We start from the raw sequence: 248196 nt of genomic DNA, 5'->3' as shown, positions 1-248196 counted from the left end.
TTGTTGTCATTTAAAATGATTTTTTTCTTCTTTTTTGTATATTTTAAAGAATATTCATGAACCTTGCTGACTTGTCAGGCATAATTGTTACCTTGCTAAACAGTAATGACAGCAAAGAGCATGGCACCAATATAGAAGCAGTACTTTTTGAAAGGCTATTTGCGAGAGAGAGAGAGAGAGAGAGAGAGAGAGAGTAGAAGGAATAAAAGAAAAACTATTTCTTGAAAGATCTGTCTCATGCCATTTTATGCACCAATATGCTATGCATACGTGCATTCTCCATATGCAATAATATTTCTAAGAAATTTGAAGTTCTGTGCACATGCTTTATAAAATAAAATACATGAACTGTGCACATTACCGTATAGGTATAAAGCCAACACTAATTTATATAAATTGTAAAAAAAAATATTTTGTTATATATTACAAGCACCATTGTTATGTTCTTGTATTTTATATTCTACCACACACAAATCAAATCTGGCTTCATTCATTGAGTGTGTCTTCAAGAGTTTGTTTGCTTAAACTCTTGTGACGACAAAGTGGTTCCTATCTCAATTATTTAGTAAGGACTGGGGCCAGAGAACATCGTAGAGTAAAAGGCAAAAGGTAGCCTTTTCTTCCAATTAATGAAACAGGTATAACACTAAGACCTGGCAGATCACCGATAGCTCTCTCATGCACTATCGCGTTAGGTCATATTTGCGCAAGTTACAAAATGCGGTTTGTTTTATTCGCTCTCGCCCCTTTGTCTCACCTCCATTGTTTGGTCACTGGAAGAACATAAATACGGTATGATTGAAGCTAAAACTAATTGTACGCTGTGATACTGAGTGAATTCTACATTTTTGTTTTAATAATTTCATGACACTCGCATACATTGCCAAAAACGTAAATAACATGTAATCTTATTTTAGATTCACCCTCGCACCAGACGTAACTAACCCGACTCTACTGTCTAAAAAAAAAAAAAAAAAAGCAAGGTATTTAATCTTCTGCGGTCGTAGGGTTTGTTTTTATCGTGTGAATGTGTTCCAAAGAAACAAACGCTTACACAAATACTCTTGCTCAGCATTGTCGGCCCTGGAAGCACCCGGTTCGTGGCAGCCCCGTATACAAAGGTTGCTTCGAAGAGAAGCGCAGCGTTTGGCCACTGTTTTTCTCCACTAGAATACTAGAATATATTTATGGTTACTTGATGATTGAGTAACATGATTTTGTGCGGCTATAGTAGCAAGTGCTAATGTGTCTGACGACTGTATTTACTTCTAAATCTGTAATTATCCATTTACAAGCCACACTTTTCTTCATCTTTTCATTCTAAAACCAAACCCCATGGCGCTACTTGCCAAAAGTGAAAACTAGCTTACCATGTCACTTATTTACCTCATATTCATTAGGTATACACATATAAGAATGTGACATTTTCCTATTGCAGAAACAACAAATTTCTGAAAAGGAACCAGGAAAAGGAATAAAGGTAAAAATGATACAATTAATGTATGTTGTAGTTGGTAAAGGTTGGGGCTCTTTCTCTTGAATCCAGTATCCTTGTGAGAATTAACTCTGCACACAGTCCAGAATCATGGTAGTATCGCTGAGTGCTGCCCTGTGAACATTATTCATTGGAAACACAAATAGCTGAGTTTGTTGCAGGCAGAGAGTTAGGAATGTGCTGAAAAAATTGTCATGGTGTATATTTGAGTCACTTTTTGAGACATGGGAGTAACTCTTTGGAAGCTTTGACATCAGCACTGATGTAACGGCATCCTGTCCCTTTTCTACTGATATTTGTGCTATGCTGATGGGAGGTGTGTGAATGTGTGTGGGGATTTAAGTGCTTTATATGACCTTGCTCGATAATATATAATAAGCTTTTGGCTGTAGAGCACATTTCATACGAGGAAACAAGCAGGCTGAAGTGCTTCACAGTGGAATAAAGACAATATATAATATGTATAAAAGTGTGTGTGTGTGTGTGTTTTCCAAACTCTTTGGATAACGTGTAGGCGTATCACTTTTGCAAGGTAGGACCAAGGAGTCATTAGGCATTGGCAAGAGAATTCACTACAAACTACCAATACTTTTATCTTTCTTCAATTACTTATACTGGAAATTACCAGTCCATAGCTTGCTAACTAAACACAGAGGGGCAGTTAAACAGCCCCTCTGTATGGTAAGGTCTTCCTTTCTTCAGGGCCACTCATTCCATCCTTAGACCTAATGGTGCAAATTTTAGAAATTTAAGTGGCGTGCAACTGACAGCTGTGGGAGTTTACCATCCTTCTGTCCCCAGATGTGCTGCTGACAGTTTGTCCATTTTGCTTTCTAGTTATGTGTTATTAGTTATGGGTGATCTGAACCTAGACTGGCTAACCAGCTCCTCGGACGTGGTCAGGCAGTGAGTTCAATCATACACAGTTACTATCTAAACCAACTTGACCTAATTTAAAAAATGCAATTCTGACCAACAGACCACATACATTTATTCTCTAGTGGAGTCTTTGCTTTGGACGTCAGCAACCACTACCCCATCGCTTGAATTTGGGATGTGACAGCTACTGTATAAAGGCTTGCTTACGTGTTGTCTGCAAAATGAATTATAAACATCTCAGAACAAACATTCACTCATGATTTATGTTTAAGTGACATTGGCTTTGCAGCTTCCATTCCTGACCCAAAACTTGCACTTGCTAAAAACTGTAGAAACCATGTTTCTACAGTTTTAACACTATCACAGATTAGCATACCCAATTCAAGCAACAGAGGGTGAAAATAGATCAAATCCATAGTTTTCCATGGACCTCACTGACAGACTTTGCCAAAGAGATAAGGCATGGTCACATGCCAGAGCATTTGACTCACCCCAGGATTGGTTTGCTTTCAGTCCCACTTGGTTTCTGGAAGATTCTGGAATCTCTGATAAATTAGTCACAAAAAACATACTGAATCCACATCAATGCGATTTTAGACCTGGACACAGCACCATCTGTGGTGAGATGGTATGCTTTAGATCTTGAGAAGTTCCTTTTGGCCATGGGGTTTTTCTTCATTATACTGAGGATTCTTCGCTCATCAACTGTGGAGGTCTTCCTTGACCTGCCAGGCCCTTTGCCATTACTGAGCTCACCAGTGCCCTCTTTCTTTTTAATAATTAAAGATACAGAAAGCTCATGTATGCCTGCACTAAGAAAAAAAATTAACAAACCTGACTGATCAAACACCTGTGAAGCCAGTACAGTGTGCTGGACACTATTATTAAAGTTCCAAAAAAATAAAAAACATTTAAACACTCAGCAAAGTAAGGATTTTTTCAGCATCCTGGAGGAACAAAATCTTGCTTAATTTAGAAATGTGCTTTAGGTGGAATGAATGTGGGCCTGAAAGGAGAGATCAGAATCAAAAGTTATGCCAAAGTGACTGAAAAATGAAAAACTATCTGCTGTAGTAAATTTTGTTAAATATTGGTTGTGCAGCCATTTCTGATGTTGTGTTGAACAAAGGAAACTGTGGGTCTGAGCAGAATTCATGGATTCATTGCCTTGAACTCACCCTTGAACTCACCCATTCCAATGTGTTCCGTCTCACCCCTGAACCCAGGAATTTGTCAGGCCTCACAGAGGATCAGAACCCAGGTGCAGAGATCAAACACAGAGGCAGGGCCAAGTTAAACAAAAGGTATTTACAGGGAATATCGACCAGCACTTACAAAACAAATAACAGGGCAACACGAGGGATCAGGTAAGCAAAAACTAGACATGGGGAACTAGCAGCTAGGACTACATGCAAGAAAACACAAAGACCAAACACTGAATTCTCCTCTTTCATGCCACTCATGTTACATATCCATTCCAGCACTTATTGTATTGTGTATCATTGTCCTGATGTTGTAGCTTGTACTGCCCCCTAGCTTGACTTAGCATAGGTTAGGTCAGAGTATTGTTCACTGTGTGTTCTTGACTATGAATAACTGTACAACATGAGTATTGTACCTTATCGGACCTGTGTTTTGTAGTTGTTCTGATGACATTTGGTATGTACGTTTGTACATCACTTTGGATAAAAGCGTCTGCCAAATAAATGTAATGTACTGTACGAACCACTTGATGGCAGCATTGGTTTTCAAAGCAAACATGAAGCCCTAAAAAAACTCTTTCATGCTACTCTAATATTTCTCTCATACAAAAACAATACAAACGACAAATACAAGTAGGTGGTCATTGCTTTACCTCAAAAGACTATACACTCATACCAACAAATTCTAGTCTCTTGAAATGAGAGATTTTCAGTTGATGAAACCAACATTTAATTTCTTGGCTGGGGCCCTGCAGTTGGCACCTTCATCGAAGTATCTGAAAGTAGTCTACCAGCAGGCAGAGCTCTAGAAAGTGTATGAAATGTAAATTATGTAATTTACATAATTTGTTTGATTTTCAGTAAATCAAACATTTTTTAAAATAATGCAATGCACAGATTTACAGAGGGTGTGGTTATTGATGCAGGGGTAGGTCAGGGTTTGTGTGTTTTCATGTGTGTGTTTATGTGTGTGTGTGTTTAGATGAAAAAACCTCTGCCTATTTTCTAGTCAGACATTACTCAAAGCTGGTGTCTTCCAACTGTGTGACCTTGTTGTATCATACCCTTCCTGACGTACTCTGTGCCCATTTGGACCCATAGTGAAAGAACAAGAAAATGAACTGCCTTCATTAATAATCTGCAGTGTAATAGTTCTCAGTTCCCCGGGACCACATTGCATTAGTTTCAGTAACTCCCACGTAAGAGAGTATCATGAACAGTCGGATTTGCTGGTGACTTGTGGTCAGGCACCTAGGACTGTGCTGGGGAAATAATGTTGATGGGCCCTGTGTTAAAACTGAAGTGCATAGCTCCAGCATCACAAACTGTGGGACATGCTGATGTTTTCTTCTGTGAGGGCTTCTGGTTGATGTTTGTTTGCAGTTTTCCAGTCTATTTTCTATCCATTGCTTTATTTTTCACCTCTTAATCGAACCCTTGCCACATGGCCTCCCTCCTCTGCACCCCACCTGACCCAGTGATACCTCAGCCCTTGCTTAAATATTTAACATTTCTGATGCTTGTGGTACGTGTCTCTGACACTGAGTGTGCATTGTGAGCATGGGCGTGGGGGGCCGAACATGCGGGCCCCTGGCACGGGGTGCCGTGGCACACGCGCGGCCCCGATTGACGCCTGGCTGTCTGACACCGCCGCCTGTTTGGACACGCCTGACCAACACAGGCACTAGCGACTGCCCTCCTTCACTCATTCGATCTCATTCCTTTTCGCTTTTTCACTGGCTCCTCCTCCCTCAAAGCCTATTCTTGTCTGTATATATCTCTGGTCCTCACAGAGGAGGTAGGGGTAAAGTTTAAACAGAAATGGGCCACATTGGGTTTTAACCGATATTAGTGTGTTCTCTTGAACAGTAGTTCTTATACAGTGAGCTCCATAATGTTTGAAACAAAGACATTTTTTTCTTGATTTGGCTCTGTACTCCACAATTTTAGATTTGTAATCCAACAATTAATGTGTGGTTGAAGTGCACATTCTCTGCTTTTTTAGATGCTTTTTTTGTATACATTTTGGTTTCACCATGTAGAAATTAGAGTACTTTTTATATATAGCCCCCCACCATAGAGCACCACATTTTGTTTGGGACAAATGGCTTCTCAGGTGTTTCTGATTAGTCAGGTGTGTTCCATTGCTTGGTTTTGGTTTTGATTGCCTTTGGAGTTTGTTATAGTGAAGCAGACTTCACCATAACCATGAGGAATGTCAGTTATATTTTGAGTTGTGACAATGAAGGCCAAGGAAGCCATAATGAGGCTGAGAAATAAGAAAACATTCCAATATCGAGACATAAGTGCAAATAATTTTTTTATTTGAAACAATTTTTTTTTTTTTTTTTACCGTCCTCCACATAGATTATCCTTGTTGATGTGGTCAGTGTGATGGCTGCCTTTGAGTCCAGGGATAATAACAGGAAGAGTTGACCTCGATGTCGGCATCACCATGATACTGCATCAAACGCAGGAGGTGAAGGGATACAACATTGTCATGATTTCGTCCTTCACCGTAACTGTGAAGAATGTCAGCGTTGAATGTTTTACGTTCTTTTCCTTTTCTCTGCTTCATTTGGGTTTATCTTCTTTCTCTTTCACGCGCAGGGCTTTGTCAGTCCCGCTACTCTCGGTCTGCGGCCCCTCCTTAACGTCATGCAGAGGGCTGGAGGAGAGGACAGGATGGAGAGAACAGAGCAGAGAGGGAGGGGGAGCAAAGACTGTGGTGCCGTCTGTTTATCAGGACTGTAAGGGAGAATTCCTGATGGAGTGATAAGGAAAACAGGCAAACAGAATCATAAAAATAGAAAGAATTCAAATGATGAGAGGGAGGGCGGATGAAGGGAGGAAAGAATTTTGTTGAACATTTCATGTTTATGAACGTGTGTGTGTTGGACTCATATAATTATATAATATAATGTGACTCTCTCTGGTGCAGTTGTGGTTAGACCGCTATTGTCTCCTGTCCCTTCACCTGGGTGAGAATGTGCCATGAGTGGCAGGCTTAGAATTTTGGCTCTTGTTTTAAGAATTCCATTGTGTGGTTTCTGTTTTAGATGCATCGTGTTTAATTTGCCTTGTGCTATTCAATTTCTGTTTGCACACAACAGCTCTGCTGACATCCCTCAGCCCTGTTCAATTCCAGCCAGATGTTTTCAGCGGGAAACCACATGACAAATAACTGTACCCCAGAGTCAATGCTACCAAGACCTCATCTCTTAGTAGTTGAGTGTCATAGTGAAGACCAAATAAGCAAGATCATAAACAAACACAGAATCAAATATTCTAGTACTAGTTTTACAGCTATGCTTTCATATTCAGCATGATAAAAATGTTGGCCTGGTCCCAGAATTAAAAAAACATATCCTTTATGCAAGGCATTGTGTAGCCAATGAGATATAGGGGATGATTTTGTGGCCTGAGAGAGCCAGTTTTAGTAGGAAACCAAGACACCTGGATTAACACCCCTACTCTTTCAAAAAAAGTTCCATGGGATCTGTAATGACCACAGAGAGTCACAACCTTAATCTGAAGGATGTTAATGTTAACGTACTTCTTTGAGGAAACAGAGTGTGTATCAGGCACTAGATTTGTGGTATCAGCGAATGTTGTGGGAAGTGTGTATAAAACAATGCCTCAAGTGGATATTTAGAGCAGCATTTTTCAAAGTGGGTGCCACAGCACTCTGGGGTAATAGTGTGTTGTTCCTGAGTGATTTATCCTTTTAGTGAACGAAAGGAACTGACTCACCTCCATGAAAGGATTAATTCCTTTGGTTAGGTGCCAGTAAATTGTGAACTTGCCATTCACTGAAGCCACGGTTACTTCTATTTGACAATTTTTGCCATTGGGCTCTGTAGTAGCCATTAGCCAATGACAGCTTCGATCCACTTGATCGTGGCGTGCTTTCTGCGTCCCTCCCATCGGTGTGATCGAAAGCAACGGCTCCTGAACTGAAATCGGTGGCGGAACAAATCCAGGAAGGAACTGGGTCCACAATGAGTTCCGCACTGGATACCGCTCTATCGCTCTCCCTCCCCCTAGTGTGTTCGTATTGTAATGACAAACACTTACCTGAGTACAATTAAAGCAATTGGCTTTTAGCTTAGTCCAACTCTTTGATTTTATGATATAATGTAGCCTCAATACAATGTGAAAAAGAGTAGGCTATAGTAGGATTTTAGTATGCATTTCTCAATGGATTCCGTACCAATAATTGCCCACGCTGCTAAATATTGGGCTCTTTTAATAAAATAGCCTATTAATTATATTGTTATAATGAATCTTTTGTTGAATGCAAATGATTTCATAACTTGGTCTCCTATTTGCGAGTAAGTCCTCCGTTAGTAAACTGCAAAAATGTTTTTTTTTTTTGCGAAAACATCTGAAGCAACATGGAGCATAACAACAGTGTACTGTATCGTCTTTTTTTAAAAGATCATATCAAAAATCAAGTGATAAATGGCAAACGGGTACCCCCATTAATGTAGTCCAAAGCTTTTTTCCCTTCATAAACCTTTAGGAAAGCGTTGTGTCTCCATGAGTAGATATTATGTCAGGTGAATCACACAAGTATCCTAAGCAAGTGTGCAGTATGCATGTGTGAGAAGAGGAGAGAGATGCTTCAAACAAAAATCTCTCAACCTTGCCACGCACATCTGAATATGATGCCTCCTTCTTAACCCTTCACTTAGGTGTATTTTTTGATTGCTCCTAAAGGCAAGATCTAAAGGCTTAATTTTTTGAGAGGTTGGAAGGAGAGATTTGTCCACGTGCACCACTGCATTCCCCCCTGAGACAGGCAGAATGCCTGAAGCACCATGACCCCCGTGTCACCCTGTGCCTTTACCAAACTGAGAAAGGGAGTGTTGAAGACGGTGAGTGACCAGCGCAAAATCACAACCAGATCTTCACTGCGGCTGTTTCCTAACACCGTCACACTTTCTGTCTCCTAACCCAGCATAGCTTTCCTGCATCACGAGGGCCTCCAGTCACAGCCATCTGCTTGTGTGACTGTGTCCTGATAGGGTTAATAGACAGTCAACAAGCTGTTTTTCATGTGAGGGGAGTAGACGGCAGCAGCTTGATTTTTAAATTGATATTAGTCAGGATAACACAAATGCCCTGTTTCCAGGCCCTGCATCTCAACCTGTTTTTATCACCTGTACATAATTTCATCATAAAACGTCTGTAACATGTCCCCCAATACTATAAAACCTTTTCCATATTTTAGCCATAATATTGTCTGTCCTAGCCTTCTCAAAACTTTCTCTCACACTTACTGTCTTAACACCAGACTTAACCAGATTTTTTCCTCTTGCTAGTCTTCTAACTTGACTTTCTCCTAAGACAGCCAAACCATCCACCCAAAGTGGAGGTTGATTTGTCCCAAAACAATTGAACCTATCCCATATTGTGAACACCTAACAAAACAAAACATTCTCCACAATTGTCTCCTAACAAATGAAGTCATTCCCAAAATGTTATTGTCTTCCCGTACAGTCTTCATCAAAATTTCATCATTATCTTCCACCCAACTGCCTGTATGTCTCTCAGTCCTGAGAAGTGGGACTGCCTTTGTGTTCAGTCTGCCTAGGACAATACACGCAAGCATATGCCAATACTTTCTAGAACACTGTGGTCTAATGTATTTGGCTTAATAAAATATTCAACAACCATGTGTTAACTTGGTATGTCAGTATGAATACGTCTTTTATGGAAACAAGTCTAAGAAGTGTAAGTTTATTTTCATAATCTTGCTCTGTCCTCAGGCTGTTTTTATTTTATTTGCTTGCTTGCTTCTTTGTTTGTTTTAGTCTATCCCTTTTCATTGTGGTCATCTTCTCTCTGGCTGTTTTTGTTGGGTCATAAGAATCAGGTGTGGTTGTGTGAATGGAGGACAGGAATGGATGGAGAATGGAGGGAGAGGCTGGAGTATTGTTAGCTCTGCTAAAGCTGGCAGTATACTCAGTAAGAAGAAAGAACTTCAGGATTGAGAACCACCGGCGAACATGTCCACGAACACTGTTGTCGGTATACTCAGTGAGAACACCGCACCGTTTAAAGTTGCTCCACGCCGCTGGGGCGTGAATAAATTACAAATAATTAGGCGGGAGCTATTAACCGGGGCTGGAATCTCAACCAGACCTCCGTCTCGCGGCTACGCCATGGATGTATAAAGAGAAGGGCTACGCGAGATCACAAAACAAAAAGTTTAAAGTGGCTTTAGTTTACCTAGCTATGCAAAAGAAGAAAAAAAGCAAAGAAGATGGTACGTTCTCCCTCTAAATCAAAATAGGACTGAGAATGGAGAGTTTTTTCTGTACATTCGTCAAATACGAGTTTAGACGAGGGGGTCCATTTTTTCGTATTTCTGAATGTGTGCTAGGCGTTTTGATGACTTGCTGAAACGAATAGCACCATTCATCAAACATGCGAGAACTCACAGAATTTCCATCTCTACAGAATAGAGATTGGCGTTGACTCTCCGTACATTAGCGTGTGAATTCAGCCCTCAGAACTCTCAAGCGTGATATAACCAACTATGTGATATTTGGACCAGTAGCTGAGAGGGGGAGGTCGAACAAGAAAGAACTTTTCGAGAAGTTCTCCCTGGAGGCCGTCGCACATTGCACCGTACGAACACACAACACCGCGTCTTTTTGTTTGTCAGTTGTTCTGATTGCTTCGTTTTGCTCAAAAAGTTCTACTTCGTACGGAGTATACTGCCGACTTAAGTTGCTAAAGAACAGCCCCACCCCTCCTCCTTCTCCTCAACCTCCTATTTGTTCCAAGCAGGCATTCCCCCCTCCCCCCCACCTCCTTTGACCCCTGCCTCATCCCCCACAAGGCCTCGGGCTCAGCAGCCTGGCACCAGACAGTTATTCCAGCCCACAGGCGTCATCACCACTGTAGGTCACAGCAGAGAGAGAAAGGGAGAGAGAGAGAGAGAGCAGGGGGGAGAGGCTTGACTAAAAAAGGTCATCTTTATTTAATCACAAAAATAATTAGAAAAAGGGACCTGGGACAAAGAAGGGAAGAGAGAAGTCTACCAACTTACACAATGTCACATGCCACACTTCAAGTGCCTGCGCGAGAGTACAAGGAGCACAAAGGGTTGTGTGTTCAGTCTGTGTTCAGTAGTTCAGTGCTTTAAGAATGAGTAGTATTACACAATATGATTGTTTCATATGTTAGTTTTGTGTAGTAGAACGTGGCACATAAAGTTGTTTGTGTGTGTGTGTGGGGGGGGGGGGGGGGAGAAGTGTGTTAAGTATCTCCTCTGTTAGAAGTGTGTTGTAGCGGTGTGTTCAGCAGCTCAAAGTGGTTGCTTCTCATTAAAGGGCTGGTCGCTTCGGCTTTTTAGTTAGTAGTTCAAATATTTACTTCCAACCAAAGCCTTTTAGTGTACCTGCATAATTTATAATTAATATAAGCATTTTCACATGCAGTAAATCTGTCTTCCCTCTACAAAGGCATTTTCTTTTAAGCTCAAATCTCTGTTTCACATACCTCGATATTTTAAACTAAACAAGAAAAAGAAAATGTTTTACTCATTCATTAGTTTTATTTAACTGTTGTTTTGAAGCACATATGAAAAGAAGACAGAAGGCTCTAATTGACCGCAGTGGCTCTTTTGCGAGCACTGGAATATGCCTCTGACGGTTTTTTCTGTTTTATTCTTGCGTTTGTAAAGAGGCTTGGTGTCTATAGATTACCTGTGTTTCTGGGGCCTACATGTTTTATTCATCAATACCTTCCAGTGGTTCCTGTTTGTTTTATTGTGCTTTGAGGGATTAGTGAGTAGTGTTTGGAGTTTGCAGATGATAATACTGGGCAAGTAGTCCTCGCTCAGTCTCAGCCCTTCCTCTTCCTCGCTTTCTCTTTCTTTTTCTCTCTATTTCTTCCCTGGTATCTAAGACCTCTTTCATTTCCAATTCTTTACCCTTTATAGGCCCTTTTAGGGCGCCTCTCTCTCTCTCTCTCTCTCAGAGTTGGAGAAGGCAATATGTAGCAAAGTGTGTAGTGGGTGCACCAAATAATTGACCAAGGATATTGTTTGTTGCTAATTATATTCCCTTGTAAAAGTTACAGTTGAAGTTGAATTTCATATTGAAGCTTTGTATTGTTCACTGATGACTGATTTAATGGGTGTGGTGGAAAGAAGAAGAGATATTTTCACAGAGGATTATGTGTGGATTGTTTTTGAAAATTGGGAAAAAATATTGTATTCATTACGATTAATAGTAACAACCAAATGATTGTCAGCTTACTTGTTTACTCTTCATGTTCCCTTTCAACAGCCAATTTTGTTTGCCGTGCACTACATTTTCTCACTGCTAGCTACAGTAACAGCAGACATTCATTGCAAACAGAAAAAGGGCTACCACATTAAAAGTTTTTAGCTAACCGTTGTCCTCGTTGCGTCAGATGAGGCTGCTTGAATACGAGACTGCTCAGGTGGGCTTTGCATTCACGTGTGGAGACCAGTGATGAAGGGCCTGTGGCACATGTATGAGAACAGCAGAGAAACAGGGCAGCATGCTGGGACCGATCATTATCTCACAATCTTCTCCATCTTCACTGGAATCAGAGCCCTACATGCCTACTGGGGACCTGTCTCCTGGGGACATTTCTGCTTGGTCAAAAAAAAAATCCCTTATCCCTGCAATCATGCTTACTCCCCATTGTAACCCATGCAGCTTGGCCTGATTTCTGTCACATTTGGCAAGCGCTGCCTCATTCATGCAAACTTGGAGCAGTTGTTTGAGCTGTGATATCCTGCAACTGACAAGTAGCTTTTGTGGTCATTAATGAACTGTTTCAGGAAAGTGCAGTTTGAAAGCTGTATTGGGCAGAACAACAGTTACCATGGTGCTGACGGGATTTAAAAGTCAACTCGGGGTCTTCTGTGCTCATACCTGCACACCTGGGGTTGTGGTACTGTCGGGGTAGAGGGTGGATTGAGAGGTGGCGTGAGTGGTGGAGTAGGAGGCCTCAAACGTCAAGACACAAGCTGATGTGGCAAAAAAAAGATGAACTGAGAACATGCAGTTACAGTGCAAGCTAAGTAAGAATCCCCGCACCTTGTAGTTCTTGGGTCACAGATCCAGCAGTCATCATGCAACTAGCTTGCGAACGAGTATAAAACATGAGGAACTGATTATAAGCATTAGTTAAGTCGCATACTTGTGTGTCCCAAGTGGTGAGACTTAAGTCATCAAAGGGCCATATTTACAACCGATATGAATATAGATGACCTGCAATTAATGATATGTTAATTTTCGATCAGACGGCCTAAAGGAACTAATAAGGATAAGTTGCTAGTACCAAATCCTGACTTATGAACTGCACTGTTCGTTAGATGTCTGAAAACAGAGCGTGTGCTTCTGGTATATCTGTGAGTATGCAGTACACACAAGACAGCAAACACACAGAACTACATCATGTTATTGTAAAGCAGGTGCATGAAGCTAGACGTGCCAATAAACTATCCCTCTGGAGATCTGTTATATCGGAGCAGGCATCATTGGAAATCTGAGTTGTTGTGCCATTTGTCGAGAGAGAGGGAGAGGGACAGAAAGAGAATGAGAGAGGGAAAGTAAGAGAAGAGCAAAAAGATGAGAGTGAGGGAGGGAGAGAGGGAGACAGTGAGACCAAGTGAGAGAGGGGGAGATGGTTGGGGGAGGGACAGTGCCTGAATTGTTCCGACAGACTGACGGCCCTTTTAGCTTTATCTTATCTTGTCTTAGTTACTCTTACAGAAAACCAAGCTCACCCATTCTCTCCTTCATTTGTCCCTTTCTCCAGTTTCTCCTTTTCTTCATCCTGTCTTTCTACCTCCACTTTATTTCTTCCTTTTCTCCCTGTCCATCACTCTCCACGTTTTTTCTTCTCTCTGTCTGTTCCTTCCTTTTTTTCCATTCTTTGTTCTCCCATTCAAATGCTTCCCTCTCTACTGTACATCCTCCCATTTATATCTGCTATTTCCACTCTCAATGCGTTCTGCCACCATTTGGCCAAAATGGCCTCTGGATCACATTGACTTCTGTGTAGAAGATGGAGGCTTGCTGCACATCTGTACCTTTCACACAGCAGGTGTGTGCCTCCGCGCGTCTCTGCTGGGTGAATGTGTTTACATGTTTGAGGGTGCATGCGTGTTCGTGATGTATGGGCCTGTCAGGGAGCCTTCTCCGTTGGCAGTAGGAAAGGGGGAATGGCAGAGGGGAGAGGAGATTAATAAGCAGATATGAATGGGAGGGGGCCTGGATGAGGCGAGCGAGCTAGCGGCACAGGCTTTTTTAGACGGCAGAGCATTTATTACCCAGATGGGTCTTATCTGTCCTCGTCTGTGGAATTCACGCTTTGATGGGCGTCGAGTTTGCAGTTAATATATTTTTGATTGATAAGCTGAAATGAGAGTGAGAGAGGGGAAGAGCCAGAGTGTCAGAGAGGAAGGGGATGAAGCAGAAGGTTTATGGGAAAATGGGGGTGTAATATGGAAAGAGAATTCTGCATGTCGTAAAATAACATCGGAAACACGCACGTGCATGCACACACACACACACACACACACACAGACACAGACGCATGCAGGAACATACCCTCGCGTCACATGGGTACTCGTACAAATCCTTGCTGATGCACACAGGCACGAAAGGTAACTGGGATATATTCAAACTCACCCCTAAACAGACCATAGAGCAGCTGCATGTTATAGAGCAAAGCGAAACCTGTCAGAAATATATGCGCGGGTCAGAAGCTAGGAGCAGCGAGATAAGAGCTGAGCGGGAGATGAGACGCAGTTTGAGTTACGTCCAGCACTCAAGGATAGGGTCACTGCAGACGCCTCACTTCTCGTCTTTGCTCTGGGCACGAGGTTCTGTTATCAAAGGGAGCCACGGGGCAGATAAGACACCTATGCTCATTGATACCCTGGACGACCGCCCCATCGAGATGGGAGGAGAAATATTGAGCCATATTTCATTCTGTGCACTAACCCACCAGCGCCTTTAGCTGAACATGGCGATCACAGCTGTGTGATTCTCTGGTGTGTGCCTGTCTCCATTGCTGTCTTGTAGTGAGATTAAGGGTAAATTACCCTTAAGAGTTGTAACAGCATAAGGTCTGTGGCTACCATGGTCATTTATCAAGACTAGGGAAGCACCAAATACACATTTTAAGGTTTTGGTAAAAGAAAATTGTATATATATATTGCCTTGCATCCATTTAGGAATGGTCTTAGCATCTATAACATATCTTATATCTTTGATTTACATTTACACTCCTAGAGTCAGTAATGGTACAAGAATAATCACTGGATTCCGATACTGATACATAATCACATTTTCTCTGAACATATCCACTATTAAATGCAGTGTTCTGATTAGAAGCAGTTCTAGGAAAGGGGGTTGGGGTTGAACAAGCTTAGATACAGTCTGAAGTGGTGGGTTTTCATTTTGCCCCTATAGAATGTCAGTGTCTCTGCTGCCCTGACCACTATGGGAAGCTCCTTCCACCCCAGGAGAGTCAGAACAGAATTACCAGGACGTACAACCATTCCGGAGAGGGGTTTTCAGATGCACAAAAGATTCAGTCAGTTTCTAGATCACATTTTGAAAATCTGAAGTGAATGACTAAACCTGAAAGTAATTATATCTAGCCACGAATACTCTGTATATCTTTGCCTTACACTGTTAAACTGAAGAATACTGACAAGATCTGTTTTCACCAAATATAATTAATCTGTCATTTGATTATATTTTTTATTATACAGTGCAGGTCAAAAGTAGTAGGCCACCTGTGTTTTTTATTTTATTTTTTACTTCATGTCATTGGCCTGTTGTGTAAGTAAAATAGGCGCTAAGTTGCATGAAATATGGAAAAGAAGGGTTAGATGTGCGGCGCCAATTAAACATATAGTAGCAAGGTTATTCCCAGCAAGAAATTGAAAAGAAGCTTTAGATTTCCAGGTACAGTGTTCAGTACACACTCAGAAGGGTCCAGCTGATGGGCAGTATGTTAACAGGAGCAGACCTGAAGGAATAAGAATAACATCAGAGGCAGAAGATGAATATTTAGTGGTTTCTAGCAAAAGAAACCATCATATAACTATGGGAAGAACTCAATGCAACAAGAGAGGAGCTAGTTTCCCTGTCTACAGTGATCTGGTTTAAAAGGATGTGTATCTGCCTTTTCTCAATCTTTCTTGGTCCAGTGTTGATGGTGCTTCGCCCACTGGAGTCTTTTCTTCTTGTTACCAACATGTGGCAAGGGCTTTTTTGCACATTCATGGAGATATTAGAGGTAATTGTGCAGCATCCTGCTTGAAGAAGAAAAAGAATAGACAGAATTTACCTCTGTTCATCCCCCTTTCTCTGTGGATTAGCATCTTTTCCTGCTTCATTAAGGGAGACAAACAACTGTGGGCTGTGTTTTCTTCCCTGTATCTGTCTGCTGTAATGCCCATGGTAATCCTATCTGTCTTTGCTGGGAGCGACAGGGCTCTTTCTGGGTAAGATAACACAGTGTTGGTGGGGTGGGGGCTGGCTGTGTAATCCCATCTTAAAGACTGCTGTTAATTAACAATGAGAGAAAGACATGGCAGCTTTCTCAGGGCTCCTGGAACGACTCCTATGAGATACATGGAGGGCAAGGGACTGAGAGGAATGAAAAGATCAAACACCAACACTGCTACAGTAAGAGAGATTAAATACCAGCACTGTAACATTTGAGAGATCAAACACCAATACTGTTACAGTGAGAGCTCAAACACCAACACTGTACCGGTAAGAGACATCAAAGACCAATACTGTTACAGTATAAGAGATCAAACACCAACACTGTTATAGTATCAGCGCTCAAACACCAGCACTGTTACAGTATGGGAGATTAAACACCAATACTGTTACAGTATGGGAGATTAAACACCAACACTGTTACAGCATGAGAGATCAAACACTGGCACCATTACAGTAAAAGAGATAAAACAATCACTGTTACAGTATGAGAGATTAAGTGATTGCTGGCCAAGCAAGTGCAGACACCTCCCCTGCAGGGCTAAACTGAACAGGGTTGTGGGCCTGTTGTCAGTAGACTATTAATGAACCAATTGATTGGATTTGTTCAGCTCAGGCCGTGTCTTTGTTCATATATTAAACTCAACTTTAACTTTAGGCTACGTGGTGACTTGACATCGACTGATACAGCTGTTTGGATCACACAGACATTTAACAGGAACCAGAGAATAATGTGCAGTCTTGTGATAGATTTTCACCTATATAGATAGGCCATGGTTGTATCATACACAATGGAATTGTATTGAATTGCCTTACTTTGTGTTAATTTTTAAAGCTATTAAAACGGTTGGTGTACCCCATGCCACATTAGTTTTTACCCCAACCTTGGGGTTAAATGTAACATTTCACTCTCTGTACTTTCGGTCACTTTGCTAGTGAATGCTATGTCCCAGAAATGTAATTGTGGTGTGTAATCGTAGCCAAGGGATGTAGGTTGTTTGTATTAAAAATGATTAATCTATCTCGAGTAATATTTTCAGAATTGAGCCAAATACAAAAACCATGATTTCTCCCCTAATCCCTTTGAGTTTCATATAGGAACATGAAAATACACTCCTTAAGCAGTATATTTTTGAGCAATGTGTGTTTCCAATTAAAATGGTTAGTGCCAGCATACTCTACTACTACTTCCATATCTCTCTATGCACGCACACACACACATGCACACACAGTTTTTGTTTGTAAAACAAAAAAGATGCTTCATAGCCATCGGAGTTGAATGTGTACTCACCATTCTGATGTGACAGAGTGAATAATGAGATTAGCACTGAGATTTAACAGGAGGGAAATGTAACTAATAGGGAAGGTGAGGAATTAGCCTGATGTTTATTAAAAAGATGGAGAAGAGTGTAGCGGAGAGAAGAGCTGGGTTTTGAATAGTGTTTGGCAATGAGCAGAGCGCTGTGGTGATGCCCCTCATAAATCAACATCATAGTGATTCGCGCTCATCACCAGGACAGCTCCAGTCTGCCATCATACAGATAGAGAGAGAGAGAGAGAGAGAGAGAGACCACCTCCATCCCTTGTCACCACCCACTGCTGTGTCACTGGTGATGAATGGGACCGACATAACAGTTCGGCTTTCTTTTGATTTACAAACTACATATTCATGTTATATTGTTATCTAGCCTTTTTAGATTGCAAACAGAGATTTCATTGGCCGGAGCCCAAGTACAATAATTACCAAGTGAATTATTACGTTTTTGATTCTGCTATTAGTACACATTCTATTAGTACACAGAGAAACGACCTGGAGTGTGTATGTGTGTGTGTGTATAATTCTACAGTTTATTCACACATGCACTCAGACATTCTCATATGCAAACTGAGCATAATTGTTTGCAACAAAAAAATCTTTTTGCAAAAGCATCAGAAAATGGCCCACCAAGGCCACCATTAATCACTCATTACCGTTGGCTTGTTTGCATATCTCTAGCTGCTTTGTTATACACTCAGGGAAAAGCATTTATGCAAATTAACCCAGACACCTTATCAAAGCAGAATATATTGATATTCTGCTCCCAGCTTCAAGCCTTGCATTGTATTTCTGTCTGTCCATAGAGCACATTGGACCTAAAACAGTTAAACAGAGCATATACGGAAGAGTGCACTAAAAAGAGTGTCAATCAATCATTCCTGCCAGCGAGAACCCAGCTGCTATTGGACAGAGGAACTTGAAATGTAAAAAAATTTTGGCACCTTTGAAAACACTCCACCATCACCGCAGACCTACACTGGACTCAGAAATTTCTTACCTGCCATCTTCCGACAGGTGCTTTGAGTGTGTGTTAAAGCATGCTGAGGCTGGACTCATGGGCATCACCACTCCCCCCCGACCCCATTCCTGTGGGGTAGAGATTGGATTGCGTGGTGACAGTATGTCAGGGTATGAGTTTCAGGATGGAAGGAGCAATGGACAGGCTTTGTATTCAGGCCACTTATGACCCCTCCCTCCCTCCCTCCCTCCTTTCACATGCATGTCTCCTTATTCTTCACCTTCTCTGTTAACAGCTTTCCTTGTGACTGCTTGTCAGCAGATGCTTAGCAGTAGCATAGTTTTTGAGGAGAGTTCTTTCTACTATAAATGAATATTTAAATAGTATGCATCGATTTACGTCTGCACATCGGGTCAGTGACATCATCATCATACCTGTTTTCTCCTGCATATTAATTTCATAAAGGATTTACGTGCTAACACTGTTTATTTAACGGCCACATAAGGATGTAGTCAGCTGCAGAATTCAGTGCTTACTGAAGGAAGTACACAAGTCTTCATTCAACACTGTTAAAGGAATGAATGCTTGATTTGCAGATGAATAGCATTAATGGACAGATCACAGAAGATATTACTGAAATAATACAAAATACAATGTTCCAGCTCTTCACATGATATACAAGTCCAAGAGAGATCAATTAACAAATTATTTTGCTGTATAACACTTAGTTTCTAACAAAAAGTTGGAAGTACTTTCATGTATTTAAAAAATAAAGTGTCAACACTAGGCCTTCTTGTCCCTTCTTGCATAAAGTACACAAAGTACATATCACTTTTCAGGTGGTTCTTTGTAGTATTGTCTCTTTTCAGTGACAAATGTAAATCTCCTAGTGCATAATTTTATTCTCATACAATTACTTTGGATGCAATAATGCTTCTGTAATTAGGAAGCAGTGTAAGTGCTGTGGGTGTGGTTCGGTGAGTATAGGAGGGATCATATGCATACACATGCATTCCTGCCAGGACCTCTCTCACTCACATTTTTTTTGTTCCTTTCTTTTTCCCTAACATCTCCACATAAAACACATATAAAAGTCAAATCTGAGTGACCACTTAATGAACAAGACAACCGCTGCTCTAATTACTGAACTATTAAAACAATGAACCACAATTGGTACTGTTTTGAATGGAAGGCAGAAATGTATGACACTGTCTTTCTCCTTCTCACTTCTGCTCTCTCTCTTTCCCTCTTTCCTCCTCTCTCTTTCTCTCTGTCTTTTTCTGAAAAATGTAAAATATTTAAAATGCACCTGATGCTTTACTGTTAACTCACTAGCAGCTGGAATTTTGAAAATGCTGAGAGCAGAACTGCTAACCATGGGACCTTGGCCACCCTTAATTAACCTTTGCACTCCTAAACTTCATGCCCCAGACACAATGCCCTCTGTCTCCAGGGTAGGTCTATGCGAATAGGTCACACACAGGTTTTTGGGCATCTTGGGGTAATGGAGAGATCTCAAGATCCTCAAAAAATCCTTGCTCTTTGCTTCCCGCTGTACAGGGCGATGCCCCACTGCTCTGTCACTCTCATGGGTTTGGTCTCATCCTAAGGAATTGTGTTAAGATGATGGATGTCAGTTTTTTTCTGAACTCTAGTCTCACGACAGTTCCGCAAATGCTATCATAAAATGCTGCCACACCACTGAGACCAAGGTGCTTTATGTCAACCTCTGTAAATATAAGCTGCCAGAATGAATCTAGAACAATCTGTGGCAGCAGTTCCCAAATAAAGGAACGATAATCAACCTGCTGGAATAATGCCGGTCATGTGAATGTTAACATGCAGATGAATTAACATCTCCTTTGATGTGATGGACAGGCCATTTAAGCACCAGGAAGCCATGACATCATAGCTTGGGACTGCCTGTGTGGACTGCCTTTGAAGTGTCCGCTTCTATATTTGTATCATTTCATTGATGTGCCTCATAGCTTGCTGGTCGGTATGGGGGGGGGGGGGGCAAGTGGGGAGCACGCTAACCATAGAGCAATCTAACCATAATCATTAACTCACTCACCCACCCGCTGATGAGCTATCAGCACTTGATGTTTGAGTTCAAACACAGTTTTGTGGCAGGCTGAGGGGGAGTGGGTCTTGTGGCTTTGTCAGTGTGGCTTAAGCAGAGGACTGGGGGCACAATTTTGGCAGGGGGACACCAGGGAACAAGGGTCTAGAGTCTGAGGTTTGGATCTGATTTGAATGGGGTCATGTGAAAACCCCCGGCCTGCCGATCAACCCCAGGAACAGCCGTCGCAGCGCGACCTGGAAGTGATGATGTCAGGGGTCATGGAGGAAGGGCAGTCTGCATTGGCTGCATTCCATCCTTCTGCATCTCTGCTTATATCCTGTTTCCTACTTTTTACAAAGAGAGTGCTCCGTTTTCCCTTCTACAAGCACAATAGAAGTACAATAGAAGTATAATGCAAAATACAAATGTACAGATACATTTATGTCAATGTATAAAAATGAAATGGACCACCTGCCTTTGACTTTTTCATGCCTACAATACATTGTAGCATTATATTTATACATATTTAGGGAGGGCTGATCTAATTACACACTTTGGTCTGTTTAGTGCCAACAATGGTTATGGTCCTCTCCAGTACATATTTTGAAATAAGAAGCTGATGAAAGTTTGGAATTCATTTAAAGCATTCTTGTATAATGCACTGTGTGCAGTTACAACAGACTTATAAATCTTCCTCGCTAATGTGGAGAGTAAATCAATGCCACCTGTCATTACAAAATGTGTCAGGCTCTGATTATTTGCAACATTTGACCGCAAGAAAAAAATAAATAAAAAATAGTGTCCCGCCGATGAACCTGCATCTGATAAACTGTGCTCCAAAGGACCGATGGTGTGTTTGTATTACAGGTTAAATAAACAGTTGACTTTTTAATGTGAACCACCAGTGGGTTCATGTGAGTTCAATAAATCAGTGTAAAATTTGCACAAGTAACCTAATTTTCAGAGAAAACAAAGGCAGGAATGTTAATTGGGCTTAATGGCGCTGGAGTCGTGGGGCAGTGTAGGAGAAATGAAGCAAAACGAATGGGAACACTAACGGTTTGTGTAGGCGGTCATTGCTGCTGCAGGGAATGAGCAAACCCTGTGAGAATAAATTAAGAAGAAAGGCGTATCGAGACACGAGAGGAAGAGCCATTTCCAAAATCATTCTATGAATATATTACTTTGTTGTTTTTCTTTTATGGTGTTGAGGGCGTGTATGTTTTTGTAGCATTTATGTTAACATCAGAAGCAGACATGCGTGTCTGCATGTTAACAGAAAATGTTAAACACCGTAAAATTATAACGTCTGTGTGTATATAAAACAGTAATATAGCAACAGTAGAGTAGAGTTGAAAGGGACGCTCAGACTCCCTTTATTCAGCCTTGCAGCTCGGGCAGGGCAGGTGGGGGGTTTAGGAGGGGGTTGATGTATCTGTGTATACCTCTGCACTTCAGCAGTCTGCCAACCCCCCCCCCGCCCCCATGACTGGTGATATCAGCTGGGTAATTCATCAGAGTCCCGTTGTTCCTCTTTCAGATGGTCATATTAACTTCAGCTTGAAAAGCCTTCTGATAAGCTTTTAATAGTAATGGGCAATCCCACCCCTGCCTCTCTACTGATCTCTCCCCAGTCTCTCTTTTTCCTCACACCCACTGCTTCACTGACTGCTCTCTCTGTTCCTGCTCTGTCCATTCTCTCTACAGTTTCTCCTTCTGGCGAGTCCAGTTCACCAGACACTGTCTCATGCTGGGGCCATTCAGTGCTTACTGCCAGCAGTGCATTAGGGGATAAAAACAGAGTCCAGTTTTAAATGGTTCTCCGTTTTGGACAGAACCAAATTCATTGCAGCTCTTGTAATCATTAATCACATTTTTTGCAACACTTCTAATGAGTTATATCAGTGTTTATGTTGGTCTGCATTGAGGGCGTGATCATTGCTGGTCTGTAGATTTTGTGCATCAGGTGTGAGCTGTTTTTAGTGTGTGCAGTGCTGTAGAGTGTGGTTTTTGTGATGTTATTGGTGCAGTCAATGATGAGCACTAAATTTGGCATTTTGGGTGAACCTATCTGACAGGACACCACTTGGTTGAAATTTCCTGTATCCCATTCAGACACAACCGTGGTAGCATCATTTTCATGATTGGAATACTTTTGAGTTGAATACTTTTGAACAAAGCGTTTCTGAACTTGTGCAAGGATGTTGTCTGTGGTTCTTTTTCAAAATGTTTGTACATCCTTTGGAGTATACTGCCTACTTCAGTCACTGACTGTCATAATGCCATGTTTTGCTATCACATCTCTCTCGTGAAAAGAAAGGAAAAGTTATTAAAATCTCTTCCTCCTCTGAAAATCTGGTGGATTTTCCCTCATTTATTTCCCCCTGCTATTTCTTTCCACCCTATTTTTGAAGATTGAGAGAGCTAGAGTATTGACTCAAACATGGCTACGCCCCAAATCATCCTAACACCAACAACTACTCTCTCCTCACTTCACCTCAGTTGCCGTCACTCCAAGAGACACGTGTGTATCGCCCAGTCCATTCCCCCCTTCCTTCTGCCCAACTGACTGCCTCAGACTCAGTTCCTCTGCTTTGAAGTTGATTGTGCGTGCAGAATGGAGATTCTGTGCATGTTAAATTTACTGTGGCCTGCAGCATATCCATTACACAAGTTTTAAGAATGGTGAGGAGATGCTGTGAAGGCCTTCCTCTTCTCAACCAATCCCCCTGTGATTTCCAGCCGGGGCTAGCTGCCAGCCATGTAATCTCTAAATTGTGCCTTTCTTCTGAATACTGCTCTCCGTACTGCAGTGTTTGATGTGCAATTATTTTGTTCATTACAAGTTAATTTTATTGTTACAGTTTGCAAATGTATCCCGGGGTCACAATGTTAGAAGTTTAATAAAAATAAAATAAAATTAGCAATAGAAAAGAAGACAGAATTTAGGGCGAGGGGGTAGATGAAGAGTGTGTCGGTTCCTATATGCTAGTGTGACTGGCTGTCAGGTTCAGTACCTCTTCGATTGAATCGAGCAGTGTTTTTACAATTTTAAATGCTTAGTTTTTGTTTGTGTTCTTTTTGTTGGATGTGAATCAGCTGTGCTCTGTGAACTCTGCTTTAGCTGTACAGCCCCCAACCACCCCCCCCCCCCCCCCCCACCCAAAGAAACTTTTTCTGTGTCCTCTATTCCAAGGTTTAGACACTGAGATTTCCTTCTTTGGTGTGTATGGGTGTTTGTGTACTTGTGTGTGCATATGAGAATGCATGTTCATGAGTTCAGAAGTATGTGTATGACTGAGTGCTGAAAAATAAATGTTTTCACACACACTGTACAGTTTTAGACAATTGTCTGCCTTTTCAATTATGAACCAGTATAAAGTCCTTGATGTTTATTATGGTTGCTATGTCAAATCAGACCACGCCAATAGCTGTGTTACCTCATTCTTGCTTTGTACTATTACTGTTAATGAACCTTCAATGGGAGTGTGACATGCATGCATTCTAGACATGCTCCGTTTCTCTGTGGGGGAGATAAGACTGTTTTTTGCAGCTTCTATTTATTTATTTTCATTGTCAGTGTCAATAAACTTCTTTGAAGGCATCGGTGCTATTTGAAGGCTCCAGTGCTCGCTGTCCTTTGCGATGTCATAATAGCATTCTTCTAATCCTCAGTAAGAACAAAAACACACAGTAGGTAGAAAGGCAGTGTGTCTCTTTGCTTTTTTCTCTTAATCCTCCTGTTTCTTTAACACACTTTTCTCTGTTGCATGTGCTCTTCTCTCAGTTTTCAGAGGGTCTTTTGTCTGGCGAACTGCTTCATCATTTTGATACAGGCACTCATTAGTCGTTGAATTTAATTAAAAAGGTCTATTCATATGAAAATGTGTGACTGATAGTGATTTTTGTCCCAGGCAACAATGCCCTACCTTTTACAGCAACTTTTAATTAGAACACAACTTGATTGACAGGGAACCATACGCTTACAGCATAGCATGCACACAGACTCACACAGTCATGCACACATATAGTCTCTCTCTCTCTCTCTCACACACACACACACACTAGTGATTAAAGCCAAACCTATCTGAACACTGAACTGTATTACTGCACCATGCACACTAGACAATTAAAAGGGACCATATGAAATGGAGTCCATAAGGAAAGCAGCTCAGAGTGCCTGCAGAGGAGCTAATCAACCTCTTTGCCCTGCCTGTCACAGGCAGTTTCTGCATTTTGAGCGGTGAAAATTACTTCAGGATCATAGTGGGGCCCGGATCCCCCCATCCCCTGATGTGTCTGCAGACCTACAGCAAAGGTGCAGCAGTGCAAACCATACCATTATGCTGAAAGAAAGAGCCAGGAGCCGTATTAACATGCATTCCTTTCATTTGCTGTGATTGTGTGCGTGTGAGTGTGCATGCGTGTTTGGTCTAAATGAGCGGCTCCGCGATGAAGGCGTTCTGTTCTTCTCGTTCTCTCTCTGCTCTGCCCATTCACTTCTCTGCTCGCCAGCTTCACGTAGATATGCTCCTCTTCTCTTTAATGGCAGTCAGCCCATAACAGGATTTAGATTTTCTTTTTTCCTATCGGTTGCACATTGGGGCAAGGCGTCAGCGGTGACCCAGCGTACCATGTACAGAACGGTAAAGGTGCTCAATGCTCAGTGGCAGGCCTGTGGGCTCAAGAGTGGGCCAGCATCTCCAAACCCCTGCGTCTCAAGCTGGGTTCTCCTGGACTAAGGGTGCTGCACGCCCTCAGATGAAAGCATTGCAGGAAACACAATTGGACACACTCCACATGAAAAAAATCCAGAATGCTCTCTGCTGTCTTCCAGTAGTGTCCTAGGAAATGGGCTATCAGCATGTATTTATTTTTGTGCTTACCCTCTAGCTACAGTTTGGGAATGATTTCGATGGTCTTGCCCACAGGGCTGGAAGTCGGAGGGGACAGAAATGTTGTTCCAATTACAGTGTTAATCATGGGTTTGTTGATGTTTTTTTGTGGGTTTGGGGGGATGGGCTCTTCCCCAGGGGTCAAAGTGATGTGAATACAAGGGCCAATTTATTTATATAGTGTGCTTTTTTTGTCTCCGTTTTTTTATTCTTCTCAGTTTGGAAAGTTAAAACATTCTTCAGATATGTCTCCTCCACCCTCTCACCCCCTGCAAAGTCCTCCATTAATTCGGAAGGGTGCCCAAAAGCACACGCTCATCTCTTCTGCTAGCAGGCATGTCTTTCCACCCCTGCAGTTCACCAGCTGAGCTGTCCATTCACTGTATCAGAGGAGAGCGGTTAATGCAGTGGGCACAGAGACATTACTGGCCACTGATTGACCAGAGGAGTTACTCACATGTAAATGAGTATTTCTGTTAATTCTGTCTGACAATCTGCATGTCTGTCTGGTAGTCTGACTGTTATTTCTTCTATAAGTTTGACTGTCAGTCCAAAGCAGATGAGCAAATCCCAAAGAAAGATGGTGGCTTAAGGCTTCACAGGGAACAGACTATGGTTAAATTTATCTGCAGTGGGGAAATCAGTCTTGCCATTGGGCATCAATAAGTATCTTTGCAGGCTGATGCAGAGGGGAGTTAATTCATTGATATCATTCTTCCTTCCAGTCCTGGTGCACCAGTTGTTCACTTCCAGGTGCTGTCAGTATTCATGATCCTGATAGATCCATTTTTTTGTATTATTTTATCATTTCAAATATATATGTTTTATATTTTGATATTATAGGGACCTTTCAAATACAAAATAGAAAAGAAAAAAATCAGCATAAAAGGTCTGGAAGTTATCCAGCAGTTTCATCTGGATATAGTTTTGTGTTGTATAATTTACATTTTCATTTTTTTCATAATTCATTCATATTCCTACCTTTGTAGTTATGTTTTCTCAAAGTAATGAACTGAAAGTGTTCCTGCTTCAGGGGTTTGCTTTTCTCTTTATTCTTTTTTTTTTTTTGAGGGAGAGCTCTTTCCTGGCCATCTTACAGTATGACTGTGCATCATGACATGAGGATGCTAACCATCACTACATTCATTTCTCCATTCATTGACTCCTCTTCTTGTTCTGTGTGATAAACTGTCTTACCTTTCTACTGAAGACTGCTATACTGTCTTTCTTACCTTATTGGCCTTCAACAGCTAAAAAAGAAAAGTAATAACGTTGCCCAGCATGCCTCATTGTTCCATATTGAGAAGGCTTTCTGCTGGCAGTAGTGTGTGTGTGTGTGTGTATTTGATTCTACTTAATCAAATAGACACTGCACATTCAGGAAGTACAGTGCCTCAAAGGCTCAAAATGGCTTCCTCTTCACATTCTTTAGCTGCTTGGTAGTTCCTGTGATGTCATTCACTGAAGGGCTCTGCTTAGCCTTGACCTCTGAATGATCTGTATTTATAGCAATGTGGGGGTAGCCTGTGTTCACAGAATGACTGTTTTAATGCCTACAGGTGTGGTGTTGGACATGTGAGTGACATAGTGTCTCTAGGGAGCCAGTGGAGAGCAAATGGTTTCTGTGCAGGGGTGGGTGATCCTCAGGGGTGTATAGTATCTGCTGCATAGTCCAGGAAGTTTGATGTTCTAAGTCCTGATCCAGCTGTAATGTCAAAATAGAGCGATAAAGGAAAGGTTTGTGGATTTCCAAGTGAAAGCACTTTTCCTCCTCCATCCCCCATCGGTTTTTCTCTCTCCCTTCTACATCCCTTCTCTGTTTCTCTTTCCCCCCTCTCTGTCTCTCCCTCCTCCTGCCCCCCACCCCCACCCCATTTCACTCCCTCCCAGTAAGGAACACCCTGGAACCTTGCCGAAGAAAACACTGGTTCCGGTCTGTTCTGGGGTATTCCGTTGTGTGGCGTGACTGTGCGTTCTCCTCCCGGACTCGGCCTTTCCTGTTGCTCCCACAGAAATGTGGATGTGTTGTCACAGTTCAGGAAGGTATAATTTCATTAGCAAGAACATTGAGTAAAGAAATGTTTATCTTCTTTTTTTTTTCTTAATATCCAACCCTAACTTATTATAAACACTGGCCTGGGAAGGAGCAGTGCAAATGCACGGACAGACTGACTGACCGACAGAGGGGACAGCCTTGCTGAGGCACACAAATGCATGCAAACACGTACTCCCTGAAAGTTACACAGTTCCAAAATAAACAACGGCTTTCCTCTGACTGTGTTTCAGCAAGATCAGAGTGTCCCAGTTTCACCCTCTGGCCTATTATTGTAGTCTGGACTTGGATATGGATATTGATTGGAGTATTTGGTTGTGTACAGTCCACACACTACAAGCCGTGTGCAAAGGCTTATAGTGCGTACTAGACTAGAGAAAAAGAGAAAAGCCAAGCAGCTTTCAGTGTCTCACCAACAGAATTAATTCTGCCAATGCCAGATACTTTTCCCCAAAAAATCAATCAATTTTTAGGTATTTATTTGTATTTGCTGAAAGAAACAAAAGACAATTATTATTCAATATCCTGTTATTTTTTAATCTAGAGTCGCTGTAATGGATTCAAATGAAGTATTCAAATATACATGGGTGCATTTATCTGTTAACAGCAATATAGATGTTAGTGCCACACACACACACACTCACACAGTACTCTTAGAGATACTTTTATTAAAAGTCAACATGAATGAACAGCATAAAGGGCAGTAGGCTGTGGCTGCCATGAACAGAGACGAAGAGAGCAGGAGAACAGAAAAATGGTGGGATGAGGAGAGGTGAGCGAACAGACGCACAGTGTGAGTAGTGCTCAGAATGGACCAGAGGTGCAGGACGAGAGTGGGGACTGAGTAACCGACAAATCCAGGGCGGCCTCTTAGTCACCCCTCTGCTAAGGTTGCCCTCTGATAAGAGCCATGGTGTCTGTTGCCACTAGCAGCGCTGCGCTAAGCGCCCGTAAATGCCTGGGATCGAGTGTCCCCCTCCTGCTCTTCAAGATCATTTAACACAGATTAGCTTTGCACTGGACAGCACTGCCTCCTCCAGCTGCCCAACATTAGAGTCCTTCTTATCTTCCCCCCTCATCAGGGCACAAAGGGGTTTGAGTGTGTGTCTGTATCTGCACCTGTGTGTGTGTGTGGGGGGGGGGGGGACTGTTTTCATCCAATGGCAGAGATATCCTCTCTGTGCATGCTCCTATTTGGCAGTAAAGGTCTTTCACATTCATATTTCACGTTCTTCATTGTGACTTAATTGTACAATTGTTACAACAAATGTATTTTTGCGATCACTGAAAACTAACAGCCTTTCATTCAGAAAAATTGAAGGACAAATGTGGGTTTGAATTTGGTTGACACATTCTTGTTTTACTATGCTTGAGAGAGGGTTTGTCTTGATCCATGGCCAAGTTCAAATGCAGTATATCTTTTAAGTAAAAATTATTTGTACAATATTTGTCAGTATAATTATTTTAGTGCATAACTTTTGTACAGAAAAACTATCTACTAAATTGGAATTTCGTGGAGGAGGTACAACCGTGACTGTCAGCGTGCTGTATAAAAAACAATGGAATCACTAATCACAGCTTTCCATGTTTTCAGTGTGCCAAATAAAGAATAAATCTTTTTATTTTGTATTTCTATTTAATTAATTACATAGCGCCCACCATGGTTCTCCATGTAACGTGAGATTCTGCCTAGCTTCTGCCTGGCTGTTTGGGCAGCATCTTAATGCCCATTTGAAAGTTGATTGATGGCTAAGTTGGCTTGATTGCCAAGCACAGATGCAGGAGTGTTGCAGTAAACACTTGAAGCAGAATTACTTATTGTAATTAATCCTCCTTTTTCCCCAGCACGCGATGCTAAATATGCTACTCTGTCATTGCACAAGGCCATTTTAAATTAGATGAATAAATTTGGAACTTAATTATTTTTGGACCTTAGAGCTATTATTTTTGCATTATGAAAACAGGGGAAAAACACACAAACGATGCACACATTCGCAGCCATGAGCATTGGCAGAGGCGCAGTGCAGATTGACAGACGCATCTTTGTATCTTCCCCGGCACACATATGGAAGCCCTTCCTACAGATCAAACTGAATTAACCTCCTCCTGCTCCGCCCTAACCCTAACCCCTCGCCCGTGTACAGTGAAGTTTGCTAAACGGTCAAAACTTTATTTCTCTGGCTGGTGGTGAAGAGGAGATTGCAGTTATGAGGATAGAGGTCTGCTGTGTGAGATGGAGCTGTCTGTCACCAAAGGGGCGGGGCCTGGCTGTCTGCATGTGTGATAGTACATGGGAAAAGGCAAAAATCTGCATTTATTTTGACTCAATTCAATTCACTGAGAGAAATTTGAGCGGTGCGCAAGTTGAATGCACGCACATTCCATGACACTGCTGGCGCATGCAGTGATCGGGATTGAACAAATGCAGTAATTCCTCTGAGGGGGAAAATGTGCAGGCTTGATTGACAACCCTAGTGAACATTCAAATACATTATACAAACAAGAGTAAAGAAACACTCTCTGAAAATATTGCTGGGCCATCAGTCACAGTTTATGTAATTTACTTGGCTTTTTTCATATAATATTAGTTTAGCTCTTTGCATCAAACAATATTCAAGCTGTTGAGTGTCAGAATGCACCACATGTGTCTTTCTGTGATGGTTGTGCTAGTTTTTATGGATGTCTCATCACTTTTTTAAATGACAAAACATAGTGTAATTGTAGTTGGGAGAATTATGCTGTAATAGTTAAATCAATATGCACATAGGATGGAATTGTGACTGTGAACCCTTCACTCTGTGTTGGTTTGACAGAATATAAACACTTCTCAACCTCAATAGTGAGGAAATGGTATTTTACTGTTGATTATCTCTTTAGTATAAATCTCTCTCTGCTGGCTATGATTGCGGGGTCATGTTTACCCATACTTTTTAATAGGGCTTTCTTCTCTGTTCTGATTGAAAAGGGAGTGTGCATGCAGGAGGGCAGTTATTAGGGAAATGTAGGGAAACAATTACAGCTCCCTTCTCTCTTTCTCTCCCTCCTCTGTGACTTCCACTCAAGTCCTCAGGCATAAACTCCTCTATTTATTTATGTATCTAAGCAAAGGAAATGGTGGAATGATGTCCCAGCCGAGAGAGCTGGGGTGAGAAAGAGGTAAGGTGGTGTGTGTGCATGCGTGTGCATGCGTGTATGTGCTAGTATGCATGTGTGGGGCGTCGAGGTGTGTATACGTTATTATGGGATGTATATTTGTATATGTGGGTATATGAGTGTATGACGTGTGAGCGCATTAGGGTTGACTGTATAGCTCTGAGACATGGCACTGCTTTACCATTGACACCCCTATGTGTACCAGGAGCATTATCCTCTTCCAGGCTCTGATACACAGGCTTGCATTTCACTGTTGTCCTGGAACCTAATCTAAGAGCACCAGGGCTATATCAGTCCTATCTACCTTTCTTCTGTATCCTCGCTATGCTTTCTTCTCTCCATTCTTCTTTCCTCGAATCTCTGACCCTCCCTCCTTCCCATTTTTAAGATGTGTATGCGGGGGGGGGGGCAGGGGTTGGGGTGATAGACAGCATTATAATGTCCTCCTGTTTGTGGTGAGTTTTGGTTGGAGGGGGCCTCTGTGAACAGAGCTAGGTTCAGTAAATAGATCCGGACAAATCTCCGTTATCTACTTAGTGATGGAGCCAGGTTTCCCCATCGTCAGTCTCTCCCAGCCCCCCACCCCCCCCCCCTCTCTCTCTCTCTCCCTCCCTCTCTTCCCCCCCTCGATTTCACTCTTTCTCTCTCTCTCTCTCCTTCCTTCCCTCCCTCCCTCTCCCCACTCCTGCAGGCTGTGGCCCGGTCCTGATAGGCATCTCTGCTGGAGACTGCCAGTCTTTCTGCAGACAAAGTGCCTTCATGCATGGAGCTCTGCTTTCCTGGGAACCTTCCCCACCCCCTGCCCCCCACCCCCCCTGCCCTAGCCAGGCAGTCGCACCGAGGTTGGGGGTGGGGGTGGGGGGCAGGGGGCCGGGTGGTCACATTCAGCCTCTGCTTCAGCACGGCACACACAACGCAGCCTGAAACTGGAACACAAAGCCATGAGGCGCGCTGTGTATTTGGGTAAGGATGCATCTGCAAAGGGATCAGAAAGCCACCCGGTTAATATTGTGGTGCCACTGCAATCGGTTGGCAAACAAGCGGCCCTCTGGGCCCAAACAGACCATTCAGCAAGGGCAGTAATCAAACACCGGCCATCGCTGTCTGTCACACAAGCACTCGGTCCCCTGAGCAGCAGGCCCGAGCAGGGAAGCGGCTGTGCTGAAAACAGAGCCCCGTGAACTCGTCACCCGCTCGCAGGCCGTGTGCGATCCGGAGGCCTTTAATCCCCTGGGCGCGCTGCGCTTGTGGCCCTCTGTCGCGTCACACGCCGCAGCCTCAGTCTGCTCCGCTCCAAATCAGGGCCTGGCATCACGCTGGACATTTTTCCAAAAAGAAAAGAGGGGGGGGGGGAAAAGGAGAGAAAAGGGGGAAATAACAGAGGGGGCTGGTGATTATATCCTGGGCTCCCCAGCTCCTTCCTGTGGCTGACCCTTGGATGACCTCCAAAACTTTCAAACACGCAAAAGGAGTCAAGGAGTCTATTCTGTGGCAGGGGCCCCGGCATGTGCGCCCCTCACTGCCTATCGCCCCCATCGCTCCACAGGAATTATATAATTGCAGCCTGTGATCTCTTTTAAGGCCAAAACACACTCGTTTTTCCTCAAAGACAATTTTTGAAGTTTCTCGTTTTTTTTCTTTTCTTTTTTCCCCCCCTGTCTCTTTTTAGCATTTTTAAAATATACACATTTAATCTCCCCTCCTCCCTTTCCGGCTAATTCCCAGTCTCCCATCTACTTCCCCTCCCTCAGCCTGTTTATCATACTTATTGAATGAAATATATTCTATTTGCCCTCTTACTTAGGCATTTGCTTTTTTACTTTTTTAGTTTGAGCTGAGTGTTGCAGTGTCTTATTTTCCCAGAAGTAAAGGGAAGAGGGAGAAACAGAGATCGTTAGAAATGAGCTATGATACATACACTCATCTTTGTCTCAAGGTCAAGGTCAAGGATTCATCCACTTGCATGCAGTCACCTGCGTGTAGGCACTGTCAGTTATGACATCACAGAGCATGTCTCTTTCCACCTGCCTTATATGACAGTTTGATGTCAGCATGATGGTGGTGTGAAGCATATCTTGGGGTTGCTCCTGGGGACCCTGTTCTGGGGATTTTTTGTGTGTGCATGCATTATGCATAAAAACTTTTTTTTTTTTTTGAGTGAAATGTTCTACTAAAGGAGCAGCATCTTCACTCAGGCTCAGATATTTCGAAAGCAAATTTTTGGCAGCAGAAGTATCTGAGTGGCTTATCTGGAGCGGGATTAATTTAATGAACTTACCTCCTCACAATTTTGTCAAACCCAAGTGAAAACCTGTTCTGTAGAATGATTGCAGCGGAGCTAAACATGCATGACATGGCTGATGTGTTTCCTCAGTAGTTCACATGCCTTACGAAGTCCTGTCACACCTGCAGTATCAATTTTTGGCAGCAGAAGTATCTGAGTGGCTTAGACACGTGTAGTTTTATCTTGAGCGGGATTAATTTAATGTTATCTCATTTATCCAACTCCAAAATAATATTTTAACCTTTCCTCTACGCTTACAGTTATTCATAGAAGGAGACTGCAAATGAGGGACTATAGCCTCTTTCCACTAGTAGTGTGGTTCTATATGGATCACTATTTATCTTGGTAGGTGCGGACTTGCCTCTGGCGTGTGTAGTCTGCAAGAATACAATGTGTATCTTGGGATGGCACTGGTGTGTAGACAAGTGACTATGGGGTGCAGCCATAGTGTATGTTAGGACCTTAAAACCACTAGGCATGTAGTGGTTTGAGTCAAAGAGGAATGGCAGGTTAAAGTGAATGCAATTTATTATGTTCAATAATGACAGTATACAATGGTGTAAAATGACAGACAGCATTTCTTCACGTATTAGTTGCCCCTTGCCAATTTCTTTAGAATAGTCACTGCTAACATTATTCAGTCACATAGACCATTTACTAATGTCTGACAATCATCATAACTCAAGGGTTTAGTTATGTACGCAAAAGAACATCACCCCACAGAACAAATAAATGATGTTAACAACTGAAATGAATGGTAATGACATTGTATTAATTTATTTATTAATGACAGTTAATGAGCTAATTAATTACATTAATCAATATAAATCTAAGAACTTACCTCCTCACAATTTTGTCAAACCCAAGTGAAAACCTGTTCTGTAGAATGATTGCAGCTGAGCTAAACATGCATGACATGGCTGATGTGTTTCCTCAGTAGTTCACATGCCTTACGAAGTCCTGTCACACCTGCAGTATCGACGCAGCCACTAGTGGGGAGTAGTGATCTGTGGGAATGTGGAGGCTGGGGGAGAGGGAAAAGGAGGGAACACACAGCAGCTGCTGATCAGCAATGGATGGTTCTTTCATGCTGTAGATTTATCACGAAGGGGGGCTCAGCCATTGTGTTATTTATGTCTTTTCTCACTCCTTTCTTAGGGGATGAAAAAGCAGCTAGGCTCGGCTCGTGTCTGTATAGTGTGTGTGGTGTGAAGGGGAGCGACTGTCCTCTAGTCAACAATTTTTCCAAAGATTTAACTGGATGAAAGGGCTTTGAGTACATATATGTAAAATTATCTTTTTTTCTTTTTATTTTTCTCATTTCCTTTTTTATAAAGTGCTGTTTTCTGCACATTTAATGTGGCTGGCCTTAGTGACAGGCAACTCAATCTTGCTTTGTCCCTAATGACAAAAATGCTCTAAGACATGTCAGTTCACTGGTAAATTACTTAGTGCTTTCTGCTGTCTTAAAGTACTATTTGTGATATGATATGATGTTACATAAGTTAATACAGATATGAGTCATAATCCTCCCAGGATCAGCAGTTTGGTCTTCTTTTGCAGTGATGTGCTCTGTGTTACATTACATTTGTTTAGCAGACACTTTAATCCAGAGAATCTTATCATATATGAAAAACATAAGTGCTTTTTCAGTGTGTTTGTATTACAGAGCTCATGTCCAAGCCACTGCATTGATTTTTGACAATCAAATTGAAACCATCTTATTTCAAAAGGATGTTTTACAAAGCTATAAATAAAGCTAAAATAAAGATCACATTATCATATTATACAAAAATAATAATAACAATACTGGTAACAGTAATAATATTCATAACAGTAATTGCTAAAAAAAAATAGCATTCGCAATGCTGAAGATTGTGTTCAACCTCTACCTAATAGATATGCTTTCTTTAATTAAATCATAATATATGAACCACACAGGCATTCTAGATGTGCAAAATGACTGCATGCATTGCATTTCATCAGTAATTTCCTAATATTGTAGTTAGTGAAATCTGACTTACAGGGATTTTTTGGTTTCGCACCTAAAAGCTGAAAATACAGCACAGTTTTGGAAGACTCCCAGAAGTGTGTGCATGTGTGTGTGTGTGTGTGTGTTGTATATGTGTAGAGAGGACCATGTGTTGTGCTCCACAGAGAAAATTGAATAAAATGATTATTTACTGGAAAATTGAAGTGTTCCATAACACTCCTTAAAGTCCCTACTGCTCTGTCCAACCTCAAAAAACCCTGACATTTAGCATGGAGATGCATGAACTCAATAAAAAAGAAAAGTCATCTTTTCAATACAAAAAAAATCATTCCACTACCAAAAAACCATCAGCATGGGAACAGAGAAACTGACCACCAGATATCCCCTCTCACACACACACACACACTCACATTCACTCAAATACATGGACACACACACACACACACACGCACGCAAACACACACACACAATTACTATTAAATGTATTTATACTCGCAGCCATAGAGATAAGCATGTTTTCATATGTTCACAAATGCACACAAACTGCTTAAACTGCTGACGTGAGACATTCACATATAGGCCACTTGTATGGTTGCAAAGACAGCAGATGGAAGAAAGGGGAAAAAGACAGAATAGGAAGGAAATGAGCTTGAAATATAGCTGTAAGCTTCCACAGATCTTATTACACAGGAGAATGATAATGATCTGAGTTAAAATAATATTTAGCACATGCTGCACTTTTAATTAACTATTCATATCTGCAGTGAAATAGAAAACAGAGGATTTTTCCCCCTCGGTTGCAGGTTTTCATCTATCATCCCCCTCCCCCTTCCTTCCCTAATAATATTCTTTAATAAAGAGATGGAGTGAGAAGTGGGTGGAGAAGGGCAGACACATTTCTGTCTGAAGTTAAGGTCTTCTTTAAAGTGTTACACACTTCTAAGTGAGAGCCCCAGGGGCTGGGCTGGCTGTGCAAGCATAGGAACGTGTGTGTGTGTGTGTGTGTGTGTGTGTGTGTGTGTGTGTGAGAGAGAGAGAGAGAGTGTGCGCGCACGCACAATGTATTTTCAGTGCTTATTGAAGGGTGGAGGAGCGTAAGGGTACTGCCCTTTTAACTATTTTGTTAATGCTTGTGATCGGTCTTGTTACTTTTCGTTTTCTCTTACTGTACTTTAGTTTTAACTCTCATGCTATTGTTTACTGCAGATCTTTGAAGTTGAGGATGACTTGCAACACACAGTCTTTAAGAAAGTCGTAGTATGTGTCATCTGTGGTTTGCTCAGTGGTGTAAAAGTGTGTGAGCAGTGTTCAAACAACACTGGTGATTGTCCTGTGACTGAAACATGCCTTGTACTTTATATTATTCGTTGAGTATCAGGTGTCAATAATGTATTTTTTCTTGGGATGCTGTCCTATTTTTTTATCAGTGTGTCAGTTTCCTACTTTGTAGCCAATACACAGACTGAAAACAAGGTGTGGACTTTCCTGAGATGGGTCAGACCACACCCTGGTACATGGGCCTGAGTTTTATAGCAATAACGATGTGTGTGTTTTCATTTGTGTTTGTTTTTTGCATGATATAAGTTGCAGCAACATTGCATTTTATTTGTTCTTGCCACCGCAGCTTGTGAAAAACTGCAGGCAACATGTTTTTTATGTCACTTTCCTGTTGGAAACTGATTCACAGCTCAGAGGTGCTTCTACACGTGCAAGTATAACAGTTCAGGAACACCGGATACAGAAGATTTAGGTATCTTCTCAGTTTCAGTTGGCTCACGATGAATTTCAGCAAGGAGTTGAGGAAGGCTTTTGGAAAGTTCATAATGCTTCTACTGCTTGTTCCAGGCGTTTTAGTGAAGATACTGTACTTTTGAACATATGAAAAATGTTTAGTTTTTCCAGACAAAAGCGAGGGCAATCATACTGCATGCACTTCAGAACAGCCTGCCTTCAGAACTTCTTTCTTAACTTTGACCTGAGTTATAATTAAATGCAAATGCAGAGTTTGTCTCTTCATACTTATAGACAAATAGACAAATACAGTAATGATTATAATTCACTTGCCAAACTGTTTTCCCAAGAGAGAAACTGTTTCTTCAAGGTTAATTTAGTTACAGAACTAACGGTGAGAGAAGGTTGAGCTCCAAACCCCCCCCCCCCCCCCCCCCCCAAACACACACAAAAGTTAGTATGGCAAGAGGACTTCAGGGGATGGGCTGCTCAGTAAAAGAGTGTCATGTCTGAGATTAGGTCATACATCCCAGGGGGTCTTGCATAAACTGCCCTTTAGAGAGGAGACTTAATCCCCCTGTGCCTCCCCTTTACCCCCACCACTACACTCACTTCCCCCTGTCCTCACTAACAATGTTTTGACTCTTTTGTACATTCCTAACACATGTTCTCTCTCTCTTTCTGGCACCGACAAATACACACCCACCTATGCACTTCTGTACACAAAACCACTATCATGTGCACATATAGTATCATTCATCCACATAACTGCATGCACTGAGACACACACGTGCACCTACACACACCATAGCAATTAGCGTAGCAATTCTTTCAGCTCTTTATTGACTAATACTTCTAAAATCTTTACTGATACACATGATACGTTATTTGCATTCTCTCTTTCTGACAGTCACATGGTCAGCTGTTAATCTGTCATACTTCCCATCATTGATATACGCACTGCAGTTCTCAATGGCAGTTTAGCTCTATTTCTAAATCAATTTGGGGTTTATTCTGAATTGCATGGAGAAAAGAGCCAGAGGGACACAATGTACAGATATAAACATCCCATACTCCATAAAAGACCTAATTAAGTTAGCACTTTATGCACCCCCCCACAACCAGCCCCCTTCTCTGCCTGAATGGCAACAGTAGCCCTCATTTGCACACACACAGGCACTTGTGAACTGCAAAGGGCACATGCAAATTGGCAGAAAGTTAAACACGCAGAAAAAAAAGAGAGAGGGTGCAACTCCAGGCTCCATCAATTTGTTTAATTCTATTAACACACACAAATAAGACAGGCTGGGCCCAGAACAGAGAATCGCACCTGCAGCGATGCAGTCATTGTCCTGGGCCTTCCTCCGCCCTCCCCCGCCTCCCTCTCTGGAGAAAAGATTTGCTCGTTCCTCTTTTCAGGCAGCCTAGACCTTTCATTAGGGCCCCCGGTCTCCTCTGCGCGCCCCCCGCCCGTCACTGCGCAAACACAGCTGATAGAGCCGCTCGCGTGCCGGGCCACAAATCCCCCACAATCCCACAACCTCCACCCCTCACCCACTGTGTGTGTGTGTGTGGGTGTGGGTGTGTGTGTTTGTGTGCAGTAAATGTGTAAGGGTGGAAGAACTTGCTTCCAGTCAAACAAAATCTGGTGTTGGGCAAAGAAAAAATTCAAGCTGAAATTAGCTGTTCAAAGGTGAACTAGGAAGCAACTTGGGTAAGGGGTGATCTCTTATTTGAAGTGATGCCTTAAGAAGTGTGTTTTTGGGAGCTTCATCTTGTGGGTGAGAGTTTCTTAAAAGCTGGGATGCTGTACAGACAAAGGTCTTTGATGAATTTAATTCTCTCATGATATGAGACCTTGAAAGCTTTCCAATTGCAATCACAGAGGTGTGATTAAACTTGATTTTTTTTTTAAATGACAATAACCCAACAATTATACACATTTATTCAATTGGGCCTAAACTTTTAAGTGATCACTATCCTGCAGAATAAATGTAAAATGTAAAATGCTAGCTCTTGTTTGCAAGCATTCAGTGACCAGAGGCTGCCAAGCACACAAACAGCTGCAGGCTGTGTGAAAATTGCAGTGCTATCGATGAAAGCACTTTCTTGGGGAGTTTGATTAGATGTAAAATCGTCAGTGCTGAATTAATTTTTTATTCAACTGATAAAATGGTTATTATTGTTCTGATTCTTTCTGAACCTTTTACAAAATCAAGATGTGGAAGCTGCGATAGTATGTATGTTCTATATAACAGGCATAACATATATGTTGTATTGTAAAATACTGTAGCATTAGGCAGGAATTGAGGAGAACAACATATTTTGTATTATATCTATACTAAATAGATATAATAAACTTCATAGACCATATGAAGGTAACATGTTGTATGTTGAAAGTTTATAAAAATACTGAAAAACGAAAAAGCTCCTCCATAATAACTTTCTAATATGTGGCTCAGAATTGGTGTCCATTACAGTCCAGACATACCAATGTGCACAGAACTGTGTACTTCACAGAGCACTAGTAAGCCTAAATAAACAAGCAAACAATTAAGGAGATGATAGTGATCATGTTTTCATTGCAGTAAACATCAACAAGAAAGAGGAATTTGCATGCATACTGTTAGGGTGTGTGTGTGTGTGTGTGTGTCTGTCTGTATTTGAGTCTGTATTTGTATGCGTGTGCATGTTTGTGTGTGTGTGTGTGTCTGCATATGTGTGTGTGTTTGTTTGTGTGTATGTGTTTATGTGTGTCTATGTGCGTGTGAGCGTGTGTGTGTGTTTGTGCATGCATTTGTGTGTGTATTTGTGCATACGTTTGTGTGTTTGTGCATGCGTTTGTGTGCGTGTTTGTGCATGCTTTTGTGTGTTTGTTTTGAGACTGTGTCCCTGCAGGTACAGTTAATTGATGAATGAGCATGTTGCTGTGCTTAAAGCCCTCTCCTCGTGTCTCTGTGTGCTGTGCTGCTGTCCGGGTGTCTAAACGCTTTGCTTCAAAGGGAGTCTGGCCTTGATGGATTAGGCTCGTGCTGGCGGTCCAGTCCTTGTCTTGACAGCCACTGGTATTCTAACCATGCTAGCTTTTACAGCCCTGGTGTTCCTTTACAAAGAGCCATGCAGCTGCCCCCATAGAGCTCTATGCACTCCAGGTTAAAACAAACAAAAATACCCCCCTCCCTCCCTCTCTGGCTCCAGCAGCCCCGTCTAGAGGGTAATAAACTCGTTATCTGCCCCCATTCAGATCCTAATCTGAGAGAAGCCTTGCACGTTGCCAGGTGACCCCAGGGGCTCATTCTCCGTTTAAATCCCTCACCCTCCCTGTGCCGTCCCTGGGCATTGACACCATCCACCCCTCCCTACCCCAAAGTGTCCCACCCCACACCCCAGTCAGCCCCTCCAGTGCCCTGAGGTGACAGAACCCCCTCAACCCTCCCATCTCTTAATCCACCCATTGATGCGATGTTGCTCTCGCTAATGTGTCTGGTGGCATCCTGTGTGTGAAAGGCCCGTCCTGATTTCTGTCTCACAGCCAAAAAGCGAGGGTAAGCCTGCGCAGCGTGTGTACCCCAACAATGCTAGCGTGTGTCTGTGCCTTTTCCTGCAGGGAGGGATGAGCACTGAAAGCGAGTCGGGGGTAAAGCTGGCGTGACTTCACTCCACACCTCCTTGAGAGTGAGTCACTATGACTCCACAGGCCAGAGACGCATGGGGGGTGGTCAGACCCAAGAGGAGGATGAATTAGTGGGTGGGGGGGGTCATGTGATCCGAGCGGATCAAAGCTTGCAATGTTCAGATCCATTTTTGAATGCCGTCATGTTCTTTTTATAGGAGCTGCAAAGGCTCAAGAGATAAAGGAGAAGAAACAAGCTGTACAGGGCCTTGTCAGTAATGGTCATCAGTCAACCGCCAAGCTCAAATGGATGGAAATAGAGGTAGATGTTCTCACAAATTAAAACTCATCCTCCCAGAGCAGGTGAAGCAACCACTCTCCTAACTGTGAGGGTGCTTCACAATAACAGCAAACACTATGTAAATGTGTAAAAGAACATGGCTCTAAATCATCATCAAGACACAAGGTGCTACTTTGGAGACTTTTTTGGAGATTTTTTTAACTGGAATTAGGCCCATTTTGGAGTATTCGGCATGGATGGTGTGTTGGACAGAAAGCCACTTCACTGTGTCAAATTGTGAATGCCCCTGTTCTTTGGGCTGAAAGGGGCATTATGGAGCATGGCAGGGCGGGATATCCTGGCCCTGACCTTTTACCCTTGACCCCTAACCAGAGGTCAAGGAGAACAGAGGGCACACTAGAGCCCTCATAGTTAGGGCAAAGCAGAAAATCGCCACCACATTCTTACCCTTGGGGGAGGGGCTTCCATAACTTATCATGATGAAGGCCTGCTCACATGATGCCTCTATCTCTGACAGGAAGAGCTCTTACCAGTGCTGATTGGCTAAAGCCTATGGGCAACAGGCCCAGACACACCCAGGAGAGGGTCAGACAACATGGCTGCTCTGTGCTCATACCCACAGGAACATTAAACACAGCGCCTGTGTATCTCCTCTTCTGCCTGTTTTGCTGACCATTCCTCTGTCTCCTGCACTGTCTGTCTGTCTCTGTTAGTTTACCCAAATGTATTTCCATACATCTGCCTATATATACAGTGAGTTCCATAATGTTTGGGGCAAAGACACATTTTTTCTTGATTTGACTCCGTGCTTGACAGTTTTAGATTTGTAATCAAACAATTCACACATGGTTTAAGTGTGAACTCTCAGCTTATAGGAAAGGGCATTTTTATACATATTGGTTGCACCTTGTAGAAATAACAGTACTTTTCATACATATTCCCCCCTTTTCAGGAGATCATAATGTTTGGGACAAATGGCTTCAGATGTGCTGTGTGTGACGAGTCAGGTGTGTTCAGCTGCTTCCTTACTGCAGGCATAAGAGATCAGTATCTAGTCTTGTTTCCAGGCTTTTGGTTGCCTTTGGAGTCTGTCATTGGCATTTGTCATCATGAGGACCAGAATTGTGCAAATTAAATTCAAGTAAGCCATAATAAGACTGGAGAAGTTAAAACAAAACAGTCGATGACATAGGCCAATCTTAGGCTTACCAAAATCAACAGTTTGGGACATCATTAATAAGAAAAAGAGCATTGGTGAGCTCAGTAATAATCACAAAGGGCCTGGTAGCCCAAAGAAAACCTCTACAGTTGATGTTTTTCTTTATTTTTTCCTATTATCATTTGAACAGTTTTAACTTTCCTTTTGTAAGAGCATATAGTGTCTTGGACTTTACGAATGGCCAGACTCTAGGTAGGTCTGGGGAGTTGGAGATGTGTTCTGGAATTTGTCTCCTCTACTTTTTATCAGTATGATCCTTAAAACAGGAGTAATCCAGGGATCATGCACTGTTTATCTCCCCATTTGTAACCACAGGTAGGGCGAGAATGTCAGGCCACAGCACCCACAAATCAGGCTTTACAAGGCAGGACGGTGGTGGGCACGGGCAGGGGTGAAGCATGGGACGGACCCATGAGATCAGGGTGGGACGGGTGATGGATCAGGGCAGGGGTGCATCCTGAGGCTGCTGCTGGGAGTGGGATGATTTAGGGACAGAGGGAGAGCTATGCTTTGGGTGATGGATGAGTGGTGCAGGGAGGCCTTAATGCCCACCCAGGTGTAGCTGTCTGTGGGAGGGTGGACATCACCTGGCCATAGACTCCTTATCCAGGTTTGAGCCCCGATCCCTGGTTAGAGATCCCTCATTGAGGAATGTTTCCAGGCAAAACCTTTCAGACTCTGGACTCAGGGTTCCAAAGGGTCTTTTGCTGGATCCAGATGCCTTTGGAGAACAGGAGCCTTGATATGACCCTCTTAATGCTACCAATGAACATGGAATGACGTATAAAAAGCAGTGTATTTTCTCGCTATATTTCAGCATCATTAATACATTGGTTTCAGTCTGTGTTCCTTGTAGAGCACAGAGAATCACAGGATCCACTCTGAGGAGAAGAGTTCACAACCTCTACTCCCTCCAGTTTTGCATCGCACCATTTGGGAGGAGTACATTTTTAAAAGGAAAAAAGGAGTGGACCTTAATTTATACAGCTTTATTAGGGAGCAGAGATTTACAGAAGGCTTGCTTTCAAGTGGACGGTGGAAGCCGTAAAACTCAGGGGCTTTTGTAAAAGGCATGGCGTGGTGCACCAAGCCAAAGCAAAACAGCAACTACAGGGAGGTCTGTGTGGGCTGCCACCCCACAGCTGTGCCTCGGGAGTGCTCCCTCACCCTGTGCCCCTCTCCCCACGGACATGCTTTATGGGCGACGTCCTCCCTGTACGACATCTTCAGGGAACTCTGGCCTTATTTACTGCCTGTGGAGGTTACAAAGAACAGGGAGAGCTCTGCCTTCAGATTCCACAAAGAATAACACACACTCACACACACACACACACACACATACTCACATATATGTGTGCACATGCATTTATGTACACATACACACTGCCACACCTACATTTATGTTCGCATCCAAACACACATGTACACAAGCAAACACTGACACACAGCTTGCCTTCACACAAACTCATATACATGTTCACTTACATGTACGTGAATACATGTACACACACAAACACATACAAACACAAGCACAGACACACAAACTTATGTGAGTACAAATATATGCAGCCATGTACAAGCATACACACAATATGTGATACTGTATACACTGTTCTGTAAATGTGTGTCGATAAAGTCTGGTTCATACTGTTCTCCACTGAGTGGGGCAGGCTGTGCACAGAGATTAAATCTGTTTTTTTCTGTTCTCAGTTCAGTAACACAGGTTGTAGGTGAGAACTAAAGGCTTGAAATTAAGAAGTGATTGCAAGATAGTGAAAGAGTAAAGACAGAGATCAGATGGAGAGAGCAGGGAGTGGAGAAGAAGATCATCTGTATGCTTCCAAATTATTGACGACAGACGCACACAAAGACTAATGTTGAATAGAAGTAAACCCGGTGATGCTGTGTGGTGTAACCCAGTACCCATTCAGAGAGGACGCTGGTAGCTTTGTGTGCAGATTTTGTGTGCACCTTCTCACATTCAGATGGTCCTTCTCATTGGACTGCTCATGACATTCAGTGGCACCAGCAGAGTGTCACAGCAGTTTCACTTACACTAGCCACAGACACTGGGACAGTCACACCCGCAATGTAGTGAACACAGGGAGCTCCAAGAAAAAAAAAAAAAAGGTTTTTCATAATCCAGTTCTGTCAGTGTCAATCATAGATATGGCCAATGGTGAAGCCATGGTTACTGATGGTTATCACAAATCACAAAGAAGAATGCATGCAAGTCTCACACACCAAACAAACGCTATCTAAGGTTTTAGGTTTTTCTCCAGATACTTCCTCGTGCATACCAGGTAGAATTGATGCATGACTATCTCCCTCAGGTTCTCAGTATCACAGTGTGGCACGTGCGTCATACTGTTTCCACGGTTCTGGTTTTGGGTTGGATTCCAGATGAGGGGGAGGAGAAATCACGCAGGTGCCTTTACTGTGATGGTCACTCGTCTGTCTGTTGGAGATCAGAGGAAACATGACAATCTCTCATCTCTTTCCAGGTGGCTCTCTCTGTCTCATTTTCCCTTTGCCTCACTGGGTGCTCTTTTCTGCCTTTACCTCAGTCCCCATCACTTTCTTAATTTCATCTTTATAAACATGAAATTCTCACCATGGTGTTCGTTCATTTTCAAAATGTCTCCACATCATTTGGAGTATACTGCCTATGTTACCCATTCCTCAATCCTTTGAACTCCGTTGGCAAAGGGTGTTTGGTGTGATATACTCATATTCCAGCTACACTCCATACAGTGCATTATCCAGTTTAGACAGTTTAGAAACACTGTCTAAGTTAGATCTACTACCCCCCCCCCCCCCACCACCACCACCACACAGATGGCACCACTGACCAGGAGCTTAGGGTAATTACTTGCAAGAGCCGCAATGTGGATATTGTACTGAATTTGGTGAGAAGCTTTTAAGGATTCCAGCTTACTTTTACAAGAGTCACACTGTCAGACACAAATCGTGTCACTTTTTTGAATTAACCTGCCAATTTGAACAAGTGGGTTGTTCCTGTACTGCTTGCTGAGGCCGAGGGGGCACAAGGCTTGCTGGGATGTATCTGAGCAGACACATAATGTACCGTTTCCATTGAACAGCTTGTGTATGTGTGTCTGTTCACTCATCAACACACTGGTGCTAAAACACACACTTAGATACTCAGTAACATTTATATGTGCATATGTTTTGCAATCTCACTCTTTTTCACTGTATCTCGTTTCTCTACTCTTTCCCCCCCCCCCCCCCCCCCCACATAAATACAGACATTCAAAGTTTGAGAGATCTCACCACAGTGTATGTCTTGTTTGCGACATGACTTTTGCTCCTGACAGAAACCATTACTATGGCAAATTGCTGGCAACAACTTGGAAATATCAAGTGCCTGACTGCTTAACAATAATGACATCCCTGCTGGCCAATCCAATTAGTGCCCCAAAATGGCCATCAGGGGTCCTGTGGATAGGGAGACAGTGGGCCTGAGGGGGCTGTGTGTGTGTGTGCGTTGGGGGGGGGAGGGGTGTGAGAGAGAGAGAGTTAGGGGGAGGGTACCTGCCTCTAGCTGGCGAGTGTCACTGTCTCAGGCTAATCGAATTGGGAGAGTAAAAGCGGCTAATGCAGGCTACTGCCATCAAGCCCCTGTTTAAACTGAAAATGATCTGATTGCAGGAGTTTATTAGCAAATGGAGAGGGCAGAAAGGTTCCCAATGTCTCTCAGAACCACCCCAGCCATCCTTGTCTTTCTTTCCCTCATTCTCGCTCCGTTAACTTATTTCTTGTTCACTTTTTTCTTGTTCAAGTACCATTACTTTGTTAATGTCACACTGCTGTATTTACTTTCTACATGTGTCCTGCTGAAATCTGGGAATAGAATAAAATGTCAGGCATTACATACACAATGCAGTCTGTATTGTTGCAGTTTATAGTTACATTTTAGTTTTGGCTAGACAATTGCTGTGAGTTACAGGTCTGGCTTCCCATTGTGGTGAGGCCTTTTTTTGTTCTATCCAGGCTAACTGTGTCCTAATGTTGAACTGTAAGTGTGGTGTTAATCTATAGTCATAACTCCTGTTCATGAAATTACCAGTGATAGTTGTGTGCCAGTGTGTGCTATTGAATGATCATAGTAACAGTGTTGCTGAAATTAAGCAGAATCAAAGATATGAAGTGATTCTAGCTTTTCCATATTTTGCAGTTGTCAATATTGTGTGTATGCTATTTATAGAACAGTTATTGCATTGAGACTCCTGTAAAATGGTAATTATGAAACAAGAAAACATATTATAGGTCATTAAAAAAAATTATTTCCATCAAAAAAAAGTTTAACCATCACACTCCAAGGAGGTTTTGGCATTACAAAATATGAAGTTATTTCAGCAAGACAGCCTCATGTCATATGTTATATTTGCAGAACATTAAGCTGTTTCTGCACTGAATCACTCGTTCACAGTTTGTTTTGGTTTCAGCATTGCTTGTGTAGGCCACTCTCATGGTAAAAAACATGCTGCTTCTAAATTGCAGTCAAGGCATACCAAAGAAGAATTGATATCATAACATTAAAAAAATAATTTCACCATGCAGGCACAGGTGTATTGCTATTTTTATGTAGTAAAATGTCTTAATTCAGTCTTGAGTAATCTCAGTATGCCAAGAACAAGACACATAATATCCTGACTAACCTGTCTAGGCCTATACAAATATTGCCTTCACATAATATGTAGTGTTATCCAGTATATAGAAATACTGAGCTGTTTCTTTTGAAGGTGTTGGATTAAATGCAGAACAGGCTGGTCCGTGTCCTTTGGTGTGAGCGGTATTCCTCCCCATAGGTAGGGGAAGATCTTTGTATTGACATCCTTCTCATTGTCTTACACCACCCGTTCCCACCTCCAGACTGATGAAAGCTCACCTCATGGTTCACATTGAAAATAAGTGAATAGACACATGAATAGACACAATGGGGCATTTTGGTGCCTGGCCCTGTGGGAATGGTCTCTGCAGCGTTCCTCCCACAGTTCCCACATCAATGGTAATCCGGTATTTTTGCCCGTATAACATGCCCGTGTCTTCATGTGAAAGCAAAACCTGGCTCAGCTGCACTTGTCATATCCAAGCCAGTGTGTGTGTGTGTGTGTGTGTGCATGCTCAAGCACTATGTGTGTGTGTGTGTGTGTGTGTGTATGCAACTGTACTATTGCCTGTGTGAGGGTGTGCACCTGTATCTATGCCCCGTGTGTGTGTTTCTGTCTGTCTGTATCTGTCTCATGTGTGTTTGTCTGAGTGTATGTGTTTATGCATATTTGCATGGTTTTTATGTGCGTGTCTTTTGTCCAGATGAGATAATGTGTCTTTAATGTGACAGTTTCTGAACAAAAACTAGAAAATGAGTGGGTTTGAATTATTAATAATCAAGTCAGTATATCAGAACAAAAAATAAGAGACTTCTGCTTTTACACATTTTAACCATTTCATCAAAAAGAGACGGAGATAAAGCAAAAGAGATCTGAATGAAGGATGACCTGTAGGGTTTCCTCCAACCCTGTGTATGTGCTGCCGAGTCTTACTTGCTGTCCCTCATACTACAACCCCCACCCCCCCCCCGCCACCACCTCCATCCCCATTCCACTCCTCCCCCTATCCCCGGCGCCCCTTCGATCTTATCACCTTTCTCATTCCATTTGGGAGTCGCCAGCTAATCAAAAGTCAACATCATGGTGGTTTCCATGGTAACCATCCGATCAAATAAGCACAGGGCCTGAGGATAACAATGCGGCGAGGGGGGGGTTAGGGTGAGCCTTGGAAAGGGAGTGGGGGGGGCATGTGGATGAAAGTGGGGAAAAACGGATATGTTTGGCACGTGTCTCCAGAGAGGAGATGGACAGAGAGCCAGTTAATGGACAGAGTTGCAGCCAGTTTGCCTAGTCCACACAGATACATGCAGATCATAGACTGGCAGCACTAACCCCCCAGTCCTTCCCTGGTACCCTTCCCAAACCCACACACCCACGGTGTAGGGGATTATGGGGTGGGTGGCTGTGGGAAGGGTGGATTATGAGGGTGTGGAGCTGCTTTTCCTTTCGGCTGACGTCATACCTGAAAGCAGCAACTGTGAAATGGTGAAATGGAAAGAATAAAAAATAAAACATCCTTTAAATACACACACGAACGCACACGCACACACACACATACACACACACACACACACTCACGTACGCATACACACAGGTGCATTGGTTGGATCTCTGTGTTTAGAATATGTACATAGGCTGCTGCTGGGGTTTGAAGGGAATGAGGGCTAAGGAAGATGAACTGAATTCCCCCTGGTAAATGCACAAACTGCATTTTTTGCACCAAACATTTGCACCAAAAGCATGTGTTTAAAATACAGCTGTTAGCCCATTATGAAGCTAAACTGACAGGTTTAATGGATGATGTAGCCTGTGAGCTGAAAGGCAAGATTCAGCCCCCAGGTCCACCCCTCAGCTGAATGCTTGGTGCTTCCGATGCAGATTAGGCCAATGTAAACTGCATGAGCGGCATGAAGAAATGTGCATGATGGATGGATGGATTGGCCAATGTAGAGACGGCAATCCACTTCTGTCTCCTGGGCTTTATTAAAACCAATTCATCTGATCTGTTTGGCCAACACAGACAGCAACCTGCATCTTTGGCCCACCTAGTAACAGGTCAACACCTAATTAACTATTCTAGGCAATGGGGCAAATTACCCAGGACTTCGACAATATCAGTTACCTGAAAAATGTCTGCTCTGTGGGTCCATTCTCTTACTCCTTTTCTGATTATTTATGACTGTAATGCCAGCAGTTTTTTTAATCCAAGCAGTTTTTTTGTTTGGATTCTTGATAGACATTCATGAGTATTGCTTATTTTATTGCAACCAATGTACATATATGTCCTTATGTGAAATATGATCCGTGACACTGTACATTTCACACATTATAGGGGAAAAGCCTTGCATTCTGGTATTGTTCTGTTGATATTCAGTTGAAACAGGGAGCCACCATTTTGTGTAACTACTCTGAAATGAGATTTGATGTTTTGTATGCATTAGGCTCTGCTGTGTGCTGTGTACTGTTATCTTTCCCATCACCTATATTTCCCATCATCCCTCACTCCAAGCCCAGAGCCAGAGTAATTAACTTCTCCCTCTCTCTCTCTCTCTCTCTCTCTCTACAACAAAATGTCACTGTTGATGTTAGCTGTCCTGAGTAGCTAACCCTGTAGAAATGGCATTCACACAATTAAAATAATCATGAATTATCATTGTATGAAAAAGGGAGGTAGACAACGAGCAAGATAGAAAGAAAGAGAAAAAGAAGGTGTTAGATCAAGTCTAAATTAATGTTATTATATACATAATTCCATTTGGTGTCCCTATGCTTTTATGTCTGTGTGCATGTCAGATTATGAAATCTCTGTAGAAGTGTGTGGTTACGAGCTCATGAGTGAATCTCTTTGAGAGTGTGTGGGCTATCTGTGTGGATGTGAATATCTGGGCGTATGGGTGTATCTGCAGAAGTATGCGATTATGTGTCTGTGTGGTGTGCGGGCTTCTCTCTGGGTGTGCTTTATCCAAGGTAGCTCTGAAGCCAATAATTGAGGGTCATTTTTTGCCTTGATATTTAGTATTACAACCCTGTGACTGTGCCAACATAAAGATGATGGGAAGGGGAAAGGGGACATTGACTAACATTATGCAAAAAAGGCTTCTCTATAGAAATGCCTGTGAAAGGAAGAACCAAAAAGCTGTTATATCCAAGTCTGTTCAAATCCTCAGTGTCTTTATAGAAGTAAATCTTTTAATGGCAATAAATGGGGCCATCATTTATGTATGAGGGCACAGTGAAGGTTTGATCTTTCATGCTGATCTCTCTTATAATTACTGTCAAATGATAATGGAAACAAATCTCGAAAGTCCCTTTATTAAATGTCGGGAGGAGTATGGTGAGGATATTTCATTGTTATCTATCCTCTTTCTCACTCTGCCTTTCTTGTTCTTTTACTTTCCCTGCCTGTGATTCCTGACCATGTGTGTGACTGTCTGAGGTCAGTTTCAGGGTTAAATACACACTGAGGTCTGGATTTTAAAGACTTTGTACGTGTGATCTACATCAGAGCTTCAAGCAGAGCCATGAAAACACTCCTCCAGTCCATTCACTTTTATTGTCTATTTATCTGTCCACTTTTAGCTCATCTTGAGTCAATCTGGCCTTGATAAAAGTGTAATTAAAGAATTTTAATCAACTGTTCATGGGCTAACCTCAATGTGACTTTTCCCGACTTCACAAAAAAAGAAAAAAAAATCTTAGTGTTAAACATTCCCTGCCCCTTGGGCATATTTAGGAGGACAAGCTTATGAGTAACTGCATGTGATGTCTCAGTACCTTCAATGGTTTGGTCTTCATGGTTAACTAACATATAGCTTTCATCTCCAGCCCTTATTTACCCAGCAAGCATTGTATGTAGCATTCATCAATCTTTGTGAGCAAACTAGACCTTATAGCCCTTCAGGAATTTGTAGTAATTATCAATTCAGGTAAAGTGATTTGCCCACGGGGACAATGGTAACTGCACCTGTGTTTTGAACCCACAGCCTCTGTGGTACAAGCCCATACTACACCGTAATGGTGTACAACTTCCATTATGGTTTTGGCCTTTAAGTAGAGAAGAAAGAGAAAATGGAATGGGCATCTTGTTCTTAAACCCCTGTTAGACAACCTCTTAAACCCCCCTGGTCAGATGAGACTTCTAATTTGTTTATGGGCTGATGTTGGCATTCAATGGTGGTCTAAGGGCAAAAGCTGAGACACATTGCATAGCTTTTCCAAATATAGGACAACTCCTGTGACTTGACTCGTTTTTGACCTGAAGGACTATCTGACTTTTACTGCTCCTGCCTGTTCATGTATGGCAAAAAGGCCACAAAAGGGGTGGCTGCCACTATATTCTGTGATATAGGGGTTTGTGCTGAAAAAATCATGGTGGATTTTTTTTCTGAAATATGCTTCATTACATGACGTAATCGTTCAAATCAAAAGTGTATATAGCAGTCCCTTTACTGTTTTCTGGCCACGTAGTTATTGGTCTTTATGTTGTGACACAAATTTGGGCTTTTCACAGATTGGTAGAACTCTAGAGATCAAAATGAGCCAGAGCTAAGGAGTCGAAGATGACTACAGCATGCTGTTCAGTGTGCAATTAAAGAGAAACGAGAGAGAGAGAGAGAGAGAGAGAGAGAGAGAGAGAGAGAGAGAGAGAGAGAGAGAGAGAGAGAGAGAGAGAGAGAGAGAGAGAGAGAGAGAGAGAGAGAGAAAGGGAGCAGAATGGACACACCATGTAACCACAATGTTACCAATGATGGTGTTTGATCTGGTTGTGCATAATTAAATATTTCAGTTAATATCCTTCCATCGTCCCCTGCTGTTTTATCACTCAGTCGATCTCTGTTCTTTCTCTTCATCGCTCATAGTGAATGCCTTTCTTCCTTTGGAGATTGCAGCCATGTGGCAATGGGAGAGACTGCATCACCCAGCCCCTCTCACTCACACCCACCACGAAGAACTTCATTTTACTGTGTGCACTGCCCATCTGATGAAATTACATTCAGTTCAGTTCAGTTACACTCTAGTATGGTAATAACAGTGACATTTATTGCAATGGAAATTGCACAGTGAAAACTGTTCATCCACATAACTGTAAATAATACAACAATATCCTTCTTGCAGCAAAAGGAAAGTCATCACATACTAATAATAATAATAATGTTTGACAAGAAAAGGCCATGTTGACTTAGTATTTTTAACACTAAAATTAATTCACTACTGTGTTAAACCTGGTCTTGAAAAACAGCATAATTCCCTGCATCTACTATGAGGCCGGGTAAGCTCTTCCAAACATAAAAACTACTTGTTCCAAAAAAATTTTTAGAGTGTAACTATTAGGATCTCTTGTAGGATTGTATGTTGGGTTGTTTGTAGGGGTTTGCGCTTATATGTGCTGGGTTTTGTTACATTATGTCTATTTTGTTTTATTTCTATTTTATTTGCTAGGGACAGATACAAATGCACCCTGGCACATTGAATTCAGAGTTCATAGATCATAGTGTTTCCAGCTTGTGCAAATTTACAACATCTGTCCTGATACAATAATTGTGTTTGAGGATTGTGTATTACGAGCTTTTTTGATTATGCTTTTTTAGGATTACGTATTGTGTGTTTTATGTGGGTATGAGTTATATTATGTATGTGAGTCATACATTGTTTGATTCCGTCGGCTCTTGTCATTGGTGTGTTTGAATGAGCGCATGAATCCACATGCAATGCAGCTCTGCCCTGGACAGATGTCAGAGCACCGTTACTGGTGAGGGCAGGGGAGAGGGGGATGGGATAGGAGGGAAGAGAGAGAAGCAGGACAGAGGGGCGGAAAGGCAGTCAGAACGAATGGAAGACTCAGCTTACCTCCACTCCAGGAATCTGCACATAACCAGGCCTAACATGTGTACACCAATGTGGAAAGGATAGATCACTTGTGCCAAGCAAGGTCTCATCTATTTTCTGGATAAATAGTCTCATAAACCCTGTCACTCCTGAGTGATGCTTCTAGAAAGAGACTGTCATTGAAAAGGGCGTAAGGATGGGGAGAGTTGTGGAGGATAGCAAAGGGACAGGGAGCAATTAGAGAATGCCATCAGGGCAGAGAACCAGCTCCCCTCTTCACTAAAGGACAGAGCCAGGCATACAGATAACCTTGGAGCCTATTGGTCCTCCTTCAGTGAAAGCACAGCCATAATTCAATATACCCTCAAACATCCAAACATCTAATCTCCCCTCGATAAATGCTACTCTTAATTAAGAGCGCAATTAAATCTCTAGCGGTCAAGTTCTGGGCTAATAGGAACTCTGTGGGAATCAGTGTGTGCATGCAATATCTCCCCAAAACTAGGCATTACCTGTGGAATCTTAGACACTGCTGAGGCAAATATGGAGACAGCTGTGATTGATGTGGGTAGATAAAGATAGTCAAAGAATTTTGGGTGTATTTGATGGTATGGGCTGAAAACGAGGAGGTGGAGAGTCTCCCTAGAAAGCAAAGCCTCTGGGGAAATGTTTTGGCTTTTTTGGGAGGAGGAATTGTAAAAGCTTGGCTTGGCTTGGCTTGGCTTTGCTTGGGGTGAAGGGGAGGGGGTGTCCCCAGGGAATGCTGGGGATCTGATAAGGGGCTCTTCCCTGGCTTTAGCAGCATTATCAGTTTTGTGTTTGAGAATGACAGTGATGGCCTGGACATGGGTGGGGGAGGCGGGGCCAGGGGCAATTCCGACATGGGAGAATGTGGTTTGGGCAGCCATGTCCCCTCAGAGGGGTGACCCGAAACAGCCATGATGCTCATGAATAAAGCCAATCGGCTTCTGTTGGCAGAGGAACCCAGCAGGCAGGACTGGGACAAGAAGATAGACAGAGGAAGCACACAGAGATGTGAGTCTCTCGGGTACTGGGGGAATGATAGAAAGAGTGGGAGATGCCACTGCACTCCATTCCCACGCAGTGTGCGAAGAGCAGTCTCATCATCATCATCTTCAGGAGCATTATGGGAGGCTGCGCACAGTAGCAGCCGTGTGACGCAGTCCCAGAGGAATCAGTCAGGCAGCATCGTAGCTGCCCGAGGGAGTAGAGGGGGTGGCGCCTGAGCGTGGGTCACGCATTTGCCCAACGTTTTTGCAGCCGCACGTCCGCTTGCTGCAGTGACCCCCGAGGGCTATGCACATTAAAGGGCTGCACTGTTCGGTTCTGAAAATGAAAATGCCCTTCATATATTTTTATTATTTTAATGGCGAGAAGTGATGTCACTGCACACAGTGTCTGCTTTATAGCCAGCATGCACATGACCCTTCACATTTCTCTGTGTTTTTATGAAAGAGTCTTCTCTTTGTAATGCTCACAAGACAATCTCTTACTCTCTGTTTTTCTCACTCTCTCCGTCCACATACACGCACACATGCACACTCACACATTTCCTATGTTATGCCCCACCTCCATGGCCTCCACGAAACTGCCATTCACATGGTCATACATACACACGCTGATACATGGTCATACACACATACACGCACACACACTTATGCATATATATATAAATACATAAGCACAGAGTTTTAAACTCATGCACACTACACACAGACTGACACCAAATTGTGGACAGACAGCCTGGCTCCCTCTTTGCCTCTCAGGCTAATTGAGTTGGGTGTGTGGCCCTGGGTGGCCGTGGAATGACCCCTCTGGAGCCCCAGCTTTGATACACTTGATATGGTTTAAGTGTGGAATGAAGACCTACGCCTGTTTGCATTTGAACTGAATTAGTGTAAGGTTAACAGTGCTGTCATGTGAGAGAGGAGAAAGTGTGAAACTGCATCACTGCTAACCGTCAAGGACCAGAATGGGAATAAGTTTATAACTTTGTGTCATCCTTGACAATGCAAGACATTGTCTTTATCAACTTCTCAAATAAAATGAACTAACTAGCTAACTAACTAACTAATCAATGTTTTTTTCTGTGTCTGTCTGTGTGTGTGTGTGTGTGTGTGTGTGCATGTCTGTGTTTGTGTCTGTGTCTGAGTGTGTGTGCATACATGCACCCACACGAGTGCCTGCTTTTGTATCCTCTCTGACCCTAATTCACTGTGCATTGTTGCTCATTATACGTATCAGTTTGCTTTTATGCATTAGTTAATTGGCTCCCGACATATTACAGTAATGGAGTGAATGTATGAAAACATGGGGGAACCTAATACCCCTCTTCCCTACCCCTGCAGTGATTTGATGTTACTAATGGTTACCTGTATACTGCAAAGCCAGAAAGTACCCAGGTTACAGGAGCATAACTGTGAGACCATGATGAGCAATGGATGGAAGGATGTGAGAGGGGAATGGAGGAGTGGAGTGGTGAAATTAATTCTACAGACGAGAAAAACAAAATAACAGGTAGCTATACTATTGAAATGGCTAATTAGTTTAGCATTTTATCCAGGTTTTAAATTATGCTTGCTAAGCATATTTGTAAGACACATTGAGAATGTATGGAAATACATATATATATATATATATATATATATAAAATAAAAGAGTAGATTGTAAAAATTTGCTATGAAATGACAGCTAAGTCAAGTGAATTGTAGAGTCACCGTTTATATCATGGTACGCAGCTGTGTGCCCAGTTTAATTTTATTTTCCATGGTGGCAGTGAATAAGTCATGTATTGCTGGTCCTTAATAGGGTAGGTGGGATGGGCTTTCTTATTGCTTGCGTCCTGTCTTTATAATTTATGACTGTTCCCTGGAGGCTGATCATTTGGGTGTTATCTGAGTGGGGCAGGGGTCTGTCTGCATTAATTGTTGTCCCTGCAAATAGACCACAACTAGTCCTGATCGAGGAGGTGCACTGATCCCGTTGCAAAAGAATGTCATAATTTTTCTTACCTGCTTTTTTTCCACAATACACCTGGTTTCATTTCATTGAGTGAGACAAAGAGATTTTGTAGATAGATCCATTAAACAGACAAACAACACCGTATGTCCAATTTGTGATACAATATTTAACATGCAACTGTCTAAGCATTAAATGGAAAAAGTAAAACAAGGTATTGAAAAACTGATATTGAAAGCAGTTTTCATATGTGTTTCATTCCATTATATGAATGTCACACTGACTACACACACTGCACCCTCCCATGTTCAGTTTTTAATTATTATACTTTATATGGTTGTATTCCTTTTAACAGTTAAAAAGTGTTGCTTACCTGAAATGTAGCTCAGAGTTTTCAATTCCTAGGGAAGACTGGACTGTAGTCACCCCTAATGAGATAAATTACTGATTGTTCAACATTGGCAGTAACCATCAAACTTTGTCTCTATCTCTAGCCTGCCCCCCAACCCCCCCCCCCCCTGCTTCCAGCCATGAGTCCCAGGATCTGTGGGATGCAAGCTGACTCCAGCCTTACTTCCTGTGATAGAAATAGGCAGAACTGTGTCCCCTGGGTGTATCTATAGGTGAGTGTCCATGCGTCTGGGGTTTTCTTGCTCACACAATAGGGGCCCCTGCAGGTTGACCTGGTATGACTGCAGCAGCCACAATGGAGAGCTGAACAAACACAGAGAGAAATTATGAACCCTGTGCAGGACACACACAAACGCACACATATACATTCACATGCATGAACATTTTCACCCATATGCATTTACATGTGCATACACAGACACGCATATCTACATGTACACAGACACACACACACACACACACACAAACACATACATGCAAGATGAACGCTTAAATAGTTCTCTGAATGCTTGCTCTCCCCTCTGTGTTTAATTATAAAGAAGAGGTACCAGCACTACCCACAATTTTGGGTGTCCTGCCATCTCCAATATATGCTTCTGATAAATCAAATCCTGGCCGAGTGTGTGAGCCAGTGTCATTTTATTTACACAACACCCGAGTAATGGGCGGCCCCAGGGGCCCACCAGGGGCATGTGGCTGGGTGAGTCCTCACTGTGGAAATGGGGCTGACAGCATTTGTGCAGACAGGGTGCAGGACAATACAGCCAGTGTGCACAGCCAGTTGGACAACTCGCTCGGACTGGAGCGCACTGTCACAAAGCACACAGAAACGTACATGCACACACGTACGCACCCACTCACACACTTTCTGTCATCCTCAAACCCAAGAGTTAACTCACCCCACACTTTTCTGAGCAGAAGCTCAGCTCTCTCTCACACACGCCTGCAGTGACTCCACAAGGAGAATCATGGTGCTTATTCTGCATAAGGACCAGTTTGTGCTACATTAGGATATGGAACTTGAGAGTTGTGGATCAGAGTGAGCTCTGGTGAATTCCAGCCGTGGTTTATCTGAATGTAGCCCTCTGAGACTGAGCATGGCACCCATGGTATAGAAACCATTCCTCTTAATTAAACAGTAATAAAACAAACATTTCTTAACATATCTTCAGCCTGTAAAATGTGTTTAAAAGCTAAAAATTTTCACCAAGTCATCAATCACATTGCCCCATTACTCTGGTAAACAGAGGCTGGTGTATCCAGATTCAAACAAGGATTGGATTTACCAGAAATCTCCCTATGGAAACTCTAAAGTGAAAAAGAACTCCTTCCATTCTTTGGTCGGTAACTTTGATGGACAACATCATGGGCCCAATCAGTCCTGCAGCGACACGTTTTTATTTGACCATGTTTCTAGAACAGTCGGGTATTGAGGTATTCTATTACATAAGACAGAAAACACCTCCTTCCTCTCTCTAGAGAGACAATATTGTTATGATTATGTCACTATCATTTTTGTGACAGTTCCGGAATATAATATTTATTAATTGTTAACTCTAACGCCTGGCAGTTTGGTTTTCTGATTTGGTCTGCTTGGAATTATGTAAGTATTTTATATTTTGTGAGATGTGTGATATAGTTTTTTTATTGTTTTCTCATGCTTAAGACCTTGGTGTGACAGAAACTTTAAAACAATTCTTGTTACAAATTTTGTGTTGTCTGTGTGTTAAAATTGAGTTGTTATTAGAAGAATGTTATTTGTCATGTTGAAAAATTGCAATGACACAATTCCACATTCAACAGTCAATACATTACATAGTACATAATATGACATACAATCAAGACATTTGACATTTGGTTCTAAGAGAGGAGGAAAATGAGAGCCTGACTTTTGGCATCCTCTTAATTTAGATATTGTGATTATTTTTTGAGTTCATATTTTGCTATATTTTTACCATTGACCCGGACCAATCAAAGAGAAAGAGTGAGACAGACAGACAGAGCCCTGGAGCTCTTGTGCAGCCAGTGTGGTCTGTTACTCTAATGCCAGTGTCTGTTCATGGGGGAGCTACTTCATGCAGCCTATGGCTTCCCTCAGTCATTAAATGTGTGTGTGTGTGTGTGTGTGTATGTGTGCAGATGTACATGTGAGTGTGAGCATGTGGGCGCATGTGCGTGTATGTGTGTGTGGTATGTATATGTGTATGCCTGTGTGTGTTATGATTTCCAAGCTGTGACTGACAGCCACCCGCGATGGACTGGCTAGTTGGGAGGTGGCGTGTGGGAGTGAATTAGAGCCATATGTTTCATGGCCTCCAACAAAGAAATAGACAGACATGTGAGAGACACAGGCTGTATGAGATGCACAAAGGCCCCAACAAGTCATGAACAGGCACATAAGAACATAGGCCATCCTGCCCATCCAAAGTAGGCTCAACATTGTTGTCTACTGTCTAGAGAGTAACCTGACATTGTCTCTCTCCTGATCTTGAACAACCCAAAGGTTTCTGCTTCTACTGCATGATCTGGCAAGCTATTTCATGTATTAACAACTCCCTGTGTTGAGGGCAAATACCATCCATACCATGCTGAAGGGCAGCACACAACTGTGTACGTCAGCCACTTATGATGCATGTTCGTCTGACTCAGCAACTTTGCAGCTCAACTGGTGAACTGAGGCACTGAGGCTAGTAGGGGTATGCAGAGACAGCACTATCTGTATCTATATCTGTATCTGTTCAAATAACACAATTTTCTGTATCTGTATCTGAATCAAACAAGCTGTCGATTTCATAAGAGTACGTGGATAGTGCTGGAAGGGTACACAGAAATGGAAGTTCAAAGCAAGGTTTTTACCACACTGTGAAAGATAAGGCATCAGTGAGAGGAAATTGACTGGTGAAGAGCAGTTTTCAGATGTGAAAACTGCTTCTGACAGTCCAACTAAATTTAACCTGCCAACACTGTTAATTAATAAATGCATCTGTCATTGACTTATTTTCATTATTCCACTCACTAAGATAGACCTAGGACTCAGTTATAGAGACATGTATTTCCTCTGCAATTTTATCATAGAAAAGTGTGATTTTTTTCTTTTTATTGCTCACTTTTTGTGCAAATCACACGTTTTCCACAAAGAGAAAATCTTCTGAATATCATTGGCCAAATTTTAGAAGAAAAAATATCTATTTACAAATTAGCACGCGTTTCTAATCTCCCTGATGAATGCAGAATGTCTAACTTTGAGGGTGTGTGTGTGTGTCTAGGTGTGCATGTGTATTTGTGCATCAAAGAGGCAAGTGGAGAAATAAAGAAGCAATAAAGGATAGAGGAAATTGGAATGTCATCCAACAAAACTGGTGATTCTATACTGTGAAATATTATTAATGGTTACATAATTGCATATTTAGAGCAAATGGTATGAATGATGTCATTTTTTTGTCAGATGGATGTTTGAGAAGAAGAGTGGCACTGTTGTGGGCTGTGGCGCTTGCTGAAGACAACTACATTTGGAGGGAATCTGAAGGAGAGAAATGGAGGAGGCTGCAACAAGAGGGCAAACAGAGAGGCTAAGGTGTTGACATAGGCGTGTAGATGTCGGCAAGACTGGTGGAGGCACTCTGGTAGCCTATGAAGAGCGAGAGAGAGAGACAGAGAGAGAGCTAGAGAGAGAGACAGAGCAAGATATGAGCAGTTGTTACTGGTTCTTATGTAGAAGCTGCGGTATTTTCTTTTTCACTCATTGCGTGTTTTGGTAGCTGTTATTGCCATGGTTTTCAGATGCCTATCTGCACAATGATTAGTCTGGTTAGATAAGGGCTACAGGATGCCAGTGTTGCAACATCTCGCAGAACAGGCAGGACTGTTTCTCATACCAGCAATACTAGTGTGATCTCTGAAAAATCTCTGTCTAAAACAGGACTGACACTGCTCAGCATCTGTAGGACTCATGCAAGCCTATTCTGTTCAGCTGGGATAGGGTAACAGGGAGGAAGTGTGTGGTGTAGGTCTTTGGGAAGGGCAAATGATTGCAGACAATGTGGCACTCTCAATAGGATCACCAATAAAACCCCCTTTCAGAACTCTTTTTAACACATATCTTCTTACTTTCCTCAATTGGACAGAATGCTGCCTGTACACTGCTCAGAAAATGGACAGCAAATATCCTAATTTATTCTTGTGGAAATACAAATTAAAAAGTGAAAAATACTTTGTGCTTTTTACTTTTCAATTTTGTATGTCTGATATTTCTGCTAGTATAAAAAGGATATTTGGTCTATTTTGTGCAGACAGCATTCTTTTTTCTTGAATAGTATCCAAAGCCAGCTTTGTGCACCCGTACCCATTGTTCTATGCACATCTACAGGTATAGCTTAAATACAGCAGTTTCCCACTCTTTTCTGGCCATACTACCTTATTAATTCTCATTGGGTACTTAGTCATTCTCTTATATTGAGAAAAAGGGCTTTGAATGTGAGAAGGCATTACACATGGAGATGACAGAGCATATAGACATTTCATTTTGAAGGAAAGCATAATGATCTGGGAGACCAGGTAGTGCAGTCTGTACCCATATACCAATTCCTCCAGCGGCTTGCAGTTTGATTCCTTGCCATAGTACTTTTAGTACTGTCATTCTCTCACTATCTATTGCTGGGCTGGATTCAGTCAAAAACACTTAAACTGTATGAGGGCGTATGCAATTCAATCAAAGCCTCTGAACTAATCCAGCATTGTACTGTATCTATGCAAGGGCTACTTTGCTCACACTATCCCAAGCTCGCTGGCTCTTTGAAACAAGCTTCTGCCTTTCAGCCTGGGCACCGCAGTTTTCAGGCCACATCTTCTCCTGTTTTTTGGATTTTTCTGTCTTTATCGCTAATAAAAGAAAATATTATGGTTGATTGAATCTGCAAAAAATGTATGTCTGGTTTTATTGAATTGCATATGTTTCAAACCGGCATGTGCCCTTAAAAGTGTATTTGATTGAATCAATGCTTTCAATGCTCTGCTTTTCCCCTGCCTGGATGAAGTAAAAAAAAATAAGGAGTGCAGACTGTCCACTGTCCTGTAAAAATAATAAAAATAATATGTTACAGGCCTGTGAGGACAAGCCTAATTTGTGAAAATGCATGTATGATCACACTAGTTGTTGTGTAGTGTTCCTTTTAAAGAGCTGAACAGTATATGTAGCTTCCGTGCTGGTCTGTTGGATGCTGTACAGTGTTTTAGATGGTATTCTACACTGATCAATCATAAATTTTAAAATGGCATGAAATCACACTAAGTGGGTCAATTGTGCAGACACTTTATTGAAAAGAGGGTGTGGGTGTTCAGATTCCTAATTAAGACTGCTGGTTTCGTCAGGGTGACACCCGACATCTGTAACCTCCTTAACCTTTCTCTGACACAAACTGTACAGCTGTTCTCCGAAGGGTTGCCCATTGTAGCACTTAATCTCAAGCATGAGTTCATATGGCAGCCATTTTGGCTCCTATGTTTGTTTGTTTGCAGTTAAGAAATGCATGACACTCCTCTCTTAGCTACAACTGGAGCGCGAATGCTCCTGAAGTGGAACAGACACTGGGGAGACAGTGGAGGCCATGAGGGCAACCGGGCTCAGACACAACAAATACCAGCACAGCCTGCATACAACTGGCCCGGGGTGTCTGGGAACGCTACTGCTTGGCGACATGCTGTTCAGCTTGAGCGTCAAGCCAAAGGGAATGGTAATGAGGCCTAGCAGTCTGTCTCCTGGGCCACAGAGTAGCTGCAGACATGATAAGCCTTCATTGCTCTATGTCTTCAGAATTCATTCATTCCATGTTCAATGTGGGAAAACAACTACTTTGGTTTGCACAATCAGGGCATTTATTGTAAGGCTTTTCTCCCTTACACACTTTGTACCATGCCCTCTCTTTAAACTTATGGAGGCCTTCCCAGTCCATGTAGTATTTAAATGGGTACAGCAGTTCAATCACACATCTCAAATTTATCTTGATGTTTTTCACAAAGACTGTCCATCATTTTTTCACAGACTAGAAACAGGACTGGAAGCAGATGTAGGTTGGCAGAACAGCCTGCTATGAGAACAAATCTGGTTTTCTTATGACCTGAGCAGATGCCTACTTTCAGTTTTACTACAGTTCTGGGTGTGCTACATTTCTGGATCTGGGGAGAAGGCAGACCATCATACTGTGCCTAGTTCAGCCAAGCTGTACAGTTGGTGCTGACTGTAGTGTAAAAGTGCTACAGAGTTTTATACGAGCCGACCTGGGTCTGGGGTCCAGCACTATAATGTAAAGGCCATTAGGCATACATATCCAAGGCCAGTAGACATGCTGCTGGCTGGACATCTTTCCCACTGGGGTTTAATGGACCGATCCAGTGACACACACTGTACGTGCCCGCCTCTTGGCACCTTCCTTGGCCTAGATTCACCCACTCAGGTTACCTGCCAGGGGAGAGCTGCAGACCATTGTCAGCAGCAGAACAGGATAGCAGGGCATCTCAACGCCCAGTCCCTCGAGCCCTTGAGCTCACACTGAGAGAGTAAGTCCCCTTGCGCTCACACTGAGAGAGTAAGTCCCCTTGCACTCACACTGAGAGAGCGAGTCCCGTTCAGCTCACATTGAGAGAGTGAGTCCCCTTGAGCTCACACTGACAGAGAGTCCCCTTGCACTCACACTGAGAGAGTAAGTCCCCTTGCACTCACACTGAGAGAGCGAGTCCCCTTGCGTTCACACTGAGAGAGCGAGTCCCCTTGCGTTCACACTGAGAGAGCGAGTCCCCTTGCACTCACACTGAGAGAGCGAGTCCCCTTGCGTTCACACTGCGAGAGCGAGTCCCCTTCAGCTCACATTGAGAGAGTGAGTCCCCTTGAGCTCACACTGAGAGAGTAAATCCCCTTGCGCTCACACTGAACACGGCTTGTTAACTCTCACCCTACTTCATAAATAGGAGTTTTCTCTCTGCTACTGTGGATAGCATAAAAAGGGCCAGTTGGGTGGAGATGGAGGGATGAATTTGTGTGCTTCCAGCAAAAGGAAATGGAGGGCTGTACTCCATTTGAAAGTAACACCATCCTACAGTGCCTGTCTGCAATTCCTGTCCTATCACTGTGCACTTGAAAGCATTGTACACTCCTTTTTTCTTTTTGGTTTCTTCATCAAAAGCCAGTGGGTATCATTTTAAACAGCAATACTTCCTGTTTTATGTGACTGTAAACGTTCTTAAAACACAGCCTTCACATAACAACGTTACAATAAAGAACAGATCCAGAGCAGTGATAGAAGGGCACAGGCAGCAATGATAATTCATGTGTGTTCTTATATACTCAGAGCAGCATCAACACAGGTGTTTTTTTATTATTATATATATATCCCAGGCACACAGGCACTAGATAAGCTGTTCTGAGGCTCTCTGGGATATAGATACTAGTTTTTGACCCTTTAGCAAAAATAGCAGTCATAAAGAAATTTCTTACTAATATGTTTCTTGATAGCTTTTTTCACCTTTTTAATTTAAGAAAGTGTCATTCCTCAGTTGTTCATTTCTTTACACTCAGTTATGTATAATACAATGGTTGTTCCTGTTGTTGTTACAGTACCTTTATGTGCATTATGACATTGGATTTAATTAAATTAATGTAACAATTACAAACGCATATGTGATCAGCTTTCATTTAAAGCCAGTTATATTCTGTTTGTTTTAGTAAAGAAAAATATTTTATGTCAGTCCCAAGCTTAACACTCCTCTACTAACGGCTGACTTAATTTAAGCTGGCAAGTTTCTGAATTGGAAAGCTGCTGTACTAGCCAGAAGAGGCTTGTAGTGTTTATGGACTAACTTGATAGTTTTTATTAATTACTTTCTGTAAGTCAACAGCTGACAGTAATGGAAACAGAGATACAATTAGACTGGAGTAGAAATCACCTGTATATGTGCTGCTGTAGTTCATTGTACTTTAGGTGCTGGGCTTTATGCTGCTGTTTTAGCAGTGCCTTGTTCTCTCCATTATGAAACCACAAAAAGAAGCAATGAATTTAGCTCTTAACCACTACCAATAATATGAAACCACCCCTTTATCTATTGCACTCTTTCTTTCTATCTTTCACTTCTCTGTGCCTTCTGAGAATATTTCACCTTAGAACTTTCTTTCTTCTATCTGCCTATCTTTTCATCACTTCCCCTTTAACATGACCCCCCACCCCATTACTCAGAATTATTATTATTATTTATTTTTTTTTTTAATTATTTTTTTTTTTGGGGGGGTGGGGGGGGGGGTGGGGGGTCTCCATAAGTGTTTCCTGTAAAAGGCTTTCGCTTCCTGTTTTTTATACTTGGGAAAGTCTGGGTTCAGTGAAGCTAAAATTCAGCTGTAGTAAGGTGGAGCCTAATAGTAAGTGGGTGGCTTGTGGGATGAGGCATGAAAATAGGTGTATTCTCTGGGTCAAGGGTGATCTACAGGTCAATTTGGAAAATATTTCCTTTGGTACTAACAGTGACACAGGTGTAGGGCTCTTGCCCAGAGACCCACGAGGGCATCTCCAGTACCAGTAAAGTAAACTACAGAACACTGAAACCAATCCTCTGTATAGCTGATTATTCAATTCATACTGTTTTTATGTGTTTATTGATAGATAGACAAAAACAGGTAGTGAGCAAACAAAATTGAGAAATGAATGTAATCACTTATTAGTGTGTTAGCCTAACAGAATTTTTATTTTAATTGCTCATTATTGGCCCAGATTGTTATTAGTTATTAGTATACATTTAACCAGTGGTTTAAAAGTCCATAATTTTTTTACCTAATCATGCCAAGTAATTTCTTTAGTTTTAGATTTATTTGTTTGTAATCATCTCTTGACCTATAAATATCAACAACTCTTTGTCTTGTTTCTTCTGGGAGTTCTTTGCCTTTCACAATGGTGATGGATAACACAACGTTTTTTTATTTGTTAACTATTTTTTATATCCCCGTGAAACTAGAAGCCATGGGAGGCCACAAGTTTGATATTAAGATTAAAAGGACCATGTTCATGCAGATATGTTTTGTTGCATTTTATTTAAAAGAATAAAGCGATATGAATAATTGTGACATAAATCGTAATAAATAAATAAATAAATAAATACTATATAATTTTCTCTTTCTTAAACACACAATACAGGTCATTGCCTACAGTATATTACAGATTCATTGCTTAGATTCTGAATTGTATGTTCAAATTATCACTAGACTGTCTCTGTTTCCTGTCAGCCTTGGTTCTTTGACATGAGTCGGGAATTTATTTGTTTCTGGATGCTTGTGCACTCAGCTGCTAGTTTTTACGAGAACTGCAACTTTCTTTTACATTAATGGGTTAGGAAATGTGTCATGCCCCTTTCCCCTGCGTTTGCATTCCTCGAAATGCTCTCCTGAAAATGCTCTACAAATGAAATTTAAAAAGTGGTTTTATAATGAGTGGCCATGGAATGAGATGACACATTGAAGGCAATGTGACCACCTGTCGCCAGAAGGACTCAGTTCATATGTTCCCACATTGTAAGTGGGTCTCTGTCATGTTCCCACACTGCTGCCCTGGCCACAGTACAGCCATTAACCAGAGGCTTGTTGGTGCAACAGCATGGCTGCAAGCTTTCTGTTTGTTTGATTGTGAATGTGTGTTGCGGTGCTTGTGGTTTGATGTGACAAATGTGTGGGCAGGCTAGACCAGGTGCTGGCAGCATATGTGTGTATGTGTGTGTGTCAGTGGTCTGCTGTGTTCTTCCCCCACCCTTCAGAACTGCTAAAACTGCACCCCTCCATTTTGATGCTGTACTCTCAAGGGACTGCATTTCTATGAATCTGGCGCCTGCTGAAAGGAGAAGTATGTCAAGACTAGCTCTACCGCTTTGACTTTGACTGTTGTTGGGGGCTCATTTCGCAAGGCATTTAAGAGCACAAGTATCCTATAGCCAGGAAGAATGGGGGCCTGCGGTTGCCATTGAACTCTGAGGAGAATCAGGCTCATTCATGACTCGAGGGGGATTGTTTATCATGAAGCTATTTTTTGAAGGTTTCGGCTTTTTTGTTGCTATGTTCACTGCACAACTCCAGCTAATTGAAGCAATAACTATGCCCTTCCCTTGCTTACTCACTCCTTCACTCTGTCCATCACTCATTCACTCACTGTGCTCTCTCCCTCTTTTACAGATATATTCTCTCACTCACTAACTTGCTCACTTTCTACAGCCAAATTCAGGGCTTGCAATCTTCCCTGTCATCTCAGAGTCCATAAGTTGTATCCATCATCACAGGCAATCTCTGTGACTGGAGAAAATGATTCTGACCTGACATCCCCCTGCTCCTGTGAGTCGTGGCACAGTTTCGCTCTGCGGGTTGCCAGGTGTCATGTTCTCAGTCTTGCTCGTTGCTGTGTAAAAGAGCATGTCAATAACATTCAAATCCCTCTGAGTAGCGTGTACCACTGTGGATTTCAGGGGCATTTCTGATTTTCTTTCCACCTCAGATGCTCAATGCCTATTTAAATGAAGCTAGTACAGCATGTGGACAGGTGACCAAATTACATGTGATCACTGAATCGTCCATGGTAGATATATTACCAGTAAATAAAAAAATATGTCCTTCATTTTACAACCTTTTATATGGCTTATAAGTATAGTCAATGTTCATGTCTGCACCCCTTCTGCAAAGGATTGGGGGGGCTCATTCTGCGGAACAGTGCAGGTCTAGCCCATAAAATGGCTCCTCTCAGAGTTCTGGAGCCTGTAACCCCGCCCCCTCTCTGCCACACACATACAAACACACATACACATCACAGAGACCTGGGGCTGAACTTCATTCTCTTTTTCTTTCATCTTTTATTATCATCTCCCCAGCTCTGCTCTGCCTGGTGAATGCTCACGTTCTGTTTGATTCCATTAATTTAATTTGCAGGAAAAACAAATGGAGAGGCGAGGAGAGGAGAGGGGAGGAGAGGAGAGGAGAGGAGAGGAGAGGAGAGGAGAGGAGAGGAGAGGGGAGGAGGGGGGTAAGGAGGTCTGCAGGCCCTGGGCCTGTAAAGCTCTCAGGAAGCTGATTAATGGGACCCCAACATAGGCTCTTTTTTAAAGATCTCACCCGTGAGTCTGCTGCTTCACCTCTCTTTATTTTCATGTGTTTTCATGATCGGAGTCTTTCTGTCCCATTGTATAAACGATACACATTGCATGCAGTCCAGTACCATGCCAATCTATGTTATGGCATGCAGCATGTGCTTCTGGGGTCACAATGGTTGGGAAGAACAGAACTCCCATAATTCTCAAGGGGTGGGGGGGGGGGGGGTTACCCATGATGTGTATGGGGTGCTTTTCTTAAACTTTTTTCTTAAACGTGGGATCCCAAAGTTTCTACCCAGAAAGGGAACCTGTAGGGCATAGATTTATTTTGTCATCGTGACCCCAAAGTTGCATCAAGTCCCACTGGGCCCATTCTGGTCTAACTCATGACTGCATGCTGACTGAGTTTCGGCATGATGCAGGAAAGAGATTTGCATTTCATTGAGCAGAAATGATCAGTGTTTCCTGACTTCATGTGGTGGATTAAGGGAAGAAAGAAAGCAGCATGCATGAATGGTTTTATTTAGGAGCTTTCTCCTCTTTATTGTGCTCTGCAATCACTGTTGTATTGCTCTCTACTGAAGCTCCAGCCAGGGTGAAAACTCTCCAAATAAAATGTACAGAGATTAAACATATTTCATTTTTCCTCAATTTATTAATTGTCGCCCCGTAGTGTTTGAGCACGTATGCGTATGTGCTTGTTAAAATGCATTTGGTTAGGTGCCATCCTATATTCTCTTAAAATGACTAAAATTCTGTTTTAAAAATATGATTTTTAGATAACAATGAACACAGAAGCCTGCCCAGATTAACCCTCCCGTCCCCTGGGAGACACAATCGGCAGTTGGCAATTGTGCATTGCCCTATGGAGCTATGAGCCACCGTTGGCGCTGGCATGGTCTGGATTTGATCCAAGGCCATGATGCTCTTTCTTTCCCGCCAGTGTGGTTCTTTAACCGAACGAGCCACCAAGCAGTCCAAAAATGAGATGTTTAAACGTGTTATTTTTAACATTTCAGTTAAAAGTCTTTTGGAATGTTTTGGTAATGCACAAGTGTAAGGATATACGTAATAATACATGATTACTATCAACAGGAATTTGACCCTAACTAGACCACACATATACTGTCTGTATATGCTGTCTGGATATTTTATCTGATGCAGTCCAGGGTAAGCACTCCTTAAGCATACAAAAACATTGATGCATCTCCAGAAGGGATTTGAACCTGCCAGCCTCTGGTAACAGTCAACATCCCTGACTCTATCACCTCATGTAGTGAGATGCAGGTGAAGAGACACGTGTCACAGTGTAGAGATCCTCCCAGTGGCTCATGACCGGCAGACAGAGCGGCCCACACTCCTGGGGCCTTTTTTCCACACTCTCTTCCCGCCCCTATGATGTTTGTGGGGGGCTTTTTTATTTCTGTGGAAGTCTTTTTGTTCCTTGTGAAGGCTTCATTGTAGTTCGCTGCCCATTTTGTGCTCTTGGGGCAAAGCCAAAAGAGCAAAAGAAAACTCCCATTGGCTCCTGTCAGCGACACGGTCACTCCAACCTGCTAAGTCTCTCTAGCCGTCTGCAGAGAGGCTGCTCCTGCCTTTTCCCTGGGCTTGTCATGCTCATACCATAATCTTCAGGGATCGACTGCAGGAAAACACTGCTCTGGTGCGGCACAGCCTGTTCTAATGGGCCCTAATGTGCTGTTCTCATTAGCTGTTGGCCCTGGCGATGATTTCCTCAGTTCCTCAATTTGTTAAACCGTTAGAAAATAAAGAGCCAAAGGCTGTTTCCTGGAGCCCTCAGCTGTGAACGCATCTGTGTGAAGCTTCCAACCTGCCCCCACACATGTTTGCTCACGGGTCGCCTGATTGCCTTTCCTTCCTGTTTCTTTCCCACTAAAGACCCAATGTCCTTCCCCTCACTCCACTTAGCATTTCTGGGCAATGGAAAGATGCATGCTGGGAAGGAGAGGGTTAAGAATGTTGAAAACAATCCAAGTACAAAAAGAGACTGTGTGTGTGTGTATCAGATGCTTTGACTGCATCTGATACAGCCTTGGTCTAAGTCACAAGAAGGTAAACCCTGCAGTGCACCAATAATATTACAACACCAACATCACCTCAGCTGTGTCCCTGTGCCAAGAGGCAGCAGGTGTGTGAGAGAGAAGGTGACTGTGGAGGTCAGCATTGCTTCCCTCCACATATAGACACTGCTGCGAAAATCCACAAGTAAAGAAAGGACCTCACATCTGGACCCAGGTTTTAGGAGAATGGCCACCACCACAAAAGAACCCAAATTGGATGAAAGATGACTGGTAGATGAGTGGGAGGTAGTATTACCTTTTTTATGTAGCCCAACCTTAAGCCAGGGAAGCTCACACAGGTGACATTGTCTGCAGTGTTATGGATGGGTGCATGCTGCACTGCATCACCTCTGGTTAAGTACCTCGCTTGCAGTGCAATAGCACTGTCCTGTCTTAGATTTGAAACTGCAGCCTTTTGGTCCCAAGCCCAGTTTCTTAACATGGAGCATCCCAAATTTTCTCATGTCAAACACCCCTTTGTACAGACTCCAGGAGGTTCCTGCCCCCAGTTTGGCAACCCATTTCTGTCTTAATCAAATCAAAGCTGCTACAGGGCAAATGTGCCCTTTGGAAGAGACCTTTTTGAATGGCCTTTTGAGTTTGTTAATGAAGAGATTTAATGACTGGACAGATTGCAATGTAATCACAGGTACATATACAAAATGTTATGCCATGGCATAAATCCCATATCTAGTAGAGAGACATACAATGTAATGCATGGATTTTTCTCTGTGGTGAGGAAAACTGTAATTACAGACCACAGATGTGATGTGCTTGCTAAAGAAAATACACCAATTGGGCCTCTTAGCTCAAGATTTAATAATACTGAGCTATTTAATTTGCAGGCAAAATAATTGTCTCACAGACTATTTACAATCAATATAGCATGTAATGCTATTTGTATTTTGAATGAGCTTTCACCTTTGAGAGCTTTGCTGAATAGCTGTGAGTTTCAGTCCAAACAGTTTTCTGATGTATGCATATGAATGGTTTCATGCAAATTATGTACAAGTGTACAACACAAAACCACGGTATGCCGTACCACACACAGAGAACTGATTTTTAGGAAATCAGAAAGTAAAGAGGGCAATGTATTTTAGTGCTGAGGCCACGTTTGGGTGAAGACAATGAGCTGACACCCTCCTTACAACCACACCAAAAAATCCCCATGTGGTGCGGGGAACTCTGTAATGTGTATCGAACCCTGGGAGACATCGCTGTCCCTTAAACTGCTGTGTAACCAAAAGCATCGCTGCATCGCAGTCTTTGCATTTCACAGAAACAAAATAATTCAGATTAACCTGTTTTCAAAGATTTTACAAAATCGGTCTTAAACCCAATGTCTTTATTTTATGAAAAACAAAATGACCATTCAGCTTCAGGTCATTCTTCATTCAATTCAGGAATGAAATCTTGGCCAAATCAATCAGTGTTCGATTTAATCAATAGTAATAATAAAATTAGAATAACAACACGTTTTGAGAAAGAAAATAATAAAAACTGTGAAAATAAATTATCTTAATAACAATAAGAATAATAAACATTTAAATTTAGGTTTATAAACTTTTTTGTTTCTTTTGCTTTTCATAAAGTCCTTTAAAAATATGCAATGTCCATGATCAGTAATCCAGAATATATATATATATATATATATATATATATATGGACGTACTTTCCTGGTGTCAGCAATATTCACAATTTCTACAGATGTGACCCCAGCAGGTCCTGGTCCATGGAGTGAGGCAGAACACCAGTAATTTAGCAGGGACTGCCACACAGAGTTCATCTTGGGCAGCAGTAGCCTCGCATCCTCCAGTTTCAGGTGATACCAATGGGGGGGGGGGGGAGGGGTTCAGCTTCAGAACCTGATTTGCGAGAAATTATCCTTGTAGGGGGACGGTGGGTGTAAAAAGTCCCAAATCATTTGTCTTAACACCCTCTCTGGCTTCTGTGCAAGACAGGAAAAGGGAACAGTGAAAACGGCTCTTTAGTTTCACCCTCTTCTTTGTCCACTTGATGGAGGCAGACAAACTGCCTTTATATCTTTTTTTTAATCAAATGAGGTCAAAATAGTCCTGATGCTTTCCACATTAAAAAAGTCCGGAAAGCTAACAAATTCTGCCCACTCCCCTTCCAGCAGTTTAGAGGAGAGTGCGGAGGGAGGAGTGCGGTGGGTGGGATGTCAGTGGTGCTCTGCCCAGTGTGGTGACCTGTTTGAGTGGTGTGGGTGGGCAAACGAGGGGTGGATGGGGGTTGGGGTGGGCAACATGTGCCCAGAATGGCTGAAGGGTGGCAGGTGACCCATGTGTGGCATGTGCCCAGCCAGGGCCGCCGCACTGAAGGGTGAGGCCTTGTCATGCATGGACTTGGACAACTCTTCAAACCCATCCCCGCATCTCTTCATTTTCTTGGACTTGTTGGACATCTTGCGGTTGCGAGTTTGAATGCCTTCCTTTTTCATTGTCAGGGGCCGGTTCACCTGTATAGTGGACATAAGCAGAGGTTAGATGTGTCGGCAGACACACCAGCCACTTCCTCTGCCTATACAGTATTCTGTGGTACCATTAAAGCCTTTCTTTAAACTTGGGGATGGGGTCAATTTAACTGCACAGCAGAAAACCCCTTTATTTATTTATTATTTTTTATTTACTTTGTTTATATCCAACTGGAATACTTTATCTTTGGGTAAGAAAGGAAGAAGTCTCTTTTATTTTTTATCCTTAATTTATTTTGTAATTTATCTGTATTTTAAACAATCCAGTGAAAGCACCATGCAAAGTAAATCTTAAATCTGTAATCCTTAAAGCAGTAAAATACAGTTAGTACTAACACTACGATGCATTTTCTGTTTATTCTTTTCTTTGGAAAAACCATTCAAACTCGAGAGTAGCCAACCAGGGGATAGAAGCCACGCTAAATGTCAAAGCGCTGCTTCCAAATAACCGTTGCTTGAATGACAGCTCCTCCCTTCAGTCTCTCTGGGGATAACGCCCCCATTGAAACAAAAAGGATGAAAGAAAAAGAAAAACGGCCACCGGGTCGTGCTTGACAGAGTAAGTAGGCTTTGCGCCCTTGACTCTCCTTCCTTGCCGTAATCAATGCAAGCTGTCCGCCCACTTGACCAAGTCAGCCACAGTTTGCCGCCAGTGGTAATACTTACGTTGTGCAGTTTGTAGTAAAGCCCGCAGGCGTTGCAGACCGGGTCGCCGTTCCCGTTGCGCCGCCAGAGAGTGGTCGTGCTTGTCTGACAGTTAGCACAGCAGGTGCCAGCCCGTCTCGCGGCAGACTGGAGAGGGAAAAAATACATTATTTGAATATATTACTGGATAAGTAATCGGCCAACTGGTAAATAACGCTGAAGATTAAGCGCCTGAACTGAACTCCACAGCACACATTAACATTAAAAACCTTGCTGTTTGAAGTGTAGACTATAGCCTATCTACATTCTTTCATTGAGCGATTCGCAAATTGGTCTTCTATGTCCACAGAACTGTTTCATTCATTTTTTTCTATTTAAGCTTCGTTTGAAATTGGCCTGAGATAGAACGATAACAAACAGGCTGTGCTCCTTCAGGCCCATGCAGAAGAAGCGAGTGTAGGCAGCATACCATCCGCCCCTTACCACCATAAAGGTATTAAACGGTACATGAATTATTTTATTTTTTTCTGCGAATGGGACCGCGAAACGCTGGTGGCGCATTTGGGATGCAGCATAGTCTCTCTGTTTCTATGTATATTTTCCAGCAGTCAGCGTATCTAATAATACCCGACTGACATGAAAGAACGCGTCTTCCTGTTGAATGCATAAATAGCTTACAGACCGAAGTCAGTGCATTGTTTTAATTAAATGTATTAGGGCCTACATTTATACAAGTTTAATTTTGCAATATGTCTCGTGTTTACAGAAACATAAGAAATACTTAACATAGCGATGTATTGTTAAAATGTTTTGCAACCCTCATTGGTGTTAGTCCATAATCAAAATATGTAGCCTATTATAAAATCAAGTGGTCTATTCTATACAGAGCATTGCGCCTTTATGCATTTGCAGAGGGTGGACGCATTGAAGGTGAACTGCAGATTAAATTTTCACACTTAATAAGAAACATTAGCAAGTATTCAATACAGTGTGCTAAGGCCAGATGTATTGCGTGTTGTCTCCATTTCATGACAAAAAATAATACCTATAACCCGGGCGTTAATCGTAACAAATTAAAAGCCAGCAGCATGTAGGCCTAACGCCGGTCCAATTTAAACAGAAACCAGACAAAAACACGCATTCCAATACATAAGGGCAGTACGCGCCGACCTTGACAAACAAGAGAGGCAGAACATAAATCCATTTATTTTCCAAATCCCCGAACACCTCTCACGTTCTTTCTCTACACATTACAGGGTCCCAGTGTTGTGATAATCACTTTACAGTGTATGTCAAAGTCTGGCCAACCGGGCTATAGAAAATTCAGTGCGGTTTGTTTAAGACGGAAACACGCGTGAGCCCAGTTTCCTTATCGGTCCCGGGCAGATATCCGGATAGGAAACAACTGGATGGCCTTTGAACGAGCTCTGAAAACACTTGGGCTGAAATGGTAGAATGCTGCGGCGACTGACTCCATGGAAAAACATGGACTTTTCGGAGGAATGAAGTAGGCTGGACAAAAATAGGGAAAATGGGCACATAGCCTACAATGCGTGTTTACTCCGTTATAATGTTTTAGTATTGTTTAGTTGCATGGAACGGAAAATGTATTTACTTATTTATATCTTTAATTAATTCATCAATTAATAATTAATCAAACAGGGTAGTGGCTATAGACTACATAGGCCTACACCTTGTGTATATGCAACGCCGAAACCACAGCGGTTTAGCAGATTGACGTTAAATTACTTTTTTGTTGTTAGTAAAGAGACGTCATAAAGAGAAACGCATAAAATAAAAATATTGGCGAAAGGTAAGATGTAAAAACCACAACAGTTTTTCGGATCTGAAGCTCTGTTAGTGTCGTACCTAAAATAATTATTAGCATTTTTGATATAAGCTTATGTCTGTCATTTGACGAAAACATTAGGCTGCCATCAGTCGATTGAACCCAACAGCTGTCAATAAGTACATTGTCTCATTTTTACAATTGGATTGCCAGCGTTAACTCCGTGAAAATATTATATTATGTTTTTAATTTACTTAGTTCAGACACAAGGGGTTTTAGTTCGATCACATAGGCTATGGATAACCCGTTCGTGCTTTAATACAATTTTATGTATCTAAATTGACCACAATTTGGCCTTGATTTCGAAGAAGTTATCTAATATATTCATGACTTCATAATCGAGAAAATATAATTCTCCCTTTAATGGAGCCTATTAGCCTAACCTGATGTGATCATGCACTCGCAACACATTCATGCTCTCTTATGCAATCTTATCTCCTCGTGATCTTAATCAGTGGATTTACATTGACATTAAATGAAGTTTAACAATAATAATAATAATCTCAGAATGTTCTTCTGCCATTAGTCTAAGTGCGTACAAAAGGCATGTCTTCGACTGCTCATAAAACTCTTGAAAAAGGAATATCCTAAACGTTGAGCTACTGGTGGTGCCAAACCCAATAGTATGTCAAAAAATAAAGAACTACGATTTTTAAGATTCATTCATATTACTTGTTATGTTTCGGGAGCAAAGAAGAAAGTAGCTTACATGCCAAACTTTGTGAAGGTTTTTACATGAACGTTTATGGGGCAATGTAAAAACGTAAGGGTCCATTGCAGTGGTCTATTAAAATAAATATTACACTTTTTATTTGTATAAGTGATTATTGTAAATTTTTAAAAAAAAGAGTTTAATAAGTGAATGTTTTCATTCCCAAAGTGTGTAATTGATACTGTCTATAATTTAACAAAATACATGTTCTAAAATGTATTTAAAATCACTTGTACCTTTGGCTTTTAATTATACTTTGCTCTTCTAAAAAAATTGCCTGTGATATAATATAATCATTAGAGCAGGCATACAGATTTATTTTAAAACACATAACAAATTATTGATTAGGTCAGTGTTTCTCAAGAGATTGTTGACATTCTTACAGGTAGCTAGCTAATAAAACCAGTCAGATACTTTAGATCCTAAAAATGACTATACAATACTTGGACTGTAGGTCTTTAATGTATAGCACAATGACAATGAATGTACCTCTTACTTTTACTGAGCTATTTACTGATTTGTAAATTTAACGCTCTAGTCTTAAGCAGTAAGAATGAAGCAGTAGGATAACTGTGCTCATGAGATATGTCATGCAGTAGTTTGTAGCTTGCTGCAATAACAGTGTTTATTCAGCAGAAACACTGAACAACTGAAATATAATCTGTGTTTCAATCCAAGCATTTTTTTTGTTCTGCTAACAAACACCTCTGAAGTCTACAGTGTCCCTGAGGACTAAGTCATGAAGAGTTATAGAGTAATAACTGATGTATTGCTCGATGACAAAATCAGTTGTGGCCACTAAACAATTCCTGTTCACTTTTCCTTCAGTCCAGCAGTGATAATAAAACCAGTTCAATAACTCATATCAGTGACAGAATCAGAAGTAGTGGCACTACTAACCACAATATCGGCCATAACAATATCGATAGGAGCAGTATTGTAGGAGGTAGTACATGAGATCGCCGGGGATGAGGGAGGAACACAATTGCAGGAAGCTGATCGGGAAAATATAACTTTTCCTGGAATTGTGTTTACACTTGTGTTCACGTTTGTCCCTCTTCCCAAAGCCCCCCCCCCACCCCCCAACACCCACTCCAGTATTATTTCAAGTAGCCTACTCACCAGTCTCCGTTTGGGTTTGATGAGGGGTCGGTTCTGACCGTTCATCTTGTGGTACAGGCCACAGGCATTGCAAAGGTAGTGTCCAGTCCCATCCCGTCTCCACAGTGGTGTAGACGTAGCACCACAGTTGACACACTCACGGCCCTCTGAGACATATGGGGGGGGGGGGGGCAGAGATGGTCATAAAATGAAGATGTGAACCATGCAAAGAGATACAGTGTCACACACACTAAGTATGAAGAATAGTGTGTGTTGTATAGCTATCCCTGACATGGTCATGTAATTAAACTGTTTTTGGTTGTTTTTCCTTCATTTGTTATGTTTGAGTATCGTAAATTACACCTATTTTGAAACACTTTCTAAATCATTTAAATCATTTAGACTGAGTATTCTGCACTGTCATTTGAAGAATAAAAGCATTGGCCTGGCCCACCACATGCATAAATCAGTGTAATAGAATAGGAAGTTTTATCTTTAAATCTCTCACTACATTTGGGTTTTTAGTCTATTGAAAAGATAAACTGTGTTTTGAGTGAGCTTGTGTAGAAATGAGTGTATATAAACATGTGCGTAACTGTCTGCAAGTTCTTAGAACAGCGGTACCTAGTAGTAATCCAGGGTTTTTTTTTTCTCTTGGTTTGGGTTATGTCGCTGGGTCAGGTTCAGTGGTTTACGTGTATGTCTGTGTTTGTTTGTCCAAGAGCACTATGTGTGTGAGACTGTGGGCAGCACACATTCTATTATATTGCTTTGACTGAGGCAGAGAGACATAGAGAGTGAGTGAGTTCTAGAAAGCTACTGACTGTGTTTGTATGATGCAGTGCCTGGTCAATAGATTCATGAGCTGACACTTCAGTCATGCAGCAGTGTGTGCTTGTATTTTCACAAGACAAGATATCAAGAAAGAGATATCATATCATATTGCAGGCCTTCCACAGCAGTACTTTTCACTAGATTTTTAAGAAATAATTTCAGTTATAGCCAATTATGAGTTCCATGTGGCCCCTTTATCAACCTGCAGCTATCCCCCTTAATGCACAATCATCCAGCCTGGTGTAATTTCTGTCAGGTTATGCACCTTCCAAAAAGGCACTTATGTTGATGAGTTCTGAATTCCAAATGGGCAGACCCTGGGTACAGTCTACTGTGCTCAGCTGCATTCCTTCTATAAATGTACATATTTGTGGTGTTGGCTGGGCTAGTACAGGTGGTACACATTTATGATGTTGGCTGGGGTGGTACAGGCTGTTTTGTTTGTTTAGTGGCCTGTCTCAAATCTTTGCATTCTCCCATCTTATATGTGACATTTTCTCTGGTATAGGGTTCTGCTAAAAAAAACCTCTTGGTCCTCTTGGTGTGTGTGTGTGTGTGCATTGTACATTTTATTTTCCCTTGTTGTCTCCGCCATATAGTCACCCACAGCATATCTGAGCTCTTTGAAAAGGCAAAATGAGTCTTAGGAAAATGCAAATTTCTCACAAAAGATTCGCAGCATGCAATTCAGTTATTTCTGTCTCAAGCGTGTGTTCTTACTATTTCAACACCTGCCATCACTCCCCTCCCCCAAAAAAAAAAAATTAAAAAACCCACATTTGTCCTTTGAACAATGAGATGGATCTTTTGAATTGTGAGCTGTTTGGAACCTGACGTTTCCCTTTGTGCCACAATTCCAGGTAAATTGGTATCAATATAACCCAGCTTTCATATGCACGATTTATATTTCATTTTAGCATGCATGTATGTGCACCATAAATTTAACTCCAGTAATCCATTCATACAGCTTAATGTTTACTGAGGTTTTGAGGTTAAGTACAACCTTGGCACTGCAAACTCAGTTTAACCGCTATGCTGCACTGTCTCCCTACACAGACCCTGGAGTTTGGTTCAAGTTTAATATTACTGGAAGCAACACTAATGTATTCATGTGCACCATAAATTAACTCCATATGTTATGCCAGTATTTTTATGAAATAACCTAAAGTGTTCATTTGACCTCAAATCTGACAGCAAAAGGAGGATGGGTGTTTTTGTTTTGTTTTCAGTCAATACCAATTTTGGGAATCCAACACCAAACTGACTGCTTTTAACTGTTATCCAGTACTTATTGTAACCACAGTGAAAGCCCAAAAATGGATATCAGTCTGTGTAAGTAAATGTCTTTGTTTTTGTTTATATGTATTACATATTGTGTTTTACATTCCCCTTAAACGTAATTTTAAAACCTCTGTTATACTGGGCCTGTGGCCCATTGCAATTTGCTCTTAAAACCAAACAGCTGGGCCAAAAGCATTAATACTTCAGTATTAACGGTGCTGTATGTAATACTTGTATTGGTGTTCTTTTCTATCGCACTTGCAAGGAGTGTGCCCTGCTCAGTATTCCTCTCAGCTATCACCTTGCAGAAATAATTGACTCTCACTTGAACAAAGCAACTGATAAAGTTGTTAGACGACGAGCTTTGTGATGAACTGGGTGACATGCTCGCTCTCTCTCTGTCTCTCTCTCTACACACTTGCTTCCTTCTTAACACATAAATCACCTGTACCGTGAGCTTCCTGCGCTGTTATTAAGAAAAAATGTTCTTCCTTTTTAGGACTGAGTCAGATTGATAGATTAAATGCTCAACTGCATACGCTTAAATGTACTCATTAGTTTCATTATTTCCAATGAATATAACAGGCCAAATGTGCTGTCCCAGTGAGCAAAAGCCAGAATCTAGACGTCTAGAGGGGTGAAAATCTAGGTTGAGAAACATTTCGACACAAAGGGAATAGGCGAACCCCAATATAGCTTGGGTTTTACCGGACATGTTGTTTACGTTCTAGTCATCTAGAAAACTTTTACTTTTCAACCACATGTAGCCGGGTTTTCACCTGAACGCGGCAATGGATTTTCACAAAAATGTTCACTTGGGTGTAGGCTATGCTATTTAAGTAACTAGGGGTGATTCGGTGTAAAATGTAATGCATCATACATGTAACAGGGTCAATAACCTTTTGTGCACTGCTGCTACAGTAGCCATTTCAAGTTTGTACATGCGCAATTCAGCCCCCTACCATGTGCTAAAAGAACGGTGCAATTCGACAACCTTCGTGGGAAATAGTTGTTTTTTTTGAGTGAGGTCATTTTCAGATACAAGGCATTATTTTTATTTACAATAACTCAAATCATACATCATTTTAAGTGGCCATTAAAAGTTCAGTGTATAATGTTAAATGTGTTCAGCTAATTTGATTACTGCGTTGACATAGCATAATTTTCTAGATGCTCCAAATGATTAATGGAAAAGAAATAGCCACGTGGTCCCAGTCATTCATAATAAGCACACACCAGATTGGTATGTATAGTCAGCTATTTGCTTCTTAAAAATTTACTTGGGTGTTAAGAAACAAACAAAAGCAGCTTTACTTATTGATTTGGACATTACCACTCAGCTCACTTGTTGGTTGTGCATCAATGTTTGCGCAGTCTTTTTTCACAAATGAAGCCCGTGCTTCAAAATCTGAGGTTGTGTCTGGTCTCATGTTACTATTGGAAATGTGTTTGCTTAATTAGTATGTGCAGAATGAACCTCCATACGTGCATTGTAGGGCGTTTTCATTTACTGTTACAATTATTCCGCCCCTCCGTTACAATTATACCAATTAGGTCTTATTAATGTAACATCGGACTGTTTGTACTTGGTTTAAATTCTTTCGGATGCAATTAAGTTATGGATGTGATTGAAACAGCTAATGACTATTGACAACGTCAAAGCAGTTTGAAGTAAAAATTTCATAGTGTTAGGATAAATATTTTCTGAGTAAATGAGCAAAATCCAAAAACTGTTACATTCATGCCGACCCCCCATTTGGTCGGTTTTATTTTAGGACGTTTCAAAAGTGAAAATAAGAAGAATGTAAACACAAAGCTAATCAAAATTATTTATCAAACATCCTACATATTTAGTAAAATTGTTCACATATTGGTACTAATATTAGCGATATGGTTTTCATTTTTATGAGTATGTGTAGCTGTTGTTAGTATTTGCATTACTAGCCTATTACTGTGAATATTTACAATTAAATCACAAACAGCAGGCCCCTGTCACCTACATTGGCATATCCTGCAGTTGGGGGGGGGGGGGGTGTCTAGCTCACAGGGAGGTACACAGGATATGGTATATGACGAAACTTTGTGTCTGCTGCATTATTATTAACGTGTAATGCAGTCTACATTAAAAAAGAAACACGAAAGGGGTCACGGGCAAATAGGAGTTAGATGGAAAACGTATCATAATAACGAGTCCATACTTAGTTAAATCAGGCATTACAAAGGCAGTGAATAAGTTATGCTGAATATGTTTTGCAAGTGCAAGTGCTTATATTCCATGTAGGCGTTTAGGCTACATAAAAACTATCCGAAAAAGTTGGATTTTAAATGTAAATGATCTGCCATATGAAAGATACATGACGCTGAGCTACTGTGGCGTGCTGTCGTTGTTTTTTTTTTTTTTTTTTTTTTTAATAGGAACGTGTTCCACTTTTTTGTTTTGGCTTTGTTTGCGTAAAACTGAGTGGCAGCTAGAATTTGACTGTGTTTACATGGGTTGACGAATTCGATAGGTTGGTGATAAGAAGCGCTGAAACAAGTTTTCTAAAATACCCATGATAAGATAACCCGGTATAGACCAGAGAACGAGCATAGCCTCCATTTTGCGTAGTTTTAAATAGCCTGATTTGTGTGTGCGCGCGCTACTGATGCAAATACTAACAACACCTACAACTACGCTTCAGTCTTACGTAAAATTAGACTATTGCCAGTTATGTTGCAAAAATATGAGCGGCGATAATGCGAACATTTAAAATCCTCTGAATTTTGAACTCCTTAAGTTTTTGTGTGTTTTTCTTACATTGTTTTGTGTTGTTCCCTTTCTCCATCGGAAAGGCAATTCACATTGTAGCAGTAGCGAACTGCATTGCTGAGCAACTTTCTACGTCAAATGTTGATATTGCCCCTAATTGAAACTAATATTTTACTGAAATCAGGAGATTTTCTGTTGAATATGAATCGGCTAGATACATTTTTATTGTATTATATATACTATCCTCTGTGCAGCCTGTATCCTTGTCTACCACACAGCTACGAGAATTAGAGCCCACTTGAATGTTGTCGTCCCTGATTAAAAAATTAAAAAACATTACCATTACTAGATATGTTTGAGGGGGGGGGGGGGTGGAAATGAAGCTCACCTGAGCACGACCTGGTTTTGTTTTTACACTTCGGAGTGAAGCTGGAGGACGATCCACCAAGCAGACTGCTGGGGTGAAACAGGCTGCCGCTGTAGTCGTGAGGCGCAGGGATAGAGTAGGTTGGATACGTTGGGATAGGGTGGTGAGTGGAGGGCTGGGCGCTCATTGAAGCAAGGCTGCTGCGGAGCGGACTGCAACCTTCCATCTTCATTCCGTCTGCTAGTGAAATTGGGTACTTTATGGATTCTTTTTCGTCCATTCTTGTGGAAGATGAGGACGGGGAGATGGCACCGGGGTCTGGGGACACGTCTTTGGGAGGGGTAGGCGGAAAGCTGTAGAGGTGGTGCGGACTGGAGTGGGACGATGGAGTGAGCGAAGACACAGGAGCAGTGCTGGATGTACTGCTACAGGGATAGCCTGAGCTGGCGGGGTGCAGCCCGGGCTTGCTGAAATGACTGACCGCCCATGCGTTGTGGTGGTGAGCTGCAGAGAGGGCTGCCTTCCCGCTGTCTAGCCACGGTATGCCTGGACTGTGGATAAGGTGTGGTCGACAGACCTGACTGCCAGTGAGGCGCGCTAGAAAATGACACAAAAGAGAAAGCATTTTAAAATAAAATTCCAAATAAATATGACTCATATTTTCCACAGGCGTTGCTTCGTGACAATACTGTTACAATTCAAATGAGAATATTATTTTAATCATACCATCATTGACGAATAACAAGTAGAATGGTTTTCTCACCTGTTGATTCAGACTTTGAATAATATAACCCCGACATTGAACGGAAACGTAGTAGGCTAGTCTATATACCGAGCCGTGGAAATTCGAAATCAAATAGCGTCAAAAAGAATTGCATACCAACATGCCTTTAGTTATTTCTTTTAGTTAGTTATTTTAATGTTAAAATATGTTTTTATCATCATGATAATTAATATCGACCTCTTCTGTTTTACTTGAAATTAGCGACATTATACTATGTCATTTTACAAAAACAGTCTACCCTATTTTCGTCGAGACAAAAAGATATTCAGTCGAAAAATCCCACCAGGAAAGATTCGGCCGCATGCGTAAGGACTGCAGGATTGAGGAGCATGTTGGACATTACTCCGGTTTGTTGCGCGGCTCTAGAAGAAATAGTCTAGTAACAACGCTATTCGCCTTTTTCGTTTTGATTCCATATCCGGGAAGTGTTTCTCTCTCTCACTCACTCGTTTTTTCATCTGAAAGCACCAGCCCTAAAGACAGAGGTTAAATGACTTCCTTTTCCCTGTCATTTTATTTTAGACTATTTCCCTATCCAGTAGCATTTCTTGGTGGAGGTAACCAACGGGCAAGGTTCATAATGTAATAATTTAAGTCGAGCGAAACATTACGAAAAAGAATGCCATTTAAAAAAATGAAGCAGTAGAGATTTTTAAAAATGAAGGTATAGAAATTTCTCATTAACGTTACTCCGCGCTTGTCAGGGTGATTCCTCGAGAGTTAAATCGAGTTTAACAAGTTTCCCTTGTGTTGCTGCATTGGGTAGCCGATGTTGTGAACTACCACGCGAGCAGTACACATGAAAATATATTTCAAAACATTTCATTTAAAACCAGGAACTTACAATACAGCCCAAACTGCCAATAGAATTTGGACATGTACGATATGGGAGATTACACCGAGCACTGACTTAACAATGTAATAGATTTTATATTAAAAATATAAAGCTGCGCTATGTATGTTCAATCTGATTCGCTGAATGTCGCGACAGTTTATTACAATGCGCATATCTAAATAATAATACATTTAAAATAATAATAATAATAATAATAAAATTGTTTAAATACTATATTATATAATTTCCAGAGTTTCCAGACTAAATTTCAAACATATATTCGAATATGTTGGAGCAGCAGAATTGACCGTGTCAGGTTATGGGTCAATGTGTGTGTGCCTTACCGTGCGCCTGGCTGTAGGACACTCTGGCCCGGGAGTTGGGGTAATATGGATTCCCCTGCGAATCCAGGTGGTTCAAGAAAACATCAACCTCGTCCGGCGGCAGTAGCTGTGCGACGGGCTCCATGTAGTTATGTGTCAGACCAGGGTGGTGCGAATCCGGGTGCTGACCGTTCAGCACAGCGTGGTGATGTGCCATCCACCGAGACTGGTCGGCCGCCACTTCCATCTCTAAATCTTCTTAAACTGAACGCCGTGCAAAATAATTGTTCGTCCAATGAATTGTCTTGTTTCGCTGAATACTCTCCTCTTGGATGAATATAGTCACGTTTATAGTCCAGAAGTACGCTATAATTGTTAATTTATGGAATATGAAAAGCTTTTGGCGGCCCGTCACAACATAGACGTTCTCATCCAACTCTGCTTCATCGCGTCTTGGTCAGCAGCTGCAGGGAAACCATTGAAAATTAGATGTCTTATTTAAATACAAAGTTCTGGAAATGTTCTGCCTATGTTAACGATATGCTGCCCTAATATTTGCTCTTTTTGTGTGGTTTTAACTTAAGCACATAGAAGATGGAATTCATCAGAACGAGCGTCTAACTTCAAACTCAAAGCAATCAGGGCTACAGGTTAGTACAGTATATTCAAAACAGCATATTTATACTTTAAATAGCCTAACTGAATCAATTGCGCGAAGATTTGTCTTACCAGTATATAAAACAAATAAATACTCCTGGCATAGCAGCAAAATATCCTTGACTCTGTTTTGCTCTTTGTTTTTGCAAACATGGGTTTTTAGCAAAGTCCCAGTGGATGATTTTAGTCCAGTGCTGTATTTTGTTCTTCGGAGATTTTGTGTTTTTATGTGAAAAGAAATCATTCGTTCTTTTCTGTGCCTGTTAAATCGCTGTACTCATAAGCGAATGTCTATTTTACCACACGCAGCTTATACTGTTAAGAGCTGGCGCCAGTAAATTCCATATCTTTCATGCAGGGGCGGGGTCCCAGGTTCGGCAATGACCTCCTGCTAGCCAATCTACACGCGCCCTTGTAGCAATTGGCTACGCCATCCTCCGATTATCCACGCTCTTCAGTTTGCACCCAAAACACTAGCTCACTGACAGGACCGCGCGTGTTCCGGCAAAAAAACTCGGGACATATTAATCAGTGAAGTAATTTATTAATATCTTTTCCAAAAGCCAGAATCTCCAGACCAATTACCCATCGGTTATAGCTTGTTTGCACACTCAGACAATGGGGAAGTGAGCATTTACTGTGAATTTGTTCGTATTCACATTTTAAAAACACTATTAGTACACCCTCTGTAGGTTACCGACGAATGCGGTAGAATTTACCCAGCCTTTTAAGTGTGCAAGACGTTTCTAGTAGTAGTAAAGTAGGCTATATCAATTATATAAAATAGCATTTACCGTTAAGAGCATCATCTGAATCTGTTTCGAACCACACAGAAACCATATAGTGTTTGGCATGCAATGAGCACAGGGGTGCATTTATCGTGTTGTTTATAGGGTTCTCTAGGCCTATATAAAATGAAATTGAGGTGACATTTCACACTGAGTAAAGATAACAAATATTTAAACAACTCTCCATTCAATGATGGTGGGAATTTTCACGGTCTCTAAAGTGAGATCTCACTGTTGTGAAGGTTTAATTGTTTTTAATTAGTGCTCACTGCATTCCTCTCCTCACAAAAGTTTTTTGTCTGTGTTTTAAAGCGATCAAACGTCACTTTACATCTTAATAGCCCCTTTCTCTTTCTTGGCGACATAGACAGGGCGTGAGGGCTTGCCTGAAAAAGCCAGTTGGTGGCCATTAACAGGAGTTTGTTAAGTCGTGTTCACAATTATCTGGTGGAAAAATAAGTGAGATGGCTCACCCCAGGCCCAAAGACTAAGTGTCGCCAGTTGATCTGATTAGCAATCCGGTGGTGCGAGCAACTCTGCTGTGTGATGATCATTCATCATACGAAGATAATCCGAATTTGGGTTAATTAATTATAGGCATAGGTTTAACTGAAAATGGCTTCGGCGTGTTACGCGTAAGTAGTTTGAGTTGCATTTGGCATATTTTCCATGCGTCTCTGTCCACAACAAACGATTTAGAATGAACTTTACAAGTTGTTGTTTCTGGACTATTTTAGTGCGTTCGCATTATTCGCGAAGAGCTCCGGAACATTACATTAAGTACTCCCCAATTTTAGCGTCTATAAACGGCTGTGGGACTTGGCAACGACGCCTTTTGGGTGTAAATTATTCAGTGGACCCGCTTGTCCGAATGCTACGATCTGTGGGGTTTAATGTCTGAGCAAACCGCTGTATAAACCTTCATTCGCCCGATTGAGGCGTTAATTTCTGCGGAGCCACGCGGGTTAGTGGAACTCTTCGTCTACAGCCGAGCTTATTATTATTCATTTTGATTATAAAAAGGTAGGAAAAGCAACAGTGAACAAAAGTTCCAATAATCGCTGAGTTTTTCGCTGGAATTTAGGGGTTTTCACATTCGCATTATATGAATTTAATTAAAGATTATACATTTTCCACATAATTTGTGACGTTCGGACGCGCTTGCCCAGGGCAACTTAAATGGATGGCTGTAGGGTGGATAATATGTACACCCAAGATGCGAACCTGAATAGGGTACAATGCCAATTACGTAATAACCAGACTGCCTTGTCACTCAGTATTGCTAATTGTTGCCAGACTAACTAATTAGAGGAATGGTTCTCTTGACTGACACTAAAGTGAAGTACATATGATAGTAACTGTAATAATTCAGAAAAAGCAGCGAAATTTCAGGTCTTTGTCGGATTTATTTAGCTATAAGCAACTTGACCTGTACGTATGTTTGACAGTTTGGGCGGGAAACTAAAAATGATTGACAGGCAATAATTTGGGGGAGCTCAGGGCCCCGACTGGCAGCCACTCTGACGCCTTCCCTGACGTCACTGCATTTTTAGTTGAAAAAAAAAACATCAAAGACAGAACTTCTAATTATGAAAATAGGGAGAGGTGAACTTCGGGGAAGCTACAAGTAGTATATGGAGATACCTCCAATAGAAGACTTCACAGATACAATGTTAGATTCTTACAAAAAATTGTACTTTATTTGGTTTATTTTGGTTTAGGTTTAACTACTCTGCTCCAATTCTTGAATATTGGAATGTATGTCCATACATTTGACTCATTGAACTGTATTTGATTTGACCCCAAGAGAAAATGAAGAACACAGTAAACTAAAATTGGGGTAGTATGGTTTGCCAGTTGTAAAATCTGTCCTCTCTCAGGAGGAGAAACAATCTATATATTAATGTGTTATATTCTGTTCCATTCTGTCCTTTGAAATGTATGTTGGTGAAGCTCAATATCACTGAATGTCTATTAACTGAGGCAACAAACTGTCTATAAGAGTCTATATAATTAAACGTTTAACGTTTAACTTAACTCATTGTCAAAATTATTGATTAATGTCTATTTTTTATAATTGGTTGAGGAGCCTATTCAGTGATGTGCATTCTGGAGGATACAGCATAACATATGGAAATTCTACATTGCTCTCGAAGTGAAATGACAAAATCAGGCTTTGGTCTCTGTATGAAAGCTTATAATGTATTACTGAAGTAGTCACATTAATCCACTGTGGGTGTGGGAACCCCCCTACACCCTGAGTATTCTGTTCTTGTTTGCAGATCTGGATTCAAAATGTTTTGGGTTATTTGTAGTTGTTATGTATTTATTACTGGTACTCATTTTCAAAGCGAGGCAGCCATCTTTGAGATGCATACAAAATATGACACCACAGTAATGGACATGATGTGTATAGCTGATGGGTACAGCTACCATGTGGAGCTCCATGTGGAATTTTAACCCACGCTTAACCAAGACGCACAAGATCAGCTGTCCTGGAAGATGCTACTGTATATGATATCCATATGCCTGCTTCCCTTCTGAAGAAGCATGCCTGCACAGTTGTTACGAGTTAAGCATAAAAACACCATTAAAAAGTGCTGGCTGGATTTCTCCTGTCTGACATGCCCAGCTGAGGTGTGTGCAAGGATATGAGACATGAGCAAGGTTATGACTGACTCTGGCTTAAGCATTCCTTTGCTGTGTACACTTGTTATTTTCGGGTATGGAGATATTTCACTAACAACTTCTTATGATCTTTCAGACAACCAACAAAATCCTTGCCAAGTGCTATTGAAATGTTTGCATCAGCAAAATGCAATGCAGATCGAAGCTAATTAACAAGCAGTGTGACACGGATAATCTTGTTCTGACCTGTCTACCCTACAGCACATCATCACCCCTCTCAGTCCAGGAGGAGAAGCGAGAGGAGGACCAGAGGGCTGCACGTGCAGATAAGCAAGGAAGAGGGAGAGTGACACAGACCAGCAGCAGGTATCATTGTCTTTCCCTCGTGGATAATTAGATTGTGTCTGAGCAAAGAGGTCCGAAAGCAGCAGCGAACAGATACAAGTACCGTTGTCAGGGAGTAGGAATCATAGGAAGGAATGGCTCCAGGCCTTATCCTTCTCTTTTCTCTGAGCAATATGACATTCGTTCAAAGATGCACCATAGGTAAAGTGATCTGTCTGATTCACCCTGTGCTCAGGGACATATGTATACTGTTGATATTTAGCATGCTCCTTTGTGATAATGCAACTTGTTGATGATGAACTATACAGAGACTGGCTGGAATCTGGATCATACATCAGAACTGCACAGTAAATACTCGTTAGCAATGAATGGTAGGTCATTAATACTATATACTTTTCTACATAGGCAAATATAACAAATTAAACAAGAAATGTTAACAGTGCAAAGTTTCCTTGATGAGGGGAAAAAACTAGAGAATGAGCTACATTACTCTGGCTGCCCAGATATTGTCTAGGATGAAAACAATCCAAACTGGCACTTTTAATTAGCTGTGGACCTGTGTTCTGATGTCACACAGGAGAAATAAAGTCTACTGCCTGGTTCATATTTTCCATTGCACCGGCGTAATGATTTCAATTAATTTGGTATTCGAAAAAAGAATAAAACAAGACATCCGATTAGGTATGCATGTGGAAGTATCAAATAAGAGATAAGCGATGTGGTTAATTATAATAGCCGTGTTTTGATATTCCAAGGTGAATCAAATTAATGTATGGAAGTCAACCATAACTACTTTAAACAATTACGTAAAATGTTCCTTTTCCTGCACGCTTTGTCAACCAACGGACAATAAAGGCAAAAAATGTCGGAAATGCAGTATCCAATGGGCTTTGCGTTATACGTCATGGGTTGTCTGTCTTAATTAATGTGAGAGGTTTTCGTGAGAGACTCGTTGCTGTTGTGCCAGAAACGGGAATTCCAGCGCACGACTGACCCCTTCCAGAATAAATCAGCATTCCCTCTCAGGCCTTGAATAAGCCATAAGGATGAAGAAAGTGACAACAATAACAAATAAGCGACTCTGATCCTTTCTTTTTTTCTGAGGCAGCAAGTGTGTTTTTTATTTGATGACGGATAAGGAACTTTGCCTTACAGCAGAAAGCATGCCTTTTTGAGATTATTTCGAGAGCGGGCAACATGCAAACATTTGCATTTGCAGAAAAGCTAAACATTTCAAACAAATTGCAATATTCGTTACGGGAACACCCCTGTATTCTTCTGTCATGAAGTTAAACAAAATATAATGCGATTGATTTAATTTGAAGAAAATGAGATTTTCCAGGAAATTTCCACGGATTTATATATCTAAAAAAAAGATCGAGCGGCCCCGCAGTTGACAAAGGCACAGAGTAGGGATGCAGCCGCCTTCTATTATCCATCATACGCTTGGTTTGCTGGTCAGTGAATAGAGCCTTTCCCGAGTGTGCGTTTATTAGACTGCCTACTCAAGCAGAAAAACAAAATTTTGGAATTTAAGATAAGCAAATACGGAAGTAGTCCAACAGCAATATAAAAACGTAGTTACTTATCATTTCGATTAACAGCACCAACTACGAAAATACAATAGAAAGGAGAATATCCGCGTATCCATGTAATTAAAAACCCTTAACAAATAAATGCTATAATTATAAAACATATATATGTACATTTTGCAAGCAATTATACACTCACACGGCATTGTTTTTCACCATTTAAAAGTCCAGGTTCAGATATAGACCTACATATATATATAGTTTAAATTAATCACTATCACATGACTATCACGGCTTCACTGAGGCGGCCGGGCAATTAGCAATTATACCAGTCTTGGCTTGATCTTGGCTAGTGCAATTTGTGGGTGCCGTGCTTGGTAGGGTTTAGCTTGGTCCTTGCGCAGGTAAAGATTTGTGCGTTGCATTACATTTGGCAATGAAAACGATATTGTTTGTCTCTCATCCTGTTCATTGTTCGCTCCATTCCACTTTAATTCATATCAATGATGAACAATAGTTTACTTGAAATTTAATTAATTTAATTAGGCTATTATTTTGCACACGAAATTAGAATGTGAATATATTATTCACATTTAAGAAAAAGTAGGCTATTCTCTTTTCAAGGCATAACGTTATTGAATAATTATTTTGATTAGATTTGGAGATCTAATCAATATCAGATCGTTTCAGCTATCAACTATTTTGAGTTCTGTGATATAAGTCGTTTTGTTGAAGTCTACGTTTCAAGTGCATTTTATGTGGCTAGCCTATATGGCCATGACGGTAAACGGTGAAACAGAAACAACTGCATCAACTCCTCTAAAAACTCACTTCTTGCACATAAGTTCACACAACGAGAAATATCGCTTAGTGTCGATCATTTTAGTACAGTAAAATATCATTAAAATAATATGTACGTTTTAAAATATATATTGTAGACGAGGTTGCCATCTGACATGAAGTTAAGAATTTCTCCTTCATTGCAATGAAAGAAAGAACAACGATCTTACCGGTGGATTTGATGGGGGTTTCATATTCCCCTTGATAACATTTCCCCCCTTTACCGACTTGTTCCTCAGCAGCAGAACTGTCCAGTCAAAACTGAGACCGAGACTCGATCAGATGTGATGAAACCGAGAAGAACGGTTACTCACATTGGTCGGATTCTGTGACTGGTTACCCGTCGGTTCACCCTTTCTCATGTACAACAAAGGCACGCTTTTGTGAAAAATACCAATGAGTCAATAGAGAAGTGCAAAGTCGTTGTTGTCCCGTCTTCACCATTCGCCAAAATAGTTCCGCCACCCCCACTCTCTCTCTCTCTCTCTCTCTCTCTCTCTCTCTCACTCACTCTCTCACTCCCTCCCTCTTTGTCAAATCGATGGAAACCTTCAGGTATAAAAGTATAACTTGTAATTGATTACATTTCCAGTTCACCTGACTATTGTCCTTTGGTCTGGTAGCTATCTCTTGCAATCTGAAGATGGACGGAATTGTGGATAGATGGAATGTGTGTGGTTCTGACGTTCTTCTAGAGCGGCTACAAGCCTGCCAGCGCAGGACTGGCAGTTGCTCCACTTGATACCGACTTCTGTTGCAAGGACCCAGACCTCTCAAAACTCTATAGTAAAGAAAGAGAACAAAGACGCATATCGATACTATATTCCAAGATTCGAATCGACGCCCTCGTGCACGAACGCGAATGGGACAAGGAGCTGTTTGGTTACAGTCATTTTATGTAAACCCTCTGCATTAAGCGGGCGGCGCAATTTGATTCAAGATTCTATTGACGTGTATTTTATATTCTGAGAAAATGACTTCTTGTGGCGTGTTAAAACCGCGTCCAAGTGCTGAAATTTACAGCTTTAGTAAAGAAAATATATGCATAAATAGAGGCATCAATGATAGCCACGATGGCAGTGTAAGCTAATTCAACACAAGGCATGTTAAAAGTCCCAACAGAACAAGTTAGTTTCCCAGATCCATGTGACAGGGCGTCTACAATGAGACACGCGACACTGAACTATCGTCTTTATTTTAATGGATAATAATCATTTTTGTGACATTGCTGACGAAAAGGGATTACATATGGGTTATCGCTGTAATTACTAGAGTGCTATTCGCAACGTATTTTGTTTCAATCTTTGTTAAAAGTGTAACGGCCGCGGTATTTTACGCCTAGCTTACTGCCCATGATGTAGACTAGTCTAAAATTTCAAATCGAGGTGACGCATTATTAGAATAATTTTTTAAGCGGTTTGCGATTTTCTAAACTGTTCATTGTGATATATATATATATATGTGTGACTCTAGCTTAACAAATTCGATTCAGCCCATTCAGCAAGGCTTTTGAGAACAAGAAGCCCCTCACCCCACCACAACAGCAGCACACCCTGCCTGCACCCTATTTTTCTCTCTCTCACACACAACTTTTTAAAACATGCAAAGCCCCACCAAATCTCCTGCACGAGACCATGGCTCGTGCGCTCCTGCAGCAGGGCAGGTGCAGGAGCGTTTGGATTACTACGTCCTGCGATCATGTCCACAATGTCCGTAAAACAGAGAAAGTAAAAGAAAAGACGTCGCGGAGAGTCACATAATTGACTCAAAACTTTCGATGTAACCATGAGCAGAAACTGTGAATCTGTGTTAAGAAAATCTGTGCATCCAAATCTCAGTCTAATGGCCTACTAGAGAAAATCTGTAAACGTATGCGCGAAAATTGCAGGCTTCAGTCTTGATCATTATTTCGTAATGACCTATAGGCATAGATAACCAACCGTGAATGATTGTTATTGTTATATCGGTATGCTGAATAAAAAGAGCGTGTTTAAAAATTCAGTAGGCGTACATGATTTATTGAATTAGTCGAATTGGTTGGTTATCGTTGTCTATTAATATAATTTTTGTTTATATAGCAGTATATTGACTTATTTATAGGTATATTGTAATTTATACTGAAGTACAAACTCAGATAAAGTATTCACATATTGTTTACGGGTTTAATGTGCCACCTAAATAAATAAATATGTCTGCGCTTGAGAGCCAGAATACTACTGCCTCCAAGCGAATATGTGGAGTTTTTAATTTATTTTTGTAGTCACTGAATTTGTGATACCAAGCATAATATTAAATAATATTAAACAATATTAAAATTCGTCACTCAAAGTTAGCCATTTTACTTCAATTGTTCGAGTGTAAAATCCAGATGTATCTCAGACCGTGAATGTAATAGAGAACGCGCAAGACGTAAAATAGTGAGCACGGGTTGCGCTGGGCAAGGGCGTCTGCAAAGCAAATAAATAATGTAATTTAATAAGGTGTCACATACTTAAGGTATTGGACATATGGACCGAATCAATTGAAGCCTCGCGGTGCATAATCAGATTGGAAAACGCGCCGAAATGTTGTGTTAGACTGGCAGAAATTCACCCAGTGTCTCGCCATCTTAAGTCCTGGATGCCCCATTTAATGGACCCAGGACCCAGTGCTGGTATTATATTTACAAATTAAAATTAACAACAATAATTCAAAAACCTTTGTCCTGTGCATTTTTGACGAGGACTATGTAGACATATTTTTGATGCAGGTTGTGTGTTGTTACATTTTATGTTTGGAGAAATTGCGTTACATCCACTCGGTCCTTCAACTGATTTGCTTTTTTTTTATTTGATTTTTTCTGTATCACAAGTACATTATGTATGTTGGACTGGTTATGAGTGCCACATTTCAACCAGCGCACTACAGCACCTTAAAATGGCAATTCACCTTGCCATGCCCCATATATTGCTTTTTCACATCCTCTTTTCCTTTCGGCTTCTTTTTCTTCTTCAAGACTCCAAGGGGGATGGGAGGTCAGTCAAAGGTTGCCGCGATATTTGGTACAATATGTCTGCAATCTCTGAGGTTGTTCTTAAATGGTAAAAGGCTGCACACAGAGCACACAATGTTGCTTGGACATAATGACGCCACGTTGTACTTTCGTCTTCGTTTGCATCATTACAATATCTTTACAAGCACGTGTCATTGTGCTCCTCTTGCATCTTTTTGTGCTGCCCTCCTGTCAGCTGTCTACATGGTTTGACTCTGTAGTTTCAAACGAATTTTTAAATTTGCCTTGCAAAGCCCCACATTTTTCAAACCAACTCGACGTTGCAGGATTTTTTGTTAGTACCACTATGACATAAATAGTAATATATATGAATAACTACTTAAACATCATTGTCGTATTTACCGCGGCTTTCCATTCTTGTTTCGTCGATACAAACTCGTTGATATATTTTGCGCAGATAACTTATCCAGTTGAAGTGAATTAGAAGAAAAAGAAGCTGGAATCAGTTTTGGTGTTAGCGGTGTTCAGCCTGAAGCCGCACGATCAGGCACTGGGAAGAGAACTGGGCGCTCGTGATGTGCTCGGGATAAAGCCTTATCTGTACCGAACATCCACTTCTATCTGCAGCCCGCAGTATGAATGAAATACTTCTAATTTGTCACGTTAGCGATGTCAACTGGCCATCTTTCACTCTTCCACACACACACACACACACACACGCAGCATTTCCAGAAATTTTAGGTGTTTAATTCGACCACACTTTAGAACTGAGTATAGGTTATTACACATTTTAAACTTTAGAAAACTTAATGAGAGCGATCACATTCATGCAGCAGTGTGCCGAGTGAAGATCCATATCTGAAATATACGCAACTACAAACTCGGTTTAAAAAAAAAAAAAATTATTCCGAAAATTCTTTATTCGTTTGTTTTTTAAAACCGCGATTTAAAAAAAGGCATCTGGCATGTCTTTTAATGTGCCATTGTCATAATGAGAAATCATGGTAAGCTTAAGATAATTCGTCTTCGTCTAACATCCTTGCCATATTCTTCTTGATTGTAGTACGCTATAGAACTAGGCTACGCAGCAGTGGCCGAATTGGTGCATTTGTTTTGGCTCATATTGTTTAGGCTATTACAGCCTTATCTCGTGGACAAATACATTAAAACACGAAGTAAATTCCATTTTAGTGCTTACTGTGTGTGTGTGTGGGCGCGTTCGCGAATAACATTTTTTTTAAAATATGCTCATCTGAACCCAGGATCCTCCTTCCTTTGATTATTACCATCGAGGGGTAATTTTTCATCGGTGGTAGCTAATCTTTGTTCTTTGTGGAGATAATAAATAGCCTAATCGTTATCAGTGAGCTGCTGGAGGTGTCCGGAGACTGGGGCGGATCGGAGCTGGAAATAGGCTCCAAAGTGCTGCTGAATAAATGGTGTTTCTTATCTCTCACTCCCAGATTATCACCGCCTTTTCAAACTCACACAACAAATACACTGGATGCATCTAATGCATCATTTACTGGAGAAGATCTCGCAGGTTGATAGTGACAGATAGGGGATGGGACAGAGAAATATTTACACGTTTAAAGCGTGCTGTCATGTATAAGCCAGTGTGAATTACATTTACTGTGTATAATGCACATTGCCAACATGCAGACTTTAAAATGTATCTTACTGCGTGGGCCTATGCTGTACAAATTTCTATATATTTGTGAAATTGTTGTATATGGACAAGCCGTTTGTGTTGTTTCATCTGCAAAATTCATTAAAAGAAATTATTAATGTTTCTATTTAATTGCACTAAGAATTCCACCCGTTGAGTCTGGAATATGCTATTTTAAGATATAAATAAAAATATATGTAAGTCATTTGATGATCCTCAAATTACTTAAGCTTCTTGTCTGTGAATGATGTTTTATCATATAATGTTTTAATGCTGAAGGACAAAAACTTCCAGTTACCTGATATGTGATTCATATTTTTTCTAAAAGAGTATGAATGAAAATGTGCAAAAATCAGTACAGGAATAAAAATAGGTTACTAATAACAAAATTAGCCCAAGTAAACAAGATTGGCCACATTGCCACAGACCAACTAAACAAGTGATGTTCTACACATGGCTGAAATTATATCCTGTATGGGCACTGTGTGTACCCATTTGTGCACAATGTGGTCTTTCAAACTTTTGTCACATCAAAGTTTGTAATGCCAGAATGCTAATGCCTATGTGCAGACAATTCAAAACCACATATAACATTATATTTCCTGAAGGAACACTGGCAAACAATAAAATAATGTTTAGTCATATTCCACATTTTAAAATGCATTGTATTCCCCAACACTCTTTGGCATTAGAACTGAAGCACATGTCCCTACTTAAGAGATATTGAAAGCATTTGTTAGTACTGCATGACACTTTTGTACGCACTGCATCACCTCTCAAAAATACGTATGCCAAGGAACATAGGCTTCCATGGGTGCAATCTGCCACCTTCTTGCTAGCTGTCACATGTGAGAAAGATGCTTGAAAGTTGAATCCCGGGTAGGCCCGCTCTTTGCCTTGTTTTGGCAACCAGGAACACATGTTACTCTTGGCTGAATTAAATTAAGTTCGGGTAAATTTAAAGTAAGTGCTGCCACCACCATAATTCATGCACAGTTTACCTAGTATTTATAACCAAACACATATAAACCTCAATGTTTTGTTGATAGAATTCTGTTGCTGTTTTTATTTGTGTATTCATGATCCTAAGCAAATCATGATGTCCCAAATGTTATTTATTAGACCTATGCTTTGATTGTCCCATAGTTATTCAAAATAATTTATGATGATAAAACACATACATCAGTTTAATAAAACTCAGTCTGTAGCCATTTAAATATCTGCATGTTTATTATAACAACATTCCATTAATATAATTCAATATATAATTACATTTAAATTTATATTAAGTGTAATATTGAATATATACACAATATACAGGAAATTAACGTGAAACAAAGTAGGACCCCTGAAGTCTTGCTGAAGATGCTGTAATATCAATGCAAAAATAACCATGACAGTGTAATGGGTGTGACGCGTAGCTCTGTAACTGCAGAAGTGCTCATGCGGCCTATAATTCTGTTGCTAATTTGTAAAGAATATAATTAGCAGCTGTAATGAGCTGGCAATGTGTGTGCAGCGAGTGGATTGGGAGTAGCGCCGGTGTCACAATTCGGTTCTTTCTCCAGACAGCGGCTGCTAAGGTGTGCTAGACGGCTAGAAATATACACGGTTCGGCAGGTCTTCTGGCTGAATCGCCAGCCTCAGTCACTTAAATCATCAACTATGAAACTGCATGTAAAATGGTTAGAATGCTCACAGAACTTCGTGATTTATCAAAATCAGCGCGTTGCCAACTTGATTTGAAATAAGATTCCTGTGACTTGTTTCTGTATAATGTATTACTGTGCGCCGATTTGTGATTATTCACAAATAATGAGATTATTATTATTATTATTATTATTATTATTATTATTAACTAACTGTGAGGCTTAAATCTCCGATATCTCGTCGTCGCATTAATTTTTTGTTTGGATTTCTGAGGTGGATTAGATTTGTTACAAAAATAATGGCACATTATAATAGGCTACTCATGAATATTTTACAACATGGTTCAAACATAAACTTGAGTTGCCTGATAATGAGGCAAATAACAGCAAATGGATCAAATTGTTAATCTGAAGAACCGACTATTGGTAACCTAGGTGTAGCCTAATGAAGTTACAAAGGTAGATGGCTACAATTAAATAACATAAATAGTTTGTATTGAACTACTCAAGACTCGTTTCGACTTTCGGATTTTAAAAACGAATTCGAATATTAATGTTCGTATGCTACAATTTGAAAATAAAACAACAAGCGACATGCGTTTATAGGAATTTCTAACAATGGTATTTGCAAGTAGGCGTGTAGCCTAGTAGAAGCCGAAGTGTGTCGGCGTGTGGGTGTGCGCGTACGTAGATAGGCATACACCTTAAATTCATTAGGCTATTTGAATTCTATATTTTCATCCATGGGTTCACTCAACTCCTTTAAAGCTTTTTTAAATTCTTCGTTCGTTCATTACAGTTTATTGCGCCGAGGAAACCTGCAGGCCTACCAGAGCCAAAATGTTCTACATTGGTAATTTGATCATTTCTGTTGAATCCTTATCTGATCATTGTCTTGTTTTAATGCTGGAAAAGCATACTAGCTTGTGATGTGTAATGCACTGAAGATATAAACGTAATTCGAGCCTACATGCGTCGGCCTATTCATGAAAAGGGTTTATTACAAACAGAGGCGACGAGTGTAAGCTGCTAGCAACATTTGCCTTTATACAGGAAAACTGCCTTCACACTTTGGCAGCCAGAACTAAGGAAAAGGGACAGTGTCTGAGGAGGAGAAAGCCTTTCACGTATTATCGAGAGAAGAACATTATATATTAACGGCTCCGAGCGTCACTTGCGACAAAAGCTGTATTTTCCAATATACACAAACTCAACGTTTAATAACAAAGTATCTTGTACCGGCCCAGCACCCAGATGGTCTCCCAGGCAACCCAGATAACGGAGCAGCAGTTTTCCATATCTCCACCAGAGCATATTCTATTCCGAGATCAGCTCTTTTTTTCTAGAAAGGTCAAAGGCAGTCACGAGAGCTGGTGTTTTCAGCCTTTTAGTGAGTGTGCACGTATGTGTAAATGTGTGATTACTGCAGAAGGTCTTATTTCGTTTTATAATTTATCCAATGCTCTTTTCTTTGCAATTGGGAATATAGCAGAATCCGCGGAGAGGGCTGTAACCCGAGGGGTGAAGTATAGTCTGTAAGCAGACAGGCACGGAATGTGGTATTATTTTTTCCATTGGCATGGATAAATGTATCACTCTCATTGACTACATACGGTCTGCTAATTCATTTGCGCAGTTATATGAACGTACAGCTGTGCTCTGCCAAGTTTTATCGGACAGGGACACCTAGTGGGAAGCCGGTGAAAATCAACTCGTGAGCGCATTAGAATTAAGACAGACGTTTATATGGGTTATAAAAAATGGGATTTACTCAATGATACGCAGTACAATGTTCGTTTTAAAAAAACACTGATAGTGTACATCTTACTCTGGTAGAGTACATTTGATTCCTCTTTTACTAATATAAGCTTCATTGGAGTTAAATTGTCACTGAACATTTTACTGTGTTTAAATGAAGGGGATTTAAAAACCCACCTTCAGTAGCTGAATGCGTGAATCTTTGAATGAGTTTGTATCATTTTTAACAGTTGCAGACTATAGCTTGTTTAGTTTGTGTGGTATTGTAGTTTTAACAAGCAGTGAGTGTGCATGTGTATGCACTGTGTTTGTGCATTTGCGCATGTGCGTATGCATGAGTGTGCATGTGTTACAAGTACTCTGAGACACAGTTGGAATGTTCCAGCCAAGACTCCCTGCAGCTGGACAGGAAGTGTGTGGAGTCCTGACAGGAAGTGTGTGCCAGCAGGGCAACTGCAGGGTGGGGAGAAATAGAGTGCCTTCCTGTCAGTGAGTGCTTCCGACTTGCCCTTGCTCTTGTTTCTCTATCCGTCCCTCTGTCCATCTCACCCCACCCGCTATCCATCCCTCCCTCTGTTTACACAGGGGAGGTGGGGAGTGTGACTGCAGATGAGGGGGCAAAGAGACATTTCACAATATGCATTACAGTACCAGTTAAGCAATAGGGGTGTAATCAATGGATTGAAGTATAGTATTGGACAGAAGAAAAATGCAGTCCAAGATTACACATGCCTGGTATAGTACTTACCGGGTAGGGCAAGGCTAAGCTTAACTAAATTGAGGTGTTCCAACATCTAAGTTCACCAGAGATGACCCATGAGGTTTTTTTCAGTGCAGGAAATAATTAGCTAGCAGTCTCATGAGATCTGCTTCATACAGCAAGTCTTTGAATATGGCCGCTGCATTGGATTTGAGGAATTCATCGTGTTCACTGAAGGGAACAGTGGCCTGGGAGGTTGTTTATTTCCTTCTCTTAGTCTACTCTCTGCAGTACTTGTCTTTTGTCTCAAAAACAGTGTGCTGTGCGTTAGGATTCATTTAAAAAATTTTCCCCAGGGGCTTGAATACTGGGCAGACACAGGAGCAAATAGTGTTGCGCAGGAAGCAGGTGTGACAAGGGAATGTTTCCTGCCTATGGGATGGCCATTAGATTTTCTACATGGCCCACAAACACAGCTGGGTTCTGACTACAGCTGGGAAATGGGGACAAGATGCCTGGAAAGAGCTAGGGAATAGCAGGGGATGCATCAAGGAGGGATGGGGGAATTAAATGAAATATGAATACACTGTCAAATTCTTTATTGATATTTATAGATATGTAAATATTATCAAAACATACAGCAGCACATTTAAGCTCTTATTTATGATGGAAACTTTGCTTAGAGAGTGTGAGTGTGTGGTAGAGAGCAAGGGCCTGTGTGTTTATTCAGTATTAGCAGCATTCCATATGTAAATATGAATCTCAAACATACATTGATCTGCAACTTATTTACTTTATCCCAGATGAATGCTCCCAAAATACTCTTTTTGACATCCTAAAAGCTCACGCAACTTCGTTTTGTGTGTGTGTGTGTGTGTGTGTGTGTGTGTGTGCGTGTGTGCATGTCTGTTGCAGTGCAGGTGAGTGCACATGCCTCTCACTGAGTGTGTTATTTCTCCAACGTGAGATCGTTTGGGTGGTACCTCTGTTGTTGTGGTAATTTATGAGCTGTCCAAGGTTCATAGTGCAGGATATTGTTCACTGACAGATACTGGTCTCTCAAAATACTGTCACAGAATGGGGGGGGGGGGGGGGGGGGTGGGGTTGTGCTGTGATGAGAGGATGAAGGTTTGGGGGAGGACAGCAGGTGGGCCAGCCATAATCAATCACCGCTTGGTCAGTTTCCTCCTGGCAGAGGCTCTACCACCCTCTAACTGAAGCTAATGTATCACTACTCAGATAGTCAATGAAACAGATTTCAAAGGTGAGTTGTTTTGTCCTCAAGTGATGATGATTTTACCATATAAAAGCATACCTTTTAACAGCAGTTACTAAATATATAATTTTTAAATGGTAGTTAAGCTACTAGCTATCTACAGTATTGGCAAAAATTATGGAACAATTGTGCTTAATGAAGTTTAGTACTCTTAAAACATTTATCTGCGCCCTTTCTTGTGTTGTTATTTATTCAAGCCATTTTTGTCTGTAAAATGTATTCTAAACAATTATCTTCTTGACCATGAGTGGTAATGACATTATGTGATCATCAGTCATTTGAAATAAAATAATAAAAGCCAAAAAAATTATAATATAAATAAGACTATTACCATATTGCATGAATATTATCATTAAATATAGACAAAGAACATTGGACAAAGAAATCAATGTTCAAGCTAATTATAAAAATTCCAACAATAAATGTTCAATGATGTATGTGTAAACTAATACATATAGGAAGGTGTAATGATTATGATGTGTTTAACACAAATGCAAATTATTTATGTCAATTAGTACTGTAGATTAACTTAAAATATAGTGATGTCATGGCTGTCATGTCAGCTATACTGTTTTGCCATAATTTCTTTATTACATTTTTCTTTGCCAATATATGAATTTCCAGTACCACAACTATAAACAAATAGTATACATTTAAAAGATGGTAGCAGCTCACTGTTGTTACATAAAGACAGAGGACATTTTACCATGGTTTGGACCCCAACACACCAACAACCCCCCATCCTTCGCCAGAGGGGGGGAGTTTCAGCCCAGCCACATGGCACCCGGCACCCCTCCCACAGGCCTCAGCTCAGCTTACAGTCCTCGCCACATCAGGATACGCGTCTGTTCATGTATTCCGGTTTAAACGGAATTTTGCCCAGATCAGGATGACTGCAGCCCCTGGTATAATTACAGCGGTTATTTCTCATATATCATTGTACTTTAGCAGCCAGAGTGGGACACCCCCTTACTGACTGTTTGCCTCCTGGAGTGTTACCCACACCACCACCTCCCCTTCCGCTCCATCTTCCCGCTGTGTGCAGTCTTGAGTGTGCTCCAGTTGTCTTAGAAACAGCCTAGAATACCTCAGGTAATGGACGAAGGCTGGGGACGGGTAGGGCAGGGCGGGATGGCTGTTAAAGAACACACAGGTCAATGAAGGCAGAAGGCCAAATTGTGCAGTGTACAGTCACAGCAAAACCTACACAATCCCAGTGAAAAGAATTAACATATAAAACAGGTAAATATAGTCTCAAATTGTCCAAAACATTGGTTTCAGTCTCCTCCACTACTCTTGGCAGTTTCTGAAAATCATAATTTTGTTCCTTTTTTATTTATGCTTTAAAGGTTGGCACAAAAAGCACTTGAAATGTTTTTTAAGATTTGTTTTATTAACTTCAGCTCTTTTGACCATCTGATGGTTTCCCAAAGTTGGTGGACTGGCATGTCCCCCAATGCGCACCCCCCCCCCTCCCCCCCGCCCACAGAATCCACGTCCATGTCTATCCCGCAAGTACAAAATTCCAGATTACCTCTTCTTATCTCATGATGTTTGAATTGAAGTCATGGCTTATTGCAGGTAAAGGTGATTGGTACAGCAAATATACGACATGCTTTACTTTTCTTAATTCCACATATATTTTACTTAAAAAAAAAAAACAATCTATCAAAAACATGCTTAGCTTTGACTTTATACAAGAACAATGTAGGATATAATTAAGTCATAACTGAAACTCTATGGATATTACTTATGAACGTGAAACTATAACTTAATGGTGCTTCATATTATGTATGGACGTGAAACCTTAACCTAATGCGGCTTTACATTATAAACGAAGTGGCAACCCTTGTAAGCAATCAAAACAGAACATGAGTGCCCTCTACTGGCAGTCAGTATGGTCTACATCAGGGCTGCACAACCCTGTTCCTGAAGATATGCCATCCTGCAGGTTTTCATTTCAACCCTAATTTGGCACATCTGATTCTACTAATTAGCAGCTCAACAAGACCTCTAACTGTTCGATTAAGTGTGCTTTGTTAGGGTCTGAGTAAAAACCTACAGTACAGATTTCCAGAAACAGGGTTGGACAGCCCCGGTTCACAAAGATTATTCACGCACACTTCTTTTCGTATTGGAAGCACAGAAATTGCATGAAATTATTACGAATATTTCTGAAAAAACTGATTTTGAGTTCAGAATGCATGCACCTTAACCTGAAATCCATGTTCTCGGCATATCTAGATTGCATTATGACAAACCAGATACTGAGTGAGTTCATTTTTTTATTCCAAATCAGCTCATTTCCATTTCTTTCATGCCATTGCAAGTTAACATGTCAACATAACCCAATTCCCTCCAACACCCCATTTCACACACACTGTAATCTCATGTAGGTACAATTCTCACATTACAGAAGGCTTCTAATTCACATAAAAAGAGAAAAAAAAGAATTGCAATGTCAAAGAAGTATAAACTTTACTGCAGTCGCTGACAAAAATTGTAAGGGGACTGACTTGCATTTGCTGAAATGTTTTGGCAACGCAGATTGCACCAAATATAAGCAAGCCAATGCAGAGCAGAACCGTTTTATTTACAAATGCCTCCAAAGTACGCTGCAGTGTTTGGCTCAAGCCGTCTATAAAGCACCCTCAGGTTTAGTGTCGTGCTTGGGGTGAGGGAAAGGAGAATACAGTTGAATTTGCACAGTAATTTAGAATAGAAAACTCACAAATCCCTATTAACCTTTCTGCTCATATTTCCTAGCACATTCAAAAAATGTTTTATTTTCAACTAAAGCAATCATCATTCAAGGAAATGTTGAAAAAATGGCCATACAAAACCGAAACCCTAAAATAAAAAAGCAGTGTTTCTGCTGGACACACAAGGTTCTCTCACTCGTCTTCTCCCACACCTGAACACAGCAGGCCAATCGCAGAGTCAAGCATGCCTGCCTTTTTAATGAGGCGGCGATAAGGGAAGCAAACAAGCTTACAACCTGATGTGTGTAGTAACACATATGTACAGGAGAGGGAGAAGTGTATGCTTTATCACGTAAGTGCCAACTGAGCGTGTTTGTGTACGTGTGTGTGCGTGTGCGTGTGCGTGTGTGTGTGTGTGTGTGTGTGTTTGTGTGTGTGTGTGAGGGCGGAGCTGCATGAATCACGAAAGGTATACTGCGTACATGTGTTTACATGTGTGCATGTGTTTACAGGGCGTCCAGCAGGCTGTCGATGCGGGTGACCAGCTCCTGTCTCCGGTTGGCCAGTGACTTCTCACTCTCGATGTAAGCCTCCTTCTTCACCTTTCCTGCCACCAGGCGCTCAGCCTCCTGACAGGAGCGGAACACCAGCTCCTTCACCTGGCCGTCCAACTTCTGCACCTCCCCCACCTGAAGGCAAGGAAGCAGTTACAAACACTCCACATATTCAGTAACACACAAACACATTCTTTACATACACTTTTCTACTTCACACACACGGTTGTAATCGCATTAGTTCATTCATAAACCTTGATAACGTGTGCATGCCTTCTATTAAGGACATGCCCATTAGTGTAATCATTTACACCAGCTAATTACAATTAATCCATGGCCAATTTTATCACATACCTACCACCTGCACCTTTGGTCAGAGATTGGTTTGGGTTTTTTGATTCTGTAACATTAAGTTGTGATTGGTTTGTGTGTGTGTGAGTGTGTGTGTGTGCGCGTGTGTGCCTACACAGCCCCCCACCTTGTCTGCGAGGTCAGAGCCCTCAGCTTTGAGGCGGGCCTGCAGGGAGGCGATGTCATTGGTCAGGGTGCGGTGCTCCGCCTCCAGGGTCTTGCGGCCGCTGTTGAGGGCGCCGGTGTCGCGAGACTGCTTGTAGCGGTTGACCACCTCGTCCAGGTGGCGGTACAGGCCCAGGCGCTTGTTGACCAAGGTCAGCACCTGCTCCGTGATGGACGCCACCTTCATGCGCACCTCCGCAGCAGGGTCCTGCAATACAGACACAATTCATCTTACTGCTCATTCATTCTTACTGCATTACTTCCGCAATGCTAATTATTTCATTCTGCAATGCATTACAATGTAGGCATGCCAATAAAACATATTTAATTCTGAATAAGCAGGAGACAGTGGAATGTAAGTGCAGTTGAAGGATAGAGAAAGACGGAAAGGCTGGATTGACTGTAAGAGCAAGCAGCTGGATTAGGGAGGGAGACAGACGGACAGTGACAAATTAAGATGAGGCAAGAAGGACGAGGAAAGAGGCAGAAGAGTGATTGAGATAGCCACACAAAGAGAGCAGAGACAATGAAGAGATGAACAGATACAGGTTTAGGGAGAGAGTGAAAGAAGATATAAAATGGGAGATTGCAAAGGCGTACCTTGGTGATGGAGAAATCCAGGCGCACGTAGATGATGACAGTGAAGAACAGGATGTAAAAGGCCCCAACCACAAGCAGGGGCTCCTGTAGCATCAGGATCTTGTTGAAGGTGTAGTGTACCTGAGGGATGGAGACACACACACCCGCACACGCACAGGATCAGGAACTTTGAAGTGTATGTGCGCATATTGGCCCGTTCAGTTCATTAAGCTTTATAGAGCAATGACACACAACATTGTCACAGCAATTCAGCAGTATTTAAAGGGTCTACAAGAGCAGTCTTGTGGCAAATTCAAATGCTCATGCCCAACCACTGCCAAAACTCACCACCACATCCTGAATGTGCTGCTCAACCAGGTTGCTCTTAGTGGCCACCAGAACGGGACGACCAAAGGTGTCCAAGTAGGTATAATGCAGCTGGTCTGGAACACGACTGATGGGGTAGGGTGTGTCCACATGGATGTTCCTTAGAGAAGAGGGCACAGAGACACGTTGGGTCATTTGTGGGGTACAGAGAGAGAACAGTCCCACACAGAGGTAAAAAAAAAAAAAGCCAAGATGGAACGCAAGCTCACCTGGCCCCTTCAGGAAGAATGAGTTTGACCGTCAGGAAGTCTATCACCTGGTCATCATACACATGATCAACCAGCCGCATCTTCAGAGCATACTGGTCACCTGGGGTAGAGAGGTGGGGAGAACCAGGCAGGTGAGGATTCATTTGTTCTTTAGCACTTAGGGGCTTGCACTTAAGTAAAACCCAAAGTCTGTTCCATACTCAGAATTGCGCCATGCAGTTGAGCCACTCACCCAGGGTATAGAGGTACTCGTAGCTGGGTAGGTTGTAGCCAATGATGTAATGAGTCTTCCACCCACCAAACAGGGGGAAGCGAGGCCGTACCTCCACCTCCACAGAATCTTCCAGAACCAGCAAGTGGGAGGTGGAGATATTCCCAATCTCATCACGGTAGTAAACATCCTGAGCCGAGGCAGGAAGGATGGTCTGAAGGGGAAAGAAGGGCATTAAAGAGGAAAGGGCTTTAATGGAGGAGAGTTTCTCAGGGAAAAGTGAAAAGAGGTTTAGATCCACAACTAGGGAAATTAGAGTTTTTAAAAGCGGTTTTAATCAACACACCTTGAAGGATTTCACAGAGGAGATCCCACTGTCAGACTGTCTCTGGTAGTCATAGCGAGAGAAGGGCCCTTTCAGGATGGCCCCTGTATGACGCAAGTCAATGGTCTCTTCCACAGCTATGTTTCCCCAATGGGAGACCTCAATGGTGCGGGTGACGCTACTAATAGTGAGGAAGGGGTTGTTGTTTTCATAGTGGATCTTCATGGCATCCTGAGAAAGGAAAATGTAGAAAGAGCTGTCATGCACTTGACTCAGTCCTAAATGGGCATGCTCACTGCAGATCTGTAAGGGGGTCAAAGGAACCCACTCACTGTTAGAAAAACAAACCCAGTTCACAAAGACAGCAGAAATATAACTATTTATTGATGATGCCATGCTTAGGCTGACCAGTTTTTCCAACGCAGTCCTCGCATGCATTTCAGTGGTCCCTGTGCAGTATTTGGAATGATTTCCTTGCCTCTGTCCCAGCACTTCCACCAGTGCCAATACAGTGTTTTTTTTCTTGTGCAAATAATTTGTAACTGTCAAATGCGGAAAAACAGTTGTCAACTCAGTTGTCAAATCCTGGAATCCTGTGCAGAAGGTGTTTTGTCAAGTCAAATGTGTAGAATTGCTTTGAGTCAAAAACCCAAACAGCCTCAAGCAATTCATAAGCTGATCGAAAGAAACAGTTTCTTTTGGAGTGAACAGGGTTTTTTTATGTTTTCATTTTTTTGTGCAACTTCTGAATGTTCTGTACATCTGCTCAGCTTGTATTTCATCTACTAGAACAATCTTATTATACACTTCATGTATTCTGACGTCCCTCCTCTCAAACCAGCTGTTTGTTTCAATAAGGCTTTTGCCACTTTTTCAATTCACATGAGCTTTTCCCCAAAACCCTTGTCATACAATGTGTAAACCTCAATGGTCAATGTCATCTTTTCACTCATCTGTGACCACTGACATACTACCAGCTGACTTGACCAGTTCCTTTTCTTTGAAGAACCCCATAGGAGCCTTCAGCCCATAGGACCTACTTCAGCCTAAGCTGTTTTGCAAAGGGGATTATCAATTGAACAATTTCTGCACATGATTTCGGCTTCTAGTGGAATGTTTGCACTCAAAATTGCATCAGTCGAATCACTGATGACATCCACCTGCTGATCGAAGCTCTTGTACCTTGCTCACAGATGATACACCCATGGTTGGTCTCTGTACCACAAACATAGATGTATTTCTTCGTAAATGTTGGTCTGCTGTTGTTTTGTACAGTACAATACATTACATTTGGAGACTTGTAAGTTACCTGGCTGTAAGGGGCAACATCCCGGAAGGGCCCGTACTCAATGATCTCCTCATTCTTGCTGGGGTTGCCCAACTTGGTGTAGCTTTCCACATTCTTGGAAGCAAGGCGAACGCGGGTGGTTTGGCTTCGGGTAGGGTACGGCGAGTAGACATAATGGTTGCCCTGGAACACTACCAGCTGCCGCTCTGCCTGGGTAATGTGAGTGGGGAAGGGCCGCAGCACATGGCTCAGCACCGTCTCCACTTGGAGCCTTAGTTTACTGCCCCCTGCCAGAGAGGAGGGCAACTGCACCTGGAAAAACTTCCCACTGTAAGGTAAATGAGAGGATCCAGGTGAAAGGTGTACGCATCAAATACTTTATGAAGAACAAAAATGTTTTTTTTTTTTTTTTTACTGTGATGCACTATGCCAAACTAAGACACAGATTCTCTCAAATGTGGGACTAGGAACAGAAAAGACAGCTTTTGAAGGATTTCAACACATCTCACTAGCAGATACTGGGTGCCAATAAAACTTTTCTATGTCACATTAATCAAAATGATTATCAATGCATTGAGTACTTAGTTTCCCATTGGTCCCATCTATGAACAGGATGTTGTCTCCAATGAGGATGGTAGAAAGGCTCACCTCTGGTCTTTGATTGTAGTTTCTTTCAATTCTAAGTGGCTGTCCTCATCTTCCTCACCTTTCACCTGGGCAAAACAAACATCTACATATAGGTACATTTGTCTAACTTTACTTTGTGAAGGGATGTACTGATCAAAGTTGAAGAAATCACCCTAGATTTAGACTGTTTTGACATTACCAGTAGAAAAAGCAGCAGTCATTAAACCATGCCAATGCAGTTCTAGTTTTTGTACAATAAATAAACGACAATGTATGTTATGTTCCTGTGTGTGTGCATATATATGTATATACATATATATAGGAACAGAACATCTAAACATCTATTTTCATCAACATAAAATTATTTTTTTATGTTCCTGTGTGTGTTGTGCATCCCCCATGTACGTGTGTGTTGGCTGTTCCCGTCACACCCGGAACTGAGTTCGCCGCGTGTCTGTAGCAACTCCTTACAGGCGAACTAGCCACTGTGAATGCTTACGTGTCACACTCTAGCTCACTGACAGGAAGAGAACACGCGGAAGTAGCCTGCCGGTGTTGTCTTGGCCATTCATTTCCAAAGGTTTCAAGCTTCGTTTACCTTTTATTGAATGTATACAATAAATCGATGATGCCTGATATGTTATAGCCTGTTCACTTAATTTAAGCTCTCGTTTTAAACCTGTCACCATAAGCCTGCAAAAATCTCAATTGATTAATATAGCTAGTTCACAAGCTACCCTGTCCACACTGACCCACTTGCTGCAGAATCAGAATTTAGTAGATGGTTAACAAGCAAATTAAGGAAGTTGTTGCCAATAATGTCAATAATAGTTTAATAGTGTATCGCTTCAAAACCAGAGAAAACAGTTGCACTTCCCTTTGGTTTCCACTGACGTTAAAAGCGATGGTAGCTAGCTAGATAGACAAGACGGCAAAGCTGGAAACGACCTGGTGCTTTATTATGCTGCATTATTTCAGTTAGGCAGTTTGCTAAATATGATTTATAAACAGAGCAGTGATATAACTAGCTAACTGTGCTAGCCACCCAATGCAATAGCTACCTAGCGAACAAAAACTCTCAGCTCTAACGTCTTTGCCAGTTATCTGAATGAGTTACAGCTAGGTAACAAGGCAAAATGAGGCGAGTTCGAGAAGCAGCACGTAACATTAGCTAACAAACTCGGTTGCAACGATCCGCAGCTACTCACAGACACTCCAATGTAGGCGAGATGCGGGGCCAATTCGGGCTCCAGAGCTACAATGAAGCTATGCACAGCAGATTCTCCCTGGTTAGACAGCAGAACCTCCGCCGTTATTTTGGCTAGGTGCGTGCTCAAGTCCACGGCGCGCTTCACCTCCTCGTTCACCAGAGAGCTTTCAGCGTAAATTAGCCCGGTAATTAGCACCAAACAGGTGGAATAGAGCATGCTGCCGTGCATTGTTGAAGGTTAATTGTTTCTCGAAAAAACAGCGGTTTTATTTACCACCGGGAGTCAAAATAAAGCCAAATGGCTTTCAGTGAAGACAGGCCTCGCCGGCTCGACAATCCCTGCTGCAGCTAAAGCGATGACGCTTCAGTCATTGAGACGTACACTCACGTAACGTTGTAGTGCGTACGTCAAACGTCATTAAAAAAATGCTACAGAGATCATCCGGATCATTCATTGTTCAAATGAACTCTATGGCTACAAATACTCTTGACACAGGTTATCACTTTAAGATATTTATTTCATTTTTTCTCTTTCTTATTGTGAACCCATGGCATCTTCTGTTGGTACTGTGTCTTTTATTGTAGTGATTTCTACGACTTTGTTTCTGTTTGTGAATATTTGTATTATCCACTGGAAATGTCAAAAAAGCTATGGAGATTCTGCTTATATATTTTAAAAATAGATTCTGCGTAGATTGCCTGTTTTCTGTAGAGGCTCAGCCCATTCACCAAACCAGAATATATAATAAATCTTCATTCTTAGCAGAAACTGTGCAGTGTTAAAGAAACCTGGCAGGAAAATTTTGTGATAATTTACTTCCAATGAAATTGGAAGTAAGACAGGCACTGAGAATTGAGGAACAGTCCAGGAAGGTCACAGGGATGCAGGAAAGAGATTAGTATGAACTAATCATAGAGATAGAGCATGATAGAAAATATGATTCATATACCAGGTCATTAGAATGAGAATTAACATTTTCATTGCCAAGTTCTGTTAAAACAAAAAGTTGACCCTTATGATAATTTGTTACTACTCTTCCTTAGCATGCTCCACAATGTGGGACAGTTTGTGATTATTAAGTACAGATCCTTATTTCGTTAAGTCTGAAAATATTATGAGTGTGGATGAATCGTAGATAAAGCGTATAAATCAATGAGTTCTGTGATGTCAAAAGCAAATATCCAAGATTTTCAGCTGTCAATACAACAACGGGCTATTTTTTATTACAGTGTACAACATTTATATTTTAGGCATTTAGATGACGCTCTTATCCAAAGCGACGTACAATTAGTGTACAAAGAAAGGCCTGAGAAAATTATTTTTGAGAGCCGTTCTGGCGCTTCATTGGGCAAGGTACCGAATGTGGGTATGGTTAAAGGTGTGTCCTCTCGAACGTGCGCGATGACGTCACCGTCCACTGACACCAGGGTTGTTTTGGAGGAAGTGAGAGAAGAAAAGAAAGAGAAACAGACAGTGCATAAGAAGAGCGAGCAGATAACCAACAGAAAACCTTCATATTCACTTCCTACTTTGGAAACTCTGAACACAAGATAGTCGTGGTCGAAAAAAACAGAAGGCACGAGAAAAAGAAGTGACGAGTATCCCGCTTGCTAAGTGGCTAGCTACCGGTCCGCTGCGCAAGGCAAGACAAATTGAATTCACCATTTCATGCTAACGTTAGCTTTTCCAGAGTAACAGAAGAAAACAAAACTGTGACAACGGCTACAGATCAGACATCTATTTAATCCTAAATAAATATTTTACAAAACTGCTGGAAATACGAGGTAAGTTCTTATGACAACGTTTACGACATGTACAGCTGGCTAGCTAGTAAATGATAGCTTTTTAGCTAGCTAACGTTAGCCATCTTTCGAATTGGGGGTGGGGGCACAGTTGCTAGACGCTTGGGCGAAGCCGGTTTTGCTGTACAAGGTGAGTTCGAGGTCCGAAATTTTTCGTTGGTTTATTTGTTGCATCTTGTATGTACACATGTGCTAACCAGACCCTCCTAGTTACCCTACACATGGCGTCTAAGATGCAGGGAGGAATGTGACTGCAGTCGATGGACGCTAGCTTTCTAACTTGCATGTAAGTGTTACATTAGGCCGGTAGCCTGCGTTAGCTAGACTAGCTAAGTTACATTCCCACTTGTCAAAATGGCTAGGCCGAAGTAAGGCAAGATTTTTAGCTGTATAGCATGGCCTGTATATCATACGAGCCTTGTTTTGTTGTTATTGAATTGACGTTACTGCTAGCTGTGATTATGGTAATTGAAGTAGAAATTCCAGTTTGTTAACTTCGTGATAATTAGGTATATCATTTATGGAAGGTACGGTAGTCTTAATATTCGATTCAAATAACGTTATGTTATTGCTTCAGTCGAAAAGGACCAGTGTTCATGCATTATAAGAACAATTATAATGCTTAATCAGAAGTGAAATTTATACATACAATAAACACACGAGCTGGCTGGCTATATGTATATCGCATACTTGTCACGTTACCGTTAGCTAGCTAATGAGATTCTGTATAAAATTGCAAGCTGCCGATATTGGCATAAGACTGTGGTCATCGATAGCAATATAGCGTTAATTTGGTTTGCTTTTCAGGAGTGAAGTATGGCTAATTAGACTAATGTGACTTGTAATTACTATCCTCAATTGTCAATACATCGTGAAGCAGTTTTTAAATGTACCGTGCCAGCACTGTCCTCGCTAGCAAAAGATAATAGCTATCTGGCTTGGCTTTCTTTATTCTGCGTAAGAAAAAACACGTCCCATGCGATGCGATTTGCCTGAATGTCATGGGTTGCAGATTAAATATGAATACGGGCGGTAGCGCAGGAAATCGCACTAGTAGAACTGCCGGACGCTTATTGGCGAGAAGAAAATTCCCCATTTAGACATTGACTTTTTTGTGTTTCGCAGACTCATCTGCCTGGAATACTTGTGTGGCTAATTAATTGTCATTGCCCAGTTCTGATAAAACAAATAAAAAGTTGCCTCTCTACCACTCTTCCTTGGCATGCTCCACAGGATACTTTGCAATTATTACTGTAACTGCAGGTTCATAATTTATTCGGTCTCTAAATATTGTGAATATTTGGATTCATATTAGATTAATAGTAGTCATAAATCCGTAAGTTCTGTAATGTCAAATCGATTGTAATGCTTTTTTGTTTTTTGCTTGGCATTTTAACTTAATTTATAGTATCAGTCGTACATTAAATGTGTTGGTGTGTTGTCTTTGTAAGTTGTAAATGTGTTGTATCATCATCATATTGGCCTTGGTTTTGGCTTTGGGCTGGTGCCTGCAAGTTCATTTTAAGCTATTATCGGCCAATACAGATGCAACCTTGTTTCCTTATAGAGAACCCGTCTGTAATAGGGCCATTATCATTGGCAGTAGTTGGCATAGAAACTAAAGAGTTCTCACAACAAGTGGGGGAAAGCTTTTCCTTGAGCATCAGTAGGCAAAACAGAGATCAAGTAGAAGAAAAAAGCAAGTGAATGTTGGCCTTCAGCAATGTAATATGGCTTAAAGCAAAATAAATTTGAGAGGTTGCAGGGCAGGGTTACTGCTGCACATGTATCCAAGTTTTCTTTCCAGGTTGTGGCTGAATATTGAGGGTAAACGATGCACAGACATTCAAAAATGGAAAACCAGTATCAGAAATAGTGCAGAGTCATACAGCTGGTTTAGGAATGTTCCTTCCTGCAAGACTGTATTTCCCATACCTTCAGGGAAGACCTGTCAGAGGCTGCTTTAGGCCAGCACTTCCTTCTCAGACAGGCCACGGTAAATGGACTCCACCAGAGTGTACATGCACAGGCTGATGAGCAAAGTCTGCATCACGTCTGGTATAAGATATCGCAAACCTAGCTATATGTGGATTGTATTCCTAATTGAGACAAGGAAGACATGGGCTGGCTTTGCCTTTTCACCCACCTTAAAGGTTCTTAGTGTATAGAGCTGCAGTGTGACCTGTGTCTGTGAGAGAAGGGAGTAGGGGCTTGGTCCTGTACACACAGGGCACATGCTGCTAGCAGTGACGTGTGTGAGCACAGTAAAGCTGTCTTAAGCTTCAATCCTAAGTGATGCATTTGAGTGAAGATGTGTTATTGAAGGAAGACAGGTGGTTTTAAAAGTGCACGTATTGCATTTGCCTATTAAAAAGTGAATGCAGAGATGTCAGCTAGCCAGATATGAAGTTAACTGAAGTGTAATACAGTGTGGTGTGGTGGGGTGTGATCACTTCTCTGTGATCTGAGTGTTTTAAAAGTGGTGTGTGTGAAGATTTCTGGCACGCTTTACAGCCTGCTTAAAACTGCAATTAATTCAGGCTACATTGTTTCCTAGGTTGCTTCAGTACTTTTTCTGAAGGTGTTCATTCAGCCATTTGCCTCTGTTTGTAAACCATTTAGGTAGCCTAGTTGTCAGACTCCAGAAATGAACAAGAATATTTCCATTCCTTTGACAGTTTCAATTTTACTGAATGCACCATTAGTTGTTAACTGAACCAGGTGATAGGGCAAGCCTCTTAGCTAATTAAGAACTGATGAACTTCAAGAGCTGAGAGAACAAGAGCAACACGGAAGAGGCATCATTATTCCATGGATGCATAAACACTCTGCCACTCTGAAAATAGGTCTTATAGGTTTATTTAATGTTTATTTAGGGGGAGAGAATGCTGTGAGCTCAGGTTTGGATTCTGAAACTGCTGTTTTAGAGGAGAGGATGGACCAAGGGGGATCTTTGGGATGAAAAAAGCCAGATGTTTTTCACAGTGGGTTCCTTAGGAGGAAGGATCTGCAGAATGACTGCAGAATGTCTGCAGACTGTTTTCACGTCTTTATTGTGTCCATTGAATAACAGAACATTTTTGAATAGAGCACACACTTGCATTTTCACCCAAAACTACAGGGCCGTGTGATGCTGTTGCCTTCGCCTGTGTCGGCCCTCTTGGGAACAGGGATGACCCCATTTGTTCAGACTGTTGGCCAGGCTGTCAGTGATGGTGTAAAGGAGCCCTTTCATATTTTTTCCCCCTATATGAGTTAGTTGTGGCAGCGTAGCTAGAGAAGGCATATGTCTGCATTGTGCATGTTGAGAGAACACCGTTCCGTTTTAGCAGTGCTGGAGAGCCACAGTTCTCATGGTTTTAGGGATGCCTTTCAAACAGTGATTAGGACCTGGAACAGCAGCTGATTAAGTGTGCAGTATGAAAACAGATAGTATGATGTTATGCAGGTGAAAAGAAGTCAGATGGTGCCGTTTATGTCTGAAGATAGAGGTTTTGGCGCTCTCCCAACCATTGATGCATTATTGCCAGTGCATTTTATGCAGCAGGTTATCGTTTCAATTACGATGAATTAGTTGCATATAATTGTTGGCATGGTCATCCAATCTTGCTCTAGGAAAGTAAGTTTATGGGACATTTGTCTCAAGTTTTTCTGGAAAAGATTCAAACTATTATAATCTCTGCTGAAATGTATTGAGCTGGACATATGAACTATCTGTTGTGTCAGTGTGGAGATCCTGATTTGTTAAAGCTTGCTACAGCACTCACCACTAGTCACTCTCCCTTAGTTTCATGTTTTCACCGAGCTGCCCTGAGGTGCCTTTTTAAAGCACTCTGATACAGTAGGTAGGTCCCCCAGTACGCTGGTTCCAGCAGATCTGCCTCTCATCTCTGTGTGAGACTGTCAGATCAGCTCTGATTAATGGGCCCATTAATCTGCCGGTGTGTGTCACTGAGCTGCCTGCTGTGCTGACAGCGGCGGGTCGTCATTCCGTGTCCCTGCTCTCTCCCCAGCTGCGGCAGAATGACATCCCGGAAGAAAGTGCTGCTGAAAGTCATCATTCTAGGAGATTCTGGGTAAGATGAGCTTCTTCTTTTCGGGAAGGTCAATGGCAGTCTGAACATCACAATCTGAGTGTGTGTGTGTGTGTGTGCGTGTGCGCGCATGTGCGTATGCATGTACATATATATAGCTATATAGTCTATATGTGTGTATGTTTGTTTTCTCTTTTGATATTGTAAATGTTATGACTGCAGCACTCAAGAAAAGAAATATCATCATGATATAAATAGATAATTTACAGATATTGTTACTAAATGCTGTAAAATTATGTTCATATTTACAGCCCCTGGAAACATAAGGTCACTGTTCAAGCTTCTTTGGCGCAACTCGAAATGCATTTTCTTGCTATAGACCACAAAGTTGTGAATGCCCCTACACCAGCCATTATAATGCCGACAGGTCATCAGAACATCAGATGAAAGCTCTTGGGCAATGTGCAGTTGCAAGGTGAACTTATTCAGAACAGTCAGGATTCTGAGGGAAAATCAAGAGCTGTCAAATGATACTGCACACAAATACAAAAGTAAAACTAATCTTGGTGGCAAGTGCAATCTGAGAGATGCAGTTCAATTCATAGATTTAGAATTAATCAAGGCAGATTTAGAACTGCTGCAGTGGGAGAAACACTTAAAAGTTAAACCAGTTCAGCACTTTTAATATAGCTTGTTGATAGATTGAATAATCATTTTGAAACAAGAAGTCATTCTGCAGTGCATCAAAGAAATACTTTGTTCTTGGCTTGCCTAATGATTAGTGTTTGTTTTAAAGCTGTTACTTCAGGTTCTTTGTTTATTTGGTCAGACTCTGACCTTGCCCTTGTACACAGCTGCAGTGTTTGGAGGGAAGTTATACTGCAGTGTGAAGGCACACACAATGTGCTACCGTCTAATGCAGCAAAAGTCTTTAAGGTAGACATGTACCTTTAGAAAAGAAGATGCACCTGAAGATGTGCTTTGAAAGGCAGAGTAAATACTAATTAAATCTCTTCAAAATTAAGATTAATGTATCTCCTGTCAAAAAAAGTTTTTTCTTCTTTTCAATGACAATAGAAAAGCCAGACAGCCTTACAGAATTTGGCTGATCTGTTATTGAAGTTAAAAAGATCAAAGTGTGTATTAATCATTACAAATATGATTACTGTCTGTTGATGTCTGGAAGATGTGTGGAAAGCCAACTGCTTTTATCACCTTCTACTGGAAACTTCTGGGGTCCTCCTGCATTAGCCTGCCCCTCTCTGTCTCTTTCTCACTCTCTCTGCATCTTTCTCCCTCCACCCCTCCCCCCTATAGTATCATTAGATACTATTCATCTTTTTCTTATCAGTGGTGTGTATACATTTGAATAAACTTTAAAAGATGCACTCAGCTTGCACAAAATTCTAAGTGCATCTTGTTGAGGACCAAAGCTCTTGTTTTATAATTTAATAATAATAAGATAAAGCCAGCATGCATACATTTGCAACAAAATTCTTATTTTTAATATTCTTAGCTCTGCAGTGCGTGAAAAGTCTGTTTCTCCATTTGCTGTGTGTGCGAATATAAAGCTGTGGAGGATATTCAGTGATGCTCGGAAAGCCAGGAAGTATTATAGCCCTCACCATTCTTCCTCCTTTTCTCTCCACTTTGCCTTTCTTCAGAGTTGGGAAGACTTCTCTGATGAACCAGTATGTGAATAAAAAGTTTAGTAATCAGTACAAAGCCACAATAGGAGCTGATTTCCTGACAAAAGAAGTGATGGTGGACGACAGACTTGTCACAATGCAGGTACTTGGGTAACTTTGGTTTGTTCCCTCCATATGTGTGTCTGTACTGTGTCCACATACTTTAACAGGTAGAATGTTCTGTCCCCTCTAACACTCAGCCATGCAGGATGCCCCACTCATGTTGTGATGTCACAGCGACAATGCTTAGCTCAGGTAACACAAAACGTTCTCACAATGTTGCTGCCATGTAGTGGCAATGTTTTAACATTAACAAAACATTTCAGTAACATTGTGAGAACATTTTGTGTTAGCTGGGAGTCTGCACAGAAACAGAACAGGCTATTTAAATAAATATTCTATTATAAACTGAAAAAATGCTTTCATAATTTAAAAAGTTGCTCATCTTCATTATGAACTGCTGTATGCTATACTACTGATATATAAAAAAACTACAGAATGTAAGGCTAACATGTTTTGTTGTTTTTTGTTTAATACTTGTTCTCCCATCTTTGTTAAAGCCCAATTTTACCTGTATGTTCGATTTGCATAAGCTTAGATAAATTTAATAGAACATCGGAAAGCTTCCCTGGGTGGAATACATCTTCAGCTATTACAGTATACTCTTACTCAAATTTCCCCAAGTTTTATTTTGTGAAGACAAGCTCCTGCCCGGCATCAGATGTATTCAGCATTACAGCATCAATTTCTTCACCAGTAACAACCTAATTTGATACAGATTATGAAATCATATAATTCAAGACTATTTTCTTGAAATAAAGTACACAACTCAATCAATTTGAGTTGCAAAACCTGCTGTGGACCTTTTTTAGATGAGTCTGAAACAAAAAGCTGAAAAAGAATTTAAACGTTGGTATTTATAAATTAAAGCGATTTTGTTCTGTAGGCCAAGGGAAAATGTATCGAGGCATACTACAGGAACACTGAGAAAAGCGTAAAAATGTGCACGACAAAAAAGGAAATTGTATGGAAAGTATTTAAAAGAAATACAAAAAGAAAGTGCAGTGCTTTTAAAATAATTTCTCAATTGCCGAACAGCGTGCTGGAGTAGACATCGACACGTTTGCACCTGGATAAAAGCACTTGTTGTCTATTGTCGGGGGGTTGCAAAGAAAATGTTACAAAATGCCTGTATTTCTTTATTGAGTCAATTTTTTCCAAATTTTAAAAACTCCCAAATATTTAGAAAAGTCGTGGAAGGATGAGGAGTAGGCTCATTTTAATTATAAAGTCCCCAAAGCGGGATGGCATCGCTTTGGCTTATCTAGTGTTAAAGGAAACTCACTTGCTGTCTCTGCAGATTCATGTGTGTGTGCGCCTGGTGTGCGCCTAATTGAGAAACTTGGTGCTGACTTCTGAGCATGTCGCATCAAATAGATGGGGGGAAAAGATCCCCTCAAAAAGTGTACCTTTTCCCTGTGACCCACCTACCACCCCTCTCACTTCCACATGCTCATCTCACACACACACCTTTTCGTTTTCCTAGATCTGGGACACAGCGGGACAGGAGCGATTCCAGTCCTTGGGCGTAGCATTCTACCGTGGGGCAGACTGCTGCGTGCTGGTTTTCGATGTGACCGCGCCCAACACCTTCAAGACCCTGGACAGCTGGAGGGACGAGTTCCTGATCCAGGCTAGCCCCCGCGACCCTGAGAACTTCCCCTTTGTGGTGCTAGGCAACAAGATCGACCTGGAGAACAGGCAGGTAAGTGCATCCTAATCTCAGCTGCAGCGTTCTGGTCTCACGTGATAACACTGCTGCAGTGGGCTGCAGGCGAGTGTATCAGAGCACACACTTCAGCTGCAGGGCTCCCAAGCAGGCAGGTGCCACTGCGCCAACTCCACAGGCACAGTTGGTAATTCCAAATTATGGTAGAAAACCAATGCGTAAAATTTTTCAAGAAATAAATAATACTGTAGAGCATATGTGACATTCAAAAGCCTGAGATGTACATACTGCTTCATGAAAGGAACCGTTTTTCCTGCATTCTTATTGTTGGTGCATTTCCATTACAGAATTTCAATTCCTCAGTACTGATCAAATTAACAATCGATAGTCGTTAATGTAGGCCTAAATTCCATTAACTAACATATATCTCACCAACAAAAATTTGAGTGATGCAACAGGCAATATTTTTCTTGACTCCAGGCTTCATGAACCAGTTTCCTTTCACCCACTTTCAAAAAGCATTAGATAAATTTGAGTAAATTGCAGTGCAACTCTTCGCTGTCAGGTGAAAAGAAGCGGCTGGCGACTCCACATGTATCGGAGGCTAGCATGTGGTAGTCTACACCCTCCCCAGACCGACAGAGGATAGCGCATCGACCCGGACTGTGATGCACACGAGGAATTGGTATAACGACTAAATTGGGGAGAAAATGACAGTAAATAGTCTTCATATGTGTAATAATAAATTAAAGATGCTTTGCCAGTGACAAAATTTTATTGTAACAATCCCACTTGATTATTTCATATCCCATTATTTCAATTCACCAACAGGGCACAGGAAGGCAAATGGAACAGAGTGGTCACATCTTGCCTAGGCACTTGAAATGGATCCAACTACCAAAGGGGAAAATTTGCCTATGTGGTTAAAATGCAGATTCTCATTTTCGTTAAAGGGTATTTTTATACATTTTGGTTTCACAATGTAGAAATTACAGCACTTTTATACATAGTCCCCTCTTTTCAGGGTATCATAATGTTTGGGACAGATGGCTTCACAGGTGCTTCTGATTAGTCAGGTGTGCTTCCTTGCAGCCTGGAGTTATTTGTCAACATGAGGACCAGAGTTGTGCGAGTGAAAGTCAAGTAAGCCATCATGAGGATGGAAAACAAGAAGAAAAAAAAGAGACATAAGCCAAACCTTAGGTTTACCAAAATCAACTGTTTGGAACATCATTAAGAAGAGAGCACTGGTGAGCTCGGTAATAACAAAGGGCCTGGTAGGCCAAGGAAGACCTCTACAGTTGATGACCAAAGACTTACAATGGAAAACAACTAAGCGCCTGTTTGACAGATCAAAAACACTCTTCAGGAGGCAGGAGTGGATGGCTCAGTGACTACTGTCTGCAGAAGACTTCACGAACAGAAGGAAGAGGCTATACTGCAAGATCCAAACCAATAGTTAGCTACAAGAATAAGAGGGCCAGGTTACAGTTTGCTAAGACATACCTAAAAGAGCCTACAGAGTTGAACAGTGAATGAATGAATGAGGTAAATGGAGTGTGAGGTTACCCTGTGTGTCCTTTCAGGTGACAACCAAGCGAGCGCAAGCATGGTGTCAAAGCAAGAACAACATCCCGTACTTTGAGACCAGTGCCAAGGAGGCCATCAATGTTGAACAGGCCTTCCAGACCATCGCACGCAACGCCCTGAAGCAGGTGGGGGCACCAGGCAGAGAGGGCAGGGGACCGTCAAGGGCACAGTGCCAATACAGAGGGGAACAAGCGAGGGTGTAGCACTGATCAGAGGAGGGTATGCGGTGAGGGTAGAGGGTATGAGGGGTTGGTATTGAGCAGACTGGGGAGAAGGGGATCACAGACTGGTGGAGGGGAGATTGTGAAGGGGGGGGGGGGGTATAGAGTAAAGAAAATTCAAGTGTGGGCCTGATGGGAGAGGGCTGGGCTGAGGGGTGGAAGTCGCCCAGACCACTGAGAGATGGGTGCAAGTCTAAGCGGATGCCAGGTGTTTGACATTTGCAAATTGTTCGTTTTTGTCTCTTTTCTGACTTAATGACATGTGGTCTAAAACCAGGCTGACCGTTCACAAGATGTGCTGAGCCGTCGGCAGCATTCCTTTAACCAGGCTCTTTTTTTTTTTGATTCTGGCATGCAGGAGACCGAGGTGGAGTTGTACAATGAGTTCCCAGAGCCGATCAAACTGGACCGGAACGAGCGAGCCAAGCCGTCAGCGGAGACCTGCAGCTGCTGAAGTCCCCCAGGGGCCCCCTGCTGCTCTCTGTCATCCTTTCTGGCCTTTTGAAAACTCCCCACCCCTTTTCCCCCAACATCACTGGCCTTCAAAAGTACTTCATTGTGGTAGTAGATAAGAGCAGGCTTCTCCCCGTAAAATGTACCCCACAGACACACGTGCGTTCACGCACGCACAAGCACACGTAACCCAACTGTGCATGCAGGCTCATCCTCGTATCTGAATTTAAAGCCTAAAGAGCACAGAGAATGGAATCAAAAGAATTACATTTTGATTCCCCTGCCCCCCAAAATAAAAATACACACACACACACACACACACACACACACGCACACAAAAACACATACACATGCCCTCATACACCCCCCCCCCCCCATGCAGTACTTTTATCCGTTGGGGACTTGGATGGTACACTCTTAACTCACAGTTTGGAAGGGTTGGATGAGGTTGATGAATTAACAACATTGTGCAAGAAGGAGATTGTGTAGGTTACAGTTTTAAGTCATGGCAATCTACAGTTCATTTGTAAATTCAACTGATTGTTCTGGAAAAACTTTACACTTGCACTTGTTTGTTTTAGATGGCTCAAAAGTAAAATTGCAAGCCAATCAAAATGAGTATTCATGACTTTTACTTTGCACTTTGTTATCTTATAGATTTATTTATAATCCTGTAAAAAAAAAAAAAAAAAAAATCACTTTTGGGGAGCTAGAGCTGAACTTCGTTGGGTGGTGTTCAGAAGTTCCATTCAGTGGCGTGCCAGCTGCGCTCTGCTCAGCACTGCACTCTAGCAGCCTGTGTGAGAATCACAGCCAAGATCGCTCTTATGGTTTCCCATTCCTACACCTTCCTCCAGCAGCAGATGGAAGCCAGTTTCCAGCACACCAAAGTGTTCTTGCCTCTTCAAGCTGTCATTGTGCTGAATAAAGCTGGAACCCAAGGGAGGGAAGCCAATCAGATGCAGATAAAATTGAGAAACGATAACCAGTAGGGTGGGGGATAAAACGGGAGAGCAATGTTGTGATTGTATGTAGAATTATTAATACTACTTACCACTACTACTATTGCTAGTACTACTTTGTTGTCTTCTGTTTGTTCGTTCTCTGCCATGTGGCACAACTGTATGATTACAGATACCTGTTTTTGTCCATCTGTCTGCGTCGAAGGCCAACTGTATGTTTGTCCATCTTTCTCTGCTCTCTGTCTCTGCCAGTAGCTCAGGTTGGCAAAGATTTTGTTAATAAGTGCTTGGTATTACTTTTAACCGATCTGATAATCTTTTGCAATCTGTTCATGTACTGTTATGTTTAGAAGTTGAATTGAATTATGGGGAAACGCAAACATTCAAAATTAATGTCAAAACAAAAGATGGGGGGGATTGGTAAATCTTGTTAGGATGCATCATGGTATTAAATGCACAGCCAATTATATTGTGTAAAAATGTATTTGGGTTTCAAACGAATAATGAGAATAAAAGGTTCTTGAATAAAAGCACTGTTGTATAGTGTACTCACTGGGGGGTTATTGTAACGCTGTATAATTGCACTGTGAAGAGTTCACCAAACTTATCACAAGGCCCCTAAAATTACCACCACCCACAAATGAGGACCTTCACCTCACATGGTAAATGTTCTACTCCTTTCCTAAATCCACTACAGGCTATTGTGGCTATTTGACACCCGATTACACAAAGTGTGTCTAAATTATGACAATTTTTTCATGGGTAATAAACGATAAATATTTTATGATTCCTATATCACCAATGCTATGAAAAGCAGACATGGTTTAACTGGGCTACTGGGCCTCCATGGACCCCAGTTTGTGAACCCATAATGTAGACTAAGGTAACTGCACTGTCCACAGTGCCTCCAAACAAAGGAGGAAGTGCCAAGTGTTGACAGGAGGGCCTAAATTCAATTGTTTGCCCTTATTTTTAACATTAAAATAAATGCTTTTTTTTCCCTTCACAGTTTGTCAGGCTCAGCAGTACCAATTAATATGAATAAAAGTAATATGAATAAAAGTAATACTTGGATTTTATTATTAAATCAAAGTTAAGTTAAGGCTAAATACAGATTTTATCTCGATCAGGATCTATGGTAAGGAATAACCTGAAATTGAACAGTGTAGTACAAACATTGTGAGATGAGCCACAATTTGGGTGGAAATTAAATGACTATTTCGGGAACATTAACGTTTGATATCTACAGGGACTTACATGGTCTATTAACTTGCTTCCAAGTGTACAAGAGCAGAATTTTATTAAGGTTTAAGAAATGAGCAATCCTTGTATGCACTTAATTATTCCATGTGAAATCCATCTTCCCTCCATGGACAGTCTTTCAGAAGATATATGTAGGCAAAGGTAACATATGTGGATACTTCACTCTGTTTCCTACAGGCCCACTTTTTAATTATGATGACAAAGGCCATTCTGTATTATAGCCTATAAAACGTGGGAAATGAATTTGTACGTGTGTATGAACTGAAATAGGAAAGCTATCTCACTCATGCGTAGGTGGCATTTTTTGAACATCAAAAACGCGTCGCAGTAATTTCACAATCATGTGTGATGTTCTGTTGTTTTTAATAAATATAAAAAACTCTAATACATTTTTATCACTTCTGGTTTATGTAATTGTATAACTGATTTAGTTGCTGCATAAAATCAATTCGGCAGTTTCACATTAGTATAACATCCGTTGATATTCGGGAGGGCGTGACAGTAGGCTGCCATTTGATTTTATCTCTCACTCACTTTCACAATCTCTCTGAAGTCTGGCTCGCCGAAAACAACCACGCAGGCGAGGGAGGGACCTCTGGTGTGCTAGAATAAAGAGATCATCTTGTGAAAGCTGTATATAATAGGCCTAATGCCATTATATCGTGCATAATATATGCTATTGTGTGTGGTTCTGTATAAATCAGGAGTGTCCAGTCATACGAAAAAGGCCGATTTATGTGCACATTTGTGTTTTAACCGAGCACTTGATTATACTTATTACAGACTTGATTTAAGTGATTAGTTATTTATCTGAATGAGGTGTCGTATGCGGGATTATAACAAAAACCTGCACCCACATCAGCCCTTTTTTGATAATATTGGCCAACCCTGGTATAAACCAGATATAACTGGGTGATCTGGAACTGCTTCTATAAATATAGCAGTTAAGATAATGTGGTCAAACAATATTGTTGTACTTAACATATTCACAAACAACCACATATTTGTGTATTTAGTGTAAGTGAGACGTTTTAAAACGAGCGTCCTCCTATTTGTCTGATCAAGGGTGGTTACATTGTTTCCCTATGGGCAATTTAGCGCATTACTTCCGACTTACATATTTCCAACACACACAAAATAAGCTTCCAAATTGCATTATGAGATCCGGGGTAGACGACATTTTTTAGCCAAGGTGTGACTACCACAGAAAACATTAAAGCTGTCAATATGCAGCATGCTGCCACGCGAGGGCGTCTGTTGTGCTATTTAAAATAAATTAAACTTTAAATATCTCAAAAACATGCTTCCTTCCAGATACAATTTTTATCTCTCTACATTAAGGGAACGCTCCTTTAGCAATATGTACGTTTAGTTGGACTATTCTTCGTTTGATTTCCTAAATAGACGCCCGCGAAGTGAGTGCCCCCATCCTAACCAATGTTATAAACCAGGGGTGAGCAGTTTACTTTGTCAATTTTCTTAGTCGTTGTGCTCATTGTTGATTTTTTTCTTCTGTCGTTCTAGAGGGCATAAAGATTACTGCGTAATTGGTGAATTTCACAGGCTGAAAAACGTTATATTGTGAAGGAAATTGTGTCAAATCGAATCACAAAAAGCACAACCTGGCACGCATCGTAGCAGCCTCTGTTGTTGTTCTCAAACAGGTCCGCGCATTTGTTATATAGCTGTGTTCAGCAACGAGCGCGTTCAAATTACCGCATGCCAGTCAGCGAGCAAAGAATCAAAATATTATTGTGAGCTGTTGTTGAAGATCAGGAAAACGTTCCTAACCATGGCCACTGATGTCCAAGAAAATGCCCCAGTCTCTGCAACGGAGGAGGCTCCTGCTACAGCGACCAAGAAGAAAACCACGGGCAGCAAGCAAGCCAAGCCTGCCGCAACTCCAGCTGCGACCCCAGCCAAGAAGAAGAAAAACAAGAAGAAGAAGAACCAGCCTGGTAAATACAGTCAGCTGGTAATTGATACCGTCCGAAGGCTTGGGGAGAGAAACGGTTCATCTCTGGCAAAAATTTACAACGAAAGCAAGAAGGAGAGCTGGTTCGACCAGCAGCATGGGCGAACATACCTGCGCTACTCCATTAAGGCGCTCTTGCTGAACGACTCGCTGATCCAGGTGAGGGGCTCCGGAGCCAATGGCTCCTTCCGATTAAACAAAAAGAAGTTTGAAAAGCAAGCCCAGAAAAAGAGCTCCGCTAAACCTGCAAAGAGCTCAGCCACTCCGACCAAGAAGGCCAAAAAAACAGTTGTCAAAAAGGCCAAGGCGAAAGTGAGCCCGAAAAAGAAGCCTTCAAAGCCGACGGCAGCAGCATCCAAGAAGACTGCGAAGCCCAAGAAAGCAGCCAAAAAGCCATCCCCTGCGCCCAAGAAGGTGAAAAAGCCGAAAAAGGCCAACAAGCCATCTGTGCCCAAAGTACCCAAAGCCAAGAGTGCAAGAGCGTCGAGGGGGGGGAAGTAGGAAGCGCTCCAAGAAGGCTAGCTACAGACTTTGCTATGAACATGAGATGCGGTTTCGTTTTGGAGCCATCGGTAGATCTCTTGTTTTTTATTATGGACATTGTTTAGCTTGGAGATGGCTAACCGCCACCTCATACTGCATTTAACATGTTGTTTCCGCCTTAAAGGTGAATATGTTTGTTTCAAACATTTCCATATTATGTTTCTAAAAAGCGGGGAGGTGGTGTGGGTTGAATTTGAAATGTTGCACAGCTAGGGTGGTTACACGGATTTTCATTTTGTACAGTTGTCCATTTTTGTCTAACTGCACTGCGTAATGTTTTTGGGGTTGTTTTGATTTGATGTATGGGCGACGCCCCCTGGTTGCGCGCCCGGTTTAACCGTTGAGCCACCCAGGTGGGAGGGACCAGAGTTCAAATTTTGTAACATTAATGTTAGCTCCCATAAGTAAAACTTTTGTACGGAACAATGAGTGACCTCTTGTACTGGCGAGGTTTTATTTCGCTTAATTTTGTTGTGCATCACGGTTCCAAAATAAAACTTGTTTAAATGTATGTGTGAATTGATCTTTCCAGTATCAATTAAACTCAACACGGCGCATGGCACATCAGAATGTTCGGCGGATCTCTTTGTTCAGTGTGACATGAAAACCACTGAGGTCTAGTCCCCTACTGAAATAGGTCTATATTCAAGAACTGACACTAATTTTCTGTGCCTATGCGTTTTTCCACCTTCCAAACGTTCGTCTTTTCCGTGTCGATTTCATTCAAGTCCATAATTTTAAATTTTATACAGACGTATGTTGAAACATTTTTGTCGCCAAATATACTGGCGTCTGCCAAGTGACATGACTAACTTACAATATTAGGCTATATGCCGACATTAGTCAAAATCCGGAGTTCGGTTTTAAAAATGGAACAAAAGCGGAAAATGCAATAGGCTACGCATGTTAATGGGGGGGGGGGGGACCGAAATGATACAGTTCAAGTTGCAATTAAACGTCGATGAGCGGAGGACGGAACATCAAATGGACCAATACGAAACCCAATCTTGTGTAGCGCACCTTTCTAATTACATCAAATGACCATATTTGACAGTTAAATAGTTTTATTTTAATCCCATCTGACGTTTCATCCTTTATCACGAATTACTTTCAACTACTATAAATGAACTGCACCAACAGCATTTTCTGGAAGACGGCCATTCCTGGATAAACCCAACTGCGAAGCCCGATATAAATCTGTAGTCCTCTGTGCATGTGCGCGGTTTAACGGTTAAAATATATAAATAGGCTATGTCATAACTTAAAATAATGATCTGGTAATAATAAAATTCCATGCGTTGCAAGATGTTTACTGAAGACTAACTATTTGCCATCGCGTAAATCAGCCTTGGCTAAGACGGAAGGTAATATAAGGCTACATTATTTAATGTTTCAGATATTTATTTATTCATCAGTTTATTTGATATTCAAATAAACTCAATTTTTTAAAAATCAGACGTCTTTGGCAAGTTATGTCTGTACTGTATATAGTTTTGGAGATATCGGGGGTTCATTAAGACATGGAATTCTTATAAAAAAAGCTTTATGTGGGTTTTAAGGGAGTTAATCATAAATGTCTTCAAACACATTTGAATTAAATAATTTCAATAAACATGATTCTCGAAATTGTGTGTGCATGTGTGTGTACACATGTACATTTTTTAATTTTATGAATTGCGTAAGTAGGCCTACACTTTGTATTTGAGTCAGGCATACGAGAAAACAAAGCTACTAACATGTAAACGTGGCAAGAACACATATATTTATAAATGAAAGCATTTAACTTTAAATCCTTCCCACTTAAGTATTCCTGGGTCTTTTGTTGGAATTTAGCAGCCATTTCTGTAGAGGTCCCACTCCCTTGGTCGACTTGCCATGCTCGTCTTTCACCTCTCCCAGGGCACCCTTGTCTTTGGCATCCTCCTCTGGCTCCTTCCTCTTACGAGGTGTGGCATTCTGCAACCAGCTCATCATCAGCTTACTACTAGCTGATGGACGCAGCTCCTGGATGGGTGGGGGGTGGGGGGTGGGGGTGGCCCATCAGGCAGAATAAAGGATAGATCACAACTTTCTCTTCATTTGAGCACATAGCATAAATGTTTTTACCAAAAGGGCAATGTCAAATCTTTGCTCACCCTAGATTTACTTGACTGGTAGTCTGTACTCGTGTACATAACTAATTTGGTATGCCTGGAGGCATTTCTTTCTACGGTCTACTGTCCATAGGGTGTCAGGGGTAGGAGGCCCTTCAATAAGATAGTAGTGATTCAGCACATTTTGCAGATTGTTCAAGGGCTCACTCCAACTATGTACTAGTTTCGGACAAACAGGATCCCAAAATTAAATGGCAGCCAACCCCTGCAAGTGTTTATATGAAACTGTGTGGGGTCTGCTGAAGAGCATGTGCGCGCGTGAACATCATGATGATTCTGTGGCTGGGCTGCAGGTCAGATGACTCAGCAGTGACCATGCTAAGTGGTGTCTAGCTGACCATTAGGGCCTGACATTGTGTATAAGCTAGTAAGTATTTGTGTAGGTGGTATTAAACCAGTTATTGGACTGTGTGAAGGTACTGTGAAGCCTGTGAGTATGAAGATTGCATTGAGACTGGGGAGTCCCTTACCTTGTTATTGCCAGGTTCCAGAGGTTGAAGGCACTCGGGGGAGTTATTGCGCGAATTGTTGACAAACGATGAGACAGGGTGAAAGGTCAGGGTGTCCTTGGACTTCAGTAATTTGAGGGCATCTAATGACCGGACCTCCCCAAAATCCAGCCAACGCCTTACCTCCTCCTCACCATCTAGGACTGCTGGCATCCTGTGTACAGACAAAACTTAGCCTAATGTGTGTATAGACATACATACACACAGTCATACATTTCATTATGCCAGGAACATGGAAAGCCAGATGCCTGCGAAAACACTCTACTTTTGTGCTGTGAGTGGGTGTCAGTTTCTGCATATATGTTACATTTACCGGTCATGGATGCTTTGCAAGCTCGGAGATGAATTCACTGTAATGACAGTATAGGTGTAAAGCGCCTCTCCACCACCAGGGGGCTTCCAGCAATCAAAAAGCCCTGCAATGGTCAGTAATCTCCAGCCTGTCCATTCACTGTCCTCCTCCTACATAGAGCAGAATAAGGAAAAACGCATTGAAGAACCACTGATAGAACCACTGAGGAGACGGAAACAGCATTTGTCCCCTCTAAAAGGTATACTATATATATCCCCCTGGCCAGCTCACCTTAGCGTGGCCTGATGCCCCTTCCTCGGACCCCTGGTTTTTTGAGTCCTGACATGATGTCCCTACCACCTGGCCCTCTGTGGTCCCAAGGGGCCCCTGGACTTGGCTCTGAGGGAAGTAGATGAAGAAGGGCTGCTTGCCATTTTCCCGCTTCCATTCATAGAATCCATCTGCCAGGATGACACAGCGCTGGCCTTTCAGCAGGGGGTCCTGAGGAGGTCATGCATACATGCATGCACACAAACATGAGTACACACATGCATGCACAAACAAACACATTACTTATTTGCTTGGCAGATAAGCAGACAAACTTAGTTACATGCACTCTTAAAAATCTGTTTATGAAGCCAAATTGGTTCAGATTAAGTATCCTGCTTTCAATTATTTTATCAACCTTTATTTAACCAGGTTAGTCCCACTGAGATTAAAATCTCCTGTCCAAGCGAGACCTGGCCAAGAAGGGCCGCAGTACATTATTTTCAGACACAATAATAAAACTCACATCAAGACAACACTCAAGCCAAAAATGCTATGTACCAAAAATTTTCCTTTTGCAGGCTATTCCAGGTAGAGGGTCCAGAAAACATAAAGGCTTTCTTTACCAGCTTAGTCCAAGCTTTATGCCTGTGCTACACCACTTACCTCATCTGTGCGTGTTGGCTACCTCACTGAACTGCTGCAGCTCGCACGCATATGTGTCCACACCACCAGCGTTGCTGCTGCACTGCGCTTACTGCCAGCCCTATCTTTCTACATTGAGTTTGCCTTTGATAATGGCCATCAATAATAGAATGTTTGATTTCATTTCATTATAAATTTAATTTATATTTAGTTTAGACAGAAAAAGGTTAAGAAGCATGTGCTCAATTGTAAAAAAAAAAAATATTAATATTTATAATTTTTTCATGTCTGTGACATATTCAGATATAGCCTAGACACTGAAACTATACTGAAAGGTGTCAATGATGTAATGCTGCTGGTATGATGTCAATATGACTATCAACAGATCTTCTCGCTGTCGATTTTTGCTGAGAACTGCATGCCTCACGTGTGAAAAATAGGCTCCACGCCGAAACTCTAGATGACGCGCCGCTGCAGCGTGGCTCAAGACGCGCTTCTCACGCAGGCTGTGTGGCTGCTCTAACCTGTTAACATGGGCGCCGAAATGAAAAGCAAGAGGTTCCGCGACCGTCACGCACAGGTGAGGTAAGCGGTGTGGCACGGGCTTTAGGACCAGTCATAAGCACAGTGTCCTGAGACCGTAACCCATAAGACATTTTTGGGACAAAAACAAGGATATATAACAGGGGAGACTACTTAGAATGGCCTTATAAATAAAAAACACACCAATGACTAAGTCAACGTGTGCAAAGACCAAACTTATTTTGGAGTATAATATACAGCGATGAGTGAAGGGCCTACAGTTTGATACACCAAATCCAATATATGAATAATGAAGACAATGAGCTGATGCATTCATATACAACAGATCAACATAATCAAGAACACACAGAAATGTAGCTCCAACCAGGCTTTGTCTAACATCAAGAGATTAACAAGACTTGTCGCTAAAATAAAAACTAAACCAAGGAAAGCATTCCTCATTGCCACTTAATTATATGAACAGGTCACTGTTAATATAAAGTCTCATTCCCCCAAAAAAAACATTTACTTGTGTGTACAATGTTACATATATGAGTATGGAGGGAGGGCACATTTAAACCAACATGTGCCCTATGATCTGGTGTGACGGGTCCACACAGGCACCTTGTAGGACTTTTTCTCCAGCAGGCTCTCACTGCGGCAGTTGTTGGTGCTGTATTGCATCTTGTTTGGGTCATTCTCTCGGAACCAGTATGGCACAAGACCCCAACGCATTGCAGCTAGGACACATTCATCAACTGGAGCTTCCTGTTATGGCGAGATTATCATCTGTTTATTATGGTGGACTTAATAAAACCCCTCCCAAATGGCCACACATCCTGAGACTACCCTCAGATAACTTTAAGACGTAATCGGCTACATAATAAACCTCTTCAACACATCAAATGTTCTTGGGAACACTAAGACTGTTCTTTGTAGGTATATTCTCTCACATTCAATCAAAAAATTCAGCTAAGAGTATGTATTCTCACCTTGTCAAAGTGCTTGCGGGACAGCAACACTGGACTGTTGGACTGGGGACTCTTGTTGTAGGATGGCCTATACTTGTCTGGGTCTCCGTCCCTCCACTGTGGCCTGTGTCTCCGGCCGGCACGGTCCTGGTACTTAGAGGCCCGGCTAATCTCATCCGGCGCTAGGGTGCAAGCAGTTCGCCCACACATATCAGACCCGTACCAACCTAGTAAAAGGGAATGGGGATTCTAGTAAGATTTCAGTATTGTTCCACATATGTCTTCGATTATATGTTCATGAACCAGTGTGTAAGCGAAGTTACTGAAACTAACGACAGGTTAGTTTACTGTCTAACGTTTAGCTCCTGCGCTAATGTTACCACCACCGTCTTCCCACAAATAGAAAATGGTAAAGCAAGTCTGTGCAATCAACAATTGCCACACTGCACAGTAAACCGTTCTATAATTGTTTAGTTTTACGCGGCAGGATAAGCGCCATCGACGAGACAGCTAGTTTCGTAAATCAATGTTTTTGATTGCGTAAAGCTCGGATCACGTAGCTAGCTATCGATAACGTATTACATTATTTCATTTACAGTAACCTTAACGTCGTTAGACCTAGCCAGTATTCGCTTGCCTTTGGTAAACTACGTCAACCGTCACTAACTACGAAGGAAACTAGTCATTAGATCGCGATTAGCAACCTAAATAAATGCTTAACAATTTAATGATTTCGTTTTTTGATATATCTTGCAAGCTAACTGTACACTACCTTATTGTGGTAAACTGGTCAGCAAACGTTCGCTAGCTCAGACGGTAGCGTTCATCTAGACTGCTGCAGAAATTTACAGCAGCTCATGTGTTCGTTCGCTTTATAACTAACAGTTTTCGTCTCAATTTAAGCTATAGCTACATTTTATAAGCAAGCGCAGCTAGTGTTACCTTTTTGAAACGAAGAGAGTAACGTATACTGTAAATTTACAGAAGTGTTCCGGCCAGCATCAAATATGCTCAACACTTCCTATCTATTCACCGTTCTGCACAGATGCACACTGAAACAGCCTCTACTGCGCATGTTGAGTGCAATTCAAAGCTCGCTGCCCGTTGAATTCAAGGTAGAGAATCAAGGCGATTGAACAACCAAAGAAAACTAATCGGTCAGTTTTTGTGATCATAATTTTAATTATGTGTCGTAGTTTCTGAAACAATGATTGTTTTTGTTCAGAAGATTGGGGAAATATTAATAAAAATATTGCATAACTTTCCCCTGTTACTGTTTGGTCTTCAAGGAAAACATGGCCACAGGTAGGCATACTGGACGTTTTTACACAAAGTCTCTCCATACATGTTCCTTGGGCCAGAAGTAATAACACAGTCAGCTGCTGGGCGGTCTTTGTACTATAAAAATTGCCATTTTTGGCTTTGGTGGGAGGATCGCGGAAGAGTTGTCGTACGCAGGCGTGATGAGTGCATTTCCGTCTTCTTCCCCTGCGGATACAGAGAAATGGTAAGGTGTCTGAGTCTGTAAATTCCTGATAAATGCTGAATTTACCACCTGCTTTGTAGTACACATATTGAACTATAACCCTGTCATTGTGGTCGAATATTCTTAATATGCCAATGTTGTAATGGAGAGTATTAACGTGCAGAAAGTCTTGTTGTGGTCATAAAATCGTTTTGCGATCAGCAATCTCCACCCAAATTTCAGATTGATGGCTAACGCTAGCTATCTAGCTGACTCAAACGAGACGTTCATTTCTCTCGTTTGACCATGGTATGAGGCTAGGGATCAGGTATTCAGGAGCCGATGTGTAGTTGACTAGATGTCTAACAGCAAGTTAGCCCACAATTTAACAACTCATTTTTAAATTGTAGCCATACTAGCTAATTCAATTTAGCTACGGAACCCTGGCACCTTGTTGGAGCTTGCTCTGTACTGTAGTCAGCTACTTTTACTATGAAACGGTATAACCGTTTTGGTACTAGATGTCGTAAGAGTCTATAATTTGTGAATACCTTGCTAATGTTATTTTAGTCGGAAGTTCCTTTTAGGTGTGTGGCGAAGAGCTGGGAGTTTCGTAAATAGCTAATTTAGCTGACTATTTTGCGAGGTCATTGCATTGCTCTAACGTTAGCTGGCACATTAATCGTGCAAGAAATATAAAGTCACTGCTAGCTAGAATAGGTAGCTAATTACCTAACGTGAACCGTAATTAGTGTTTCGGTCGGTAACGTTGGTCTGATAGCTAGCTAGTAATACGTCAATGATATGCTTGCTGGGTAAGTGTAGCTGCAGTTATTTCCTCATTTTGGAATGCGCTAACAGCAGCATTAGATATCTATTGTTCCCATTTTGCACACTTAATGGCTGTCCTTAAAAATCCAATTTAAATATGATTTGCTTCCCTCCTGGAGCTTGTTTAATGCATCTGCTTGGTGCAGCAGGGTATGTATTTTTCATTGACAGTGGACTTAAAAAATGCTCGAAAACTGCTGTACATCTGGCCTGACTACATTACGGCTATGAATGGTTTAAGTTGCAAGACTTTTTTTTTTTGGTCTGGGTTCGGTTATATCCTATCCAGGCTATGGTGGCAGTGAAATAATTGTTGAGGAAAAAAGGAAGAGCTCTGCAGGGAACAATTGTGTAAAATGTGGCCAGTTTTTTTTTTTTTTTTAGTTGCAGGCATAAATTCTGCTGTTTCCATGAAAAAGTAACTAAAGCAGCCCAAGAATTCCATCAGCAGGTTGAGGCCTGTGAAACATCTGGCTGCTCCTTGATGGGTGGAGCATAATCTGTGCAGTTTCTGCCTTTTGCTATCAAGACCCCATGTAACTGAAGTGTTGTCATTGAGTCACATTGGCACTTTGAATCACATCTGTCCAACTGTCTCCAAAGTGGTGTATAGGAGTGTGCTCCTTTCTGTCTTGCAGACTGCTACCCTTCGCCCATACCTGAACGCTGTACGTGCCACTCTGCAGGCAGCCCTATGCCTGGAGAACTTCTCCTCTCAGGTGGTGGAGCGCCACAACAAACCAGAAGTGGAGGTCCGGTGAGTGAACATGTTTGTGCATTTGCATGTGTATGTCATTACTTCCCCTTTACTCTCTCTGTCTGTATCACTATTCTGCTTCTCTCCATCTTACATTAACAGTGGATCTAGTCTTTTCAGTTTGAGAGGCCACTGATCATGTGTAAACCCTCACTCCTCTCTCCATCCAGGAGCAGTAAGGAGCTGTTGCTGCAGCCTGTGATCATCAGCCGCAATGAGAAAGAGAAGGTTTTGATTGAAGGCTCCATCAACTCCGTTCGTGTCAGCATTGCTGTAAAGCAGGTCAGTTAGGTGGCTCTTGCTACACTGCATCTGACCCTACACCCTTGTGCAGACAGTCATCCTAGACCGTCACTAATTTCACGAAGAGCTATCAAACTGCTGATAGTCAAAACTGTCAAGGGTTCCAGTCCAGCTAAATTTTTAGTTTTACCCTTAAAAAGATAAAGTAACTTGTACATTAATAGTGACATAAATAGACGACTGGGAAAAATACCTGACATCGTTTGAGGTGGTACCTCATGGTGGTACCACTGTTCTGTCATCTTTTTGTCATGGTTCATGTAAGGATTTGATCAGCTGCTGAAACATAACTGCTGCTTATGTCATTGTTGATATGATGAGTAATATTCAGTTTGTCAATAGAGGTTTGAGCTTTTTCTGTGTTTTATGGATGTGCTAGCCAAACATTGAGTGTTGCATGGTCGATGTGAGGACTGTCCTTTTATTGGTCTATACAGGCAGATGAGATCGAAAAGATCCTGTGTCACAAGTTCATGCGCTTCATGATGATGAGAGCAGAGAATTTCTTCATCCTGCGGAGGAAACCTGTGGAGGTGAGAGTTGGAGATAGAGCGGGGTGGAGAGGCCAAAGAAAGCGAGGCAAGAAAGGAGACCGATGGGGGAGTAGAGAATAGAGGGAGGGACAATTCCAGTAAGCTTCTTTTCAGTTGCTAAACAGCAATGTTGTAAGAGCAGGAGGTATACTATGAAGGAAACTAAACATACCCAGGTTTTCTTTGAGTTGGCTGGCTTCACAAACCTAACAACCACAATCGGGCTTAACTGGTATCACGAAGGTGGTTATCAACTTTCTAAATGAAAACAGGCTTTATTAATCAACCTATGTGTGTGTTCCCATAAGTGGCGGTGTCAGTGAGCCTACAGCAGTACAACATGGGTTGTTCATGGGTTGTGTTAAGTTGGCTCTTTTTCTGACCTGTGGAGCAGAGTTCCACTTGCATTAGAATTCAGTTTTCTATTATATCAATTCAGCAGGCTAATGTGCTGAAGAGAGGAGGCGGAGAGGAAAGAACAGTACATCCTTTGCTGTTTTAGAGACAGTGGTTTTTGAACAATGAAAATCAGGAGGACGCAAAGGCGTTGAAGTGTAGGATGGGTGGAATGCGCTAATTATGAGTGTTGGGATTGGGTGGAACAATTTTGCTGACCTGATTTCTCCTTGGTCTCACTGTGCGTCTCTGTGCTAGGGTTATGACATCAGTTTCCTCATCACCAACTTCCACACGGAGCAGATGTACAAACACAAGCTGGTTGACTTTGTCATCCACTTCATGGAGGAGATTGACAAGGAGATCAGTGAGATGAAATTGTCCGTCAACGCCCGCGCTCGCATTGTTGCCGAGGAGTTCCTTAAGAACGTGAGTTCCTGTTTCCATATCCGTCTGTTTGTCTTTGTACCTGAAGGTAATTTTTTCAGCAACTAAATCAGCAACTAAACGTCTACCGCGCTGTCCGTGGTTAGAGCTGGTAACTCAATGTTTAAAAGCAGTATTGCACCTCTCATAACGGAAATGTGCAGTTTGGCTTGCTGTTTGAAAGTATGCATTGCAATATCAGCCTGAATGGTCTCCTAACTTTAAGCAGTACCTAAAATAGCCATACTTTTTTCTGCATTTCTCTTTTTGCAGTTTTGAAAAAGTAACCCATCATTCCTCATGCTGATCACTTAATATGGCTATTACCATGGTTCCCGGAGTGGGGGGGAGAAGCTTGGAGACCAGAAAAGGAAGGTGGAACTTAAGTGGACAGCCAATCAGCAAGGAGAACCACAGAAAAGAGACCAAACGCCAAGGGAGTGTGGCCCTCATTAGAGTTCCCTGTATTTATGAATAATAATGTTTGTACATAATGAATAATCTCAGCCTCATTTTCTGCCTTTCAGAACAAAACTAGTATCAGGGCTGGTCCTTATAGTTAAAAACCAAATTAATATTCATAAGAACAGGGAATAAAACATTTTTGAGAATTGTTCTAACAATTGAAAAACTTGTTCTGTTTTTGATATCTATATTATTACATTGTTTTGTTACAGTGGACTTTAAACGTCAAACTGTTCACAACATCTTGAAGAACAGTGGGTAGTGGTGCACTTGTATTTTCACGCAAAACACATAACCAACCGTATGAGTGACGAGAAACCACAATGATGACAATGCCGACTGTGATTACAAGGACAATAAACTCCATTAGTGTCTGTTTGTATTCAGTTATTTTTATGTATCTTGCAGAAACAAGGGTGATGTTATATACTGTACTACATATCCAGAGCAGTTAATGCGTGAGTTTGGTGCAAAGTAAGCAAGTTCATTCTATCAAATTTGCTGTGAAATCAAATGGTGCTTTTGTTGTACGTAAATGTTTACTGGCTCAATCACTGTTCTGCCGCTCGCATTTATTTGCAAACTCCACAAGGAGTATCCACCCCAAAGAGTCTTGAACCCACGGCCCTCTGACATTGCTGCCCTTATTACAGAATTCTTCCAGCACTGAAGATTGGTGGCAATACATTTACTTCTCTGCCATGGCCACCTCATTGCTTAAAGATGGCAGTGATACTAGCATTTCTGACCTCCTCAGAGAGGGAGTTTGTGTATGATCAGTCCTATAATTCCATGTTAAAATCCAATCTAAATGTGACCTTCTGGATTAGAGAAGAAAGCTGTTCTCACCAGAACACAGCACTTTCATTGTTGTCTCCATCTAGGGCTAGCCATCAGCCAAAAGAAAAAAACGATTTACACAATAGTTATTTTCACCTCTGTCTGTGCCTGTTGATTACTGGCCCGACAGGAAATTCTTTTTCCAAGGCCTGCCTTGCTCTGTAAGCCTGAAATGTGTCTGGTGGAAAGTGCTTTGCTGAGACAAGTTTGCATAGACAAACCCTAATTACAAATTGTATTGCTTGTTATGTACTTTATGAATTAAGAACTTCTCGCAGATGCTCTAATTTGGGGATTGAGTCACCTGCTGATTTTGATTACTTGGATTTTATGAATGTCTTCTCAGTGTAACAGAGAGTTATTGCAGGGTATGCATTCAGTCATCATGCATGGCCGCCAAGAAAATAGTAGGTTATGTATGTTTAAAGGTAGAGTATATGTTTACTAACAGTTGTGTCTGGATGTCTGAAATTGCCATTGGGTCCAGATACTCATTTACAATAAGAAAGAAGCCACTATAGTGCTTGAAATAATGAGACCGTGACAAAGCAAAGAGGATTTTTACCAAAATCAGCTGTTCCTAAGACCATGTGCTAATATGATCAATTAAGATTTCAGCTATTCAAAAACAAGAAAAAGGAACAAAAGATTGGATAATCCTGGATGCCCAAAAATCTGACTAAAAAAGACATTGAAAAACAATGACTGATAGAAATATGTTTTTGGCTTTGTTCATTTAAAAAGAGTTACTGTATTTTAATCAGAATTCCAATGTACTAGCCTTTTTCTTCTATCCACACCACAGTCACAGGGCTGAAAGTGCTGACTAGGATAGACTTTCCTTAGGATTGCTCAACATGACATTTCTTTTTACCAATCCCTCCCCATCCCCAGCTGTGCAATACGGTACAGCCAAAGTGTTATTCATTAGGAGGGTGTAAAGTTGAATACAGTACTCGAGTGAGGAAAGGGAAGCAGAGGCACTTCATTATGCTGAATAGAGCTGTGCACACTCACCATGCTGATATATATATATTTTTAAACAGTGAATCATTTCCTTGCTTTGAAAGTACATTCATAACTGTCGGTGAATTTTTAAAAGGGCTTGTCAAACCACAGGAATCAATACAAGAACAGAGCTTTAAAAAAAAGTAGCTTAATGTGAATGATGATCTTATCAGGGATAAACGTCATATGTATTTTAAAGCGCAAGATCACTGTTAGTACAGTCGAGTGCCCCCACTTGAATCTATTGTCTTTTCTGGCTTGAGTCTAGGCACAGCCTAGGAAGTTGCTGGTGCGATAAATACGACTACAGGAAAAAACAAGTGGCTGTCTGAAGCTAGATTATGTATGAGATTGTTTACCAATAAATCCAAGTGAAATTACAAATGATTTCTCAAAAACAGAAACCATTAACACAAGAAAGGCCATTAGCTTTCTTGACTTTATTATATGCCAGAAAATTCACAGACCACAAAAAAAAAAAAACTGCACTGGCAACAAATCTTTTTTTACAACAAGAGGTTCCAACAGGTTTTAAACTGGCGTTACAACAATGGCAAATTCTTGGGGAAAATTCCAGACAACTGTAAGTTTTTTGAAATTGATAGCTAGATGGACAGTCACAAATCATCAAATTGCTAATCAACTCATCATACCAGTCTGATGGAAATTTTGCTCTTCGTTTTTAAAATTTTTTTTATTGGTTTGTAATAAACACTCAGAATAAAAAGGAATTTCCTATTCGGATTTTCTAAAAGTACAACATTGACCAAAAATAATATGAAACCTTGTGACTGTTCCAATGATGCCGTATTTACAAATCAGTTTAACAGAATAGTGTGTGTCCACGTAGATCCTGTTTACACTCACTCTATATGACACCTTTGTCAAACCGTAGCAATTACCCTGCCTGATGAAATCAACATCAGAGCCAGCCTGTCTTCAAGCAGCAATCTTATTTCCCCACTCTTCTCTACAGACAACAAATGGCTTCCAACAAATAGTCGTAATAATAGTATTTATCCCCAACTGAACTTAAATATCCCCTTAAATATTTAGAAATAACAGTAAGTACAGACAAATATAGCTGTAATTTTATTATTGTTTTAAATTCCACAAATCACAGAAGGAACATTTAGCAGTATGTCAAAACATTTCCTTCAGCTGTTATCAAAGATAACAAGTTTCTCACTTGTTCATAAAACTTCTGTCCCTGCTATCTCCTCCAGAAAGGATATTAAGGGCTTTTGTGAACCACAGATAATCACAGAAATCACATCAACTTAATCTTTCAGACATATATTAATGAAGTGCATCAGTTACCTTCTACAAGCCTTCTAAAAGGTACATTATACAACAGAATTACCTCACTTTTTCAGTGCAAACAGAACATGACAAGAATTCTCATAAACGCACAAGATTGTCCGTTCATGAAGGTACTGCTTATGTTTTTAGGAAGTTGCGCTCTCAGACTGACCGGAGTGCTTGGGTCCTATTTTTGTGTGAATTGAAAAACTGTTGGTCCAAAATTGGTATTGTCACACATTCACACAAAACACAAGTGGTGTATCCCCAGAGTGGCTTCACCCCCCCTCCTCGCCCAAGATACGAGATCTCCTCCCAACATGGGTGACACTGGTACTACAATAAAGCAGCTGGTTAATGCACTTGCACTGAAATACAAACCCACTGTGCAGAGATACACTGTAGTCCAATCCAGCTTTGAGCAATAAAACAGTTTCTGTATGACAGTGTAACCTAGGCTACAGCAGGCTGCCACTCTTTGGATAGGAAAGAGTTTAGGTCCAACAAGGAAAAAGATGTGTTCCTACCCGGGATATGCCAGATCATCTGAAGGGCGTGGATGGATGGGGGAGGGGGGTGTTTTCCAATAATGGGAGTACTGACGGTCCCTGAGAGAGAGCACAAGAGCTCCAACATCTGGCAGAGGTCAAAAGGTCATTGGTGAGGTGGGACTGTCTGCAAGGCATCCTCTGTAGTGCGATGTACATTAACATTCTGGAAGACAGAGAGTTTGGAAAAGATTATGAAGAACTGTGAAAAGGCCTTCTTAAGCTAATGGCAGCAAAACAACAGATGTGGATTTATCGGATCCCCAGTAGACTACTCTTAGTGCCTACCTACAACAGAAATAACACACCAATAAAACACAGAACCTTTTATTTCCTTCTCCAAGTTAAACAACAAACATATTTTTGAAGGCACTTAAGAGAAAGCATCTAAATAAATCATGGTAAATCATTCATCTAATTAAAACAAAGGAATCAAAATCAATGTGGCAAAAAACTGCAAGAATAAAACCAGTGCCTAAAAAATGTAGATTGCATCTAATTTTCTGTCAGCAGACAGAAAATGTTCAGACTGGAGACCATGGCAAAGAAAGGTCTACAGGAGGCAGTTCATGCTTCATTAGTAAATGAATAATAATTATAATTATGCTGTTCCACTGGTGAGCCTCATGTGTCTGCAGTATGGGTCTCCATAGTGATTAACTGTGGACCCAGACAATACTGTTGGGCAGAGCCATCAGACCCTCAATGGGACTTGTCAATGTTCTTTAGCTTGAAAAGAGTTGTTGAATCAATTTTCATAAGGTAATTTAGAGTTGAGTCACACTGTACATTTTATACAACTGTATATTACAAGACACGCTGTTGGCAGCCATGTCCATAGTATCGACTTAAGGTTTTTGAATGCACAAAGGACCTGGATACGCCGGCTCAGTGCTAGGACTGACTTGAGATTTTCCTAACAACAGTACTGCAAGGTGCCAAAAGCTGAATTTGGTCAGCCTACAGTTTTATAGTTGAGAGAATGTTGGGATGTAAGGGTGATATATCTGGAGTACTGTCCCACAGAGAGCCATGTCTGTGATGTATGTGCCGTAACATCAGGGAAGTGTGTTGTATGGACTTACCCTTACTCCCCACCCACATTGCAATACACGTGATCTAGTTCAGAGGAGAACAGAGTCTTTTTCTTCGTCTGGTCAGTTATGATCCAGAACATTATGGCCACAACCTTCCAGATTCATATCTCAGAGGGCGGCACCCACAACATTCCCAGCTCACTGCATTTTTGGCACGATTCTCTGCATAACTTAAGTGACAGATGCCAGTAGAAAAACGTCTTTAAAAGATTCAATTATTCCTCATTTCACATGAACGAGTGCAAATGGAAAAGTGAAGTTAATGGCAGCCTGGGGGAGGTTGCAGTTTTAAACTTTGAAAGGTTTTCCAGAAATGATGGTGCGCAGCCACAATGCAGGAAATCAATAGCTATAAACTGTGACACAAAGAGATCACCTCTTAAGGTCAGCAAAAAAAAGAAAGAAGCTGAAGCTACCTCTGAAGACAGCAGAAGGGGGGGGGGTGGAAGACAACACAGGACAGCTTTTCATAGGTTTATTGTTTATCTGACCTGCACATTACATCAATTCCACCATCATGACAAATACATTCATCATTAGCACACACAACAAAAAATATATACTCACATTTTAAAAAGAAAAAAAAAAGAACCAGACAAGCCAAATTAATATTCTGATTGTTAGTAATTATGCCAGCACAGATATTACACAAGCAAAGCCTCTCACTCATAAGGCATTATGGAATCCTCCCGTTGGGGGGGGGTTCCAAAAAAATTAAAAATTAAAATAAATAGAAAATAAGACTGGCATGCTGTGAACAAGTTATTTAACAGGATTAAAACTGCATGGGGGCCACTGGGAGGCTTACCCTGTTAACGCACTATTGCAGTGCACAGATGAGCCCCATAGCCTGGTTTATCACCCAGATCATGCCAGTGCTGACTGCAGCTGGCAGCCCTGTCGGGTACTGCACAACTGGCGCCAGAGAAGGGAGGGTTTCAGCTAGCTGGAGTGGCAGCGCTTTATCGTGCACTAGTGAGCCCCGCTTGGGCGCACACAGTGCACCACATGCAGACTGCAGCGTGATAAGAGGCGGCTGACATCACACGCGTGAGAGAAGAACACAAGCTTGCCTGCACTCTCCTGAATCAGTAGCACAGGTTGTAGCAATGAGCTTTGCTGATGAATGATTTGACATTCCAAACAGGGGGGGGGGAACAAAACAAACGGCACTATGTAAAATGCAACACAATCACCAGGTTCCATTACCTAAAAAAAAAAAGCTAAAGCAAAGCACAAATATGCACTATTTTCTCCTGGGAGTGTGGGTGGGCTGTGGAGTCCAAATAAAAAGTAAAAAATAAAAAAGGCAAGACATTAAAGTTTCCTTCAGTGCTAAAACATCTAAATCCCACCCGCCATGCCCCCCCCCCCCGCCCCCCAAAAAAAAAAAACCTCATATTTGTGTTGCTACCCTTTCCTGTAAACATTTTTGATAACCTTAAAAACATGTTATGAGGTAGACTGCACCATTTCGGTCACCCTTCACAGATACAACACACTGAACCATGAGCTATTTTGTGACTTAACATGTAGATGAAGACAGACGTTTAAAAAAAATTTCAATTGCAATTCATGCAGACTTGAGCTCTCAAGACCATCTACCACAGACTTACCCACTCAGTCTCATTGTATTTGGAATTCCCACTAAAGACAAAATATGTAACAACATATCGAGTGGTATTCATATCACCATAACAACTCTGTTCTGTCTGCAGTACAAACTTAAATCCAAAATACTAATAACCTTGGCTCTCCAGTTTTCTGAGCATCACTGGACTTTGCCATATTTATGAATGAGACGTGTAAATGACAAGAGACAGACTGCCTCCCTCACTGATGGGCTGGCACTGTCAGCAGAGCTTCCTTTGCCATGCGGGTCACATCTACATTCTGTTCAATGACAAGAACACAGGCAATCACCTCCAAGCAGGAGCAACACATCACAACTCAATGACAGCAGGGTTCATAAATACTGACACGGGGCTGGAGGAGACGGGAGTTTCAAGGGCAATTTTTAACCACCGTTCACAGTGGTTATTTCCACCCTTTGCTGGAACAGTCAAATTCCTATGAAACCGGGCTGCTTTGATCATGGAATGGTGTTTGTATGTGGAGAGGAGAGTAAAAGCCACTATGCATTACTTTTAAATATTTTACACTTGCAGACACAGACTTGCCCACTGTGGTGATTAGACATACAAAGTTAATTAATGTTGGAAACCATGTGAAAGTCCTGGGCCAGTATTCATAAAGCTTCTCAGAGTAGGAGTGCAGTTCAGTTTCTCCATAAAGGATACTGGGATGAGTCTGAGGAAAACTGATCCTAGATCAGCAGAAGATGCTTCATGAACACTGGGCCATGTTTACGGTCATTGGAACAATGCAGAAAATTTCCACGATTACAACTAAAACTAAATTAAATAAACACAATAGAGTTATATACTTCTAAACTACATCAGCCACTTGCAGTCAAGGCCAAGGAAGCAAAATGGGGTAAACCATACCTTGACCCAGATTACAAAAGACACCTCAACCTATTCTCCATGAACAGCTCTGCCTCCTTCAAACAGCTGGTACACACCAACACCATCTCGCAAATATCTGAATTTCAGAATGTTGCCATGTACATAGAATGAAGTTGAGCAGCTACATGACCTCCCAGCAAGCTGCACTACATTTGCAATGCATGTCACTTTATTTTATTTTATTTAACCATTATTTAACCAGGAAAAACCAGGATTGTGGGTAATTTCCACCCTCGGAACACCCATTTCCAATCATGCAATGCACTTCAGAGTGCCTTCCTACAGGCACTGCAACCTGTAATCACCAATCAGGCATCCATGCACGTGGACATGTCAGAACATACCTCCGGTTTTTCTCTGTGGGTGTTTACCGCTTCCACATTCAGGCAGACGGACTCAACCTTGCAGCCTGTTGACATGGGGTTAAAGGTAAAGGTCACAATGTAGTTCATGAATGCTCGTGCTGGAGCCCCCTGTGACACCGACCATACAACAATCAAGCCATGCAGGTGCGGAGCGCACAAATGTTCTTCACTGACCAACCACTACACCGCGGCTGTGCTGCTTAGAGGTGAGTGACTTACAAATATAAGCTATTTCTCCTACTCTCTTTACCTTCAGGTTGTGGTTTGTGTACCCATAGCAAAACAAAAAACAAACTTTTCAGGAATATCTAAACTTGTATGACTGGTATTCAAAAGGAAGCTAGCAGTAGAAGTACAAAAGACTCAGTAGAAAATCAGAATTCAGTAGAAAATCAGAACATTATTTTGCCACGTATTGCCAAATACTTGAGACAGGAGGTAATAAGGCAGATGCAAACAGTCCCTCCCATGACCTTGAACTTGTTCACTTAAACCACAATTCACTTCATGTATGCACAGTGGCGTGCATTATTCATATGCAAAGTTTCATATTACAACAGGAAAGCAGGAGCAGGAGAGTAAAGGATTCCCACCATTTCTAAATGTGAAGCAAAAGCAAAATATTCAAACTTTTCCTCAGCATGTCCGACAATTTTGGTTTTAAAGCTTCTCTTTACAAAGTTCAGAATGTGTTTTTCGTTCACAAATTTTGTTGTTATAAGTTTTTTTTTAATAAGGATCCCTATATAATGCAGGAGATTGTAGTGAATGATGTACACTGACAAGAAAACAAGGCTTTGTGAAAGCTAAACTGGGTGGAGCTACTGCCTGAGTCAACCCAGAGCATGTTGATGGGTATTATTCTAATAAGCAAGCTAAGAAATAGCTACAGCACCTTTGGAGGTTATTTGAACATAATTGCACATCCGAGCAGTAACTGTTTCGATGAGTTGAATTGTAGCTCATGAGGATGGAATTAATTTTAAAATGATTTTTAATATAAATACATTTCAGTATGCTAATGTCGCTAAATTATACTGCCATACCGAATGAGATGTGGCTGTTCACAAAAAATAAACACTAAATGAATTGTCTTTTCCAAGTCAAAATCAACACTTACCGTAAGCCACTGGAGTGAGTTTTAGTACCGCATGCAAAGGGCACTTCAAGTAAGGCAGCTCCTCTGTTGGGAAAAACAAACAAATTAATGAATAGAACAGGAAGCCAAGTAAGGTATATGACAAGGCACGTGTATTTAAGCTCATCGGGCCTCATTCACCAATATCTTCCTAAGTTTTTTCTTAAATTTTTCCGTTCTAGGAAAGGTCCTAAGAAAAATCTACGTCAGATTCACAAAGGGTTCTAAAACTGCAGAATTGTTCGCACGTGTTCTTAAAATGATGAATCCCATCGTCCTCATAAATGTAAAGCGTGTGCCAGTTGTTCCTAATTAGCATAGGTAAACGCCCCGCCAATCCCCATAAAAGGGCATGAGACTGCAGGACCATGTACACACACAGAAATCGAAAAGGAAAGTTGAGAGCGAACGAAGTCAATAATGCCAAATCTAAAATCTAAAGAGGGTGGAGCACCAGACTCCAAACGTAAGAAAAACTTCAGTAGTTCTGAAGTGGAGGTATTGCTGCGGGTAATGAACAGCAAACGACCGGTCATATTTACTAGTGTCAGTAGTGGATATAAAATAACACAAAAAAGATGCATGGGATGCTATTACTTGTTCAGTGAACGCTGTACCCGGAGAAGGGCGCACAACTGATGAAGTAAAAAAAAAAATGGTTTGATATGAAATCTGAGGCAGATTTGCTGGTGGGAGTGGGCGCAAGGAATTGCGTTATGCGTTCAAACGACAAAGTGCTTCTCGTCACATTAATACCGCTAATTAAATCAACCAGCAGCAAACTGCATCGAAGTAAACCCGTCGTTGCACAAAACACTGCGCAAAAATGTATTGCCAGTCATTTTGGTTTCACACCCCTAGTGACGCCTCTGAATAAGTGTTCTCTTCTTCAACATGTCCATGTGTTTAAAAAGTGTTACCTTAGTTTGTATTCAAAATTTAAACATTTGCTTTTGCAGTATAGACCAAACATTGCATAATTGAAAATAAAAGGTCACTCCAATGGTTCTTTTTTATCATTTATTTACAGATGAACTCCCGCTGAGGCAACCACCCTCTGATGTGGAACCTGGCACCTTAATGCTTTGTAAAATAATGAAAATAATTATTTAAAAATATTATAAATGATAAAGAATATTATTGTAATTTAATCCTATATTATACAACTGTAGAATTGAAGAAATCGCAATAACCAATTATTTTGCACAAACATGTCAGCACTCAAAAGTGTGCTCTTGAGTGTGCGTAGATTCTGTTCTTACCTAAGAGCAAATCCCAAATAAGAAAACATTGGTGAATGCCAGAATCTTCGTGAAAACTGCGTAAGTGGGTTTCAAGAAAAAAATTCTTCTTAAGAACGGTTGGTGAATGAGGCCCATTGACTTTACCAGAATAACACATTGGACACATCACACCTAGCCAGGCTGATATGGCAGCGCTAACCCTCTCCAAGGTCAGAATGGTTTCAGGCGAGTAGCTTGTGCATTTTGTCAGGATTAAATGCAGAACTATGTAAATTTTAGGCATCCACACTGCAATCGAGTAGAGAATTAGGTACAGCTATGCACCACTGCAGTTTGGGATGGTGGGGTAGAGTGCGACTGAGACTAATCGGTTGTATAAGATGGGATGGGACAGGGGGGTGGAAAAAATTGGCAGGAGTAAGGGTGCGACACACAGGGGCTGACCTGCGGACTTGTCCAGGAAGTAGGCCAGAAGGCAGCGCATGACGGCCTGGTGACAGATGACCAGCACGTTCTCCTGCCTCTCCAGTTCCATGATGACCGGCTCCAGCCTCTGTACCAGGTCCTCATAGGACTACAGGAACACACAGGCGATTATACACTACACATTCTCTCACTCACACAAACACCTGCCACAGTCCAACTTGCCTCTTCTTTCTTCTGTCACAGAGAAAGACAAGGGCCACAGGCAGCACACACTCTGCCCGCCAAAAAAAGCTCATTGATCCAGTTTCCATCTGAAACGGCAGCAGGCTCTGTTACCCAGCACCCCCACCAGTACAGCTAGAGGCGGCCGCAACAGCCACCAAATCCTGCCACTGAAACCTCAGAGCGAGACCAGATGCTGCACTTTCACATAAAAACCCTAGAGAGCCAGTGCTATGGCAGCCTGACTAGAGCTGCAGCTAAAGGAAGAGAGAGGAAAACTGAAATCAGAGGGCCTTCTCATGACAGGGGAGGACAATGCAGTTAATAGCCCATCCCTCGATTTATGCACCGGGTAATTGGGCCAGAAGTGCCACATTTTTACCCTGCATAGAGAACTGAGTGCATATAGAGCTGCAAACAACAAATCAACCAGGACAAAAGTTCCTGCCTCTCACGCTAAGCAAACAGAGGATCAGTCAAACACTCACACTTGCTTGAGTCATTGCTAGCAACGCCTTGCATTGCTGGAATCAGCACTGCAGGTGAAACAAAATGGTGACCCAAGATCACAGTTCATACCTGAGAGCTTGCTAGCTTGATACAAAAACTGCACCCCTGGAAAAATAATCAGCTGCTGCTGACCTGTTGCAACAGCTGAACTCAGTCACACCAAAATAAATGTGAATAAATCGAGCTACAGTTCACACTTACAGTTTGAAACAGACACAGCGTATCTTAGACACAGCCATGACCGGGCGTGGCAGAGACGCAGCAGCGCTCTCACCTCCCCCTTGGGGTAGCGGTAGCGGTACTTGTCTTGATCCCGCAGGGCAAACTCCAGAGGGAAGTTCTCCTGAATCTCCTCGTACATCAGCTCCTCACACACACCCTGGAGGAGGAGAGTGAATGAGTCAGCACACAAAGGTACAAACGTTCACAAACAAATGAGGGCAAGAGGACAGTCAGGCTCTCACTGCGTCAATCTCGTTGAGGGCCTTCCACTGCTCGTAAGGCACCCCCAGTGCCTCGGCCGTCTGGATGGTCCTCTTCATCTGGCTGGTCCACACCTTCAGCTCTGGGATGTTCTGGTCCTGGATGAACTTCCCCAGACACTTTGCAAACTGAGAGAACAGACGGATGTATGGACAGACAGACAGAGTGTGAGAGACAGATAAGAGAGATTTTAAATTAAATTCTCTCTAGACCTGGCCATTCAACATGTTCTCTTCAACACCAAAACATCTAAGTAATCCAAATGCATATTCTACTACAATCCCAGATGTTCACACACCCATTCCAATAATGACTAGTAAAAGAATAGCATTTGTAACACCATCCATCACCAGTGCATGCTCAACGCTGGTCACTGAATACTCTATAGTGGCGAAAGCCCCCTATATGGAGGGGAACACACCTCCCTGCCATGCATCGACAGCCCGGAGTCGCCGCCAATCCGGCCCCGGACATTGAGGTCACTCTCGCCGTGCCGGCACAGGTAGATGGAACGCGGCGTGATGTGGATGTTCATCAGGTAATACACGATGCGGCTCTGGATGTGGTCCAGGACCCGGTTCACCAGGTACCGCCTGCCCACGTCAATGATCTTTATGTAGGACAGCTCTCTGCAAAAGTGGAGCGCGATTGACTCAAAAGAACAAAACTACAGGGTTTCATACCTCTACACAGTACCCAGACAGCCAACTCCTTCTGTCCTCTACTTCCTTACTCTAAAAGCATCTGGACAGTAGCATGAACCAACCATTGAAGCTGTTGCTGAAGCCATTTTTCAACCACCAAAGCTGAAAAAGGTTCATTTAATGAGTATTCAAGAACAGAACAACAAACTGCAGTTCCGCATGAAAATCGATATGCGCTTAAATGCAAGAGGCATGGTGAAGTATAGTGTCAACTTCCACCACTGGTGACAAAAGAGTACTATAAAGAAACAAGAACTTACTATCCAAACCCACAACAGTTTGAAAAGGGTAAATGGTAACTAATTCCTAAAATATAAATATATATATTTCGTCAGACCATACAAAAAAAAACATACAAAAAATTAACTTGCAAGAAACAACTGTGGCCATCTCAGAGGTGACTGACATAGCATACAGGCAGACTTTGGATAACCATGGAGCGAAGTGTACTCACCTATCCAAGACCTCGTCCAGTGTCTGGTATGAGTTTTCATAGCACTTTATCCTCTTCATGAAGTCTTCTACAGCCTCCTCTGTATTGCAGTCTGTGTAGTCTGGGCTCCCCAGCTTCACTTGCTGAACAAACAGGAGGAAGGACAGAAAGAAGTTCAGAGGTAAGAAGAATCTTACTTTAATAGATGCAACATCTTCCATTAGTTTAGGAAGAAACACACTAGCACATCATCCAAAGCATGCGCACACAGCAGCAACACATCCTCGCTGCATGCCACCTGCACTTCATGCACAGACTGGGGCATGCAGAAGAGACACCCAATCAACTGGCTGCCAATAAATGATGAGGTGAGGAAGGGAAATGCACAGCCAATCAAAACCCCAGGGCAAATTCACAAACTATTATATTATTCCCTGATTTTGTGGAATAAGATTAACCTCACATACCACAATGTTCTCTGCGATGACATCTGGGTCTTCACAAACAGACTCTACAAAAAACACCTGAGAATAAAAGACAGTATCACTTTACACCTGCTCAAAGGGAGAGACAGTTCACCAATTCAGAGAAAAATGGTTGCATTACATCCACCTGTTGTCATACCTTATAGCCATTCTGTTCAGTAAACCTTAAGATGGTCTCTCTCCTCTCCCTTGTAGTGTTTGTGGCATCAAACACCTGACCCAGGAAGAGAACATGTGTTTTTACCCAAACATGGTAATACATCCACTTCAACAGGCTGCGTTCATGTAATGGCATCATGCCAATGCCCTTGACCTACCGCCACATGCCCTCCTTCTTCTCCAAGGTACTGCCGGACATCGTTCAGGGCCGCCAACGCGCACTGCCTGGCACAGACACACAACAGGATGGTTAAACATTGAAGGTGAACGTTTTACGGTACAATCACAGTATCTTGTCAGGTATGATATTGCATCTATCATGTTCTGGGTGTTTGTATTATGGTCTGCAGACAGAAAAAATATCCTGCCCTTGCTCCCACCTTTTTTGTGGGTGAATTTTTTCATTTAAGCAAAATGTAAGGCTGCGTTACAACCCACATGCTTCTCTTACTTGCGGATCTTCAGGCCTTCTTCATTGTCTGGACGGAAGAACTCAAAGGATTTGTAGATCTTGACACACTCTCGCCGGTACTGGCCCACGTTGAACTCTGAGGGAGAAGGAGGGGAGAAAGAGTAGTGCGCAAAAAAAATCACTCTCAAAGTTCTAGCAAGTTATTTCCCTGAAAAAAGCACATCGAAGCCTGGCTCAGAACCCTGTAGAGAAATGGCAGATATATAGAGATTTCATCCGGACACTGAAGAGAGCATACAAAAATAAAATGGTAGCCTTTCTACTGACTAGTTGGAAGCACACAAGAACTGAACACTTCAATCTAAAAAGCCACAGAAGTCCTTAGGCAGAACAAAAGCAACTCCCAAGCACGTGCTGTGGTCTCCCAAGAGGTAATGCCCCATCTCACACAGCGCAACCTGCGTAAACAGCCAGGAACCCAGAACGTTACCTTTGGTGGGCACGCCAATCCAGTTCAGGTAGCGAGTCAACTTCTTGGAGATGTAGGTCTTTCCTCTGGCAGGGAGGCCCACTGTTACAATGAGGGTGGGGCAGTTGGTCATACACACTGCAAAGAGAGAAAATAACTACTGTTAGTTATAAAATGACAGATGACACTTGGACTTGCAAGAGCCTCTCTCCCCTAAGGGAGAGTGTGTGGTGGCTAAATATTGGCTTGAAACCAAATACATGCACACTGCTCCACTAACCTACCACACCTGTGGCACAATTGGTTTGTTCAACACAAGCACTTCTCCAAAAGTTTCAGTGAGTCAGTAAGTCAGTCAGGCCTCTCTGTCTCTCTCTGTGTCAGTCTCTCTCCCCAGTTGCTCTGTGAAACCTAGCAAAATTCTTTAAAAAAAAAAAAAACTGGATTTTAACACAGAAATATTTTAATCCTCCATTTGGCATACCAACTTTTTTTCACTCTTTGAGAGGAGGAAATAATTCCTCTAGATGCAATCAACTAAGGACACTAGGACAGAGGTGAATATTTCACATGCACTGCTAAGTTATGTACTACTGCAAAACAACCTGGGTACACCAGACGCATCACCTTCAGTAAAGCCACACCCATTTACTCCCCTGTTGATAATCCAGGCAAAGCAGGGCAATAACTGGGTGAAAGGACAAGCGCCTCCTGCCGGTGCAGACCGGGTCATAGGTCATTGATATTCTTCTGCTGGAAGAAGAAATTCAAATGATCCAATATAGCTCAAAGCTGCCCAAATTGAACAGGGCGGTGCTTTCGCCACACCACTTCATGTAGTCACACCACTCCTTATCCCACAGATTTAAGTGCCAAAAAAGAAATCCATTTCTTCCCCTCTGACTCTCCCCTTCATCCAGTCCCCTTTAATCCACTGATGCAATGCTCTAGGCCAGAGACCAGAGACAAAACCTTAGCTGCTGTCTGCAATGGCTGAGTAGTGGCTGTTAAGAATGCGCTGAGGGACAGTGCTATGCTGTACAAGTTGTCACCTCTTCAAAGTGCTGGTTTGGCACAGAGGCATCCAACCACAGCAAGAAGCAGAAAAGGACAGTCGACTGCATGGTGCCAAATGAAGAAGGGCTCCATAATGAACAGAATGGGAGCACAGGTTGTGGCAGTGCCTGCAATATGCACAATCTAAAGTCACCCTCAGGCTCAGTAAGAGGAACTACAAGGAACAATATCCTACTTGGGGTGTATTGCTGCCGTGTACAATGTTGACATGACAAAGAATGCTTTAGAGAAGGAAGGTCTTCGTTTTGGGTGTGGTGATAATGAAAGCCCTTTTTGCTTACGGTTGTGTCCTGAACATTCTTCTCTCAAATGCTTGCAACAATCCAAAAGAAATGATAACTCATTTCGTGGGTATGACTACACTGTGGCCATATGAATATGCGCTACACCGTACAAGTGCATTATCAACGGCAGCAGTGCTCTATAACTGGACAGTCAACACAGAACCAATTCAGTTTATAACGAGATATAGGCTGGGGGGGGAGTAGTATATCAGGTTGTACATTAATTGAGTGTTATAAACCGCTGCAATGGGTTGTTTATAAATGTACATTCTCCCATCCAAAGATGAAACTGAAAGAAACTGAATGTTTTAATTTTATAACAGCATTTTCACACGAATGAGATCGCAAACATTCCTGAAATATCATGTCAAATGTGGTGGCAATGGCTGATCGAGTGCAGATTATAAATGGCCAGATACTCTACAAAGAAACATTTAATTCACGATTCAAATAAAGGCTTAATTTCCAAATTAAATACTTGCTCAAAACCCATCCAACTCATAGCACAGAAAGGTTGAGTAAATCTGCAGTTAGTAACACCAACGAACAGTAACGCTAGTGTTGCCTATGTACTGGAAAACAAGTGCGTCCCGGAAACATTATCCGATGGGTTTTTAGTAAAATTTACAATTCAGACTTCAGGGGAGCCAGTAACAATATACAGCATTGGTCGCCACTTCTGCAACATTACTCAATCAAAAACGCCAGCCCAGATTTCGTCCGTGACATCGTGACGGCTATGCAGCTAGGTAATGCTATATGCTGATGTCGACAATAATAAGTGGAGATCAGTTACCAATATAAAACATTAATCTGACAAATAGCCATCATTTCCAACTAGCTACACTGATGAATAAAACGGTTAGCTTCTGCTAATAAACAAAATCATTCATTGACATCGGCTCAGTGAACTCGTCTACAAATAGGCTAGTGTTCACGCGCACAGCTTGTTACAAGCTAGCCAACTAACAGCCATCTGGTTAGGCTGAAACAAGCCGCACTTCAGAAAATGCTTTCCAATCGAGAGGCGGCTACCTTAAGCACGTCTTCATACAGGACAACTATCCATCTAAATACGTCTTAACCAGCTAGCCAAGTAGTTACCCGACTAGCTATAGCAATGTAAGCCAACTGGCAAGAAAGGAACGCCACAGTTCAGAGTAATAAAACGTTAGCCAGCTTAACATTGATTGCCATGTAAAACTGTATTTGGATAGGCAAAAATAACCAGCCAGCATTATGCAATCCCCATTATATCATCTGTGTACCCGGAGTCGGTGCAAACAATTGGTTACAAGCTTACGTGGTAGGCTACTCCACTTACCCTTTCTTTGAGAAATATTTTTTTCTGGAAGGCCATTTTTGCAAGGCATCCATATTTTCTTAAGCGGGTTTTGAGTGAGCTCCCTTGGGCCTGCCAACGTTGGACGCTTCGCGTAGTCTTCCAAAGAAGTCATCGTGGTTACCGCACCATGAGCACAAATCCCGCTTTTAATAAAGAACAGACGGCCAGTTACCACCCACCGCCCGAATATGAATACGGATCTCCCGAGGAATATCACAAGTAGCTCGCCAGCTACGTAGTAACTTACCGTAATGTAGCGAAACGATGCGCCTAACCGTATGGTGCAGTAGGCCTAGAGTGCTGCTGTTCGTCTTTTCTAATTGATACCTATCGAGGGCGCCTTGCAATGAGAAAATAAATTAACATTCATATATGGGGGTTCTATTGATTCAAAAATTAATCAATGCAACTCCACAAATAAATGTTGCTGATGCGCAAATACATGCAGCTGATCCACAAATAAATGTTACCGATCCACGAATAAATGTAGCCGATCTACAAATAAATGCAGCTGATACACACTTGTGTCACTTGTATTTATTTGCGCATTTTGAAACAATCCTTCCGGCACGATTTGCAAAAAAACAAACTTAACAAATTAATTTTTAAATTGCCGAATACATACATTCTTTTCACTGAGTCTAGTCCTGACAATAAGATTTTAAGTCATCCTTTCGCTAACGCTCGCAGTACTCCGACCAATCACAGCACGTATACACTTCAGGATTGTGTTGTGTTCCGCCAAGACAACCTCTCGGTTGGGGGGATTGCTGTAATGGCCATTTCTTCGGTCAACGAATGAAGCCTTAAAAAAACTTTGAACCGAAATGAAATCACAGACTTGTTCACAGACAGTGAAAAAAACCTATCGTGTCAAGAGGATTGTCTCAAAAATCCACAAATGAATTCAAGCGGCAAGCGAACAGGCCATGCACAAATGTGAACCATATGCATTTATGTGCAGGTCAGCTACATTTATGTGAATTGGCTATATTTATTTGTGGATCAGTTACATTTATTTATTTATTTTGACACAATAATACCCCCCACAGTCATAGGCCAGCGGGTTTAAAGGGTGAACAGTAAAAAAAAAAAAAAAATACTGATAAACATATACAAATACTCCTGTTTCCCGCTTGTCCGATTGTTGTTGTTTTTTTTTCATGTTCCCTTTGAGGGAAAACAGTGTGCAGAAAGCATGAATTTGTTGAAAGAACATGCAGGATGTTGCTTTTGTAATGCCACCAAACTGCTTTCTGATCTGTTATATCAAGATATTATTATTTTTTTTTATCTAGAGGACCCATGTATTAGGCAGACATTTTAAACCCCCGCTTGTTCAAACTTAGGTCCAAATCCCTAAGGACATTAAATTTCAAGGAGGAGTAAACACTAGGCTTTAGTCTGGTGGCTTGCTTTTATTAAATCCAGCGCCATTCCACTTTTCAACACTGCGTGCCACTTTATGCCAAGTCATTATCTGATTTTGATGAGATGCAAAAACAATTTTGGAGATAGTAAATAGACTATAATTACAGTAAAGCACTCCCTGGGGTTAAAACCAAACATATAATAAATAAGATCAAATATTCCTAAATATCCAAGTATTCTTACACATTTGATGCCTGGATTTTGTTACTGATTACAAAATGCAAACTACATTGTTTGTAATAATATTTGTGTCTTGAGAAAGCAAAACAACCAACTTTTTCCCTTTTAGTTAATCATATTTTGACATTCACAAAATACATCAAAATCACTTAAAAACATTTTATGATAACCCCTCATGTTATTTAATTGAATTGGCATTCACACATATAAACAGGGTAATCATTTTCATGCATTTTTCCACAAGGCATCATCTGATGCTTTCTTTTTCATGTCAACTTCCCTCAACACAAGCACAGTCTTACAGTCTGCTTATATTTATACACACCTCTCGCATCCATTCCCTCCACATAAACAGATCCCCTACATTACCAACCCCCACTTTTCCAACTTTTCGCCGCAATTTAGAAAACACAGTCATATACAGTAGTGCTCATGCCACAAAGTCTGCCACTGATACAGGACTGCAAAGACAAAAGAAAACAGTCTGTCCATAAGCCTAACTTGCCCAGCCACGAGTTAGAGGACGACGCTGTGGCTGACTGACCAGCAGGGGTGACTAGAGGGCAATGAGATGTGAATACCAGCCGATTGAACCCTCCCAAACTCCGGACATGGTGACCCTCAATTGTCACCAAGTGGTGCCCGTTCATGGTCTGCCCTGGCACAGTTAGGATTTTATCCCAGACCATAGGATCCATCCACATATTTGGATGATGCCATGCCCTTTATAACCATAAGCCTTAAAAAAAAGGCGGATAATGCATGTGCAACCTGACTTGGAAAGACCGAAATCTAGAGACTTAAAGTTCTGTATTCTTGGTCAGCCAGCGGAACATTCAACCCTGCAGGTAGCCTATCCACATTAAAATACTCATTTCTAAGCACTCCAATGGGAGAAACAAATTGATAGATCCAGTCAAAGAGAACAAATGACATCACAGAGGGAAGGTTGTCTGAACTTTGTGTTCTCTTCTCATCTATCCCTTGAGATTTCTACAGAACTTGAAATCCAAAGAGACAAGCCATTGATCATTTTAATCAGCCATCAATGATTAGCATCTTACGCAACTTGCCAAATCCAGCAAATCAATACTCTCCTTGAAATTACACTTAAACATACATTTCCAAAGCTATAAGCTAAGCAAACAAATACACAAGTTACTAAGACAATTTCAGATCCTGCTTAAATATGTTATATGATTCTGAAAATGCACCCCTATGACCAGAGGCTTCACATATATATATAATATTACTGAAACACGTTTTAGTCAATATTGCTGAAAGTTGATGTTCGTGTTGAGGACTGTTTCAGTTAAAAAGCTGAAACTCAACCATTACTATCACCAATTAAACAACTTAATATCTTTAGAAGCTTAAACAGAGACTTTTAAAGACCTGGGTATATCTTTGGCTAAAGTCCTGAGCCACTTAATTTGTTTTGACTAGACACTGCTTACAGGAATCTTTCTTGGGCACAGTAAACATGACAGAGCTTTGCAAAACCAAACCTTATGCAAAAGAATGCCACAGAAATGCAAGCATTTCAGAGAGGTGGTGTCACCTTTAGAAATTAGTCAGAACCTGCTTAAGTCATATCTTGCAAATATATTATCTGAAAATCCCCAAGCCAATATCAATTTAGTAATCATTCCACAAGATGGCACAATTTCGTTAGGGCCCATGGCTCAGATATTAAGGAATTTTTGGAGATCCTTTATAGGTGATTGTGCTAACCGTCTCGTTCAGCTGTACATAAACCATAATAAACACCAGAGTGAGAGATGGTGAGACTTCTTGGGTCTTCTATTTGATTTCCTCTAATAAATACTCATTTAATTTTCTTCTTCCTGGGAGAAGGAAGAAGATGGGCTTTCAGGAAGACAGAGGGCAACTGAAACAGGATTAGCGCCTCCGCTTATTACAGTAAACAAAAGTGTGTCAGCTCTCTGTACGATGATAAACTGTCTTAGCTGACTTGATGGAAAGAAACAGATGGCCACACCCACATCCCACCACTCTCCCCTAAGCTGCTGTCAATCAGCCAGTAATTATTCAGGCCTATGCTCACTCTGTAATTGTGACACATCAGTATTCTAGTTTTTATTAGTTTTTTATTTCTCTTTCTTTTTTTCCATCCCCCAATGTAAAGCGACTTTGAGTCCTTAGAAAAGCGCTATATAAATCTGAGGTATTATTATTATTATTATTATTATTATTATTATTATTATTATTATTATTAAGCCAACATTCAATCATAATTTATTTTCACACTGTCCAACAGTGCTGGGCAAAGCAGTATATTTCTCAGCGTAAATCATTAAAAATTACAGGATTCAATTGTGATAAAGTGGGAAAGGTTTCCCTAACCCAAAAAAATGAGAGTGAGAGGGAACAGTGGTAAAGAAACAAATAAAAGCAACATTGAGAAACTTCAGATGAACCTGTTAAAAGTGCTCTTATCTGGTTAAGTTGTTTTGTGTTCAAAAAGCCAGGGTATAGAAACAGTGTATTTCTGAATTCAGAACTGACTTACAAGCTACAAACGTCCAGTTACAGTCAAATGTAATTATTTTCTCAGTTGTCTCACCTTTGAAACAATTTTAAATCAGGTTATCTTATACTTAGAATCATTCCACAAATGAGTTATGCAGCTATGCAAAAAAACCACAATTTCTGACACACTGCATAAGGTCTAAGCCTCCTCCATACATTTAGCCAATTTAGATCTTTATTACTCCACTCTTGACAGACACAAGTATGGAGTTTAGTATCTGCATATTAAAGCTCTTTGTTACAACATGGGGGAAAATAAAACTCACAGTCACCTTGGTCCTCCCACTCACTTTCTAGCAAGTGCAAGCTTCCAGTACCAGAATGAGACAGGCCTATATGAGCACACTATACTAAAAGTCATACCATTAGAAAAACATTATTTGTTGACAAAAGCCAGGGTATAGAAACAGTGTATTTCTGAATTCAGAACTGACTTACAAGCTACAAACGTCCAGTTACAGTCAAATGTAATTATTTTCTCAGTTGTCTCACCTTTGAAACAATTTTAAATCAGGTTATCTTATACCATCTTATATATCATTCCACAAATGAGTTATGCAGCTATGCAAAAAATAAAAAAATACCACAATTTCTGACACACTGCATAAGGTCTAAGCCTCCTCCATACATTGAGCCAATTTAGATCTTTAGTTGTAGTTAGTTGTAGATTAGGGGCGACATAGCTCAGGAGGTAAGAGCAGTTGTCTGGCAGTCGGAGGGTTGCCGGTTCGAACCCCGCTCTGGGCGTGTCAAAGTGTCCCTGAGCAAGACACCTAACCCCTAACTGCTCTGGTGAATGAGAGGCATCAATTGTAAAGCGCTTTGGATAAAAGCGCTATATAAATGCAGTCCATTTACCATTTAGTTCAGACTGACACTGTCATTGTCAACTATGAAGCAAAGCAGTGTCTCATCTGAAGACAAGTTGCAACATCAGACAAAGGTTGTGACATATCGACTTAATGGTGCCAAACATGAAGTTAACTAGTCATGTAACAGATAGCTGGTTAATTACAGTCTAGCATCAATGTTTCACCACGGTCTGAGCAATGAGGAAGTCAGATTTGGAATGTTAACCTACTTCAGACATTCAAACAAAGCCACTTGATATATCAACAAGCAACAGCATGTTTAACAGGTCAAAGGTCAAAGGCAGGGAGTTGACCTCTGCTTTCCATGTAGGCTGGGGGGGCTCAAGGCATCAAACATTTGAAAAGAGGAAATACACTGAGGCAGTTTAAAACATTTCATCACGTACAGAGCCAGGACAGCCCAAACGCACACCAGAGGAACATTGTTGGCTGGACTCCTAGATCGAAAATAGACCACGTCTCTGTGTGACAAGGAACCGTGAATGGCGGAACATGAACTGACATGACAATAGAAAGCAGAATCACATAAGAACATCCAGGACTGTTTTTTTCTAGTAGTGAAATGTAATATGCATACCTTCAATTACCATAATCACACTGATTAATTACAAATAAACTTAATCCACAACCTGCATTGCCAGACCTACATGCAATAAGGATTAAAGCAAAGTTTTGGAAGATAGTAACCACAGTGTCATACAGGACAGTTTTGTGTATGAGCCTACTACAAGATCAACATTGATCAATCACAGTAAAAAGGAAACAAAATTGTTTCATTTTGTACTCTACTGTACTAAATCTTCAGTATACCAACCAAGACAAGAAATACAGGTTCCTGCTTCTTCCTGGAAGGAGACATGCAACAAACTATCAATTAGAGATGTGAAATACAAAAAGGGAGGGACAACAGTGGTTGCATACACTGTGAATCTTTCCAAGGGCCTGAAGGACTGCTTAAACCAGGGTCTCCATCCTTCTCAACGCCTCTCACTGCCATGTGGGGAAACTCAATCAACACCATGGCAGTGAATAGAAAATGACCATCCCAGACCGTAACTACAAAATAAGGGAATAAACCCATAAACTCATCCCAGCAGCGTAAAGCTCTGAAATTAAATGTCCTGGCTGTGAACTTTACTTGGATGCCTACAGGGCCAAAAGGTTATCTTTTTCTGACCCACCAAAACATGTAAACTGTGAATATTAATCGCTGTATTACTCCACTCTTGACAGACACAAGTATGGAGTTTAGTATCTGCATATTAAAGCTCTTTGTATTTGTTGACATCTCTTATGGCAGTTTTCCTGTATTGAGTGTGACGTACAGAGAATAGCAGTTATAAAAGAAATAATAACCATTCTACAGAGGTCTCAAATGGTACGATATACAAATCAATGATATAAGCGAAAAGACAAAAACAGTTGTCAATTATTTAACAAGCAAATTTCCACTAACATCTCCATGGTGAAGGCATCTTGTTTCACAACTTAAGTGTTGTGCGGGTGTTCAAGCTACTTGTTTACACACTAGTAGTATGACTGCAGAAATACCAAAGGTGAGGTGTGAATCAAGAACACACAAGAGAGAACAGACTGAGCCTGGTGATGTGTTAGAACTATCCTAACAAGTTTATCACTGCAACATATAAAACCCTCTCCCATAGTAATTTAGCTGAGAGTAATCACACATTTTCACAACTATGCAACCCACTTTTCTATTTATCACCACATAGCAAGTATCCTGTAGTGAAACAAGTATCCTGTAGTGAGATCCCCCCTCACCAGATATTCAAACCCAGGATTCTAAACTTGCAAACAACCTGAGCACTTAAATGTTTACACATTTATGCTATCAATGCCCTGAAGCAGGAAACCATAATATAGGCTATTTTAATGCCCCCGTGTATCCAACCCAGATTAATAGATGACACCATTCAAGCTTCTGGCGTTCAAAATAGAGCCACCTGTCAGAAAGCTGCTACAGGGAATTGCAAGCGTGTTCCTGGTCTCAAAGTTGATATTGTAAAAGAAGCTGCATTAATATAATGAAATGTAGCCTATGTATGAAGTTGTTTGTTTATTTGTTATTTATTTATTATTTATTTAGACAGTTTATTATGTGGGACTTGCATTTAAATAGGTAACGGCGTCCAGTCCTCTCGAATAAATATGAATCCCACGGTGAACACACATTCACACCGACCCCACATTGCCGTTGGAACAGGAAACAGGTTAACGCAGGTGAATCCAAAATAGTCACATTTCCAGTCAGACACTGCACCTACAGTGTGCATACGGAATTCCTTACATGACGTCCAAGAATGCGTAAGGATTAAACATTAATGTAGAACACGAGCAACTATATTTAGGCGGCCCGTTCAACCTTCTGACCGATTAAAAACATACAGCCCCAATTGTCATAATTAGCTAACGGGCTAAATACCCACTTGGTATTGTGAATATTACACAAAACATGTAACTGTAAAAGCAAATTCACACTGCTCTACCAGTCAATACCAACAACGTTAATGTTGATTACTTCTGCTAATCTCTATAAACTTAGCAACAAAGTGATCATTAAAATTGCATATTAAAGCTATTGTTTTTTTTATATAAAGCTATTAAATATTTCAAAAACAACAGCGGCGACCCCGTATTCCCGAAACAAACTGTTCCAGTTCAATAATCACTTTACATTACATCAATAGCAATCTCTCAACAGGCTGCAGCTATCACGATGTGTAACATTAGCTTACTTGAGAAGCTAACTAGACCACCATCATATCGAAGTGATACAGATAAAACTGTACTCGAAAATATAGGCTACGCACTCAAGTCTGCCTGTCATTGGAAATGGAAAATCAAATCTAGCAAGCAAACAACGCAAAGTAATTCCCTAGCTATACAGCCAGCCATGCTAGCTACTCAATGTAAACAAGAGACTTTATGAAATACTGCTGGCCAGTCAGATAGCAGTTTATTTGCTGTCAGATCAGTTAACGATTGCGATTTGTTTACATTTGGAATGGTGTTTTTGCATGGGAAAATATTTGTCCAACAGCTGTTACACTGTCATTGTAACAGCCCAAGCTAGCTACGCTATGACACGGCCCATGAAAGAAATTCCGGTAAAATGCAAATAAAATAAACATGGCCGAAACGTATGCATACAATTTGCTTCATACTTAAGTCACATTTTCCCCCATATCGAGTATCATATTGCTTGTTGTTACCGAAATGTATCACTATGGTTGAAGACACACTGCCTACGTGCACAGTCGTGTTTACTTCTTCCGTCTTGCACATAACAGTAGCTGTGCAGCAAATCGGTTTGAACTGCGTTCAATTCTCTATCTCCAAAATTATAACTAACCAAAATAGTGAACGCTGGGGTTTCTTACCAGTCCTATCCAGGTTCTGTGTGCTTGTGGGACGACCAGAGCCCCTCATTATCCGGGTTTTCAAAGAGGCGTTCGTTGCCCGGGTCAGTAGTGGGTTGTGTGAGTGAGTGGCGCTCGCTTACAATGGAGCGTGGAGTTGCTACAGATCTTGTGCAACCGTGAAGGATTACAAAGCGCTCGTAAACCAGCCACTTTCTGAGAAGCAGTAGACTAAACTCATTTTAAAAGCCAAATTACAAATTAAGGCATGCGAATACCAACAGTAAACACTTACATTAATAAATAATGGTACCTTTGGATATTATTATTTATTTATTATTATTTATTTATTCAGCATATTCATCCAATTTATACCTCATGTTAGAATATGCAGTCAACTTGGCATATTTCTCATTCCAGAGCTGAAAATGTTATAATCCACTCTCCTCGCTTTGTTTATTATATCTGTAGGCTAGAAAACCTTTCAAATGTGTTTACTACCTAAAGGGAGCAGAAAGATTGAATAGGCTCAGTGAGAAAAGTAGGAAAAACCACATTTGCCTGTGAACATTGATGTTCTCTAGTATCCCTAATTCACATCCTCATTGCCTTGTTCTGAAACACATAGAATAATCTATACACCCAAAGTGAATTTCTTGTGGAATAACAAAAATGTCAAATGGAAAAGGTAAAGTGATGTTTACTGCTGATAGCATTGAGAAATTAAGTTTAAAAGTAAGATGTTTAAAGAAGGGCAGTAAGTAGGGGTCAAACCAACAATTACAGTACCTCAAACAGTTACATAATCTGCTGTAGCCACTTACTGCCCCATGGGCCATGGTAATAAATTCTTGCCTGTAAACAATGTTGTAATAAAGTATTAAAGATTTCATATAACCTAAGACAACACAGTGACAATAAAAGCCATGTAAGCAAACCAGAGGTTTTTTATTAGTATGGTACATTTTAAGAGTCATAGAGACTATGGACAGACATGGGTTAATGTAACAGTAACAGACTATGCACAGTGAAAAATGAATAGGCCAGCCAGTCTGATGCTGGCCTCAACAAACTACTGACAAGAATCCTTGGGGCCTGGGAAGGTCTGTGCACTTTTTTCTGACAATATTATTCTGTTGGCAGTTGAACAATGTGATGCACAAGGGCCAAAGCTATTTCTGTTCAAGTAATGATAGCCTCTATCTGTGCTGCAAATGATAACAGTGGCGAAAGGTCAGAAAATCCTGTCACTGTCATTCCTGGTTAAGCGGTAAATGAATGCAGGGCCATGGGGAGGAGGCTGAAGATGAAAGTGAGGAAGTGAGGGCTAAAGAGGAGGTGGAGGTGAGAAAGGCAGGGTTGTGTATGTGCATCTGGGGGGGGGGGGTCATTAGAGTTGAATTTGGAGGTTTTATATAGATGCAGGAGGGGGACAAGGTTGTCAGTAAAGTTGGAGGGACTGGAGGCTTTCATGGGGTTGACAGAGTAAATTGATTGGCACAGTAAACATATGCACCCAGAAAAAAAAATGGCTGGGACACTATTAGAAGAACGTGCACACAGTGGTGTCCGTTACATTCCTCCTAAAGGTCAGAGGGAATGGTGCCCCTCCCTCCATCCTACACTGCACAGCTGCTCGCACAAAACAGGGTGCTGCAGCATGGGGTGACAAAATTACCACACCATACATCCCCTCGCCCACCCCCACAAAAACACACTCCCGCTTTGTAGAAAATATTATGGAAGAGAAGAAAGGTAGACTCCAAAAATAAATAAGCTTGCACTTGCTACAGTTCTAAGGTTCCCTTGTCTTCTTGTTCTTCTTCAGTTATTATTTGCCTTCTCAGCACCTGTCAGCACAACACCCAAGTGGCACTGAAGGTCTGAAATTTAATATAAGAAAGACTATATTCACAGAACAGAATGCAGGTCTTACCATAGCTGTCAGTTCCCTATTTTATTGTGATGTAATGCAGTCACACTGTGTAAGGGGCACTACACATCTAGATCTACATTGTTCAAATTGCCCAAATGAACGAAACAAGATGGACGGATAAGCCATAACTCTTGATACCAGATATAAAAAGCCATTCAAGCATCATAAAAATGCTATTCAAACCTGGAAAAAATGCGTAATTAAGGGCTGAATGAGTTGAATGCATTATCATCATCTTACTCTTCAGGACGTGTTTTCATAATTTACTATCCAAAATGAATGTAAGCAATATGAACTACATTTTCAGCTGGACTTTAGTTTGGCAGTGCCTGTCATAGTCAGCTGGATGTTTAGTGGGCTTCAGAATTATTATTCGAACATAATGGCACAAAGACCTGAGAAGTGTCTGTTCTGACTTCCTCTGGCTGCATAGTTATGAAATAGAGAAATCATGTTCAAACAACACCAGGATGCATGCAAAATGAATCCCACTGAGGACTGACATGTCAACAAATTGTAAAACAGACAGTGCCTGTTTGTAAGAAATAGACTTCTGTCTCTGCATTTAACAAATGTAATTGAAGGACAACATAACACAAAAAGCAGAAGCTCTGTCTGGTTATTGTTTAGTGTTATTATTATATCAAATTAGGTTATTTAGCAGACACTCTTACCCAGAGTGACTTATAGTGTAGAACATAAACATTTTTATCTGATTTACATGAATAATAGTACCAGACCTGGCAAACAATATTCCCAGACCAGTGAGCATATGTAACACAAGTTTTAATTGCTTAGGACAGAAACTCCCTCAGCCAGTGTAATTGAACCAAAAAGTTGCAAAAGGCTGATGCATTTTGAAGGTGAAGTCCTTCATCAGGGCATGGCAAGTGCATGGGTGAGAGTACAGAAACTCAGAAACATGATGTCAGAGGATACTGTCTTGCACTGTCCCCAGTCAAGCACACACAGAAACGGAGCCAGAGGACACTTCATGTGCAGTTTGTGCAGATTTTCGGTGCCTGATTGATCTGAGAGGCTCGCTTGAAATCCTGCCAACTGAAATCCCCTCCTCCCCAGGCAAAGCTACAGCCAATTATGCACCCTGATGGGCTGCTGGCCATAGTTTGGATATGACACCAGCCCATGAGGCTCACCTACCCAGTAGAAAAATGCCTTAACAGGACGAGCCACCCAATGGCCCCCATTTCACCTTGAAGCAATACACTCTTCAACCATGTCTAGTTCTGTTTGGCCACTGTGAGTGTGAAAAAGACAATAAAACTTTAGACCCAAGCTATGGTGCAAAATCTCCAGAATTTTTTAATTCCTGAAAAACTGACCATAAGACAACATTTACAGTAAAATACAAATGATGACAAACATGATAATTTTTCAGACCTGATTTAGTATAGAGAGTGCTGGTACCCTATTCCTTTCTCTTTATACCTTAAGATATATTTTAACTTCATTTTCATGGATAGGAGAAAAACATTAACGTATTGATCTACGTGCTTGTTTGAGTAAGCATGAAATTAATACCAGCACAACAAAACCACATACATACATGTGTACCCTTGCTTACATATGCACTCACCCACACAAACACACACACACACACACACTAGAACAAAAGAAGGATCATGCACGAGAGGCAAAGCATTTCAGTCGTAAAGACAAATAATTTAATCTTCAAATCCATCTTCAGCAACTGAAGTAAAAGCTTACCATTGCACTCAACCTTTTCCTGATTCCTGATCCTTAATCCAAACTACCTCCCCTGGTAATTATTTTCTGCTCACCCAGCCCTTCATGATACCCCTGTCTCTGCTTTGGCTCTAGTCTCTCATTGACTGTTACATACAGTGCTGCCCCCCTTCCCTCCCGCCGCTGCCTTCTTGCGTCTCTTGTTGAGTAGAGGGTTGCTGGAGGTGTCCAAGTCTTTGATTTTCACCTGGTCGTAGTCCACACGCATGGTGGCTAGTGCACTGGTCATCTCCTCCTGAGGGAAATACCACACATGCAGGACTATGAGCATGAGAGAGCTGACTTCGTATGTTAGAGGGAATGTGAAGCAAGCGCGTCGTCCTGGCTGTAGGGTCCTGATCCTTCCAATGTAATTTGTATGTTAGTGGGAGCTTAGGAAAATTTAATGAAATCATATGCATACTGTGGGAAGGAGGTCCAATGTCCACTAGGGTTTATAAAAATAACGAATAGCGATGCATTTGCATTACAAAATTATTTTGAGAAAAAAAAGACAAAAAATGAATGGATGAGAAATAGTTGAACTGAAAGGACCACCTGGAATCAAATATAAATATCAATCTTCCTGTTCCTGAGTCTTTATGCTATTCTTCTCAAGCACACAAGGACATACTGGGCCTCATTCACAAAACTTTACTAAAATGATTCTTACTTTAGTTCTTAAAGATGTTCATACGAATAAACAATATGAGATTTATGACGTGTGCAGACCTGTTTTTGTACATATCCCAGGTGTATGAGATGATGAATGCCGGCTTTATGGATTTATGCACAATTCTGTTTATGTGAGTTGTATAAGGAAACAGCCATGAGCAAATACAGATAAGAAAAAAATGATGAATGCCAAAATGTTCTTGAAAATGTTCTTACAAGCAGTTAATGATCAAATGTGATTGTGCACATGCTTTGTGAATGTGGCCCATGTCCAGTATGTCAGTCCTGAATGATACTAACATGCAAAATTCTAGTAAACAAACAGTTGGTTTGCTGAGTAAGCAGTTATTCTACAGTTTGGCAACCTGCAATCAGAATTTTATTATCAAAAACATACTGTCTGCTCCCCTCAAGGGAACTGATAGTGTTACTGCAGGAATTTAATCTCAGATTGACCTCACATTTGAGGCCAACACATTAATTAGCCACTGGTTTCTAATCTGTCCAAGCTGTACAATGTAAGGAACACAGATTTTTACACAATTTAAATGTTTTGGTTTTGGTCATTTTAAATGGTCTGAATATTATACCTAAATGCAAGCACAATGAGAAGTTTTTACTCTTAGTAATAGTACCTCTTCAGGTCTTTTTTATAAAAAAAATCTAACCGTAACCCAAGTACTGAATATATTACCATAATGTTTTGAAAATGGACTTCCCCTGGTAACCAGAGGGTGTCAGTATTGCTCACCTTCACGTCATCCCACAGCTCTCTGTCCTCTCTCAGTACGCGGGTAGTGTGAAGTGGTGTTGGGGGGACCACCATTGATTGCTGCAGTGACAGCACAAACATATGCAGATACGCACACACACACACACACAAGGTTAGAATAAGTTCTGCGCAGCAAAAAACAGGATGTCTGGAATGAGGACAGCATAAGTTGGACTTACGTTGATCCAGGGGTGGTTCATGAATTGGGTGATGGTCATTCGCTCATTGGGGTCAGTTTTCAATAGCTGGTGGATCAGCTGTTTGGCTGCAAAGGTGGAATGTATCAAAGAGATCAAATGTCAATGGCACAACTACCTCAAAGTAAGCTTTTAATGTTATCCAAAATGTTCAGCAAACACAGTCAACGGGTTGGTTTATAATTTAAAATTGTCCCTTACATGAACAGGCAGCTGTGTGGGAGTGGTGAGGGGAGGGTGGTGGTGAGCTGGATATTAATTACAGTTTTATATGGAGAAAGATTCTTTACAATGGGGACAAGAGGTGGTTTCAGTACAACTCCAGATAAAAGTCACCTTCAATGCTCAACATATCTATCCAGACCCCAGTACAAGTTTTGTTAAAATAAAGCATGCATATATATATATATATATATATATATATATATATATATATATATATATATACATATTTATTTGAGGTACTGTAAACCCTCTCCCCTAGTGAATCCACAGATTCTGCCAGGATATCTATGGTATATACCAGCTGCTCTGTATCCCCATTCGTGCCCTGTACACCATGTCTAAAATATGGGCTTAGAGGAGGTCAATACTTTATTTTTAAATTACACCCTAACCTTAAATCAGCCAACCAAATGAAAGTTTACTGTTCTTGATAAATCCAGTAAGAGTCTGCAAAGCTCTCATACAAAGCATTTAGTGGCTGTGGCCTCACAAACAAGTCCATAGCATATTCACATAAAAAACTGTGAAAATCACATTTATTTTTTACAGATCATGTGCTTTCACAGATGTGACTGAGAAATTGATGTGTCATTTATTGAAACACATAAATGCACACACGCACACACACACATGCGCACACACACACACACACGCAGGCACATGCACACATACACACGTACACCAAATTACAGGGGATGAATGTGATGAGTGACAGGGCCAGTTTTGCACCAGGGCACCTTCTATCCATAATCTCCCGTGATCCCCCTGTTCTGCCACCCCATTCTCACCTTCCTCGGACACGTCGGCCCACTCAGGTTTGGGGAACTCGTACTGGCCCATCCGAATGCGCCGCTTCATCCCCGGCGAGATCGCCTGGCCCGTGTTGGAGTAGAACGGGGGGAAGCCACACAGCCTGTAGATGGAGCCAAAGAGGACTCATATACACAAATAAGTCCATTTCCCTAATTTCTTAACACGAAAAAGAAGACACCCCAAAGGAGAACTAGTTAAATCCACAGGCTGTAAAAAGGAAAACTCCAACTTTTGTGAAAGAGTCCTTCTCCATGCACATGCACACACACATGCTCTGTCCTCTCAAACGTGTTTGTATGTATAGTGTGTCTGTGTCTGCTGTATGTAAGCCAGCATGCGCGTGTGTGTGAGTGGACATGTGACACAGACGTGTGGAGAAACATTTCATGACAATTATTCTCTCTATACTCACAGGATGTACATGATCACGCCTAGAGACCACATGTCACATGACTTGTCATACTTCTCTGGGCCCAGCACCTCCGGAGCTGACAGATACACAGGCAGTTGCACAATGAAATACCACACACCATATTGACCTGCCACATCTACCACGTACAGAACACAGAAGTCAAACTTTGGCCTGTTGTCCCACTGGACGTATCTCTTTTGAAAATTCATTCACAAAATTCGAACAAATTAGCCTCTCCTTTTGGCCACCTCCTTAATGGTCCTCCCTGAACTCCCTTACCTGGGACACTCACCTACATAATAGGGTGTGTAGCAGGGCGTCTGTAGGGGGTTGTGTAGTGTGGTCTCCTTGGCAAAGCCAAAGTCTGTCAGCTTGAGAATGCCGTTGCTCTGCTTAGTGGTATAGAGCAGGTTCTCAGGCTGTGGGGAGACAGGCGTCAGGCTTGTGCGGTAACACCCTATCTCGCCCTCTCTATCCTGCATCGCTGCCCTGCTGCGGGCTGCACTGAGCCTCACTCACCTTGAGGTCCCTGTGAGCAATGTTAATGTTGTGGAGGTGCTCAATGGCCGTCCCGATGTGACGCATGATTTCTGATCCCTCTGTGGAGAGAGGACCGGGAGACAAAATGTCACAGAGCTCTTACTTAAACAAGACCATGAACACAACAAAAAGTAGAAAGTAGAAAGCCATTTAATACAGGCCACGGGAAACTATGGAATACAGAACACTGACATCCACCGAACAAAGAGTGTGGACAAACTTTCGATTACAGAACACAGGAAAGACAGAATACAGAAAATCATAGATTACAAAAATCTTTGGTGCACAGAACACCTGGATTAGAGACCACTCGGCTAAGACAAACATAACCCCATGGGACACAGACCTCTAAACTCTGAACTGAAACACTAGCAAGGCTTCCCAGAATGCTCAGCCTCTCTCCTTTCCTCCACTCCTCACCTCTCTCTGTGAAGGCCTGGTCTCCCCGAGCTTGAATCCGGCTGAAGAGCTCTCCCCCCTCCATACTGGAGTACAGACACAACAAATACTTCAAACACTTAGCTCAACCCCCTCCACACATCTATATACACAACTAACAATAATAAATTCAGATATAAATAGGACCATGTTTGGTCACTCATTATCATCATCAAATTTGCTGACACAAAAATACCAAGGATGTACAAATTGGAGATACAATCAGAAAAGTTGTTTATGACAAAGCAATAAAAGATGAAGGGAAAAATAAGAGATAAAATATAAGAAAAGTTAAGTGCATAGCCAGGATAAATATTTCCATTCTCCTACACACTGCCCTTAACCAACTCACTCACAGTTACACCGAAAAGGCAGTGGGCAGTGTGATGAACACACTTCCTTTATCTGTGCAATGCTCATTTCCTGTTTTTTTATTCAGAAACCAACCCTATCAGAGAGAGAGAAAGAGAGAGAGAGAGATCGAGAGCGAAATAGAGAGCAAGAGAGAGAGAGAGAGAGAGAGAGAGAGAGATCGAGAGGGAAATAGAGAGCGAGGGAGAGAAAGAGAGAGAGAGAGAGAGAGATCGAGAGGGAAATAGAGAGTGAGGGAGAGAGAGAGAGAGAGAGAGAGAGAGATTGAGAGGGAAATAGAGAGCAAGGGAGAGAAAGAGAGAGAGAGAGAGATCGAGAGGGAAATAGAGAGCGAGGGAGAGAAAGAGAGAGAGAGAGAGTGCTGTTGTGTGCTTGTGTTTGTGCGCTCAGAACATTCTTTTTCTACATGCACTAAAGTGTGTTCTATGTGACATCTATGGGCTGGCTGGCCCAGAGGTGAAATAATGTAGGTCAGGGGCAGGAAGCATGTGAATATGTGAGACTCACTTCACAACAAAAACCAGTGACTCAGCTTTCTGTACTGGTACAGTGACGTGGGTCCGTTTAAATGAGAAATACTACAGCCTGTCTGGCTATTTCTCATTCAAGATGATGACAGCTAACTTTCCATCACAGGAAAGATGATTCGACCTTGTGTGGTTAAGGTTTCCCTGACAGTGAAGGGCAATACAGTCTGCGCACCCATTTTCTCTCGAATAGAGGTGATAATTACAACTCCTGAGGCTGGCGTGGCTGAGACACAGTCATAAGTATCTCAGGGCCATTTTACCCTTTCTGCAGTTTTTGATTATGTGTAGCTTCTATGCTTCTGCACACCCCACAGTTTCCACTCAATGTAATGATTACAGGACTGGATGAACGGGGAGAAGGACGGGTGTGGAGCGGAATATGTGTGCCAGTGGAAATGAGAACGCTGGTGAATAATGGTGGATGTGGTTTGTGGAGTTTCTGACTGACTGAGTTCAGCCAGTAAAAACTGGCCGAGTGAGAGTCAGTTCCACTCTTTGATTTCCACATGTTGTTCCACGGGGAACACTTCTGATTATATATAAGTACATAACGTAAAAAAATTTCAAACTGAAAATGTAAATTTAAATGTTTTAAACGTTTCCAAGATAAGACAACGACACTCTGGTGTTGGGTTTGCTGAAATATGTATTCTAAACAAGTGAGTGTGGCATGCTGGGATAGGGAGTTCGGGACGCACCATTCCATAATGATGAGAAGGCATTTCTTCCCCTGATGCATATTCTCATAGAGGCTGAGGATCTTAACTATGTAGGGCCCCCCAGAAACCTGCCAGTGAAGCTCAACCTCCCGCCGTGCTTTAGGGTTGTCATATAAAATCTGCAGAGTGGAGAGAAAGAGAATAGTCAGTACGTAAACCTACAGAATAACATTAAGTGCCATGGTAGGTCTAATTAGGAGAATGAGAGTGTCATGCTTTAAACAGAAAATGTGTTTGTGAGTGTAAGACGTAGCATCGTTAGGGCTGGATGTCCCATACTAAGTGGTCAGAACATGATCCTGTGACTTCCTCCTGCTTGATGGTGGAATGTAAGAAAGGTCAACAGGCAGGATTCATTCTGTATAGCCATCCACCAACATGTTATCAGGAATTCACCAAGAAAAAATGACTTCAGCCACATAACCAAGTAAACAAGAAAGCAAATGACCAAATTAACCCTCAAATTAATTAACCTTAAATTTCACACCCATTAGGACATTCTTCCACTTCCTCCATATTCTCACTCTCTCTCACACCCTTTCTCTCTCTCTCTCTCACGGCACATTCCCTGCCTTGGAATAGAAGCAGGTCTTCAACATAGCGCACATCTTCCGTCACCCAGTATTTTAAGCAACTGACAGCAGCCTGTGGGACAGCTGTTTACACAGCCAGGGCAGTCCTGAAACCTCAGATTAGGGAAGTTATTCCTTCACATCCCTAGGGAAAAGGGAGGGATGTCACCCTCAATCCTAAAGCCATCTGTGAATTTTACTATTTTGTGGAAAATTCTCAGTAATGACTGACTAACGTGCACCATAACCAAGAACATCAGAGAAAATGGATGAAAAAATATATGGAGTGTTCATGCGCTACCATCTCTTAATATTTAGAGCTGACTATAGTGTTCTGCCTAGTGTTTTACATGACAGTGCAGTATTTTTAAATGATAGAGATGTGAAAACAGTCTACAGTTTGCATATTATCATAAGAAGCATGTAGTGTATGAAAGGCAATGACAGAACACTTACTCTGTTAGTCATTGTACTGTCAAGGGTCACTGAGCGAGCATAACAAAGTCAATTTGACTGTAAACACAGTGGCAGAGTGAGTGAAGGAGAGAAAATATTACACAAACAGAAGTCAGGACAGATTGCGTGTTTATACACTTCCAGTCCATAGATGGACTCAATAGTAAGGACAGCCATGGAGACACACCAGGCCCTGGGAGACCAGGGAACTGCAGGATCGATGGGGCAGAGTGACTTAAAAAAGGCAAAAAGCCTCTGTGTTGCCCCACAGTACCTCCTCCAAGTGAAATAGACCAAATAACAGACCCCATATTTTTCACCCACACCACCGGCCCTAGCCTCTCAGAGGTGACTGACGGGGAAGGCAGTAAAAAGCATGGATTTATTGAGTCAGTGGGGCTCATTAGAGCTATTGGGACTGACAGGGGACAGGGTCAAGGTATCTACATCTCTGGAGAAAAAAATGGGGTTTATTCCCAAGAATTAAAACCACAGTAAGGAGAAATACAAGGCATTGCATTCTGGGTATGAAAATTCTGCATATAAGGAGGGACACCAGTACTGCATGGATCTAAATTGCAGAGTAGGCCCTATAGGCCATAAATAACACCATATGTAATGCTCACACATTCATAAATATATACAAAAGGTGTTATTCTTATTGAAACAAACATACTCCAGTGCACAAAGGAATAAGTTATTCATTTGTAGTTCTTTGTTTACCTACTTTATCATTTACATTTTTAGTTAGACATTTCTGACTGATTAACTTATCCTACCAGCTTTCCAAACACAGAGATCAGAGTTTGTGCTTGTTCTGCATACATCCTTCACAAGCTGTCCAACTTAAATCATGCCACTCAGAACACAGCCTGCACAATGCTCTCTAAACACAGTCCACAGTCCACACAGGACATAGTCCACACAGTGCTCTCTGAACACAGTCTACAGTCCACACAGTACACAACCTGCACAATGCTCTCTAAACACAGTCTACAGTCCACACAGGACACAGCATGCACAATTCACTCTGAACACAGTCTACAGTCCATACAAAACAGCCTGCATGGTACATGCATGCAGTCAGTCCAAATAAAATCCAGTATAAATAGTGTGAATAGAACACAAAGCCAGTCCATGTACAAGGCTGCCCACGCCTAGGCACAGGCAGCCCTTTGGATCTAAATGTAGCACCTGGATGCAGCCATTGGGAGACACATAGAAAATAAAAACCAGAGTAACAAAATTGCAGGAGAAGGATGGCTTGTCTCTAGTTCCACAGAGAGGATTGAACCACCACTCTTACCCTTCCCCAACCTCCCTTAATAGAAAGAAAATACAGCACATCACAGAGCAACACATTAAAATGAACACATCTGTATTATACCCACACTGCTGCAGTGAATCAGGGCTTACTGTGGTTTCAGTAATACAGGCATACATAAGATTATTATTATAAGCACTCGAAAGAGAAAGCAAGGAATCATACACAGGACAACACAAAATAGGAAGAAAATTAGAATTAAGAATACCACCCTGCAATAAACCATGTGCCAGGCCACCCACCTCACATGCACATCAACCACCACACCCAACCACACCTGGTCAAATTACAGTCTCTCCAGCAGGAGTTCTGAAAAGCACAACATAAAGCTTTACTGCTGCACCCTACACACACAATCTGAGAAAGAGCCTTTCACAGGTCCTGGTTATTAAACAAAAAACCTGTCTGTCTGTCGCCTGATTTATTTTATTTTGTTCCTTATTTTGTCTCCCAATGTGGAATACCCAGTCATATACACAGGCTTCCCTCAGTGCTGAAACGTCTGTCACGTCTGCAGAGCGCTGACAAGCGCACATCTCCTCTGAAAGAGGAGCTGCCGGCTGCAACGTCTGAGCCATCTGAGTCAACGACCTACCTACATTACATCAGAAAAATGCCCACCATGCTCAGCTAGCGCAGACAGACGACTTGTGCTCGATCAACCATATGCATATGCAATGAGCTGTGGAATACCTTCTTAAAGCCTTCCCTCCCAGGGTAAGGCTATAGCCGATCGTGTGCCACCCTATGGAACTGCCAGCCGCAGACCACAATACATCACTACGCTGAGAACTTGAGCTTTAACAGGAGTCAACCGGATGGCTACCTAATGTTCTTTTGCTTTTCCTCTTCAGGTCTATCACTGCCTTCTTTGCTCTATCAACCTTGTGCTCATCCTTACGCAATGACAGTAATTACCAGCTACAATGACCAGAAGTTGTATGTGGCATTTAAGATGCTGGAAATGTGTCATTATTTATGAAAAGAGAAATCTAATCAGTCAATCTTTTGATTGCAACTCATAAAGTAATTAATCTCTTATGACTCCATAGTGGAATTTCAACTTGGGCAATAATTCAGTAAACCGACACTACAACTATTAGTGTGTATACTAAGTTATTGTCCCAACATATTGTACTGGAAAATGATTGATTATGTTTTTATGTGATTTTATTGTGCCTGAGCTGAGACCACGGTACAACTTTGGCTGGACAATAAAGCTTCCACTGTATTCTATTGTCAAATTCTACAGAATCAATTCAATACACTTAAATATCATTTCCAGGCACTGCAATGACACAAAGCCTACACCTGTTTGGTGCAGGGCCCTGAGTCGGGCTGGAGAAGAGCCAGGTGTAAATCCAGCTCTCGGCGGTTGTGTGATGACAGCTTTCCACTGCGTACCCGGAAAGACATGCGTCACATTACCGGCTACTCTTGGAGACACAATTCCGAGCTCCGTGAGTAACACTCCACCTACCAGAAACCCGAATCCTGGGCCCAACTCTGCTGGGTAACTGATACGTGCAAGCAGCACGAACACCCACGTAAAAATACACTCACACACATATACACTCAAACAGACACACACACTCAAACACACACACACACACACACACACGCGCGCAAGCACATTCTTTTCCTACCGCTACATGAGCACTAGGCATAAAATCACACAGGTTGGAACGCTAAACGAATTCCCCTACGGGTCAGTCACCCATATCATTTGTCTGGTTACAAGACCAAGCCCCCACACACCCACTTTTAGCCCCAGTGGGGCAGAGGTAGACATTACCAACAGAGGCCACAGTGAGTGCCACCCAAAGAGTAGTAAATAAACAACAGCTTCTGATACCTTCTGAACTATGGCTGTATATATTTATGTTTAATTCAAGGCTTGATCAAATCAGGTTATCTGTTAATATGGGTACATACACTTAGCCATAAGACTAAGCTCTGCTTTGTCAGCCACAATGGTAGCATGCACTAAAGTGATCTTGCATTGCCTGTGTCAGCGCTGGCAATTAAATGTGCTGAATGAATAAGATGAATTTTTATCTTAAACCCTTCGCAGGTGGCAAGCGGATTAATGGAGGAAACAGTCTCATCTGCCTGGAATGGGCGATCTGCACTGAGTGAAGAACAGTGCCCAGAGCCATTAGAGACCTCTGAGGACACGTCCCCTGGGTGATTCCCTCAGGTCACTGAGGAACAGGTCTCACTGTAAACTAATCAGACGGCCGGCTGAGCCATTGTGTGGCTGATGAGCACTGGATTCAATTGCCCACAGTGAATAGCACAATTCGTTTTACCATTTTCCCACCCTCCTTTTTGTCATTTGTGTAAACGGGACTCAAAAAGGCTTCGGCAGAACCATTGGCCGTTTTATTGTACTGCTCTTTTTATGCAGAATAAAGCACAAAGAGAAAATCTAAAAGAAGAGAAAAGCATTTTTTTCATTGGGGCACATCCACCTTCTTATCTTATATAGATTTTTTTGGATTCACACCCAGTTTGTTTTGTTTGGTAAATTATTTTTTAAAACTTGTTTATCCGCAGAGGACCGCCTCCATTTTTTGTAAATGGACCTGAACAAAGACTCTTCTACGTGACTTCTCCTTTGTGCAGAAGATGGCTGGCATGAATCGTAGGTACCGCAGATGCCCTGTGATAACGAGATGGTCAGTTCCTCTGTTTCTTCTATTCTCTCTACTAGGCAGGGTAATTTAAGACACACTACTTTTATTCTCAACTGAATGAAATAACATATCACAGAATTCGTTTCGTTCTTCGTGTACAATATGATTACAGGGCCTTTTAAAAGCATTTAGCAACAGGCTACATGTCAAGAAGTTATACTTAAAGTGCTGATTAATTAACATGAAGATGAAAGTGCATATGTGCGGCATGGCACAGGACAAACACAAATATAGCCTAACCCTAATCAAATAACCAAGTCTGCACCGCAGCGGACCCTAATTCCATCAATCCAAGTTGTCACATCACCATGCCAGGGTTACATTCAGCTTTCACACGTCCCCATCACGTTTCATCAAAGAAAGGCATTTAAGCTGCTTGTGTGTGATGGTTGCCTGGGAGACGTGAGGCACACACATGCTGCTGGGACACAGGGACAGGTGATGGTGACACCACAAAGCTCTGCTTGTGAGAGGTTACATGTAAGCTAACGGCTAAAGCTATCAGTCATCACTGATGGTAGATGTGTCTTTAACAACCATAGAAAAACAGCTTCCTAGAAAAAAACATTGTTTTTTCTCTCCCTGGGTTAACAGAGAGAGAGCGAGAGAGACTAACAATGTTCTGAAGGTCAAAGTTCCCTACTTTATCGGGTTTGCCTTTGGCACAGTTTCTGGTCCTTGAAGACAGAAAGGCGCTTTTGAACAGGCAATAATAATGATATAATCAATGAAATACTAAACATGTACACAGAAACACACATCTTGGGCACCCTATGGTGACGATGGAGATGTGCCAGGCTGTACCTTCAGGGCACACTTCTCCCCGGTTTTCTTGTTGTAGCATTCCAGCACTTTTCCATTGATGCCCAAGCCAAGTACTTGACTGGAGATCTTGTAGTCGTCCGTCACCGCATTACGCTTGAAGTCCGGCTTGGCGACGCAGGGCAGCGGAAAGTGACTGGGGCTGCTGTCTCTGTCCGTGCTGTGCTCTGCGCTGTCACTCGCTGCCTGTTGACACTCGGATTTCTCCTTGGGAGCTTCGGATTCTTTCTCCTTACCGTTACCATTGTGGTGCATGTTCGCCCTGGTCCTTAATATCACCGCGTCAGCAGCAAACTGTATTCCAACGATTAAAAATGAGTAGGCTCGAGGAAAGCTTGTAAAGTAACTGCCAGTCGTGGAAAAAATTAAACCACACGAGTAATGACTGTTAAAACAATCCAGTGCGCTCGTTCGATGGCCGAACAGTTTCTCTTTCTTGCTCAATCTCCGCACCGCCTTTAACTGGCAACAATAATTTAAGTTGGTGGTTCCTGGTTCTTTCCTATGCATAAATGAAGATTCTTTATATGTTGGTGAGGTGAAAGGCACACTTAATCTTTCATTTCACATCATACAGTCATGTATTGAATAGTCTACAGCGTAGTAACGATTAAACGATTTCTTTATAGGCTATAACTATAAAGAAAGGTCTATAACTATTTAAAAGATTGCTATAATTAGAAAAGTTTCACTTTTAAAACGTATGTACGTTTACCAAAAATATCAATTTGTACGTTCCCTACAAAAACTATTCATACCTGTGACTGAACAACGTTTAATCATCCAAATAGTTACAAAGTACATTACTTTAATTGCTTGAATTCTCCTTTACGGAATGCTCAACGGTATCAGTCCATTCGTTGAAATGATCAATTAAAATCCACCAACGACATGTCCTGGGGCAAAAACATAAATACTGCTATTTTAAAAATCGCCTATATCGAGGTGACAGGACTTCAGTCTGAAACGTTGTCCCTTCTTGATTTAGCTAATTGCAGTCCCTTTCGGAGGAACTCCGTCGTTACGTAAACGGTACTACTCCGCTCGAGTCAAATTTATAGCGGTCGTCTTAAAGGAGCAGTGTAGCATGCAACCCAAGGAAACCAAAGAACCTCAGTATCACACCTTTTCCTCCACCTCGACTCACTGAAACATGGTTCAGAGGTTAAAATAGCTGGAAAAGAAGAAACGTATCTTCTGTGATTTCATATTATGGTTTGCCATGAGCAGGACAAGAAATGCTCAGTTATCGCGTTAAGGATACTGTAAAATGTATGTAGCATCATTTGAATTGCATCGGAAAGAGGTTTCTAAATCACTTATTATGGGGACATATCTTCTGTGTTGCAGTCTTGGTTGCATGAGGAGAAAGAATCATACTTGCCAATAACAGCACTTTGAAAGTATTCATCTTTGAACTATTGCTGGAAAAATAGTGAACACTCCATACTCAAATATCGAGCCACTTTGAGTGAGGAGATAAAAGTCATAGGAATGGAGAGCAAGCAGTGATGGTTTATCGTTTATACACATCAGTCCCAATGCGCATTCTACTGCAGGTCATGCAAGTGATAGAGACATTAATGTAGTGGTCTTAATTAAAGCACAAATGAAGCTAATAGGTGTGTGTGTGGTTTTATCACAACATCCAATTCCCCATCTCCTCTGGGCGGTATGTCATGATTGTGTTTTGCACCATGAGTTATGGCATTTGTAAGTGTAGCACAGATGATCCATGGGATGTGAGGGTGTGTGATGTCGTGCTGCCCTAGTGGCGATGCCAAGGACATTCACGGCAGAAATGGCACTTTCCCACTCTCCAGAGGCTGAGGAGTTGCAAGTCAATAGATGTGATTCGGCTACCAGAGTATGGAGCACAAGAGGAAAAGAGGTGCAGCAGATACTGTGTCACATCAGAGGCAACCGCGGGAAATCCACGCATAAAAGCCCCTTGGCAATGCGCCCGCAGGACCGACAGTAGGCTACACTTACGATCGAGACGCTTGCCAACTGCACTGAGTCCACGTAGCACATTCACGACTGACCACGTCTGTAACACAGAGACGTAAAGTGACCGCTAGTAGCATCCTGCCCATTAGCACATTTGAACTCCTGCTGAGGATTTCTCACTCAGGTACAGCAAAATATATGGAGGCGAACTACCATTTAATCTAGCAAACTGGCAAAACAAGTTCAAAGCTCTGGGTCAGATTTTCAGTGTTGACCATGCACTGTTCCCTGGTTCTCTCTTAGGACACTCCTGATGGTGTTCAGTGAATGAAAAGGAACATCTCACGCCTGTGGTAAACATGCCACAAAGCTGCCTCAATCCCAGAATAACGCCTGAGGACGGATGGTGATGCCCCTGCAAGTGACAGACGTGCACTTGAATCCAAAAACACAGACAGACCCATAGCAAATGATCACTATCTCTTCATTCCCTACAACCACAAAATTCATCACTGTGACAAATGTTTTATAAGAAAACAAAAAAAAAACATCAAGCATAAATTAAACAATTTTAACATGTTTTGAAAACAAAACATTTCAAAAACTTTCTGACAAAATATTATACCTTTCTAACTAAATATTATACCTTTCCAGCAAAATATTACAACTTTCTAAAACACCAGTTCAAAATATTGAAACCCAGCACTAATGCTTTCCTTCTAGAAGGCTGTGCACGTGTGTGTGTGCTTGAGTGCGCACTTGTGTGTGTGTGTGCGAGTGCGCGCATGTGCACGTGTGTGTCTAGTAGTCCAGGGCACAGATCAGTGCCACGCCCTGTTTGATCCAGTGCCTCTGGGTACGGTCAGTGGGCAGCTCCACAGCGATGACATAGTTGGTGGAATGACCCGTGGTAGACAGAGTTCCTGTGGAATAAACATAGTGGTAGTGAGCTACTCTCCTGCCTCTCTCATCATTTCTGTGTGTGCGTGTATGTGTGAGAAAATGTGTGTGTGTGTGTGTGCGTGTGACACTGCGTGTATGTGTTGCGAGAGGAGCACTTTTCTCAGCGAGCAGCTTTGCCACCACACTGGATGACAGAAACAGACTGCAGAAATGCGGCAGACTCTTGGGTTAACTACAGCACACGCACATCAGGCCGGTATTACAGCAGCTCTGTGGCTGTCTTTAGCAGGTGACTCACAGCACATCAGTCAAAACTTCTCTGTGCCAAAGACTCTCTCCTTTCCCCTCGGCCCTCTGCCCATGCTCCCCAAATATGTGTTAATGTAGGGGTGTACAGTGCTCAGAGGCATACGGTGTGCCGTTGATAGGGGAATGCATAAAAAGAGGTGTCTGGAGTGGTGTGTATTTGGTTTTGTACAGAACTGATTATATGGGAGCAGACAGTAAGTGCGCTTTCACAGCGTGATTTCTATGAGGGGTAGCACAGTGCAGTGTTTCCAGGGCGTTGTAAAATTGGGTAAAACGTAATGACAGGTGTTGGGTGGGGAAGCATTGCTGACCTGCGCGGGTGAGGGTCTTGTAGATGGGGCAGACGTACACCCCGGAGAGGGGCGGCTTGCGGTTGGGCTCGGGCACCATCCAGATGACGCCCATCTCGGTGTAGAGCTCCTTGGGCCGCGACTCGGTCAGGCAGGCCGCCTGGGCGTCCCAGCGCGCACCCTCCAGGAACAGCCCGTGGATGTAGCAGCCCATGTCCGGCCGCTCCCTCAGCTCCTTGGCCGACTCCTTCATAACCTGCATGGGGGGCACACGGCACATCAGGGCAGTGGCCTGGCACTGCCAAGCCTGTCCTCCCACACTCAGCTGCTTTAGACGGGGAGAACACGGGAAAGCCCTTTTCATCATTACTAAAACTGCAACTACTGGCCTATTTTTGTGAGATATGTTTTATACATAAATCAATTGACCTCTTACCAGTGAGGTTAAAATAGGAGGCTGTTCAAAATAATCCAGTAACCACATTCCTGATAGATCCACAGTAAAGGTTTTTCAGTTATGATGAGGCTAGAGACTGATGTTTAAATAGTAGGAAGTGCTGATGTAAACTTCCTATACAGTCTAACACGTGAGCGGTAATGGTGTACAGAGAGGAGCCGTGGAGACTGAGAGTTCCCTGGCCTCACCTTGAAGTCGAAGCCGATGGTGTCGATGGAGAGGACGGAGCGGCGGGCGAAGTTCTGCAGGGTGCCGGTCAGGAAGGCCTGCGGGAAGAAGAAGCCGCTGATCCAGAAGACGGCCGGGATGCCGTCCGAGATCCAGGCCTGCACAAAGCTGATCCTCTGCAGCAGGTCCATCACCCAGGAGGACAGCGGCTTCAGGGACGGGTACGCCTGGAAGGAGGGGAGAGAGAGAAGGAGTCAGTGCGCCATGCAGTCAGTCACAACGCACCACAGAGAATATCCCTTCAGTCTTCAGTGTTATAAAATAAAAAAGACACGTTAGTTAGTGGAGTTAGTGGGTCTTGTGATAAATGGGGCCCAGGACTCAAGCTGGCTTTACAGAAATGTGGCCACAAACAGGGGATGAGGGTAAGTGAAATAGTTTGGAATAAACTGAAAGGACAGAGCTAGGAAAGAGGAGACGAGTAGCCCCCTATGTAAATGTAATGTTATGTTTTATGCAACCACTGTACACTAAACAATTGACCATTTAAATCTGAGTCAGGACCTTTTGATAAAATTACTGTGGGAAAATGAGAAGGGAATTAATGCATTAACAAGCTACTATTTATGAAATTTTAACATCCACCTACTACAAGAACCGTCTACATCTCCTTTTTTAAATAATCCTGAATCCTGACTGCTTACTGAGTCACTCTCAAGAGGCATCAGACTGTACAGAGACTGTGAAGTTTTTTATAGGGTTGACACCTAAATCAGTAAATCAGTAACATTTAATAGTAATTGTAATGCTTTGATGAGTAAAAATGCACATAAATAAAGAAACCTGTGCAGTGTAAGCAGGACGGGGTGAGTGTAAACCCTTACCTTGGAGTTCCACATGTCTGGCACGGTGTTGTTGAACAGGCTGTTAGCCATCAGCTCCAGCTCTGAAGACATCACCACTAAACCCTTCAGGGCCTTTACCAGATCACTGAGGCTCTGTGATATCACAACTAGCAGTCTATTATACCTGAGGGAGGAAGGGAAGGACAGAAAGCATCACACAGAGAAAAACAACAGCACATTAATAATCATCAATATGGATGGCAGAATTATGACTGTTCATCACCAACAGTTGTCTTTAAGAAGCGGTTGTTTTCTAATCGCAGAGACCCCATCTCTAATATCCACAGGAAATCTTCTTTAAAGTGGGGAGTGAGTGAAGGAGGAAAAGTGGGGGAGGGAGGGATGGAGAGGGGAGGCCCTGTGTACCTGATGACCTCCTGGATCAGTACTGTGTTCATGGACTCTTCGTACAGGATGGGGTACTTCCTCATCACTTCCTCAATACTAATGGGCTCAGGAACCTTATCCTTGATGCCTGTAACAATCTCCTCTACGATCTGTAGAGGGCGACAGAGAGTGCACAATGCACACTTGACACAGCACACCGACGCGGCACCTTGCTGCCTGCAGTGTCTGAGGCATCTACGTACAGGGCTGTGGGCTTTTCTGAATTTTCTGTTTATTTTAGTTCCCTCATCTCCTCTTCTACTCTTAACACCCAAACAATGAGCGACCGTTCACCTGGGTTCACCTTTTGAATTGTGATATAGGGTATCTGTGTTTCTACACTATATGACCAAAAGTATCTGGACACCTCTTGGTCAGGTGCTGTTTTTTCAAGGTTTGGGCTAGGCCCCGTAGTTCCAGTGAAGGCAAATTGTAATGCTACAGCATAGTATGCTGTGTTGTGTTGTGTGATGGAATGATACTTATGATCTGTTGTCTTCTGTGGTAAGGTGTTGTTCTGTACCATTGTAAGATAGCCTGCTGTGATAATGCAGCGTTGTGTTGAGACTGTACCTCCTCCCGGCCTTTGCCACCGCTAGCTGCTGCTTTTGGCTGCAGCTTCACCACAGCCCCCAGCAAAGCAAATGTCTCATTCTGGGCAAAGCTGATGTTTGCATTGTCATGAAGACCGAAGATCTCAGGTGTATCGTTGATGGGCAGGCTGCGGATGTACTCCAGGTAGCCCTGCAGAACAAAAATGTACCCGACCGATCACTGATCCCAGTGCCATATGACACCCAGCGGCATTGATTGACACCTGGGAAGAGATTTTGAGAAAGGAAAGAGCATTCCCCTTACCTTGATATCATTATCCGTGCAGATCTGACGGTACTCTCCTGAGGGGGAGTAGGCGTAGTCCTCAGTGAGGACAGCGGGGCAGTAAAAGTCTTCCAGAATGTTCAGGATGCAGCGCCGGTCCCAGTCATCTGTCACACGGCCGCCATAGTTAATCTGTCCTGCTGTGTACCTCAGGACCTGGGGGAGCACAAGGGCCAGTCAGCCACTGAAATACATGACACCTGCGGCACACAAACACACACACACACATGCACACACATATACACACACACAAACACAAACACACACACACACATGCACACACACACACACACACACACACACACACACACACACACACACACACACATGCACATACATATACACACACACACACACGCACACGCATGCACACACACGCATACACACACACAAACATACACACACACACGCACAAACATACACACTCACACACAAAACTGATGAGAGAGGCAGGAGAATACACACACAGACAAATATACTCATACACACAGTCAGAGTCAGTAAAACCGCTTGCGCACTTACAGTACAGAGCGACTTACAGAGAGAAGTGGAAACATCAGTGTTTCTGTGCAATATTGCCACAAAGCCACACCCATTTGTTAAAAAAGTGAACTGAACAAACCAACAATAAGTACTGTAAGCAAAAGTAAATGGCACAATACAGCTTACATATCTTCAAATAGCTGTACCTATAACTTCATCCCAAAGGGAAGCCCAGAAGAAAGAGGACAGCTATAGAGGGCCAGGGCAGCCATGGTGTAGCAGCACATGGCAGTGCTGAGTTCACACACCTTGTAGGGCGTGTCCTGGTACTCATCCAGGAACATCTTGAGCTGGCTGATACAGATGCGCAGGTCCCCGTCTGTGAACTCGTAAGGGATGTTGAAGCCGAGCGGGCCAAACTTCCTGCGCTCGATGGCGTTCCCATGGAACAGGCAGAGAGAGAAGAGCAGGGACTTGAAGGGCCTGGCCTGGGAGGAGGAGAGGGGCCAACAGCAAGAGAGATGTCAGGGGAGTCCCGATGTACCCGCGTCTTGTGCTACAGCATGTTCTATTTCCCAGCATTTTCATAATCTCTCAAATCTTTTAAATTCACTACACTATGAAAACAAAACACCTACAGCAGAAAATAGTTCCAAGGCAATCATCTGTAACCTTCGGCCATCTTATATAACTCCCTGCCCCAAGTGCACATTGTAAATTGCAATCTCATAACCCTTTGAGCATTCTAGATGTATGTGGTATCAACAAATATAATAATAGTTCAAAGTCCCAGTGAATAAAACAAGGACAAAGAATTACTGTCTTGAATGAAGATACAATTTACAGTAACAGTAACAACAGCAAAGTCAAAAATATGGTAGGTGTGCAAAATATATCGACTGTACACGTAGACAGAAAACAACACAAAAGGGTTTTGGAGAATGTAGCTTTGAAACGATGTATTTTAGAGTTTCATATAAAAAATACACGAGGGACCCATATCAAGCACTTCCGAATTAAACTAGATAACCTGCAGCACACGGGGAGGGAATAGCAAGAGAAGCCCAGTGTTTTTAGCCAGCAGGGGAAGGAGAACCTTAAGGCTAGACTGGACACATAAATCATAAGGACAGTCAGCCTGGAGAGAGGCTGTTCGTGGCTGCTCTATGTTGCTTAGTTTTCATTGTGCTGGAATAGCATCCATAGGTAAAGCAGAGCAGCACTGAATTAGTGTCTGCAGCAAGTAGAGGTGCAGGTGGGGTAAAAGGCAGCAGTGGAGATGGGCTAAGGGGAACAAGAGGAATAGCACCAGAAACAATCAATAGATCATTATAAACCTTTATCAGGGCAGCTGCAGGGCTGCATGATATGTTTTTTAAGCTTGACTGAAGGGGGCTTGGTGCCAACAAGCAGTAATGTAAAAAATGACATAGCACAAACAGAATGACAGCAATGAGTAACAGTATAAAATCAGAAGTGAAAATCTTTTGAAAACAGATTTTGACAAGAGCCACTTGTCTGCGACTAAACAGAAAGAGAAAAACATGCAGGCAGAGGGAGTGAGAGGAAGAGGGAGGAAGATGAAGAGGAGGAGCAGGGGTCTGACCTTGGAGCAGGAGTTGAAGAACTCATCAGAGAGGCTCAGGTAAGTCTTGAGCAGGTTAGCCTTGATGCCCCTTGGGGGCTCTATGGTCATCTTGGAGCCGTTTTGCAAAATGGACACAGGAAACTTGTTACTGGGCAGGCTGGTCAGCCAGAGGCGGAAGTCCCGGTGTACCTGGGAGAGAGCAGGGTACAGGTGTGAGTTGGGCTAACGCTGCCCATTCCTTACCTCAGCTCTTCTGGACTATGGTGCTGCATTTACGAAGGGAACAGAAGATCAGGCTCGAAGCTGTTTCAGCCTTTCATTCACTTGTGTGGTGGCAGATTAGTTTTGCAATAAATGTCTAGAATGTTACAGGCTGTTTGGGTGGTCTAATGGCCTTGTAAGTCATTTTTAACAAGAGCTAAATAGTGCAAAATAATCAAATGTAAGATGAGAAGTCCTCCATCGTTTTCTGGCTCTCCAATGAAACTTCAGGAGCATGGCCTGTGTACCCATCGATGCCTCTCACCTTGTTGGGGTCGATGTTCTCAATGAGCCTCTCTAGAGAGGGCATCCAACTGGGGGCCAGGTGGCAGTTCTGGAAAAAGACCCAGTGGCCCTTGTCCATGGCTTTGTGCATCATGGCTTCTGCCCACGGGCCCTGAAATGCAGGCCAGAACATCACAGCCCGATCACGGCCTGACAGGAGCCAGCACGACTGGTCACACACTGACATCACACTAGAGACAGCAATTTGCAGCCGTAAACCATTCATTCAATGGCCATTCCCTGGGCTCTGCTCCACTGAGGACTGGGTGGGCTGTCAGTTTGTGAGCCATGCGCGGCGAGCCATGCTGTCGAAACATTTCTAAAAAAGGCTAGTGAATACAAATGACAACTGCCCATGTGGACCTGGTCTCAGGGCTCCAGAACTACTTGGAATTGACATCAAGCCGTTTACCCAAGCACTAATTAAACTAACAATTAGAGCGAGAGATGCACTTAATTACTGTTTCCTCATTAGTACGAATTAGCTTTCTGGTGCAAACATGGCTACGCTTGGTGACTGACCTGGCCCTGGCCCAGAGAGATGGCACTCATCTTCTTGGAAAACTTCATGACATCAGCAAACTTATAGAGGTCGGCGGCGGGGTCAGTTCCAGGAGACAACACGAAAATGAGCGGGATGGAGGGAGACGACTCCTTAAACACCACGGAGAGGTCCGATGTCTGGGAGAGGGAGGGGGAGGGAGAGCAGGGGGTCAGAGGTTAGTGGGATAAAAGCAGCATCCACACAACTATCTCTGACATCAACTAATTTCAAGGCTGCACTCCAAACATCAATAAGCAGTTGAAAAATAGCCTCAATATGACTGAAAATATATTTAGTCTTTAAAAATAAGCTCTTTAAAAACCTATCCAAACCAAAAGCCTTTGAATAGATTGTGGTTTCTGATCTAGGATTAATTTATAAGGGACAGGTTTAAATAAAATCCAAAGCTTTTAATCTAATGTTTTAAATTCAAATATTTTAAAGTACCTTCAAAATGTAGTAACCCCCAAGAACTTTCGAGACCTTGATATTTTTTTAATCTGTGGATGGTGTAGCTGCACTGTAAGTCCTGCAGACTGTTGCAGAGGCGTTCAGTACCTGGGGCTCAATGAAGCGCTGGCCCAGCTGAGCTGCCACAAAGTCCTGCATTCCGTGTGTGAGGCGATCAGCCCGAAGACAGCGCAGAATGAGCAGCTTCTGGAAGGAGTCCAGCTGGGTGTCCCACTCTCCTGGTAAAGGCTCCCTGTACTCACACACAAACACAGAATCTACAGTCAGTTGAACCTGTGTCTCTTTGAACGTCACTGTGTGTGTATCTGTGTGTGTATGTGTGTGTGTGTGTGTGTGTGTGACGCGTGCATGCCCGTGTGTTGAAACCTGTGAGGCTGGCTGCTGTCGAAGATCTCTCTGAATCGGGCCTCGTGCTGTTGGAAGTCGGCTGCCAGGCTGCTGAAGGTGGGCAGGCTGCTCAGGCCCAGGATGTCCTGCCAGGCACGGCTGGACAGCCAGTCCTCCGCAGGGTTGGGGAGTTGCTCCTGGGCCATGCCCCCCGACAGCATGTACCGCCACTCCGCCTGGGACAGGGATATGAGCGCTCAACACCAGAGGAACGCGCTGAACACTACCGAAAAAACCCAAACCAGACGAACACACTCAACACTACCGGACACACCCAACACCTGAGGAACATGCTCAGCACTACTGGACAAACCCAACACCTGAGGAACACATTCAACACTACCAGACACACCTTCATAACCAGAGACAAACCTTCAATGCCAGAAGAACACACTTAATGCCAGGGAAATATACTCAACACTGAAGGAACAAAAACCATACAAAAAAAATTCATCACATCAGAAAACCATTTAACTCCCAGTTAGCACAATGGTGGCTAACATTTAAACATGCTTAATTTATCTGATCGGGGGCAGTGACTTGTGGAAGATTTTGTCCCAGCTGGGGTGGCCTGCTGAGATAGACAGACAGACATGACAAGCTAGGTGTGTCTAAATGAGTGTCTCTGCCTCACCATGTCAATCTTGTTCTCATTCATCATGATGCGAACGCACAGCAGGAAGGCGAACATGAGCTTGTGTTTCTCAAACAGACTGCGGCACACGTTGCTGTAGAGGCTGAAGGTGAAAAACTCATTGATGTTGACAATCCGTTTCTCCACCGTATCTGTAAGACACACACAGGCAAGCTCATACAGTCAATGATGTATAGACCATACCACCCCATACTGCCAGAAGAGCATAATTAGTTTCCATGGTTGGGGACCATCCATGGTATAATACCCCTTATCGTACCATATAGCAATATGTTAGCAATACGGTTTAGTGTGAGTAAGGGAGGAGCAAGGGAGCATAATGAAAGTTATGATGTAAGCTTATGTATGAGATGTGCAGCTGATGCATGAAAAGGTATGATCCAGCACCTGCTTTTTCGGAGTTGGCGATGCCCGACATGAAGATGCCCAGGAACCACTCGAGGGAGTACTGATACATGGGATCCACGTTGGAGAGGTCCGAGACGCAGAAGAAGAGGATCTGCGTGCGCACGGCCACCGGCACGTACTCTAGCCGCGTGGCGTCTATGTCCCGCTCCGTCTCCTCCGCCACCATCACTTTGGCCTGCGACAGGTGGCAAGTCAGCGGGAATCACCCACACGCACAAAGCCCTGCCTGTCCCTGTCACCCATCCTCAAAGGCCTAACCACATTCTGAGCAGTGACAACCCTGAGAGCATGTATACACTACACACACAGCTGAGGGCTTTAATACAATATGCATTATATGTGTACTGCAGACAGCACTAATACTGTAGGCCCAGCATAGGCAAGGTTTACTGTAACCACAGACTCTTGCCATTCTACTTATAATTATTGTTCTTTTAAAAATCTTTCTGTGATTTTTAACAACTGCCGTGACTGCTCTGTGACTTTAGCCAATATTTTCTGTTTGTGTGTTCCCGGTGTGTAATAACACATGCACCACGCATGGACCCTGACCTCTATCTCTCCCGCTTTGACCTTGGAGGCACCCAGGACCCTGATGAGCTCCTCGTCATCCACGGGGTTCCCCTCCACAGAGCTCAGCCTGAAGAGGATCTGGTCCTCAATCTCCTTCAGCTCCTGCTTCATCCGTGCGCTGCTCACAATCAGCTGGTTCTTCGCCTCTTCCAGGTCCGGTCGCTCTTCAGCAACCACACAGCCCAGCAGCTGATCCTCCAGCCCACTGCGGTCAGAGGCCTACTTCAGAGCTCACCCCAAAACCCTGACTGTGCCAGAGCTCACCCCAAAACCCTGACTGTCAGATCTCACCCCAAAACCCTGATTGTCAGATCTCACCCCAAAACCCTGACTGTGCCAGAGCTCACCCCAAAACCCTGACTGTCAGATCTCACCCCAAAACCCTGACTGTGCCAGAGCTCACCCCAAAACCCTGACTGTGTCAGAGCTCACCCCAAAACCCTGACTGTCAGATCTCACCCCAAAACCCTGACTGTCAGATCTCACCCCAAAACCCTGACTGTGTCAGAGCTCACCCCAAAATAATCCTGACTGTGCCAGAGCTCACCCCAAAACTCTGTGTCAGAGCTCACCCCAAAACCCTGACTGTGTCAGAGCTCACCCCGAAACCCAACCCTGACTGTCAGATCTCACCCCAAACCCTGACTGTGCCACAGCTCACCCCAAAAACCCTGACTGTGTGAGAGCTCACCCCAAAACCCTGACTGTGTCAGAGCTCATCCAAAAATAATCCTGACTGTGCCTTTACGTTGGGATAATTCCTCAGTATTTATCTGCAGTGCAGACATGGTAAGGGTACCTGGGCGAAAGGGTGAAGTTGATGAGAGTGACCTTTGTGGAGATCTCAGGGGAGTAGTGAGGGTTGGGCAGTTTGGTGGTGATGTACATTTTGAAGTCGTCATGGTAAGGGATGATGGTGTCTCCAAGTTTTATCACTGTGCTGCCCTGCTGTTTAAAGGTCTAGGGAGCAGAAATACACAAGCAGCACTGCAGAGACACATCTAACATTGCAGATCTCAACACAAGTATAACACCAGATCTCAACACAAACACATGTAACACTGCAGATCTCAACATACGCATATAACACTGCAGACCTGAACATGCAAACTTGCAACATGACCAAATACCCCCGATACACAACTAAATGGTTCAGGGAGGGAGTGTTCAGTGACCACAGTAGTGTGTTCAGTACGGCGTGTGTTGAGTCAGTGTAGTTCGGAGGTCATTGTTGAATTCAGACCTCTCTGAGCAGGACGGGCTCCAGCGCTGGGTCCAGCTCCTCGCCCACGTTCTCCAGAAGGCAGGGCTTCCCGAAGCGGATGGCATTCTCCAGACTGCGCAGGAAGTCCCGGTCACTGAGCTTCATCACGTCCAGTCCGTTTTCACGCTCCTGAAGACACAGGAAGTGAGGTTCACACTGTGGCTCCAGCCCACTACAGGAACAACAGGGACCTCTGCACCCTACCATACTCACAATATCACAAGGGCAGCTGCTAATGAAAGGATGAGTATTCCTTTAGACATTTACAGTGCTCTGCAGATACTGCAATACCCTGAAGAGTATGGGTCGGGTAAGAGGATGCTGACTGACTGAAACGCATTCTGTAGAGTAACAGTGCTAAGCTTGTGAGTCCTCACCATGTTTTTGATCCACTTGTTGGCTTGTCCCTGCGGGTCTATGAACAGTGGCCAGCGTGGTGAATACTGCGTGATCACCCCGTTTTCCACCGACAGAGAATCCTTGGGCAGCCCTGTGATCTACACACACAGACACACAGGTACACATTAATATACACATGCAAATTTACCCATACAGGTAAAAAAACACATAAGATAATAGCGATGAAGCCATGATGTTAAACAGCACAATGCCATTCCGGGAGCCACTGTCACATAAAACTTAGGAAGGGTTTACATGGGGTTCGCAATTATGATACTCTGCAGTTTCTTCTAGGTACTAGGACAAAACGAACATGCATACCAGCAGGGTTCATACATGTGCAGTGGGGCCATAAAGTACACAGACACATTTTACAGCATGTTCTTTGTGCTGCTCCGAAGGCCTCTGACCTGCCAGGATCGGATCTTGACCTTGTCGCCCAGGGTGCTGATCAGATCCGGGTTCGATGTGTGAGGAACACCTAGTTCTTTGAACCGCTGCAACCACTCCTTTGCCATATCCGCCCTGTACTCGCCCTATACGAAAAACACACTTTTCTTTTTAACTGAAACAGCACATGCACATCCTTAACTGAACACCCAAACTAAAAAACACATGCTTACTGAAATAAAACACAAGCTTACTCAAACAACATGCTTACATAGCTTACAGAAACAAAAGTAATCTTTACACCCATTATTACCCAAACAGTGCACACCACTGCTCAAAAAGAAATCATTCTCACACAAACAAGCACAACTGGTTAACTAAACCACATCCTTCTATAAAGAGGACATGGTTTAGCGCATCCTGTCACATACTTAAATCACATCACCCTTATTCCACACGCACGCCGGGCTCCACCCTGCCCTCACGGTCCTCACGGTCACAGGGAGCAGAGGCGAAGGCACTCACGGTGAAAGGGCCGAGGTACGCCACGTATCCCGCCGCCAGCAGCACGTCTCCCGACACGTTATTCACCATGTAGTCCAGCTCCTCCACCGTCTCAGCCCAGCGCACCTTCTCACCCGCCAAGCCGCCAATCAACTGCACTCACACCGCATGAACACGCAGAACACAGTTATGGCATGCGTGTGCACGCACGCACATGCATAGGGCTCCCTCACTTTCCAAGTCTTTCCAAGGTCGCATTCCGTCAAATTCAAGGGCCCATAAAATCTGTACCATAAGCAATGTCATGAATGCTGATCGTCAATAAAGCAACATAAAAATGGGTTCAATATCCCTGAAAAATAATGTTGTTTCAGAAACAGCTCTTTCAACCACACCACTTTTAGCAGTGTGGATTGTGACGCTGATCAGTTTCCTATAGCAGAGGTATACTGCATGGTGTGATGTGCCATAGCAGCTATGCCACTGCATGGCAGTATAGTATAATGGTTAAGGAACTGGCCTTGTAACTGAAAGGTTGAAGGTTTGATTCCCAGGTACTTAACCTGCATTGCTTTAGTAAATATCCATCTGTATAAACGGACCCTATGTAAAAATGCAAAGCTGTGTGGTTGAAGTAGTGTGTATTTGAAGGGCAGTGTACAATGCTATGGCAAAGGTATACTGCAGGGTATGAGGTTGTAGTAGTTTGTAGTTGAGGGGCAATGTACGTTGCTATGGCAAAGGTATACTGCAGGGTGTGAGGTTGTAGTAGTGTGTAGTTGAGGAGTGTTGTACATTGCTAGAGCAGAGGTGTTTTGCACAGTGTGTTCCCAGACTGACCTTGTCAGCCCGAACCAGCCGCGCCTCACACAGTGAGCACTTGTTGTCCAGCTCATCTCTCTTGGCCAGGCAGTCACGGTACTTAGCCTCCAGGGCAGCAATGCCCTCCTCCACAGCCGCCAATTTGCCCATGGCTTCATCCAGGATTTTCTGGGTGGCTGCTAGATCTTCCTGAGCCTCCTTTAGGGCTTGCTGCTCACACAAAGGGAAGGAGGGGGCGGCAGGACAGGATGTGGCATGAAGGGCTGAGGAAGGTTGGGGGTTTTTAGGACTGGGATCAGGTAAGATAGAGACAGGGCTCTGGAGGTTTCATATGTTCTCCCTGTCTGCCTTCCTAATCTCCCATTGACAATGCTACCACATTCAGTAGAACAAACATTTCTACAACAGATAAGCATCTGAAAGGGGTTGTATAACGATCACATTGCACCGTACATGAGAAAGTGAGAAGCAGATCTGGTGCTGCTTCTGTTACCAGGCTACAGGAGCATGACAGACAGGCTGAAATAGAGAGACTGCAGCAGAGCACGCAGGGCCTCACCCGTTTAGGCTCCACCCCCTTGGCGACAAAGTGGTAGATGTGCATGGCCCGCACCCACTGGCAGATGGATTTGCAGGCCTTGGACACCTTGGCAATGGACTCAGGCTGAAACTCCTCATTGTCAATGTATGGCTGGACCAACTTGATCACTGAGTCTGGGATGTTTTCCTAAGGTCAAAAGAAGAGAATAATCGAGGTTGGTCACCCACAAGAGAGTAGTTCTAGAAACAACAATACACTCACTCATTGAATCTTATGGAAAGTACATTTTAATTTGTGGACATTTCACTGAAACTTTTATTAATGTGAGAAGTGAACACAACCATAACCATGGCTCTGATGGATAGTGGGCAGGGCTTGTGTGGACCTCCCTCATTGGTCAGGACGCTGCCTCCTCCCTTACCTTGTCAAATTTGAATAGGCCCTCCAGGAACTTGCCCGGGTCCTGCAGCAGACCCTTGCCCGGTTCCCAGTAGTCATCCACCTTGGTGCCAGGCTTCTCCCCAGGCACCTTCTTGGGCTTAATGCCTTTAATGATGCACAGAGCTTCAATAACCAGCTTCACACCCTGGGGGGGCCTCTGCATCGCCCGCACCTGCCAGACATCAGGCCCATTACTGCCTATTACACCCGTCTAGCAGAAGCACGTATCCACAGCAACGTGCAAAACAAATCACATACAAACAATCTACAGATCTACAAGAACAGTAGCAACGACAGGAAAGGACAGTTAACCATCCCAGTGCCAGTAACTAGACATAAACAGAGAGCAATTCTAGCTGACACACTGAAAATTACATTGGTTTTTCACATACCAATTGCTTACATTCCACTTCAGTCCAGTGCAACTTGCATTATGGTTCTGTCCTGTTTTTAATTTAGAGTGAATGGTGTCACAGAGACTGGAGTAATGCCGGTGTGTCAGGGGACACTGCGTGGGTTAGGGCTGGGTCTGGGCTGGGATACCTCAGTCACGTCGTTCTTATTGAGGGACTTGAGGCTGTCGAGGGCGGCGTCCAGCGCAGGCAGCGCTTCGTCCAGGTCCTTCTGTGCGTCTGTAGCGATGGCGTGGGCCTTATGAGCCTTTTCAGAGGCTTTCGCCTCCTCAGCCTGAACCTCCACACGAGTCACTTCTGCTACTGCCGTGTCTTCCTGCACACACAGACACGCGCAGAGGAATACACACACACACACACATACACACAGCAAAACACACACACAAACACACAGAAAAACAAACACTTGCTGAATGAGGGTTCATTGCAGTTTATAAAGCACTAGTGGTACCCAGATGTGCTGGTCCAACCTTAATCTTCTCCATGGTAACCAGGGTGTCCTGAGCTGCCTCCTCCAGAAGGGGTCTCATAACTTCCAGCTCCTCCTGCATCTTACTGACATCATCTGCTGTATGCAGCAGCTACAGTAGCACAGGAAAAGACAGATGTGCGCGCACACGCATACACACACACACACACACACCACAAGGACACGGTGAGTCACGAGCAACTAGCATAGTGTGAAAAACATACAGTCACACAAAAAACAATGAAATTAATAAAGAAATAAGAAAATCTCCTTCTTCCAAAAACCCCCAGTGTTCTCCCTTCCTTCCTCTCACCTTGTCCAGGCCGATCTTCATTCTCTGCCGGGCGCTGTGCAGCTCCTGTTTCTTGCGGCCAATAAGGGAGGAGAAGATAGCGAGCAGATCCAGGTAGCTCTTGGGCGTGACGTAGTTGTGTCGTGAGAGCTCAGCCAGGTACTGATCACACTTCCTGGCCACTGTCTGGTGGATGTCCATGCACATCATGGTCTGAACCAGACAGAGGATATAAGCAATCACTTACCTTCATTGATCCCTGCCCCCAAGCCCACCCATTCTGCCTAGGGCACCTCCCTGCAGCTTTTCTCCCGCTCTCTCTCCCAGACTCACCATCTCCATTGCATTACCCCCTCCCTTCCACCCATCCCCCTTCTCACCAGCCCCTTCAGGACGGCAGGCTCAGCCTCCAGCTCCGGCAGCTCGCCGAGGAAGGAGTTTGCGACAGACTCTAGCGCCTCCTCTGGCCAGGCACTGAACCAGTCAATAGTGCAGCAGGTGACCAGGGAGGGGAACTGCCGGAGACGGGCACGGAACACCTCCCCGATTGGACTGTGGAAGCATGGGGAGAAGAGAGGGATTATGTCAAAGTGCAGGCATGTATACACATTTATGTTTGTGCTTGCGTGCATGTATGTGTACCTGTATGAGTGTATGCGCGTGCCCATGTGTGTGTACCTCATGCACAGCACCGTGTGGATGTTGCTGCGAACTCTCTTGATATAGGCAGCCATCAGGTTGGACTTGGTAGGCTGTTGGCCCAGATCCTGCACCACGGGCTTCATGGCCACCAGGATACGGTCCTGCTCGTCTGACGCGTACAGATTCGGCACATCGCCCGAATTCAGGATGTTGTTCACATCCTCCAGGAACGACTCGCACTTGATCTGCAAAGAGTAGTGCAGAACAACTCGGGAATGTGTGAGAACACAGGTATGTGTGCTTACCAATGAGAATGTGTAAAGTAATTGGTGAAACACGCTTACCTGAGTGTCCACAAACAGGAAAGTGATTTGCTCATTCTGTAGGCCAGCCTTCAGCATGATGCCCTTGATATCATCCCTCCACTCAGCCTGGCCGTAGTTCTTGGACAGTTCAATCTGGAAGCACTCATAGTCAGCCCTGAGGGACAAAACAGTGACAGGAATATAGTCATATGAGGGACAGGGCTTGTGGTGAAGCCATGCATGTATGAGATCTAGTTGACCATAATAGTGAAGGATAGCCATCTTACCCTAGCCCTCAAATCTATAAATAGATTAAATTAATACTTGTTTTACATTCAACTTATCAAAATTTGTTGAGCTCAGCGACAAGCCTAGGGTGAGATTCCACCTCCTCCTAGTGGGAGGATATGGTCAGTAGTTACCATTCATCTGAATGAAAGAAATGGTTACAGCCAAGCAAGGTAGCCTAATACCAAGTTAAAGTGGCAATGTTACATTTTATGCATCTTCATGAATATCCATGAAGAGTGAATCCAAAGACTGTACCAGTGGAAAAGGATTATCTGTCCATAGACATGCCTTTCATGAATATCCATAGTATCAATCAATCAAATTTTATTTGTATAGTGCATTTTACAGCAGTATATATTTAGTATATATTCAATATAACATAGCAACTGAAATTATATACCTAGAGAGGAAGCAGAGAGGACAGGGGAAACATAGGAGCTTAACATCTTACCATAGAGAAGCTGTGACGAAACTTAATGGAGATCACACTCACATGTGGGTGGCCATCTTGGTGAGGGACTGGCGTCCACTGCCCCCCACCCCCAGCAACAAGGCGTTGCCAAGGGGCTGCCGTAGGATGCGGCTGATCCGGCAGATGTGCTGGACGGCGTCCATGAAGAGCACAAGCCTCATCTTGGTGGTGCTGATCTGGTTGTAGTCCTCCATGTACTCTTCCATGACTGTGACCAGCTGCAAGCCACAGGGCAAGGCAGAGATTTCGCAGTGAACATTTAAAATTGGCAGTGAGACAGCAATACAAATGATTCAGATGAAAGGAGAAGGTCAGGGATGGTGAGTGGTTAATGTAAGGAATGTTGAGCAAGCTAATGGCAGGGTCTCACCCTCTCCCTGTCCTCGATGAGCTGGTACACCTTGTTGGCAGCATTTGGGACCATGAAGTCCCCAAAAAGGACAGGCTGGCTGGGCACCACCTCCTCAAAGCTGCACTCAAACTCCTCTATGCAGGACTGCAGCAGCTGGTCGAACCACTGTCGGTCCTCCGCGCACACCAGCCGGTCCTGGAAGACCCGGCAGCTCTCGTGGTACCACAGCTGCAGCAGCTTCACCTTATCCTGCATGTCAATCAGCCAGAACCAACTTGAGCAGCTGAGCTTTTTGAATTAATTTGAATTTATCACACAATATAATTCAGATCAGAAACAGTTCCAGTACAATTCTCTAAACAAAACAATAAAAAATGAAGAATTGTGAAGGTGTATTACATAAGTACATACAGATGCAAACAGGCCATTTAGCCCATCTAGGAACTTAATTTACCTAGTCTATTAAAAAGTCAAAAATACTTCTCGATATCAGGAATTTACCATTAACTAATTTACTTTACTGTGCCCTGTTGTTGTGCTGACAGAAGTCAACCTGGGACATATTTTTGCTAATCCCTTTTATGAATATTAAAACCCCGATGGAGTCCTCCCATAGACTGCTTTAGCTGCGGCAGAAGAGATACAGTGCTCTACCGGGAACATGCTGGCCTCCCCCATCAGGATGCCCTGGAACACTTTGGACAGGTCTCTCAGGTTGAAGGTGTAGTGGGACTTGGCGGGTGATGGCAGCAGCTGGGAGGTGATGGTGGAGTAGACCTTGATTGTGGCATCCACAAGAGGCTCGTTCAGCGGCTGTATGTCCACAACTGGGACTGGAGGGCACAGGCCAAACACTCGGGTAAATGAGCAGTCGTATCCCATAAAATATGGCTGTTTCTACGGTGTCAATGAAGAGGGAAATACACTCTGAGAAGCACAGTGTTTGATGCCAGTCAATGATGACAGTGGGTTTAATGCGTGAACCAGTTTAACTAATATGACAGAAGCATCAGCACGCTGACTTGATACTAAATTACAACAAGGTAGTGAGACAGCTGAGACACATTCCCAATGTAAAAAAAGAATAAGAACTACTTTTATGATTTTTTCAAGACCAGGTGCCTGGTTTATCAGTTCCATCTGGAAAACATTGTTTTAATTTAATTGCATCACTGAGACAGAATATGTGAGGATTGTGTATATTAATAAAGAAATAGTGCTAACACTGCTCTGCAACATCACCCTGCATAGTAAGTCTAAAAGGTCAAAGAAATTCTGAGTTCTTCAGTGGTGTTCCCTCTCCCTGTCTTTCTGTATCTGTGTCTGCCTGCTCTGCACTCACTGCCACGCTCCTTTTTGCTCATGTTTCCACCTGTAAAACAACACAAATCCACTCAGGAAAGGCCGCACGCCCCTCATTACCCATGTGACAAAATACCAATGCAGAAGCCACAACTGAGTATGAGCAGAATCTGAGTGTATTATCTGTGCTGAATATGAGTAGAATCTGAGTTAAGAGTGTGCTGAATACAGCTTTAATCTGAGCCGAGTATCGGTGCTGAATATGAGTAGGATCTGAGTTAAGAATCCCCCCGTCTCACTCAGCTTCTCCCAAAGACGCATGCTCTCACTCATCCAGTTGCCAAGGATGGTGCAGAAGATCTTCTTCTTGCTGGCATCATCCATCTCAGGAATGGACAGGAAGTTGAAGTGGCGTGTGAAGCGCTGGGTGATGGGGTTCCTGCCACCGCCTGGGGGGCCCATGGCACAGGCAAAATTGATGTCCACCAGGTGCTTGAAGGTTCCTATGGAATAGAATGGTCAGACACCAGTGATTGCACTGCTCTGCTTTCAATACAATGCCCTTTTTCCACTTCATGTCATTTCAGGGTGGACACGATAAAAGACTATCATTACATTTTTCAGAAAAGTTAAAAAATCATTCCAGCTTTAAAATGGCCTGCTTTTCCATCAAGTGATGTAATACAAATAAAAAAGACCATATAGAGACCAGCCTCTCCTCAGGTTAACACAAGAGACATGTATAATTCTGAATCTGAAGATAGTTCTAAAATAGTTTTCATGAATTGGAGCAGTGGTATGAAATCAGCCATTGTGTCCCTCACCAATTTGCTTCCTGTCATACCAGCCGCCATGGTCCACAAACTGGCGCAGCAGCTCGATGGGGGGTTGGGCACCATACGTCTCTAGCATTGGCATGTTCAGGTCATCAATAAAGAATATATAGTATTTCCCCATTGGGGGTCCGAATACACCCTTCCGCCTAGCACAAAGAGGAAGAGCCATTCACCATCAGTTACTGTCCCTCACTGCTAATCATGGGTAAGACTGAAAAGAGTGAGGCTGGTAATGGAAACAGCCCACAGATAAGACTCAAGAATGAAGACACCGAAGGATTGGGTGTCCACAAGGTGGCAGCACCTCTTGTCCAGCTTGCTGTCAATGAAGTCCTGTGTCTGATTGGCAGAGGTGCGAGCGGAGAACATAAGGAAGTGGGTGATGTACTCAGGTTCCATATTCTTCAGCAGCTTGTCGGACATGGTAAGGGTCTTCCCTGTTCCAGTGGGCCCAATGCACAGGACCTGTTCAACACAGCACATAGGACAGTGGACTACATCCACACACAAACTAACACTGCTTACAAACTAACCCCAAGCACAACCAAAACAGAAGACACTATTCCCACACATCAGTTAGTCAAACACTAGCATTAATAACACACCACATTCATAAACAGTACGGACATTGCATACACAACTGAAACAAAGCTCAGAGAGAGCTAACATGCAGCAGAGACTCCTACTTCATTGTGTTAAGTGGAGATGGACTTACAGGCTTCTTGTTGCATAGCAGCATGTCCATGAGGAAGGATATGCGAACAGTGTCTGGTGTAGGGACAATGATGTCAGAGTAGCTGGTGTCTGGGGTGATGACTAAGCTCTGGGCAGACTCCATCCAGCTGACCCACTGCACCTGGACACACAATGGCAATCATTACTTTATAACAGCCCCAAAACAATTTTCAATACGGAGATTCAATCTGTTAAAAAAACAGTGAAACTGCTTACTTTCCTCTTTGTCTCGTCCTCATCCTCCTCCGGATTGCTTATCCCTGCATCGTCCAGGCGGTAGTCATAGACCAGTCCCTCCTCAGGGAAACACAGCGCCACCTACAGGGTATGGGGGGCAGGCAGAAATACAACCAAATAGAAAAGCAGACAATCAGAAAATGAATACTGTCCACTGCAGTAGACTGCGTTGCCCTGTGTCATCTAAACTGTACTGCTTATCAAGAAATATCTCATAAACTGTACAATTGACTTGATTGGGTAACTGATTGATTTGTTGGTTGGCTGGCTGATTAGTTGCTTGCTTGACTGACTAGCTGTTTGGGTTGGCTGATTAGCTGGTTGGTTGGTTCATTAGTTGAGTGACTTGATTGATTGACTGAATCTCACATTCTCCTTTGCCATCTTGTCACGGAGCCAGGCATTGAATTTCTGGTAGCTGTCAGCATCACCTGTGCACCCCACACTCCACACCAATGAGAACATGAACCAGGGTTCGATGAGCTCGCTCAGGCGAGACAGCTTCTCCTGGGGGTGTGGCTTCTCCCCCTGCCTCACAAACACAAACACAGGCAATGGATAAATCCCCAAGCCCCCTCCACATACAGGTGTGCAGTCATAACCTGCTCTACACAGTAAAGCGTGCCCCTGAAAACTAGGTACATGACTGGTAGTTAAAATGTACATTCTTGATTGACAGGGCTATAAACCATTGCTTTTGGTTATCACATATCTTTGATTTCATAAAATAAGTAAAGAGAAGGAAAAAAATAATTAACTGTAAATTACACAGGAACAAAAAGTTTTAAATTAATGAGCCACCCCATCCGGTCCAGTCTGTGTGTTTTATGTATTTCACCAAATGGATGCATGTTATGCTGTGCGTATCCCTGTGTTTAAGACGTGTATTCCTGTGACCTCTGACCTCTCGGGGAATGAAGGGCTGGAAGAAGCAGTCCAACAGTTTCAGCAGACTGCAGGTCAGGTTGCTGTCCATGGAGGTGACGGCCTCTTTCACTGAGTTGCGGACGAATGCGATGGAGTCCTGCGGAAGGAAGGACTGATTCAGACTACCGTCCCTGATCGGTACGCACAGCTAACAGCTGGGAGGAACAAGCACATGTGTCACCTCCAGGAAGCGGGAGAAGAGGGAGGTGAGCTGCTCAGAGTAGGGCTGGATGCAGGCGGGGATGGTGCGCAGCCAACACTCAGTGAAGGGGGCCAGCCCCAGGATGCTGGGCTCCAGATACACCATCCCACAGCGGGACACGGTCGCAGGGGACGCCACCGCCAGGTCCTGCACCTCGAACATCATGGTCATCACCTGAGGAAGCAGATGCGCGCACACACACACACACACGCACGTACACACAGACATACACACACACACGCACGCACACACACAAGCACATGCATATACACATACACGCACACACACATATACACACATTTTTACACATATTCACAAAGATGACAAGCAGATTTTCAGGTTAATAATGTGTTCAATATTCAATAATGTATTAATGTATGTTCAAAGTATGTTCATAGAGAAGGAGAGGGTGAATGATGAGACAGGGCGAATGGTGAGAGAGGGAGAATAGTAAAGGACCCTGAATAGAAGGAAAGGGGAGGAAGAGTTCTCACATCACTGAGTTTGATAATCTCTCCAGAGCTCAAGCACAGCTTCTTGTTGTCGTCCAGCACTGTGTTCATGTTCTCAATCCACACTGCATCCACTGGGCCATCGAACATGTACCACTTCTTCTGTGGGTCCATGGAGGACGCCCCGGCCCGGATCAGAGAAGACAGGATTCCATCTGTCCTGTAGGGGCCACCAAAAACGGTCTGAGCACTGGATGCCAAGATATGTTTATACTGGGGTACGGACATGTTTTGTGTGTTTGGATGTGTATGTGTGTTTTGCTTGTGTTCATGTTTGTTTTGTTATGGCTAGTCTGTGTAACTCCATTTGTGAGCATTGTGTACATTTCCCCTGTGTGTGAGTGTGTGTGTGTAAGTTTTGCCGCGTGCTGGGCGTGCAGGGGCACCTCACCATTCATGTGTCATTGGATCAAACTCCCCATACAACTGTCCCATGGTGATGGATTTAGGGTTGAGGACATAGGTCTTCACAGCCTCATACACACCCCCGCTCACCGAGGGCTGACCACGGAGAGCTGTGATCGCTGCACCCAGAATCTCATAACACTGAGGCACACACACGCACACACACATACAAATACACACACGAGCGCGCACACACACAACAAAAAATAATTATTTGTCTGATCTGTCTATAGAGTGGTGGCCATCACATTTGAGAAGGGCAGCCTTCTCCAATTAGTTCAAACATTGAAGGTAATATTATTTCAAAATGAAAAGCTCACCTTGGTTTTGCCAGAGCCAGAGGGTCCCACCAGCATAAGGCCATGTCTCACTACTGTGGTCTCATAGAGCTGGATACACTTGGTGATGTAACCTGCAGGAAAGGAAACAAATCAGCACACTGAAAATCACACTGCCCAACTCATGCCCCACCTCTCATTCTGTGTCTCTTTCATTTTCCCTGGCTGATCTTCCACTGCCTGCACTTACTATACCCAATTATAATCCCTATTCACTCACTGTCACCATTTCCTACATACAATCATTATCCCTAATGATTTACTTTCTGCACTTACTATACCCATTCATAATCCCTATTCACACACTGTCCCCAGCTGCTATACCCAATTATAATCCTTACTCACTGTCCCCACTTACTACACCCAATCATAATCCCTACTCACTCACGGTTCCCAGCTACTAAACCCACCGCCTGTCCCCACTCACTGTCCACATCCTTCAGGCACTTCTTGAAGCAGGTGTTGCGGATCGACTCCTCCAGGGTGCCGTAGTCAATGGGCTCCTCACGGATCTTGGGGAAGAGATCTGACACAATGCCACTGAAGAGCTTCAAGTCATCCTGCAGGAACTTGGGCACGTTGACATCTCGGATTGCCCGGAGGCAGATAAGCTCCTACAGGTCAGAGGTCAGAGGTCAGAGGTTGCGAGATCAGAAGGTGAAGACCAGACCATACAGTGAGTCTGTTACCCTTCAAGATGGTCAAATAATCTATGCATTTTAACTGAACGTGGACTACTGAAGAGGAAGTGGAAAAAATCCTGCCTGTACACATGAACACAGTGCCTCACCTCATTCATGTCCGGATTCTCCCTCTTCAGATTCCCAGCTGCAGAAATCACAGTCTTCACTGCTCTCATTCCAAAGTCATAGTGGTCCTGCAGGCAAACAGGCAAACACAAAACACATCACTGTTAAAAACACACAAAAAAATGCACAGTACTGACACACAAACACAAATCCGATAGACACAAGCACACAGCAGTCACAAAATAAACACAAATGCACAACCCACAAAGACAAACAGCACACACAGACACATACACAATACACACAGACAAATCACACAACACTCAGCACAAAGAGAGAAGTACAGACTTCACAAACACAGTGACATACTCATACATAAACATCACGCGTGTACACATCTGAGATACAGAGACGCACACGCGCAGCATTCAGACACACAGATCACACCTGGGAGCTCAGCTGCTCTGATGACAGCTTAAAAGTGGTGGTGATTTTCTTGGAGAGGACTTTGGCATCGCTGAAGCCAAAGGAGTACAGGGAGATCTCGGCAATCATGGCGTAATCAGGGACCATCATGGCAACCGGACGGAACAATGCCTGGGCACAACACAAAAGGACGATTAACTTCATTCTATCTCAAACTAAAAGAAAGAAAAAAAAGCCGCATGATTGATCTCTATTCAGTCCGAGTGACAGAACTCAATTCCTATTGGCCGGTATGGATTCCAACTCTCCAGCAATACAGCTCTCCGGTGGTCACCTTCAGATTGTCTGGCAGTTCAGTGCGGCCAGCATAGCCTGGATTCATGGTGATGAAGACAGCACAGGAGGGAACCAGAGGAATCTCCGATCCTTCAAACATAAACCGTTCTGCCTAAACACAGACACACACATACAAAAGTCACAAAATAAAACATGCTCATCACACCAACAGATCTCAACAAAACCTATGTATGTGTGTGCGTGAGTGTGTGTCTGTGTGTGCATGTGTGCGTGTGTATGTAGCTGCTCTACTCACTCTCTGCTGCTGGGCCTTCTGGATGGTGGTGATCTGCTGAGCTACGACAGACAGCACCTCCACATCGATACGGTTGAACTCATCAAAACAGGCCCACGCCCCAGAGCTGCAGGGAGAAGGGGGATTGGGAAACAAACACAACGGACAGCACACTGCTGGTGACAAAACTACAAACACACCCAAACACTTTGACAGACCATCTCAGAACATTCTTATCATAGGCTATGACACCAGTCTGCATTTCTAAAGCTTAAGGATGAACTGTTCCCAGGAAAACTCACAGAAGTTGAAACATGTTGCATTATGTGCTTTGGATTCCAAAAAATCTAAAATCTAATATAGAAACTCAACATGGAACAGCAATAATGAAATGCAATGTACACCTCAATTCAAAAACTTTATTGTGCAAGCACAACAAAATTGCAATTGCGTCAAACTCAAATGGTGCATTTGTAGGACATATAGGACACATATTTACAAAGAATTTACTCCCTATAGCACCACTTTCTGGGTGTAGCAGGATCTCACCTGGCCAAACCTTTCAGGAACTTTCCCATGGCGATGAAGTCCAGCTGGTCTGAGCAGTTGAAGACCACAGTCTGGATAGCCAGAGCCTTGCCCAGGTCCTTGGTGGTCTCGGTTTTTCCCGTCCCTGCGGGTCCGGCTGGCGCCCCACCAAATTTCAGGTGCAGCGCTCCAGTCAGGGTCAAGTAGCACCTTTGGGTGGGCGAGAGGGGCAGGGAGCTCATTACATGTACTCGGATATCCAGGGCACACTGAGGCATTGTGAGGCCAGGGCTGTACCTGTCTGTTAGCGGGGTGATGACCAGACGGCCTGTGTTGCCCAGGTACTCATAGCCATAGAGGAACTCTGCGTTCACTGCCCGAACATACAAGTCATTGCGTGCCCAGTAATACCTGGGAAAATTGACCAAAAAAAATGGACACAGCTTTCACCCAAACTCACCAAAATGAGGTACCCAAAGTCAATGTATGGCAAGACAAACTGCCCTGCATGCGAGGTGTGTGTGTGTGTGTGTCTCTGTGTACTGCTCTTTTTTTGATACTTTAACCTCTGGGTGCACAAACTCACTAATGTCAATGTCATTTATCACCTTTCTTTTAGGTGATAATAAACATGAACTGAGGGATGAAGATAGAAGAGTTGTGGGATACAGGGAAAATGCTGATTTTGTGCTGAGATGGGAGGTTGCCTGACCTCAGCTGGCTGATCCACTCAAAGTCGTTGACGCTGGAGACGCCTTCCTCGACCAGATTTGCTGCCACATCCTTGGCGTGCACCTCAATAACAATGAGGGCCGAGAGGACGGAGCGCTGGATCCAGGACAGCCGACCCCTCACCAGCTGCACCAAGTCTCCCAGCTGCCAGGGTAACGCAAGCAAGAGCAGTTATGCACAACAAGCACTATACATTATACTTTACTTTATACACATCTCATATGATTTACACACAACACACAGGACTTCAGATAGCCTACTAGTCTGATCTGCCATCACTCATTTCTGCCAAATCATTATCATTTGAAACACGGATGTTTGTCTGTGTCCATCCATGATCGTAAACATGTTCATCCCTATGTCTTTTTGCAAGTCCATTGAGCTCAGACATTTCCACATCCTCTATATACATCATGATCAAAATCTTTATTATGTTCATAGGGGGACAACAGTGCTTTGCTCCATCCACCCAAGTGGATCTGTATCCACGGAGGCGTACAGAGACGTCCAGGGTACCTGGGTCTGTAACTGGGGGAAGAGCCGGTCGGCCAGGTCCCCCTGTTCCAGTGCCTCAGATACCTCCAGGGTCCAGAAGGTCTGACAGCCAGCGATGACCACTTGCCCAGGCCAGGACAGTACCCACTCTGTGCGTGCTTTCTGAGGGAAGAGAGAAGAAACAGAAGATGTGAGAAGCTAGACAGATGTAGGAAAAACCTAATAATTTATTGCCATTTATATTTTAAAAAATTCAACCTGCTGGCTTTCAACTACTGTGATACGAGTAATCGGCAACAGGGTCAAAGCAAGCTGATGGACGATCGAGAGAGCTAGAATTTCCTGTTGCTGCTGGTAGTCACACTATCCTATTTTTCTAAGTCGTTCAACTGTGCTGTAGAGCATTCTTCTGTCTCACACCCTAAAAAAGACTGACGGTCCAGAGCTTTTGCCTCATTTGTCTCGCTTTCTAGCATAACAACATTTCCAGATTTAGCACAGACTTCTTTGTTTTATTTTCCATTTGGAGCCTGACCTCTGGGTACTCCTGAAGGGAGCGATCAATGTTGTCCCTCAGGCTGGCCTTCATAGACTTCTCCACCTCCCGTAACCAGTCCTCCACATTCCCAGAAGGCATCACAGGCAGAAACAGCTGGACCTCCTCCCCTTCCCCGGAGTACATGTGTGTGATGAGGAGGTCTGACTGAAACTGCAGCTGTGGGACACGACATGGTATAGCGAGATGTTGAATGGGACGGAGCGAGGAGGCGATCGCACCATTACAAATGTGCCCTGTTAGGTAGGCTGATTTACAACAGGATCCTGGGGAACACTAGCTACAACTTACTAAAACTAAACAGGTCTGTCCTCTGAGACATACTGTATTTCAGTAGTACAGAAAACAAAGAGGAGAGAGACTGATGAGTGAAGAGGCAGAGCAAAGAGGAAGAAAGAGCAATGAGAGAAACAGAAGTGGAGAGAAAGAAAGAAAAAGATATTTAATGCCATATCGCTTCCCCCACCAACCCAGAGACCTTAATTAATGATTGCCATTATTTTCACCTTTCCTTTGGAAACACTAAATAACATAATAGGAAAGAGACAGAAAGAAAGATACATGAGTGTTATACCTTGGCAACATTCTCAAAGCACTTGCGGAGATGGGGCTGCACTGCCATGGGATCCTTGGTCTGGGACAAGATCTCCAGTAGCTCATCATCTGACAGGAAGTAGAACCTAGAGAAATTTTCATACAGTGAAGTTTGACAAGTGATACGGACAAGAACAACAAAGACAAAACAAAAGAACACTGAAAATTGGGCTTAAAACTGATTTAGAGGGTGGTCACTATGTGTTTGTGTGCCCCCTACAGGCCATACCTGGGGAAGGCCCCTCTTTTGGTCTCCAGGTACTCGCTCAGGCCCTTCTGCACCTGCTCCAGCAGCCTGTTGCAGTTCTTCAAACTCTCCAGCAGGTGGGGATCCGGGCACAGGCTGATCACCTGGGGCACGGGCAACACATGAAGTTCATTCCAATTCCCTTGCTTTTACTCCTTGCATCTCTTCCTTGTGTCCTTTCCTCAGTCCTTAGCTCCACCCAATGGAAGACATTCCATAAACGACTGGAATGAACCCAAGGTCAGCACCAAGGGGGTATACTATGAAGAAGGCTTAACATACCCAGGATTTCTTTGCGTTAGCAGGCATGACAAAACCTAACAATCTCAAATGGACATAACCAGTATCATAAAGGTGGTTACCAGCTTGCTAAGTGAACACAGGCTTTGTTAATCAACCTCTGTGTGTGTTCCCAAAAAAGGGTCAGTGTCTGCAACAATGAGCCAATAGTACTCAAGAAGCGTATTTCTTTCCTGTGGAAAAAAATACTGATACGGACGGATGTAATGGACAGATACAAAGAACATAAAACTATCGTAATGGCAAAAAGCAACACCGCTGCCTCCAAAGCTAGGGAAGAGCATTGGCAAAAAATGACTGATCATGTAAATATGTTAGTTAAAGGCATACTATGCAAGATTTCTACCTTGAAAATATTACCTTAAAAAATTTTTAATAAAATAACCATGCATAGCCATATCTTTGACAGTGGGACAGTCTCTGTCTTTGCGCACATTTGCTGAATCGGTGCTCCTCTGCCTGCATTTCCTCTTCTAAAATGTGTTTGGGATGTTTCTGGGTATGACACTTGTTTCTGTGTAGGGAGGGGATGGAGTAGCTACAGAGCCAGTGCGGTGGGTTTCAGCAGAGCCCTATAGTCCAATGTAGAGGTCTCATTTGACGACTAAGAGTCAGTGCCCACACTATGAGCAAACATTCCAGTGAATTTTCACCCTTGTTTATGTGCATAAATGAACTATCGCAGCTTTTATTGGGGACATAAAGAGATGTGACTGTACAGAGTCCAAGGTCTTCCAGTTTCTTTGCAGGACCAGAGCTCACAAAAAGGTTAAAATCTCATTGGCTTATCACTGGCTGCTGATAAATCTGTGCTTGTCTGGAGCTCACAAGGCCCCCTAGTAGCTGGGGCTCACCTGCTTGTTTTCGAAGGCGTTCTTCATGACTTTCCGCCAGGTGCGCTCCATGGTCTGGTACCGCGTGGCCTCCACAGGCAGCTGCCGGTTGATATCTTCAGAGCTGAAGATGGGCTCCAGGTAGAGCCAGGAGCGCTGGCAGGTCAGCCACTCCTCTAGAACGTCCTGTCAGCAGGGGGAACCAGAGAGCCATTATCAGCGCATTCACAGTGCTCTTGCCATCTTAATAGATGACTACAACGTGAACAACATTCACACTAGGTTAGCACTGAACAACACAACAGAAGGAAATGAGCAGATACGAAGTGAAAAGAATGCCTCAGTTAAGCAGAATTATTTTCTGACAAACTCTTAAAAGAAGTCAGAGAGAGGACATGCACCCAAAAGGCAAACAGTAATCATGTTTCCCCAATACACCCCTCTGTTTTAACTTTATGACTCACTACTCAACAAATACTTAGATTTGCTGGATCCCCAAGGCTAGGCAGCTCACCAGTCCCCCAAGAACAGTGTACCTGGGTTAATCTTAGCTTGTTCTCCCAGGTGCTGATACGTTCCTCAAACTGCTTCTTGTAGGGTGAGAAGGACATGCTCTGAGTCATGACAATGTGGTCATCCAGCAGCTGGGAGGCCTCATCTGGGCTCTTCAGGATGTGTGTGCCAGTTTCTTTGTAGGGCATAACATCAAACTCCACGGAGGACCACTCCTGCTCCATTTTATCCAGTGCCTAGGTGACCGGGAAACACAAACACATGTACACACACATGCAAAACAGACACATACACGCCGGCAATAAAAACACGCAAACAGACACCCAAGGACAAACACACAGGCATAGAGACACAAAGAGGGACATATAAACAAACACACACACACACACAATAAAAACAAACACACACCAAACACAAAAATATAAAACAGCTTGATCACAACATTCTGCGTGATTCTGCATGAAGGTCAAATTAAGTCCTTAAACAAAGATTACTGTATCCAAATTAGCCCTAAAGCATTACAAAATAATCAAATACAATTTGAGCACAATTGCATTTGTTTTGTTATTGCTTTTCATGGCTGTTTCTAAAAGGTCTACACCAGGAGTGCCCAATCTTATCTGAAAAGGGCTGGTGTTTTAGCCCTGTACTACTACACTTGATTCAACTAATTAACTAATCAAGCTAACTAATCAGGTATCTGAGCTGGACTAAAACAAAAACCTGCACCCATACAGGCACTTTTCAGACAAGACTGGACACCCCTGGTCTACACCATACAGGATAAAAACCACTAAGTCACTCCTATAGGAGAGTGGCACTGACCAACATCTCAGGATAAACAGCGAGAGCTGAAGACTCAAAGCTGGATGCTCACCTGTTCGATGGCAAACTCCTTGCCCGCGATCTCAGCCACTGCAGCAATGTGTTCCACGTGGCTCTGCATGCCCATTTCCAGGCAGCGGGCGAGGGTGAAGTTGGCCTTGGGCCTGACGTTCATGCTGATGCGCTCGGACAGCACCTCCCAGTGCCGAGTGCGCATCCCGGGGTTCCGGAGCCCCTGGATCAGGGGGATGTACGGCTGGAAGTCCTCCACCTTCCCCCGCACGTTTGTCGCTACGTTCTGGCAGGCTGTGAGCATCCAGGGGGGAAGGAGGGTTAGCACAAACACACCTGCCTCTGCCACCACTTCAAGCACATTTAAAGCCCCTTCAAAGTGCAAAAGGAGGGGATGAGTGCTTCATATTGGACAATACACAGAAGATGTGAACATGGAGGCAGAGAAATGTAGCTACAGAAACAGTGGCTACATTAGGGGTTGAATTAGTCATAGAAAACCAGCAACTGAAAACCAGACTATGATGTGACTTAATAACAGCAAAGACAGTTGTGAAAACCTGGATGAGCCTTTTCTCCAGCTCCCTATGTTTTAACTGACACTCACCGGGAATGTCCTTAAACTGCTTGATGCACTTGTGCATGGTTCTGTACGTTTCACTGACGTTGCGCTCCAGCAGTTCTGGGTCGATGATGGACAGGGGGTCATTCAGCCAGCTCTCCTGCCAGCGTACCCAATCAGAGGTGGTGGTCCACAGGTCGCGGAAGGGCTGGAAATCGCGGGTGAGCTTCTGCAGGCGGTCGTACTGGACAGTGCAAGCACAGCACACACTCAGCACAAGGACTCTGTTTGCTTTAGTGGCTTGGAGTGTCTGCATTCACCTAAACATTCCAATGCATGGTCTATTTGGATGGAAGATGGGCTCCTTCATATTCGGTAATACCTTTGGCAAAAAACTATGATTTCCCCCCAACCTGGATTTAAGTCTATGTGCACATAACAAGCAGCAGGTCTTATGCTTTTACTTATAATTAAGTAGCAAGGACTGGTTCAATTAAGCCCCTCAGTGCTCTTGCCGTTCAGCAGGAGTAGTCAGAGAATGAGAAGATCTGGGTGCAGTACCCTCTGATTGGGCTGTTGGGAACCATGGAGAGAGGGGAGAGGAGAGAGGAGCGCAAGCTCACATTGGTGATTGGGTTGCCAAAGAGACGTTCACGGTTGTTGTAGAGTTGCGCCAAGCCCTGGGCCTCTTTCAGCTGCTTTGAGACACGTCGCACCTCATTGGCTATCTCATGGGTGCGCTCAATATCCGTGTAGGCGGAAAACCCTGCCACCAGCATCTGGGAAGGTGGAATGATCAGGATCACTGGGAAATTCTGCTACATGCAACAAAGCCCAGGGCTCCACAGGATTAAATACAGGGAACATTCACTATGGTAAGAGCAGCAACAGGAAAATAGTGTGCTCAATGATTGTGTGCAAACAAGATACTACATCAACTAGTTACACAAAGCAGAAGATTATGAAATCACTCCCAAGAAGCACCCTTATGTCACAGTTTGTGGCATACATTCAAGAAAATGACAGATTGGTCATTCATATATACCAAAAATACATGTCCAAAAACAAAACTCTTCAAAGGGTAAAACTAAATTTCTGTGCCTGATATGAAATTAAATAAGAACCATGAAGACTATTATACACAAAAATTCATTCAGAAAAAACAGACTCTATACAGTACTGTCTTTACCTTGGAGAGCAGTGATGTATCCAGGTGTACAGCTCACCTGTAAGGAATCCAGGCGCTCCTGGAAGTTGTTCTGGTCCACCTGCTGGATCTTGTGGAAGCGCTCTTCATCTTCTTCATGCTGGATCTTCACCGCCTCCATCTGGGTCAGGACCTTGTAAGGCCACCCAACTGCAGTCCATCTGCGCAGAAGTGTGTGTTCAGTGCCCTTCTCGAGTCTCACACTCACACTTCCAATTACACCCACAAATTCACCCTCACACTCTCACACACACACCCTCACACTCCCACTCAAACACTAAGATTCACCCTCCCACACCCTCACAATTCAACACACGCATACGCCCTCACGTCTCACACCTACAGCATTTTTATGCTGATGACACAGTGCTCTACTCCTCAGCACCATTCCTCCATCAGACATTCTCCAACCAACAGACTGCTTTTAATATTATACAAAAACTCTAATGAGCCTCAAGCTAGTCCTGAATGCTGAGAAACGCTAGTTGCAGATGACACTGGGAGGTGGGTGCTTCTTAAATGGACAAGTTACATGACAATTCTGGCACTCAGAAACTCCATATTTGGCATAGTTGTCATGTATTTGGCATAGTTGTCCAATAATAAAGCTAGAACACAGAGTTTGTTGTTCCAGCACCAGCGTCCTGGCCACTAGGGGGCTTGCGCAAAGGGGTTAATTGTATGTCGTCCAAATTTCCGTTTGTTTTTATTGTATTGTATCTAGCATAGGGTACCTCTCACCCTCTCTCAAACTCACACACACACTCAGCACCAAGCCCTTCCCTCTCATTGACTCATACTCACACTAGCAGACAAAAGGAGCTTATGGGCCAGCTTGGATACTTTTCAACTTACTTTGCAGTGAAGTCTCCATCAGAGAGGTTGTAAAAGAACTCGTCGATTAACTCATAATCAGCCACGACTTTGGAAATGAACTCCTTCAAAACACGACAGAATAAATCTGAATGTACAATAACTATCAATCAAACTGAGAAGGACATAGTTACACCAGTCAAATTCATTTCAAGTTTCTACAGTATGACTCCAGGATTTTTTCTGACTTAAAATAAGGAAGCGGTGGTAGTTAAATCATGATCACACAGGGTTTCATGGGCTGGTGGCACCACGGGTTGAGAACATTAAATGTCTTTCCTGGTGCATTGTGCTTATTACGATAAAGCGCCACATCAAAGTAATGCCGACACTGCAGTTACATTGCAGTTTTTTCATGCCAACACCGCTCAGAATTTTGTGGAGGCGACACAAAATTTGATCGAGGTAGCCGCCACAGAATTGTCTGTGCAGGAAAAACCCTGGACTCAGACACAAAACTAGTCATGCAGTGTGTTCAAGCCAGTCCACACAATAGCAGATAATCCAGCTGCACAGGTGCCCCAGGTATGGGTCCATGCCATACCTCTTGACCTTTGACCTGTTCTGGGATCAGCTTCATCCAATCACGCTTCTCTGTCAGCTCCTCAATGCTGTTAGGTTTGTCAAAAAGCTTCATGCTGATTGCCTTACACTCCGCGCATGACTGAAATAAGAAACACATGCACAGGACAAAAACATTGGCACAATACACACAAGGTTATAAACATGAAAGCACAACACACACACTCAAACACAGACAACCCACATCATCCACTTGCTGGCGTAGCCTTAAGGCAAACTGGTCGAGCACAGCGTTGGCCAGGCCACGGCGCTTGCTGGACAGACTCTGGCGTGTGGCTTCCACGCTGACCAAGAAGGGTCCAATGACAATGGAGGATGGGAGGGTGTGGTCCAGGCGATACTTTTCCTGCAGGTGTTTATCCACCTCTTCCTTTATCTCCTGTGGTGTCTGATCTGGCTTGCTATGAGCCCTGCACAGAAAAACCATCAAAGTATATGTTAATAATAATACACAATATCATTCCCCTATCCAAACCAAGTATAGGCACTCTTGCCCTATCTGAATAAAGAGCTGTGCAGACAACGTCATGGCCCTGTGTGAGTCAGATGCATATGACGTTGTTTCCTTACTTGATGTAGGTTGCGATGTCACTGTTGTGCACCTCTAAGTGCCGCTCATACTCGCGGGCATAAGCCTTAAGCGGCACGGTGGCCTTGCGCAGGGCAGTACGAATTTTTTCCCGAATCTCCACTACTGCTGGTTCCCACAGCGCGACAGACTGTAGCTGGGGGGTTCCGCTGATGAACATCTGCTTCATCACAAACTGAGACAGAGAGACAGGCCCATTCAGTTACAAACTGAGATACAGGCACACACCCCTCCATAACAAACTGGGCCCCCGAGGCACATACTCCCCTAACAAATTCAGACACAAAGATAAAACCCTTCATTGCACTACAAGCTGCAATACAGACATACCTATTCATTAATTAAACTGGACAGCTTAGTACAGAGGGCTAATGAAACATACGTCCCATTAATCATTTAAAAGTAAATCACTGACAAGAGTGCAATCATGATCACATTAGCCACAATGAGAAGACGTCACCTTGTCCAGCTGTGGCAAGTTGTGTGTGACAAGAATCCCCTTGTCAAACAGGCTGACGACGGTGGCCTCGAAGTTCTCCAGGGGAGTGCTGTAGCGCACTCCAGTCTGGTCGAGGACGAGGTCCACCAAAAACATTGGGTACTTTGTGGGTCTGCAGAGAGAAGAGCTCCTTTCTTAAAGGCATACTGTGCAGGATTTTAGCCTTGCTGTGGTCCTGTGTTTACAATCAAAGAAGTCTCCTCCTCCGTCCTCAACCCCGCCCACTCACGTCCGTATTATATATTTTACATCCATTTTTATACCGTTTTTATTCTATCTCTGTGTTTCAGCAGCTGTCACCATCGAGGCAAAGAAATTCCAAGGTTGGCACTGGTTTTTGAACGAGCCCTGTCGGCTTGTCATTTTGTTTCACTGTTGTATACTGCAGCCTCCATAGAACTATTATCTCTCACACATAAGCTTGGTGGTAACATTAATATGCAGGCTTCAACTTTTAAAAACACACCTCTTTCACCAACCGTAAGAAAGAAGACAGCAAAAGACAGACTGTAACCTATGCACTCCTCCTGCAGCTAATGATGAGACAGAGGCAGAGAGAGAGAGAAGGGCTGGCAGGGGAGAAGCACACACACTTGTAAGGGCTGTTGATGAGGTCGGGCCCCCACACCATGTCCTCGGGCAGGGACAGTATGCTGTTGCAGGCGTCCAGCACCAGCCTGCCCAGGCCGACCAGCGAGTCCTGCACCAGGAAGCGCAGGGAGTCCTGCAGGCTGAAGCGGATCTGGGACATCAGGCAGTACATCTTGGACAGGCGGTACACCTCCCAGCTGGACTCGGACAGGCAGAACCAGCCCATGCTCTCGTCCTGCAGGCTGTAGCGGATGGAGGAGCAGAGCGAGGGCACCCAGGTGTCCCTCAGAAACAGCTGCAGCTGCAGAGCACAGATGTGTGGTGTACAAGTGAGAAAAGTGCTATATAAATGCCAGGCATTATTATTATTAGTAAGATAGTATCAGTAACAGATTGGTGTAGAGAGGCAGTGGAGGATGGAGTGATATGCCGAAAACCGAGGGATGAGGGGAGAGATTAATGGACATAAAGAGATAATGGAGTGATGTGAGAAGAGATGGGGGGGATGAGGGGACTGGCTGAAAGACGGTCATCTGTGGGGTACCTGAGACTGAGTCTGGGAGTGCGCCAGCTCAAACTCATCCAGACGCAGGGCCTTGGTGAAGGGAATGTGGAACACACTCATGGCCGCCACCTTGCTGCACTGGACACGCACGTTGCACAGCACGTTAATCACTTCTGGCTTGGTCAGCAGAGTCTTGCGGATGAACGACGCCCGGTTCTGCTGTAAGGGGTAGTCTGGAACCGGCACAAGGCCTGGGGACAAGACAAAGCCTGAACTAGTGCTGCTCACATCATTACAAAAAACAAGAACCTACTGAACTCACCAGAGAGTTTGAAACAAGAGCCAATTTTACTGAAAAGAAAAAGGTCCGCAATTAAAGAATATAGAAGATGCCTGAAAACAGTGTTATCAGCAAACAAGCCAAAAATCATCTTTTGCCCTTTCATGTCAGTAAAAATAAATACAATTTGGTTCTAATCTAGATATAGAAACAAAAAATACATATAATACAGGTTCTTGGGAGGAAATTCATGACAACAAACACTATCACTCCCAGCAGCTGAAAAGGACCAATGTTGTCCACCCTTGATTTGTTAGTGGCATCCCCAGTGGTCTGCGTGCAGTGCTCCTCTTACCCGACTCAGGCACTTGCTCAGGATCGCGCTGCGGCAGGGTGATGTGAGAGAACTCCTCTGGACATGTCGTCACCACCTTGTCGAAGTTGATGCGGTTCATGGTGCGGTCGTACTCCAGACTGATCTCACTTTCCAGACGGCTCACACACTCCCGCAGCCTGCAGGCAACAGCACTATTCAGACCCACACACATACACACACACGCACGCGCACGCACACACACACACACACACACACACACAACTCACTCACTCACTCACTCACTCACTCACACACATACACTAATACACACACACACACACACACACACACTAACTCACTCACTCACACATACACTAATACACACACACACACACACACACACTCACTCACTCACACACACACTCACACACACTCACTCACTCACTCACTCACACACACACACTGACACACACCCACACACACACACTCTCACACACACACATACACACACACTCACACACACACACACACACACACAGACACACACTCACACACAGCTGATATTCTGAGTGAATCGGGAGTAAAGCGGCCTGACTCACAGCTGCACTTTGAGCCCGGGAGTGGAGAGGGCGTGCTGTTTGACGCGGCTCAGGCACGCGGGGTCCAGGGAGGGCGAGCCGCTCCACACGGGCATGCAGTCCACGGCCAGGTGGTACAGCAGCAGAGCCTCGGTGTTCTCCCGCCAGCGCTGGGCCCACTGCACCCGCTGGGCAAACACGCGCGGGTCCTCAGCGATGAAGTTCAGCCGGACCCTGGGCACCCAGTACTGACCAGGCTGCAGCTCGCCCACATCTACAGGGGGCAGAAAGAGAGAGAGAGACAGAGAGTACGCATCTCATCACCTTGAAAAGTTAGAACGTGCCATTGCTTTTCTGGGTATAACTGTCATTATTAACTATTTTTAAATGACAAATTCATGGCCAATATTCGTTTTCTTTGACATCACAATGCCTAGCACTTTTGCCAGTAAAGCTGATCAGCATTAGCAAGACTATTCAATTGAGCAGACAGGACCTGTATCGATGGAGATGGGTAGGTTTAGCTACATCTAGCTACAGGCTGAGCCTTTATCTTACCACCAAAAACCGATAATATACAAAAAGATATTGAATAGAGATGTTCTTTATTGTATGGTGTACTACACCATGGACATCCTGAAATGCATGACCAAACTGAGAAAACATCACTCTCGTTTTCTAATAGTCAAACTCTTGGGATTAATGGTTCAGCCTGAAAGATTTGCCATGCCTCGCTCTGGGAGGACATGGAGTGAGGAAGACGGCAGTGGGCGTTAGCTCACCTTTAGCTTCCTGGCCCCCGCAGATAACCACGGGGTTTCCCTTTGCATCCCTGACTCGGTTGCAGTCAGCCTTGTGCACCAGGTACAGCTGCTTCTCTGGGTCATAGTCCAGAACTCCAACGGGCTGCCAACAGTACTTCAGCCTCTTCGGGTCGTCTACAGAACCAGGAAGGGAAAAGAGGCAAAAAGCTCAGTTGAAGGATAAAAGCTATGCATTAAAAGAGATTTACTGAAAAACACAGTCCATTGCATTTGAAAAAATGCAATGAATGAATGTAATGCAATGCATTTCTACTTGGGCTTAAAGCCTGGGAGCCAGGCTTGGCTAAAAAGACAAGTTTACTTGAGGGTTACTTATGGCCACCGACTGGAGATCAATCATAAAGGGGGGAAAAAGGAAAGTAAAAGGTAGAGATGCGGAGCGAGAGGGACATCCAAAACAGCTGATACGCTGGGAAATGTACACCACACAGCAGATCATGTTCAGCAGCCCCGCTCACAGAGCAGAGTACAGTACCCTGCGGCACATCGTCCCTGCTGGGCAGAAGCGCTTTGGCAGGGACAGGTTTGCGGTCAGGAGTCCCCTCCTCATAGCCCAGGGACAGCCAGTCTTCTGGGGTGCGGACATCAAACTCCTCGTTGTCAAAGACCTGAGGGGTACAGCCCATGTAAAACGCTTTGCGTCTGAAGTGCTTTCCACGCCATCTTTGAAAAGGGCTTCAGCAACAGTAACAGCAGTGCTACAGATCTGAAGGAGTTTTCTGTAGCTGATAAAACACATTTCTGTTTCCGTCATTCCATTTTGATCGGCCACATAAGCCCACCTCCAAAGGCAGGTAGTTGAACACTGGCCGACCAAGGTTCTCAGGGCCGCTCTGACCCTCCTCGTAGCCTTGGTGTCTGAGCATCAGATCACCCGAGTCGATGCCCATGTCCTTCAGGAGCTGGTCGATGTCAAAGTTCATGTACGTCCGTCTTCGCCTGTAAGAAATTCATGAAGAGCTTTCAAATTGATGTAATTTCATTAAAACCTGTGTGCATGCGTGTGTTTTTCTAACATCAGTTCTGAGATCATACACAGATGAATATGAATTTAATTGTATTGTGCACTCATGCTCAAACCGCTTATTTTTGTTATCAAATGTTAAAGCATAAACCTAGTTCAGCTTTCGCCGGACCGGTTTTAAAGTGATGTTGGAGCCAAACCTACAATATTGTTTTCTATAAGGGGGGGGGGGGGGGGTAGTGGCTCACCTCTCAATCTCCAGCTTGCGGGGCAGCTCCCCAGGCTGACAGCTGAAGGGCAGCTGGACTTTGGCGGTGTAACCCCCCGGGGCAAAGTCTGTCTGCAGCAGGCGCTGAGTGGACGGCCCATGTCTGTCCTTGGCCAACAGGTCCTCAAAGGCCACAGGGGTCTTAAAGGTGGTCACTGGGGAACAGAGAGTAAGCATTTCAGTGGCCTTCACTCAAGGAGGCAAGCCCTGCCCTAAGACACACTAATGACTAAAGTTCAATATGATCTGTACAAGATAAATGTGCTATTTCAGAAAACTGTGAGGTGAAAAATAACTAACAGGATTTGATATCCTTCACTGTTGCGTCACGGAAATTCTAGGTCTAGCTTAAACTGAAGTCAGAGCAAAGATGTTCCACTATGCAACTCATACACTATAGTGCAGATGTCTTACAACTAAATAACAAACAAAGTTGACTCAAAATTCCATGTGTCCAAACCATAATGATATGCTGTTATAAAAATAAAAAACTTTGCTGTTCCTGATAATCCCACAAGATTTTTTGCACAACACTGACAAAAATACCATGGTGTCCCCGTTGAAAAAATGAATTTGTGGTGAAGGCATTGCCATTATGCTGCTCAGGATTCAAAGCAAAGTATTCCAGAGCTAGCAATTAGGATGTATGAGCCCAGAGCCAATGAGCTCTTCTGGGTACTGCAATGCCCTGATTCAAAGACAAAAATCAAGCAGCAGGATGCAGCAGAACAACAGACTTGCCCGTCTCAGAGATACATCTCTACAGTAATATCTTGGCAATCATCCCTACACTACTATATTGGTCCATTGCATACTTCATGAAATAACCAATAAGCACATCCTACAGGCAGCAAAGGTACACCTACACTACACTGTAGTCTCACCTTTGGGAGTGTTGGACTCATATCCCGCCTGGCACAGCAAACTCTGTTGGGTCTCTGGTCCCTGGGTACAGGGCTACAAAAGTAAAGACAACAAACGTTGATAGTCACTTTCAACAACCAAACAAGGGACAATGAAGCGTATGCACTTCACTTCACTTAATGAATTCTCTGTCCCCAGACATTTCACTAATTAAAAGGATGGCAAATGAAAGTCCTTGTGTTAGCATGTTTGCCTCCACATCACTGGCTCCCCCTCTACCAATAAATGACACGTAGAACTGTAAGAGCTTGTTATATCAAAGTAATCCAGAGCAAAAATGAACAAAACTGAAACCCATTACTATTTGAGAGCTGGTAAATTCAAAATAACACACTGGGAACACTTGTCGTCACGAGGACAGGGAGGAAGGGGAAAAGGCTGTGGGAGAAATGAACTGTTAAGGGAAGCATCAGTGGGTTACCAGTTAATGGTGCTATCTGTCATAAATCTTGTGCACCTAACTGTATCTGTATAGTGATATGCATGCAACTGTGTGTTTGTGTTTATGTGTTAAGTGTGCATGAATATGGGCGCATGTGTGCGTGTGTGTGCATGCGTGCAGGGACACGTGTTTACCGGCAGTTGAGAGCTGGCCTCTGTGGAAAGGAGCTCGGAATAGTACCCCTTCTCCTCAATGACAGGGTAAGTCCTGATCGGTGGGAGCTTAGTCCTGTGACTGCACGAGGGGGTCAGCTTGCGCTCAACAGGTTTGCGTGGGGGATGTGGTACAAGCCCACCCCATCCCTGGGAGCGGCTTTTGTGTGGCTGTTTCTGCTCCATCTTCAGGAAAACATCTGCAGCTACCACAACACAGTTCATAATTGGAAAGAAGTGGTGTCATGGATATATGGATCTCTATGCATTTGTGAAGCTGCACAGCAGAGAAAGGTTGACAGCTCAAATGAGTTACAATATTGTGTACTGTATTCAAAGTTGTATTATAAATTATAAATATGACTGTGTAGTCACTCACTAATGTATTAATTTAAATTTATAGATTAACCAGATGAGAATTGTAAACAGCAAACGTATTAAATTAACTCATATGTCAGAGTACATGACCACAATTATGCCCTAAAATGTAATGTTACTTCGCTGCAGGTGATTTTACACTGAACAAGGTGCTGTTTTGTGGTTACCGCAACAGATGCCATGTAATACAAAAAGTTCAACTTTTGTGACAAAGATTACCTAACGTTTTGAAAAGACTATTTTTACCAAAGTTAATTAAAATGACGAAGCTCAAATGGCGATTTATACGTCCTTAAGTTACAACTAATTCGCTATCTGTCCAGCTATCGTTAACTTTATGTGGTTCTGACATTATAAAAAATAACCAACCGAAACAAACTTGGAACGTTCAAATTAACGTATCAATCCGAGCGAATAAAACGAAATAAATAATCTGACATTTGTTTACAAACGCGGCTGCAATATCTACGGAGTTAATGTCCGTTAGTTAACTTATATCTAGCTCACCTGGATGTTATTGTCAGCTAATAAACATTAATTATTGAAGCTAATTTAGCTACCGAGCTTGTCAACTAACGTCAACGTCAGTCGGAACAATTTATCAGCTCACGTTAGAATAAACAAAATAAATAAGTTAGGAGGTGTTTCTACAATGCGCTTCACCTGTTTTATCACACAAAACACGTACCTTCAAACAGTAAATGACATCTCAAGTAGGAACATTAACATTACCCAACTTCTGCCTTCCTACAATCTCTGTTTCCAACTAGAGGGGAGGACGCGGCAACGGTTGTTAGGGTAGTACTATTCTACATGCAGGGGCGCGAAAGGTAGCAAACTCAGTAAGGGGGGACGGTTAGAGATGGATCACTATTAACTTGATTTAGTAAATTTAGAAACAAAAGAAATAATGCATTTTTATTGTTTTTGTTCATTATGTTCTGAAGGTTGATTTGAGAGGTATTTAGCCTACTGGCAGCAGACGGAGCTTGACTCGAGAAAGGTTTAGAAATGGAAACGGACGCTGTACGGCACTAGACACTAACCCTAACTATATGATTTTAAAAAGTGTTTCTACAAGTAAAGATGTGATGTTTTAAATGAAGCCTACACCCAAAAGTTAGATTATGTTACGTAGTAAAATAAACAAAACAAACAAAAACACGCTTCAGTTGATCAGGAAAAACAAACCAATACGTTTGAAAAACATTTTTTAAAACCTAGAAAATAAATAAACGATATTTAACAAGCATATGGTAAAGACAAACGTTAGCTACATTAGTATATCAAGTCTTATAACTCAAAGGCTTTTGACTTACAACTATTGGTTTGGTATTTCTCAAAACCAATAACCAATTTAACTAAGAGAGTAACGGAGTGGCAAGGAAAAGCTGTAGCAAAACACTGCTTAAGAGGAAGAGCAACCTTCCTTTTGCAAATGATCAAAGCTTTGTTGTGGTGAAATTAATGCATTGCTTTATTTTCACCACAAGAGGGAAGTGATTTAGAGAGAGAATTATGGCACGAGGCTATACATTAGTTCTGCGGACAAGATATATTTCGCAGGTGCGAATAATGGAAAGGTTTCGCCATTCAGGCAACCCAGAGACTTCAACTTAGAGCAACATGCAGATCTTGCTTAAATGCTTGTCTCCAAAAGGCTTCCATGAGTTAATACCCCAGTGATCATATAAATGATTATGGCAAATATGATGGTGGTGTTGATCACCAGAAAGCCTGTAGATTTCATGTTCTGTAACCAGTGCTGTGCTGTGACCCGTCCAGGCTCTTTCCTGGCTTCCCACGCGGGTGCGTCACAGGGTGATGTCTCCTGCCTCATTTCCTGTTGGAGATCACAGACATTTCACACACAGCCCCAAAAATCTGCCTGAACCTGGATCCTCTAAGTCTGTTTAATGAGGCACATGAATATTTACAGGTGTTTCCTGCAGGGACAAGGAATAACATACACATGAACAGGTTGGCAATGTGGTTTTGTTGTTAGGGAGCAGGGCTTGATTTATTACCATTATTATTAATGATAGTCATAATGATTTAGTTGGTACACCTACTTATCCAGGTGGCCTAACAGCTAGAATTTATACAGCTGGGTTTTTACTGAAGAAATTCACATTCAAAAATATATTCAAGGGTGCAATGACAGAGCCTCACTTGGGAATCCAGCGTTTGCACCCTAACCTTTTTTAGCCAGAGGGTTGAAGGTTTGATTCCTTAGAACAGCACTATTGCTATTGTTCCAATAAGCAAGATGCTGCAATGTGATGCTTCCTTAAATATTCACCCTTACATTCTGCTGTGTATTTTAAAGCAATTTTATAGGGGTATGAACGGAGCAAATAAATACTGAGATGAAAATAACCAAACTACAGGGTACCCTGGCTCCACTGGCCAGAAGCTCTGTCGTATCATTAGTTTCACTTCCCAGCTGTATGCCAATCATATCTCACTCAACCAGATGTACATTCCTCAGGTGACAAACATTCACAAATCACCTCTAATTTCCAGAAGTTGCATGAGTTAATTTCCCCACTTGCTTCCGAGTTTCCAAACCAATCGCTGATAAAATCAAAGAAATCTTGAATTTGAATGAGAAAGCATTTTTTGGTTAACTAGCCTTTGCGGATACATTATATCAGATTATATCTTTGCCAGTGGTCACCAGGCTTGTTATTAAGCATAACAGAGGATTGGTAAGTGAGGTTAAATCACTGTCAATTTGCGACAAAGTAAGGAAAGTGACATTTATATACATTCATAAACCCCTAACCCAGAACTTCCCTCAAGACAATGACTGATAACCAAAACAATAGGGCAAACAACACTTTGATCATAATGTATATACTGACATGTCTCTTTTGATGGTTGTTCATGATATCATTACCTGTACTACTGCTGTTGTGGAGCTGCTCCCTTTGATCTCTGGGCCAGTAGGAAATGTCCTGGTGAGTGAATTTCATTTTATTCTGCACTTCTTGTGTTTTGCGATTGGCAGTTGTATTGAATTTTGTGTTTGCAGTATATGAATAATGTATATGTATACATCCCTCGCTCACACACTCACTCAGTCTTGTTCTCTATCTCACTGTCTGAGATACATTTTTCTCAAGAGTTAACTGAGCTCTTATCTTCAGATGACACCAAGATGCACTGTGTAGCATCGGCTCAACAATAAAAATGAATACCAGGACCACTAGGTGCTTTATGAAGAAGGTGCATGTACAATGAAAAAAGTAGTAGACCAAAGATGAATCCCTGTGGGACCCCCTAGCAATGTCAACAGGACAACAGAAGGACAACTGAAAAATAAGTGCTGCTGTAGGTACTACAGTTAGTCATTGAAAAGACAGGTAGACAAGTGCTGAACAACAGTCCTTGAGAAAGAAAGTGCCATTGGAAAATGAATAAACTAAAAACAGTGCGCTACCAAGGAAAAAGGCCAAGGCACTCTGTCTCCATGTTAAAAATTGGCTTTTCATCAATTTTTTCACTTAGAGACAGAGTGCCTTTTTTTCCTTGGTACCGGATTTTTAAAAGTACATTCACTTTCCAGAGCCAGTTTCCTTCTAAAGGATGATTTTTCAATGGAAAAAAAGTTATTGTTATGTCATAAGGTATGCTGGTGGTTATTAAATCAGGTCCCACTGCTAGGCGATGTGAGGTCATTGATGCAGACTGTGACATATACTTGAAATAAATTACTGTATAGTTCACATAGACATTCAGAGCAGTAAAACCTGAACACTTGTTAAAGTGGACATGTTGTTGTTTTAGAAATAAAATTCAAATTAAAAAAGAAGTGGGTCACACAAAACATATCCCCACATTAAGTGTGATGGGCTCAGAGTTTGAGAGCCAGTGAAGTAAAGTCACTGAGGTAAGGGAGCAAGCTTTTGTGGAGATTAAACATGTCAGCAGTGTATGAAGTCTCTGATGGTGAGGGCTAACATTGCAGCACAGTGCATTGCAGGTATGTGGCTTCAACTGCACTGATCCTTGACCTTGCTGAACAGATGCACATTTAGGTACTCCTACTATGCAGCCTTGATTAAAACCCCTGCCTCGTTGATCCATCCACTTCTTCAATCGCATGAACAAAGTGGCTGGCGTAAGGCCAGGCATGAAAACAGAAGGTAGAGCTAATATACCCACCCCTCCCACACCTTTCTCACCCTGTTTTCATCCATTCCTCTGCCTATTCCATATCTCTCTCTCTCTCTCTCCCGCTCTCTCTCTCACACACACACACACACGCACACACACACAGCGTTTTACTGTTGGGAGATCACACATGTCTGAGTGAAACTTAACATTTACAGTGATGAGAACAGCATGTGTGTTTCTATGTTTAGCTGCTCCTGACACCCAGATGTTCCCTCATGCAAACGAGCTGTGCTGTTTTGGTAAAGGAGTTCTGTGAAGCTATGGACTCTCCCATCCCCTGAGTGTTCTTCCCAGGAATGGCCATATGCAGAGATAGCCAATCATACTGCAAACACAACCATTCAGTGAAACACAGTGAGACAACTAAACACAGACACTAATTTGCAACACATTTAATAAAGGCAAGAAAAGTCCAAATTTTCATGCATAATAAAATAGAAGAATCCAAACAGAATCCAGACAGCACAATAATTTTAGCCAGTGGTTTAAAGGTGGCAATTGTGAGGACCCAGGGTTTGAATATCCTAGGTCGAAACCAATCATTTGTTCATTTATGACAGTTCCATATTCCATAGACTGTTGAAACCATATCACTTCTGTAACTACTGTTGCTACAGTAGAATGATTTTATGGGAGCACATGTGCGCGACCTAGGGCACAATTTGGGTGCTTGCTTTGATCCAAAGTGTGTCTTGTTGTTGGATCTACAGGTGGAGCTCCTGTCTGGGTTCATGTGTCATGTTGTTTTTTAAATAATTGGGTCTGTTCAGGGATTTTTTATGAGAAATGTAATACAAGCCTCTCAGAGAATTTCAGTGTATGAGACTGTATAATACTGACTAGAAAAGATGGAAGCTTCTTTTAAGGCACACCTCAAAAATCCATGTGAGCGAAATCATAAATGAAGTGTAACTTGACAGATGTGAACAATGAAGGCTTTATATTTCAAGTCATTGAGAAACATTTTGAAATAGCTCTCCAGTACTGTAACTATTAGCCCATTCATTTTATTCTGTCACTATTTTAAAGTATGTACCAGTGAGGGTGTAAAACTCAAAATGGAGGTACGATGGTATAATGCCATGTTTTTAAACCTTGCAGATGTAGCAGATGTCATCTCTATGCAGCTGCCTGATGTTTTAGCACTGAAACATAATTAGACTCTTAATATGCTCCTGCATTTAGCACAGTGACAGGCCAGAAGGACCCCACAGAGAACAGCCAGAGACCCTGAAGTTTTCACACTGAACACACTGAGATGGCAATCACATACTCTCATACTGAACACGGGGCTGTATATTTTTACATCAAGTGAACAAGTGACAAAAGTTGACCTGTGAGAGGTGGCAGTGCGGCCGTGGAGGTTGTGGTTCATTTCAAAATACTCAGTCGCAAGCATTCCCCTGAAAACAATAGAGGGAGTAATGGCCTCGGCCTGTGAGAATTGCGCTTAATAGTGAAGAACTGTCTACAAGCTTTCTGCAAAATGAAGGTATGATTTTTCAGTGGGCAGGCATGATGCATGGATAGACATATGCTTATCAAGCAGACTCTGAGAATATTCACACTGGCTAGCACCAATACTCACACACAAGCTATAGAAACATCAATATCTCTCCTGTCTTAAAAAATGCTGTAAAAAATGACTACTGCTGCCACTCTGAGAAGCCACCCTGTCATACGTATGACTATAAAATAATAAATAATAAATAATAATAAAAGTGCATTGGGGTTTTGGTTTACCTACACACTGCCAAGGAGACTAATGTCATCCTGTCGCACTGGTACACAGTAGCTACCAGTTTTTATGAGAGAAGACTCCTGAGTTGTGAGAAGCCATCTCTATGAGCTATTACTTTCTAACGAGGGCAGGGAGTCCATTTTGATTGAAACTCCCAACTCCTGGGATATTGAAGTGGCTGTTTTGGGTCAAGGCAAGTCACAGGCGAACACTAAGCATGCTCGTTAAAAGCTGGGTTTTAAAGGAGGAGTGGCGACTGGAAAGGGAAAGGTATGTGGCGGGATGAAGCAATAGCCCGCTAACGCAGCTTTGTCTGGTTCCTCCTCTTCGCTTCCCTCGTTTCTCCCTGTGAATTTTAACAGGGGAGCAAACTGCATGTAAAGCTGAAGATCTAAAAACCGCGTGATCGTAAAGAAGAAATATGCTCTGCCAACAGCGAGCAGGCGCTGGATCTGTAAGAAGCTCCCTCTGCTCTCCCAGACCCCCGTCACAGACCCAATGCTGTACTGGGGCACTGCTGGGGAACTGCTAGTTAGGGATACCAACAGGGGGCATGGCTAATTCAGGGCCCACCAAAACAAGGGGGCAATAATGCAAGGGCACATCAATATAGGGAATATTGGGGGACATCTTTAAGGTCAGAAATCTAATGAAGGGAACACTTTGTTGCAAAACATATACTTACTACTGGTAAGCGGCTAAAGTAGAGGCGCCTGTGGCTAAAGTATCAAGTACTATAATCATATATACTGGAAATGAAATATAGAAATTCATCAAATGTGTTTGTGCACAGAAATTTGCCACTATGACAAAATTGCACCATGTATTCAAATATATTATCCATACCTGTTATTCACTGATGTTCTTGCAATGTGATATTACCTATACAGAGATATATGTGAAATTATTTTCAGCGCACTAAACACTTACTAAAGTGTTCATGTAGCCATTTTAGAAATTTAAAAAGGGGATGAGTCACACAAAATCTTTTTAAGCAAAATTAAGTGCTGCAAGCTTAGAGTTTGAGAACCACTGAAGTCACAGATACTGTATATCTATAACTATCATTTTCAAAAGTTGTTGCTGTGACACTACCCATACAAATTCCAACAAAGAAAAAGCAGTGATCAAAACATTTTTGCACAAATGTTATTAGACAACAAGTATTTTCATTTTCATTATAAATATACTCAATATACTGTACTTACAGGTCAAAAATAATTGTTAAATAAACAGTGCAATACAATGTAAAATGAATTAGCACTGAAATTACTTGTAAAGTTAAAACTTCATAACTGTCGCACAAAATAGAAAAATGCAGGTCTACTCTTAGACAAAATCCATAGACTGCATCTATGCGTGATTTGAAATTTGTCTGATTGACATGTGTATGAAGGAGGGGTAATGGTCTCGGTTGGACATTATCTGGGTGTTCAGTTACATAGGCATGCTCCTCTACTGCCAATCACCCCAGAAATCTTCAATAAAAACGTGCTTTCATCCATTTTCAAAATTCCAGCCATTTTTCAACAAAGCTAAGAATTTTTAAATTAAGAAGATGTGAAACCATACGTAAAGGTTTTAAACCTTAAAGATGGGCCCCTCCTCTTGCTCTGGCTTTCACACACAACCACACACAGAGACTCATGCAAACACAAGTATGCCAACGTGCACACACACACACACACACGCACACGTGCAGCACATTACTACCCTGGCAGCCAGCCCAGGGTCTCATGGCAGCTTTCCTCTGTCATTTTGCTTCATCTGGCCTCCACCAGCCATTTGCCTGACAGTTTAATCTGTGTCATTCATCCACTCAGATCAAAGGAATTCACTTCAGTTATCCCTATTACACACAAATACATGCACACACACGCGCACATGCACACAAACACACACACGTTCTCTACTTTACAAATGAACAAGCAATTACATATGCAAGCGTCTGCATACATGCATAGACACATTCATGAAATGTTCTACACTCACACACAGGTGCATCCACACACCAACCTTTCAGCCTAACTGGAAAAAAAAAACAAAGTCCGTAGCTATGTGGCCAGTGGGGCTGGGGCATTAGAGTAACTGACACATTGTTGTTGACTGTTGTGCTTTGGCCGCCTGTTTGGAGTTTCTTAGCTTCCCTGAGTCACATTCCCCTCACCTGAGCTACTGATCCCCTCGTTTCTCTTATATTATGTTATCTTTCACTTTTCATAATATTTTTGAAAAACGAACTCAGATCTAATTGATGAAACAAGGACAATAAAACAGACACAGGACCAACAGGCAGGACATGGTAGGTGCAGTCCCAATTCCTGCAAAGTGGCATGGAAGTGGTTGGGAACAAGGGCAATATGTTGGTTGTCTTGGCAAGCCCAGCCAGGTAGGACCAAAAAGTAAAAGGGTTGTGCAGGGATTTCTAATCTGTGAGGCCCCTGTGGCCTTATGCTCCTTCACCACCTTCTACCTGACAGGCTGAGAAACTATTTCCCATTTATGGCCATTAGGATCTGCTCTGTACTGTAAACCATAATATCCACCCTGGTGACAGTAGCTGTGTGAAAGCAGCTCTGTGTTGCGAACTGTCATCAAATTCCCGTCTGAGGCAGGAATTCCCTTCACTATCACCAAGAATTAGCCGTCCCAAGGTGCCCCCCACCCACGCCTGCTGTCAGCATGATATGGCACAAATCCCCCAGCTTGTGTAACCTGAGCCAGTGCCCCCTTTGATCTACACTCTTGACCTTTGACATGTCCACTTACAGCTACACAGACAGATGCTAAATTAGCTCAGATGATCTACAGGAACCGTATTGCTTGTCAACGTGGTAGCTGCACCCTGGCATGCTGAACTGTGTGGAGAACCTTCCTAACCAGCCACATGCCAGGCCTACCTTATTCAGCCTGCCTTACTTACATCAGGTGACAACCGTACAACTTAAACTGCATATTTATTTAGCACATGTAACTGTTAGATATTTTTAATTAAACGTGACTGATGATTAAATATTTTCCAAATCAATGCCCCCCACTTTATTATATGAGCTATAAAAAAAAGCTATAATCAAAATCAATAGTGTGATTGGGGACCGAGGGCCAAAAATCATGGATTTATCTGGTGCCTATCCAGTGGATGGCGCCCTTTGCGACCGCCCTTGTCGCATATGCCTAGACCTGGTCCTGCTAGACATGCTCACAGATCTGACGCACGTATGCAGAGGTTTCATAGTCACTGCCGTTTTATAAGTGCAATGCATTAATTAGAGATGCACTTCAGCGGAGACAAATGTTCGAATTTGCCTAGATTGTATTCACAATATTCATCCTGGTCCAGTCAGATAAGCTTAATGAGAGCTTATTTCGTGCTAACAACCTGGTAACCCAAGATAAGAAAATAAGTACGAAGTTTCACATAACAAATGTCAGATGGAGGACAGCACCTTCATTGCAGTCTGCAGTTTACATTTAAGCATACACTGATGGAAAGAGTCCTCCCTTCTCTACAAGCCTATTCACCAAAGGTTAACAATACTGCCACGGTAACCAAGACTAAACAGACAGATTTCACTTTGCATGGATTACAACCATAATTTTGGCAATGAGAGCACACCTCAATATACCATTTCACCCCCCTCTGCTGCATACTGTATTAGGTTATCTCTGGGTTTAGGCCAGCGGCCATTTCGGGCCTGAAATGGAAGAGGCAGTGGTGCAGGTAGCTTCTGATCACCATCAGCCAACCTGCTTTGTGCCTTTTTCAAGGGCATCTATTGAAAAAATCTCTTTTTTCTTGTTTGCTTTTCTTTGAAGACTTTCCTTAATCATGTTTGCCTCAGTTCAGCCCAAGTGAACATTCCCTTATTTTTAATTGTAAAACCTCTTTACTAGCTGCAAGCTGGCACAAATATAGAGTTTGTTGAGTACACTGCTTTTGTAATGGTTTATTGTTTTCTCTACTGCTGTGAAATCTGTAGAGCTCTCATCTCTGTGAACTTTAGAAAGCCTAAATAAATTACTGGGGAAATTTCAAATTGTTATAAAATTCACAACAACCATAAAGATCTGTGGAATAATTTCAATTTCATAAAAAATGGTGTAATATTACATTTCCTCTCAATTACTATTATGTAGTAATGTAATATAAGGATAGAAAAAACTACATCCACTCATCTGTACCTTTTTCTCTTCAGTAGTATTATATTACAAAATACTGCACACACAATGCTAACGTGCTGAATGCAAATAAAAAAGGAAGCAGAAAAATCCTTGCATTGTACTGTCCGATCTCTCTCTTTCTGTCTCTCTCTCTCTCTCTCTCTCTCTCTCTCTCTCAGGGAAGATTCTAAAATCAAGAGAGAATACAAAGGGCTATTCTCTATTTTAATACTGAAAAATTGTAAATGAGTTCATAAAACGCTGGAATCACAACACTCACACTGAAAGTGAAAATACACAGCCAATCCTCATAAATCAACTAAACAATATACATAAATGTTGCATAAATATGTTGCAGCTGTTAAAAGAAACCTCAGAGGAACACTAATGTTTCAAAATTAAGTTAAATCTTGAAACCAATTTACTTTTGTTTGCCTGGGGTGTGGCCAGATTTCAGAAGGGGTGTGTGACTGTGGAGAGAGGAACTGAGAGAGGACAGAGGAATATGGGGAAAGGAGACAGATAACTGACAGGTCAAAAGGAGAGAAAGATGCAAGTAGAGAGAGTGAGGAAGAAAAGAAAGACAAGATAGAAAGGAATGCAGGGGAATGGACAACAGAGAGGGGTGCGTGTGTGTGTGTGTGTGTGTGTGTGTGCGTGTGCGTGTGTGGATATGCATGCGTGTGTGTGTGTATCAGCATTCTTGCAGTCTCTTGGAATGAAAGATTGGGGGTGCAGACAGGTGAGTTACAGCCTATAGTGAACCACAGACTCAGTCAGAGAGGCAGAAGACAGACACCAACATAGGGTCAGAACTTAAGGCAGCTCTTCAACTCAACAAGGGTAGGTCATGAATGAACCCCCAACCACCACCCCACATTCCCATTACACAAATATAACCATCACAGGGGAAACATGGCTGAAAAAGCAGAAGGAAGCTTAGGGATTCCAGTGCTGATGTGACTGACATCTCCTTATCCACCATACTCTCTCTGTGTGCGTGCTGTTTGAAGTATATCGTGAGAAATGAAGGCCAGTTCCTCCCTTGAGGTCTGCAAACCATACAAAGCCAACAAAAAGCAATGGAGCTCTGACACGCAACTGTGGTGTGAGGGAGTGTGGATGGAGGGAGGCGAGGCAGGAGCCAGGAGCTACAATAGGCTGGCAAGCAACGTTTACACTCATTGAGCTGAAAGGAGGAGGCCTGGGTTAAGTGAGCAGAGGTCCCAAAGCTCAATTTATCAGGGTGCATGGGAAATGGCTGTGGTGGGGTGGAGGGGGAAGCAAGAAAGTTGGGAAGGTAAGGTGTGCGGAAGGTAAGGGGGGGCGGGGGGGTGAAAGCAAGAAAGTTGGGAACGCAAGGTGTTCAGAAATGTACTCTTTGTATTGCAGTAAGAAAAAAATGCCTGGCTGCATAGGGGAGAATTCTGGACAGTATGCCTGTGTTTTGGATTTCTTCCCCAGTCTACTCCTTACTGTAGGCACCTGTGCAGTTTTAGATCTATGTGTGTGTTCCTAAGTACATCACTGAAAACAGGATATATCTATATTATGCACTTTGCCTTGCTGAGTCGAAAACTAAACACATGCGTTTTCTTGTACAGGGGTTGATTTAATCCAATTTCTTGGCAGTCATTACATAGACTGGGGGGGAAAATAACATTGCAATCTGTTTCCTTTCCTGTCCATTAAGGTGCTCGAGTTAATGTGTGAGACAGCTATAAAGGCTGGTATGCAATGTGGGCCTGTTTTGTATTAGCAATGTTGATGAGCTCCTGGAAATATCTTTGGGAATAGCCTCAAACGCCACTCCTGCGCACTTGATGGAAATTTAACACAGTACGTCATTCCCCTCTAGAGGAGTAGGATGGGTCCCGTTCCAGTCACTCTTGCGATCGTTCTCCGTAGATTGCGGTGCGTGGTTTAAACACTGACTGCTAGCGTCGTTGTAGTACTCCTCTGCTCCACCACGGGGCTCTTCTTACACAGCTGACGGCTCGGTAATACGCACTCATAACACTACTGGAAAACTCACTTGAGCGCACACACCAGACAATACATTTCAAGGCAAAGACGAGAGAAATGTCGGAGCATTACGGAGCGCTCTTTTTGTTGCTGAGCAATTCTCGTCCTTCTTTTAGTTTATGTCATTAACACCATAAAACCAAAACCCGAACTTGGGTCCTTTTTTTTACAAATACATAGGCAAAATAATAATAATGAAAAAACATTCAAATGCACACAAAGGAAAACACCAAATCTTCGGTTATTAGCTGGAATTACATACGAGACTAATTCATCTGTGCAATACACGCATTTCTGAACGGACGTGAATCGACTGTTCTTGTGTGCATACTGTATATTGTATGAATTGATGGATATTGGTGGGAATTAGGGAAGGGAGCCAAGTTTCAAGGGATTTATGGACGCATGGACATGGAGAGCTGGCTCCTTCAAATATCAACCGGGTACTGTCTGGTGCGCTTTTTCTGAAGTCGATTTACGTCACGTTGGAAGAAAACAAAACGTTTAAAGGTGGTATGGCACACCCTCCAAAAACTATCAGTGGACATACGCAGGGGATAAACAGACGCGAATTTGTATGAATCATCCAAAGGTATAGGCTATCTAGAACCCAGTGGACAACAATTCAACGGGACCTTCAGGAAAAAGTAGGGGAGAACTTCTCAGGGCTCGTACAAGTTACGATGCACTCAGGCAACTATATATTGCTCTTTCTTGGGCTCCTGGACAGCGGGACTGGTAAGTGAACTCGTTGCGACGGCGGTTTCGCTGCCAAAGCCAGAGGTTAGATATGATAGTTGCATAGAATTAATCAATAATACGATATAAATATAGCAACAAACATCTGCTCGTTTTCTCTGAAATAATCCTTTTGTCGGAAATTAACACCGTTTCAAAATAAGGTTTCACGCCACAACCTTGATGCCAGACATGAATATGCATATCTGGTGTTGTACTTAATTTACATTTTACGTCAGCTGCGTTATTTCAACTTTATTACATAATCGAAAAAAATATTTCGTTAACTTTGGAAATAGGCTATTCCTGATACCGTGGTGAGTGGGTTTATTTCACTGTCGTTTTTTGTGCGTATGGAGTCAATTAGGTAATTAGTTGCAAAGGGATTTGAATTCATGCTTACTCATACCCAAATGTATATGGTAATTAGATGGTCTTGCGTCAATTAGTTGGTCCCGAATAAAAATCCGTTCTTTTGCATTTGCGTGGAGTGTTCACCACCATTAACACACAACGGGTGCACACGAGACAGTGCATCTCAGCTGCATACAGGGACCTCAAGCTGTCCACTCGTTCTTTCTTCTTTTTTTGTTCTGTCATAATAAATGAAACAAAGGTAAATTATTTGTATTGCATGTGTATTGTAAAAGAAAATACAAAGTAAACACTTTGAATTATATTTATTTAACTAATAACTTTCATCATAGCTGCATAAACATTTAGACACATATTTCACTTGAAGACATGTATGTCACTGAAAAGACTCAAAAAAGACGAAAAATGCAATGTGCAGAAAAAGGCACAGACTGTTCACAGGCAGCTGTTACCTCCCCACCACCAACCCCTTTTAACCGAGTCTCCATTGTGGGTCTTCTCTTAGCCCTGCAGTGCAAAGATCATGCCTGCAGCCCCCCAATGGGAAACCTGGCGACTGGCAGAAGGCTCCAGACCCTGACCAGTTGTTATGGTGGACCCTCCTCTCTCCGCTCTGCTCCCAGCTACCCATGCTCAGTGTCCCACCCCCCTAGCCACATGGCGGATGACCCCTTCTTGCACCCTGGCACCTGGTGGGCGTCTGAGGCTGGCGTGGGAGAGGAGGAGATCCGTCTGGACCTGGAGGCCCAGTTCTGCCTGACCCACCTCATCATGCTGTTCCGCTCACCCCGTCCTGCGGCGATGGTACTGGAGCGATCCCGCGACTTTGCCCAAAGCTGGGGGCCACTCAAGCTCTTTGCCAGCAACTGCAGCCAGACCTTCGGTCTCCCTGACGACGTGAGCCAGCCAGGTGCGCCCTGCACCTCCCGCTACTCCGGAGCCTTGCCCTGCAGTGAGGGAGAGGTAAACGAGGGCGGGGCTGTGGACATCGGGGGGAAACTGCTCCAGCCATTTCTGGCCTTATTCCCCCACACAGCGTGTTTCCCTGTGTCATGCCAGTGCTGCCAGCTTTGGATTTTTCTGCCAAATTGTCACTGAATTTGTGCTGCCCTGCAGTGCTGTCTTTTTCCATAAAACAATGTCAACTCAATAAAAATTTATGATTTACAATACAATAGCTAGAGGGGCTTAAATCTGAATAGAATCAGCATAATTGCATTTGCTTAAGATTAGTTTATGCAAAAAGCCAGTTTGTAATGCGTGGCATTGAAAAAAAAATGAAAAAAATACATATATATATATATATATATATATATATATATATATATATATTTTTTTTTTTTTTTACCTTTTATTGTTTTGGCTGGTAAATGACATCACTTTGGCTTGGGATTTCGAAATCAAACCAGGTTAAATGCAACATGGACAGTTTCACAGAACCATGATATGTAGGTCAGAAACCTTTAACTGGTTTTCATGGAATCATTATAATACACATCACTTAATTTCCCCCCACAAATGGAGACCACTCAAGCATTAAATATATGGTAGACACCCATGACACAAAAAAGTGGTCACAAGCAAAACCTAGTAATTATAACTTAGAAAGGTAATTCTATAGACAGGTATATGCATTCATACTGACAGTGCTGCTCAACCTTGTTCCTGGAGATCTACCATCCTGTAGGTTTTCCCTCCAACCCTAATTTGGCACATCTGATTCTACTAATTAGCAGCTAAAAATATATCTTGCTGCTGAATGAGGTGTGCTTTGTTAGGGTTGATCTGAAAACCTACAGGATGGTATATCTCTAGGAACAGGGATGGGCAGCCCTGCATACTAAGTTTAATGTTGGGTTTCCTTTTAAACAGTACTTGTTCAGGTCATATTATCCTCTGTCTCTTTCCAGGTGATCTTTAGAGCCTTGGGTCCTGGTAGCGGAGTGGACGATCCCTACAGTCAAGAGGCTGTCGACCTGCTGACCCTCACCAATCTGCGCATCCGCCTGCTGGGGGCACAGTCCTGCCCCTCCCCTGGAGCTGCCAATCACCCTAGCCCCTCCCTTATCCCTCTGAACTTCTCCAAGCCTTTACCCACACCCCAAATGGCATCGTTTGCTGTCTACACCTTGCTGGCCGGCGGAACTTGCCTTTGTCATGGCCATGCTGAGCGATGTCTTCCCCTTTCAGGGCCCCTAGACGTGCTGCACCAAGGGGGCATGGTGAGCCAAAAAGGGGGGGCGGGGATGGAGCTGAGATGGATACTAATGGGAGAGTGAGGCTTCATGAACCATCTCTGAGAGTGTGTGCTCATTATGTAGAAGAAACAACATTTCAGAACACACAGATTATCTGAGTAACTTTCTCAGGATGTCCCACCAGAGTCAATGCCTCGCTGTCTAATTCAGTGGTTTTCAAACTCGGTCCTGGGGACCGCTGTGTGTGCTGGTTTTCATTCCAAACACAATTGCAATCCCAGAGTTTTAATAAGCTGTTAATTTTTCTTAATTACACTCTTCATGCATAGCTATTTCTGGCATGATGTGGCTTAAGGGGGTAAATAATTCTTCAAAACATGAAAAGTAATTAGGAAAAATTAACAGCTTGTTAAAATTCTAGGATAGCAATTGCAGTTTGAATGAAAACCAGCATACATAACGTTCCCCCAGGACTGAGTTTGAAAACCACTGGTATTATTAATAGCACTGTAGCGCCCCAATTAAGACAGGACATGAGCCTTACACACCTCAATACACAATTATATTACTCTATTCACATTTGGATTTAGCAAAATCCCCAAAGGGTAGTGCTACTGCTATCAATCTCTGACCCATACAAGCCAAAGGCCATATATCACTCTAGTGTGAGTTGCGCTGTATTTCAGGTGCAGGCCAGGTGCATGTGTCTGCATCACACAGCAGGTGAGCACTGTGAAAAGTGTGCCCCGCTCTTCAACGACCGGCCCTGGCGTCCAGCCAATGGCAGCAGCGGGGAGCCCCATGCCTGCCAGAGTGAGTATCAGCCCTGCCGGGCCGGCTGTGGAGTCAGTAAAGAGTCACTCCAGGTCACCGTCTACTCGTGAGGGTGAAGCTTTCTGCATAAGAAAACTTATATTTCCTTCCCATTTTGGAATTAGCAAGTGTGCCTCGCAAGTTACTGCTAGGCTAGCTCCGCCCACATAAAGGAGTGCTGTGTCTGAAGCATGTAACTTCAACAGGAAGGGCAGATTGGAGGAGAGGATTCAGAGACCACTGTAATGTTGCTGGAACGACCGAATGTAACAGTAGCCCTGGCCATCCTCACCCTAGCTGCTTCTCCGCTTCTCCCCTCCTGTCCTCCTTCATTCTCTCCTTATGTTCCGGACAGAGTGCGAGTGTCACGATCATGCAAATACCTGCCGCTTCTCCCTGCGGGCGTGGCGGTCCTCAGGTGGGTCCAGCGGGGGGATCTGCGACAACTGCCGCCACAACACCGAGGGCCGCAGGTGCCAACGCTGTCGCCCGGGCTACCATCGCCGCCCTGCCAAACCCCTGAACTCTCCCCACGCCTGCACACGTAAGTCAGAGAGGGAAGAGGCGAGAGTAACAAACATTTTAAAGACAACAAAGCGGCTTAAAGCACAGTGGGTCCTGTGGAGCTCGTTTTCATTAGCTCCAGCGGGGGCCGGTGTCTGCGTGTAACAAGAGTGCTCAAACTTACAAAACCCAGAACCCACAAAATGAGTGAATACGTTTTATGAGAACCACCAGCCCTAAAACACAACCTGCTGAAATATGAGAAACATATGTTGAAATAACAGAAGGCAGACAAGCCAACAGTTTTGAGTTTTATTCATGTGAATGCCAGTGGAAGGTGTGTACTGTGTGTTTTTCACATTAGCTCATGACCCATGACCCACCAATGAGTTGGGACTCATAGTTTAGGAAGCACTGAAATGTATTCATACAAAAACCATTTAGCGGTTTTGTTTTTTCCTGCACATAGAAAGTTCTGACTAATGCACTGTGAACATCAATAAGCAACTAATGAAATTTGTTTGTGTGAATAAAATATAATGTTGAATTTTAAAATATTTTTATATTTATATTTTCATTTCCTTAGAATTATTGTGTTTGGAGGTACAAGGATACTGCTTGGGACCAACACTATTATTCACACAAAGCAGCTGAATGATTGCATGAGTTTGTATGACCTGCTGGTGACAGGAATTTATGCCTACTCCACATCTTTCCTGCCTTTCTCAGGATGCCTGTGTGACCCGGTAGGCACAGTGCCAGCCCGGGATAGAGGCAGGGGTAAGGGTCGGTGGTGCCACCCCCGTAGTGGACACTGCCACTGCAGGCCAGGAGTCGGTGGCACAAGGTGCAACATCTGCCTCCCGGGACACTGGGGTTTTGGGGATGAGGGGTGCAAGCCGTGCGTGTGCCCTCAAAACTGTGACCCCGTCACAGGCCACTGTCCGGACAGGTGGGTCTGTGTCCTTCACACACACACAAACACATGCATGCACGCACACACAGACACAGACACAGACACACACACACAAACACACATGCAATGACTCCTCCTAGGGGGCCATGATCCTGAGGGCTGAATATACTTTAAAACCAGCCACTGCCACAACAGGAGAGGTTACCACCCAATCCTATGCTTTTCAGTAAATAAGACCTGAGTTAAACAGACCTGAAACCAGCAGACACAATAGTAAACCTGAGCAGTAATACAGTCCACCCAGTCCACAGTGAGTTCAATTGCCCTTCCATCTACTATGCTTTCGCTAATTGACAGTCATCACCGTGAGGTGGTCTACCACATTCCAGTTGGAGGCAAGATCACCGATATCACGCACACCCAGACCAATGGGAATGAGAGGGCATGGTCCGAGGAGCTTGCCATCTCTGCTCTTCATCATGTGGGTGAGCAACTTGAAATGGGGCAAACTTTGAGGGTGGGAGGGAACCCAAATTTTCATTTTGACAAAAAAAGATGCGGCAGAGCAAAGTGTGGTGAAGGTTCTGGTCTAACAGAAGTGCTGATGCACCAGTGAGCGTGTAGAGTGGTGCGCTTGTGTTCTGACAGTGACATTCCCTCTCTCTGCCAGGCAAATGCACCTGTGAAGTGAAGAAATTCAGAGGTGTCACTGAACTCTGCAGGATGAAGCACACCTATGGTACAGGAAATGAATATGCTTTATATAATGGAATGTTATGCACTGGTGCTATGAACGTGACATCCATGATGAATTAACTGCATGCTGTTATTTTGCATGCTGGTATATTGATGTGAACCTATGATACCTCAATGTGCTGATGAATAAATTATGCATTATTAGCATATTGATATGAAAGGGCTGCAATACACTTTGTAAAGTATTAACATTAATTGTATTACATCATTGTGGAATGTGTCATTCTTAGTCATGTAATTCTGTATAAGCACAATCATGGTTCATTTATTAATGCGTAGATAGTGCATTATTGAAGCACTGACATAAACTGGGACAGGGTGCAGTAAGTAGACATATATTGTGTCCTATATTGTGATGTGAGCTGTGGAAATCATCTGTAGGTACACTACATGGCCAAAAGCCTGACACTTGACATCCAACATCTCATCCAAAATTATGGGCATTAATATGAAGTTGGTCCACACTTTGTGACTATAACAACCTCCACTCCTCTGGGAAGGCTTTTTACTAGATGTTGGAGCATTGCTGCAGGCATTTGCTTCCAATCAGCCAGAAGAGCATTTGTGAGGTCAGGCACTGATTTGCCTGAGATTAAGCCTGGTTCACTGTTGGCTTTCCAGTTGATCCACGAAGGTGTTGAATGGGGTTGAGGTCAGGGCTCTGTGCAGGCCAGTCAAGTTCTTCCACACCATTCTCAACAAAACCATTTCTATATGCCGCCCCCCGCCCCCCCCCCCCCCCAGTGCCCATGCTGAGACAAGCAAGGGCCTTCCCCAAACTGTAGGGGAAGCACAGAATCATCTAGAACGAGATTGTATGCTGTATTACTGCAAGATTGGCCTTCAGTGGAACTAAGGGTCCTAGCCCAAACCATGAAGAACAGCCCCAGACACTTTTGGTCATATAGTGCATCTGTCTCTGTATCAATGTAAATACTGAGTGCATTAGATATTGACATGGGCTGATTGTGCATTCATGTGCACTGTGTGTGTGTGTGTGTGTAAACAGTGATTAAGGGCACTGTCCTGTCAGCCCATGACAAGGGGAGTCACGCCGAGGTGAGAGTAAAGGTACGCAAGGTCCTGCGTTCGGGACAGGGGTTACTGTCCCAGGGCACCCACACCTTGTATCCCCTGTCCTGGACCAGCCGTGGGTGCACCTGTCCTGTCCTCAACCCAGGTACTCCCATACGTACTGCCAAAATGCCACCCTCTTCTCCCAACACCCCAACCAAAAAGTCTCCCTTTCATCCTCATCCCACCTCATAACACCCACATAAGCACCCCATTCTCCTACAGACACTATTCATTGACACCAACATGCATACATTAGCTAACATCGCCTGCTCTCTGAGTAGCACCCCTGAAAGTCAAACACAAACTGACCTCTCTCACCCTGTCCACTGGCCAGGTGTGGACTATCTGCTGGCCGGACCAGAGGAGGCCAAGTCCGGGCGACTGCTGGTGACCATGCAGAGCGTGGCGTTGCCATGGACACCTGCCCTGGGCGATCAGGTGACTAAGGGACTGCAACGAGGCTGCCCCTGACCCCGCCCCCTCCCGTATGCACACGGAGCGGGCAGTGCCTCTGACTCACCTGGCCCTGCAGGAGTGCAGGCAGACGCTGCAGGCCACCTGAACTGAAGCCATACAGACATATGAGCCAGGCGACCCACTCCCGTGGCCCACGCTCACCGGAGCATTTTGGACAGCCATCTACCGGATGAAACTTAAGGGATGCAGCTTGTAAGCCTCACCTTGTTTATGTGAAGCGACTTGAGCCTTGACCTAGGGGAATCGGGCACACTGGAAGATTCGCTGTTAGCAAGTTTCTCACTGGTGCAGCGTTGGGATAGGACAGTCACACACCTATGTGTGAGGCCAGGTATTCAACCTGAGGGCCAAAGGTCTCCTGCTTAATTTAGCCCTCTTCCATTCATGAGTTGCACCACAGGAGAGAAACTGTATTTTGTGCCTGGGCTCATGGGTGCAGGCCAGAGAGGCAGTACTCAGAGTAAAAATCAATGCGTTTCTTTGGCTTTTTACAAGCTGACATTAGGGGCGGGGCATTACTTCACATTATGCAAGCAATAAACTTTAATCAATCAATGACAGACTCAGAATTAACCATTCATTCAGGCTTTAGGAGAAAAGTATTATATTTTTAAATATACAATAAAATGTGAGAAGCACTTGGGTCTCTGATGTCAGATTAAAGGCTCTCTTTTCCTGGTGCACAGCATTAGACCAATTAGTATAGAATACCCTTCACTCCCCCTGGACAGGTGCGAGTCCCCACAGCAGACCAATCTCATGCCACCCCTCATGATGCACAAGTACGCACACTCAAACATTCAGTGTAAAGACCAGTAACTTTCATGTGACCAGAGTGACAGCTGCAGTACTGCATGTGTGATATAAACACAACTGGAAACAGGTCGGCAACCAGTCGATACTGACTGCCACTTGGCTTCAGGAAAGCCAAGGACCACGCAAGGCCAATCTCTTTAGCCCACCAGAAACGGGAAAATTAACCAAAAATTGGCCGAAACCACTACAATTTTACTGCAAGTGCCACTGACTTCCCCAACATGGCTCTTCCCTTCCCCTCCTCCCTTCTAGCAGCCCAAGCCTACAGGAACCCAAGGCGCACAGTAATCTCAGTAAGCACCGTTTGTGTGCGTTTTATTTCCTCCCCAGGCCTATGTTTGAATTTCTCTGACAGAGAGACAGAAACAGAGGAAATGCTCTCCTAACATGTTGGGTCCTCGTCTTTCTTCTTCTCACACTCTTAAAATGTGGAACAAAAAAGCACCCAGAAGAGTCAGAGGGCTTTAGCACTGATACACATCTGTGTGTACAAAAAAGTCAGGTTGCAAGGGGGTGCACAAGTAGGCGAAGGACTTAACAGAGAGGAGTGCTTGGGTATTAGCTGGAGGCCTTGCTGTCTGTGGAAGGTACATCTTCTGAAAAGGGGGCCGAACTGGGTCCAGAGGTCAGAGAAGGGTTAGAGTTATCAGTGGAGGGCGTGGCTTCGGCCACCCCGCCCTCATCCCCGCCTTGTGGGGGGACACTTTCATTGTCATCCTCCTGAGGGTACAACTCGGGGTACCTCTGCATACACTCCTGCATGCCTCGGAACCTGTCCACACAGTCCGACCCTTTCACCTCCTCTGTGCTGTAGTGGAAGCAGGAAAAGGCTGCTTTGAACTGTTCTCCACAGGGCCCACTGGCCATGCCACCCAAGCACGGGCAGTTCCAGTTAATCTCCCCGCTGGGCAGGATCAGGCCTTTGAGAGAAGAGGAAGGGCAACCGTTAAAACTTATTTCTCAGACAAACTGCACACTGAAACCAAATGTTTAGAACCATACACTATTGGTTTTATTGTACATCACACAGAACCTCCTTTCCGAGATTTACAAGGAATGTGGGAACCCTGTACCCACCATGGTCCTCATAGGGGTCATTAGGGTCTTCGGCAATCAGCTCAGCATTACTGGGTGCTTCATGATCCTCTTTGGTCACAAAAATGATTCGATCTTTACCTGTCAGAACAAGCAAATAAAACGTTACTCCCAGGAAATTAGCATGTGATTTTCAAAATGATGCCAAATTCTTTCATTATTTACACCAAAGAAATTCCAACTAGGACCCAGCAGAACTGTAGAAACTAGCTCACGAGGTTCGCCAACTAGCTACCTAGCTAGCTCTGCACGTTGTACAACATAGTTGTCGAGCTACATGCTCTATGGAATTTGCTAACAAATGTTACATTAGTTATACCAGTGGTTCCCAACCTCAGTCCTGGAGTACATGGAGGACCAAAAATTCCAAAATAAATAAATAAAATGACTCAAATGAATGAATAAACAAATAATTATCAAAAATATAAGATAAAACTCTTAATATAAAGAAAAATATGTAAATAAATGAATGTACGCAGAAATAAAACACGATAAAATCTTAATTCATTTATTTCCATATTTCTTGATTCATTCATTTCTGTACATATTTATTTCCATTTTTTTTTATTTCTGGATCCATTTATTTCTGTATATGCTTATTTCGATTAATGAATTTCTGTATTTATGTATTTCTTCATCCATGATATTGTGTCAATCAGATTTTTCGGGGGCTGTATTGCGTGTTTATATCAAGAAATCCAAATGTATGTAAGGTAATCCTAAACAGTCTTTTAGAGACTAACAGATAGCATAGTTTTGATATAGCATGCTAGTTGGTTACTATTTTGCAAACAATTACATAAGAGGTAACAAACTTTTTTATACCAACTGAAAGACTGGGGTTAAACATTAGACTTCTGAACACTTATTTGAACACGCGTTAAATTTCCTGAAATGGTATTAACACAATGCACGTTTGGCTCGATATCATCGCTTTGTCTTTGAATTCTTCATTCTTCCAGATTAGATTCAGTGGCCAGGCGTCAAACATTTGACCAATTAGAAGTCTATTGATTCACCTCAGTCTTTGATTTGATCAGTTAAAAATAATGTACTTTTTTAATGCAATTTTTTTTGCAATGCAGCACAATAAGCACCATATGAACGTGGGAATTCTATTATTCATGGCACGTATAACCATTTCTGACAATGTGGTTTAAGAGAGTAAATAATCCCTCTAAACAGGAAAAGCATCAAATTAAGAAAATTTAACAACTTGTTAAAATTCTGAGACTGTAATTGCCGTTGGAACGAAAACCAGCATACACAGGGGTACTCGAGGACCGAAGTCGGGAACCACGGAGTTAGACAATAAAATAGATTTATCGAACTCCTGAAAGCGTACGCAAGCCTATTACAAAATGATGTCAAATTTACTAGTGGCCCAGGACTGAAGCCCCAGGTCATCGCTGGATACAACGTAAACTATTAGACTAAGTTGTTTAGAGGAGGCTCAGGTTTACGACTAACGTTTCGACTAACCCATCGCTATAAAAAAAATCTGCCATAATGGCTGATAACACAATATTACTGGTTTCCCATCTTGGCGATTTGCCAAATTACTGTTAGCCAGCTAGCGTTACATGCTACAAATGTTATGTTAGTCATCCTCAGAAAGCTATGACGAGAAGCAAGCCAACGTTAGCGCGCTGTTATTCAAGCCATTAAAACAACCGAGGCAGCATTATGAGTAAGAACCGGGCTGGCCAGTCGCTTTATACATGAATAACTTTATAACGGTGTTCACAAGTAGCTACTTGTTTAGTAGACGCGTTAGGCGATCATCTGCATTACAGACTCACATACTCAATATGAAAACTTATATTTACACAGGCTGCTAAGTAGCTAGCAAGCTAACATTAAGTTATTCAATGTCATTGCCGTAGTCTGAACAAGCTCGCTGTAAACTGATACAATTCAGGCGTACCTTCCTGCTTGCAATACGACATATCTGGCGATTTGGATATCAATCTGGCGCCGTGTCAATATCCCTGCCGGTCCCAGTCTGTGCAGTTCTTTGAGTCAGTGATCAGTAACAGCGACCAGTCAGGCCAAGCAACCACATTCACTCACCCGGCTTGTGCCGCTTAGCACGCTGTGACCCACAACCTCTCATCCTTCGACCTCCACACATCTGCACGTGGTATTTTACGTCAGGGCGGAAAGGGCCCTTCTACTGACAGAGTTGACCATCGGAATGCCTGTCTGTTTCCTTCGCGTGCATCTTTCAAAATGTATGGCAAAGCTACCAACTTGTCCGAGGTACTATAAGACGTCGTGATACACATCGTGTTCTGCTGTTCACTGACATTTTCTCTAAGCAGACCCTTATCACTCGAGTCAGACCGGATTGAAGATAAAGCCAAACCAGCTAGTCAACTGTCAACTGCATCAGAGACCATTTTAGGAGCAGTTATCTTAATTTTGGAATTGCTTTCCTGTCTAGATGCATCCAATACATGATTCACGGCTCGGGCAAATTGCTTAAGCAGAATTGTTCCCAGTTTCTAACAAATCCATGGTAAACAGCGATATATTAGGCTACAGCTTTTCCAGGCATAATTTTTTAGTTGAGCCATTGTAATTTGTGAAAACTCACTGAAAACCCAAGCATCTGTGCCATGCTTAGACCGTGACAGCCTAAGTTCACTTGCATGCATATATCCAAAAGTTTTTATGGTGTGAACACTCTGGAATGCAATTAATGTATATGTCAGATTGACATAATTTGCTTTCATATTGGTCAATGGTTAACTGGGCCTTAGAAGAAAATAGAATTAATGGAATTCCTTAAGTTTCCACTCTGTCATTAGCAAAGGATACAACCCTGAACTATGTGGACCAGGCCACTGCCAATTGCCTTTATTTACTGAGCCACTTGAGCACCAGGAGTACCAAAAAGCATTAAGACTAATTAAGTCCCATGGATTCAGCTTAGTTATGCAATTTTAAATGTCCCACAAACTTCACATACATCAACACCCATCCACAGAGGCAGAAAACAGATGTCCAGGTGATCAAATTTATGCAAAGGCAACTGTGTAGGGCTTGTTGCATGATAGGACTGTATGCTGGTGGTTATCAAGCATGCAGGACTTGAATAGAAGAAATGGCAGCAGTTATCTGTGCATTTTTTCCCCAAAGTAGCTTTTATTGACCATGGCCTTTTCTAAACAGATTGCATTTGTTCAAAGCAGATTTTTCCTTATCTTTACACATTCGAAAATTATTTTACACTGTGGAGGAATAATGGGTACAATGGATATATACAGAAAAAACAAAAAAAATCCATGATGTCAGAAAAATCGCTTGTTTTTTTCCATTCTTTAATACAGTTATATCCAATGCATGAAATAAAAATAAAAACAACCCCTCCCCAACCTGACCCACGCACCCTCCAGCATCTGCCAGGCAGAATATGTTGCTGCACAAGGCCAATTACGTCAGAGACAAAGGACCTAGTGACCAACAAAACACTTCCCTTTACCTGGACTGAAATAAAAGACACCCTGTGTACTCTTGATAAGACCTGTGTGAATACATTAGGAAAATGGAAAAACTAAAAGAAGCAGGACAGAGATTCATGGGGTATCTGTACTTTGTTTCCTTTATAATCGCCGTTCTTTTAAAAAAAGAAAAAAGTGGATGCAATTCAAACAGGCAGTTTCATTTTCAACATGAAACGGCTCTGGCACCACTCTCCTCACCCATTAAAAACAACCAGAAATAACCACGACTGAATTCTCACCCGTGTCTCACAGGTACAGACCTCCCCAGAATGCCTAGGTGCAAAGGTATTCCCTGACAGACAACAGCGGGGAGCCAAGGGCCACTTGCCCACCCATCATCCCAAAAACATTTTTTTTGGGGGGTGAGTATAACAAGGCTTTGAAACCATGAGTATTTTTCTTGTTCATAGGAAGCATAGGCTGACTGAAACAAAAGCCTGCTCTGATATGAACAGGACCGACGGCACCTTCAGACCCAGTCTGTAGACGGCTGCAGCCCAAAATGCCACCCAGGACCCAGCCTCAGTCAACCAGCTGGCCACTTGTGCTTTTAGGCATGTTCTCCAAAGCAAAATAAAACTTCAAGAAGATCTAATGAGAACATGGTGCCAAGTATTGACAACCAATGTGGGGGCAGGAGTGTGGGTAAATGGGACAGGACGAGGCAATGGGGGAGGGAGGATGGACACAAGGGTGCCCCTCATTCCCAGAGAGAACCCACTTGAATGTTTGTATATCTGCCCATAGGGCTTCTAGAAAAAAAACAAACAAAAAAAAAAAAAAAAACACATTCTCAAAAGATTCCTCCAGGAGGCAGAAGAACACTGACTGTGCGTGAATAAGAAACTAAAAAAAACAATACAAGAGACAAGTGGTGGCGTCTGTCTGGCGTGTGTGGGGGGGCAAGGATTTAGAAGAGAAGGGCTCCCATGCTCCCCACTTCACTCTGCTCCTTTACAAAGATCTCAAAGTACTGGTAGATGATTGTGACGGCCAACAGGATTCCCGTGCCAGAGCCTATGGCACCCAGGAAGTCAGCCATGACGGACAGCCCGCCGATGCACAGGCCACCAAAGGCTGCAGCTGTAGGGATGTACCTGCGCACAGAAAGGAACAGAGTCAAACACAGGGCCGGTGTAGAAGACCTGTCAAACAACAGCTCCACTCAACTATGTTGGGGGCGCCACATCTTTCCCACTAGCACAACTGCAATTCATTTCTTTCCAAAACATGCTTAACTGCACACAGTGAGTTAAACAGCCCTGAAAACCATTAGTAAATAAACTCTGCTTCCAGATGAAAAATCCTATAATTCTGCCTGTGATTTGCTCTTAGGGGAAAGGGCCCTACCACTGATGCAGAGAACTCATTCTTTACCTGTTGAGCTCGTGCACCATGGAAGTCTCCCTGTGCCCTCTCATCACCATCTGCTGCTCCTTCAGCTGTTTAGCGACCTGTTGGACATAAATTCAGAGTGACTGCCTGATACAAAAACCATATAGCATGTAGCCATCATGTAAAATACTGCTTCCCAAACTCTGAGCCCACAGCCTATTTAATGAGAAAATACTGATCTGTGACCCAACCTATTCAAATACAGCCAAACAGAATTAAATGTTAAGATACTTCAAAACAATTAATTTTCTGCAGAGAATGTCCAGCTACCGCATTTAATCTGACTCGTGTGAATGCCAATGGAAAATGTGTCATATACTAGCTGCCACTTTTTTTGTCAACTCATAACCCACCTCAAAACTTCTTGCAACTCCCCCTAGTCCCTACCCACAGTTTTGTGTCCTCTTACGTACGTTTCAGTTATCGACTCTATTGTATCAGGTGTACACATGGAAGCGGCAACTCACGTCTTTGGCAGACGACCCAGAAACCTCAATCCAAGTCTTGGAGAAGAAAGCACAGGAGCCCAGCATGAAGACGATGTAGATGACAGCATGGACCGGGTCGTCCAGTACCGAGCCAAACGATTCTGGCGGCGAGAGATAGTAGCACAGGCCTCCGACCGGGTAGGCGCGTGCTGGACCTCCAGAGGAAGTGTCCTGTGTGCAGAAGCCCACACCTGTCAGTTCACTGCCCTCCAGTTTCTGAATGCTTGCTGGCACTGTATTTACCAAGCAGACTGACATCCCTACACAACCTTGAATAGCATTCCCCTCCATTACACTGCCCATTTGAATCATGGGCACACACTATGTAATCAATAACTTCAGTACCTTATACATACAGTGGGGACCAAAAGTCTGAGGACACTACCAAGTACTAGTTCTCATTTATTCTAACGCAATTATAATAAAGACACTTCTCACTCAAGAATACATTATTAAAAGAAAGCTTATTAGGATGGCACACCAGTCACCGGTATACACCAAGTGATTTATTGGTTGCTTAGTTGGTTATTAGTTGATTACTTACAGACCAAGTCCCCAGCAGATTGACCAAGAAGTTTCCACTGAATCGCGTGGAGAGCATCTGGGAGATGACGTAGAGATTGGACACCAGGGCAGACTGGAGGATGATGGGAATGTTGGAGGTGTAGAACAGTTTGATGGGATAGGTGTTGTATTGGCCACGGTATCTGGCAGACTTGATGGGCAGGTCGACTCTGAAGCCCTGTGGAGAGTGAGAGTATAAGCTTTGTCATATGCAAGCACAATCAGTGGAATAAGAATACATCTCCTCATTGTTGCTGTCTTTTCAAACATACAATCCTGACATGCCACAATCCTAACGCGAAAAGGAAGTTTAACAACTTCTGTTCATCATCATCACCTTGCAAGAGTAGTTAGACATTTTATACACAGTAATTATATTGAGAATAAATACTGGAGAAACCAGAGGGAATAAATCTACTCTAACAATGTGGCGCTTGTGAGCCAGGAGAGACCGATGACTCTAAAAGATCAGCACTGACCTGGAAGTATATGACCACGGCAAAGACGAAAACGGTGGCGATGAGGTTCATAAGGTTGGGCAGGTTCTGGCGGTAGAAGGCCTCTCTCAGGGCGCGTACTTTGTCTGTGCGGGTGGCCAGCAGGTGGAAGAGGGCGATGATGGCTCCCTCAAACTCCGTTCCTGAACATAAGAGACAGGTTGCACTTTCTAGTCGCTGCTGTCAACCCAAAGTGCGGACCAGACCCAGCCAAACCTTCATTCTGAAGGGCAACAAACATGCTGTACAAGCTTGAATTACACAAAATCATTGAATCCATTCAGGTCACCTAATAATTTTAATGTTGAACTGGAATTAATTAGAGAAATTAATTCTTTAAAGAAAGGGACTTGGAAGGCATTGCTCAGCATGTAACTCAAATCAAATCAAGAGATATCTCTGAACACACTAACTGCAGAAGGTCCGTTGTGTCAGAGCAGCCAGCGCCAATCCCAGCTCTTATAAGCCCTAGAGAAACATCTGTTGAATTCCTACCTCTGCCGGTGTTCACAGTAGTGGGGCTGAAGGCCTTCCAGACGATGGTCTCGCAGATGTTTGTGGCGATGAAAAGGGAGATTCCAGAGCCCAGGCCATAGCCCTTCTGCAGCAGCTCATCCAGAAGCAGGACAATCAGGCCCGCCACAAACAGCTAGCGAGACGAGACAAATCAAAAGCACACTTTAGCAAGCTGCCTCACTGCACAGCTAAAAGCCCCACTAGTAGCAGAGGGGTTGTACTAACTGACCAATGAGAAAAAGGAAAAAAAAAAAAAAAAAAAAAGAGAGTGGGTAAGTGGCTCACCTGAATGATGATTAGCAAGCAGATCCCAGCACCCATCTCCGAGGGATCCCCGTACATCCCAGTCATTACGTACACGATGGCCTGGCCGATGGTGATGATCATACCGAACACTGCCAACCACAGACAGAGCAACGTTACACGCTTACAGACACCCAAGTGCACAAGCAAGGACAAGCATACTATGGTCAAGCATTCCAGCAGAACCCCAGAAATGCAGATAAATGTATGATAGTGGCCCTCCTTAAATAGAAGCAGCATAACTGAAATGACCCATTAGTAGCCATGTCAACAAGCCTGTGGGTAATAACATAACCAGAGAGCAGACAAGCAGGTTTGATTTTCAACATTCACTTCAATTTATTTTGTATAGTACTTTAAAAAGACACTGTCCCAGAAACACTTTGTACTACAAAAGGACATTTTAAATTTGGTAAAAAATGGAAATGCCATAAATACAACCAAAGAGTTTTCCCAAAAACAAATTCAAGTGAGT

At 42.7% G+C, this 248196-nt stretch overlaps 12 protein-coding genes and 1 long non-coding RNA gene across 24 annotated transcripts in view; 5 read left to right on the top strand and 8 right to left on the bottom strand.

The window, feature by feature from the left end:
• The first annotated feature begins 802 nt into the window (after positions 1-802).
• Positions 803-7291, top strand: LOC135237496 (uncharacterized). Its single transcript, XR_010324843.1, has 4 exons — positions 803-983; positions 1439-1480; positions 5944-6055; positions 6187-7291. It is a non-coding gene; the product is annotated as an uncharacterized LOC135237496 (long non-coding RNA).
• Positions 7292-70041: 62750 nt separating this feature from the next.
• gata2a (GATA binding protein 2a) lies at positions 70042-89913 on the bottom strand. Of its 3 annotated transcripts, none has more exons than XM_064305425.1 (6): positions 89646-89913; positions 82707-83149; positions 80765-81340; positions 75534-75679; positions 71872-71997; positions 70042-71190 (listed from the first exon to the last, which is right to left on the bottom strand). In XM_064305425.1, the coding sequence occupies exons 2-6, from the start codon at positions 82930-82932 to the stop codon at positions 70894-70896; spliced, it is 1371 nt and encodes a 456-aa protein (XP_064161495.1). In that variant the 5' UTR covers positions 82933-83149; positions 89646-89913; the 3' UTR covers positions 70042-70893. The 3 variants fall into 3 exon arrangements, with proteins under 3 accessions (XP_064161495.1, XP_064161494.1, XP_064161496.1); XM_064305424.1 differs by lacking the exon at positions 89646-89913 and adding an exon at positions 83415-83670; XM_064305426.1 differs by lacking the exons at positions 82707-83149; positions 89646-89913 and adding an exon at positions 81507-81946.
• An 11878-nt stretch (positions 89914-101791) lies between these two features.
• On the bottom strand, positions 101792-108517 carry rpn1 (ribophorin I). The gene is made up of 10 exons (XM_064303975.1): positions 108126-108517; positions 106939-107003; positions 106312-106618; positions 105024-105233; positions 104699-104891; positions 104467-104566; positions 104219-104357; positions 103892-104011; positions 103254-103499; positions 101792-102910 (listed from the first exon to the last, which is right to left on the bottom strand). The coding sequence occupies exons 1-10, from the start codon at positions 108354-108356 to the stop codon at positions 102728-102730; spliced, it is 1794 nt and encodes a 597-aa protein (XP_064160045.1). The 5' UTR covers positions 108357-108517; the 3' UTR covers positions 101792-102727.
• Positions 108518-109523: 1006 nt separating this feature from the next.
• Positions 109524-121137, top strand: LOC135237167 (ras-related protein rab7). 2 transcript variants are annotated; one of them, XM_064303986.1, is made up of 6 exons: positions 109524-109912; positions 113944-114006; positions 115629-115755; positions 117199-117417; positions 118968-119096; positions 119551-121137. In XM_064303986.1, the coding sequence occupies exons 2-6, from the start codon at positions 113954-113956 to the stop codon at positions 119644-119646; spliced, it is 624 nt and encodes a 207-aa protein (XP_064160056.1). In that variant the 5' UTR covers positions 109524-109912; positions 113944-113953; the 3' UTR covers positions 119647-121137. The 2 variants fall into 2 exon arrangements, with proteins under 2 accessions (XP_064160056.1, XP_064160057.1); XM_064303987.1 differs by lacking the exon at positions 109524-109912 and adding an exon at positions 110036-110060.
• A 2430-nt stretch (positions 121138-123567) lies between these two features.
• Positions 123568-124899, top strand: LOC135237165 (histone H1.10). Its single transcript, XM_064303984.1, has one exon. It carries the CDS (start codon positions 123663-123665, stop codon positions 124344-124346), a length of 684 nt encoding a protein of 227 aa, XP_064160054.1. The 5' UTR covers positions 123568-123662; the 3' UTR covers positions 124347-124899.
• A 1106-nt stretch (positions 124900-126005) lies between these two features.
• On the bottom strand, positions 126006-130931 carry hmces (5-hydroxymethylcytosine binding, ES cell specific). 3 transcript variants are annotated; one of them, XM_064303981.1, is made up of 7 exons: positions 130690-130931; positions 129769-129974; positions 129401-129544; positions 127634-127843; positions 127364-127512; positions 127012-127204; positions 126006-126392 (listed from the first exon to the last, which is right to left on the bottom strand). In XM_064303981.1, the coding sequence occupies exons 2-7, from the start codon at positions 129955-129957 to the stop codon at positions 126189-126191; spliced, it is 1089 nt and encodes a 362-aa protein (XP_064160051.1). In that variant the 5' UTR covers positions 129958-129974; positions 130690-130931; the 3' UTR covers positions 126006-126188. The 3 variants fall into 3 exon arrangements, with proteins under 3 accessions (XP_064160051.1, XP_064160052.1, XP_064160053.1); XM_064303982.1 differs by lacking the exon at positions 130690-130931 and adding an exon at positions 130520-130646; XM_064303983.1 differs by lacking the exon at positions 126006-126392 and adding an exon at positions 126476-126634.
• Positions 130932-131077: 146 nt separating this feature from the next.
• On the top strand, positions 131078-135297 carry LOC135237166 (actin-related protein 2/3 complex subunit 4-like). Its single transcript, XM_064303985.1, has 6 exons — positions 131078-131254; positions 132682-132800; positions 132971-133082; positions 133541-133636; positions 134291-134461; positions 134732-135297. Exons 1-6 carry the CDS (start codon positions 131093-131095, stop codon positions 134735-134737), a joined length of 666 nt encoding a protein of 221 aa, XP_064160055.1. The 5' UTR covers positions 131078-131092; the 3' UTR covers positions 134738-135297.
• Positions 135298-137173: 1876 nt separating this feature from the next.
• pfkfb4a (6-phosphofructo-2-kinase/fructose-2,6-biphosphatase 4a) lies at positions 137174-160594 on the bottom strand. 4 transcript variants are annotated; one of them, XM_064303977.1, is made up of 15 exons: positions 160440-160579; positions 151982-152145; positions 149318-149434; positions 148867-148963; positions 148574-148640; positions 148396-148470; positions 148239-148295; positions 147793-147914; positions 147056-147263; positions 146616-146762; positions 146426-146530; positions 145438-145567; positions 143732-143794; positions 142591-142655; positions 140180-141611 (listed from the first exon to the last, which is right to left on the bottom strand). In XM_064303977.1, exons 2-15 carry the CDS (start codon positions 152112-152114, stop codon positions 141552-141554), a joined length of 1446 nt encoding a protein of 481 aa, XP_064160047.1. In that variant the 5' UTR covers positions 152115-152145; positions 160440-160579; the 3' UTR covers positions 140180-141551. The 4 variants fall into 4 exon arrangements, with proteins under 4 accessions (XP_064160048.1, XP_064160047.1, XP_064160046.1 ...); XM_064303976.1 differs by lacking the exon at positions 160440-160579 and adding an exon at positions 152250-152348; XM_064303978.1 differs by lacking the exons at positions 140180-141611; positions 160440-160579 and adding an exon at positions 137174-138787 and having other exon boundaries at positions 151982-152222.
• A 3058-nt stretch (positions 160595-163652) lies between these two features.
• mapkapk3 (MAPK activated protein kinase 3) lies at positions 163653-176696 on the bottom strand. Its single transcript, XM_064305356.1, has 10 exons — positions 175649-176696; positions 169773-169912; positions 168155-168219; positions 167714-167793; positions 167487-167613; positions 167195-167270; positions 166758-166882; positions 165727-165812; positions 165527-165607; positions 163653-164356 (listed from the first exon to the last, which is right to left on the bottom strand). Exons 1-10 carry the CDS (start codon positions 176174-176176, stop codon positions 164201-164203), a joined length of 1464 nt encoding a protein of 487 aa, XP_064161426.1. The 5' UTR covers positions 176177-176696; the 3' UTR covers positions 163653-164200.
• A 1119-nt stretch (positions 176697-177815) lies between these two features.
• dnah1 (dynein, axonemal, heavy chain 1) lies at positions 177816-219352 on the bottom strand. 3 transcript variants are annotated; one of them, XM_064305438.1, is made up of 79 exons: positions 219264-219352; positions 218180-218403; positions 217564-217636; positions 216660-216834; positions 216230-216386; positions 215923-216055; positions 215406-215561; positions 214645-214897; positions 214085-214242; positions 213489-213700; positions 212947-213245; positions 212315-212465; positions 211836-212029; positions 211450-211675; positions 211228-211347; positions 210666-210748; positions 209830-209971; positions 209227-209382; positions 208649-208847; positions 208082-208335; positions 207228-207440; positions 206713-206877; positions 205541-205662; positions 205292-205397; positions 204697-204876; positions 204183-204323; positions 203647-203810; positions 203232-203345; positions 202956-203144; positions 202428-202533; positions 202170-202283; positions 201857-202006; positions 201451-201537; positions 201088-201274; positions 200643-200734; positions 200309-200463; positions 199900-200077; positions 199385-199579; positions 199181-199300; positions 198646-198804; positions 198256-198357; positions 198020-198160; positions 197609-197769; positions 197293-197450; positions 196798-196971; positions 196509-196538; positions 195821-195999; positions 195185-195415; positions 194836-195032; positions 194091-194226; positions 193783-193991; positions 193485-193656; positions 193126-193317; positions 192814-192924; positions 192474-192659; positions 191911-192102; positions 191508-191675; positions 190967-191158; positions 190148-190279; positions 189643-189768; positions 189211-189330; positions 188813-188962; positions 188369-188529; positions 187549-187774; positions 186976-187171; positions 186568-186719; positions 185913-186109; positions 185634-185778; positions 185054-185212; positions 184512-184643; positions 184004-184174; positions 182706-182885; positions 181894-182070; positions 181609-181779; positions 181015-181145; positions 180628-180772; positions 179764-179970; positions 179140-179374; positions 177816-178539 (listed from the first exon to the last, which is right to left on the bottom strand). In XM_064305438.1, exons 2-79 carry the CDS (start codon positions 218381-218383, stop codon positions 178418-178420), a joined length of 12648 nt encoding a protein of 4215 aa, XP_064161508.1. In that variant the 5' UTR covers positions 218384-218403; positions 219264-219352; the 3' UTR covers positions 177816-178417. The 3 variants fall into 3 exon arrangements, with proteins under 3 accessions (XP_064161508.1, XP_064161509.1, XP_064161510.1); XM_064305439.1 differs by having other exon boundaries at positions 218180-218397; XM_064305440.1 differs by lacking the exon at positions 196509-196538.
• An 11243-nt stretch (positions 219353-230595) lies between these two features.
• Positions 230596-239119, top strand: si:dkey-202e22.2 (netrin-4). The gene is made up of 10 exons (XM_064306628.1): positions 230596-231422; positions 232303-232760; positions 233708-234019; positions 234682-234808; positions 235164-235352; positions 236042-236264; positions 236586-236713; positions 236899-236967; positions 237994-238164; positions 238396-239119. Exons 1-10 carry the CDS (start codon positions 231368-231370, stop codon positions 238530-238532), a joined length of 1869 nt encoding a protein of 622 aa, XP_064162698.1. The 5' UTR covers positions 230596-231367; the 3' UTR covers positions 238533-239119.
• Positions 239120-239125: 6 nt separating this feature from the next.
• On the bottom strand, positions 239126-242680 carry chchd4a (coiled-coil-helix-coiled-coil-helix domain containing 4a). Of its 2 annotated transcripts, none has more exons than XM_064306630.1 (3): positions 242523-242680; positions 240432-240530; positions 239126-240274 (listed from the first exon to the last, which is right to left on the bottom strand). In XM_064306630.1, exons 1-3 carry the CDS (start codon positions 242581-242583, stop codon positions 239913-239915), a joined length of 522 nt encoding a protein of 173 aa, XP_064162700.1. In that variant the 5' UTR covers positions 242584-242680; the 3' UTR covers positions 239126-239912. The 2 variants fall into 2 exon arrangements, with proteins under 2 accessions (XP_064162700.1, XP_064162701.1); XM_064306631.1 differs by having other exon boundaries at positions 242377-242597.
• An 888-nt stretch (positions 242681-243568) lies between these two features.
• LOC135238579 (protein transport protein Sec61 subunit alpha-like 1) overlaps positions 243569-248196 on the bottom strand; it is a 7240-nt gene continuing 2612 nt past the window's right edge. The window contains exons 6-12 of the mRNA XM_064306629.1: positions 247704-247813; positions 247398-247551; positions 246885-247045; positions 246386-246583; positions 245821-246012; positions 245336-245412; positions 243569-245055 (exon numbers count right to left, since the gene is read on the bottom strand). Coding sequence (XP_064162699.1) covers positions 244869-245055; positions 245336-245412; positions 245821-246012; positions 246386-246583; positions 246885-247045; positions 247398-247551; positions 247704-247813 — 1079 coding nt within the window. The 3' untranslated portion in view covers positions 243569-244868. The remainder of the gene's footprint in view (positions 245056-245335; positions 245413-245820; positions 246013-246385; positions 246584-246884; positions 247046-247397; positions 247552-247703; positions 247814-248196) is intronic.

The sequence above is a fragment of the Anguilla rostrata genome, chromosome 13 (assembly GCF_018555375.3).
Source record: "Anguilla rostrata isolate EN2019 chromosome 13, ASM1855537v3, whole genome shotgun sequence".
NCBI classification, from domain to species: Eukaryota; Metazoa; Chordata; class Actinopteri; order Anguilliformes; family Anguillidae; genus Anguilla; species Anguilla rostrata.
The sequence above is the reverse complement of the archived record's forward strand: the minus strand, read 5'-3'. Positions and strand labels throughout refer to the sequence as shown.

Bases quoted from the DNA above. Each gene is read 5' to 3' on its own strand.
- dnah1 (XM_064305438.1), bottom strand. From the start codon at position 218,383: ATGGAGCAGAAACAGCCACACAAAAGCCGCTCCCAGGGATGGGGTGGG. The intron at 217,637-218,179 runs GTAAACACGTGT...TTACTTTTGTAG, and splicing joins AGGCCAGCTCTCAACTGCCG to CCCTGTACCCAGGGACCAGA. The intron at 196,539-196,797 runs GTGAGAGCATGC...GTTGTTTTACAG, and splicing joins CATCCTTGGCAACTGGATGA to GTGGAAACATGAGCAAAAAG.
- chchd4a (XM_064306630.1), bottom strand. From the start codon at position 242,583: ATGTGTGGAGGTCGAAGGATGAGAGGTTGTGGGTCACAGCGTGCTAAG. The intron at 240,531-242,522 runs GTGAGTGAATGT...TTGTTCTGACAG, and splicing joins TGCTAAGCGGCACAAGCCGG to GTAAAGATCGAATCATTTTT. The intron at 240,275-240,431 runs GTGGGTACAGGG...CTTCTCTCAAAG, and splicing joins TGACCCCTATGAGGACCATG to GCCTGATCCTGCCCAGCGGG.
- si:dkey-202e22.2 (XM_064306628.1), top strand. From the start codon at position 231,368: ATGCACTCAGGCAACTATATATTGCTCTTTCTTGGGCTCCTGGACAGC. The intron at 234,809-235,163 runs GTGAGTATCAGC...TGTTCCGGACAG, and splicing joins GGAGCCCCATGCCTGCCAGA to AGTGCGAGTGTCACGATCAT. The intron at 238,165-238,395 runs GTACTCCCATAC...TCCACTGGCCAG, and splicing joins CTGTCCTGTCCTCAACCCAG to GTGTGGACTATCTGCTGGCC.
- hmces (XM_064303981.1), bottom strand. From the start codon at position 129,957: ATGTGTGGGCGAACTGCTTGCACCCTAGCGCCGGATGAGATTAGCCGG. The intron at 127,205-127,363 runs GTAAATGTAACA...GTCTGTACACAG, and splicing joins TTGCAAAGCATCCATGACCG to GATGCCAGCAGTCCTAGATG. The intron at 126,393-127,011 runs GTAAGGGACTCC...CCACCCATCCAG, and splicing joins TGGAACCTGGCAATAACAAG to GAGCTGCGTCCATCAGCTAG.
- LOC135237165 (XM_064303984.1), top strand. From the start codon at position 123,663: ATGGCCACTGATGTCCAAGAAAATGCCCCAGTCTCTGCAACGGAGGAG.
- gata2a (XM_064305425.1), bottom strand. From the start codon at position 82,932: ATGGAAGTGGCGGCCGACCAGTCTCGGTGGATGGCACATCACCACGCT. The intron at 71,998-75,533 runs GTGAGTAGGCTA...TTCCCTCTCCAG, and splicing joins TCAAACCCAAACGGAGACTG to TCTGCCGCGAGACGGGCTGG. The intron at 71,191-71,871 runs GTAAGTATTACC...TCCACTATACAG, and splicing joins TTTACTACAAACTGCACAAC to GTGAACCGGCCCCTGACAAT.
- LOC135237166 (XM_064303985.1), top strand. From the start codon at position 131,093: ATGTTCCTTGGGCCAGAAGTAATAACACAGTCAGCTGCTGGGCGGTCT. The intron at 132,801-132,970 runs GTGAGTGAACAT...CTCTCCATCCAG, and splicing joins AAACCAGAAGTGGAGGTCCG to GAGCAGTAAGGAGCTGTTGC. The intron at 133,637-134,290 runs GTGAGAGTTGGA...TCTCTGTGCTAG, and splicing joins TGCGGAGGAAACCTGTGGAG to GGTTATGACATCAGTTTCCT.
- LOC135237167 (XM_064303986.1), top strand. From the start codon at position 113,954: ATGACATCCCGGAAGAAAGTGCTGCTGAAAGTCATCATTCTAGGAGAT. The intron at 114,007-115,628 runs GTAAGATGAGCT...GCCTTTCTTCAG, and splicing joins ATCATTCTAGGAGATTCTGG to AGTTGGGAAGACTTCTCTGA. The intron at 117,418-118,967 runs GTAAGTGCATCC...GTGTCCTTTCAG, and splicing joins TCGACCTGGAGAACAGGCAG to GTGACAACCAAGCGAGCGCA.
- pfkfb4a (XM_064303977.1), bottom strand. From the start codon at position 152,114: ATGACTTCTTTGGAAGACTACGCGAAGCGTCCAACGTTGGCAGGCCCA. The intron at 148,296-148,395 runs GTATGACAACAG...TTTTATTCTCAG, and splicing joins CTGAACAGAATGGCTATAAG to GTGTTTTTTGTAGAGTCTGT. The intron at 143,795-145,437 runs GTCAGCCCCTGT...TTTTCCCAACAG, and splicing joins CTTCCTGGACAAGTCCGCAG to AGGAGCTGCCTTACTTGAAG.
- mapkapk3 (XM_064305356.1), bottom strand. From the start codon at position 176,176: ATGCATAGGAAAGAACCAGGAACCACCAACTTAAATTATTGTTGCCAG. The intron at 167,794-168,154 runs GTGAGGAGTGGA...CTCTCTCCACAG, and splicing joins CCAGGCCTTCACAGAGAGAG to AGGGATCAGAAATCATGCGT. The intron at 164,357-165,526 runs GTGAGCAATACT...TATTTCCCTCAG, and splicing joins AGCTGTGGGATGACGTGAAG to GAGGAGATGACCAGTGCACT.
- rpn1 (XM_064303975.1), bottom strand. From the start codon at position 108,356: ATGCACGGCAGCATGCTCTATTCCACCTGTTTGGTGCTAATTACCGGG. The intron at 104,012-104,218 runs GTGAGTTTTGGC...TCCATCCCTCAG, and splicing joins AGCACATTCAGGATGTGGTG to GTACACTACACCTTCAACAA. The intron at 102,911-103,253 runs GTGGGGGGCTGT...CCTTGCCTTCAG, and splicing joins GCTCTGACCTCGCAGACAAG to GTGGGGGAGGTGCAGAAGTT.